Source organism: Callithrix jacchus, chromosome 5 (assembly GCF_049354715.1).
Source record: "Callithrix jacchus isolate 240 chromosome 5, calJac240_pri, whole genome shotgun sequence".
Lineage (NCBI taxonomy): Eukaryota > Metazoa > Chordata > Mammalia > Primates > Cebidae > Callithrix > Callithrix jacchus.
Window position 1 is genome coordinate 150,291,891 of NC_133506.1, and position 269,030 is coordinate 150,560,920.

The 269,030-nt window shown below is 42.4% G+C and overlaps 2 protein-coding genes and 1 long non-coding RNA gene across 9 annotated transcripts; 1 reads left to right on the top strand and 2 right to left on the bottom strand.

Annotated features, from left to right (window-relative positions):
* Positions 1-71,261: 71,261 nt before the first annotated feature.
* HSPH1 (heat shock protein family H (Hsp110) member 1) lies at positions 71,262-96,556 on the bottom strand. Of its 2 annotated transcripts, none has more exons than XM_078375247.1 (18): positions 96,508-96,556; positions 93,387-93,444; positions 90,639-90,779; positions 89,731-89,853; positions 87,933-88,032; positions 86,376-86,509; positions 85,718-85,962; positions 84,737-84,965; positions 83,182-83,288; positions 82,796-82,929; positions 80,472-80,680; positions 78,724-78,855; positions 76,087-76,224; positions 74,809-74,934; positions 73,625-73,732; positions 73,410-73,529; positions 73,046-73,207; positions 71,262-72,158 (listed from the first exon to the last, which is right to left on the bottom strand). In XM_078375247.1, the coding sequence occupies exons 4-18, from the start codon at positions 89,848-89,850 to the stop codon at positions 71,952-71,954; spliced, it is 2,271 nt and encodes a 756-aa protein (XP_078231373.1). In that variant the 5' UTR covers positions 89,851-89,853; positions 90,639-90,779; positions 93,387-93,444; positions 96,508-96,556; the 3' UTR covers positions 71,262-71,951. The 2 variants fall into 2 exon arrangements, with proteins under 2 accessions (XP_078231373.1, XP_002748998.1); XM_002748952.6 differs by lacking the exon at positions 96,508-96,556 and adding an exon at positions 96,004-96,430.
* A 25,954-nt stretch (positions 96,557-122,510) lies between these two features.
* Positions 122,511-128,138, bottom strand: LOC144582773 (uncharacterized). Its single transcript, XR_013536190.1, has 2 exons — positions 127,972-128,138; positions 122,511-127,360 (listed from the first exon to the last, which is right to left on the bottom strand). It is a non-coding gene; the product is annotated as an uncharacterized LOC144582773 (long non-coding RNA).
* Positions 128,139-129,091: 953 nt separating this feature from the next.
* B3GLCT (beta 3-glucosyltransferase) lies at positions 129,092-240,405 on the top strand. 6 transcript variants are annotated; one of them, XM_054256741.2, is made up of 16 exons: positions 129,092-129,270; positions 145,099-145,148; positions 152,593-152,632; positions 159,404-159,513; positions 176,948-177,024; positions 177,497-177,608; positions 183,855-183,991; positions 192,616-192,679; positions 198,006-198,125; positions 200,223-200,292; positions 206,687-206,800; positions 208,793-208,892; positions 227,147-227,266; positions 232,779-232,923; positions 233,892-233,987; positions 238,387-240,405. In XM_054256741.2, exons 1-16 carry the CDS (start codon positions 129,198-129,200, stop codon positions 238,552-238,554), a joined length of 1,596 nt encoding a protein of 531 aa, XP_054112716.1. In that variant the 5' UTR covers positions 129,092-129,197; the 3' UTR covers positions 238,555-240,405. The 6 variants fall into 6 exon arrangements, with proteins under 6 accessions (XP_054112716.1, XP_035158335.1, XP_078231375.1 ...); XM_035302444.3 differs by lacking the exon at positions 233,892-233,987; XM_078375249.1 differs by lacking the exon at positions 198,006-198,125.
* The last annotated feature ends 28,625 nt before the right edge of the window (positions 240,406-269,030 follow it).

Genomic DNA, 269,030 nt, shown 5'->3' on the forward strand with positions numbered 1-269,030 from the left:
GTGTGCTGGGGATCTGACTCGCCTTGAATCTCCTCTAGGTTTCCATGGTGATTACTTAAACTTTTCATCATCTTTCCTTTAGACCTTGGAGGAGAGCTGTGCTCTCTGGTTTCCATGACAACCATTTAACCATGTATCTCTGTCTGGCTCTGTTGGAAAAGAACTGCTAGAAATCATGCAAATGAACTAGCTGCTCTCTCCTTCCTTTAAGAAAATAAAAATAAAGTGACACACCTGCTTAGAAGTTTCAGATCTCTGCTCATAACAAGAAGGGTGATCGTGTCAAACTGCTGTTTGAGGAGGGTTTATTGCATTGCTTTGACACTTTAAGTACTCACCCGGAGTCTCAGGCTCACTCTGCTGTCTTAAGCAATTACGCTCACCACTTATTCTCCCTCCCCGCTGCCTGGCAAATGAAGAGCTGCAAGTTAAAGGCTGTTTGCCTTCCTACTACTGCTTGTTGAAGGAGGAAGGGAAGGACAGGCCCAAAGTAACTAGCCAGGCACCCTACCCAAGTTGTCATTCCCCACTGTGGAAAGATGCCACAGAGAGCATAGCTGTCACTTCCAGTCAGTGTCAATAGACTGGTCAGGGTGGTCCAAGACTCAGATTGCAGCCCCAAAGTATGTGGAAATCACAGACCGCAGTCATTAAGAGATGACTTCACATTCTCTATCAGAACTCAGGGAAGAAAGAGCAGCCCCTCTTGATGTCAGGGCTTTGGACCAGTCAGAGAGCTCAGGAGAAATGAAAAGATGAGATCACTTGCTTCAGTTTGGACATTTGTCCCCTCCAAATCTCATGTTGAAATTTGATCCCCGATGTTGAGGTAGGGCCCAATGGAAGAGGTTTGGGTCATGGAGGACGAGCCCTCATGAGTGGAGTGGTGCCATCCCCACAGTAAAGAGTTCTCACTCAGTTAGTTCCCGTGAGATGTGATTATTCAAAAGAGCCTGGCACTTCCTCCTCCTCTCTCTTGCCATGTGATCTCTGCACACACTGATTCCCCTTTGCCTTCTGCCAAAAGCGGAGGCTGCCTGAGGTCCTCACCAGGAGCAGATGCTGAAGTCATGCTTCACGTACAGCCTGCAGAACTGGAAGACAAATAAGCCTCTTTTCTTAATAAATTATACAAGCTCGTGTATTCCATTGTAGCAACACAAACAAAGATAGCGCCCTTCCCCATTCCTAGTCACACCCCTGAACTACACTATAGTGACATGCCCCTAAACCCCAAAATAATGACTTCCCGCTACTCCTGAAACATTAGCAGATCTGTGTTAGAGTTCCACCTGGCAAGGGTCTCTTGACAGAGCTGCGCCCACCCTTCCAGGTTAAACATACATTCACTCTGGTTGAACTTTTCTATTTATTTATTTAAAAAAATTATTTTATAGAGAGAGTCTTGCTCTGTTGCCCAGACTAGAGTACAGTGGCATGATCATAGCTCACTGCAGCCTCAAACTTCTGGGCTCAAGTGATCCTCCTGCCTCAGGCTTCCAAGTGGCTGGGACTGCAGGCATGCACCACCACACCCAGCTAATTTGTTTCATTTTTTGCAGAGACAAGGTCTTGCTATGTTGCCCAGGCTGGTTTTGAACTCCTGGGCTCAAGCGATCCTCCTGCCTTGGCCTCCCAAAGTGCTGGAGTATAGGTATGAGCCACCACACCTGCCTGAACTTTCCTAAACAGCAAATTCTTCTCCATGATTCCTGAAAAACAGTTGGACTTGTAACTTGGAGTAACAGGCACAACACTCGAAACTAATTATCCCTCAACTCATAGCTGAAGTCACACATGATGGAAGAGAGTTCTTCACTGGGGACACAGTGGGAAACTGAAGCCTGTTCTTCTGCCTTCCTCCTCCAAGGCACTTCCAGTCCCCTTGGACAAGGCTGAGGTCAGTGATCAGAGTAAGCCAGATGGTGTAGAGGGGAGACGGCCCTGGTGTGCGTACTGGCGATTTCCTTCCTGATCTTCTGGTGAGAATGATCTTTGAAACGTATAGGAGGACCTTTGATGGCAAAATTGCTGGTTGGTTGATGGAACTTGTGAGCCCCAGTTTAAAAGCCAGTCTGGATTTGAGGCTTGGTTGCACCATTTCTTGATGACAAGCATCTTAACCTCTGTAGGTTAAGTTTTCTTACCTGTAAGACAGAGATGAAGATGGTTAACTCACTGAGTGAGGCTCAAACAAGATTGTTTTTGGAGAGGCCTTGGCACTGGGTAGAAATTTAATAAAAGTTTTCTCCAAAAGCGATGACTTTCTTTATGTCACTTTTCTTTCCCAGGTGACTCTTCTTGTCTCTTATCACAGAAGGAGGGAAAACGTCTTGTTTTTCTTACCCACATCATGTTCATTCTTCAGACTATCTGTGATTTAACACCTGGGGGTGAAAGAAGAAAACAGTAGTCATCAGTGAACATGAACCTGAGACCTTTAAAAATCAGCAACCTGTTAGGAAATTGACTGATGATATTAAGAAACCATATTTTGTTTTTCTGTGAATATTTTCAGGGTGCACTATGGGAACAGCAAATGTCAAGCAAAAGACGAAAGAGATAAGGAATGTTAGAAAAGACTTTAAGACAAGAAAATGCCAAGTATTCCTTGGTTTGCCCCAAAGGCGAGCAGGATGTGATCAAAAAAGCCTTTGTATCTACAAAGGGGTCAAGGCATTTTTATTCTGCAAAGGAAAGGACTTGCTGCTGACAGGTGGACAGAACTGAATAATTAGAGTCTGGAAATCGTATCTGCCTGGGTGCTGTCTTTCTCCAACCAAGAGTGCCACTGATGTAGTAAGGTGAAAGAAACCTGGACTGGGGTGGCTAAATCCCCATTAGAATAACTTAAGAATTTACATCCAAAATTAATCCCCCTTATGCACAACCTGGGAAACTTCCTTTTGTGACCTTTAAAAATTCATTCTTTGGTGTTTATTACAATTTATTTAAAATGTAAATACTTTGCAAGGGAGACTGTGTGGAGCCATCATTCACCACAGCTGAGAATTATTAAAATCAGATTGCTAGTGGCTCAGGCCTGTAATCACAGAACTTTGGGAGGCCGAGGCAGGCAGATCACTTGAGGTCAGAGTTCAAGACCAGCCCGGTCAACATAGTAAAACCCCGTCTCTACTAAAAAATACGAAAATTAGCCAGGTGTGGTGGCATGCACCTGTAATCCCAGCTACTTAGGAGGCTGAGGCACAAGAATCGCTTGAATCTGGGAGATGGAGGTTGTAGTGAGCCAAGATCATGCCACTGCACTCCAGCCTGGGTGACAGAGTGAGACTCTGTCTCAAAAATAAAAAAATAAAACTAGAATCCAATCTGATTGCTGTTCCTACAATGAACCATGGTCAGTGGTACAGAGCACTTAGGGGTTTTGATGTGCAATCAGTGGACCTTTTTCAGTGTACCTCACACAGATGGCCCTAAGTATTCACTCAGTTCTCCACCGGGGTTGTTCAGCCCCAGGAGAGTGAATGACTCCACCATTCCTAAGTCATAACAGAATTGACTTAAAAGGGCAGGTGAAACTGACATCAGAAAATCGGTTGTTCTGGAAAACATGGAATTGGGGCAGCAGGGCGGTCAGTGTGATCAGTGAAGGTGAAGAACCAGCACACCCTGATGGGTAACATCATGCTCTTTACAAGCAGCCCCTGCCTTTCGTCCCGTGCCCCTCCTGAGCAGGTGCTCCAGAAACACTTTCTTGATAATAACCATTAACTACCATTTTACTGGATTCTAGGCAACAGTACATCTTCTCTAATCCCCCCGCTCTCCGTCAACCCCACTTCGAAAGGAAGAAACTGAAGCCCAGAGCAGCTAAGTAACTTCTTAGACGTAATGGCAGAATTAGGGTTTCAATGCAGGTTTGCCTTTTCTGCTGAGAAGTGTTGAAGATGGGAGGAGAGCGGGAAACGGGGAGCTGATCTCACCTGTGTTGATAGTGGGAACCAGGGACGAGGAGTCATGGAGGACCTGCCAGGGTTCCCAGCGGAGCCTCCCTCCCTGGCATCAGTGGGGGGTTCACAAGGGGACCCTGTGCTCAGCAGTGGCAGGAAGTACCGGGATGGTGCTGGGTTGCAGGTTAGCACAGGGGGTCTGACTGTCCTGCTGCCTTCCAACCTGATCAAATTCCACAGCCCCCATTTCCTCATCTGTAATGACGATAAGAGGACCCACCTTCCAAAGCAATAATAAAGTCTGAAAATGAGATAAACCACACAAAACACTCAGCACAATGTCGGATGCCTTATAAGAAAGAAGTTATTTTCTTCCCACTTCTATTAAGACTCCCATTTGTCTGGTAATTGAGAATAATTTGCTGACTTTCCAATGGCTTGGTTATTTTTTAAATAACCCCCAAAACCCTCTGCTCTCCCCTTTAACCTCAGCCCTGCTTATCTTTTCCCTACCTGTAACCCTCCCAGCCCTGAGACTGCAAGGGCACTAAAATTCCTCAGAGATGCTTCAAACAAACTTATTTTAAACAACCATTTCCCCCAGATTTTAATACTCCAGCCTGCATAAAGCAACTAACTGCCACGGAATCCATTCCAACCGCACCCTGGGCTCTTCCTCATGTATTCCTTTTATAGTGATTATTGTCAACAGTTGGAGAAACAAAGCCCAAGGCTTCATCTCACCCTGAGTTATGTTGCTATAGCTGGGTATTATTTGCCTCAGTCCTTGTATCACACAAGATATACTTGTGTAATTTCAGAGGGAGACGTAACCCTCCTCCAGGCTGAATAGAACTGCCAGATCCAGGCCAAGTTTAGTCTTGCATTTTTTATTTAGAAATAGCAGATAGAGCTGCCTTGCATTCATCTGTTCTTTTCCCATTCCGGAAAACCAACAGGTATGCTGAGAGACCGCACGACTCCAGTGATCCACAGCCACGTATCTGCTGAAGATAACAAAATATTTTCCATGTCCACCAATGACACAATTAAGGTCGTCCCTTTTCTGTATTTTGATGCATTCTCCAAGACAGGTTCAGATAGGGAAAGTCTCCTTTTCATATTGTCCTTTTCCCCTCATTGACGGTTTGAGGAACCTCTGCCTCAGTAGACTCTCAAATGGTATTTCCCTGTGTGAGGCTGCTTTGCAAAGGGAGGATGCGTAGGCAACTGAACTGAACTCAGTGAACTTTCCATACCAGGTGTTTTGTGTTGCGGTGAGTAGACCCTGCAGCATTTAGGGCCCTGTGTGCATACTGTTCAGGTAGTCCCTGTCCCAAATAGTCCCAATAGTGTGTGTTAGAAGAGGGAGGGGGGTTGCTGAGGATGGAATGGGATCTCAGGGAGGCAGTGGCCTTTACCACCATTGCTTGTCACCTTATTTTGCAATACACATAGGACAAGTGGGCCCTTTCTGAAATGTCACTTGTAAGACTTAGAATTTCTGAGGCTGCTAGAGGTAGTAATACTACCATCTTCATTTCACTTGCCTTTCCACCTCTCTTCATACCTAAGATCCTCTCCACCTCTAAAATTTGCTGACCCTGCGACTGTCATAGTGCACTACGTTTTATACAAAAAGAAGTCTCATTGATCTGCTTCATCCATCATTTTACATGATTTTCCAATGAAAATGACAAGTTTTCCTAACCTTTCCACCTTCTATTCTGGACTGGGGGAAGGAAGGGAGTTTGGAGCAAATCAAGGAATGTGGAACATAGGAAGCAGATCAATATCACCGCTTTGTACAGATGCAGAAGCCAGCTCACTGACCACTCACTTCAGAAATGATTCATAGATGTTATGGACTCAATTATATCTCCCCTCCGCAAAATCCATACGTTGAAATCCTAACCCCTAGCACTTAGAACGTGACCTTATTTGGAAATAAGGTCATTGCTGATATAATTAGTTAAACCAAGGTCATACTGTAGTAGAGTGGGCCCCTCATCCACTATGGCTGGTGTCCTTATAAGAAGAGGCAATTTGGACCTACACAGACTGAGGGGTGACTATGTGAAGACAGAGAGAAGACTGGCAAGACAAGAATGTTGCCCTCTGCAAGCCAAGCAGAAGGGCCTCAGAAGAAACCAACCCTGCTGACACCTTGATCTTGGACTTCCCACCTCCAGAACTGTGGAGAAAAATAAAAAAATAGAGTTCTGCTGTGTAAGCCACCCCATTGGTTATGGCAGCCTAGAAGACTAATGCAATAGATTTGCCTACTCTGTGATCACAAGGAGCAGGCCTAATTCATTCATTCACTCAACAAATGTACTGCCTGCCATGTGCCAAACATGTTCCAGGAATGAAAGATACAACACACACAAAAATAGTTAAAATATCCTGCTCTCATGGAGGTTACAATCTCATGGGGAGGAGGGATGGAGAAGGAATGGCAGAAAATAAGTGAAATAAAGAAATAGTGTGTTAGATGGTGACAGGTGCTATGTCAGTAAGGCAGGCAGTTGGGGAGAGAGAGAGCAAGGAAATGTGTTTCCTATTTCTAACAGGCTGGTCAGGAATGATGACCACACTGAGGTGACATATACAAAAAGGTCTGAAAGAAATGAAGGGGCAAGCCATGCACTTATCTGCGAAGAGTGTTGCGGGCACAGGGAACAGCAAGGGCAGAGGCCCTGAGGTGAGAGTCAAGAGGAGATGAGATCAAATGGAAGCATGATGGCGTGCGGGAGGTGTACTGCAGAGGGCCATACAGGCCTGGGTAAGGGCTTTGGTTTGTTGGTGTTTGGTTTTGTTTCTTGGAGGTGTGGGACAGAGGCGTGACATGATACGATTTTCGTTTTTACAGATTCTCATCCTGTTGTGTTGCTAATAGGTGGCCAGGGCTGAAACAACAGATTAGTCCAGAGGTTTTGAGGGAATGTGTTCTCTTTCCAGGTCCTCAAGCGTTCATAGTTTTAAGGTCAAGAACTTCCCAGCACCATGCGCCACTCCCATCTCTCTCTGTTTTAATTTTCGCACGCTCAGGAAAGGGTCAAAAGTCAATCACTCCAGCGGAAGTTCCAAGGAACTCTTTTCATTGGCCAGGGGACTTGGAGAAGGAGGGAATTCCTCCCAGGTTAAAAGTCCCTGTCTCCCTTATCCGGGTGGATTTCCCCTCTGGGGTCCCCTTCCACACACTCTTCATGGAAGTTTTCTCACTTCTTCTCCTTTTTTCTCTTTCTCTACCTAAATAAAGCACTTTTCTGCAACACTTTTTGGATCTGGTATTTACTTTACAATCACACCTGCTGTGGTCCCCTCTCTCATTCTTGAGAGAGTGGAAGACCAAGAACCGACAGCAGTCTCCCGGGGGAGCTGTGCCTCCCTGGCACCCCAAAAACCTGGTCACAGTTTCTGCAACAGCGTGAATGAAAGGTGATGCTGCCTTGCACAAGGTGACCTCAGGAGAGCTGGAGAGAAGTAGTTTGGTTCTGGATACCCAGATTAACAATCCCGTATTCACAAGAATTCTGTATTTCAAGGCCCCGACAATTGAATTGCTTTTAATAAGATTGAACCACATTCACTTGGCAATGAAACACAACCTGAAATGATTTGAGGCTAACAGTCTTTATCCCACTTGAAGTTAGTATTCGTAGGTTTTGCTACAGAAATATAAACGTGTCTGGTTATGTGGTGCTGCCACAAAGTCCACTGGGGACATTAATGTGCTATGTGACCTTTAAAAATTCAAAATTATTTGAATTTCCAAACATACCTATCCCAACGGGTTTCATAAAAGATATTGAAGGCAGGCAACTAAAAGCAGAGACAAGAAGATTTGGTGATACACTAGAGAAGTTTCTAAAAATAAGAACAAAAACACAAAAGCATGACACACTGAAACATACAGGATGCGTCGAAGGCAGTGCTTGGAGGCATAAACTCCTATAAACAAAAAAGATCTGAAGTCAGTAATCTCACTTTCCATAGTAAGACACAAAAAAGAGGAGCAAATGAAATCCAAAGCAAGCCAAAGAAGTAAGATTAGAGTGGAAATAAATGAAATAGAGAATAGAAAACCAATAGAGAGAATCAGCAGAACCAAGAATTTTTATTTTAAAAAAATCTCCCAAATTGACAAAACTTCACCTAGACTGACCAAAGGGAAAAAAGGAAAAAACTCAAATTACTAAAATCAAGAATGAAAGAGAAAAAATTACTACCAATCTCAAAGAAATTATGAGGAAATGCTACAAACAATTGTACCCCAGCAAATTAGATAACCTAGATGAAGTGTACACATTTCTAAAAACACGAACCATTTAAATTGGCTCAAGAAGGAAAAAGAAATCTTTCTTTTAAAGAAAAGCAAGTAAAGAGACTGAATTATTAGTTTAAAAAAATTTCAAAGAATAGTCTAGGCTTCTATGGCATCACCGGTGAATTCTATCAAACGCTTAAAGAAGTATTAACATCAATTCTTCACAAACTCTAAAAAGAAAAGAAGAAGAGGGAACACTTCCTAACTCATTCTACGAGCCCAGTATCCTGATGCCAAGCTCAAAGACATTACAAGAAAACTACAAACCAATGTCTCTTACAAGTATGGATCCAAAAGTTCTCAACAAAATACTAGCAAACTGAATCATATAAAAATTATGTCATATGACTGCATAGATTTTATTACACGAGTGCAAGCATGATTCAACGTATGGAAATCAATGTAATATACCATATTAACAGAATAAAAGACAATCGACTGTGTAATTATTTCAACAAGTGCAGAAAATGCATTTGACTAAATCCAACACCCTTTCATAATAAAGCTATTCAACAATCTAGGAATACAATACAGATATGACAACCCAATAAAAGATATCTACACAAAACTCACAGCTGACATGAAACTTACTGGTGAAAGTTTCTCCCCTCTAAGATCAGGAAACAGGAAGCAGGAAGCAGACATGGATACCTGCTCTTACCACTATTTCTTTAAATCCATTTAATTAATTAATAAGTTTATTTATTTATTTTGGCTACTGAGTTGTTTGAGTTCCTTGTATATTCTGGAAATTAATCCCTTGTAAGATGGGTAGTTTGCAAATATTTTCTCCCGTTCTACAGGTTGTCTCTTCACTCTGTTGATTGTTTCCTTTTTCGTACAGAAGCTTTTTAATTTGATAGAGTTTCATTTGCCTATTTTAGCTTTTGTTGCCCATGAAGAATACAAAGAACTCTTAATGCTCGGCAATAAAAATACAAATAGCCCAGTTTTAAAATGGACAAAGGATTTGAACAGATGTTTCTTCAAGATGGCCAGTAAGTACATGACACGATGCTCAGCATCATTAGCCACAGGGAAATAAAAAGCAAAACCACAATGAGATTCCCTTTTACACCCATTAGGATGGCTAAAATCGAAAGATAGGCAAATGTTGACAAGGATGTGGAGAAACTGGAACCCATCTACATTGCTGGTAGGAAACTAAAATGGTACAGTTTTCTACTTTGGAAAACATTTTGGCAGTTCTCAAATGTTAAACATTGAGTTGCCATAGATCCAGCAATTTCACTCCCAGAAATATACTCGAGAATTGAAACTGTATGTTCACACAGAAATTTGCATATAAATGCTCACGGCAGCATTATTTATAATAGCCAAACAGTAGAAACAACCCAGGTGTTCCTCAACTGGTGACTGGGTGAACCAAATGTGGTGTAAATTTAGAATGGAATGGTATTCAGCAACAAAAAGAAATAAAGTACTGACATGTTACAACACAGATTAACCTTGAAAACATTATGGTAAATGAAAGCCGGTCACAAAAGACTGCATATTACTTCATTCCATTTATATGCAATGTCCAGAATAGGCCAACCCATAGAGACAGAAGGAGTTATGAAGTTGCCAGGGCTGGGGTGAGGTCGGAGTAAGGAGTGGCTGCCATTGGTGTGGGATTTCTTTTTTTTTTTTTTTTTTTTTTGAGACGGAGTTTCGCTCTTGTTATCCAGGCTGGAGTGCAATGGCGTGGTCTTGGCTCACCGCAACCTCCGCCTCCTGGGTTCAGGCAATTCTCCTGCCTCAGCCTTCTGAGTAGCTGGAATTACAGGCACGCACCACCACGCCCAGCTAATTTTTGTATTTTTAGTAGAGACGGGGTTTCACCATGTTGACCAGGATGGTCTCGATCTCTTGACCTCGTGATCCACCCACCTCGGCCTCCCAAAGTGCTGGGATTACAGGCATGAGCCACCGCGCCCGGCCTGGTGTGGGATTTATTTTAGGAATAATGACAATGTGCTGAAAATTGTGGTGATGCCTGCACAATTCTGTGGATATACCGAAAGCCACTGAAAGCATTTTTAAGGGGGCAGGGCAAGAGGGGAGCCATAGATGACAGCAGGGTTTGGGGCATGAGCTAAAAGCTAAGATAAGCAATATGGTGAGTGAGAGGCACATAAGACCAGGAGCTCCACTGTGGATGTGTTGGATAGAATTGTCCTGAGTTTAGGGAGGTGCCAGTGCCAGAGATATGAATTTGGGAGTCATCAGCATTTAGATGGAATTTTAAGCCCTGGAATGGATGAGATCTCAAAGACAGTGAGAGTGAGCAAAGAAGAAAAAAAAGCTTTGGACACTGAGTCCTGGGGCCCTGGGATGTGCTGAGATTTCTCTGTGTGTGGGTTCAGTAGGGCTCCTGTATAGTGAGCTTAGAGTCCATCCCACAGTGATGAGAAGGACATAAAATTAAGTTGATGATACAGCAAGGATCCAAATTCAATCGAGTCTTCTGAGCAAACTTGATTAAAATGGTAAGATTTGTGAACTCGGGTTTTGATTTATTTTAAAGATAAAACTCATCCAAAAGCTTCATCCAAAGCCACAAAGTTGGAGACTTCATATTTTTAATGAGCTTTTCTTTTTTTCCCCCAAAACTTGCTGCCCTTAGATAATCATAATTCTGTATGTGGGAATATATCTTATACCCTATTTCTTTCCTAGTGCCACTCCATTTTCTCCCAATCTAAACTCATGATTACAAGATTAGCATCTTGCCTGTGATGATTCAGGCATATTGAATCACTTCCCAATGTGTATTTAAAATATATTGAAATCCTATCTTGGAAATATGGCCTGCACATTATTTCAGAATATATTATTCCTATCAAATAAAAACTAATCAACTAGAAGCCAAACAGCTAGATTTCTAGCATGCCTGATCCGAGTCTTCATTCCTGGAATTGATTTTTCAGCCCAAATGTTTTACTCCTGTAAATCACAGGGATACACAAAACATTTCAGAAGCCTGCGGTTTCTGGCATTCTCTGAAGGAGAGTAAAGTGACAGATTCAGATTCCCTTTTGCACTTGTTATTTTCCGTGAATTTAAAATTGCATATCACAAAGAGAGCTTTGTGTCCACCGGAATTAGGATGGAAAGAAAGTGATCTCTTGTAAGGAAGACAGGTATGGTGTGTTCGTTGGGGTAAGGCTTGCCACTGTAACAAATAAACCCCACATTTTCAATAGGTTAAAGCCAAAGTTTGTTTCTGTCTGCCGTGACTTCCAACACCAGTGCCCCTGGTGAGTGGGTGCTTCACTCCCACCCGAGGGCCAGCCACTCTCCAGCGGGTGCCTCCCCGGCCCTTGGTCCTCAGAGTCCTCTGAATCCACATGAAAGGGATGTGACAGTAAAGAGGGCACACCTGCTTCTTATGAATCCCAGCCAGAAATCACAGGCATCACTGCCTCTCACCCACAGCTGAGCTCCCGACCACTCTGGGTAAAAGGGAAAGTGGGTGATGCCTTGGTTTTGGCAGCACTTCTTAGCAAGAACTCTACCTGTAGACAGAGAAGCGTAGATTCTGGGAGGGGACAGAAAGCTTTGGAGACACACAATCTTGAGTTCCAACTGTGAAACTACCACGGGTAGATGACCTGAGTGGATTATTCAATCCTTCTGAACTGAGTTCCTTAATTCTTTTGATCATCCATTCACTCTCTTACTAAATGGGTGAAAGACTCACGTGTAGGGTAGGCGCTCGTGCAAGGTCATGTAGAAAGTGCTCACCAAGGAGAAGTTTTACCAGGTGACTCATCTGAGCCCAAGAGACAAAACTCTAACTCAGATAGTTAGAGCTAAAAAGGGAGGATTTGTTGGAGATTGAAACCAGATCATGGAACAGTTGGCCTCATGGGCAGCTGGGTTCAGAAATGGACTGTTGCTAGCATGCTCTCTGCCTGTTTCTCGTTTCTTCTTCTTGGTATACCTTGGCCTCCTCAGCTCCTGCTGCAGACAGCTTTTCTCCCCTCAAATGGTAGGGAACACAGATGCCCACGGCCCTGAACTCATCTTCCAATTTCAGTTTCACTACCAGCGCCAGCTGGAACGATCAGAGGGAAGGATACAGACTGACCAGGTTTGGGTCTCAAGACCACTCTCAGAAAGAAGGTGGGTGCTGGACTCACAACAGAAACCTCAGTGGTGCTTACTTTTTGATAGCTGTTTATATTTGCGAGATATAAAGCCAATTGGCTGAATCGGCTTCAATATGAAGAGTTTCTCCCCACCATTCCCTTCTTGCACTTTGGTGGGAGTCCCCGTATAACCTCCCTCCTGGCATCCCTCTTCTCAAGCTCCGGAATTAGCTCTGTGCTCCTTCCCTGGCAATAAAACCTTCCTTCTCTAAGCAGACTTATGTCATTAAGTGTGAAACAAATCAACAGGTAAATGAATTCCCACAAAGGTATTAGTGACTGTTAATAGCTATGTGCATTACCTTTCTATCCAGAAAAATGAGCATCTTCTAACAAACCAATCTTTTAGAAAGGAGAGAGGGTGCTCCTTGAAAAAGCAACCCAGAGGGCTACCTTTTCCATGGGATTATTGTACTGTGATCACTACAGCTGTCTCCATGGTGCCCTGCTGGGAAGTACAGCTCCCCTGTTTTATGCCATGACTTAAAAGCACAGATGAAAAAGGCAGGAGCTGTCAAAATGAGTTTGCTAACTGCTAGGAAGAACTACAGAAAAATAAACACGGAGTTTAAAAACCACAGATAAGAGTCTGGCTTAGGAGGCAAAGGCTTCACATCTCACAGTAGCTAATTTGCTTCTAGGAGACTCAGAAGAGGAACAGACTCTATTCATGCACATCCCACCCACTCTAATCCTTAGACTTCCCTGTGATGCTCTGGAGGGAGACTGGCCTGAGGTTGAGCCCTGGTTTGGCTCCTTCCTGGTTCTGTAAACTTGGTTATGTTATTTAACCCTGCTGGGACTCAAAGGATCATGCCTACCTCCCAAATTTTGTCTAAGAGAGTATTGGTGTGCTGGGTCTGCCATATCGAAGTGCCACAGAGCATGCACCTTTACAACAGAAATGTGTTGCCTCGCCGTTCTGGAGGCTGAGAGGCTGAAAGCAGGGTGTCGGCGCGGTTGGCGCCTTCTGCAGGCTGTGATGGAACATCAGTCCCATGCTCCTTGCCTCATATCCAGCGGCTTGGTGATGTGTGGCATTCCTGGGCTTGTGGAAGCAGCATTGCCAGGATCTCTCTCTTCATCTTCATGTGGCATTCTTCCTCTGTGTGTGTCTGCCTCTGAATGTCCCCATTTTATAAGGACACTAGTCATATGGAATTCAGGGCCCAACGTACTAATTAGTAGGACCTTCTCTTAATTGATTATATCTGCAACAACCCTATTTCCAAATAAGGCCATGTTCCAGGGGTCAGGGGTTATTCGACACATGAATCTGAGGAAAACACAATTTAACCCATAACAAAGAGTGAGCAAAACCATGTAGGTAAAGCCTTTAACACAACATCTGGGACATGTCATTTCACTAAACAACCACTGCCTTTGTGACAACCATCATCTTCCCAGATTCACGCTTGGCCTGACTGCTCCTCCCCCAGGGATGCCGTCCTCCCTTGTAGTCCTCACCAGGTCACAGCACATGAAGATACTACAAGAACTACGCCATGATTTACATACCAATCACAGGAAATGGCTGGCAATATCATTATCATTCATTTATGTTTTGTTTGTTTTCGAGACCAAGTCTCACTCCGCTGCCAAGGCAGTGATGTTGCTGTGCATGCGGCGATGCAATCTTGGCTCACTGGGGCCTCTACCTCCCAGATTCAAGCAGTTCTCCTCAGCCTTCTAAGTAGCTGGGATTATAGGCACCTGTCACCATGTTGGGCTAATTTTTGTATTTTTAGTAGAGACAGGGTTTTGCCATTTTGACCACGTTGGCCTTGAACTCCTGATCTCAGGTGATCCACCTGCCTCTACCTCCCAAAGCATTGGGATTACAGGCATGAGCCACCACACCCCGCCACTATTGTCATTTTAATCAGGTTATACTACTGGCGTGTTCTAGCTATTATTCTAAGCATTCTATTTTTTTAGTTTTTTAATTCCTTTAAACAACTCTACAAGATAGGTACTATTATTACTTTCTCATTTTATAGATGAAAAACCATGGAGAGAGAGTGTAGTCACTTGCCCATTATGAGATAGCACTGAGATTCCAGCCCAAGTAGGTGGCTCTGGACTTCATGTGCTCAGTCAGTATCCCCCTGAGTGTATTCCTTGTGTCCTCCAAGTATCTCCCGAGTGACTGGTTTTAAAAACCTGTTTTAAGAAAGGGGAACATATGTGAGGGCAGAGGCAGCTCTGCACTGCAAATCACGTGCATGGTGTCAGCTCTGCTATGAAGTCAGGTCTGTGGAAAGACTGTCACCGGTCTTCTCCTTGCAGGGGACAGTAAAGCACATCCCCCGAGTGGCCTGGCGGCAGGTGTCCTCTCTCCTCAAGCAGCTTCAGCATGGCAGAAGGGACCAGGACCACAGCCCTCACTGTCTGCTTCCTTTGCAAACAACTAAGCAGAAGGAACCCATGTCAATATATTCTTTTGGTGGGTGGGTTTGGGTCAGTGTTTACATTTCAGTCAAGCCAAGCCAGGCTCCGCCAGATAGCAGTGGCACAGCAGGCTGCTCTGCACTGCTCATTGCATTCCCCATCTCCTTCTCAGATCTGGGATCTGGAGGCCTACAGCTGCTTGTTTATAGCCTGGCCCAAAGCCCGTGGGTTAAAGGAAAGCTCACAGCCTGCCTCTAACTCCCTGGCCCCTGAGGCCTGTGTGTGGGTACTGACCCTGTTGCACTCCTGCTCCTGAGACAGAGGTATGACATTGTCCTCTTGGCTCCAAGCACTCAGTTCTCCAGAGGGTCCTGTGGAGCCCTGTGCAGCTGTTTTCAGTCTTCTGCTTAATGCCCTGCAGTGAAGATCTCTGTGCAGGCTCCCAAATGCAGGCCCTGTGTCCCTAGCTTACAAGATATTTTTTGGGAGCTCTCTTTGACATTTTCCATCAATTACTTCAACACCACCTTCCTATGTTATTGAAAAGCCTGGAATCTATCTCTTAGGCCTGTTCTACCCATTGGCCTTACTCCTACAGTAAACGCCGTAAAATTTACTATGTCAATACCTGACTGGCAAATGCCAAGCAGAGACAGCCCTGGATGGCCAGCCCGCCAGTCTCATTGCCTCAGTGGTGACCCATGTCTGAGACCCCTGTCCCTGAGGCAGGAGCGCCATGCAGGGATGGCACACTGGCGCCAGGTGTTGAGGCAGGCTGGATGGAGGGTCCCCCCAACCCCCATCTGGGGGCTGCCTCTGCCCAGGGCCTCAGTGTCCAGGAGCTCTAATGCCTCCAGACCCAAGCCTCCTTGATTCCTCCGCAAACGAGGTTTGGTTAGATTCCAAACAAACCAAGCTTGATTTCTTTGGCACACCTTTGCTGAGCCACGTTGCCATTGCCTCTGCAGTAAGGACCATGAGTGGCTGCCTGCCTTGCCTTTTCCCACAGAGTGAGGTCACTGAGGGCACTGACTGCCTGTCGGCTCCAGCTGCCTGTCTCTGTCCTGCCTATGCTGAGACTGTCTGATCTTCCTGAAAAGCTTTAAGTTCTGCCTCCCAGATACCCAGAAGTCATCTGGTCCAACTCTGAAGCTTTACAGAGAAGCAAACAGAGGCACAGAGAAGGGAAGGCATTGCCCCAGGGTACGTGAGGAGTCAGGAGCAGAACTGGGGTATGTTATCCTGTCTTGGGATGCCCAGTCCACAGCTTTCTATGCACTGGGCCACTTTCATTGGAAAGACTGAGCATTCCATGACTTCAAAGGGGAAGGGAAGCCCTGTTTTTTTTGTTTTTTTAAAATCAGACAATAGAAGGTGCATTGATTGGTCTTCTTTTTCCAGAGCCTGCAAAGAGGGCTTCTTTCAGATGGTCCTGAGAGGCCCAGTGGATGTGGGATCAGTCATGCCCCTTTCCCAGGCTCCACAGGGGAGGAACTCTACTCTGCCCACCCAGTGGGGCTGTCAGCAATCACCACCTGCACTTTGAAATCTGCCATCATAGCCCACTCATGGGTTGAGAATGACCCACTCTCACACCTCATTGCCCTCCCTGCTTTACCGACACAAGCACATTCCTCACTCCCCATCAGCAGCCTCCCCCTCGGTGTTCAGCAGTATCCCAAATCCAAACTCAGGAGTTGATGGGAGCTAAAAAAAGGATGCAGGAAAGGTTTAACTTTCAGCTGACTCTTACAGCTTATATATTTCAAATCCCATCTATATGGTAATGATGACTGGATTTCCTGAGCCAAAAATCATGACGTGTGGCCTTCCCAGTGTTTTTTCCTGATTCATGAACACAGGCATAAGAAGACTCTCAAATACAGTTATTGGACTCAGTGACTAAATCACATGTCAAGAGTTAACTTCATGGAAAAGTGGTCAAACCTCACAGCTCCAGAACCACATAGAGAAGTTTAGCATCTGTGCCCTCTGCCCATGCCTGTCCCCTCCCTTCCAATGTGCTCGCCGAGGCCGTGAAACAGGCTTCTTGCTCAGGACAGAGAGAGCCCGAGCAGAGCAGCTTGCCAAGTCATCATCACAGCCATGCTCAAGAGCGGGGCTCTTCACTCAAGATGGCAAAACAATCAGCTGAGAAACGGAAGCTTCCATCAATCAAGCTGCTGTTTGTTCTACATGAGAGCATTGTGTAGATCAAATAGCATGTTTGATTGATTTTTTTTGGAGCGAGATGACTGAAGTTCCACCTCATGGCAGACACAGCCTCAATCTCTAGTGCCAATGCTTAAGTGCCAGACAGTTCACCTCCCAACCCCCCAGCACCCCTACCCCGCACACCCCCGCTCTGTCACTCAGGAGCTGTGTGACCTGGATCCAGCCTCCCAGCCCTCATCTGTGAAGTGAGGAGCCTCAGCTCCTTCTGCCCAGTGATGCAAGGGGAAAGGAGGGAAGGAAATGGGGTTCTGGCCACACACCCCATGTTTTCTCCCTGGGCCTGGACTCCCCAGGGCCTTCCCTCCTCCTCTTACACCCAGTTTCCACCTTTGCTTCCTGAAGCCCAGAGACCCTTCAAGGAAACATTTCTTATGGCAAATCCTGTTCTTTCTCGAAGAGAATCTTCCCATACCATGAATTCTCTGGGCATCAGGACTGAGGCTTGGGATCTGTGGGAAGTTCACCTGTTCCCCCGTGGCCAAGCCTTGGGCTTAAGCAGTGGAGCAACGATAAAGAGGGAGAGGGTGGAGCAGTGGTCTCAGAACCAACATTCCTTTCTTAGGTGTCCACTGCCTGCCAACCTCCTCCTTTATATAAAAACATCATCCTTCTTGCTTACTCCTCACAAATTTCCATGAAAGATCCATTTTGCTGATAAGAAAATTAGTCTTTGGGGGTTGGGTTATTTAACCCCGGGGCGGGCTGGCTTGCTATGTGCTGACCTCCCAGAGGAGGCTCATAGAGCAAGGCCCCGCATGCTCAGGTATGATCTTCACACCTGGATGCCCACTGGAGTCACACAGCAAGGCCCCCCAGGATCTGGCCTGGCTTTCTCCCTGCTGTAAGCAAGAAGCACTGCCTTTCATGCATGAGGAATCAGAATGGGCTAACGCGATCATGTCTGGGGAAGATCTAAATGAATAGGGAAGAAGATGCATTCTGCAGTCCCACAAGCCTTGTGCCTGGAGAGGAGACGTGTGTTCTCAGTCCTAAGGTTTACCAGTGACTCTGGTTCATCGCATGCCAATTAGATACACGAAGTTCTGTGCTCATGCCATTGCATGTTTTCTCATTTAATCCTCCAAACAGTCCTTTAAAGTATATATCACAATCCTATCTTACAGATAAGAAAGTTAGGGTTTCGAGCAGTTGAGCATTCGCTCAACTGTGCCCAATGTCACAGAACCATCATTTGAACCAAAAGCCTCTCCTCATAATCATCCTTATACCGAGCAGTGGACGCCTCACCCTGGGTATCCACGTCATGCAGTTGGCTCAAGTGTTCTTCCTCTTTCTGTTTTTCATGAGAAAGAGCTGCCCTGGAGCCTCACCCAGCTCTTTCCCACCAAGAGCTCATGGTGTGCTACAGGTACAACCCTGCCTTCAGGCACGTGGTTAGCTTCTCCCAAGCGTCTGTAAGTATTGCATCCTGTTCTCTTCAGCAATGATGTATTTGAGAGGATGAGCCTGGCCTCTCTGTCCTCACCTTAGAACTGAACAGCATATTCTGGGAATGTTCTGTCCCCGGAAGTAAACAATGGGAAAGTCAATTCTACTCCACCAAGGATCAGGCACTGTTCAGTCTGCTATGATCATTGGATGAAGGTGTATACAGTTTCTCCGTGGTCCATAGTGTGAGCTATCTGGAAGGATAATCCTGGTAGCATTATTTCATTGCTTCCAGCCTCACCTGGAACTTTCCCGCCTCTTGCTCTTCTCTTCTGCATACCTCAGTGATCCTTCAAGGTCCACTCAAGTCCCAGCATCTCCGTGGAATTTCTCTTGTACGGTGTAAGATGCTGACTACCACCCTGACATGTTGTAACTCTAATTCAGATGAGAGCATTCTGCAGAGCATTCCATGTCCATTGCCCCTCACTCAAGGGCTTGTGAGGCCCATGCCATCTGCTCAAATGCAGCCTGTTATAAGTAAAATTTTGATGCCACAAAAAGAAATAGCACTTGAAGATAAATCCTCTCAGCAAGACAGTTTTACTTCTATAGAAGAGTGCAGCTCACAGATGGAGAAATGGTGGCCACATGCCTGGACAAGGAGGGGAAGGGGTGTTTATGCCTAACAGGGGTTGCCCCTACTGCTGTGTCATTCCCCTATTGGCTAGGGTTAGACTGCACAAGCTAGACTAATCCTGATTGGCTGTTTTAAAGAGAGTAGGGGTCCAAGCTGGAGTGGCAGGGTGGGTGGTTTGGTGGGAAGGACAGTTACGGGTGGGTCAGAGCAGGGAGCAAGGGATGACCTAGGTCAAAGAAGGTGACCAGAGCAGATGACTGAAGCAGGTGACTGGGATGAGTCAGGAAGGAGCCAGAGGCTGGAGGAACAGATGTGAACTATTGATTAGAACCTGGGGAGAAGGTTGTCTACTGGAACTACAAGGAAGTTAAACTTTCTAATAGAGAATTCAAGAGTAAGAGAGCTGAATGTACTGACATACTGATTCTTTGAAGAGAAACTTGGGGTTCATTATATCTAACAAGTCCACTGGCATGAGGCACAGTGTTTCACCAAAGGGAGTGGGGCATAATCAGTGTTCGCTGAATAGGAAAAACACATAGATCCCATGAGTCATGTTCTTCTGTCCTCAAGCTAATGGGAAGGCACACCCCAGCTACACTCATGGTGTTTTAATGCTCTGAAGTTTCATAATGTCCGTTCGGTCACTTTCTGAATCACTGGCCTGGGCTCTGGTGTTACATGCAAGCGGCCATGGGGTGTGTGGCCATGTCATCTCCCCTCCTTCCTTCCTGAGCCTTGAAGCATCCCCACACAGGCCCCACCATGTCCTCTTCATAGTCACACACATTCCAGCTTCACTCCCAGGGAGACTCAACTGTCTTTCCACATTCTTGCCAAGTTTCTGCTCCAGAAATCAATGATCACCAGCATGGTTTTATTAACTATTTTTAAAAATAGATTACAGTTGGCTCTCTATATCCATGAGTTCTGCCTCCATGGATTCAGTCAACCATGGACCAAAAATATTCCAAATAAATAAATAAACAGTAATATAACAATAAAAATGATACAAGTAAAGAACAATACAACATAACAACTATTTACACTATATTAGGTAATATTAGTAATATAGAAGCGATTTGAAATATACAGGAGATGTGCCAGGTTATAAGCAAATACTATGCCATTTTATATTAGAGACTTAAGCATCCTTGGATTTGGGTATCCGCAGGGGTCCTGGATCCCATTCTCTGCAGATACCAAGATCTCTTGTTCGAAATTATTTTATGATAACTCAGTCTCAATACGTGTTAAAGGTCAGCTCCTAAGTATTAGAGTTTATTCTCATAAGAAAGTATTTATCTTCTACTTATCAGACTCTCTTGTGACTCCAATGAAGCTGACCTTTTTACCTTCTCAGCATCCTACACATTCCTGCCTGGTGGCTCTGTCCAACCATTTCCCATCTGACCTGGAACTTTCCTGCCTCTTCCTCTTCTCTTCTGCATATCTCAGTGATCCTTCAAGGTCCAACTCAAGTCCCAGCATCTCCATGGAATTTCTCTTCTCTGCCCTGACTCATGCAGGCTTCTCCCTCACCCAGACCACCCCATCTTAGTCCCTCATATTGCAATCACCCAATAGATTCCCTTTGCTTGCTGTCTAAACAGAGCAGATTTATCAAGACAAGGGAATTGCAAAGGCGAAACAGTAATTCACACAAAGCCAGCTGTGTGGGAGACCAGAGTTTTATTATTACCCAAATCAGGAATCAAAGTTTTAAAAGCAGAGAGTGCTGATTGGTCTGGTTGAAGATGAAACCACAGGGGGTTGAAGTGAGTTCTCCTTGCTGACTTCTGTTTCTGGATGGGATCGCAGAACTGGTTGAGCCAGATTATGGGTCTGAGTGATGTTGTCTGCTACATCAGAGTGCAGGGACTGCAAAATATCTCAAGCACCGATCTTAGTTTTTGCAACGGTGATATTATTCCCTGGAGCAATTTGGGGAGACTTTTGCAGCCAGAAGCTGCATGGCCTCTAAATCATAATTTCTAATCTTGTAGCTAATTTGTTAGTCCTATAAGGCAGACTGGTCCCCAGGCAAGAAAGAGTTTTTAGGGGAAGGGGTGATTATCAATCTTGTTTCAGAGTTTAAACTACAAACCAAGTTCCTTCCTAAGGCTAGTTTGGCCTACATCCAGGAATGAACAAAGACAGAAGGAAGATGGGGTTGGTTAGGTCTCATCCCTTTCACTGTCATAATTTCCTCCTTTGTGATTTTTGCAAAGGTAGTTCCAACATCATGGTGTTAGTTTGTTTTCTGTGAGTGAGCGTCCTCTCTCCAACAAGTCAGTGGATGCCTGAGGCCAGGGATCTGAGCACCTATGCTTTGCCTTCTTTCTTTCTTGATCTGTCAAGACCCTTCTTCTTTTTCAAGGCACAACTTAGATATCAGCTCCTCTGAGAAACCATCCCAGACCCTCCCCCACCATCCCATATCTAGGCAGAATGAACGGCCGCATTAGCACGCGAGCTTCTAATTCTATGGTAACGCAGCCCACCTCTTCCATAACATGACTTTTGATAAGCACATTTCTCCCGGCAGTAGGTAGTAAGTTGATGTTGAATGGAGATATAAATACTCGTATAGCTATTAGTCTAGCAGGCAGGTGCCTGTAATAAACTCTCCAATAATGACTGAATGAAACTGCTAATTTGAGTATTTGCTCACCTTGCAGACATGGCACTGTATCAGATCTTTATAATATCATTATGCCCTCTGCCGCAACCCACAGGATCTAAACTGCATTATACTCTTGCCATTTGAAAAGGAGTGAAAAGTCTTTGTGAAGCCCAAATTTATAAATAACGTTATAAATGCTGTCCATTCGGTCCTATAGCACTAGGGACCAACTTTTAGTGCCTCTGAAAATGTCTGAAAACTGCACAATGAGAACTAATACAAGTTTAATTAAATGTTTACAACATATTACATACCACCTATCATTTTACTTACATATATAGTTATATAGAATATGGAAGTGTGTTTTGTAAGAATAACATAAATAATTTTTATTAACAGAGCTTGACACTATAAATGTTGTTTACATTATTATAACATTAAATAGAGAATTTTTTTAAAAATATGGATGTGGTTGCCTTTTAATATGTTTCGTTGAATGAAATCTCCAAAAGGAAGAACTTGAGGCTGTGAAGTTCTTAGATTAATCCTGCTATAATATAAAACTCCGCCTACAACGTGCAAGTAAGGTATACCTGAGAGAGCATAAATAGTACCATTAGACTTTTTTTTGATTCTCGAAATACAATTCTCAAGTTATTTTGAAAGACATTTTCATTGTTCAGTCTTTTCACTTCCATTACCAGTGGTAGTAGACTGCTTTCTTTGGGGATTTTTTTTTTAGAAACAAAGAAGTATCTTTTTAAACACTTAAAGGGAGACCTGAACCTGGAAAGGAAGGTGGAGAGCGAGGATGCCTCCCTCGGGCGTGGCTCCTGGCTAGTTGCCCAGCCCATGCCTGCTCTGGCTCCCTCTTCCATGCCAGTACCTCATCACCAGCCAATGCGTACTTAATTCAAATCTGGTCCTGTAAGGCCCCGAGGGGTTCCTCCTGCCCACCGTATCAGGAAAAACCACAGCATTGCAGGAGAGAAAGAGTTTAATAGACACAAGGCCGGCCACATGGGAGATGGAGTTCCTACTCAAATCATCTCATTCAAAGCTCATAGATTAGGAGTTTTTCAAAGGCAGTTTGGCAGAAGAGGTGAGAGGGGCCAGGTAACAGGTGCTTGCTGCTGATTGGCTGAGGCAGAGATGAACTCACTGGATGTTGAAGCTGTCCTCCTGTGGGAGGAATTGCTTCGGGGTGGGGCCACAAGAGTGAGGTTGTTGGTTCAGGTGGAGGCATCAGTGTCAGATATGAAAAAACCTGGAAATGGATCTCAAAAGGCCAACCTATAATAGTTGTGTTATTTTCAGGAGTAATTGGGGAAGTTGCCTGTCTTAAAACCCCTGGAATAATCTCTGCTTCTTAGCCGGACCCAGGATCCTGTCCTCCCTGCAGGTTGATGACCTCCTATTAGCTTTATAAAAGCAGTTGAGTTTTTGGCAAGGCCTATTATCATTTAAACTGTAGCCTAAATGTCTTCCAAAGTTAGCTTGGCCCAATAGCCCAGGAATAATGAAAGGAAAGGCAAGATGGGGTTTGGGTTAGCTTAGCTTACTGTTATAATTTTTTTACTCAGGGACTTAAAATCCACAACAGTGAGAGGACACCTTCTGGCTTTTGGTTTAGAGACCCAGAACGTTCATGTCAATGTAGCTGCCTCTTTTACAAAGTGGCATATCAGAAGAAACATTCAACAGTTTTTAGAAAAGATGCTGTCCCCCTGTGATTTCTCCTCCCACATTGTCACTTCACTGTCTTGTAGAGATTCCGTTATCAAAACACCAGGGGTTCAGTCTAGGTCCTGCTGCTCACCACACAGAAAGCCAATCACTGAGACGACGAGCATTGCCAGGGAAGGAAGCTTTAATCTGTGTCTACTCCCAAAGAGAAAGGGAGATAAAGTCTCATATCCATCTCCCCATCATGTCAGAGGTGTTTCAACCAGAGCAACTCCATCCTGATTAGGAGATGGGCAAAGTAAGGCTGAGACCTCCTGGGCTGAATTCCCACACAGTTAGGCCTTCTAAGTGATAAAGTGAGATAGGAGGTCAGCACAAGATGCAGGCCATAAAGATGTTGCCAATAAAACACATTGCAGTAAAGAAGCTAGCCAAAACCCACCAGAGCCAAGATGGTGATGAGAGTGACCTCTGGTCATCCTCACTGCTAAATTCCCACCAGAGCCATGACAGTTTACAAATGCCATGGCAACATCAGGAAGTTACCCTATGGAGTCTAAAATGGAGAGGCATAAATAATCCACACCTTGTTTAGCATATAATCAAGAAATAACAATAAAAGTGGATAACCAGCAGCCCTCAGGGTTGCTCTGCCTATGGAGTAGCCATGCTTTTATTCCTTTACTCTCCAAATAAACTTGCTCTCACTTTATGGATTTGCCTTGAATTCTTTCTTGTGTGAGATCCAAAAACCCTCCCTTGGGGTCTAGATCAGGATCTCTTTCCAGTAACATCTTTCTGGTGACCACAAAGGGATGATACTGAGAAGATTTCCCCCACCCAACCTAAAGGAAATAGACTGCAGCACCGTATGGCTGACTTTGGGTAAGTGGGGTGCATTTTCCCAGGTAAAGGGTAGGATTGGGTTAGAGGCCCAACTTAGGGGAGTTAGAATCTCTCTTAAGACAGAGGGGGTTAAAGGCCCCTCTTAATAAAAGGAAAGGATGCTTGATGCTTGAGGCCCAACCTAGGAAGGTTAGAGTCCTTCCTAAGATTTAGGAGGTTGGAGGCCCCTCTTGGTAAAGTCTCTCTCAGCTAAGAACGTAAGAATGGGTTTGGCACTACAGGATGTTAACCACTATTCTCTTTGGATTCATCTGTCTTGATCTCTTTGCTGATTGCTATAGGTGACAGGATTAGGCATGTACAGGACAATGGGAGATGGGAAGCCTTTTTCCCTCTAAAGGAAAGAAACTAGAGAGCTGATGGGATTGCTGTAAAAGATCCTTTCTTGACCAACAAGAAGCTGCCTGAACTTTTGATTCAGTGTCTGCCACAATGGGTGGGTCTTTCTCTGGCCTCCCTGAACTCTTCACCTTCCCCATCGTGCCATAGGTAATGCTTTTCTCCCTTTCTTACCTTTTCTATTACTCAAGGTGACCATCTTGACAACAAGCCACTTGTTGAAAAATGTCCTTGGGAGCTTGACCTTGTAACCATGTGGCGGTGTTTCCTCTTGGTCTCCATCATCCAGAGGACAGGAATTTTGGGGTTTCTGTCAGTTAGCCCTAAAAACTATCTTGAACAATTAAAAGACATTGCAAGCTCAAAACTGACTGCTCTAGGTTCCTTCCAGGGAAAGCAGTGGAAACTGCCCAGTGCTGTAGCTCAGCAGTTCAAGCCTTATTTTAACAACAGTGGCCCTGGTTCAGTCCTGGCTTAGGAACTGAATACTTTCTGGTTTGATATCTGCATGATCTTTACCATTTGTTAATTATCTACCCCTCCACAAGCTTGAATTTTCCTTTCTCTAAGTACCTAGAAGGTTACCTTTATTAAAGTTCAAAAGCCAGAAATATCAGCCATTTGGCCTGGCTAAAATCAGATAAAAAGAAATTAAAAAAAAAAAAAACTTTTAAAAGAGTGCTACAGTTAAAAGTCAGCTTTCTTAGAAGTGAATATTCAAGGTCTCACAGCCTGGGACTCCTTGGAAAAAAATAGGCAGTACCATAGACTCCATTTTGGGAAAAACCTCTGTTTTCCTCATAAAACCCCAGGAATTGAAAGTGAATAAATCCCTCTCAAAATCTAAGGCTATGTTCTGTTTTGCATCTTGTTATCTGATGTTTTAACTTTTGAAGGTATCAAAAATTGCTTTCAATTATGAGAAAGCTTTGGTGTGTAATAACGAGGTAGGAAATATACTTTTGTGGATGGCTAATGGCAGTTATGGGGCGGTACACAGCTCTTTGCATGTTTGAATCAGGGAAACATGCTCCTGGCTACCTAGAAGGCATGGAAATACCTTCTTACCTCCCACTGAGGGATAAGACTCCCATGGGAGTTGGGCCAATTCCCCTTTTTGAGGGGGTTCAGGATCTGGTATAAAATAGGACCCTTAATTTTGGGGGATCTGTTTTGCTTTCCAACTGTGCCTGGTTGTTAGGCCCTAGAAACCACATGCTTTCCTGACCCTGTTCCTCCAATGGCTCCACCCTGAAGCCAGTAATCCAATTTAAACAGTGGCAAATGAAAAAATCTTATAAGTAATCTTCCATCTGTCTATTTATATGTGTTAAATTTAACATAAAAAGCTTTAATTGGTTTAAAAATAATAAGTGCTTAAATCAAATATTTTGTAAGAAAAGTAAAAAGTGTAATGCCTTTTAGTTCATGTGACTTAAGTAATCTTTGGAAATAAAAACAGCTTTAAAGATTATTGGTAAAATATAAATATTTGGTCTAAATTAGGCAGGTGAGATATCAAGTTTACTAAATGATTTAAGGTCATAAACTGCTTCTTTGACTTTTGAAAATTATTCAATTTACCTTGAAGCCATTAGATTCTATGTAAGGCCTGGGGACATGTGGAGTTAACCACACCCCCCAGCTATGCTAGATAGAGTCAAACCTTATGTGCACTTCTGTCTGGACATAATTAAAATTCCTTACTTACCAGGTTTTTAACCATAAATAAAAGTTACTAAGAATTAACATTGTAACATGTAAAGGAGACTACTGAAAAAATAGTTCTACATGCAAGGTCTGTAAAGAAAGTAGAATATACTTTTGATGAAAGATAATAGGAAGTCATGGGGCTGTTTTGCAGGATCTGTTTTGCCTAGTTTAGGTTGTTTTAAGTTAGGATAAAGGTGAAGGTTTAAATAAATTGTTGATGGTTTGTGAAAAATTAATCTTGTAAAAAATTCTGTGTGTGAACACTGGCTAACGTGGTATTAGTCAGTTTTTCTGTAAATTAAACATTGGAACAAAGGCACTAACAGGTTTTTCATAGAGCATGAATCTGCTCTTTCACAAAAATTATAAAGGGTTATAAAAGGTTCATAAAAATGTTACATTAAAATTGGATAGACTGATCTAAGTTTTTTTAAGAATTGCATTTAACATTAATAGTACACTGATGTAAAGGTGAAATTTGGCTTATTTGGTACAAAAATCATTGTCAAATATGAGATGGGGTTTGGCTCTCTTTGGGCTGTGCTTGTATAAATATGCTATTGGCATTTCCCAAAATAATGGGAAACTCCTATAATTCTGATGACTTGGTGTATGTTATCAGTAACAATTGTTACATAAAAATCATTGTATCCCATAGAGGTAACCAAATTTCTTTGTCAATCATGTTTTTGATTGTGGCTACCCCAAGACATTTTGTCATTCACAGACAGTTGTCTTGTTTTGGTCCTCTTCAAATGGTTGTTTTAAAATCAGCTATAGGAATTTGACAGGTGCTCTTGAATGCAGGTTTCTAATAACTCTGGAGATGTGACATTAGAATAGAGGGAAAAAACTTTCAGGACTCCTATAGTGAGCTGAAATAGTTATAAATATCAAGGAGAATAGAAATTAACTGAATGGACTGAACTAATAGAAGACTGAAGTAATCTTTTCTTTTTGCTTAAATTGTCACTAATCTTTTGTTTTGTTTTTCGTAGTTAAAAAAATAAATTTTCTTTTAAGCTATTTAGAGATTTTAACAATTAAGTAAAGTATACTCCTGTGAACAAAATTTGGAGCATATTTGTTTCTCTCAGAATTTGGAAATTAGTTGTGTGTATTCTTAATTTTTGGCAATATAGTTATTTGCATATGTGCAATAATAATCTGTTTTCTTTTGTAACAGAAAACAGTTGGAGAAACTGGTTGTTTCACAAAGGCTTTGACTGGAATGGCATGCTTTCTTTTAAAGAATCAAACTTGTCTTACAGTGCCAATAAAAGCCCCTGGGAAAACTGGCCACATACCTTGTCTGCACAGCCACTGTGCATAGTTCCTGACCTGTGGTAAGTAAAGAATGTCACTTTCCGACAGGTCCAGGTGGCCCAGGTTATTTTGAGACCTCAAGAGGAGAGGAGTTTGCTCAATTCATAGGTATTTTGGGATACAAATCCATGGCTGGGCTCAGCTTTAAAAAAGTCTTATGTGAAATTCCTTTATGAAACAAAGTTCCATCAGAGCCAATTATAAAAGCCTATGTAAGAAAAATTATTCTTGCTGCACTTTATACAAATAACAGGCCAAGTATAAAACTAAGGCTTATTTTTACAAACAAATCAGTTCTATTATGATTTGACTTTAGTAAAAATGAGAGACTGGAAGGAGAAAAAATTATGTTTCAGGAAATACGGTACAGCTGTTATTAGATTCTAGTCTCACCAATTGTGTTTAAGTTTGTTTCTGAAACTTAGTCACTAATTCCTGTGTGCCAACCAGTGATCTCTGTCTGCAGCTCAGAATAAACAAGAGGGATGGGTAATGTAAAAATCTGGATCAATATTCTAATTCTGGATATATAATGGAATCAACTAACAACCCCATATCAGCTTGGTTCCACCAATTGCCCAGCACACGGAAACCCTTTTTATTTAGTTTACTTGGGATAATTTTATTTATTTTGCTTTACTCTTGTGGAATATATTGATGTACTTTTTGTGTAGGAATGCAGGATAATCCTACCAAATGTTTTCTTAAGTTAAACTCCTACTAATCTTTCAGATATCACCTTTGTCAGAACTTGAGTTATGAATGACCCTCACCATACTGACACTCTCTGAGTCCTCTCTCCCTCAAATACAAGAGACCCTAATAGTTAGACAGGAATATCTTTGCCCCTATTCAGCCTGAAGATGTTACAGAAGATGGATCTTTTTATCCCTCTGCAATCCTTAAGATTACGGGTTGTCTTAGAAAAGGGAAGAGAAAAATGTCAGAGGCATTTGAACCAGAGCAACTCCATCTTGAATAGGGGCTGGGCAAAATAAGGCTGAGACCTGCTGGGCTGCATTCCCAGACAGTTAGGCATTCTAAGTCACAGGATGAGATAAGAGGGTGGCACAAGACACAGGTCATAAAGACCTTGCTGATAAAACAGTTTGCAGTAAAGAAGTAGGCCCAAACCCACCAAAACCAAGATGGTGATGAGTGACCTCTGGTCATCCTCAATACTAAATTCCCACCAACACCATGACAGTTTACTAATGCCATGGCAAGGTCAGGCATTTTTAGACCTATATGGTCTAAAAAGGGGAGGCATGAGTAATCCACCTCTTGTTTTGCATAAAAATTAAAAAATAACCATAAACAATGGGAAACCAGCAGCCCTTGGGGCTGCTCTGCCTAAGGAGTGGCCATCTTTTTATTCCTTTACATTCTTAGTAAACTTGCTCTCACTTTATGGAGTAGTCTTGAATTTTTTCTTGCATGAGATCCAGGAACCCTCTCTCGGGGTCTGGATAGGGACCCTCTAGTAACAATCTGACTAACACTAGGGAATTTACATAGCAGGGAAGGTGGGAAAGCAGGGACTAGGGAGGGTAAGGAAGCCATCATGATGGAGGAGGGATCTGGTCCTTGCTGGAGGGTTGGTTTACTGAGGAAAGAACTCAGGTGAGAGACAAATGTAAGTTTCAAGTTTTAAGACAAAGGAGGGTTAATTTCTATGTTTATTTATTTTTAATGTAAATATCAATTCTATAGGACAATTGGGCAGGTTACAATTCTTGGTCAGAGAACTTTGGGTGCAGGCTCCTGGAAGCCTTCCCTAGAGTAAGCCCTTCCCAGAGTGGGCAGAGGCCTCAACCAGTCATGAAAGATGCCATTTAGCTCCCTCGAAGAGTCTTCACATTCGAAGATTCCTCAAGGGATGGGGCTACAAGAAAGTGACTGCAAGACTGAAACTGGTTAGACTGAGTGACATCTTTTTTTTTGAGACAAAGTCTTGCTCTGTCACCCAGGCTGGAGTGCAATAGTGTGATCTCTGCTCACCACAACCTCTACCTCCTGGGTTCAAGCTATTCTCTTGCCTCAGCCTCCAGAGTATCTGGGATTACAGATGTGCATGCCACCATGCCCGGCTAATTTTTGTATTTTTAGTCGAGATGGGGTTTTACTATGTTGGCCAGGCTGGTCTCAAACTCCTGACTTTGTGATCCACCTGCCTCAGCCTCCCAAAGTGCTGGGATTACAGGCATGAGCCACCATGCCCGGCTGACTGAGTGACATCTTAAGGCTGAGTGTTTAAGATATATCCCCCAAAACACATATCACTATTCTCATTCAGCATTGCCCTGTTAGTGAATGAATTAATAAATTTTGCTGCTCAAAATTCAATCCACACCTATTTCTCTAAACCTAAGTGGTCAGATTTTTACCTTGTGGTTTCTAAATCCTCCAGTTTTCTCCCTGAGTGTTATGGACTGAAGTGTGTACTTCCTAACTGATACGATGAAGTCCTAAACCGCACTACCTCAGAATGTGATTTTATTTGGAGACAGGACCTTTAAAAAGGTGATCATGTTAAAAAATGAGGCTTTTAGGGTACTGCTTGGTGTCCTTATGAGAAGAGTCTCCTCTTAGGACACAGGGAGAAACCAGATACCTGTGTGCACAGAGGAAAGACCACGTGAGGACACAGTGAGAGGACGTCCATCTGCAAGCCAAAGAGAACTTAGGATGACTGAAATGACCCCAAGCCCTTTCCCTCCGGCATTTTACTTTACCTAAGGACTCCGAACTTGTATATAGTAGGGGTGCACTCCTGACTTCATGTGCACCACCTAGTATCTTCCTGCTTTCTTAAAAGAGCTTAACTTTTCTACGCATCACGTAAGTCAAAAGCTAGATTAACAAACTCAAAACAAGTCTTTTTTGTTATCATGATATTTTTTCCCCCAAGGCTGTTCACTCCATTCATTTGCTGTGTCTGTTCTTGGTTAAAAACATCACCAATCCTAGCCTGTAAAACTCCTGCGGGGAAGATAACATGCAAACATTCTTCAGCTATCAGAAGGGAATAAATGAACTTGAGGTAAAAGAGACCACTGTCCAGAAGCCACGAAGCTAAAGTCATGAGTTTGTGATTCCTGGTTCTGTCTTTACCTGCATGCACTGATTTGTTCATTCAGCACTCAGTAAGTGATGCGTCAGGGTCATCTCCAGAGAAAGGGAACCACTTCTCATCGCTGAGCAAGGACAGAACCAGTATTTTAGGCCAACGAGGGTGGCAACAAATCAACAATGCTTTAATGACTTGAAAGACACCTAAGTGTGGTCTAAACACACAAAGTACATGCTGAAGGTTTCCCCAGTCATCAGTTAGATTAGGTTTGTAAGCGTATTCAAGAATTCATAAAGAAAAATGTTTAATATCAGATGATAATGTTGCTATCTTCCTAGATGAAAAACAAAGTGGAGTCTGTGATTGCACCTGCTTGGAGGTGAACCAAAATAAGTGAGTTAAATTCAGCTTGAACATCAGAGGGGTTGTGCTTAGGAGGGTATCTTTTTAATATTATTATTTTGAGACAGAGTCTTGCTCTGTCACCCTGAAGTGCATTGGTGTGATCTCAGCTCTCTGCAACCTTCGCCTCCTGGGTTCAAGCAATTATCCTGCCTCAGCCTCCTGAGTTACTGGGATTACAGGTGTGCGCCACTATACCCGACTGAGTTACAGGTGTGCGCCACTATGCCCGACTGAGTTACAGGTGTGCACCACTATGCCCGACTGAGTTACAGGTGTGCGCCACTATGCCGACTGAGTTACAGGTGTGCGCCACTATGCCCGACTGAGTTACAGGTGTGCGCCACTATGCCGACTGAGTTACAGGTGTGCGCCACTATGCCCGACTAATTTTGCATTTTTAGTACAGATGGGGTTTCAACATGTTGGCCAGACTGGTCTTGAACTCCTGACCCCAAGTGATCCACCTACCTTGGCCTCCCGAAAAGCTGGGATTACTGGCGTGAGCCACCATGCCCAGCCAATGTGAAGTTTCTCCTGGAGGAACACACCCAGACAGTGAAGGGAATTTTCCAGAAGAAAATGTATCCAGGCATTCCCGAGGACCCGGGTTGCTCCCTTGTGGTAATTTAGGCAACTAGTTTCTTACAGAACATTGGAAGCAATTCTCTGCACTTTTTGACAACTGTTTAGAAATAGAGAAAGATGTACTTAGTTATCCCCCACCAAATGCTTTGTTAAGGAAAAAAATCAGAGACTGGAGTAATTAAATTCAGCTGCCATAAATCAAAGAATAATAATCTTCCAAATTCCCTCCTGAACACTCAGAGGGTAAAAGCAATTCTTGGCCAAGCTCTGTTTGTAGTTCAGCCTTACCTCCACGGATCCATGCTCTTAGGACCAGGCAACCCTCAGGAAAGCAGCTGCTAATGGGGCAGCATCTGTCCACCCGGAAATTACATCCTATTCTTGTTTGCTGATCCCTTAAGCACCACTTTAATAACTTATTGTCACTCATCAAATCACATTTTACCTTGCTCTTCATGAACAGAAGAGATCGTGTTCTTGTTCTCTGTTTATCAGATGGCTATGGCAAAACTAAACCGCTTTAATAATTCCCCACAAACATCAAACAGGCACAAAAAGCTTAAATATCAAAATACAAAGTTCTGTTACTTTTCTATGTGTATCGTAGCTGTGGAATGAGACAGAAGAATGGTTGTGTATTTTGTAAATGAAACGTATAAAATGATGATATTTCAAAACCCTCTGTCAGATTGAGCTCTTTCTTTCTCACTCTCTATAAATTTTTTTTCTTCTAAACATAGATTTTGGAGAAATCCTTCGCACCTTTGCTTTCTGGTACAAGTCAGGTTGTGATACAGACGGAAGAGTTTCCTCGGCCGGACATGGTGGCTCACGCCTGTGATCCAAGCACTTTGGAGGCCAAGGCAGGCGGATCACCTGAGGTCGGGAGTTCAAGACCAGCCTGACGAACATGGTGAAACCCCGTCTTTCAAAAAAAAAAAAAAAAAAGAGTTTCCTCCCTGCCTGCCTGCCTTTCGTTAGTCCTCCCATCTTTTCTTCCTTATTTCCTTTAAAAACCTTTTTTCTTCATTTGTTGCAGTTTCTTTTCTCTAGTTCAATTCCATAGGAAGAAGTACTAGTTAGAACAGCTCTCAGAGCCAAAGAGGGCATCCCTGGGAACCAAAACCAAGACTGTGCCTTAAACATTGACAGTGCTTCACCTGGCCCCACACTCTTTGCTTTGTTTTCTTACCCTTTATAGAGGCTGGTCATGGCTCTGCCTCCCAGCCTGCAGGGTCTTCCAGCTGTGGTCACGTGCCCTCACTCCCAGCTGCCATTAACTGCTCTGTCAATTCTCCTGCCTTCAGTTTCTTCCTTATTCCTCGTCCTTACATCCTAGTTCGTCTCTAAATGGAAAGAGGAAAAGTGATTCTATCCACAGGTAGCTCTGCAGAAAGAACATTGTTTTTAATGACTTAGGTTGGGGAAGGGGATTAAGAGACAGGGACGTCAAAAGTACTGACTAAAACAAAGTTTTAAATCTCCTGGTGGCATTTTCTTTCTCTTGCTTGCTATGCTGGGTAGTCATGGATTTCCATGTCTTTAAACACTGTGAGTTGTTGATTCATTTGAAACTGTGCTGTATTTCACAGCCTAAGCCTTGCATCCGCAGACTATTCTGAGAGATGACTACCTGAGAAGTCTTGGTGTTGCATTTGTCCTTTGGAATTACAGGTTCCCGGGCTGACGGCTTTGGGTTTAGCACATGCAGCAGCTAAGGGTCTTATTATGAAGGCAAAGCTATGCAGACCGTCTAGGAGAGCTTGTCAGTTGACATATGATTTGCTGAAATGCAATCACCCAAACTTCAGGAGTGGATTGCTTTTTATTCCTACTGGCACTCGGGGAATTTGCTTTGACATTTCAAAAATCTACATCACTGGTGTGGGGTGAGGGGTAGGGTTATAAAATGTGCTGACACCTTCTCAATGAAGCAGCAAGTGTATGGCAGCTCCGTTTTTCACTTGTACAACATCTCCTCTTTGGCTTTGGATACAGGACATGCCACGTGACGTTCATCACTTCTGGAAGCCACAGCCACGCTGGCAGGATGACCTGGTGAGCCCTGGTCCCCTGTCTGTCTGGCATATGACAAGGGTCTTCTTCTCTCCAGGGATATCTCCTGAGTCTCCCGGGCCTGCCTCAGGGCTCACAGCCTCTCAGAAGCCTCTGCTATGGCAGGATCCAGGATGGAGGTCCGAGTTGAACCAAGATCACTGAGTACCAGGAAGCCACTTGCTTTTTCGGAATAGTGACAGCCCAATGTTCAGGTTGGGGCATGAGGCCAGAGGCACAGAGTCCATGAGCCTATCTGGGAGTCCTGGGGGTCACAAAAGGAGGCTTAGGGTGTGTTGGGTGTCATTTTCTTTAAGGAAGTAATCTACATTGTGTGTCTGCTTGGTAGGCCAAACCATATGCATTCACTGTGCCATTCTTTGGCAACCAGGGAGTCTAAGCAATGACATTCCTATTTCCTTGTGGCTTGTGAGGGGCCCATAGCCAGTGGACTGCTTGTGATCCTTATTAGGACTCAAAATGTCTCCAACTCTACACAGCCTCCCTGGACTGAATGACCTCCCTCAAAATTGTCTGGATGCCAAGTCAATAAGACACGTGTTAAGAAAGCAAGGTCAACTGGGTGTGGTGGCTCACATCTGTTAATCCCAGCAGTTTAGGCAGGCAGATCATCTGAGCCCAGGAGTTTGAGACCAGCCTGGGAAAAATGGCAAAACCCCATCTCTACAGAATAAAAATGTTTTAAATTAGCCTGGTGTGGTGGCACCCACCTATAGTCCCAGCTACACGGGAGGCTGAGGTGGAAGGATCACTTGGACCCAGAAGGTCAAGGCTGCAGTGAGCTGTGATCATGCCACTGCACTCCAGTATGGGAAACATAATGAGAACTTGTCTCAAAAAAATATAAAGGTCACTGTGCCCTACCATATGCCATTGCCTCACTTGCCTTAAGTCCCCTGTAAACATTCCAAAAGGTACAGGTCACTAGAATACAAACTCCATGAAGACACACCTAATGTGCCATTTCACTGCGGTATTTCTAGGACCTAGCCCAGTGCCTGGTTTACAGTAGTTGCCACATAAATATGTTTTCATTCAACCAGCATCTGTTAAATGCCTACTGTGGACCAAGTGTGTGTTTTCACTAAAGATTCAGTGAGGAGCAAAACCAGGCTCAGTCCCTCCCTTCATGGAGCTTGCAGTTTAGTGAATGTTGAGTGAAAGAACAAATTTGTGCAGAAAATGCCCCAGGAAATCATGGCCACAGCAAGGGCAGAAATCATGCATGAGTCAGTGAAGTCCATGTTCACTCAGTTTTCCATTCATTCAGTGCATATTTATCAAGCACTTGCATAGCTCAGTGGATAGGCACAGATGCTACAAACATGAATAAAACATGATTCCTAGCTTCAAGAATCTCGTGGAGTGGCAAAGAGATAAACCACTGAGGAAATAATAACCATACAATGTGACAGATGTTATAATAAGGTATAAAATGCTGGGGTAGCACAGAGATGGGAACTGCCAACTTTTCTAGAATATCATACAGGATATTCAAAGATTTCTAGAATTGAGGACAAGTTGAGAAAGGCAATCTAGACGCGGAGAAAGGGGAAAAGCAGCAGCAAAGTCTGGAAGCATGAGAAGGTTGTTTGGAAGGACTGTGGAATGTCTGGGGGGCGGCTAGAACATTGGGTACAGAAGGAAAATTAGGTTAGAAATTTTAAATTAGAGCTTGAAAGCAAAGCTAAGGTATTGTCTTAGCTTCTTATGCTGCCATAACAAAATACCATAGACTGGGGAGCTTAAATAACAGAAATTTATTTATCCCAGTTCTGGAGGCTGGCAGTTCAAGATCAGCTGCCAGCATATTTGGGTTCTGCTGAGGGCTCTCTTCCTGCCTTGCAGACAGCTACCTTCTTGCTGTGTCCTCACATGGCTCTCTGGTGAGCAAGCTCTCTGGTGTCTCTCCTTACAAGGGCACTAATCCCATCATGAGGGCCCCACCTTCATGACCTCACCTAACCCTAATCACCTCCCAAAGACCCCTATTGCCAAATACTATCATATTGGAGGTTAGAACTTCAACATGTGAACTTAAGGGGACAGAAGCATTCAATCCGTAACAGATGCGTAGACCTCATTCTGCAGGAGGGGAGGTTATCAAAGGACAAACCCAGACCTAAGTGATCACAATTGTGGAGGGGCAGGGTGTGCTTGGGGATGGGGGTACCTGGCAGCCCAGGCTTGAGGGGAGGACATGGCATTGACCTCTCTTTTCCAACAGTCTCACAGTGCAATTTCTCAGCTGCATTCAGGCAGAAGGTGCATCTTAGGTGATCGTGGATAAGTCCCCAAGGGGCATTCTATGGCAAGGGAGAAAGAACATGTTTACAGGCCCAAGAAAAGCCAGTTCTTTTCACATAGTAACCATCCTACAATGAGGATGGTGAAAACATAGGGAAATGGTGAAAAGACAGGGACTGTTTGAACTCTGTAGCACTTTGAAGACAAAACGTTCTTCATAATTCTATTTTGGTTTTGTATCTTTCCTCGGGGTACATATTCTTTTTTGAGATAGAGGTTTTTGCTTTTGTCACCCTGGCTGGAGTACAGTGGTGTGATCTTGGCTCACTGCAATCTCCGGCTCCCGGGTTCAAGCGATTCTTCTGCCTCCCGAGTAGCTGGGATTGCAGGCACCTGCCACCACGCCTGGCTAATTTTTGTATTTTTAGTAGAGATTGGGGTTTCTCCATGTTGGTCAGGCTGGTCTCAAACTCCCGACCTCAGGTAATCTGCCCACCCCAGCCTCCCAAAGTGCTGGGATTACAGGTGTGAGTCACTGCGCCTGGCCTCTTCAGGGTCCGTATCTAAAATTCCCAGCCAGTGCTTGGGTTTCCTTGTCCCATTTCCATCTGCATTTTAGCCGGGTGAGGGCACCTTGTCAATACTCTGCTGCCAGCACTGTGCTGAGGTGAGGAAACTGCTAGGGATAGCACTTCCCTGGGAGGGCGAGGACCTCAGAGGAAATAAAACTGACCCAAGGAGAGGGAGCTCCTCTCTGGCTGACCTGCAGGCGGACTCCAACAAAGAGGGGTGGGGATTCCAGGTGAGCCCTGAGACCCTCTGTATTCTCTGTCACAAGGATTAAAGAAATGAAAGTTAACTATGAGTGACTTGGGATTTAATTTCTTAACTCTGTCCCTCTTTTTTTTTTTTTTCCTCTCTCAGAACTGTAGGCACAAGGAGGACATCCTCTGTGTTCTCTCTGATTAATATTTGAAATGCCATCTCAGGTCACATCTCATGCAGGCCAAACACTCCCAGCCCCTCTGATGGCCCGGATGGTAGAGAGAGCAGGTGAAGGGGCAGGCTCCATGGCCAGTCTGCACAGGCTCTGCCGGCGGGAACCCCTGGCAAGTTCTCTGAAGGAGTCTCAGTTCTGGACTGCTTCTCAGTTAGAAGAGATTGGCCTGGTTTCAGGTTTGACTTGTCAGATAGAGATTCCCAAAGCTGGAAGGACACTTAAGAGTCCACACAGCAGCTGAGTGTGGTGGCTCACACCTGTAATCCCAGTACTTTGGGAAGTCAAGGCAGGTGGATCACGATGTCAGGAGTTCAAGACCAGCCTGACCAACATGGCGAAACTCTGTCTCTACTAAAAAAAAAAAAAATCCAGAATTTAGCTGGGCGTGGTGGTGCACACCTGTAAGTCCAGCTACTCAGGAAGCTGAGACAGGGGAACTGCTTGAACCCAGGAGGCAGAGGTTGCAGTGGGCCGAGATCATGCCACTGCACTCCAGCCTGGGCGACAGAGCAAGACTCTGTCTCAAAAAAAAAAAAAAAGTCAACCTAGCTTAGCCCACATCCCCAGGCCCCTGTCTATCAAAACCAGGCCAGCCCACCACCTCCAGGAGCCCTTTCTCATTCACTGCCAACTCAAAGGACTCCTTGCCCCTGCTAAGCCCCTCAGGCTTTGTTGGTTCCACTGTTACTTTTACTCCTCTGCTTTCTATGCCCATTCCCCATGCACTTCCTTCATCCAGCTAGCAAGCCTGCTCCCTGGCCCAGCACAGACGTTGTCTCTATGATGCCTCATCCAACTGGGTGTCCTCAGGCTTTTAGGCCATCCTCATCCTCAACCCCCTCTGGTGGCCCATGACCTCTGTACCCCCACCTGGGTCTGCCTGGGTCTGTCCTTAATGTCTGTATATTGTGTTATAAAAATCCCCCCCTCCCCAATTCCCCATAACTTTTTTCTGCCCTGGTTCCATTTCTTTCTGCCAGTGCAATCATAGGTTCATGCATTCATTTATTCATTCAAAAAACACTGACGAACACCTGCTATGTGCCGGGCATGGTGCTAGGTGTTGGGGCTTACAGCTAGCAATCATATTCCTCTCCCTCTGTGTCCTGAACCATTTGATAAATACATACGGGAAACAAACATAGGATCTAAATCTCTACCAGTTGTGGTGCTGGCTGTGCTGGATTGGAGAACTAGCTGGACCCCACTGCCAAGTGGGCTTCCTTCCTACCACTCTTCCCTCACCTCCAGAGTCTAGGCACCTTCCCAAGCAGCAGGCTGCAAATGCCCACCTGCCAACAGCCAAAGGCTCTACCACCCCACACCCATGGAGCCCCAATAGGGGAGACATAGGGAATAGGACATTTTTGCTTAAATTTAGGAAGTTCTTGCATATCCTGAAGCCCAAACAGCAAAGTCTTTTTTTTTTCCTTTTTTTTTTTTTTTTTTTTTTGAGACAGAGTCTCGCTCTGTCACCAGGCTGGAGTGCAGTGGCACGATCTTGGCTCACTGCAACCTCCACCTCCTGGGTTCAAATAATTCTCCTGCCTCAGCCTCCCGAGTAGCTGAGATAATGGGTGTGCGCCACCACGCCAAGCTAATTTTTGTATTTTTAGTAGAGACAGGGTTTCACCATGTTGGCCGGGATGGTCTCAATCTCTTGACCTCATGATCCACCCGCCTCGGGGTCCCAAAGTGCTGGGATTATAGGCGTGAGCACCAGGCTCTAACCAGCAAATTCTGAGAGCAGTAAGTCCCAGATTACAATCCCTTGCTTCGGGCATTTGATAACTCATTAGTCAAGGAAAGCTCTGATGACTCCTTCAATCAGAAAGTATCTTTGAGCAGCCTCCATGGGCATAACCCATGAGAGATGCAAAGAGGAAACAGAGAGATATGAGGCCTGGTGCTAATCCTCAAGAGGCTCATAGTCTAAATTCAGAGGCAAGATGTACATGCCCAACAGGGAAAATGAAGGTAGAGCCTTGCAGTTAGTCCTCACTCTGCTTGATTAAAAACTGAAGCTACTGGACAGCTGAGATTAAAAAGAAATTCTTAGCTCTAGATTTACGGAGTCTATTCCTATCCTCCCTCCCTAAACGTATTTTTTAATAGATTATTCTATGAAGCTCTTTCTGAGAGTGTTGAAGAGTTTTAAAAAGTCTCCAGTGGCTCAAGCCTGTAATCCCAGCACTTTGGGAGGCTGAGGCGGGTGGATCATGAGGTCAAGAGATCGAGACCATCCTGGTCAACATGGTGAAACCCCGTCTCTACTAAAAATACAAAAAATTAGCTGGGCCTGGTGGCACGTGCCTGTAATCCCAGCTACTCAGGAGGCTAAGGCAGGAGAATTGCCTGAACCCAGGAGGCGGAGGTTGTGGTGAGCCAAGATCGCGCCATTGCACTCCAGCCTGGGTAACAAGAGCAAAACTCTGTCTCAAAGAAAAAAAAAGTCTCTGGTTGGGGGCTGTGTGCGATGGCTCATGCCGGTAATCCCAGCACTTTGGGAGGCTGAAGCAGGTGGATCACCTGAGGTCAGGAGTTTGAGATCAGCCTGGCCAACATGGTGAAACTTCTATTCAACTGAAAACACAAAAATTGGCTGGGCGTGGTGGGGGGTGCCTATATTCCCAGCTACTCTGGAGGCTGAGGCAAGAGAATCACTTGAACCCAGGAGGCAGAGGTTGCAGTGAGGTGAGATTGCACCACTGCACTCCAGCCTGGGTGACAGAGCAAGATGTTGTCTCCCAAAAATATATAGACATATATATCTGGGGAGAAAAAGTGGCAGCATTTCCTTCTAAAGCTTATTTTCATTGCCATTAAAACGAAAACAAGATTGCTAGCCAAAAATACAATGTTGACCTTTCAGCTAGCAATTCTAATGTAAGACCCTATTCACAGAAGCATTTATTGATCAAAGTTATTTGACATTTTGGTGGTTTTCAGAAGGCTGTTTTCTCCAAAAATGCAAAGCCCACTATAGCCATCAATAACGCACGTTCGCATTGAAAAAAAATTGCAAAAATGAGATAGAAATATATGAAAGTTTCTCCACACTCAGAAAAGAGCAGTCCTGACTCTTCTTGAAGGTCAAAGCAAAACTCCATGATCTTTGCATATGAGATTGGTTAGGAGGTTGCCATCTTATCTGCAAAACGATCTGAGCAACTGTTCTGAAGTCCTCAGGGAAGAGGGAAGCTAAGAGAGAGGCAATTGCACAAGCAAAGCCAGATGACCAGAGAGCATATTCTTCCTGCTGACTTTCCAACCTTTTAACTTAACTCTTCCTTACGCTGGGGATGGTTACTTCTTCTCTCACCTCAAAGAGAAAGAATTGGAGAGGGAAAGAGAAAGATCATGAAATTTCAACCAGGCTAACATCCAGGAAATCCGTGTATTCACCGGGAGACTAAGGCATTCTATCTAGAAAAATAATGTAACAGTATTTGTTGGGTACCTCTTCTATATCTGTCCTTTTCCAGAGTGTGTTTTAATCTTTCATCTCATTTAGTGCTCATATGGAGTCTGAGAGATAGGTGCTATTACACTCGTTTTCATGAATGGGGAAACTGAGGCTGAGAATGAAATTGTTGTAACAGCTTCCATTCGTTGAGCATCGTTGTGCCCAACACTCTGCGTTCATGAAATCCGTTCAGCCTTCTCAGCAAGATCATGGAGAACTAGTCACATAGTGTCTTGTTTAATCCTTTTTAAAACCCTATAAAGTAGGAATTTTCCATATAACAGATGAAGAAAACTGAGGTTTAGGGAGATAAAATGCTCCCCAAGACTTCGCCCAGGAATGTGGTGAAGCCAGCTGCACGCCCGTATCTCAGTGCCTCTGCAGCCCCTCCCCTGGAACGAGTGTGGGCAAAGTGAAGGAAGCTTGTGTTTGCTGCGCCCTCCCCTTTTTCTCCTCTCCCACCTTGCCCCCTAAGTTCAATATTCCCATCAGCCTGGTAACCTGAGAGCAAGGTAATGCTTAGCTCAAATCTCAAGTGTTATTTTCTGGGAATGAGGGAGGATACAGGGCTGAAGAACAAGGCAGGAGCCACATCTCCATATAGGTGACCTCTGAGAGCACTTAGTCCGCTAAGGATAATCACAAAGGACAATGTCAAGGGCATGGGCTTGGGAGGCAAACAGCTGGGGTGGGATTCCAACCCCTCCATTGGTAGCTGTGTCTCACTGTGGGCACATTATGGTTCTTTCTAAACTGCAGTTTCCCCGCTGTAAAATCGGATAATGCCCACCTATACTGTGATACTGCAATATGGTGACGTTGAGAAGGTGCCCAGTTTAGCGCCCAGAACATACAAAGTGTTGATGATATGGACAGTTTGGCTGTGATCAGCATCCTCTTGAGGCCAAGGCCTGAGTTCCCTGCGCTGTGTTTATTGTGTCTCCCCAAGTGCACAGCCTAGTGCTAAGCTCATAGTCAGGTTGACATAAATATTGTTGAATTATTCACAACCTGAGTTATGATAGTGAGCCTTGGGGGCACAACTCCAGAACCAGCCCCATGATTTATATAATTTTTGTCTCAGTCTATTCAGGTTGTTATAATAAAATGCAATAAACAGATGGCTTACAAAAATTTCTTTCTTTTTTTTTTTTTTTTGAGACAGAGTCTCACCGGAGTGCAGTGGCACAATCTCAGCTCACTGCAACCTCTATCTCCCAGGTTCAAGAGATTCTCCCGCCTCAGCCTTCCAAGTAGCTGGGACTACAGGTGCATGCCACCACGCCCGGGTACTTTTCTGTATTTTTAGTAGAGACAGCGTTTCACCATGTTGGCCAGGATGATTTCGATCTCTTGACCTCGCAATCTGTCAGCCTTGGCCTCCCAAAGAGTTGGGATTACAGGCGTGAGCCACCGCGCGCGGCCCAAAAATGTATTTCTTAGTTCTGGACATTGGAAGTCTAAGATCAGGGTGCCAGCACATTTGGGTTCTGGTAAGGGCTCTTATCTGAGGTGCAAACGGCTGGAATTTCCTTGTGTCCTCACGTAGCAGAAAGACACCAACAGAACCCTCTTGGGCCCCTTTTCTAAGGTCACTAATGCCATGAATAAGGGGTCTACCCTCATGACCCAATCACCTCCCAACAGCCCCACCTCTTAATACTGTCATATTGGGGGTTAAGATTTCAACATATGAATCTGGGGGACATATTCATTCCCTAACAAACCCTTATTTACATAAGACATCCATTTCCCCTTCAGCCTGGACAACACCCCCGTGAACCCCTCAGGTTCAAGGAGGGTAAGATAAAGAGAGCTCTTTGCCCAGGCTCCTAGTATCCAAGTAGCAACATTCTTTGTAGCTCTTAGAGGTTTGACACTAAGGAGGTCTGTAGGATTTTCATGCGACAGGAAATATTTCAGTTCTATGTACTAAGCACTCTGAGAGGGTTAGGGGTAAGTGGTAAAAAGACAGATGTGGCCCCTGTGTTGATGTCACTGAAAGCTCCGCAGAGGAGTGGAAGACCAGACAGGGAGGAAGAGGTCTGGAAGCGATTCCTGGCTGAGTGTGTGGTGGCGGTCTGGTTTTGACATTTACCTGTCCCTGCGGCCCCCTTCTCAGCTTCAGCCCACATCTTTCCAGACTCTGGATCAAATGCTGCTTCCCCTGAGGCACCCTCTCTGCCCCTTTCCCATCCACACACAGCAAACTTCCCCACACATAGCCCATGGCATCTTGTTCATTCCTTTGGGGTGGTTCTCATGAGACTGGTTCTGATCTCTGCTTCTCCCTCTTCCCCTGCTCTCAGCACAAGGTGTAGTCCCTAGACATAGTTAACAGACTTCATTAAAAAATAAGTGAATGAAGGAAGGGGCATCTTTATGGCCTTGAGCAAATCTTTTAACTTGTGTACGTCTCCGTTTCCTCATCCAGCAACAGGAATAATAATTCATCACCATGTGGGCGAAAGTCCGAGGGACCTGGAAAAGGCGCCATAAAGGTGGAGCGGCACAACCCTAGTCCAGGGGCTCCTGGAAGGGTGTCCTCTCGGGAAGGGCCTGCAGACTCCCAGGCTCAGCCCTTGAAAGCCCACCTGCTAGACTCCTCACACACCTCAGCGTCTCCTCATACACCTCAGACAACACCAAGTTCCCATTCCCTGCCTCTCTCTAAAAGTCCTAAGGTCCTAGGGAAACATCCAACTCCCTAATAAACCACGGAGGGCTGTTAGCCTTCACCTCTGTCTACCCCAGAGACTAGACAGGCCAGGGCTGCTGCAGGCACCTACCTGAGAGAGAGCAGTGAGTGTGTGTGTGAGTGAGACCTATGAGTATGTGAGAGCTGTGAGTGTGAGTGAGAGCGGTGAATGTGAGCAGCATGGGGTCCCACCGAACCCCTCTCCATCCCCCTACCCTGAGTGACACGAGTCCTGCTTGGCCTCCTGAACCCCTGGGCAGCAGACGCTGGCATCAGCTCCTGCTCCCCAGTGGCCAGTGGGCTGTGCTCTTTGCTAACACACAGCAGCCCCTCAGCCTCCACCCCCGCCGGGGGCTCCCCTGCTGTTTCCGTGGCGTAGTCCCTCTGTGGAGCCCAGGCTGACTGGCACCCCCAGCCTGCTCCGCCCCCACCTTTGTCCAGGGAAGCCATCCCTCGGGGAGCGAGTACCATGTCCTCCCTGCACACTCCATGGGCTGATGGCGCCCCAGGCCATCTGAGGTCAAATGGGCCAAGGGCACCGTTTATTCAGGGTCCCCAAACACCACGCACAGCCTTTAAGGGGAAGTGGTCCCCGCAGCCCCAGGAAACCCGACAGAGGTGCCAAGAGAGTCGGGGAAAACATCCCACAGGACAGAGCTGGCGGGCCTGGGAGATCAGCTTCCCCGCCGGCTCATCTTATAGAGCTGGAAAGTGGCCCCAGGAGCGAGGGGCTTCTGATCCAGATCCGCCTGTACCGGGCTGGCTGGCGCTGAGCAAGCCACGTGAGCCAGGCTGCAGTCAAATGCCACAAGTGGGCCAAGGCCCGCTCCAAAGCTCTAGGATTTTAAGTAAAGCCGCCGGTGATCTGGTTGCCGGAGGCTCAGAGCTGGGTGTTCTCGGTTGCTTGTGCTCTCCTTGCCGGTGAGGGAAGCCACCTCTGCTGCCCTGGTTCACCGCCCAGCTGCAAAGCTTCTGGCCTGGGGGCACCAGGTGCCCTCAGACGCCTCTCCCTCCACTCTCCTCTCTGAGGCATCCATTGCTTCCGTTTTGCCCTGGTGGGAGCACAGAGCACCACCCCCCTCCCCTGGGGGAAGACGAGGCGGCTTCTAGGATTTTTTAGGGAGCTTCCAAAAGGAAGTGCTTTGCACAGGCCCCCCACCCCCCGACACACACACACACGCAAAGGCTCGCTATGTCAACACCCACATATAAACCACAGGTGAGCATTGTGACTGATAGGCCAAATGGAATCCCCAGCAAATTCCATTATTAGGCAAGTCCCACAGTGTGTTTAAAATAAATGCATGCGTGCACACACACACACACACACACACACACAAAGTGAAAGACATTCATTGCCACCAGAGCCCAAATCTTCTGTACTTTCCTCTGCAGCGAAAGCTGGCCTGAGCAGAGGCTACACAAGTCATTTAAATAAAAACCCAAAAAGGAAGAGCCCCCTTCCCGGATACACACTGATAACTCTAGCTGATAAAAACATATATAAATGAAGAGGAAGAAGTGTTTGCCCCAGGAGTCATGAGGCTGCAGTGGCATCTCCACACAGGCCAGAGACCAGTCCCTGGTGGGCCGAGGAAACCTAGCAAAGGGCACAAGCCACGGTCTTCTTCCTACCGTTTCCCTCCCGTGCAGGCTCTGTTGCCTTCTGGAGGCTGTTCTACGGACCCGGCCTCATTGCAAGCTGCGTTCCTGTAAGCTGGGAAGTCCTAACACAGCACCTCTGCTAGGTGCCAAGCCCTGGGCTTCATGTATCTTTACAGTGTTTCTAACTCACCGGAGGGTTGACAGAGGCACAGTGACTAGTTCTTACCATTGACTGAATAGAGCATTTCACTAGCCATTGTCCAGTAGGAAAGCTTTACCTGTACACACACAGGATTGAGACACCTGTGTGTACCTCAGTCCAGAGGGAAAGCCCAGCCAGGTTAGCACATCTCAGTGACACCAGGAGATGCCCCTTCCTACCTGGCTGACCAGCAAGGCTTTGTGTACAGCTATGATACGCAGAATGTGCTCTGCAGGGAGGGGAGCTCCAGCCTCCCAAGAGGAGGCAATGAACTTCATGTTAAACTCTATTGATGAGCATAGCTTCAATTTTAGTGTAATATTCTGGTTGGTCAAATTAAATTGTACCAGCAAGGAGGGATTCTTTTAAAACCTTTAACAGCAGATTTAGAGAAAAATATTTTAATGAAAATATTCAATGTTGGCAAGGATGCTGGAAAAAAGGCACTCAAACACTCTTGAGTAGAGGATGAATTGCTGTGCGTTATCTAAAGGGCAAGTCGACCATATGTATCTAAAGCTTTGAATGGCAATTCTACTTCTAGGGATTTGGATGTAAGAAGTAATAAGAAATGTGCCAAGAGATTTAGTTATGTGGTCGTACACCGGCACATAATTTATATGAGAGAGAAAAATGGACAATACAGCTGTCCAACATAAGGGAAATGGATTACATACAAGATGGTATAATACATTGGAGTAGAATGTAGTCATTAAATAATTATCCATGTATGGAAATGCATTTGCAGGGAAAATGTTTATGATGAATTGTTAAATGAAAAAAAATTAAGTCACAAAACAGTATCACAATATGATTCTATTTTTGTTAAAACAGAAGTATACACAAGATCAAAAGTCTAAAAAAAAATATGACCAAGTTTTAGATAATGTTATGTCTTTATAGATGAGGTTATGGGGATTTTTTAATTTTCTTTTTGGAAATATGTCTTTTCTAATTTTTCTGTGTACATACTGCTTTGGTAGTAATAAAACACATTTAAAAAATTAAAAACTCTTTTATACAATTATAAAAGTTTTCATGTTTAGAAAAATGAAAAAAAGTAGTTTTCTGACTTCCCCTACAATCTTAACCTCCTCTATCTGTTTCCTGGTAAGACGCTTAAAGAATTTAAATTTCTTTCCAGAACGTTTGCAGGCATGTGTGTCTACATACATGTGTATACAGGGACGCATACACACATACACAACAATAACTAATTTTCAGAACTTGGCTTTTTCTTTGTATCTCTTGCACTACTTTGCAAATAATCATATTTAGCTCTGTCTCATTGTTAAAGAGCTATGTAATATTCCATTAAATACATTTCTTGAAAGCCAGTTTAGAGGTAAATATTCACACTTCTCTTTACCTGTTCCTATTCCACCACAGGAGAATTAGAAAAGCTACAGTGACAGAAATCAGAATCTGGAAGAAAGTATGGTGTAGCTTGTGTTTGTTTTTATTCCAAGAACTGGAGAGTAGCTTTCACTTGGCTTTTTTTTTTTTTTTTTTTTTTTTTTTTTGAGAAGGAGTCTCTCTCTGTCACCAGACTGGAGTGAAGTGGCATGATCTCAGTCCACTGCAACCTCCGTCTCCCAGGTTCAAGCAATTCTCAGCCTCCTGAGTACCTGGGACTACAGGTGCGCATCACTATGCTCAGCTAATCTTTGTATTTTTAGTAGAGACAGGGTTTCACCATGTTGGCCAGGATGGTCTCAATCTCTTGACCTCGTGATCCACCCACCTCAGCCTCTCAAAGTGCTGGGATTACAGGTGTGAGCCACTGTGCCTGCCCCACTTGGCTATTTTTAAAATATTTTTGGCCGGGTGCGGTGGCTCACGCCTGTAATCCCAGCACTTTGGGAGGCCGAGGCGGGTGGATCACGAGGTCATGAGATCGAGACTATCCTGGTCAAAATGGTGAAACCCCGTCTCTACTAAAGATAGAAAAAAAATAGCTGGGCACGGTGGAGCGTGCCTGTAATCCCAGCTACTTGGGAGGCTGAGGCAGGAGAATTGCCTGAACCCAGGAGGCGAAGGTTGCAGTGAGCTGAGATCGCACCATTGCACTCCAGCCTGGGCAACAAGAGAGAATATATATATATATATTTTTTTTTTTTGATTGCTTGCAAACTTCTGCATGCTTACCAACCTATAACCACTGAAAAAATAATATGTTCACCTTGCACAGGTCCCCCTTCATAGGTCTTTGGACCTAACATAAGGTCTTAACACATGTCAGGTGCTCAATGAACACTTACCAAATTAACAAGCAATAATTTGCCACACCAGCACCTCTCTCCTTGCTGGATGCACATCTCGATCTGACCCAGTCCTGCAGGAACAGTTATACAGCAGCTCCCATCATGGTGCATTAACTATCCCATCATATTTAGACATGTTCTTTGTTTTAATTTAGATGTGATGTTCTGAAGGGCACATGTCAGCATGGCAATATCATGAGTACCATTCTTTTCAAATTCAAGAATTTGTAAAAGAGCTAAAATCATTTTCCCTATTCTGATCAAATCAATCAATCATGTCAGAAGCCCTTTGAATTAGTCAAAAGAGGAAAGCAACACTTTAATTCCGCTGTTGATGAAAACAAGACACATATTGCATGCATAGAGTAAAGGAAGAGATTGGAAGCCTGCGTTTTTCTTGTCATGAATGCCTGCTTTCCTTGAATCGACCTGGTGTTCTAGTGTAAGTTTATAAGCTTAGTAAGTTTAAGATGTTTCTTCACTGGGTTGAAAGGAGCCAGGGTGAGATCCGAACTCTTGCTGATGGTTCTTTTCAACCTTTCTGCCAGATCCATCATCCACAAGGTGGTTTCTAAAAGATCTCATTTGATGTCTGGGGCTGGAGTTAAGGAATTTGCGGAGAGCATGGTGCGGTAGGAAGTGGGGAAGGAAAGGTACCAAGAAGCATTCAGAAGAATAACCTGGCATCTGTATCCCAACGTTAGTTAAAAGAGAACTGACATATTGATCCAATGTCCCTTTAATGAGGTAGCAGCCTTGGAAAATTTATCCTCCCCTTTTATCTCATTAGTTTGGAGCTGATGGAAAAGCATCTGCTGTCATCCTCTCTTGACTGCACTGTGCGCCTGTGGAGGAGAGACAGGGCACACATAGGTAGGAAACATCCACCTGACCTCCTCTCAGCCTCAGTCCCAGGCCAAAGATGTAGCCTCCATTGATTTATGAATTCTCTGAGGTAAAATGAATTAGTCTGCTCAGGCTGCCATAACAGAATACCACAAACTGAGTGGCTTGACAGACAGACATTTATTTTCTGTTAGCTCTGGAGGCTGGAAGTTTGAGATGAGGGTTCAGCATGGTTAGGCCCTGGTGAGGGCTCTCTTCCTGGTTTGCAGATGGCTGCCTTCAGGCTGTGCCCTCCCAGATGGACAGCCAGTGAGCCCTCCCAAGTCTCTTCTTATATGGACACTAATCCTATAGGATCGGGGCCCCACCCTCATGATCTCATCTAACCATAATTTCCTCCCTCATGTCCCTATCTCCAAATACTGTCACAGTGGGGACTAGGGCTTCAACATATGAATTGGGGGCAGGGGAATGGGAAATACAATTCAGTGTATTGCATAAAGTTACCTTACTCTCATGAAATTTAGTAACATCAAAGACATTTGTACTTACAGAAATCAGCTTAACTGACGAAGGCAGTAACTTTGGTAAGAAGCTGTGTTATCATGGGAGTCATGTCTTGGTAGAACAGTTCAGGACTAGGGGGTCGGAGGGAAGAGGCCTGGTGTGTGTGGGATGTAGAGACCAGCTTAGCCTGACTTGCTGCTCAGAGGGACTCTGTCCTCGTTCCAGTAGGGTTGTCTTATCTCCTAGCTTATATTCCTTAAAGCAGGTGTTAGGACGATTTTGAATTTATCCTGCAAGTTCTTAGTCTATTTCTGAGTAGGCTATGCACTCCTGTGATGTGTTTGGTGGGAGACGTTTGAGGCCTCAGTGTCCAAGGCCAATTGCCCTGGAATTGTTTCTTATGGAAACACAGAGGCAGCACTTACTTTGATTAAGATGAACTAGCAAGGACTAAGGAGACCTAGGAATCTTAGCAATAAGGGTTGCCTGATCGTATGTATAGGATTTACTCACTTATCTCTATCCTTCCTGGGACCTTTGGGCAGAGTAGCCCCTGCGGTATTTTCACTCCTGCCTCCTGGAGCTATCCAAGAGTCCCCTGTGGAGTTTTGGCAGATCTCCAGAGCATGCCTGCTCATCCTGGAAGAGAGAGGTGTTTCTGCTGGGCACGGGGGAAAGGAGGAGCAGGAGGATGTGATGGAGGAAAAGGCTCGTGCTGAGGTTGGTGCTGGCACATTCGTCTCACCTGTGTTTACTTCGTAGCTCACAGGCAGATCAGCACAGAATACAAAGCGCAGCTTGAAAGAGTCAAGGCGTGATCTGGAGAAACAAGCAAATACAGGAACAAAAGTCCGTTCCTTCCATCCCAGGATTCATGCTGCTGACTGGGACCAGGAGGGCTTGTTGGCCCACCTGTGGGAGGGTTGGAGTTGACCTTCCAGCTTTGTCCTCCTTTTGACCAACCAAAAGGCTGTTGCCCCTGACCTCGGAACACAAGGAGACACAGCGCCGTACGCAACCCACAGTCACGTCTGAGAAAGCCAGGCCGGGAACATTCAATTGCCGTACACACCTCACTGTTACAAGATGCATTTAAAAGCAGGGCTTCCTAACCAGGGAAAGGCAGAAACAATCGGTTTAATGGAAGTCAAAGTCGAAGCAAGAGATTTTGAGAGGGCCCTGGTCAATGCAGTCTTGATTTAGAACTCCGTGAAATATATGGATTTCCAAGAAATGCCTGCCCTTTAATAAATTGAAAAGAAGGTCATTTCATGAGCTACTGCTCACCACCTAGATCACAACTCAAGGCAGAACACCTGCTCTGCCAGCAAAATCATGCGTCGTAGGTTTTTTCCTTGGGAGCCTCCTGGAATACTGATCACACAGTATAACCTAGTCACTGACTCCTGCTTAGAGCTGCAGACATGTTCACAATAAGAAACAAAGAAGCAGGGCAAGCATAGACCAGGAAAAGCTCCTGTCTTGTCAAAACCTGCATCTCCATGATCTTGTTCCCACACACGTTCCCAAGGTTTTCAAGGGGTGCTCTGTTTGCTCCCAGAAGACTCAGAATGTGTCGGCATGGCACAGTGGGTGATTTAGAAATACAGTAATTTTAGCGTGCATTTGATATGGAGAAAACAATTTTGATAGACCTACAACTTAGAAAACAAAAGTACAGGAAGAGGAGAGGTGGGAAGAGGGGGAAGAAAAGAATAAAAGGGCGTAGTGGAGGTGCTGATGTGGACAAAAACCCTGTTAGGATGGCGGTGAGCTACACCAGATCTAGGGAGAAACCTGCCCACAAGTTCAAATTTCAGGATTAGGGAGGAAAGGGGGTAAACTGGGAGGCAGAGGGGGGAAAGAAGTGGGGAAGGGCAGAGGGAGAAGGAGGAGGGATGGAGGAGGTATCAGGGGAAAAGGATACCCAGTTCAAAAAACTCAGAATAGTTATATGATGCTTGCTCCCCAGGCATGCAAGAGGGTGAGCAAAGCCTTCGCACGTGACCTTGATCTTGTATAAGAAAACCATAGGGTATTTTTGTTTATGAGTCTGTCCAATTGGACTATGGATGCCTGAGGAACTGTCTTTAAATCATTTCCAGGAATATACACAGGAAAAAAAGAACCTGAACCCTTCTATAGTGTATCTGGGCCGGTCAATGGGAAATTGTAAACTTACAGAATAAAATGTTTGTAGCACTCTTTGTGAGCTAGGGTTACCTGAGTTCCACTCTCCAGTTCACCCTTATTAGCTTGTGCCCTCCTCCAGCAGTCATGTCCACTGAGTTAGCCGTCAAATGAAGAGTGGGATCTGATGATCTCTAAGTCTCTTTCCAGCTCTAAAAGTTGTCAGCTTTCTCTGAATGTCTATTTTGAGAAAGCAGTATGTTGATTGAATTCTGGAGGCCAGTAGCGATTCTTCTGGGATGCCAGAGATCAAACACAACCACAACAAAAATCGGTTGACTGGACACAGAAAATCACTCACCTGGAAAATATCACATATGTGTTGGTGGTTTGAAAATCAAGTCGAAGCTCAGGGGAAAGGCTTTCATTATCTAATGGATGCAGTCAGCCCGAATCTTGTTCCAACACAGAAAATCTATGCAACTGACAGGTGGCCCTTGTTCCCCATTACCAATGTGATCATGGGTTTCTGTTGCCATATCTGTTCCTTCTTCCAGCCTGAAGAAACTGCTAATCTTCTCTCTCCAGCAGATTCTGTCCTTGAAGCTGAGATGAAAGAAGGCACACACAAACAGAATGCATTTTGCAATAGCATGTCAGTCTGAAAGAATCACCCAGTTCAAAGCGCGGATCCTACTGAAATTATGCAGCCTCTCTTGGCAGAGGCATCCCAGGCCACCCTGTCATCTGCAAGGGTCACTGTCCCTTAGCCAACCCCACCACCCCATCCTGTTAGTATAACTGAGATCACAACTCAAAACCCACACATTGAATGTCCTTCTGCAGGATTCGGGCTACTCTCAGGCTCCTCCAGTTTCACTTGGTCATCACATACGACCAAGGCCCCCTCAGTTCTTCTCCCCAAGCTCCGTGGCTGATGTTCCTTTCCCCAGTGCCACTTCAGGCAGGACTGCCTTGCTGTTCCTCCTCAGGAGCTCTGTGCAGGCACTCTGGCCTCCTGAGAGCATGGGGTGGAGGGCAGGCCCCGAGGCTCCCAAAGCTGTGGAAACCTGGTGTACCATAGAGACCCCGTGTGCCTGCCTGGTCTGCAGATGCTGTGATGTGGCAGGTTCTACAGAGAAGCAGGGCAAATTAGTGCTTCTCTCTAGCTCTGTGGGTTATTTTCTTCCCTGGGTCCCACACTGGCCTTCTTGGGTCACAATCCCTATGATGTTTGAATAATGACAAAACCCCCTAACAATGCATTTCTCAGAATGGAGACCCATGACCGTATATATTTTAAGTCAAGAAACCATTAAAAATGATGCATACATCCTGTAAACATTTTATTTCAATTTGCAACATTAAGATGTATGTTCATTCGCCAATCTTTTGATATAGGGCCAAGGCTGTTTCTTCAACTGAGAGATGAGTTCAACATGGTCTTCCATAATGCATTATATATGGTTTTCAATTTCCACTTCTTAAAAGTAGAGTAAGAATTTAGTGATATTTGCAAAGCAATACGAGTGCAGTGTCCTTGCAGATTTTATAATCTCTCCCACACTTTAACAGTGGTTTCACAGTGATATCCTCAATTCAGTATCGCCCTTCAGCTCGTCTTCTCAAAGTCTTCATCTTAGCTTTCACAAAGTTTTCATTCATTGTATTTCACAGGAATTTCATGTATTTTCATTTTGTTTAAATAAATGTATCAGCACAATGAAGTGCACAACAGGCACAAACAGGGTTGAGCACACAGGTGCTAGGCACACAGCTCAATCCCTCACCTGCTGGAGCAGAAGTGCACCGGCCACTTTCGCCACCTTCCAGACACGAGCATTCAGAGGGCTGTGGGCATTTGACATGGTGTTAATAGAGAGCCAGCTAATCCATCAACTCACCTAAGAGAGTGTCTACTGCAGTGATCAATTGAGCAATGGATTCCCTAGAAATAAAATCAACACTGTCCCTGAGCAGCTTGGCTGCAGGACCAAGGACAGGGAGAGAGAGCTTGGGAGGGAAGAAGGTGCGGGCACTGTGGTCAGCCCACTCATGTCAGTTCTACAAGATGTGATATGTGTGATAACTCACACAATTAGACAGCAAATCACTAAATTCCATTGGTAGTTCTCACGGCATCTCTGGAGATGTCTATATGTTATTTCCACTTTACAGATGAAAAAACTGAGGGTTGGGGAGGACATGTAATTCGCCCAAACTTAAATCACTAGTATGTGACAAGGCAGGAATGGGGTCCCACTTCTCTTTCTGCCACCCCACAATGATAAGGCCTTGGAGAAGGGCTTTTACGTGAGCATACAAAGGAAGGGGTATTGCTTGCAAATGCTCTGAACACTTTGAAGCTATGGACAACCAGTAGATGTTTTTTTGTTTTGTTTTGTTTTTTTGAGAAGGAGTTTCGATCTTGTTGCTCAGACTGGAGTGCAATGGTGCAATCTTGGCTCCCCACAACCTCCGACTCCCGGGTTTAAGCAATTCTCCTACCTCAGCCTCCCGAGTAGCTGGGATTACAGGCATGTGCCACCACGCCTTGCTAATTTTATATTTTTAGTAGAGACAGGTTGTCTCCCTGTATGTTAGGCTGGTCTTGAACTGCTGACCTCAGGTGATCCACCGGCCTCAGCCTCCCAAAGTGCTGGGATTTCAGGCATAGTGAGCCCCCAACAATCGGTAGTTTGCTGTGGAATCAAGCATGTCTTCACAAAACGCAAGCCAAGTGATGGTGCTGGTGTTAACTAGCAGAGACTCACAGAGGCTGGGTCAGCTTAAACAGAAAGGGGGAGAGAGGGGGCCAGGATGAGGCACTTCCCAGGCTGTGCAGAATGAAGTGAGGCATGGAGAGGCAGACTGGAAATATCTCCAAAGAAATGGTGCCAGGGTGACCCAAGGGGATGTGTGTGGAGCAAATGGGGGTAGACACCTCTGAGTACTCAAAGAGAAGGAGGCACTGATTGAACAGAGATTGTAGGTCAGGCAAGAGGAACCAGAGAACAGGCAGACAACGTGCCACCAAGACCAACTATGCTCCAGGAAAGGGTGATTGATACCTGGTACCCCCGGTAAATCAAGAGCATTCAGATTTGGTCTCGAGGATTTTGTTGAAAATTATTTGTGAATATATCCAAGGAAAGGTTGTTCAACATTTCCCTCTACAATATTTGGTGGCCAGCTCTCAGTGCCAGGTGCTGTGCTGTGATACAGCCACAGATAGAAAGGAGTCTGTGTCCTGAAGGAGCTGGCACATCCCTGGCCGTCCTCTGCCAGGAGGAGTGCAAAGTGTGGTGGAGGCGCTCACTTGGGAGGTCAGCAGGATGCCTTCCCAGAGGGAGAGAACTTATACTGAGACCTCAGGTGAGTAGGATGTGGCCATATGAAGGAAGCCTTAAGAGAAGGCTGGGTGCGGTGGCTCATGCCTGTAATCCCAGCACTTTGGGAAGCCAGGGCGGGTGGATCACCTGAGGTCAGGAGTTCCAGACCAGCCTGGTTAACACGGTGAAACCCTGTTTCTACTAAAAATACAAAAAAAATTATCTGGGCATGGTGGTACGCGCCTGTAATCCCAGCTACTTGGGAGGCTTAGGCAGGAGGTGGAGGTTGCAGTGAGCTGAGATCGCGCCATTGCACTCCAGCTTGGGCAAAAAAGAGGGAACTCCATCTCAAAAAAAAAAGAGAGAGAGAGAGAGAGAAGAAAAAGCTGCTACCATGTGGATGAAACTTGAGGGCCTTATGGTACGAAGACTGACTCCACTCACAGGAGGCACCTAGCGTATTCCAGTTCATAGAGACAGAAAATAGGATGGTGGGTGCCAGGGGCTGGGGAGAGGGAAATGGCGCATTATTGTTTCATGGGTGTAGAGTTTTAGTTTTGCAGGATGAAAAGCACTCTGGAGATGGATGGTGGTGTGCTTGCATGCCAATGTAAATGCACTTCCTGCTATGCAAGTGTGCACTTTAAAATGGTTAAGATGGTAAATTCATGTTATGTGTGTTTGACTATGATTTTTCTTTTTTAGACAGAGCCTCACACTGTTGCCAGGCTGGAGTGCAGTGGCACAATCTCAGCTCACTGCAACCTCCGCCTCCTGGGTTCAAGCAATTCTCCTGCCTCCACCTCCTGAGAAGCTGGGATTACAGGCACCTACCACCATGCCCAGCTAATTTTTTGTATTTTTAGTAGAGACAGGATTTCACCATGTTGGCCAGGCTGGTCTGGAACGCCTGACCTCATGATTTGCTCTCCTCACCTCCCAAAGTGCTGGGATTACAGGCATGAGCCACTGTACGTGGCCATTTTACCACAATTAAAGAGAGAGACAGGAGAGCCTGAGGCAAGGCCACTAGGCAAGAGAGAGGGGACATTCTGGAAATTTCTAGTAGTTCAATGTGGTTGGCACAGAGTTGGGGGTGGCAGAGGCAAGAACAAGATGATGAAGGGAAAGGGTTTGAGGAGTGGGAACAGATGCCTTTCTGAGGGGTTTAGACACACCCAGGAGAGAGGAAGGAGTGGATGACACAGGACCAAGTACAAGGGACTGACAAAAATATGTTTTTGCTGAGGGAAAATGTGCAGTGACCATGCTCCGCCTCAGGTCTTTGCTTTAAGCAGAGGAAGCAGGGGACCCACAGGTGCCCAAGGAACCTGCACCCTGTTCTGACCTAGTTCTTTCCCACCAGGCTGCTGTGGGGCAGAGCGAGCCCTCCCAGAGAGCACCTGTGTCAGGGTGACCCAGCGTTTAGCAGACCTTCAGTACCACGAGGTTGTCTGCCTGTCAGCTCTCAGGGAGAAGCTGGATTTGTCTATTACTGGCTCAGACTTGTTTAATTTAAATGTTCTTGGGAAGAAGAAAGTGAAGCTGCCCAGAAGGAGTCCTGATCATAAAGCAATTTCCTTGTCTGAGTTCTAAAGAGACCCAGCTGCTATTTTCTTTTCTTGGCAAATTTTTCCCTGTGCAATCAAAAGGTCTGACTGAGATTAAGCTTTGGCAGACAGGAGCAAAGAAGAACAAAACAAGGAATGATTTCAGCCACCGAGGGCTTCTTCCCAAAACAATTAGAGCTTGAATTTAAGAGAACAAATCGGATTTGAGGTTTTTCCTCCTTGGAGGCCACAGTTTCATTGGGCAAAGAGCACAGGGCTGATGAGTCGATGGCTCCCGGAGCAGCTCTGCCACAGCTCCAAAATGCCACCTGCAGTCTCTGCCTATAGATGGGCAGAGGATAGTGGAGGAGAACTGCAAGCTGTTGGTAAAAAACATTGGCAGATTTGAACATTTACTTTGTGCCAGGCAGGCCTTGCTTAAGAGCTGAGACGTATTTGCATTTATCCCAATAACATCCCTGGGACTAGATACTGTTGTCATCTCATTTTACCAACCAGGAAACTGACGCTCCCAGAAGTTAAGTGACTCGCCAATGGTTAACGGTAAAATGACCCAGGAGAATTCAGAGCCCGCGCGCTTAGCTACCAACAACGCTGACTCCAGAGTGGAGGGAAATCGGCTCTGGGAATAAAATTAGGAAGCCAGTTGCCCTCTTCTTTCCAAGGATGGTCCCAGAGCCGCCACTTTAAAGCCGTAAGTGAGCAACCTCAGAGATCACAACAGCGAAAGAAAAGGAATCATAGCGTGGCTGCCGTTCCCAAGCACTTACTGCGCTGATCTCTTCACCAACACCATGGAATCCTCACAGCAGGCTTGAAAGGGGACATCCCATTTCACAGATGGGAACACCGGTCCCCAGAGAGATGAAGGTTTTGCCCAAAGTCACACAAACAAAATAATGCAAACTTTTGTTTGTTCCCAAACACTGAGCTGTCAACCTTCACCTATAATTCAAAGCCATCGCTCTGCAAATGGAGATCACAAGGGCAGAGAGCCCGTAACTGCAAAGCCAGGCAGTCTCTTGGCCCCTCCTGCAGTCAGCACTTTCCAGTACCTGCTTCCCGCTCTCTGGTCTGCCCATGACCAGTACCCCTCCTGAAGCAGGGCAAGAGGACCCTGCCCTGGCCTTGCCCCTACCTAACCACACCTGCTTCTCCAGGTCATGGAACCGGGAAATCCCATGCCCAGATGGCCCAGAGTCCGAGTTCAGAGCCTGCACCTCCTCCTCCCACATCCATCCATCTGAAGAAGGGCCACACAGCCCTGGGGCCCAGAGAAGCAATTAAGGGACAGTGTTTGTTGAGGTGCAGACCTGTTTTGGGGTGGGGGTGTTCATGCATAGGCACATTAAAGCCCCCACGGTGCAGAAAGAAGCTGGGGTGGAGTGAGAAGGAGGAAAGTGAGAGGCTGAGAGCTAGAAGCTGGCTCTCCCCGCATTGCTACAATGGAACTATGAGGACTCAGAATCCAACATCCACACTAGCCATCTGGGGTTGTAGGGAGTTGATGGGGTAGGAGGACAGAACATTCAGCATCTGCTAAAGGTTGACTGCAGAGTTTGTCAACTTTCTAATGCATGTTTAAACACTGTGCCTCTATTTGGCTGGGCATGGTGGCTTACACCTATAATCCCAGCACTTTGGGAAGCCGAGGAGGGTGGATCACCTGAGGTTGGGAGTTCGAGACTAGCCTGGCCAACATGGAGAAACCCCATCTCTACTAAAAAAACAAAAATAGACAGGGTGGTGGTGCACACCTGTAGTCCCAGCTACTCAGGAGGCTGAAGCAGGAGAATCGCTCGAACCAGGGAGATGGAGGTTGTGGTGAGTTGAGATCGCACCACTGCACTCCAGCCTTGGCAACAGGAGTGAAACTGGGTCTAAAAAAAAAAAAAACCAAAACACTGTACCTCTGTTTGTGCTAGGCCTTGCTGTAGGCCTCAAACATCAGAAGGGTGAGCTTGTCTCTGCCTTTTCTTTCATGGCTCAGCTTCCCCTAATCCCACATTTCGAGGCCCCTGTGACTCACTCCCTGTTGACAGACCACCCCTTGCAAAAGAATGCTGCATTCTCATTCTCACTGGGCATTTTAACAGGTGTCTGTGTTTCCAGCAGTCAGCAGGGAGATGTTGCCCCTTCCTGGGAAGGTTGCTCCATGGAGCCACAGAGGTGAGGCAGCCCAGCCATTACTGGGAGAGGAGGAGGATGCCGGGACACAGACAATATGTGTGTGACTCGTACGTCTCCTGAGGCGAGATTGCTTGTTTCCATTGCCACAAGGCTATCAGATTACCTATCTGCTTTCCCGCCTGACTTCTTTTTTCTCTCTCTTTTCCTTTCCCTACCTTTCTTCTTTCCTTCCCTCCTTCTCTCCCTCCCTTCCTTACTTCCCCCCCTCCTTCCCTTCCTTCCTTCTTTTTTTTTTCTGATACAGTGTCTTGCTCTGTCTCCCAGGCTGGAGTGCAGTGGCGTGATCTTGACTCACTGCAACCTCCACCTCCTGGGTTCAAGGGATTCTCCTGCCTCAGCCTCCTGAGTAGCTGGGACTACAGGCGCCCACCACCATGCCTGGCTAATTTGTTGTGGTTTTAGTAGATACAAGGTTTTACCATGTTACCAGGGTGGTCTCGATCTCCTGACCTCGTGATCGCCAGTCTCAGCCTCCCAAAATGCTGAAATTACAGGTGTGAACCACCACGCTGGGCCCCTTCCTTCCTTCTTTCCCTCCTCTCTTCCTTTCTCCTTCCTGACCTGGATTTGAATTCTGAGTTTTCTCTTTCCCAAGCTCCAGAGGCATAGAGGAGACCGGGCCCCAGCTCTGCCATGCTTGCTGATGGTTCTGACATCTTTCTTTCGCCCCTAAGCTTTTATTTCCTCAGCTGTTGGTGTGGGGTATTTTCCCCCTCACAGTTTTTCCCCCTCTGCTGCTGAGTCTTTGAGCCTCCTAAACAATCTGCCTCACTAGTCCAGACCCTTTTTCCACCCTGCTATTTATAAACCTTTCAGCGGCGGATTTCTCTCTCTACTTAATGAAGTGTTCCTTTTTCATCCTTGCTTTTGGACTGCAGCAGTTCAGTCTTGGGGTCATGGCCTGTCTACTCGGTACTATTTTAAGTGGAGAGATCTGTGTTAATGCTGTTTCTCTGACAGCAGTGTTCCCTCCATTAACTAATCCCTCGAGGACATAATGCCATCCTATGAAACCTGCAGCATTCAAAACCAAACCCACCTCTATGAATCGCGCCAGGCAGGGTTCCAGATACCTCCAGATACAGCTTCCAATTGGTCCAGCCTGGATGGAAGAAAATGGAGCCAAGTGTGACATGTCTGACTTTTCTGACCCAGCTCCTCTTCCTGCCCCCTTCCCACTCCCTCCTGCTCCGTAGCCAGCATCCTGCTTTCCCATCTCCGTCGCGTCCATCACAGCAGGGGAAGGGACAAATGTGACCATTACCCTCAGTTCCCTGCGTTACAGTGGGGGCATGTCAGATAGGGGAGAGGTTCCCTGCAGAAATGAGTTTGAGAAATGCTGGATTCAAGACAGTTCAATGGGTCTGTTTACCTCAGTTCTCTTCTGAGCTCTTAATGCTGTCAAGCACCTCGTAAACCCCCAGGAAAGGAACAGTTTCCCAAACTTACTTGACCAAGGAGCCCCTTATTGAAGGTACATCTTGTGGGGTGAGTGTTCCAAGCAATATCCTTTGAGAAATGCTGCCCGAACTGCAGCTCATCTGCATCAGGTACTCCTTCGTTCAGCCTCGTGTGCATTGTCTCCTATCTAATTGACAACTTCTTTTGCTTTAAGTTGCTGAGAGCTTCCACCCCGCATCTTTCAATTCTCCCTCCTAACACTCCTGTGAGACAAATGCTATTCCTCAGAACTTACAGATGAAGAACCTGAGCTCAAAAGAGTCTCTTTGTCCCAGGTCTTACCTCTGAGAAGCCCAGAACCTGGCTGGGCAAATGTGATGCCTCCTGGTGAACATAAAGGAAACTGAGGCACAGAGGTAACCTGTTCCAGGTTGCAAGTAAGCCAGATGTTTCTGGCTCCCTGGATCTGTCGTCTCTCACTCTCTATAAAGGAAAGCACAAGGCTTGTTGGCCAGCCGGCAGGGAGGATGGGACTGGGATGTCGTCGGAAGAGAGGACCTGAGGGATTCAGCATGCTGATGCCTGGCATTGGAGCAGGGGTCCCAGGAGAGTCTGAATCTACCCTGCCATTAACCGCTTCTCCTGGTGAGATCCCAGAGGAAGACATGCAATGAGGAACAATGGAAAATGGAACCAAAGCACCATTTTATTGAGAGCTGCGACACCTAGTAACCCCCCAAAGCTGGAGGTTATCTTAGGCTCAGAGCCTGAGCAGGGTCTTTCCCTCCTCCTTACCCAAATCTACAAGAGGCTGAAGACCCTGGGTATGAACGACCCAACCCACTGGTAAATGATGTCTAGTCAGGATCCTGGTCTCTAATCAGCGGTACTTGAGGAATGGAGCTGCCTTCTCTCGTCCTATTTAGGACAACTCAAAGCAGCACTGCTTGGCCAACTCTCAGGCAAAAGTTTGTTCGCTTTTCTAGGATGCTTTGGTAGAAGGTAGGGGCCCATCAAGGAGGGACCATGCTTCTCTGCTCCAGTGCTCAGAAGAGGCTGGTTACAACTTCTAGAAGCTTGGTCCGGTCCCTCTGCTGTCAGTACGGGGGATAGGATCATTCTTCTCGACCCTGGAGGCCACTCTTTCTCATCATAACCATGACTACTTTCCCTCCCTGAGGCCCTCCTCCATCTCCTGTTCCTCATCCCACCCCCTCCCTTTAGGAGCTCAGGTTAAGCCTGGGCCTGCCTTCCCCTTGCCATCAGTCCCAAGATCCCAAAGAGTCTATTTTGTGGCTTAGATGCTAGTCTAATTTGTCCGGTTTGACACATTGCACCTTCCCCTGCTTCTCATCCTGAAGCACACCCTCCTGCCTCCCTTTTCACCTCTGCCCTTGGTGGAGAGTCTCATGAAAAGATGTCATTTGTGTGCACCTTTAACATCAGCAGAGGTGTGACTGAAGGCTTCCAGATTTAATCACTGGTTGGATTTTCCTGGACGATGACAAAGCGGGCACATCTTGTCCAGGAGATTCCTCTCCGGTGAAACATGGAAAAACTTTGCAAGAAAGATTTAGGCAATGCTTTTTTTCTCATCCACTTGGGAGCTCCGTGTTGTGCTGAGTAACAGCCACCCAAAGAGCCAAGCTCCGATCCCTGGAACCCATGAACGTGACCTCATTCGGAAAGGGGTTTTTGCAGATGTGATTAGGTTTATGATCTCGAGATGGGGAGATTACCGTGGCTTTCCTGGGTGGGCCCTAAATGTTGTAAGTGTCCTTACAAGAGAGAGGCAAAAAGAGATAACAGAAACACATGTGGAAAAGTAATGGAAAGAAGAAACAAAGAGATGTGGCCACAAGCCAAACAATGCAGGGCAGCACCAGAAGCTGGAAAAGGCAAGGACAGATTCCCCTCTAGAGCCCTGCTGGCACCTTGGCTTCAGACTTCTGGCCTCCAGAACTGAGAGAGAATAAATGTGGGTTGTTTCAAGCCACTCAGTCTGTGGTCATTAGTTATGGCAGTTCTAGAAAGCTGATACAGATGCTAAGGCTTCTGGAATAGGGCACAGTTTTCTCAGGCATGTGGAATCTGGCCAGTGCTTATCCATCGATTGTTTTATTTGTTCATTTAGTTCACATTTCACTTGTGTGTCAGGTTCTGTGCTAAGCTCTGGGGACACAAATGGGACTAAAAGCCTATTCCTCTCCTCAAAGAGCACACAATCTAGCAGCAGATAGAGTTACGAACAGATTATAAAGTAATGCTTTAAATACAGTAGGAGAGACACAAAGAGATCTGCATGGAAGGGGTGGGGCCGACTGGAACGTTTTCAGGAAGGCTGGCCGGGAATTCCTGGAGAGGGGGAGGCCTGAGCAGAGGGAAGATGGACAGGTGAAGGCTGGCAGGGGATGGGGTTGGGTGGTATGTGCGGTACAGTGTGCTGTGTGTATGTGCATGCATATGCATGGGGTATGTGTGGTGCAGTGTGTGTTAGTGTATGCACGGGTATGTACACCTGTGGGTAGGAGGTTGGGTGGGATTGAGCAGGGCTGCCATGGCCAGGGATATAGGATTGGGGTGTATGGTGTCCCTTGGGGGTAACTCCTTCCTTATTGAAGCCATGGTCCTGCTCCAACATCTCCGTCACCTCTGAGGAAGGGCTAATCACCATTTTTAGGGACACTTTTCAACAAGTGCAGGACCTCCCCAGCAACCACAGAAGATGGTTTCAGACTGCGGTCTGCTCTTCCTTGGTTGCCGCACTAGCTGTGATGCCCCCACCTCTTCTCCTAAAAGCTAGAGATTTATGAGCTTATAAAGGAAAAGTGCACTATGTTAGAAATCTGAGCTCTGTGTGGGTCACAATGACCTTAGAGCCCCTGGCCTGCAGACCTGTTCCCACAGGCCAGGAGCAGCCCCTAGACCAGCGTGTCCCCTCCAGTTCCCACCGCCATGAAACAAACAGTCTGCCGTGGACGGCAGTCTACATTGGGCCAATGTTGACTCCCATTTCCAAGTCTATTATCTCAAAAAATCTTTGTGTCAGGCAATTTTTTAGCTTCTGCGAGGAATGGGTTTATAGTTCATTACTAGCTAAAACTCTGAGGAGCATGGGAAGCGGGAGAGAGTGAATGAGGGGCTACAGTTGAGATCTTCAAGAGGTTCCTGATATGGTTCGTCTGTGTCCCCACCCAAATCTCATTTTGAATTGTAGCTCCCATAATTTCCAAATGTCATGGGTGGGGGGACCTGGTGGGAGGTAATTGAATCATGAGGACAGGTCTTTCCCTTACTGTTCTTATGATACTGAATGTCTCATGAGATCTATGTTTTCATAAATTGGAGTTCCCCTGCACAAGCTCTCTCTTGCCTTCCACCATGTAAGACATGCCTTTGTTCCTCCTTTGCCTTCCGCCATGACTGTGAGGGCTCCCCATCCATGTGGAACTGTAAGTCCATTATATCTCTTTTTCTTTTTCTTAGTTTCTTTTTTTTGAGACAGAGTCTTGCTCTGTCATCCAGGCTAGAGTGCAGTGGCACATTCTTGGCTCACTGCAACCTCCAACTCCCTAGTTCGAGTGATTCTCCTGCCTCAGCTCCTGAGTAGCTGGGATTACAGGCACGCGCCATGCCCAGCTAATTTTTTTGTATTTTTAGTAGAGACAGGGTTTCACCATGTTGTCCGGGATGGTCTCCATCTCCTGACCTCGTGATCTGCCTGCCTTGGCCTCCCAAAGTGCTGGGATTACAGGCATGAGCCACTGCGCCTGGCCATACCTCTTTTTCTTTATAAATTACCCAGTCTCGGGTATGTCTTTATTGGCAGCATAAGAACAGACTAATGCAGGTTCCAAGTAGGAAACAGGTGGGGGGAAATGGGCTAGCACCAGATGAGGCCAGATGGACAAAGGTGAGGATCCAGGGCACCTGTGGTTTCTTTCCATTTCGATGGTGGCTGAAACAGGTGCCTCTGACTTCCAGAGCCTGTCGATTCAGTGAGACCAAAGGCAAGCATATGAAGACTATGGTAAGTTGAATAGGAGACAACCATCTTCCTCTGACCACAGAGCATTCACCACCCAGTCTACCCCAGACTCTTGTGGAATGCATTTATTGCTCCAATTTACCACTCAATTTTCTAATTTTTCACATGGGAGAGCATTCTCCAAATGCAACATCCTTTGCTTCCTCACACTCATTCATCTGCAACTGCCTTCAGAAATAACCAGTGAACTCTGCTTGAGTCTGGTGCACACTTTGGTCTTCATCTCCTTCGGCCACTTCGTAGCACTCCTCCCCCTTTATCCCTTGCTCCTTTTTCTCCCTTGGCTTCTGTGATGCCTCCCACCTGTTTCCTTCCCGCTCTCCCACCGTTTCCTCTGATGCCCTTCTTCTGCCCTGATTCTTAACATGGGCCTCCTGAGGGTTTCTGTTTTGAACCTCAGTTCTTTGACAAATCCTGACTGAGCATCTACTAAATGCAAGCCCTGTGCTAGGCAGATGGGCTATTAAAAAAGTAAGTAGAACTGAGCCTTTCCCCCCTCACATGAGTAGAGGAGGCTGCAAGCTCAGTAGAGGAGGGTGCGTGTGACTCAGGGTGACTCAGTAGAGGAGGGTGCCTAGAGGGCACACACAGGACAAACAGTCCTCCACTCGGGCACCTGGCTTGTGTGTCTGCCCCCAGAGCCCAACTGTTCACTCCAGCTGCAGTCTGTGTTTCAGCTCTGCTCTCTCCCGAATTCCACACCCGGGAGCCTCTGCTCACTGGCTAACTGTTGGCTCTGCAGACACCTCATATTCAACATATGTCGAGGTAAACCTAGCTCTCCCTCACCTTCTTCTCTGGGCCTCTGTCTGCAGGTTCTCCTTCAAGGAAGAGCACCACTTTTCACCTTGAAAAGCGAGAGACCAAAGTCAGAGAGACCTAGGAGTCAGCCTGGACTCCCCACTCCCCTCCCTGTATTCAGAGCCACACAATAGCAGGGCAGCGGGAGCCATGCACAACCCGGATGAGGACATCAGGGCCTGGAGGTTGGAGGATGAGCTTTCTGGGCAAACTGTGAGGGGCAAAGAGCCCTGCTCAGAGCAATGACTTGGTGAACTGCTTAGGCTATGAGGCATGATTCCCAGTGACAGGAAAGGAGTCACAAGTCCACGCTTCCCTCCTTGGGAGCTGGGAGTTCTCAGCACCTTGGGCCACCCTTGCTTTGTGCAACCTCGGGTCTGCCAGTGACACATGTGGTCCTAACACCTATGAACTCAGCACTAAAGAACCACTTCCTGGCTAGTCTCCTCTGTGCCAAGTTATGAGAATTAATGTGCCCTGGGATGCAGGGGAGAAGGAGGAAAACTAGGTTACGTGCCGGGCAGATACCCAGCTGCGTCCGCCCAGCATCCTCCATTCTCCTGGAAGCAGCATCCCACTTGTTTGGATAAATGTTCCTCCCTCTACCCACTCATGGTTAGAATGCGGCAGTCGTGTTCTTGCAGAGCTCACTTGGCACAGTTTTGCCCTCAGGAGGGACAGAAGTTTTCCCCTGGGACTTCTTGTCTCTGGAAGGTGTGTTAGTGGTGTCTTCTGGGGACTGCTGTTGCGGCTGTGCTTCCCAACCTGCTCTAGAAGCAAGTTTTCAACAAGGATAGTGGAAGGGAGTCTCTGTGTTCCAGAAGCCTGGCTGCCCTGAGTTCTGCACAGACTGGTTAGTCAGTGCTTTCTTTCATTACCTGCCATCCTTCTGCTTATAAATACCCTTTGAACCGAAGTGCTTTTAGGTGGGTTTCTGACATTTGACAACTGAATGGCCTGACTGGTGGTACAGTGAAGGCAATGCCCCTTCTCAGAGGACCAGGGCTAACACCTGTAGGGAGGGATTCCAGATGGGTAGGCACTCATGGGGAATGCGAGCAGAACACACCAGCTGTATGTAGAAAATACATCATCCGTCCTGTGTGCAAGATACACAATATATGTGCCATAAACACATGAAAGCCATAGCAACTGTAGAGTCAATATCTGTGCTAGATTTTATTTCTGTGGCTGTGGGGCAGTGGGAACTGTTTATTCCTGGACTTGTATTACCCAGTCACAGAGGAACAGTTTTGACTGATCACTAAACCACTCCAGTAGTTTTTATTAAGGTTAAGTCAACAAATACATTCAAGATAATTTATGGCAACCTTTTGGCTGATGGGTCACATAATGCTTTTTGATATAAGTGGATACAAGTAACACCTAACAAGAATTGACTACCAAAGAGGCATTGTAGACATATTAATGTCTAATAAAGTGATCCTTTGGGCAAGATGCTTATGTATAGTAGCTATACAATCTCCAAGATTCTCAAACAAAATTTACATCATTTAAAAAGGGTTGGGCTGATCATGGCTACCAAATGAAGTATATAATCTTTGTATCCTGGATCCAAAAATACAGTTGTAAAGGACATTTTTGATGGAAAATTGGACCTGGTAATACTACTGTGTCAATGAGATTTCTTGGGTGTGATAATGGCCGGAGGTTCAGGAGAAGGTCCCTGTCCCAAGAAGAAACATGGTGAGATGTGTCACAGTAACTGGTCACATGTTCACTGAGCTATTCTTTCAACTTTTCTAAATCAAAAGGTGGGAGCATTTTTTTTTTTTTTTTAATGCTAGCCTGGTTTTAGAAGGGAAAGGGGTATTATTAAAAGATTTGCGAGATCTTATTAGGAAAGCAACGTCTATATCCTGACAACAGTTTACATCTCTGGGACTGGGAAAATAATGTCCTCTGCTTATGGACTGTAAAGTCACAATTCTCCAGAGACACTGTTGGCACCCTCTGGCTTTTGAACGTCCCCAAATGCTCAGACATGGACAGTCAAGAGGAGCCATGGGCACCTAAGTAATGACAAATGGACTTTTGAGTTTCTGCTAAACCCACAGCAGCTGCTTGGTTCACCAAGCAGGAAGAAAGCCATGCTCTGACTGCCTGACAATGTCTAATTAAAAAGCCACATTTTCCCAGAAAACCTGAAGGGGGGAAACAAAAAGTCAGTGTGTTTGTGTGTGTGCAGCGGTGGCAATGAGAAGTAAAAAGTGAACGCTGATACCGGAGGAGAAAGCTAACACTGAAGAGGTGGACGAGGGAGCACCTCCTCAGCCAACATACTTGTAGAATTTCCTGGGTGCCCACCCTGTGCCAAGATCACTCAACACATCATGTGCACAAATTCCTTTCGTCTTCCACAACCACCTTGTGGAGGCAGAAACTGAGTTTACAGAAGAAACCAGCTTGGGGGTTAATGCCAAGACCATGTGGATTGTGAAAAGTGCAACCAGAATGTCGACCCAAGTATGTTTGACTTAAAAGCCAAACAAGCATTTAACGTACTTTCCAGTGCTCCTTCCCTGCTTAGCTGGGCCAGGACTGAGTGCAAGGAGTTGTTTCCAATTCTCCATGCTTTTCTGTATTTTATCAATAATGAAAGCTAGAAGCAACTAAAAGGAACACATTGATAGGAACCCCCTGGAATAGTGTATGTGTCTGTGCAGATGTTGATGGGGGTGAGTGGTGGTGGCAATGCAGGGAAGAAGCCCCTGAAAGCACCCGCCCAACAGTGAACCACAGTGAGAAACTCAACTGCCTTCATTCAATCGGCTGCAGAGGGGCTCGTTCTCAGTAGGACTCAAGGCTTCAGTGATTAATGCAGAAGTTAAACCTGTACAAAAACCTACAGAAAGGTGCAGAAGCCATTTTGCATCAATCCCAAAATTCCTCCAGTGAGAAGCAGGAGAGGTATAAGGAAGTTGGGTATATGTAAGCAATACTTGAATATCTATAGCCAATGTGAAAAGGCTAAGTACAGAAAAAATGTAAATGGATGAGCCTATCATCTGTTTATCTACAGAATAGATCATCAGGGCTTAGAAAAAGAAACCTTCAAATTCTTAGCACTGAAACATCAGTTACCAAACAGGACACCCCACATACAGTCAACAGCCCTGTGGTTCTTGAGCTTATACATTGGACTCACTTGGGAAGCTTTTAAAATCCTGATGCCCAGGTCTCATCCCAGACCAATTAAATCAATCTCTGAAGGTGTGTGCCATTATTTGTATAATTAGCTCCCAAGAAATTCTAATACACAACCAGAGTTAAGGGTCAATTTCTAGTCCAATGCTCAATGAAAAGGTAAGCCTTGGGTTCTGGTTTTGTTTTTAATGAACAATTGCAATTGTCTAAGCCAGTATCTCTCAAACATTTTGGGACACAATCTTCAGTAAGCATGGACCTAATTTATGCCTAACAAATATGAGCATCAAGAAACAATCCTCGGCCAGTTGCACTGGCTCATGTCTATAATCTCAGCACTTTAGGAAGCCAAAGCAGATGGATCTTTTGAGGTCAGGAGTTTGAGACCAGCCTGGCCAGCATGGTGAAACCCTATCTCTACTAAAAATACAAAAATGAGCTGGGCACAGTGGCAGGTGCCTGTGATCCCAGCTACTTAGGAGGCTTAGGCAGGAAAATCACTTCAACCTGGGAGGCAGAGGTTAGAATGAGCTGAGATAGTGCTATTGCACTCCAGCCTGGGTGACAAGAGTGAGACTCCATCTAAAAAAAAAAAAAAATCCTTACCTAATTCTTGTGATGCACTATTTTGTTTAATTCTGTTTTCTTTTCTTATTTTTAAATACTGGTCTTGATCAGGTTTATAAACACTGGACTAAGAATCTGCATTTCATAAAGAAAAGCTTCATTGTTTCATATAAACGTGCTTAGAAAGCTGGATACAGCCTAGTGAAGAAACAGCAAATCTTAACATGGTTGAATTTTATGGCTAATTTTAGAGAACGGATTTTGAGTCCTCCCATGGAATTTTCAATGATGATACAAGTGCATTTTCACAGTGCTGGTCACCTTCCATCCCTGGCTATGTGTATGCCAACTTTGATCACCAGAGAGAACATGGGCCCTGGAGTTAGATAGATCTAAGTTCTAATTAACATATATTTTAGCTTGGTCAGAGTGTCACCCCATTTTCCCACCTGTAAAATGGGGGGAACAATGCCTTTCTGAGATCATTGTGAAGCCTGAGTAAAGCCACCTGGCACAGTGCCGGATCGCTGAAAGATACTCAGAAAGGGCCAGTTTACTTCCTACTCTTTTGAGTCTTATTTTCAAGTTCAAAGTCATTTTCCCTACAACTCATGGACAAGGGACATTGTTGGTTGTCACAAATGGGGTAGAAAGGTGCTAGTGGCACCTGATGGACAGAGACGAGGGATACTGTTACATATTCTACAAGGCACAGGACAGCCCCTACAATGCATTAGCCAGCCCCAAATGTTAATGTGCTGAAGTTGAGAAACCCAGTGCTAGAGGAAGCCACCATGGCAGAGACTGGTCCAGTCAAGGTTACATAGGTTTGGATGAGGAAATGAAGATTCACAGAAATTGGGTTAGTTGCCTAAAAACCATAGCACTTCAGGGGCCAGTATGGTTTGAACTCTTGTACATGACACCAAATATTTTCCTATCCCAAAAAGTATTATTTTCACTACACCATACTGCCTGCCATCTGCCCTGAAGCAGTTTAAGAATTGTTAAGAGGCCCATGCTATGCAATTCTAAGAAAATGAAACCTCAAGTGACTGAAAAGCTGGTTATCCCAGAACTTTCAAGTATGCCTTGTGTTCTTATGTTATTTCCAAATCACATGCTAATACAGATTCAAAGATCACTAGTTTTGACTGGTTGTCTTTTAGGAAGCCTCCAAGGCTAAGAAACTAGACCACTACAAGAAAACCACAGCACACGTGTCAGAGCAAACAGAGGAACATTTCTCATCATTCTGCCCTGTTAGAGCTTAACTATACCAAAATTACTCAGTACGTGGAGAAAGGCAACCTCTCTCCAAGTATCTGTAAAGACTCAATCCCCAGAAGAGCTGTGTCATTGTTTTGTGCTATGAAAACATGATAGATAGCAAGAGATATTACTTCACAGCAATCAAACACTACAGGCAAAACAGAAGTCTGGATATAAATTGACAAGCGATAATGATGTAGAAAAAAGTATCTTGAATGCTTCTTACAAAAGCAAGTCATTAATGACACAGTAGCTGAAGTTTTTGGCCCTTCAGAAAATAACTTCCGATAGACTATTCTGTAGAGGCAGGTTACACTAGTCACATTAGTTGCACCATTCTTTTTGATGAATAATCAAAGATAATAACAACCAAGCAAAAGTTGGGGATTTTACTCAAGAAAAGTAAGTTAATACTCAGACATAACCAACATTCACGACAAAGGAGACTCAAAATTCAGCTCGTATTAGTCAAAATGGACATTATTTAGGAATATTGTCACAAAATGACAATTTAAAATGAAATTTATTCAAACTGATGCATACCATTGAGATCCTAGATGATTACTAGGTATGTATCACACGGTGAGAGCCAATGATACTAAGTAATCAACAAGACTTTTTCTTGCATCCAAAAATGCAGTCCACTGAGGCTAGACTGACTGATGCTCCCTCCCATTATCAGGTTCTATTTTAGGACAGGAGGAAAAATGTATTTTCCCATTCAGTTTTTAAAAACATTTTAATGGACTTCCTAACTGTACACAGAACACAAACCTACCTTCACCTCTCAATGTGTAAATGTGTATCTACTGAGTATACATTGGTGTGCATTAAAGTCATTCAGAAAACACAAAAACCAGATTCACTGCATAAAAAAGTTGCTCAATGGTAAAGCAGTTAGAAATTATGAAGTAGGGAAATGCTGAATAGCTGACATGGTTAAGATCTTTAGTAAGAACTTTTTTTTTTTTTAAAGATGGGGTTTCACCATGTTTGTCAGGCTGGTCTTGAACTCCCAACCTCAGATGATCCGCCTGCCTTGGCCTGCAAAGTGCTTGGCTTACAGGCATGAGCCACCATGCCCAGCCAGGACATTTTACATTCCAGTATTAGAAATGAGTACTATATGCAATTCATGAAAAATAGCCAGATTCTAAAATGTCAAAGCACTTACCAGACATACAAATGACGAGCTACCTGGTCGAGATGGACTGAAGTGTTGACTTTGAGTTAATTTAATAACTTACATCACCACCCAGGAAACATCAGAGCTGAGGAAATAAACCTCAGCAGTCAAGTGTTATTAAACCTCATGGTTTGAAGATACTACTCTATGTGAAGTGTGCAGCACAGAGTAGCTAAATAGTAGTTATAATAAATTGGCTATAGTTTTAAGATTAATCCCTTGGAGGAGGGAAAGTTGGCCCTCAAGACCATAAATGGCTGAGAATGGTAGCTCATGCATGTAATCCCAGCACTTTGGTAAGCTAAGCCATACAGATCGCTTGAGCCCAGGAGTTCAAGAACAGCTTGGGCAACATAGCGAAACCCCATCTCTACCACAAAAATAGTAACAAAAACTTGTGGCACCCTAGTGAGCCGCAGGTTCCTTGTCATCTAAGTGAATGTGTCCTCTCTACTGCCCCAAACACGACTTCAATTCTGTGCTTACAAAATAACCAGATAAAATTCTAGTTATTTTGAACAGCAAAAATGAGAAACACCTAAATCCACCAATAGCGAGATTGGCACTTTTAAGTATGTCTTTATAATGAACTCACTACATTTATGCAGCTACAACACCTGACTGTATTTACTGATTGCCCTGGTATAGTTTTTTAAAAACAGCCCACAGCAGTGTAACATAGACACCCACACAGATGTAACTCCATCATTAGGGGAAAAGGCTCCAAGGATATATAACAAAGTGTTAACAATGTTTTTTTCTGGGTGGAGGCATTTTAAGTTATATTCACTTTACAGTATTTTCTAAATGTGTTAATGTGATAAATATGCTACTTTTCTGTCAGGAGAAAACCATTTTCACCTAGAAAAGAGATGAGCAGCAAAAAAACTGGATCTTGACACTAACTTCATTTCTGCTAGAATAATTGTCTCCCCATCCCATGTTTAAAATTAGTGACAAAATCAACAGTTTAGAAATGACACAAGATGAACTTTATTTTAAAGCTCATAAAAGTCTTCACAATCAGTTACAACAGGATCAACATTTCTTCCATTCCACTTTCACATGACAATATACTGTATAGTGAGAGATAAATTTTAAACGTTTTGTTCTGCATGCTTCTAACACATCTGACTAGCTTTTGTTTTACTCACTGAATTAATATCAAAGCAAAAAGTCATTTTCTATTGGACAGAAATGATTTTAGAAAGCCCTTATGAAGTCAGACTTAGCCTTGTTTAGAAACATCCACACCCACACACATGCTGAATGGAGAGCAAAATGCAAGAAAACTACCTTGGCAGGAACAAATGCTTAAAAGATTTTAATCACAGCCCTCTTGAACAAGCAGTACGGTTTGTTTTTTTCTCCAAAAGACGAAAGTCAGTTTTATCCTCAGTGATGCAAATGGTTAAGACTGCACAGAAAGCTTAGTATGAATTCACAATTCCACAGGAATCTGAAAGTTACCAAGGCAATTTTCCCTTTTAGGATCATAAAGACTACAGACTTAAGCTTTTTTCCTTTTTCCATATAATACACAAAATTTCTAAACATCCTTAAAAAAGAAAATATAAATAGTTTCAGTATGTTATGTAGAGTCACATACTACGGCAAAAATATTTTATTAATGGAAGGAATAAGCCAATTTAATGTTATCTAGTCCAAGTCCATATTAACAGAATTTTTCTCATTAGGGTAACATTCACCATTCTGATGTGGAGGTTCAGCACCAAAGTTATTTTTGTCTTCTAAATCTTCTTCCTTTTTATCAATATTTGGGCCATTTGGAGTTCTTTCCAGTTTGGGTGATTCAATTTTTGGTTTGGGTTGTGTTACAACAGGTTCACACGTGTTGTTCAATTCCTAAAGAAAACAAAACTAGTTATCAGATTAACTCACATCCATCCAGTTCATTTTCAACTGCTTCTCCACATGTCCGAACCACTATTTTTCTACCAACTCCAATTATACATCAAAAAATTACGTTTTCTCATTACATTTGCCAAAAACCATAGCTTACAGTCTGACCAAAAGAGAGTATTAATATTCTTCCATGGAAGGACTCCCCATGTACTTACACATGTTACTTCCCTTAATCCTCATAGCAGTATTTAAGGAAAGGAATTCTAATCCCCATTTCATGGAAGAAAATGGTTCAGAGAGGTTAAGTACCTTCCAGTCAGGAAACTAGTGAGGACAGAGCTAGAATTCAAGTTTATAGCTTGAAACTGATAGTGCTTAAAAGGGTCACTTTTCCTTGACCTTCACTGTGTTCGAATATTATTCCAGAAAAGCACTTTTCCCAGTTTCCTTCCAGCCTCACACACAAGACCTAGAATGTCCTAATCCCTTTTGCCCTACTGTTTCCTGACAGCCCTGAACACTTTCTGATAGATGACACAGGCATGTTTATTGTTGGTCTCTCTCCCATTACAAGGTGAGTTCCATAAGGGCAGAGACTACACTTTGCACGCTTAATTGTTTAACCCTGAGAACAAGGACTGGCACATGACAGGAGCTCAACAAATATATTTGTTGATAGAAATGAATAAATGGAGAAGTGGACACGTAACAAACTTACGAGGTCTTCTATATTTTGTGATAAAATAATAGACTAAGAAAAGCTGGTCTCAGTCAGGATGAGGTCAAAGATTTATAGGAAAAATGGCTACGTTAAAGGTCTAAGTGATTGCAACTTGAGTCTGTAAGAGAACCCAGCAGTAAACAAACATGAGACAGTTAACACTCACCTTAATTTTTGTTTTAATTTCCTGAGCACGTACAACTGGATCCTGATCGAGACTCTTTTTAGCCTGAGCGTTCATGACATTATTCATCCATTCCATCACTTCGTTAACAGACTTCTCAACTTTCTTCATTTCAGACTCATCAATATGGTTATACTTCTCATCCTGAACAGAAAAAACAGTCATTCTATGGAATTTACTGAATAACATCTCATTTGACCCAACTTTCCAGAAGGCTCCAATGTATCTCTAACCTCAAATAACAAAATTTCAAACTTTAAGATTATTCATAATGATTCCCAGCTTAAATGTTAGCTTATTAAAATCTAGGTTAACTTCTTCCCTATGTACAAAAAGACTGACTCACCTTATTTCTGAAGTCAGCTGCTATCTTGGCATAGTGCTGCAGCCTCTGTCCTAGTTCTTCAAACATTTTTGGCCGTTCTTCAGCTTCCTGAAACCGAACTTTAACTGGAGTGCCAATTTTCTAAAATAAAATGTAATAAATTAATAGTTGTAATTTTATTTTAAAGTCTATAGTTTAAAACACAAACCACCTTTCAGGGGGAGAAAAGGGCCTACCATTAATTCTTCCAACTTGTCAACATATGCTTGTTTAGCTTGGTCCTCTCCTTCTTCATACAGCCAGTCTTCAGTTTCTGTGAGGAGTCTCAAAAAATTCTGATGATCCTTAACATAAAATATGACAATATCAGTGGCACTCATACTTCAGAATTTTTCAAAACAAAACAAAGAGGCATTCTCAGAGGCGTTCGCACACTAGGTAGCTAATCTTATCCAGGAAGGCACTCTGATCTGGCTTCTCTGCCTTGTTATACAGACACTGAAAATGGCTCTCATTGACTTACAGTACTGTATCTTAGAAGCCCAATCTGTAGAATGAAATGTGGCTTATAGAGGAGCAATTATCTTCCTACTCTCCAAAACAACCGGGTCTTATTAGGTTTTTGTTCACTTATGCAACTATCAAATACTGAGGGGAAGCTATACAAGTTGACAATCACTGAACACATAAAAAAGTCATTCCGAACCAGTTCATGTAAGAACTTCTACTCCAGCCCTGGGAGGTCCTGCCTGGTTCGGTCATCTCCACTTTTGAGTCCCCACCATAAGAAACTTAGAGAATATCAGGGCAGAGCTAAGAACTAAAGTACATTACAACGTAGCCCAGAGTCCTCAGAACTACGAATAAAATAGACTTGAAATTTCACTTTAAATGACCCTCAACTAAACTGGCTAGATTTATACCTAGCCAGTTTCTTTTTTCCCAGTCCTATCTTTCACAGTTGTGCATCTGGGATTTACTCAGAGCCATACTAAGTGGGAGTCAAGAAAAGGGATAAGGGAAATAACGGGGCTCAGTAAGCTCTGGAATGACTGAACACATCTTATGAGATGAAACAATGACAGAAAAGCTACCAAGGCAGTGGCATCACTGCATTTGAGGTCTTTAAAATCAAAGATTTTTCTCTTATTTATCCGAGACCCTATGACAGTAATGACATAGACTCTACATCAATATTCGATAGGTTCTCTCTTCTTGATGGTAAAAAGTGTTTTGGGGGTAGGCTAGTGCAAAATAAAACTGCTCATCACTAACAAGCCCTTTCTCTATGACTTTGTCTTCTGTTTCCAAAAAGTTCAAATTATGTAACTGAGTAAAAGGCTTAAGCCTCAACTGTCAATTTATATATTAAACACTTTATATGAGACTACTGAAACAAAAATAGAGCTTTAAGACATACCTGCTCACATATAAATTTTTCATATGGTCCACACAGCTTGTCTCTGAATTCATACACATATTCCTCAACTGCATTTTTAGCATCATTCCTTTCTTTTTCCAATTTATCTTGCATTATCATCTTACCCTGTCAGGAAACAGGAAAGGTTAATTCTGGTCTTCTGGTTAACTCAAACTAAATTTTAAATATGTAGACCCTGGGATTTAAAAAAAAAAAAATCATACAAAACAAATTTTAGTGTTAACACAGCTCCAATTGCTATCTCATCAAACTCTTCCTACAAACCCAACAGACATTTCCATTTCTAAATACACAGGCTGATGTCTGATTTTTTTTAACATTGTAACTGATTACACAGATTTCATATTTAATGCTAAGTTAAAAAAAAAACCTATTGCTTAAATGTAATTTTGTCTACTTGTATATAAATGGTTATCTTATAATCAGATTAATACTGGCCAATGCGTAACAGTCACACCAGTTTTTAAAATTAAAGATGTAAATAAATGGACTATAGTTTGTTGTTAAATAAACTCCTAAATACTATAGTTTGTTGTTAAATAAACTCCTAAATACAATGTTCCCACCTCAGTGTGGAAAAATCAAGTTATCAATTATTTCACATGATTCTAGAATTTCAGACTACTAAAAAGCCACAATGTATTTTAATAGAAATATTTAGTGTGGCCTGAAATTCCAACTGTACTGTGCTGTGTTACCATATACCACCATCCATTTGTTTCACAAGAACTCATTTTGTATCAAACAGAATCATTTATCACATAGATCTAATATGAATAAAAAATGCAACAGAACTTGTTAAAAAAAATTAAACTGCAAAATTCGTTAGTTTTGGCTTCATTCTATCCCTAAAACTACATAAAACTTGGGATGAGAAAGAATTGTGACCATTTATCTACTAGAAATATGGGTAACACAACCAAGCAACTAAGCACATTTAAAAAAAAATTTTTTTAAGAGTCTCACTCTGTTGCCAGGCTGGAGTGCAGTGGCGAGATCTCAGCTCACTGCAACCTCTGCTTCCTGGGTTCAAGTGATTCTCCTGGCTCAGCCTCCTGAGTAGCTAAGACTACAGGGACACACCATCACACCCAGCAAATTTTTGTATTTTTAGTAAAGACAGGGTTTCACCATGTTGGCCAGGATGGTCTACATCTCCTGACCTCATGATCCACCCACGTTGGCTCCCAAAGTGCTGGGATTACAGGTGTGAGCCACTGCACCCAGCCTCAAACTAAAAATATTTAAAGTACTTACCTCTGTCTCAATATACATGTTAAGAAGGTCTTTCCCTAACTGCCAGACCAAGTTGGCTTCAATAGGCAGCTCAACATTCACCACCTTTATTTTGGGCTTTTTAGCTTCTGGAGGCTGGTCAACTTTTTTTTCATTTGCCTTGGGAAGGGGAATAAAAAAAAGGAAAAATTTTTAAACAACCCTTGGGGGAAAGAAAAACTCCTCATACTTACTGATGACTTGGGCAAAAATAAAATCTCTAAAAATCATAAAGTTGGAAGGGTCTATAGGATCACCTAATTTCACTACTTTAAATCAGGGCTGCTATTAAACTTAAATTTGCCATACCGTCCCCTTCAGGAATTTATCAGGATATTTTTCTCTTCTTATATTGAACAATCTCTCCTGCTAAAGCTTTTCTTCACAAGTCTTTACTTTCTAACCCCTTTAAACATTCTTGTAAATCCCACGAGCCAAAAAATGCAAATTATTGAATTATTCTGATCTTTATAGACTCTAGAACCTGCCACCTAAAGATAAACTTTGAGCAATGCAAAACAGGTTAGGATCAAGTCAATTCCTGTATTATTACAGGCTCTATATGCCAGTATGCCTGCTTTAATTACAACTGGCACTGCGCTGATTAGTGCCTTTTAAAATCTCCTTATTGAACCTGGAGTTTTCATATATATAGATATACATACATACATAAAAACATACATACACATATGAACACACACATTATTACTATCCACCTTTGAATTGTATAAGCAACACTGCAAGGTAAAAAGAGGTAAGAGTCTTACAGTACCAGAGGGACAGATGTGATACATGCTGAGCATTTATGTAGGTTTTTCTAAAATATGTAAATACAGGGCTAAAGAAGTATCTCCTGTGGCCTTTAATTTTCCATACTTTGCTATGCATTTCCATTTCTGCAGGTTTCTACTAATACAAATGACAAAGAACACAACTGAGCAGACTCAGTTGTATGACAGATCAGATGACAACCACAGTGTCTAACATGTATCCTGATGGATAGGATGGTAAGATGGGAAGAGACTAGCCCATGAAGTGCAATAATCATGGCTTTTAGGAGTTACAAAGGATGTAAACATCTTAGGCACTTTATCAAAGAAACTGGGTCTAGAAAGTTCAATGACTTGCCTAAAATAAAAGAGATGGAACTAGATCCCATGCTTCAGACTGATCTCAGTTTTCCTTAGAAATCACCTATAAGCTGTATCACTATGGATGAACTAGGCAGTCAGCCTGCAGTCCTCCCCATGTCGTTTTCTTTCTAGTGCACACAACCCTTCAATACAGTTTGCAGGCTCTGAGGGCATGAGCCACAGGAAAGAAAAATAAATCCATTGAAATATACACCTAAGATGACACTGAAGTGCAACAGATATTGGGAAACAAATGGATAACAGCACATGTATGGAAGTTAAATCAAGACAAGACAGCCTGACAGTACCCAATTAAACCAACTATTGACAAAACCAGCATCACAAAATGACATGTCAACATGGAATGGATGAGGAACCCTCTCCAAAGGGGTGGTAACAATGCTCCAAATGGCTTGAGACTAGTGGTCCTACCTACCACTCAGGAGCATGAGATCCTACCCAATGTCATGTTCTAGACAGGTACTGAGACTATCAGCAAGGGCAGTTAATAGTCACCCCAAGTCAAGGGGTTGCTGCTGAAACTAAGCCTCGATTTTTCCAAATAATCACCATCATCCTACAACATTAACAGCAGAAAACAGAAAGCAGCTTCCAGAAATCAGAGTCAGGTCCTATAGCTCACACTGGGAGCCCCCGAGGATCAATGAGGAGACAGGAAAATTAAAAACTGGTAAGTTTTACATAGTGTAAAAACCTATTCTGACCCCAATGAAAGATTCTATAATTTGCCTGAGGGTAAAAAAACTCTACCCTCTGAATGTAAGAGAAACCAAACAACCAAGAGAAGGCTAATTATTTATATGCAACTGGTACAGAAAATAAAGTTCTACAAAACATACAGTGATACACAGTTAACAACATTAATTTTTCAGTATCCATCTGACCACAAATCTTAAAGGTTTGGTAACAAGCTGTCATTTTTCAAGGGACACAATATCACTATTTAAGTTAGCTTCCAATACCTCCTGTAGAAGCAGTATAAAAGAATAATTACCTTGAAATGTAATCTGGTTATTACCAGACCACCACAATTAATTTACTTAAATTTGACTGATGACTTGAGAAACACGTTTACTAGACTCCTATATAGCCCATGTATTTATCATCTGATTAGCTCAAGTAAAAACTAATCATGTAGCCCTGGGAAATATCAATTTCTGCCTTTGGTATGAGAAGATACCTTTGCTCACTGAAAGAAAACAAACAGTATACATTAGCCTCGTGTTACTTCAGGTGGCAGTTCATCAAGAGAAGCTTTTAGGTTTAAATCAGGACATTCAATTCCCTTAACTGTGCTTGAATACCTCTGATTTTAGTTGAAAAATACACAGAAAATCAACAGAAAAAAAATCCTACACAGTATGAAATCACTTGGTGCTTGCTCTTGAAACTGCAATTTAATGATATCATTAATGATTACATGTTGCAACATTGTCTAATGGAATGAACTAGAAGAGTCACTCACTTTGTCAGCATCTGGGATTTTGTTTTCTTCTGAGGTAAGTTCAGGTGAAGGGGGAGACTGTGAGGTTTGCTGAGCATCAGTTTGTACCTGGGGCTGTGTTCCAGCTTCACTGTTGTCTTGCTGGACATTTTTCTGAAATGAAAGCCCAGGCACAAAGGATGTAGAAAGCAGGTGTACTTGTATAAATTTTTAAAGTTATAGGGCACCAAAGACAGTACACTCAATTTCTGAAATCTTAACAGGTGGGGAGTAAAGGTACTGGATAAAAACAAAATGAACACAAAGTACTTGAAAACTTCTGTAGAAATTCTAAACCTGTAAAAAATTCTTTGATGACAGCAGTTAATATCATTAAATAACACAAGTAAAAGCATTTAACTGACATGATGACAATCAAGAACTCTCCCTTAAGAAGCTCATCTAAGCTTGTACAGATATTCACTCTCTAAGGCACTGGAAATGGTTTACTGCAGGCTCCTTCCTAGAAACAAGCCTCTAAAACCTATTTTACAAGCAGCCATCATGGATCTCAACAAATCTCCATTTCAATTTACTGAACAGTTACATAAAATGGCCAATTATCAGTTATTCAGGGATTCATCACCTCAGCTTATAGATACCCAAGACTCACTCTGTCCCCACGATAGTCTGTGATCCAGCTATTTATACCTTAAAAGATCTCAGGATAAAGAATAAATGCTACATATTAACAATCCTAATTAAAAATGTGGTAAAGAAAAAGAAGAAAAATGAACCCTGAGAGTTTCCTAATTTTCTTCTTTAGCAGCCCTCAATCCCTAACAAATTAGTGCTTGCTTATCTCTCCGATCTTTGGGAGAAGCCCGAAATATTCTCCGTTAACTACTTTCCGCCCACACCCAACTCTCTCATATTTTTCTTTCAAGTCTTCAAGATTCTAAGATAGACACTGAAGTGTTCAGAAGCAAGGCATTCCTGATATCCAAAAGGCACTAAGTTTGAGAAAGTATATGGCACTCATCAATTAACACATTACTTTAGAGTTTTTCTAGATGAGAGAACAAACTAAGGTTCAAACTGTTTATGTTCCTTAAATGTTCTAGAAAGGTAACAGTGATAACTAGATACACACTTCTTCACATCTTAGCTGCAACACCACAATGCCCGCCTCTTAAGCTATGTCTATACCCCAGAAATAAACTAATTATCGTAGTACTTGAGCTTCCTAAAATTCTTCTGTTGACCACACACGACTAGCACTCATGCTAATGATGAACAACTCTTACTATACTCTACACAGAACTTCTCTTCCTTCCTCCCCCAATACAGAAAACCATGTAAAAATAAAAACAAGTTCTGAAATACCAAAGCCAATTTTGCCATACAATTTAAAAAACTTTAATATTTGGTAGCTATTTCAAACAGTTTTTTAGCAGTCTATTTTTTAAGTTTCTTAAACGTCAGTCAACATTTGACTTCTCAAATGTGGTCTATGTCTTCAAAACACCAAAAACAATCCCAACTCAATGAAACATCAACTACTCTGGCATATACAAGTTACTTCAAATTCAGTTACACAGAATTTAATCACAATTCACCAAATTTCAAGCTGTATATTACAATTAACTGGCAAGTGCTATTACCTAAAATTCTGATCAAAATTATTTATGAAGAAAAACATTCATTTTAACCCTTCCCTACCTAGCGTCTCCTATAGCTTAGAACTAAGTCAACTCTATTCAAACACAAAGATTTATCCACAAACTTACATCAGTATCTGGATTTTCTGGCGGTCTCTGATTCATACAGTCCATGTCAGCTTCTGCAGAAGACATTTCATTTTCCTCAGTTGGGACTTTCTCTACCATAGATGCCGTAGAGACGGTGAAAATGCCATGGGTGTTGACTCTCACTTTGACTTTTACTCTAGATTTTTCCCCATCCTTCTGTGCAGCAACATTCTGAACTACAAACCGACCTAGAACAACCAAAACCACACAATTTTAGAATTAAGTCTAAATCTCTGTAGAGGCCAGGCAGGGTGGTTCATGCCTCTAATCCCAGCACTCTGGGAGGAAGTGGTGGATCACTTGAGCCCAAGAGTTTGAGACCAGCCTGGGCAAGATAATGAGACCCTGTCTCTACAAAAAAAAAGTCGAATGCAGTGGCACTCACCTGTAGTCCTAGCTACTCAGGAGGCTGAGGCGGGAGGACACTTTGAGCCCAAGAGTTCAAGGGGAACTGAGCTATAATCACTGTACTTAAGCCTCATAACAAAGTGAGACCCCTTCTCTTAATAAATCAGTAAAAATCTATCAGTGTAAAGGAGACAGATAAGGAAAATAAAAAGGCTAAAAAAAAAAAAAAAACTTGAGAACTACTGCTGTTGTAAAATCTTCTACCCAATCTTTACCAAATTAAAGTCCTCTAAAATATAACTATAATCTCTTAAAATATATATACTTGAGATTAACCTTAGTATGCCGTAAAAACTTCCAAAGGTAAGGGCACTCTCAGCACTGTCTTATTTAACACTAGGCAAACGCTGCATGTAAGATACTGATAATAAGCAGTCCTTGCCTCCTCCTACCCTACTAGTTACTCCAGATGGGTGAGCACAAACTAGACATGAAAAACTGTTTGCAAGCATAAGGCAGATGATAGCAAGCACATGCTGAATTTTCATCCTATCATCTTTTAAAGAATACCATTCTCTTGGTTAAATAATCAAAACATTTAGCTGTTTTAAATAAGGGAGGTGAGCCAAAATCTGTACGAAAGCCTGAAATTATAATGTGCAATACAGTGGGGTTCTAGAACATTACTAATGGTTCAAAGTGCAGACTTTAATCCAGACTGTCTGGGCTTGAATCCTGGCTGTGTGAGCTATTATAAAAGTTACCTAAACTTTGTATACTTCTGAGAATTAAATACTACAGAACCAAGTGCTAGGTGTTAAGCTTATAGCCACCAGTAAGTACTGCTATTCCAGAGATCACTAAGCCAAAAATGAGTATTTTGAACGTGTTATGTGCAAAGCTCCAAATGGGATTTAACTGCCTTTTATTTAACGTGCTGTCTACATGAACACACGCAGCTACAGATTTAATTACAATGTCACAAAGATCAGAGAATACACCGTGATTAACTGTCAAATCAGTAGTTCAGGAAATAATTGCCAAAAGATCCATCCATCTAAAGAAACAGCATTTACTCTGGAAAGTGGCATGTAAAATGGCTCAAGTATGTGCAACGTTTTCAGTTTCAGCCAAACATGAAAAATTAGATGCCATGCTAAAGAGCTGGGATTTTATCTTCCAAAAAATAAGGAATTAATGCACAGATTCCAATTTAGCAAAATCTTACCAAGTCTACTCAAATTGTTTTCCTGACAATAAATTCATGAAAACTGTTTTAGAAACAATACACCACAAGTCCAGGTCAGAACATTTTAGCCTTTAAAGTAGTAAGAAAGAAAACACAACTTATCAGGTTGGACTCCTTCAAACAATTTCTTTATGAATAGGTGTGAGGCAAGGGTGAGTCCCGAAAAGACCTAGCAATATTAGCAAATTCCACCTGTGGTCTGGGAAAGAGTTACTTTGGGTAAAAGTAAATGGACAGTGCCAAATGTCCCCCCACAATATGTACCAAAAAAGACCTATCTTTACAACAGGTAACACAAAGGTACATTTGAGAAATAGTTTCACAATGGTCGCTGGCTCAGGTTTTAAATCAGAAGTAACAGACTGCAAATAACACTTAACCTAGAGGAAAAGTGAATATTAAAAGCAGGGGTCATCCTTTACATACAGACTGTATCAGAACAGGGAAAATACTAAAGTGTTCCTAAATATATGTCAATATACACTTGCAAGTAACAGCAGAACTACTAAATTGTTCTGTCTCTAGGCCAGTTGACTCCTCAATAAAATTAAGATATTGCTCCATCACCATTATTCTAAATCGAAAATGTCTCCACACAGAATTATGTTCCCCTCAACACTGTTAAGAAAACTTTTAATGTGCGTATGATGAATGAGAAGCTAAGTCTTTAACTAAAAGAGTAAAATACACAAAATGAATTGCTTACCTATTTTTGCTTCTGGATATGGAACTCCTTGGGGATCAGAATAGAAAGCTTCTAGCTCAAAAGGCCCCCTTCTCAGGAAGGTGAGAACTTTGGAGAAAGGAGCAGCGTGGTTTCGACTAAACACTTCATGAACACTAGAGAGAAAAGAGAAAGGCATTCAGCAGATGAAGTACTTAAATATGCTTACTGCCTACACAAACAGAAAAGAGACCTTCTAAAACCTTGATCAATTCTATCTCATCATGTACAATATGAAAATGAGATAAATATTTTGGTAGATTTGGTTGTTGAAAGCTTCCAGGTAATTAATGACTCTACTATAGAAGTCATTTGTTAATTTTTCTTCTTTAGAGTAGAGTATCGGAATGTTATTTTCTGCTACATACCCTTCAGTATCCTCTGAGTCGTGGTTCCAGACCAGAGATATTGGAAAAGGAACTGCATCTGTGACGGAAAATTCTCTAACTTTAAATGCCGGGGAAAGAATTGCACACTTAAAAAAAAAAAAAAATCATGAGCACATGAACATTTCCCAGTCATCTTTTAATATAAGACTCAATTCTAATGGACGGTGAGGGTTTAAAACACTCAAATTCAAAAATAAGTTTACAGTATATTTCATCTAACCAAATAATTTATTTTTACCATCTAAATACTATGCCAATTACTAGGTACAGAGACAAATAATGTTTCTTAGGATAACGACAATTAATCAGTAACCGGCTTCATAAGCACTTAGGAAGAGCCTGGTCTTTCTAGAAATTTGTTTTAGAAACTGCCTTGCTAATAGCAATTTCAAGCTGTATCATTTTTTAATATGTACACATACATCCATGAACAGTTCTGTCTACACTGCTTTCCAAATCTCTTAAGAAACCCCCAAAAGGGCAAAACTCATGTTCATATTTTCAAGTAATTTTGTAAATGAAGAAAGCAATAATAAATTCCAATTTGGGAAAGGCAGCACCCAACAGATAGGTGTACAATTGTCTATTTAGATAGGACAAATAAAAATAACTAAATAGAGGATTAAGCTGAATAGACCAAAAAAGTCAGTTCATCATTTACTATAGGATCCTTCAAAATTAGCTGTACTTCCAAAGAACCTACAAACTTTCATCATTTGAAGGAATCAGAGTCAATTAAGGAGGCATATTCCATTATGAAGAAAAAAGCAAAAACAAAAACCCCATAGAAAAGGATGCATAATACAATGGATTATCATTAATAACTAGTTATCTACATATTTTTTCTTTTTTAAGTATTAAAAAGGCAGTCTAAATACCTTTGTTTACAGAATCCTGTTTTATATTTTAAAAACTGCTAACTAGATCACTTAAAACTTAAATGTTAACTTGGAAATTCAGTTAAAACTATTTAGATTTTTCTTACCATAATATCCTAAATATAAACTAATATTTTCTTTTTTACCAATTAACTTGCAGATTTGGTGTTTTTCGCCAAACTAACTTCACGCTTTTGGGCTGCCTTTTTATTTGATAAGCAGATTAAAAATCAATTTGGGGATAAGAGAGGGTTATCTATTTTATAAAACCATTTGTTCATATTCTCAACACTCTGCAAACTTGCCCAAATCAATTCCTTATTAGGTTACCATTCTAATCCTGTGTGCTTCGTAAGTAACTACTGCCACCACCACGTAGCTAATTAGTGTTTCAGCCATGTCTTCTGTGATATTCTCTGAATCATGCCTGTTTTTTGATTCCCAGCTTGAGAAACACCAGCTCAGTAGTTCTTTAATTAAAATTTACTGCATCTTTTGGATTTGAGTAGCCTGATCTCCCTACAGCCTTACGGGTTTGTTTCAAAGGTCCTTCAGCTATCTAGACACAGGTCTCTGTTTATTATCCCACCATGATGACATACAATGGAAACTGTTTAAGGGCTGTACACCAAGTGAAAGCAGAGTTGAGAAAGTACCTGTAATGCACACCCTCTGGCTACTGCTTCATCTGCATTGAGTGTTGTACTAATATCTTTCCCAAAGAATTTGGCAATTCTTTCTTTCACAGCTGGAATTCGTGTAGCGCCTCCAACAATCTCAACTGCACTCACATCTTCTACTTTAAGATGAGTTTGTTCCATCAATGAATAAAGGGGCACTTCTATCTTTTGAAGAAGTTCAGCACAGAGTTCTTCAAATTGTGACCTTAAGCAAATAAAAACTTGTTAGAAAAGTTAAGACCAATATCCTGTCCTACTTTTGACAACCCAGTGAACTTCATCATTTTCCCTCAGACACCCTGGATCCCACATGGGCCAAGTTCAGATGTATTGTAGTTTATAACTCCTTTGTTTTTGATAAATATACAAAACAGCTGCAGAAAGAAGATGAGGAAGACAACCAGGTCTACTGGTATTACTCAAATAAATCATTTTATATCTTTATGATTGCCATTTTACCTTTTAAAAATTTGTCCCCCAGAGAAGGGTCTTGCTCTCTGAGTGCAGTGGTACAATCATAGCTCACTGGAGCCCCAAACTCCTGTACTGAAGGGATCTTCCCGCCTCAGCCTCCTGAGAAGTTGGGACGCACCACCATGCCCAGCCCTTCTAAATGTTTTGATCTGATTCTCATTACTTCCAGTGGGTATTTCCAGTCCCTGCACGGTATCTTTGTGAAAGTAGTATTGAATTACTAGCCCAGAAATACTAAAAAGTGAAAATACCAAGAAGACTTGAGGGTACTTAGACCCATGAGAGTACTTAAGTACTTAGCAAAGGTATTTTTAAAAGCCCTCTTCACACAAGTGCCCCTAGAGTTAATGGTGATAAACAACAGTATCTGCAGCCACAGGCATTTAACACACAATTCTGAAATGTAGGCCAAGACTTACAACACCCACTAGAACTGACACCTGGGGCTACAGCTTCAAAACAAGTTCCATCTTCAAGACGCACCTGTTCATTTTTCCAGAAACATCTTTGTCATTCATAAAGCATTCGATATTCAGTGGCAGGTCTGTGCTGTTAGAGCTCATTAGCTTTTTCAGTTTTTCACACTCCTGATACAGACGAAGGAGTGCTCGTATTTTGGATTTTGCATCCAGCTTGTACTTAGTTTTAAATTCTGCACAAAAATGTTCCACTAACTTTTCATCAAAGTTTTTTCCTCCTAAGAAAGGATCAAAAGCTGTTCCCAGTACCTAAATTGGTTGAAACAACAAATAGTCTGGTTATTTTCAATCATATTTATAACTAAAATCTTAAGTATTACTACTCAAACAATTAAAGACTAAGAGACTCAAGACTGTATTTAAATTATATGTGAAATCCAAATCAGTTAGGAATAAATCTCTAAGATATTTTTGACTTTTAAATGACTATATAGAAGATAAGTGTAAAAAGCCTTTTCTTTCCTAAACAAGAACACTTAAGAGTATGCTAAGACAATTACATCATCTTTATGGAGAGCAACCTTAGCAACCAGTTCTTGTTAACATCTTTAGCTAAAATAAAACTCTTCATCACCAAGAAAAAGCATAGTAAAGAGGCTCAGCAGGTTCAAGTCACAATACTTAATGTGTTTTGAACACTGACTTCCAATGTATCACTTTACCTTTAATTTTCCCTTATTAAAAGCACAGGCAGATACTTGCAAAGCTGAATGTCCCATATCAACAAAAACCACTATCCGAGGTTTCTCTTCCAGGCTTGGGAGATCCTGCTTATAAATTCCGTAATTCAAAGCAACTACAAAAAATAACAATGTTTCAAATGTTTCAATTCTTCGGTTCACATTTTCTCAGGAATTTCACTGTTACATAAAATTACACATGGAGGAAGCTTGACTATTAACTTGAAACAATTAAAGGTGAACACATTACATTCCTTTTATACCTGACTTCATACTAATTTTCTTGGAACTATTACTCTTTCTGATTTCAGAAAAATGCTCTATCGTTTTTTTTAACACATGGAGATTTGCTAGACAAAATATATATGGAGTGAATACAATGAAACATAACCATGTATCACAAACAGTATCAGACTCATTATTCAATATATACATTTTAACCACAACCCACTAGTACACTGCTTATCCAAAACAATTAAGAATTTCATATACAACTACAGCAACTGCAGTTCCTACCAAGCTTTTTTAGATCCAAGGTAAATAACTGATCTACCTTAAAGAGTTTGTGTTAATTTTTTTCTGAACTTTAAACAACGATATTTCAAAACACGTATACCTAAGAATGCATTTCTACCAATATTTAAGTTTTCCAAAAACCTAATAGAAATATGTGAGGAAAACTTTTCAGCATAAAAACTCACTTTTTTCCTTAACTTTTTGTTCATCTGTAATCATAATAAACTAATAAAAGCTCATGGAGGAGATGCTGTACTCACCACTGTATAACCATAATACCTAGCACATAATATATTCAAATAGTACAGGCTTAAATAGCATTTGATAAATGATCAACTATCTACAGTTCAGTAAATAGATTTAAATTTTTCTTTTGTTTTTTTTTGAGGTAAGTTTCACTGTTGTTACCCAGACTGGAGTGCAATAGCACGATCTTGGCTCACCGCAACCTCTGCTTTCTGGGTTCAAGCAATTCTCCTACCTCAGCCTCCCGAGTAGTTGGGACTACAGGCGCACACCACCATGCCCAACTAATTTTTGTATTTTTAGTAGAGACAGGGTTTCACCTTGTTGACCAGGATGGTCTCCATCTCTCGACCTCGTGATCCACCCGCCTCGGCCTCACAAAGTGCTGGGATTACAGGCTTGAGCCACCAGATTTAAAAATTTTTTAACTAAACCAATTACTTGTAAACCAAGGTGGTTTTGAAGCCCAGAATTTTAAGATTTTGGAAAAATTTGTTTTCTAACCATAAATGCAACGTAAGGAAACAAAGTAAATTCAACCAACATATCCAAAGGATTAAAAAACATGAAAGAATTCTCTAACGAAAGCAGATTCCTAAGTTTGATAAAGTACCAATTTCTCACTAAACATAAGCATTTTAAGGGTAGATTTTTGTTTTCAAATCTGACCTGACTTTTTAATAGGCTGTGTTTCTGTATCTATATGAAAGCAACAGCACTGAGAGTAACTTTAGTTTTGATAGTCTATTCACTTCTACACAAATGCTTTTTCCTTACCAGCTGTCATGTCATTCATAAGTCTTAAACAGTTTAGGCCAACAATCTGTGCGGCATCCAATACAGATCGCCTCTCAGCATCTGTAAAGAAGGAGGGGACCTACAAACAACAACACCAAAATCTGAATTATACTTAGAAATATACTAAGCATATTTCTAAAATATACTTAGAAATTCCTCACAAACCACTTACAAATTCACAATAGTCCAGCTAAGTAGTTGCCTCGCCAAGTCACAAAACACAAATAGGGCTTTAGTTTCCTGCAAGCTCCTTAACTTTCAAAAATAGTAACTACTTTTGAAAATATTGTCCCAAAATTACAGGATCAAAAGCTTAATTATAACCAAGTTTAAGCTGAAATAAAAATTAAAAAGGAGTTTCATAAGACATATTGAAAGTTATCTAAATCTAACAGAAAACTTGAAATTAAAGCAGACGAAATCTGCTTCCAAACTAGTCGTAAGCTTCTACTGGCATTAGGAAATTATAATGCTAAGTCAACATTTAATGTTTAATATAATTAAACTGTAGGTAAGAACTATAGGAACTTAAAGAGCTATTCTAATGTATGCTACCACCTTTCAGTTCTGCTATTCACCGAGGTACTCTTTAATTCAGTCAACCTGTTAAGATTACAAAATCACTTTCCGGAAAAGCCTTTGATTTTCCTAAGAGTAAAGACAGCTCAAGGGCTGAAGTTTCTTACAGCATTGACTTGTGCTATTCTAGTTGTAATTCTTCTTGACTGCCTTCTAGTGCAGCATTTCAGGATACTATTCAGGAAAAAAAGTATCTAACAACACATTCATAGAATCATTTTAAATGCAAATACCTAAAAGTTTAGTACAGTGATTTTTCAAATTTGTCCAAAATATTTGTAGATGCTTCAGACAGAGACATAGGCAAGAGCAAAGGTGGATCTCTGCTCACCTTTCAAATCAGAATACCCCTTCCATCAGTTTCTCAGCTCATCAAGGGGAAAAAATTGTGGCCCAAAAAAAACAGAAAAAGGAAGGGAGAGAGAGGGGAGGGAGAAACCACTGACCTATAATTCTTCAATTTTCCCAGAGATTAAAACCATTCCCATTTTGCAAGGGCAACAGGAAAAATGTTAGCCCTTCTGCCTCATTCATTCATATACTTATTCATTCATAAAGGCTTCTTTCTGACTGGTCTTGGCTGGCCGCATTGCTCATACTATAGAGCAAAGACCATGCTATATATTTAAGTCCAAAAGCATACCCCACAGTATATCAAGAAGTGACCCAAGACATCTGGGCAAGCAGTTTACCTTTTTGGTGTCCAAATAAAAGATTACTTTTGTCCATTTCTAGTATCCCCTGACAGTCTAACTAGTAATTGTCCAATGAAGGTAACAGTCTTGCTACTGCTCAAAATTTAGGTTTCATCACTACCGGTAGGCTACGTTTTAAAATTCCTAGTGCACTGGTTCTCAGCTGAGAGTAGAATTCTTTAACCTGTGAAAAGCTCCTGTGTTAAATATACAAGCCTGATAGTGCAGCAACTAAATGCATTAGAATACTTACAAACACAACCAGTCAAACTGTGTTTTCAAAAAGACTCACAATAGATTTTGATTTCTAGTCAAGAACCTTTCCAGCTTCTGGCTAAAAATATCATTCAAATCTACTCTGAAATGCTCTGGAACACACATTAATACAGTCCAGTAGAATATGATCTCTAGCAAAAGAACAGCTTTCCCACACTTGATACTTAAAAGTAATACAAAGAGTGCAAAATGAAATAAAACACACTGCCTTGCTGAACTATACTTACTGAAATAACACAATCTGTTACTGGTTTCTTGAGGTTGTTTTCAGCAGTTTCTTTCAGCTTAGTCAATAACATGGCTGTGATCTGCTCCACACTAAATAGATGTTCTTCATCCATGTACATTACCTGTATTGAAGGAAAAAATGTTTTAAATGTTGTAGTACTTCAAGCTACATGCCAATATTTAATTTCCAAATATTAGCACACATTTTCTTCCACAAAATCTTTATTGTTATAGTCATTTTGTGAAGAGGAAGAAAAGAAGAAAAAAGGGAAGGGGAAAGAGCGAAGGGGAAGAGAAAGGAAAAGAGAAAAAAAGAAAAAGGAAGAAAGAATTTCTACCTAAAGGTGAGGGGAGGGGAAGAAAGCTAGGGCAGATATGCCCCACCCAAAGTCTTAGTCAAAACATTACAGAAGGTAGTAAATTTCCACTCTAATTGAAGAGATGAATCACTGGGATAAATATTATTGTGTGTTGATCACAAGACAGGAATACCTCTGCAAGTTTAAAAAAAGATTCCTGGTTTTATTACACTACTGCTCTCCAATCAACTGCAACTGGGCTACCTCAGAACACACTTTTGTTTGACACATGAACACAATGTCGGTTTTTTTCAACATCAAATAAACCTCAATTTTACAACTGCCAAAAAGTCAGAACACACACAAATTAAGCTATAGTATATACACTACCATTTGAATAATTTTCAAAGACAATTTAGCATGTATCTACTATACTTTAAAAGGAGCTGAATGAGAAAAGGACAAAAAGACCCCCTTATGTAATTAAGAAATTTGAGTAAAAACTCAAGTAAGTTAGTGTTTTTAAGTAATAAGTTGATATTTTTCTCTATAGATGGATGAAGGGGTCATCTCCTATGAAGGAATCTAAGGTTGCTCAATTATATTACCTTTATTCCAACTCCACCATTTTTCAATTGAACCAAATCGTAACTTAAGTTTTCCTTCTCCTTTTGAATGAAGGGGTCATTGAATGCTCGGCCATGAAATCTTTTGAAGTTAGACACCGTATTGTTTGCATGAGTGATTTGCTGCAAAAGAAGTTTGAGATTTTAAATTTTTTCTCTCAGTACTTTTAGTAATTTTATTTAGTCACTTTACAACTCAAACCAACCCTATGAGTGCACATAACTTTCCCTGAGGCCCATCGATTTCACTAAATTTCCTATCTACGAACAGATTTTACTTACACTTCCTTCTTCTCCTATAGAAAATGCCAGAAGGTAAGCAGCAAGAGGGAACAAGAGGCAACAGTGTGACTACAGACCTTAAAGCAGATTTCAAAATCTGCAAGATAAACTCAAAGACAGTAAAACTATCGCTAAAGCTCTAAACAAACTCGAGTTTTATCACTTTGTTTGACTCTTTTTTTCCCTGCTAAACTTGTGAAGTTTTATACCCAATGAATGAATAGATCTACAAGCACTATAATCAAATTATAATTTTTTTAAAAAGTTAATTTTTATAGTCTAATAAATAGCTAAGTGGCCAGGAGAAACATTCTGTGCCAGAAAATACATGGATCAGCACTGTTCCTAGCAATAGCAGGAAATGCTAGTTATCCACACCACAAGGTAGAAGACAGAAGAGTAATTCAAGAAGTTTCTACATGACCTAATGTTTTCACCTGCATGTGCGTATTTTGATGACTTGAGAGCCACAAATTTTAAAAACAAGGCACTGAACTGCTATCTTACACAACTGGTTCAGATGCTTGTTAAACTGTTTTAAGAAATGGTGTTTTTATAATCCATCATTTTGGTCAAATATTTTAAGCAAACTCTAGATTGAAAAGTCCCACTTCAGCGTACATTTCACTCAAAGGTACCTCATTTGAAACAAGAAATAATGATAAGTATGAAAACTAAGACTTCTGAAATTGTTACTTAAAAACACCCAAACAGTTTACTATTTACTTCTTCTCTGATCTAGTTCTTTGAATAAAGGGAAGAATACAGTTAGCTTCTCAGTACTAGTTTTCAAACAATATGGAATTCAAGCAAGTTTAGGTCTTAAAATTCCTAATGTTTCTAAAACTGAAAGAAGTATGTCTAGCTGTCTACAGGGCAAATGTGAGTCTCAACAGCTTCTCCTCACATAACCACAAAGATGCAAGAGAATTTTAGGTCTAGGTTATCAATATCCTCACTGGTCACATTTAGAGGATTGTTCCAACTAAAGGCCCACTCCCCTTTTGAACATATCATTTTGAGTGTGCCTATTTCTCCTTCTTTCATCTTTCACCCTTTCTTGTTATCTCTGTCTTCCAAGGAAATAAAGTTAAATCCAAGCTACATATTCAAAGTATTAGAAAACATACAAGAATTTTCTAATGAAAGCAGATCCATACGTTTGATAAAGTAACAATTTTTTATTAAACATAAGCATTTTAAGAGATAGATTTTTGTTTTCAAATCTGAACAGACTTTTAAATAGGTCAGTACTAAATACATTCCATAATATATAATACAGTATTAAAATATATTCCAAAATTTTCTTTCTTAGCAATACTATTTTCTGTATTTAGAAAAATGTTTTCTACTTCAAAGAGCCTCTCAAAGAGCATTTCATTTTTTTTTTTTTACTGTTTTTCTCCCCACCTCCAAGGGGTTTGTCTAGATCAGTGCTGTTCAATAGAATTATATGTAAGCCATAAATGGGAGCTGCCTCCATAAAATTTTCTAGCAGCCACATTAAAAACTAGTGAAATAAAATTAATTTCAATTAACTTAGGACAATATATTTTTAAAAACTATCACTTCAATAAGTAGTCAATACAAAAAAAATTGATGAGATACCATACTTTTCAATTTGATTTTAAAAAGTAAAAAAACTCACGTGTATTTTATACTTCACATTTTGGTTCAGGTGAGCACCTTTCAAATGCTCAATACATTACATGTTTACCATATTTTTTAAACAGCACAGTTCTGGACAAAAATTTCAGTAACCTGAAAACGCTTTTAAACACATAACTTCTTAGAAGTTCCTTCTATAAAAGGAATCTTTAACTCTTAAACGAGTATCATGAGAAATTTCACAAGAACTTATGTCTTGTTTATAATTTCTAAAAATTAGATAAATGAAGAACAGGAAAAAGTTACTAAAAGTTAAGGTTGGCAGGCCAGGCGTGGTGGCTCACACCTGTAATCCTAGCACTTTGGGAGGCCAAGGCGGGTGGATCACTTGAGGTCAGGAGTTTGAGACCAGCCTGATCAACGTGGTGAAACTCCATCTCTACTAAAAATACAAAAATTAGCCAGGCATAGTAGCATGCGCCTGTAATTCCAGCTACTGGGGAGGCTGAGGCAGGAGAATCCCTTGAACCCAGGAGGCAGGGGTTGCAGTGAGCTGAGATGACACCCCTGTACTCCAGGCCTGGGCAACGGAGAGACTCTGTCTCCCAAAAAAAATTAAGGCTGACAGATTAGAAAGTCAAAGTCAATGTTAATAAAACAAAAGAAAGGGAAGAGAAAGGAAAGAATATCATCTGAAGGTTCATAAAGAATACTTGAATTATATTTTTAAAACTCAAAAATACATAAGCTTAGGCACACTTCACACTCTTGTATGCCTTGAGATTTTCCTTTTAAGATGTGCCCCTTAAAAAGTGATCAGAATTCTTTTAAAGAACATACCTGATTTTTGGCTGCAACTCCAATTGTTCTATTTTTTGATCCAAATGATATGACTGACCTAGAAAAAAAATGTATTTCAAAAATGTTAAAAAGCATAAATGCCGACATCTTAAACTGATGAGAGAGAAATTCTAATATAAATGTCCTACCCATGCGGGGCGAGGTACGGAACAAGCATAGCACAATTTTAATGTCTATAGCTTTCATCAGATACTCAAAAGTGGGCTTCCACTTAACTGCTGCTCTGATAATCCAACCTAGGTGGCACTTCTACCACCCTAAAAAGGTCTGTTCATGGCTCAGGAATCCATCAGGTCCCCAGTTATTACAAACCGAACATTAACTTTGAAAATGTTTTAAATACTTAAAGGGGATTATTAACTTGACCCTACACTCATGACTAACAAAAAATAGGATGTGACTCTACCTTTCAGTCACCAACTCTGAACAAATCTTAATGTCATTGTCATAGCGACTTTTGCTCTGATACACGACCTGCTTCTTTAGGAATCAAAAGTTTTTATGCAAATCCAAGCAAGTAAATCCAAGTTAAACCTCTGAAGTTTAAAGAGCACAAAGAGGTTCCCACCTGGGAGATTCTGCAAGAAAAAAATGATGCAGAACAAGTACCACAGCGGAACAGAATATAAACGTTAAGGGAAAGGAGTGACTAATCAATTACACCAAATCTGCTTTGAAGAGATGGAAAGTGACTTGTAACTGTGAGACAACCTTCTCAGCCACCATGGAAACGGAACCGCACAGTAACAGCAGAGACAAGCTCAAGTCATGTGAGGAGAAGGTAAGTGAATTAGGTTTTGGATTTGAGGAGTTACCTAATTCTAGATTACTAATCCAAATCTAATTTAATTTTGGGTGAGTTACTCCTACCTGCTTAGGTAGAAGTAATGGTAAATGAGATGAGCAAAACGGGAAAATACTGAGGGCATTAAGTAGTAAAGTTTAAATTTTCCGTAATAGAAACATCCTTGAACTACATTAACTGAGCAAATGTTAAATAAAATAGCATCCTAAAGCCAGAGAAGTGTCCAAGCAGAAGGTAGACAAGAAACCGTCCAAAATCAGAGCACCATTCAAAGCTCAGAATATCTATACACCTGTAGAATGATCTACTCATTTTCCTAGGGAGAATCAAATTAATTGCACTGAAGAGCAATCAGTAGCTGAGGCAACAGTCGACCACATAGTGAAACAAACATATTAAGGGGAACTCCAATACTGCCCTCAGTTCACATTTTTCAGGGCCATACCTGTTGTCTAGTTTCACACAGTACTCACTGTATCTACATAACACAATTTTTTTCCCTACTCTCCTCTGAAGAGTTATTTCATTGGATCAACCAGAAAAAAAGTGTAAATTGCACCTAGGCATGAAAGACTGAAATACTATTTTCTTTCTAAACTTCAATTACAAAACCCTTAACCAAAAAACAGATCTGCAGAGGCAGACGCACAGGTTGCTCAGAACTGTCTTCCTAACGTTATTAACACTGCCAAGTATTTGCCTCAGATTTTCCACTCAATTTTCATAAACGTTCATCAGCACCCAAACAATTGTATTGCCCCAGTCATTCTGCCTTTGGGTTCCATGTTTTCATTTTACACTTTTCATCCTGGGCTTGGGACATTTGGAAAAAATTAATAGGCACAGCAATTTCCTTGAGATGGAAGCATGTTTTCATCAATGCACGTGCAGATATGTTTGTATATATCCTTCTCTGAAAATATCACCTAACAAAAGTTGCTTTTTAAAACGTTCCCCTTCGCCCAACCCATGCTGCTATAGAATATTTAGTTCAGTGACGACATCCATTCTCTTAGAGCGTTCTAGCACAAAAGTATGCAATTTTTATCCTCTTTTACGTAAACTGTTCAAAATTAATTGTAAAAATACGCTTTACAATTCCTCATGAATGGCAAAGAGCAAAAGAAGGACGTTTACATCTTTCGACAATGATCCTGGGCACTAAGGACAACGATGTTGGCAACCAAAAGACTGGGTAAAAAGAGGTGGGCTAATCTTTCCGTGGTTGCTAACAACAGTCGGCCTGCTCAGTGGACAAGCAGCGACACAAGCTCTGGAAGCTTCCAGTTCATTTCGAGATTCACAATGCGGAAGAAAAAGCCCGGCAGCCCGGCTCTTCCGTGTGCAAAGATATGCGCGGAGGGAGGAGGACAGGCTGGGGGCGGCTGAGCCAGCTCAAAGAGGCCGGGTAGGGATACGGGGGCGGCCGCGGAAGGCGCAGGCTGCAGCCTGCCAAGAAAAGGGAGCCAAGTCGCGGGCTTTGGCGCAGCCCGACCCCCAGTAGGAAGTCCGCACAAAGTGACGACCCTAGAGTCTCGACTCTGGGACTCCTCTCGCCCCCGTGATTCCCTGACACAATCCCTTCTCCAATTCGTGGCGGCAAGCCCCCATCCCTCCTCTTGGGCAAGGTCCTGCCTCGGCGGGTCGCTGGTCCCTAGTTCCACGGAAGGGTGCGCCGCTGCCAAACGCCTTCGTTTACCGCGGTGCTCCGTAGCCAGTCTGAGAGCTTGGGGTCCCCACGCTAAGGGCCCAGAACCGCCCCCCAACCACCCTCGCAGACTTCCCACTTACGGGGTACACCGGTCGCTGAACTCGTTGGCGATGGTCTCGATGCCCCCCGCCCGGGCCACCGCGATGTAGCAGCTCTGAGAGCCCACGTCCAATCCCACCACCGACATGGCCGGCTCGCAGTTCGCCTCCGCTTCGGGTCCGGGTCTGCGTTCTCCTGCTTCCTGCCTGGTTCGCCTGCTGCTGTTTCCTGCCCTGGCAGCGTTAGGCTCCGGCCCGCGGGGTCTGGCCGCTCCTCTGACACTGGGAAGGGCACACGGACAGCCGGCCTGTCAGGCGCCTCCGACTCCCCAGGGAACAGCGGCGGATGGCTGACGAGAAACCCCGGGACAAAGCGTCGCTCAGCTTCCGCGGGTCGCTCTGCACCTTGGGCTGCCTGCCTCACTTGGCCGCGATTCGCACACCAGCGCCGGCGCTGAACTACCGACCCAAAAGGGGAGGTCCCAGTTCCTCAGCCTTATGTATCGCACTGATCAGAACTTTCCAGAATCTGCGGCATTTACTCACCGGCGCCTCCACCGGCCCCTCCACGTGCCACTTCCGCTTCCTTCTTCTCGAGCCTTCTCGAAAGATTCTACCCAATGGGCCGCCGGTCCCCCGAGAATGGCCACCGTTGCTATGGCAGCGACAGGGCCGCTCCCATGCTATTGGCTCAAGCCTGTCTCCGCCCACACCCGCCCTAGCCGAAGGCTTTTTGCGGCCCTAATAAAACAAGCAACGAAGAATGCCTCAAAAACTTGGAAAAGTCACAATTTGCTATCAGGAGGTGGTATCCGACCCTTAACTCTAAAGGGAAGCTGAGCGCGCGGAGAGGGACCCCATTTCTGCAAAGACCTCAGACCCCAGGATGGTGGGGAGGCCAGCCAGCTGTCCGGAGAGCATGTTGGGAATCGTAGTCCAGCCGGGAGAAGTGTGCGCCTTGCATACTGGGATGTGTAGTTCTAGCCGCAGTGGTTGCCGGGACCCAGCTTTGTCTTCTGGGACTCGCGGGAGAGGCTGGGCTGGGTTCTGTCTGGCGCTCTTTTGCGGGTTCCCAGGCAATAAGCATCATTTTGTTCCTTTGTTTTTGTATTCACTTCTATTATTGTCTGGATTACCCCGACAACTGGTGCGTTACGACTTAGGAGAAGGAACATAAGCTTAAACCGCTTATAATAAAAGCATAGGGGTTAAGTGTTGTTATATTCATCAGCCAGCAGGATGATCTTTTGTGGAGTAAAATGTCAGGGTTTTTGTTTTTTAAGAAAGCGATTTTTAGTTGTGACGTCATTTGGCAGGCTGTCCACGGTATCACTTTCTGCTTAATCTTAATACGTCTGATTTAAGCCGACGCTGTTCTACCCTGCCACTCCCAGCCATAAATTGGTACTGTGTGTAAGTTTTGCCACTTATTTTATCTGAAGCAGCATTTGTTTCTTTCCCTTAAAAGCGATGTCCCGGTTAACTTTTGTTCAGTAAAAAGAGTAAGAAAAGGTGGGAACTGTGCTGCTGATATTATCAGGCCTTTTATACCCTTTTTTGTCTTTTTAAGTTTGATTGCTGATCTCTGAGTTTACCTTATGTCAGGCTCGTGGAAGTATAAGCAGAGTTCAAATATGTTATTGGATTCGCGTGTAATTGAATAAAGAGTTGTAATATAAAGTTAGAAAAATCTAGCTCATAAAGAGTATGAGAATTCCTCCTTGTCCGTCAAGACAAGCAGACTAAGTCAGAGGCAACGCCAAAAGCCCAGGTTTATGTTACATGTAAGTTGTGCTTTTTTTCCTGCCACTTAAGTGGTTTACTTAACATGCTTCAGTTAACTCACCTTTAAAATGGTAGTGATAATAGTTATCAGAGGGTTGCTGTGTTCTTAAATTTGGACATATAGTTAGCTGTAACTCTAAGTTAGTTTACTTGTGGATCCCCAAAACTCGGTTTCTGTCCCCACCGCCACCCCTGCCCACCAACTTTTTCTTACATACCAAAATCTTATAACAAAATCCGTGGAGAGGCCAGGAGCGGTGGCTCACGCCTGTAATGTCAGTGCTGTGGGAGGCCAAGGTGGGCAGGTCACCTGAGGTAGGGAGTTGGAGATCAGCCTGACCAACGTGGAGAAACCCCCATTTCTAGTAAAAACCACAAAATTAGCTGGGCGTGGTAGCGGATGCCTGTAATCCCAGCTACTCAGGAGGCTGAGACAGGAGAATTGCTTGAACCCAGGAGGCGGAGGCTGTGGTGAGCCAAGATCACACCGGTGCACTCCAGCCTGGGCAACAAGAGCGAAACTCCATCTCAAATTTAAAAAATGCATAGAGGCATAGCAATTTTGAACAGAAAGAACCTTTGAGGTTATTTGGTCTGCGTCCCACGTTTTAACTGCTGTACGAAGATGAGAAATGAACAGTCTTTGGAGCCAGACAGATTTGGGTCAGGTTCAAATCCTTAGCACTCTACTAAGATGTTTTATGTAAAGTACAGCTTGTAAAGGCACCAGGCCTCCTGGAGTCCGACTTCACGGGCTTGAATCCTAGCTATTCTTATTTGTGAGCTGTGTGACCTTATGATAATTTCTAAACCTTCCTGCATTCCACTGCATCGTATTTATGTAATGATGGAAACTGTATATAAAGCACTAAACATATATCATTAGTATGTAATATTACCTATGTACTGTCTGTTATCTTTGTCAAATTCCTCTGTGCCCTCTGTTTCCTCAACTGTACAATGGAAGTAATACCTATTTCTGCTAGGATTTTGGAAAGATTAGATATAAATAAAACATATGATATGGTGGTAAGTATCTAATAAATTGTAGTAATAGAAGTAATATCATTCAGGCCCGGTGTGGTGGCTCACGCCTGTAATCCCAGCACTTTGGGAGGCCGAGGCTGGCGGATCACAAGGTGAGGAGTTCAAGATCAGACTGGCCAACATGGTGAAACCCCATCTCTACTAAAAAAAATACAAAAATTAGCTGGCTGTGGTGGCTCATGCCTGTAATCCCAGCTACTTGGGAGGCTGAGGTAGGAGAATTGCTTGAACCGGGACCCAGGAGGTGGAGGTTGCAGTGAGCCAAGATGGCACCACTGCACTCCAGCCTGGGCTACACAGAGTGAGACTCCATCTCAAAAAAAAAAAAAAAAACTAATACCATTCAGTGAAAGTCAGTACAAACTTTAATCTCACTGTTGTGGATGCTGAGTTGCATGGTCGTGTTGTAGCCCCGTTTTATTTAATCAATTCACCTTAATTAGCACAACAGATAACTGATAAGAGGTTGTAAAAACTATCATGTTGATTATCTAATTGAAATTCTTAGCAGGGCTAGGCTTGGTGGTTTACATCTGTAATCCCAGCACTTCGGGAGGTTGAGGCAGGAGGATCCCTTGAGCCCAGAAGTTTGAGGCTGCAGTGATCTATGATCACTCCACTGCAGCCTGAGCAGCAGAACAAAAGCCTATCTCCAAAAATAAAAAAATAATCATTCTTAGCTGGGTGCGGTGGCTCATGCCTCTAGTCCCAGCTACTTGGGAGGCTGAGGCATGTGGGTTGCTTCAGCCCAGGAGTTCAAGTCCTGCCTAGGCAATACAGCAAGAACCTATCTATTTAAAAAATTCATGTTTATCATTTTATTATATTACTTTATATATTTTACTTATTACATTTTTGTTACACACAATTTATCCCACCATTTCTGCTGAAATGTCAGAAATTTTTAAATGAGACTTGGACCAAATAAAGACAATCCCTACAAATCCTTGTTATGTAATTATGAATCCAATTACTAGGTTTCAATTCCATATTCATTTTAGAGAATAACAAGGTCCTAAAAATTGGAGGCAAAACCAGACTGCTTCCAAAGAACAGTAAAACAAAAATGCCATTCAAAGAGATAATATGCAGTAGATATAAAAGACTTTGCCAGGCTTCCTTGAAAGGTGGAAGAGATGGGCAAAGGAATGGATGTGCAGATAACATACGTGAAAGTGTATATGACCTTGAATATCTGGTATCAATCATTATGGCGGCCTGCTCTAACCACCATCACGCCAGGGGCTGGAGGATTACAGAAGCAATATAAAACTTGTTCGAAATCAAGATTTGTTTTTTCTTCTCTACAATGCTGGTGCATCATGAATACTCAATTATCTGAAATCTTGTTTGTTTGAACCTTTTTCAGTATTTGCTTACCAAAAGATTTTTGTTTTCTTCTTATACATTAACCTGAAAATTTATCCTTTATTTTATTTATTTATTTATTTATTTAAGACGGAGTTTCGCTCTTGTTACCCAGGCTGGAGTGCAATGGCGCGATCTCGGCTCACCGCAACCTCCGCCTCCTGGATTCAGGCAATTCTCCTGCCTCAGCCTCCTGAGTAGCTGGGACTACAGGCGTGCACCACCATGCCCCGCTAATTTTTTGTATTTTTAGTAGAGACGGGGTTTCACCATGTTGACCAGGATGGTCTTGATCTCTTGACCTCGTGATCCACCCGCCTCGGCCTCCCAAAGTGCTGGGATTACAGGCTTGAGCCACTGCGCCCGGCCAACAATTTATCCTTTAAGCATTAATTGGTTCTGCTAAAACCTATTTTGTCCTTAAATTATATTAGAATGATATCTAAAAATAGGAATGCATGGGGAAATCGTGCAGGGAGCAGAGACTTATAAAAAGGTACACCTAGAAGTGAGGTAAACTATGTTTTGTCTGCTAGGAGCCAGAATATGGAAAATATATGTAAAATGTTGTTTCTTTTAATCTAAAAAGGATCATCATATGTTGTAATAAATGTGGCAGACAAAAACTCAATGTGTAGGAAAATGTTCATATCTGCCCCTGTAAACTCACTGTGAGCCACTTTCCCACTGGAACATGGTGCTCAGGCACGCTGGGCTGCAACCCCACATCGAGGCATTCCTTTATTCCCCTGCCTGGAAAATTCTTCCTCGGGCTCTTGGCTAGGCCAGTTCCTCATCCTTCAAGGCTCAGTTCAGATCTTCACCACCTGTAGAGAAGATTTCTGAATGCCCACCCAGTAAGCACATTATCCTTCCCCAAAATACACCCAATTTTTGTTCAGTTATTAAGGAGAAGTTGGTGCCAGCCCAAGTGCTAAGGGTGGACACTGTTTGGCTTAGGCCAATCTTTACATCCTTGGCCACAGCCATTGGTTCAGGGATGGGCATGTGACCTGGGCAGCCCAATCAGGGTACTCTCAGGACTATGGTTTAGAATGCGTGGCTGTGAGGGTATTTCTCTGCCCCTTTCCGCCACCCCTTTCCTTCCACTCTCTCCATCTTCTTCTTCCTCCAGGCACTGCTGTGAGAGGTGATGAGGCCCAGAACCATTACAACAACCCTACTAGCATTCTGAAAAGGAAATGACACATGGAGGTAGATAGAACTTAAAAAATTAAGTTGGAGCCTAGGGCTGAAGTCATTCTTGAGATCCATCCTACTTCTGGATTTAAGTTATGCTAGCCATACATTTCCTCACCACTTACGCCAGCTTGAATTGGGGTTTCTGTTACATGCTACCCAAAGCAAGTAACCTTCTCAGAAAGGTCTTCCATGACCTTATTACCTAAAGCCCCTCCTGGTTCACTATTGTTATCCACTGATTTCCTTCACAACATGTACCACACCCTTATACTACAACATATAGCTGCTGATCTTGGGGTGTGTGTGTGGACTTCCCTTCTTTGAATTTTCTGACTCAGAGGGCAATGACTGTTTTTCTTCTTTATAGTGCATTATAGATGCTCGATCAATATTTGTTGAATGGCTGAATGAAAAAAACAAACTTATAGGGAAAGATTTTCCCTAATGCAGAGTTTCTCAGGCTTGGCACTGTTGACATTTGGGGCTGGAAAGTCATCGTGTGGGCCATCCTGCACCTTGAATATTTAACTGCATTCCTGGCCACAACGCACTAGGTGCCAGCAGCAGTGTCCTGCTCTTCCTTCCACCCCCCATCTCACCCCTGACCCAATTGCAACAACTGAAAATGTCTCCAGACATTGCCGAATGTCCCCAGTGGACAAAATTATACCAAGGTTGAGAGCAGTAAGTTTGATTTAAGCCTAATACAAAAAGGGCAGAGTCTCAGAATGTGTTTGAAAGAAAATAGAGCACTGTTTGATTTCGAAACCACAGAGGCTAAGAGATGGGAGAATGGTAACCCAGGTCTGAATGAGTCAGACAACTCCAGCCCGTATTAGATTCCATAAAAGAAGAGGGACACATCTCTCATTTGGCTATAAGTTATGCATGCTGTTGTACAAATGTACACTGCCTATTCCAGAAAGATAATCTTGAATTGTGGTTGAAAGTATTTTTGTGATTATCAATTATTTCCTTCAGAAAGGTACATATATAAGTACACATAATTCACTGTTTTCCTTTGACTTGGCTTCTTTTTTTTCTCCCAAAGACGGAGTCTTACTCTGTCACAGGCTGGAGTGCAGTAGCACAATCTTGGCTCACAGCAACCCCGCCTCCCGAGTTCAAGCAATTCTCCTGCCTCAGCCTCCTGAGTAGCTGGGATTATAGGTGTGAGCCACTGTCTCCAGCCACCTTGGCTTATTATGAAATAATAATTAGAACACCTACATAGTGAATGAAAATTATTCTTACTTACATTCATGGTTACCTTAGCCATTCTATTGTAGTAGAAAAGAGAAAGCAAATTAATATTTGGATAACCAGGATCGTTGTTGCCCTACATAATATTCTGATTTTCCACCCTGAAAACTAAATTTATACACCAGAAATAGATTCCTCTTTTCTTCTTTCCTTTGTTTCTTCAGGCATATGTGAAAAGAAGGAAAGGAAGGAAGAGTTAATATGCTGTTTCTTTTCTATTCCAAATTATGATGAGGTCAATTCGAAGTCCTTGTATGTACAGATGAGTCATTTCAGTACACGCTCTTTGGGTTTGCTGTGTTGAAAAATCACACCTTCATTTTCGTGGGAAAATAACTACAAGTTGTTGGTATATTTTTCTGTGGGTCAGAGAGATTCTTAAACCGGGATGTGTCTAAACTCTTGAGACATTTTATTACAGATGCCCTCACTGGGTAGCTCGTTAAGCTCTTGGAACCAACGGTGCATTCAGTTCCCCTAAACTAATTAATAATCCACTAGGGAGGGTGGGAATGGTAGAATAAAAAACATTTTTGGTGTCTGTTTCTATTGAACAAGTCAGACTCTTCTTACCTCATTTATCCCAAGTGAAATGAAATTCCTCCTTACAGACACTTGGGAAGAGCTGACGATCTGATTGCAGTTACAGCTTGGCAAGGATGTATCTAACCACAAAGGGGACTTGTCCAGCGGTGGACGACTAGAATAATGTGGAAACGAGAGACATAAAGCCACACAAATTAAAGTTGCTGTATTTAATTCTGTGACATCAGTGGGGAAACAGCAAAAAGGGAATTTCTTGCCTATTCTGAACAATGAGGCCCTCAAATTATTCTACATGCCTTTCAGCTGCTTTCCACACCAGCAAACATGAGGTTAAAATATAGAGAGGAAGGAGGCACTGGAGAAGGTATTTATAACTGAGACTTCCTAAAATAGATCCAGTTACTCTTAGAAAGCTAATATTGCTGACCAATAACACTCAGACCAGCTTTTTAATTCCGAAATGTAAGTTACAATTCTGTTTTCCCCAAGAAAGTGTGTAATGTGTTACTTTCATTAAAGAAGCACACTCTCCGGGCCAGTCGTGGTGGCTCACACCTATAATTCCAGCACTTTGGGAGGCCGAGGCAGGTGGATCACGAGGTCAAGAGATCGAGACCATCCTGGTCAACAAGGTGAAACCCCGTTTCTACTAAAAATACAAAAATTAGCTGGGCATGGTGGTGTGCACCTATAGTCCCAGCTACTCGGCAGGCTGAGGCAGGAGAATTGCTTGAACCCAGGAGGCGGAGGTTGCGGTGAGCTGTTACTCCAGCCTGGGTAACAACAGCGAAACTCTATCTCAAAAAAAAAAAGAAGCACTCTCCATAAATATATTAGTCCACCTTATCTCCTGCTTACAAAGGCTCTCTTAGTCTTTCACCATTTAACAACTCTTCTTCTATTTTGACAATAAAAATTTTTTCCCCTCTCTCTCTGAAAAGAGGAAACAGGGTCAGCCCAAGCCAGGAGAGTGTCTTGAGTTCCTTGTCGCTGCCATGTCTCCAGCCTCTGTCTCTCCCAGGCCAGGCAGATACCCCACTGGCTGCTGCCTCCCAACTCCCAAAGCTCCTTTCGCCTGGGTTCTGCTGGGCCATCCATGCTTACGCATCTCTCCGTGCCCAGTGCCCTGCATCGAGCCAGGTGTGTAGGTGGCCCTCACGCTGTTTGCTGCTGTTAAATGCCAGTGCCCCACCCCACCCCACCCAAACCTCCTTTTGTGGTTCCTCCTACTGCCAGCGCTGCCACCTTATCAAACAAGTGCTCCCAATCATTCCCAGACATATGAAAAAACCAAGTCACATAGATTTAAGTGTCCACTCCCAAAATGGGGATATTTTTATTAAGTAAGTTCCAGCTAAATAACTTCCCTAGTTGGTTGTATTAAAGGCTGCAGAGGAAGATATCCAAGGGGCGTGTGGCTCTGTAGGACTCTCCCTTATATTATTACCGTGGTCACACTGGGTGCATAAGAATCTCTGTGGTTCCCTTCCAACAGCTCCCCACTGCCCCCCACCCACCCCTCCTCGCCATGCCCTGTTCCTCTTGGGAAGAAAGGGGAGTACTGCTCCACTGTCTGCTCAGCTGTCTCTGATTTCTATCTGAGTTATTCAAACTTTAGGGCTTGTTTACTGATTCCTCCAGGGGCTGTGAGCTCCCGAAGACCGCTCTTTTTCTTTTCATTTATAGACCTCTGTTGAATGAACCAAAAATTTCTCCTTTCCTTTTCCTTTTTTTTTTGAGGCGGAGTTTCGCTCTTGTTACCCAGGCTGGAGTGCAATGGCGTGATCTCGGCTCACCGCAACCTCCACCTCCTGGGTTCAAGCAATTCTCCTGCCTCAGCCTCCTGAGTAGCTGGGATTACAGGCATGCGCCACCATGCCCAGCTAAGTTTTTGTATTTTTAGTAGAGATGGGGTTTCACCATGTTGACCAGGATGTTCTCGATCTCTTGACCTCGTGATCCACCCACCTCAGCCTCCCAAAGTGCTGGGATTACAGGCTTGCGCCACCGCGCCCGGCCTCCTTTTCCTTTGTTTCTTCCTGCCTTCCTCCCTTTCTCTCTTCATCATTTATTAATTATTCACTGTTGGTTGTGTCTCCTAAATGCCCCAGAATGCAAATCCCTGACCTGCCTCTGCCAAGGTTCTTAACCCATACATGCATGTTCTCTTCCGATCTGATTTCTTTTTGGCCTGCCATGGCTAAGAGGCCTAACCAGCAACAGGGAGCCAGGCCTTCTTACATCATCAGCTGCAAGCAAGTGAAAAGAAGTGTCCTTCCCAGTCCACTGGAACAAACAACAAAACATTCTTCCTTTCCCCCACCTGGGTCCTGCACTGGCCTTTCTGGGCTTTCCAACTTGGGGGACAACTCTTAGGAGGAGGAAATCCACTCTAGACTATTGCCTTTGGTGGCAGAGATTAATAAAAAAGGTTTTTCTTCTCCTCTTGTGTAATGGGAGCTAGACCCTTACTACTGTGGCCTATAGCATGTCCTTGAGGATCACATTTATCTTTGAACAGACTCAGAACTCTTCCCTGGGGGGAAAGTACCCTGTGTCTGTTGTTGTGGGTAAGGAGATGTGAGGGTGCTTGGCAGGGATGGCGAGTGGGCACTATAACTTTAGGAACCCTGGGCTGTTACCGAACCAAAAATTTGGGTCTGGAGGCAGGGAACCTAAGTCCGATTTATGCTGACTTCCTAGAACTAAATCAAAAGGAAAACCCCAACTTTCCACACCTATGTAACCAAAGGCCTGGAGACTATCACTTTGTAAGCGCCCCCTCCTTTCCCTGCATGGCAGATGGAAACATGAAAGTATCTCTGACTGATTGGTTGCTTTCCACAACCAATCAGATGTTTGCGTAGGAGTGGACGGTTGTAACTGCATCAGCCTCTGATTGGGGACCACGATTTTATTTGCATGGGGTGTACACCAAGTGGTCAATGGGAAACCTCTCGAGGATATTTAAGCCCCAGAAAATTCTGGAACTGGGGTCTTGAGACCTGGTGCTCAGGCCCACTCCCACCTGTGGAGTGTACTTCTATTTTCAATAGATCTCTGCTTTTGTTGCTTCGTTCTTTCCTTGCTTTGTTTGTGCGTTTTGTCCAATGCTTTGTTCAAGATGCCAAGAACCTGAACACCCTCCACCGGTAACAAAAGGAGGAATCCCAGGACCTTATTGGCTTTTTTCAATAGCAGTGGTTCTCCATGATATTAATTAGGATAAAATAAAACCAATATGGCCAAACCTTTATGCTTTTCAATGACATTATAGATTACATAATGAAAATACCTATTAGCCTTCGACTTGAAATTTTTTATTCTAGCAAGTCACCTTCACACTTTCCTCACACGGAGTGGTCTGGATGAACTGCTACAATGTGGCAGCCCTTTGCTTTGTGCTGCCAATACCATGACGAGCAGCCCACGTTCCTGCCTTCAGGAAACTGAAAGGGAACCAAGTCTCAGAACTGTAGCAAGGATAAGGGCCTGGCCAGTTGTGCTGTGCATTTGTTGTTATAGTAACAGTCATAAGACAGTGCTCTAGACTTTGTGTCTGGAGTCAGGCAGAGCTAGGTGTAAGTCCTGGCATCTGCAACCTCTCTTGGGCAAACCGCCTAACTCCTCTGAAATCTTACCAGTAAGATATGGATAAGAAATTCTACCTCAACCGGTGTGGTGACTCACACCTGTAATCCTAGCACTTGGGAGCCAAGAGGGGTGGATCACCTGAGATCAGGAGTTCGAGACCATCCTAGCCAATGTGGTGAAACCCCATCTCTACTAAAAACACAAAAATTAGGCCAGGCCTGGTGGCTCATGCCTGTAATCCCAGCACTTTGGGAGGCTGAGGCAGGAGGATCACCTGAGGGCAGGAGTTCGAGACCAGCCTGACCAACATGGAGAAAATACAAAATTAGCTGAGGATGGTGGCGCATGCCTCTAATCCTAGCCACTCAGGAGGCTGAGGCAAGAGAATCACTTGAATCCAGGAGGCAGAGGTTGCAGTGAGCCAAGATTGGGCTATTGCACTCCAGCCTGGGCAACAAGAGCAAAACTTCATCTCAAACAACAACAGCAACAACAACAAAAATTAAACAGGCGTGGTGGCAGGCACCTGTAATCCCAGCTACTGGAGAGGCTGAGGCAGGAGAATCACTTGAACTTGGGAGGTGGAGGTTGCAGTGAGCCAAGATCACACCACTGCACTCCAGCCTGGGCAACAAGAGTAAGATGGAGTTTCCATCTCAAAAAAAAAAGAAAGAAAGAAAAAGAAATCCCTCTACTTCATCGTGGTATTGTGGGGACAAATTAATAAAATAATACCACCTAAGTCAGATGTCCACCATAAAAAGGGCACAGAATAGATGAGAGCAATGGTTGTTATTGCTTTGATTACTAATGCTTGATTACCTAAGACACTTCCAAGTCACTCCATTCCCTTTGTAACCCTCTCCCAGGATTATGAGGAAGAACAACAAAACTGTTTTCTTAGTCTCATCTTTCATATTGTGCTGTTCACATTGCATGACTGCTTACATAATAGGTAGTCCACAAATTTCAAAAAAACTACATGTATCTGTGTGAATGTGAATATCTTTGGAGATGATTCTAAATCAGAGAATCAGATTTTAGAGGGGAGGTCAAAACACCTCCATTCCACTGTGAAAAATTTATGAGAATATTCCAAATACCACAGATTTAAAATCTATCACTGTCCTGGAAAGGTTAACTTTCTTTTCCTTACCTTTATTTTTATGACATTGTTCTTTTGGCTCTGTCTCCAGTATTATTTTATAACACATCATATTTCTGCTCAGTGAATTGCTATAGTGATGTTGGTCCATGTTCTAAAGGGATATTATAGTATTGTGCACTAAATGGACTAGTCCACGCACCTTTGCTCAGCATTGGAAATTTCCCAAGTCTATTCATTCATCCATTCATGCAACAAATATTTGTAGAATTCCTCCCATGAAAAGCCATCATGTGAAAGTGTTACAGTTGATTCAAGGGCCACTGTTTGCCTGCCTGCTGGGGCAAGAGACCTGCAGATGTATCATGCAGGAGATGACAAGGAGCTGTAGGGGAAGCCAAGGGCTTAAGGGCCAGAGAGGGCTGTGTTCAAATCTCACCTCTCTCACTTTAACTGTGTGACTCTGGGGAAAAGCTTAAGCTCTCTGAGCTTCATCATTTTCATATTCAAAACATTGATGTGCCATTATTCATTCAACAACCATGTCAACTTTGTGCTACGTACATCTTCCAGCCATTCATTTATGTGCTCTTGTTAAATTCTCACCACAGTTCTCTAAGGCATCTAGACAGTAGTTCCTCAACAGATGCTTCCTTTTATTGACCCCGTACTTCAAATGAACATATTAATTCAACAAACTTTGAGTGCCTGCTATGGGCCATACCCTGAGCCAGGAGACACATGGCTTTAAGAAAGAAAGAGTTTAAAACTGTGCCTCAAGCTTCTCAGTCTGGTTGAGGACATACCTATAAACATGATTAGCTAATGGAATCGTCGTAATGACAGCTCTGTGCCCAGAAAATTGTTGGACACAGTCCATGTAGCTCACCTGGGCCAAGGGTGTGGGAAAGAGAAATAAGGTGGGTGACACTGGAGCTGAAGTGAGTAGGATGGAGGAGGAGGACCCCGTTTCTCTGCCAAGTATGTAAATGAGGAGGAAACAAACACCACCTGTGCAGAGCAGGTTAGAAATTCTGATGGGTCAAATTAAAGAAAGAACAATGATGAAAAAGGTGAGCCCAGCTCAGAGAGGCACATACTAAAGATGTGTTTCCAGATTGTCTCTGAGTACTAAAAGATGGTTAAGTGTTCCAAGGACCTTTCTACAGTACCAACAGGTCCCCAGGAATTTAATCATGACAAAATAAAAACAATATGGCCACACCTTCATGTTCTTAAATATGTTCTTACAAATTACATAATGAAAACGCCTATTGACTTGTAATTTTTTCCTAACTAGTCACTTCTTCCTCAGACAGAATAATCTGGATGAGCCTAATTCCTCTGTCTAGGACTTTTAAAAGCATGTTGGCATTTAGGCTGGTTCCTCTAGCTGGTTGGCGCAACCTTCTAATAATACTGAGATGGTGCTTTGTGTCCCTGACTGCTCCTGGAAGAAAGTGACCCACTGTCCCCAACTTGGGCCACTCACTGTACCACTGACTCAAACCCAATGGACACCCCAAGCAGGACCAGGGATGAGATTTGATCGACTGCAGACCCAGAACCACCACAGCTAGAAAAGCAGAATAACCATGAAAAAGAAATTTCTGCCACAACATTTGTAGGCTAAGATTACACCCAAGTACGTTTCACACTACAGAAGACAAAGCATAAATAAATTGTAGAAAGGAGCATGCTAATGCAGAGACTAGGACTCCTAGAAATGTGAATTTATTCTCTTTGCCACCCAGGGGAGCCAGAGACTCATGAAAATCTTATACAAGCTGTCAAACTTACGAGCCAGGGCAGGGAAAGACAGTATATTAGTTTGGACTTTTGCAGTTGCAGGCAACACAAAAATCAACCAACTCAGAAAACAAAACAAAAATGGGAATTTGCTGATCCACATAATTTGGAATTTTGGGGGGCATCTGGTTTGGGCTCAGCCATATCCAGGAGCTTAAGTGACATCCTCAGGACTTGCTCTGTCTCTCTCTGCCCATCTCTCAGCGAACCTCTGCTTTGTGTTGCTTCCCTTCTTAGCTGGGCCTTCCTCATGCAGGGGCAAAGGCAGACCTTGCAGCCCCAGGGTAACATAATTCTTACTGTAAGAAAATCAGGAAGAGGCCAGGCATGGTGGCTCACACCTGTAATCCAGCACTTTGGGAGGCCAAGGTGGGCACATCACCTGATGTCAGGAGTTCAAGACCAGCCTGGCCAACATGGTGAAACCCCATCTCTACTAAAAACACAAAAATTAGCTGGGCATGGTGGTGCATGCCTGTAGTCCCAGCTACTAGGGAGGCTGATGCAGGAGAATCACTTGAACCCAGGAGGCACAGGTTGCAGTGAGCCGAGATCGCACCACTGCCCTCCAGCCTGGGCAACACAGGGAGATTCCATCTCAAAAACAGAAAAAGAAAAAGGAAAAAAAAAAAGAATGGAAGAAAAGAGCCAGTGAGTGGGACCTGGTACCTCTGGCAGAAGTCACCGTGCAGAGTTACCTGCCCAACCTGGTGGTGAGGATGATGGAGACGCAAACCACCAGGTCCCAGCAATACTGCAGAATGGGCAGGGATGGTGCCTCACAGACATGCCACACAGGCAAAAATAAATAAATAAATAAAGCCATGACAGCTGAGGGGAGAAGGGGTTTTCATTTACTGAGCACCTCGGCACAGTGCTGGGCATCATGCACGTCTTATGTCATCTCCCAAGGTTCTTCTTAGATCAGTACCTTCTATCATCATTCCCATCCTGCAAATGAAAGTAAGACTCAGTTGGATTAAATAACTTCTCTAGGGATAACCAGTAAATGGTAGAGCCAGGTATTAATGACCAAAGCCCTGCTTGATCAAATGGGAAGGAAAACTGAAGGGGAAGGGGCATTGGCCTCAGCAGACTGGGAGGCCAGAGGTGGTGCGTGGGGACGCAAGCAATGTGAAAAAACAGAACAAAGTGCTTTAAATTATTTCCTCCCTTTCTTCAGCAGAGCCTAAGCCACAAAGTCTCTGACAAGTAAGCCCCGGAGAATAGGGCACAATTTTTGTTCTATTAGAAGCACAAGTTAGTGTCTGGTGCTGGGCAATTTGTGGGTACAGGTCAAGGTGAGGCTTCAGGATTCTAGGTGGGACAGTCCTCATGTCTGATCTCATACAAGCAAATCACTAACCTGCCTCTGGGAAAGGGGCCTTGGAGGGGTCTGAAAGCTGCCTTAGGTGGTAAGTCCTGCCCTAAGAGGCTCTGGCACCCTCTGGGGCCTTCACCCTTCAGTTGCTCAATCTCCCTGGTAATTGAGACCAAGCTGCTAAATACTGCCAGAGGGCTGTGCTGAGACCAGCAGAGGGTGAGCATCCCACAGAGATGAATCTGGAGGCCAGTTGGGGGCAGAGAAGGTGACTGGCTGGGCGAAATGAGGATTAACTGCATTTAGAGTGTGTTTGACTATCAACTGTGAACTAGAGGTCTCTGGAAAGGGTTTGTAATAAGAAAAGTTGGCATTTCATTTCTCCTTGAATTGAGGACAGTGTTCAGGAGTACACTGGGCAGTGGAAAATGAGATAATACCCAGAGCCGGTGTGACCTGGAGGCAGATGAAAGCTGAACCCAGAGGAACCCAGGCCTCACTCTTGGAGATGTAATCCGTCTGTGAGTTGACTCTGGTTACTCTAGGAGCATGGCTCAAGCCCAGCAGTAATTGGTTTTATGCTATTTGCATTTCTAAGCTTTCCTTTTCTTTTACCTAAGACTTTTTAAAGACTGTATTTTGTTTTAGTTGTGCTGCAAAGAGAAAAGTGGGGGCAGGTTTTTTGTGAGCCGTGTTGGGGTTGATGGTATTTGGAAGGTGCCACACGCCTCCAGGTCCTGTCCTGCCACAGCTATCTCCTCAAGTTTCTACAGAAAACAAGGTTAGGCAAAGGAACTCTACTTCTGGGAGGTTTTTGCCTCGAACTCCAATGTAGAAAAATCTGGTGTGGTGGCGGGGGGCTAGCAGCAGACCGGAGGGGCCTCCTGGGCTTCTCCCGCTGGATCCACACATGTACCACACTCTGGTATTCATTTCTTCAACAAGCATTCGCTGAGTGTCTGCTAAGTGCCAGGCGCTGTTCTAAGCACTGAGTGTTTTGCAGTAAATAGCAGACAAAACCTCTGCCTTTATGAAGCTTACTGATTGATAAGAGTTTGGAGATGTGTCCCCTCCAAATCTCATGTTGAGATTTGATCCCAGTGTTGGAGGTGGGGCCTGGAGGGAGGTGACTGGGTCATGGGGTGGCCCTTCGTGAAGGGCTTGCTGCCATCTCAGAGGTAATGATGAGGTCTCCAAGAGAGTTGATTGTTAAATAAAGAATGTGGTAGCCCTCCCCTCTCTTGCTTCTTTCCTCTCTACAAATGATGCTGACTCCCCTTCCCCTTCTGCCATGGCTGGAAGCCTCCTGAGGCCCTTATCAGGGACAGATGCTAGCACCATGCTTCTTGTACAGCCTTCAGGTCCGTAAGCCAAATAAACCTCTTTTCTTTATAAATTACCCAGCCTCAGGTATTCCTCTGTAACAACACAAATTGACTAAGACACTAATGTTCTTAGAGGGGAATGGACAACAAAACAAACCAAAACATAAAAACAGCTTGTGGTAAGCACCATGAAGAACTAAAGCAGAGTAAGGCGGCAGGTGGTCCAGGGAATAATAGTGTGTGTGCGTGTGTGTGTGCACTTCTCATTTAAAGGAGGTGGTAACCAATGAGCAGAAGCCTGGAAAGAGTGAGGGAGTAATGTGCAGATCACCTAAGGAAAGGTTTCCCTTCTAAGCAGAAGGGAAACACATGCAGAAGCCCTGGGTAGAGGCCTGGTTGGCATGTTCTTGGAGTAGCAAGGAGGCCTGTGTGCCCTAAATGGAGAGGCAAAGGCAAGTGTGATAAAAGAGGGGGTCAGAGAGGGTAAGTGAGGTCATCTAAGACCATTTAAGGCCTTGTAAGACACAGTAAGGTCTTTTTTTTTTTTGGAGATAGAGTCTCACTCTGTTGCCAGGCTGGAGTGCAGTGGCGCGATCTCGACTCACTGCAACCTCTGCCTTCCGGGTTCAAGTGATTCTCCTGCCTCAGCCTTTTTGTATTTTTACTAGAGATGGCATTTCACCATGTTGGCCAGGATGGTCTCAAACTGCTGACCTCATGGTTTGCCTACCTCTCAGCCTCCCAAAGTGCTGGGATTACAGGTATGGGCCACCACACCTGGCCCAAGACACAGTAAGATCTTTTATTTGCCTCTGAGCAAAATGCAAAGCCATTGGAAAGTTTTCAGCAGAGGAACAATGTGATATTCGTGATTCTCCAAGGCTCACTCTGGACTGCATGAAGTCTAGAGCAGTGCTGCCCAACAGAAATATAACGTAAGCCACAAGTGCAAGTCGTATGTGTCATTTTAATAGTTCCTAGTAGCCACATGAAGAAGTAAAAAGAAATGAATGAAAATAATTGTTATACATTTGACTTAACATAATACATCTAAATTAACAGTTTATGTAATCAATATAAATTAATATAATTTTTATGTATTATATATGTATTATAATATATTAAAATATAATAATATATTATAATAATATAAAATTATTATTGAGATTATATATTTTTTTTAGATGGAGTATTGCTCTGTCATCCAGGCTACAGTGCAGTGCAACAATCTCAGCTCAATGCTACCTCTGCCTCCTGGGTTCAAGCAATTCCCCTGTCTCACTCTCTTGAGTAATTGGGACTACACATGCCCACCACCATGCCCTGCTAAATTTTGTATTTTTAGTAGAGATGGGTTTTCATCATGATGCCCAGGCTGGTCTCGAATTCCTGACCTCAGGTGATCCACCTACCTCAGCCTCCCAAAGTGCTGGGATTACAGGCGTGAGTTACCACGCCCAACCTATATATTTTTTTAATATACAAAATCTTTGGAATCTGGTGTGCATGCTACTTTTACAGCACATCTCAATTCAGAATCATCACATTTCAAGTGTTTAAATCCCCAACTTGGCTGCTTACCATATGGTACTATAGTACAGCTTCACACTATAGGGGGCTGGGTGGACATGGGGTCCTCAGGAAAGGTGCTCTTCAATGGTCTGGATGACAGATAATGGTGAGGCTAAAGGCAAAAGCACTCCAAGGGTGAGCAATGCATTAAAAAATAGCTTCTCCTAAGGCCTAGGATACAACTTGCTGACTCTCGACCCTGCTCCCTGCAGGAAGATAGAAGAACCCTATTGGGAACAGCTCTGGTCATACCTATGACAGCCACACTGGAATAAAAGAATCTGAGAGACCTCGGAGGGCTTAGAGCTGCCATTCATCCTCATCACGCTCCACCGCTCTGGAGGCTCCACCCCCTATACCCCATTATCATGTTGACCTTGACCTTTCTTAGCAGCACTCTTCCATATGGTGTCCTTTGGGGAGAGGGGAGGGGAGGAAGCCCTATTTTTCCTTGGAGTCCACAATTTCCTCATATCTGTTCTTGGCTTTGTAAAACAACTAAATTTGAGATGTCAACAACTAAATCTGCTACATGAGAATGCCTTACATAACGAACTGCAACCTAGTTTAGTACTTAATCTAACTGAAAGCCTAATTTAAGAGTATACTCTTGTAAAGAATCGCTGAGGCTCAGCAAGTCACAGCAGCTGAACTTCAGCCAATCGCAGGTGGCAAACGGACTCAAATAAGGTGAAAGGCCAGCTGTAGCCAATTAACAGCCTCTCCGCCTCTGTCCTAAATGCTGCCCGCCCACGTTGCAGGCCAGCATTCTTAGAACCTGTCTGGCTCTGAAGGCTATCCGATTGGAGAATTGTTCTTTGCTAAAGGAAATTTAGTTAAATTTAACTTGTCTAAGGTTTTTCCTACTCGTTTCTTTTTTTTTTTTTTTTTTTTTTTTTTTTTTTGAGATGGAGTTTCGCTCTTGTTACCCAGCCAGGTTTCTCCTATTAACAGCTTGTTAACCTCAGTGCATTGGATGATCAAGCAGAGTCCCACCAACTTTCTGTTGCTCTCCAGAGGAAAGGTTAGAGAATTCCGGGTGCCCATTCTAGGGCCACATTATAATTTTCATGAACCCTTTCCTCCATTGAAAAAAAAAATACATATAAGTATGTTTACTATTGGGTTGGTAAATAGATATCTATACCAATATATTTAAAAATTTTCGGCTGGGCGCAGTGGTTCACGCCTGTAATCCCAGCACTTTGGGAGGCTAAGGTGGGTGGATCACCTGAGGTCAGGAATTCAAGACCAGTCTGGCCAACATGATGAAACCCTGCCTCTGCTAAAAATACAAAAGGCCAGGCAGCAGAGGTTGTAGTGAGCCAAGATCAGGCCATTGTACTCCAGCCTGGGTGACAGAGTGACACTCTATCTCAAAAAAAATTTTTTTTCTTCAATATGAGTTGTTTTTATTTTACCTTTTTTTTTTTTTGGAGACAAAGTTTCACTCGTCCACGCTGGAGTGCACCGGTGCGATGTTGGCTCACAGCAATCTCTGCTTCCTGGATTCAAGTGATTCTCCTGCCTCAGCCTCCCAAGCAGCTGGTATTACAGGTATGTGCCACCACACCTGGCTAATTTTGTATTTTTAGTAGAGACGGGGTTTCTCCGTGTTGTTCAGGCTGCTCTCGAACTTTCAATCTCAGGTGATCCACCCACCTCGGCCTCCCAAAGTGCTGGGATTACAGATGTGGGCCACCGCACCTGGCCTTTCTTCTGATTTTAAAAGAACATATTGTCAGGAGTCCCTAAAAGTATTACGAACCCTAGACACTGTGCCTGCCATGCCTGCTAGAGAAGTCAGCCCTGCCCCTTCACAGAATTGCCCTCCCCATCCTTTCTGTGCTGCTTCCACCCTCCCAAATCAGTAAGGTGGGCATTTGAGCCCCTTGAGGGCTTTATAAATGTCTCTTAGATGTGGCTCCAGAGGCCTCTAAGGTGGATCAAAACAAGGCATTCATTGTCATACTCGGGGTCCCACTCCGAAATAGGCTGAGAGGTCATCAATAAACCATTTCGATGCCCGACTAAGTTTTCCTGGCAGGTTTATACAGACAGCATTGATATGAACCCAGCCCAAGTAATAAAATGCTGGTATATAAAATAACTCAAACTTTGTGTCACATACATTTTAACTTTATGGACTCCTATTTTTTCTCACAGAAAAATTAAAGTGGAAGAGACATACAAATGATGCATTTTTCCATTTTCCTCTATTCTAGGCAGTCTGGCCAGAGAGTCTCAGGTGCCTGGTAGTCTAGATTCTTGATTCAGTGGCTCAGCATGAATCAAGAATATCTGCCACTTCAATTGATGTAACTCCTTCAAGCCCAGGCACGGTGGCTCATGCCCATAATCCCAGCAGTTTGGGAGGCCGAGGCTGGTGGATCATTTGAACTCAGGAGTTCCAGACCAGCCAGGGCAATATGGCAAAACCCCCAGTCTCTACCAAAAAAAAAAAAAAAAACAAAAGTTAGCCAGGCATGGTGGCACACGCCTGTAGTCCTAGTCATTTTGTGGTGGGGAGGCGGGGGTGAGGAGGGAGGTTTGCTTGAGGCTGGGGAGTTTAGGCTGCAGTAAGCTGAGATTACACCACTGCACTCCAGCCTGGGTGACAGAGCCAGATCCTGTCTCAAAACGTATCCATATATACCTCCTTCCATTCACTTATACTTTTGTTCTCTTTCCAGGCACATGGTGGGGGAGCACTTCCCCTTTAAATTTGCGCATGGCTATGTAATGTCCTGTGGTCAACAGAATGTGACTAGCAACGTCCTCTGTTACCTCTTGGTGAAAGTCTTTAAGACAGTGTGCAATTTATTATGTTCTCTTTACCTGCCTTGGGTCAACCATGTTGCAGATGGTGAAGGCTGTGTCTCTGAGAAGCTAAGGTCCTGACTGCCTGAGATGAATGTGTCCTGTGAGCAAAAAATAAGCCTCTTTTTCAAAGATTTACTTGACAAGGAAGCATAACCTAGCCCAAAACACTTCCATAGTTGAATTTCTTCATTTCCAGGTCTCTTTTGTGTCTCGCTTTCTGAAGTTCTTGGAGTCAACACAAAAGATAAGAATGCAACAGCTGTTTATTCATGTACAGTGCTGTGCTTGTGGTGACCTTTTCTATGAAAGGGTGTAACACCCTCTTGCTTCTGAATTCACATGTAGTCATGCAACTTACTTTGGCCAATGAAATGAGAGCAAAAATGATGTGTGATTGGCTGTGTTTTCCCCCTCCCCATAGCAACTTTTAAAGTCTCAGGAAGAGGCTGTTCCATCATTCTGGGTCCTAGAGTCAAGGTGACATGAGAAGAACTGCACCTGGCCCTTGATGGTGATGTAGGGTAAGAGAGAAACACATTCTTATTATATAAGCCTCTGGAAGTATGGGGGTCATTTGTCACAACAACCTGATAATATAACACAACCTCAAAGCCACAAAATTTAGGAAACCCAAGTAAATCAGAACTGAATACCCTGTGATGAACATTCTCACAGAACGGGGGCCTGCTGGCCTGATTGGTTAGGTTTAAGACCTTTCTGGGCCTGTGCTCCGCTACTTGTCCTAAAGATCAGGACTAGCAGGTGACATGTCAGGTTTGACTTCCGGCCTCCACAGAGCCTTGCTCCGAGGCACTGCATCATTCCTGTGTATCGACTGCCTGGTAGGTGGACTCGCGATGTGTTCAGACACAGCCGTGCAAGATTTGGAAGGGAAGGAATAAAGAGCAAGAGACTTCACTCAAGCCTCCTGCCCTCCACCATATTTATTCAGCTTAACTATTCATCTGGCAATGGGGCCTTTCTAGTTATTGATCAAGCAGTATTTGGCTACTGTTCCTTGGCTGTGTGACTTTTAGGAATAAATCCCCAGAGGGAAGGTTGAATGAGTCATCTGATTGCCCCAAACCCCAGTGCAAACCTGGACTCCTTTAACTATACACAGTCTACAGCCAATGTCCTTAGCCATCGGTTTCCCAAACAAAAGCGGCATTCCAAACAGATAGCGTGGACATTCACCCGTATTATTGTTACCAAGTAGCCCTTAGCAGAAATTTAATGCTGCCCTAAGGGAGAAGCAAACAGGGAACAAAATAAAGAGTAAGTGCTCGGTTAAGACCCTTTAGAGACCTATTTGAAATTACTCTTTCTTTTTTTTAAGTTTAAAAAAAGAGGCTATGTTTTGGGGATTAATTGAGGGATCCTGAGAAATGAAGTCACAGAACACAGCAGAGTCAAGACACAGCCACCCAGCCGCCTCTCCATCACGCAGTCACGTGGTGAGCAAGTGAATATGGCTGTCCCATTTGGACTCATACACCTAATTATCAGCACATTAATACATCGTTGCCTAAGTAGCTCTGTGATCAGCAATACAACTTAAACAACCGAGCAGAAAGTTGTGGAGGACCACAATATAACAGTATTTTTAAACGACGGTATTTTCTACAAGTACTTCACAGTCAGATAATTCTCATGAGAAAAAGCGCTGAGCCTTGAATGCCCAGACTGAATAAAATTTTCAGAAATAGGAATTGTAACTGTTTAAAGTATATTCCTATTGGTTTTTTTTTTCTCTCTCTCTCTCTTTCTGTCTCTCTCTCTCTCTCTCTCTCTCTCTCTCTCTGATTCAAGGCCTGCATGAATAACTGGGTTTTTGGCTTGTTTGGGGAAAGACTTTCACATTTGCAAATTAATGACCAAGTCCTCTCTGAGATGGTAATATGCAGACACTTCATTTAATAAACAAACCCATGTCTGGATTTTTAAAATAGCCCTAGACTACGGATTGGACTGTCATTCATTTGTGCTCTAAGGCATCAATCCATGACTGACTAAAGGGGAAACCTAACTGAGCACACATGTCGGGACTGTTTAAATGAAGGGAAAAAACTGACTTGACTTTTAAACTGCAGTTATTCAGATGAGCCAGTCAAAATACCAACTTCGGCAATCTGTCATTACTAAGAAAATGACAGGAACTCAAAACTATTTATTTTAAAAAACGATTTCTAAGGGCCGGGCAAGGTGGCTCACGTCTCTCATCCTAGCACTTTGGGAAGCCAAGGCGGGTGGATCACTTGAGGTCAGGAGTTTAAAACCATCCTGGCCAACATGGTGAAACCCCAGTTTTATTAAAAATATAAAATTTAGCCGGGCGTGGTGGTGCATATCTGTAATCCCAGCTACTCGGGAGGCTGAGGCTGGAGAATCACTTGAACCCGGGAGGCAGAGGTTAGTGAGCTGAGATTGCGCCTTCGCACTCCAGCCTGGGCAACAGAGTGAGACTCCATCTCAAACAAACAAACAAACAAACAAAAATCCCCAAAAACCACAACCTATTTTGAATGTTATATAAGTTAATTCGGCAGGTATTTCAGCACTATAAGTACCTGACCTTCTTTGTGTCAGGCACTGTGCAGATGCAATGACAACTGGACAGGGTATCACAACAGAATTGTCATAGAATGTGATTGATACCATGAATGTGATAGAAATATGGACGAAGTGTGTGCACCCTGGATTGGGGTTGGCAGTGGAGACAAGACAATCTATTGAGATATGGGAAGATAAGAGAGATGGGAAGAAAAAATATAAAAACATGCCTTAATGCTTTTTATCTCATCATTTAATTTGTTCTATCTTTGTGTGTGTTAGATATACATGATCGGTACTATGTGTGGTAGTGACACATGTACAATTCATAACTAGATACAGGCAGATATGCTACAGATATGGTGCACAGCCACCTGTGCAGGGAACTCTGATAAAAGTGAACGGAAACAGGGACACTCTCATTTGATCTGAGGTGCAGAGGACTCAGGATGATTTTCCTGAATAAGCAGTATTCCACCTGACTCTTACAGGAAGCCCTGTGATTTCTTCAGGCAAAATAATTGTCAGGGGGTGGGCATACTAGTTAGAAGGAAAACACTGCAGCCGGGCATGGTGACTCACGCCTGTAACCCCAGTGTGCTGGGAGGCAGTATCTTCTCTTCTATTGCCACTGCCCTGCTTTAGTTTCTCCCTGCTGTCAGTTGGTGTCCCAAGGTCCTTCAGTGAATTGTGGCAGCTTCCCTGAGCACACATATCACATGCATCTCAAAATCTGGGGTTCCCTGCTTTCTTCTCTTTTACCTCGTGTCTCTCCTAAAGCAGGTGTCGATGTACACAGCAGGGAAACGGAAACGGCTTGCCTACTCTGGAGAGCCAAAGAACATGACAATTTAATTTAAGCAAGATAATTTCAACATCCGTTTGACTTCATGCTAGTAAAAGGCTATTTCTGAAAATTATATCTTCATTTGTGTGAGATGATTATGCCACAGCTATTTTATTGTTATTGTGGTTGGGAACTCATGAAGAAAATACATTTTTTAGGGAAAAAAGACATAAAGCATGTTTTGGTTATAGCTTCTTCAATTAAAATAAATGATGTATGTATCTCTATGCCTACCATTCCGCTTGTAGATGAATAGAAGTCTTCAGGGCCCTGTGGGCTCCTTTCCAGTGGATCTGGTTAGCTGCATTCCTCTCTTCCTTGCTGGGACTTGGGCACTTTCCAAGGCCAGTGCCCCACTGCTGAGCTTGCTACTGGCCTCTCCAGATAGCTTTCCTGCCTTCTCACCCCACCTTTGTGTGCCAGCAATACTGATCCTGACATGATGAACTGTGGCCACAATGGTCTACCTGCTGCCCTGTCCTGACATGACGAACTGTGGTCACACTGGTCTACCTGCTGCCCTGTCCTGACGTGACGAACGGTGGCCACACTGGTCTACCTGCTGCCCTGTCCTGACGTGACGAACGGTGGCCACACTGGTCTACCTGCTGCCCTGTCCTGACGTGACGAACGGTGGCCACACTGGTCTAACTGCTGTCCTGCAAATATCACTTGCTTCACTGACTTGATGCCTTCTTCATTTTCCCCCTTTTCTATTTCTACTAGTTTGGAGTCTTCCCTCATTTCATGACCTCTATCAAATCCCACCTTCTCCCTGAAACCATCCTCAGTCATCCCCACCAGAGTCTTCCTTCACCAAGCACACTCTGAACTCTTCAGTTCATCTGGACCTTTCCTGTAACTGCCTTGTTCAGTAATTATTTGTGTGGTCACTTGGTAAGTGGTAAAGAGCTGTACAGAAGGAAGATGACATTATTTGTGGTTTTATCTTTTCAGAGATGTTGTGAGTGCCTGAAGGGCAGAAGCTGGATTCGCAGCCTTGTTCCATTCCCTAGCATCTAGCACAGCACCTTTTCAAGCAGAAGATGAGGTGTTTTCGTTAGGAAGTCTAGAGCAAGGGCAGGATTTTGGCAGTGCAGTGCCACCAAAACATGAGAATAGGGTCTGGAGGCAGGGAACCTAAGGCCGATTCATGCTGACTTCCTAGAACTAAATCAAAAGGAAAACCCCCACTTTCCACACCTAAGTAATAAAAGGACCCGAGGCTACTCCTTTTGCAAACCTCCACTCCCTTTTCTGTGTGGCAGATGGAAAATTGAAAGTATCAATGATTGGTTGCTTTCCACAACCAATCAGAGTTTCCATAAGAGTGTAACTTTGTAACTTCACTTCAGCCCCTGATTAGTTGCTTTCCTCAACCAATCAGACTGACTGCCAGTTAAGTCTTCATTTGCATGGAAGTGTAACTTTGTACCTTCACTTTAGCCTCCAATTGGTTGCTTTCCACAACCAATCAGACATTTGCATACAGTAGAACTTTTGTAATTTCACTTAACCCTATGATTGCCAACCACTACTTCATTTGCATGGGGTGTACACTAAGTGGTCATTGGGAATCTTTAGAGGGTATCTAAACCCCAGAAAATTCTGGAACCAGGCTCTTGAGCCCCTATGCCCAGGCCACTCCCACTCTGTGGAGTGTACTTTCCTTTTCAATAAATCTCTGCTTTTGTTGCATCATTCTTTCCTTGCTTTGTGCGTTTTGCCCAATTCTTTGTCAAAACATCAAGAACCTGGACACCTTCAACCAGTAACCACCACCAATACAAAGCTCTCCTCAATTCTGGGACCTTCTCCCCCTTCAATAAAACATGAGCAGAAACAACCTGTGACACTTTCACTGGGAGCACTGGATTGCTGGTGCTTGGCTCTCCAGCACACCCCTCCCTGGGAAGGATTGTAGAGGACTTGAGTTGAGATATGGCCAGCCTAGAGCTCTAACAATGGGGAACAGCTAGGCTGGAGGGTTGCCCACACTGCAGCAGGCTTGGCATGACTTGGCATGACTAAGAAAGCCCTTGTTAAGTTAAAGCCACTGAAAATGTTGATTGTTCATTACCATGGCATAACCTTGCCCATCTGATACTTATTATTTTAAATTTCTAATGATTGAGGGTAAAAGGTGACTTTGAGCCCGAGTTGGCTTCTTGGAAATCTGGCACCTCAAATACAGGAGACCTAAAACTGAACAGGGAGTGACCAAGTGCAGTGGGTAAGAGAAAGGGTTTTGGAGTCAGGTTGATCAGGATTTTAGTAATGGCTTCCATGATATACAAATTATGTGTCCTAAGCTAGCAGTTTTCAAACTTTGTGGTGTCAGAACCCCTCTACATTCTGAAAAATCACTGAGGACTCCAAAGAGCATTCGTTAATGTGGGTTATATTTGTGAATATTTACTGTATTACAATTAAAACAAATTTAAACATATGCATTAATTCATTTTAAATGAACAATAAGCCTATCACATCTTAGTTAATGTTATGTTTTTATGAAAAATATATTTCCCAAACAAAAAAATTCATGCGAAGAGTATCATCGTTTTACATTTTTGCAGATCCCCGTCATGTCTGGCTTAACAGAAGACAGGTAGATTCTCTTGTTTCTTCATTTTATTTATTTTGGATAAAGTAAAGGAAGAAAATGCAGCCTCACACAGATATGGAGTCGAAAAAGAGTCATTTGGAAAATACTGTTTCATCAAAGTATGCAGATCTTCCAAGGGTTGAGACATTTTGTTACACAATATTTTTAAATCACATCTCTGAACACCACCATTGATCTCATTAAAAAGTCTTTGAGGATGGGGAAGCTGTTAAACTCCTGGCAGCATATGCAAGTTTTCCAAAATCCTAATTTCACCTGGAAGGTTGATTAGTATTACTGTAAACAAATCATATCAGTTGTTTTCCTTAAAGTGACAGGCTCCTTTTATTTTTAAGAAAATGCCGAGCCTCTAAACCTGAATAACCTCAATAGGTTTATCCATTTTTTAATCAATTAAACATGGCGTTACATGAAAAATGCAGCTAGTTCAGCTTGTAACTCAAGCAATCTCACAGGCACTTTTTCTTCAGACATCATGCTTTAATATTAGACGTGCTTTTATGCTTACCCCTCAACTTATTACACAAAATGTTACAAAGATGTGTACTCAAGGGTATAATTTAATAAACTCAGTAATTTTTACTGCTTCATCAAGGAGTTCGTAAGTGAACTTGGCTTACTTTGTTTCTTCTTCCCACTGCAAGCCCAGTCTGCTGCCCTACCGTATGGCAGTAGGCAGCACTTTGATCCATGATTGCTTTTGCACCATTGGTGGAAATGCACACGCAGTAAAGGCAAGTAATGTGTCAGTACTGCTGTAAAAGTACTTTCGACCTTGCAAACCTGGACACCCTGAGTGTCACGGATGCCTAAGAGAATCTCTCCTTAGGCAACCTAGTTAACCACCCTAAAGTAAGAATGACTGTCATAAAGCTGTTTGGAAAATTAAATATTATTCAACCTGAAATAAAGTATGTATAGCACTTAGTATAGTGCATGGGATAGAACAAGCGTTTCAGTAAATGTTAGCTATTACTATGCATCTATTCATATTGTGAGGTCATTGCTTTTGCTTACACGAATGATAATCTTTCCTTTTTCTCCACAAACTCACTCCTCTGGCAGATCTCAGTTTTAGTTAATTGTCTCATGTGTCTCCTCTGTGGCCTCTTTGCCCCAGCCAGCATCGACTCACTTGCAAGTACAATTGATCTGACTTCTGTTGTGCCCTCACAGCAATCCCTTCCCTTCTATTCCTGTTGCTACTACCTCTGTTAAATAACAGGGTTTCCATTAAAGGCACTTCTGGCTGTTGGTGCTTGACTTGCCTGAGACTCAGTTTACTAATCTTGTAAGGTGGGAATAACAGTCCTGTCATAGGTTTTTCTTTTTTTGGTGTGGGGTTAACTGAAACAGTATATTTGAAAGTAACTGGCACAGTGCCTAGCTACTGCATGTGTTCAGTACATGTTAGTTTTCATTCCTTTCTCCTTTACTGTAATTTTTTTCAGCCAGTTGTTTTTCTTTCCTTCCCCTCTCCAATCCATCCACAACATTACCATTGAATTAAACTTCTCACAGCACCAATCGGTCATTAAATCAGTGCCAACTCACAGGAACAGAATGTTCATCATGTGAACTCATCACAATTGAAATACTCATTATTTTTCTGATGTGGTTGCAGAGTTAGGACACCAGGTAGGCCTTACGAGCTAAGCCTTGTAGTGGAGGTTTTGGTCATCACCTGCTGAAACACCCTTCCATCTCTCCACTGCTCATTGCCCCACTCAAGGGAAGGCCATTCTCCTAGCATGGTGCCCGAACCCCTGCTCTGTGTGGCCCTAACCAGCCTCCCCACCGTGTTACTTCTGCTGGCCAAACTGAAGGGCTCCTCAGTCTCTGAACTCTTGGTCTTCCATGGCATTTCTTGGCTGTCCCCTCTGCTAGAAATGCCTTATCCCCTTCTCTCTTGGCAACGGTGCCGTCTTGGTGAGGTCCCATGCAGCCCCGCTGATGAATGTGCTTTCCTTCTCCCTGCTATCACTCATATGCTTCTTTGGGGATTTCCACGTTCTGGGTGGGTTTATGGCTATTTTTGTATGTCTCGGCCCTCCGAACTAGACTGTGATCTCCCCCAGGAAAATGCATTATCTCCAACCTTAGCATGCCGTTACTCCATGATACATTTGTCACAAATACACACAACTTTTGTTGAGCTTATTAAGCAGGATCCTACATCTGAAAGCAGTTGTTGTAAAATGAACAACTACTTATTAGCAACAGCACCAAAAACACCAACACATTTTGTGTAGGCTGCTGAACAGTCATGCCCCACGCCTTCTGTTCTTAGTAAAAGTCAAACGCAGACACTTCCTGTCATGCCTGCTATGAGTGATTCCTAATCTTTACTGAGAACAGGAGGATACGTGATTCTAGAATGGAGAGCAAAACAGCCAAGTAGATAATCTATTTCTGATTACAAGTTTCTAGGATAGCTCATTCTTGTAGACAGTCTTTATATTACTCTGTGTCTTCAGAAAAGAACAGAAAATCAAATGTCAATGGCTTCAGATTTCTGGGCTTTCCTTGAGGGTTTGCTGAGATGGTAACCTGTTGTATTTCCTGGATTGTGGTTCAGGATTGTTAGGCTGTGATAATCCCTTATGTGAAGCCTCTTTGAATAAAAATTTTGGCTGAAAGTTGGGTTTGACAGAAAGTTGGCCTATAATTTTTTTTTTCTGGACAGAGTCTTACTCTGTTGCTTTGTGATCTCAACATGCTGAAACCTCTACTTCCCCAGTTCGAGCGATTCTCCTGCCTCAACCTCCTGATTAGCTGGGATTACAAGTGTGCGCCACCATGCCTGGCTAATTTTTAGTTTTAGTGGAGATGGACTTTCACCAGGCTGGTCTCAAACTCTTGACCTCAAGTGATCCACCCGCCTCGGCCTCCCAAAGTGTTGGGATTACAGGCACGAGCCATTGCACCCAGCCTTGCCTATCATTTTTGAATAGCTTTGGAAGCAATGTGAGACAAGCTCCTCAAGGGCATTAAAGAAACCTCTGTACGTCATCAAAGTATTTTTCTTGAGCGCCTGCAGTAGGCTGTGGCCCCGTGTCCTCTCCGAGTGATGCAAGTTTTGCTCCCTCTCTTCTCTTCCTGTCTCGCTTTTCTCCACAGAGAATACAGATTGTCTTCCTTCCCAAAAGACTAAAGCATAAGTTGCAAGTGATGAGTCATTCTCCTGTAACCCCAGTGTCCACTGACTGTCGGGTGTGGGGATGGTTAGCAGATGGTTAGAGTACTGTAGCATAGGTCTGATACTATAATGACCTTAAGTCCTGGAGACCCCGCTTTAGACATTCTATTTCACTGTTAGACCTTAAGACCTAATTTTAGGTTTGGAAAATAATCCTCAAGACCACTTATAATTCATAAAGCTGCCGTTTTATGCAGAAGAAGAACGGTCCTCCTGAAATGTGTCAACTGCTAATCCACTTTAGGCCTGACACTGAGTGAGAGGGCCCAGAGAGTGGGAAGAGTTGGAATATGCCCTCTGGGTTTTGCTAGTACAGAAGCAGGGTGTCCAGGAGGCCCCTTCCAAGTCACAGGAGAGAGGGAGCAGAGTGAGCTGGTGTTCCACCTTGTCACCCCTCCCCCAACCTGCTACACTGCTGTTGATTTGCTCATTCTTGCTGTGCCTGGGCCTGGGGTGCCTGTCCTCCTTTCTTAGCTCTGGGACCTGCTATTTCTCCTTTAAGATCCCGCGCAACAGCAGCTTTTCTTACGGATTCCAAAGGCGCTGAGAGATTTTGTTTTTCCCTGTGTGTTCCAAAGTGTTCTCATCTAGGCATGACATAGCATTTATCACAAAGTAGCAAAGTTAGTTATGAACCTTTTTGTCTCTCTAACTCGACTGTGAATTCTTGGGCCCAGGGCCATGTTTTATGCTCTTTAATATCTACCCCAGAGCCTAGCAAAGGGCATATCAGTTAGAAGTACTCCCCATCATTTGAATGAATGAATGGGGTTCAGCCTTTTGGGCCTCAAGTATAGTTGTAAGATCAGAAACCATCTGTCTAGAACTTGTTCGTTAGATTATTTTGGCTCTCAATGGTTTTCGTATGTCTTTATGTTCTCCTTTAGTATTTAGAAAATTCTCTTTAAAATTACCTGTTTTAACCAGGTTGCAGCAGCGCCTTCCCCAATAAAAGATTGCTCCTTGCTTCTTCCCCTGCCCCCAACAAGTTCCAGAGGCCAGCATGGAGGTGACGGCTGGGATTATGTTGAGTGAATCCCAAGAACATGGCCTGCTTGTTTTCATATCATAATCTTAGAGTTTTGGGATTTTTTTTTTCTACTTAGAATTGTTCCTTTACAGTTGATGTTATAGGCAAGCAGTGCCTATCACGTATCTGTCAGTATCCTCACGAGTATATTGCTCTAGGAAACTCTCTCAACGAGTGATCGGGAGAGAGAACTCCAAGCAAGTCCATCTATCATATGACTCGAGTAAATGAAAGGCAATTCTTTGTAAAATGTGAGTTATGGAGCTTTGTAATGTGCCATTTATCTATGTCTACTGTGGAAAGGAAGGACACCAGGGCAAGTTTATTACCTAAACATTGAGTGTTCTCCGTTGTCTTCAGGGCTTAATTTTCCACACCTTGTTCTGAAACATATGAATTATAAGTTCCAGAGTGAATTTCCATGAAAACATTGATTAAGCACCAAGAGTTGCTTACCTACACGGAGTAGGTATTTGTCCTTGCTGATTACCCTTCTGTGTCTAATTAAATACAGTTCGGTTAAAAGTTTACTTCCCCACATATGCAAGGAATATCTTCTTGGAAGAAAGCGAAACAGCTCTGGAAACTGGAAATAATCTAGAACTCTCAACGAGGCAGGTAAGCTTTAGAATTTCCCAAGGATTAGAGCAATGAATTCAGTCAACCGTAGATTTCAAAAGCTGTACTAAGAAATGAAATGGAAGGATCCCTACATTTCTTTTTCCTCCTATCAAAATAATATTGACACAGAACCACAAACCTTGGTCGAATGGAACAAAATGGAACTATTTGCATTCATGCTAAATGGATAACACATGAAATACTTAGTTCCAGGTTTTAAGAAGTCAATATAAACCACACAGAGAAAACCCATTGTCTCCAGGCGTCCTTTACAAAACAATAGCAGCAGGTATTGCACACACAGACAATACTGTCCTAACGCATTAGAGCCTAAGTCGCCTGAAGACATTCAAGTTAAGAGGGCTCAACCTACCAATGTTTATTCAGCACCTGCTTCTCTGGTCTCCACTACATCCTACTTGTATTCCCAGGGCCTGGTCCTCCTTAAATGCTTAGCAAGCAGGTGAATGTTGTATGTCCACGTGGTAGATACTGGCATTCCCAGGGTGCTCAGCACAGTTGCAGTCACATAGTAGGTATCTGAACAAAACATGAAGGAAAACATGGATACTGTCTTCAAGAGGTCACGGGCTAAACTAGGGCCGGGACGAGCTCTTGGTACTGCGCACTTCCTTGGAAACAGGAGTGATGCAAAGCTTGAGGCAGGCATGAGGGAGTTCAGAACCATTGAGGGGAGCCTCTATTTCTTCCTTGTAATTGCTTTCCGCTTCAGTGCACCACCCAACAGGGCCAGTCCCCTATCAGGGCCACCACTCTGCCGGGCTGGGGAGGGAGGCCCTTGGCAGTCCTGCGGGAACAGGAGGCACTCCCACATCGCTCCACTTCTCTGTATTCCAGTTTAATTAATTTATATTTTTGAATAAAACTACACCCACTCTCTTCCATTATGGTGAACACTTAAAATTACATTTATAGAAAATTACATTTACGCAAATTTGTTTAAAAGCCAAATCCCAGACCTAGGCTATTGGCCAAATTCCACTGAAAGGGGATATTAAGTAAATTAGTCAAGCTGATTAAAAACACCTTCATCAAAGTAGAACATTGGTGCCAACAATATTGAGTTGAACTACTGATTAAAAACATTTTTTTCCACAGCAGATACTACATTAGCAGAGAGAAAAAGTGATTACTCTCGCCTCCACTTTACAGGTGGAGATGGGGGTGACGCGGTAAGATGGGAGGGCATGAAGGGAGGGGACCGGGCCTAGGTCAGGAGGGACGCAGAGGAGGAAGGGACAGGAGGGGTGGAGGCTGGTGGCCCGAGGGGGGCAGAGGTCAGAGCCTCGAAGGAGGGCGCTGTGGGGGCGGAGCCGCGGCTGCCTCTACTGCAGCCCCGACGGGCCGGACACCAGCCGCAGCCGCGAGCCGGTCGGACGATGGAAGCGCGCACCGGGACGCTCCCGCTCCCGGCCGCCAGAGGGCGCGGCCGGCGATGGCGCGGCGGAGCCCGAGGAGGGAGGAGGGGAGCCAGCCGAGAAGGGTCAGCCGCGGCGGCGGGGCGGCGGCGGCAGCGGCGCAGCTCCGCTTGTCTCCCGTCCCCGCGCCCAGGTAGGGAGCGCAGCCTCCGCCGCCGGGATGCGGCCGCCCGCCTGTCGCGGTTGCTGCCTCGCGCCGCCGGCGCTGCTCGCGCTCCTCACCGGCTTCCTGGGTAAGTAGCGGGCGGCCAGGCGCGCACGGGGGAAGCGAGGGGGTCGCGGCACAGTCGCCGGTGTCCTGGTCGGCGCGGGAAGGGAGGCGCCGGGCGGCCCAGCCCTGCCCCGCCGGCGCCCGTGTCCCGCCGTCCGGTCCCCGCCACGCCGGCAGCAGCGCCCTCTCGCGGCGCTCTGGTGGGACCCAGCCCCAGGACCAGTGGCGCGCCCGCCCGCCCTGCCCCTTTCGGTCCCGGGTGCCTGCCGCCGCCCCGGCACCAGACTCGCGTCTCCCCGCCTCCTCCGCCCGGAGCCGGCGGGCGGCGGAGCTGCAGGGCGCCGAGGGCGCGGCTGCCGCCCCCACAGGAAACGCGCAGGAACTGTGCCACTGAAGAAACTTTGAAAGAGCGCGAGCGGCGGCGGCGGTCCCGCCCCCCTGCCTTCCGCCCGCGCTCCGCTGTTCTGCGCGCCCCGCGCCGGGCGGGAGGCTGGACGGGAGCAGGCGAGGCGACCCCCGAGGCCCCGCGGCTCCTGCTGGACCCCAGGGGCGAGGACGGTGGTCTCGGTGCCCGCGCGCCCATCCGCGGGGCCTTCAGGACGTGCCCTGGCCCCTGAGGATAAGCGGCCAGCTCCGCGGCAGCTCTTCCGGGATTCCGACCCGGAGGAGGACAGAGGCGCCCGCTGGGCCTCCGCGGGAGCGGGCGCGGCGTGGGGGACGCCGTGGGGAGACTTGCTCCAGTCTCGGGTCTCCGCTGGGGACATCAGGGGACAGGTCTGGGAGCAATGCTTGCCTAGTCTCCTGCTGCTGTAATGCCCGTTCTTTTTAATCTCCATTCTCCTCGCAAGGGCATTTCCCCCCTTTATCGTAAAACGATGTAATAAAGTTTTTTTTTTTTTATTTTTTAAAGCAGTCTTGTAATTGAGTTTCGTGATGAGATTTGTTCAAGTTTGAAAGCTTGAGCGAAAAATTATTTTCTTTACAGACTGTTAGAGAGTTGTCGTCTAACCCAGACTTGCTGGCATTTCCAGCCTGTGAAAAGGTAGTAATTTCAGATTTTTTAAGAAATGGCAGAATGGTGCCGTTTAGGAAAAGACGTAGCGTTATTGCGCACTGCTCTTGTTAGCCCACGAGAACCTAGACAGCCCGTTTTTATTTGGATTTCAGCTCTCCGTGTAAGGATTAATTGCTCCTTTTGTGTGCTTCTGGCATTTCTATAGGCTCTCAGTAAGTGTGGGAAAAGAGCGAGATTAGTTGGTAATTAATTGTTTACTTGCATGATTAATTAGGTAGCAGTGTAATTAAAAATATTAGGGCACCTTGGGCAGAGAAGGCTGTAGTTGGTCTTGGGGAGCAACCGAATTTGGCTGGAATCGACTTAAGTGGAAGAAAGGCATTGCTGGGTGGCAGCCCTAGGAGAAAGGAGGTTGGAGGTTTGCATCAGTTGGCTTGTCGCCTGGATGTTTTGCAGCTAACCAAATGGGTGGGTGGTAGTTGAAATTGGCATTCTATTTATAGCACCGCAGTTTATAATGCTGTACTGGGGGTATAATATTTGTATATAATATATACAACATATGGGCTGAAATGCACATTTGTATTGCTGCGTCTATTTTTTTACTGCCCTTAGGGGAATATTTGCACTGTCCAAATTTGATAATACACTGAAGGACATTCAGAATGCACTAAAATGTCAACACATTTTTGGAGATGTCTATTAGCCTTGTGAAGTTGTCAGATAAGCACAATAAATAAGACACAAAATGCATTAAAAGGTCCCTGTGAGACATTTGGGCTTTGTGAACTGGTTTTCATGGGTTGGCACAGTCAGGAGGCTGTATTCTTCGAAGTCTGAAGTGAATCATGAATACCTTTTATGGAGCTCTGCTTCGATTTAGGGGAAGGACACCGACAAGTATAAAGATGTCCCCACTCACGGTGTTCTTGGCATCTTGCTAAAACAGAGAATTTGACAGGTATTTGAGGCATGGGAACAATCCTGATAGTTTACAGATACCTTAAATATTCCCATATAAGATTAGCCTGACTATATAGTTTAGTTTCCCCACAAACTAGAGCATATTTGTTTATGTTTTTAGAGAAAAGCCAATGTAGAAAATATCTTTTAAACCCACAGGCATACACAGACAGAATTCATTGCAACTTTGGTTCTAAAGTCTGGCACCAGTTTCAGAATGAGAAGATTTATTCTAGCCTCCAGGTTACCATTCGTTAGTCATGTGGCTTTTAGTGGCTTTGAGCTTCAGTTTTCTTATATGAATGGGAAGCATGGTCTAGATAGAATGCTAGCACTTTGCCACCTCTTACAGTTTTAACATACTGATCCCATGGTAGCAGAGACTACCAGCCGCCTGCACACTAACCCTTTGGCCCTTGTTTTCCTAAAAAATCTAATATAATACGGGTCAAGGGGAAGGGTGGAGGAATGATGGTGGGGTGGTGGCAGCAGCAATATAAAACATTTCTCAGTGGCCTTTGCATATAGGGGCAGCTAGTGCTCTACAGAGATATCTTTAGAGACTGTTGGGTGGGGTTCCTGGTAAAGCTCATTCATGGTGGCTGACTCAGCTGGATCCAGGCCATTTTGCTGTTTCATCCTCCTTCCCATGGCCTGTTAAGTGGATCTGGTGGATGGAGCCATGGTGGCTGTCTTGTGACCATGAGCTGACCTTGAAGATGGAAGCCCGTAGTAAGGGTGGTAGAGGAAAAAGAAGCCTGGATGCCAGATGGATATGAAGCACTATGCCAGCTCTACATCACCTGTCTGCAGACTTGTATTGCATGAGATTATATGCATCCAAACCTAATCCTATTGCTAAACCTAATCCTAATTGATAGAAGCTTATTCAAACCAATGATATTGATAAAATAATAGGTATTAGCTTTTATTTTTCACATCTCTGTCTCTTCTCAGCGTGAGCCAACGTTGTATTTCTTAGCACCTGCCAAAATTGGGGATGGTTTTTCATTCTGAGCCAGGTCTTGCTCAGATTCCTTTCATTGCAATGAGTCGGAAATTTTAGGACACCAAAAGTCGGACCTAATTCCTGGTTGTTTTGTGGTTTTTGTTTCTTAAAACCCTCTCTTTATTTCTTAAGCAGTTTGCAAATATCACTGGCACAGATTTTAATCTTCTGGATGGATTCTTTGTCATCCAGGTAGTCCATAACCCCCAAACTGGCATGGCCCCCCTAGTCATGGACTTGACCCAGGGGAGTTTGCCAACAGTTAAGTTAGTGGGAGGGAGGGAGAGCATCTGTTTCAAATAGCAATATGAATTGGAAGGATCTGTTCTGACCCCTTTGGTAACTTCCTGGGGGACAAACATTGTGGGCTCGGTATTTGAGCACTTTCTCATAATTGGCTCTTTTGGAGCCAGTTTTTTTTTTTTTTTTTTTTTTTTGCATTTTACTAGACACATTATGAAGCAAGCAGGCCAAACGTGTTTAGGCACAAAGGTACTACTTACAGAAAAGTTGCAAATGTTCTATGTTTCTTCCTCTTGTGGCACTGTGCGTGATCCATCTTTGATTTTGCACATATTACTTCTTAAGAACACTATGTGGGAGTCCCCATGGGTTAATCCCATCATTCCCATGATAAAGGAAAAGTTGTGAGTTTCAAGGGTTCATCAGACCTGTTGAAGAAGTTCTTCCTTATAACCGTGATCTCAAAGTTCTAGTCACTAAGCAATCCTCAAAGAAACCTGATTTAGTGTAGGCGTTGATTTGAACTACTAGAAGCATGTCAATTTAAAAATAGTATTAAAAGGGGCCGGGTGCGGTGGCTCAGGCCTGTAATCCCAGCACTTTGGGAGGCTGAGGCCGGTGGATCACGAGGTCAAGAGATCAAGACCATCCTGGTCAACATGGTGAAACCCCGTCTCTAGTAAAAAAAAATACAAAAAATTAGCTGGGCATGGTGGCGCGTGCCTGTAATCCCAGCTACTCAGGAGGCTGAGGCAGGAGAATTGCCTGAACCCAGGAGGCGGAGGTTGTGGTGAGCCGAGATCGCGCCATTGCACTCCTGCCTGGGTAACAAGAGCGAAACTCCATCTCAAAAAAAAAAAAAAAATAGTATTAAAAGGAAAAACTGCCCAAAGCCTCTCACTTATTCAGAGTAATGAGGGTACTTACCATGTGTCAGGCATCGGGATGTTGCAGGAACAAGACAGATCTAGTCTGCCTCTACCCTTGGGGAGCTTGCAGTCTGAAAGGCAGTAACGACTATGGAACAAGTTGTCCCCGTGCTAAATGCTGTGAAGAAATGTTCAGGATGCTGTGAGAGCGTGTTGCAGGAAAGTAGATGGCTTTTGCTTAGACTGAGGAAGTGGATCTCAACAGGGAGCCATCTTGCACCCCAGGGAACATTTGCTGCTGCTTGGATACTTAGGGGCTGGTTTCGCAGAGGGTGCTGCTGACATCTAGAGTCAGGGATGCCACTGAACATCCTTCAAAGGCACAGGACAGTTCCACCCCACCATTGAACAATTAATTATCGGATCCAAAATGCTGATAGTGCCAAGGTTGAGAAACTGTGGGGCAAGGGGCAAGGAAGGCTTCCTAGAGGATGTGATGTTAGAACTCAGACCTGAAGGGGAAGCAGAAATCAGGTAAGTTGGGGTCAGAGCTTGGTGGTGAAGGAGCCAAGTGGAGAAAAGAGGACTGAGGACTGAAGGGCTGGCAGGATCAGTAGGGGCCAGGTTGGGCAGGGCCTTGCAGATTGGGGACAGATTTTGGGGTCATCCTTAGAGCAGAGGGAAGTGTTTGAAGGGCTATAATGGGCAGTACGTGATGTGACTGCCGTTTCCTGAAGCACACTCTGGCTGTCCAGTGGAGCAGGAATTGGAGGGGCCATCGTGGACATGGGGAACTGTGAGGAGGCTGCTGGAGACAGGTCAGTGAGAGGTGATTAAGAGTCTCTCAGGCTCTGGGACTGATTGGGTTCAGCGTGCTGAGAGAAAGGTGGGGGCAAGGATGGGTCATCTATTTCTGTCACCTCCACTATGAGTAGTAGTGCTGTTTACTAACTTGGGCACTGAAGGAGGAGGACCAGGTTTTAGAAAATGCTTTTATGTGGTTCAGTGTACATAACATACAATTGATTAAGTGTAATGAATTTCGAGTGTAAAGTTCTATGGCATTAAGTACCTACACAATTTTTCAAAATGTATTTTGACTTTTAGGGGGAGGCAAGGCTGATAAGTTCAGTTTTGGACAAGTTGCATTTCAGATGCATGTAGGATGGCCAGCTACCATGTTCGGTGAACAGTTAGATATTTGGGTCTGTAGAAGACAGATATAGTTGGGAGGTATTTTGTCATATTAGGTGGCAATTTGAGTAGGTTTTTTTTTTTTTTTTAAAGAGTTGGGGGTCTGGTTGGGCACAGTGGCTCACACCTGTAACCCCAGTAATTTGGGAGGCCGAGGCAGGCAGATCATTTGAGGTCAGAAGTTCAAGACCAGCCTGGCCAACATGGTGAAACCTCATCTCTACTAAAAGTACAAAAAAATTAGCTGGCCGTGATGGCATGTGTTTGTAGTCCCAGCTATTCAGGAGGCTGAGGCAGGAGAATCGTTTGAACCCAGGAGGCTGAGGTTACAGTGAGTGAAGATTGCACCACTGCACTCCAGCCTGGGTGACACTCTGTCTAAAAGAAAAAAAAAAGTTGTCAGGTCTGGCTATGTTGCCCAGGCTGGACTTGAAGTCCTGGCCTCAAGTGATCTGTCTATCTCATCTTCCCAAGCAGCTGGGATTACAGGCATGTTCCACTGCACTTGGTTGTTTTTTTTTTTTTTTTAAGAAAGAGAGGCTTGATTGACAGAATAAATACATTTAAGCATTTGCGCACACTCTCTTTCTCTTTATAGAGTATATAAATGCTTAAATGTATTTATTCTGTCAATCAAGGCTCTCTTCCTTAAAGCAAAACAAAAAAACAGCCAAGTACAGTGGAACACACACACACACACACATATATATATATATATAGGGAGAGAGAGAGAATATATATATATATATATGTAGAGAGAGAGAGAGAGAGAGAGAATATATATATATATATGTAGAGAGAGAGAGAGAGAGAGAGAATATATATATAGTGTAGTAGAAGTTGGGAGATTATATACATATGTATATATGTGTATGTATATGTACATATATGTGTATACATGCATATGTATGTGTATATGTATACACATGTATGTGTAGTTATGCATACATACATATATGTATATGCATGTATACACATAGGTGTATGTATATATGATATATATAATACATATATATGATATATATACATATATTACATATTAATATATACATATATATAATCTCCCAACTTCTGTATGTGTGTATATATGTGTATGTGTACACACACACACACACACACACACACCCCGAAGATTTAGTAGAAGTTGGAGAAGAAAGCAGTCTTTATCTACCTGTCTGCATGTTGTAAAGCTGCGGGTTTAGACAAAACAAAAACAGTATAAGTATCATCAAACAAGAGTTGAACGTAAGTATAGCAGTGCCATTTTTTTCTAGGGATATATCTTATTTTCACTCCTGAAAGAATATTTTATGTAACCAAAAAGATGGTATATTTTAGTTTACATCATTGCTTCCCGTAAGAAACTCAAGTCTCTTGACACATCACAATGAATTTATCTTCTCCCGATCCTTGAGTGGGGATATGGAGGAGCTTGTTTTTCGCTCATGAGCTGAATGAAGTAAAGGAAATTAAATGGCCACAGCCTGTTGTGAAAATAGCCCCGTTCAGTTCCCTTGAGTTGCTGTCTAGTTACTTATCCCAGTCTGTGTCAGACTTTAGCACACATGAGAATCATCTGAGTGTCTTAAGCCCTTGTTTGTTAAAATGCAGATTGCTGGAGATTCCTCCAGATTTTCTGATTCAGAAGATCTGAAATGAGACCTCTAGGTATGTTGTCTGTGCAGCCAGGTGTGAGAACCCTTCCTGGGCCACCATACGTCTGGGTATAAACTGGGACTCTTATTGAGTGATATCTGTGAACATCTGTGGAATATAAAAATGATCGATGGCTGTTTTGCCTTTAAAACAATGTAAGAAGTTGTTCTGGAGAGAGCAAAGTGTGGCATTGAGGCCTACCACTCAGGCAGGTCTTTTGTGTACTTGGGAAAGGAACTGCAAACACCAGAACTAAAACTAAGAGGCCTGTCTCAGGAGCCAGCTTCATTTGGCAAAATTTTAAATGCTGCTGGAGAGACCATAGTCCACGGAGCATGAGTATCAGAAGTTAGAGCAATGGGTTGTTAAAGCAAAGATTTCTGGGCAATATACAAGTAAGTTTCTAAAGGCTTAAGAGTGTCTCAGATTGTGTGTGCCATGAATTGAGCGGTACTGACAGGGGAACTTAATCTGTTTATCTGCCTATGCACCCACCCATCTGCATGCTAAGTGAGTATTTTTAAAAATCTACTTGTAATTAATAAGATGCCCAAAAGTTAATCATAAATTGTTTTGTTTTGTTTGTTTTTTTGAGATGGAGTCTCGTTCTGTTGCCAGGCTGGAGTGCTGTGGCATGATCTCGGCTCACTGCAACCTCCGATTCCCTGGTTTAAGTGATTTTCTTCCCTCAGCCTCACAAGTAGCTGGGATTACAGGCATGTACCACTATGCCTAGCTAATTTTGCATTTTTAGTAGAGATGGGGTTTCACCATGTTGGCCAGGATGGCCTTGATCTCCTGCTTTTGTGATCCACCCACCTCTGCCTCCCAAAGTGCTGGGAATATAGGCGTGAGCCACTGTACCCAGCCATACATTGTATTTTTATAAGTCAAGCCTGACACTTAACTGTTCAATAGTACACTTGTAATTTAAAGGAATTGTGTAAAGTGCTAATTTTTTTTTTAGTTTGAGTATTTTCTGTGTTCTTCTTCAGTGTGTTCTGTAGTAGGCTGTATGACCAGGGATTTTTCTGACCCTTCCTAAAACTTAGGATATGGAACATGCTAGTGAGGGTGGGGTTTTAAATTTCACCCCCAAAACTGTTTTGAGATGGAATTTTCTGGTTTGGATATCCTGAGTTATTGTTTTTAAACAAGATGCAAAACAAAGAAGGAAATTATCTTTTCCGTCCTAAATATATATATACTTATTTCCTCGTTTCTTTCTCTTGTTTTGTTTTTTAGTTTTTTTTTTTTTTCCTTCCCCCTCATTTACTGTCCTTCCTGTAAATATATTTACCCTCTGGCCCATGAGTATTTTGGTCTTGTCAAACTTTGTTGTGAAGTGAAGCGAAGCCAATATTCCAGTATTTCCCATGACTTCTGTGATACAACAGGAGGAGTTTCAGATGGAGCCAGATCGGATCTCAGTTGGTAGTGAGCTCAAAGGAGGAATGTGCTGTCTGTGCGCTCGCTGCTGCCTCACTGTGGTGGGAGGCTTGGCCTCCTTCCTCACTACTTCTCTCGACTGGGTGAATTGTCCTGCCTTTTTCCCCAGCACGGCAGATCTCTTTTCCTAAGAGTTTATTGTTTGGCTCTTGAGCAAAAGGCTTAATGATAGCTTTTACTATAGGCCAGGTACTCTTTTGAATGTGAACATACATGAACTCAGTTCTTGTTGCATTTCTTCCCTCTACGGGGAGGGAAACAGAGGCTCAGAGAGGTTGCTTAATTCCTAAGTGGCAGAGCCCGGATTTGAACCTGGAAGTTTGAGTGTAGGCTCTGTGCTTTGACCTTGTGCTGTAGGATTTCTCATAGGCAGGGCCTGGCCCCGGTCTTATCTACTGCCACATCTTTCTGTTGTACCATGCAGGTTTAAGGAGAGAGTTCCTTGAAAGGATTCCTTAAGCAACTGCCTTCTCTTCTGTTTCCTCTCCCCATCTGGCCATTCCTTTGGTCTCTTTGCAGTTCCGTCCTCAAATGTTGGGGTTCCCCTGTGCTGTCCTTGGCCTCACATGCCTTGGCTTCCTTTCCCGTATGCTGTGGGGACTGCAGTGCTACAGCTGCTATCATACACACAGCTCTGTGCTGGGCTCACACCTGCACCAGGCTGCCCTGTGTATCTGCACTCGTGTATCATCAGGATGCTGGGGACCAAGTTGCCTTGCGTCATACATGCTACCCTCCTTTATACTCAGAAGCCCCAGGCCTTGTGTCAGAGCCTGCAGCTTCTGCTTCTTTAGTGACTCCACCCCTCCCCTGCTCACTGCCACCTTAATTTAGGCCCTTAGTGCTCCTTGCTTGACTCCAGTGGCCTTCCCACTGGCATGTTTGTGTCCTTTCTTATCCTCCCACAGCCATTCCACACACTGCCTCTAGAAAGCTGTCTTGGGCACACATCTCAACACAGCATTCCCTCCTTAAAACCTCAGACAGCTGTTCCTGGCTCAGGAAAAGCCTGACTCCCCAGTACCGCCCCCTCTCATGATATGGCCCTTAGCACCTTCAGCCTCATTTCTTTTTTTTTTTTGAGACGGAGTTTCACTCTTGTTACCCAGGCTGGAGTGCAATGGCGCGATCTTGGCTCACCGCAACCTCCGCTTCCTGGGTTCAAGCAATTCTGCTGCCTTAGCCTCCCGAGTAGCTGGTACTATAGGTGCATGCCACCATGCCCAGCTAATTTTTGTATTTTTAGTAGAGACGGGGTTTCACCTTGTTGACCAGGATGGTCTCGATCTCTTGACCTTGTGATCCACCCACCTCGACCTCCCAAAGTGCTGGCATTATAGGTGTGAGCCACTGCGCCTGGCCCTTCAGCCTCATTTCTAGACCCAGCCATCCTCCCCACAGGGTTCTCTGCCCGGGTCACCCCTGCCTTACAGGGACCCTACCCAGCTAGGTCACCCCCTCCTTACAGGGGTCCCTGCCCAGTCAGGTCACTCCCTCCCCTCCAGGGACCCTGCCTTGGTCACTCCCTCTTTTGAGGTACTTCTACCACCATAAGTCTTGGCCCTGCCATTGGCTTGCCTTGTGTAAAACCTGAGAGGGAGAGAATAACACCTGACTCCCCTTAAAAAAAGTGTGGAGTGACACGGCCTTCCATCCCATGGTTGGAGGTGGTGTTCCATTGTAGATGGAGCTGCTACCCAGCTTGTCTGCTACTGTGGGAACATGGGACAGTGGATGTCCCAGTAGGATGGGGAAAGGCAGACTGTACCTCTGTCGCTGGGCTACAGCAGTGTTTGTTTCTGTCCCTCTCTGTCATGGATTATCTTAAAAGTGGGTACTTGGAAACAAATAAACTGGCCATGAGCCATGCATTCTGGAGCTTAAGGCCCCCTGGAGGACCTGGAATTAATCCTGGAAAGCTCCATGGAGAGGCAGCTGCTGGAGGCTGGAGCCGGCTGGGTGACATGCTTTGTAAGTAGGTCACAGGAAAGAAAGTGAAGCCCCTAAGGCTTCCTCCCACAGTGTGTTAGAAAAGAAGCGGCAGCCTGCATAGCCTGGAAGGAGCGCCCGAGCCATGTGTGCTTCCAAGACGGCTCTCTGTGAGCTTTGGCCTGGGTGGCAAAGCCACAGGTACCGGGTTTTATGTCTTCCCTCGTGGCTTTTGTGCAGAGCAGGCAGCCACTTCGACACTGCCCAGACTGTCAGTCATTATCATCGTGGTTACCAGCATGGCCACAGCTGCTGGCTGAGCTTTTTTGTATATTTTGAGCTGATGCCAGAGGGTTTGGGCATTATCTCGTTGGTTCCTGACGGTGCCCTCTGAGGGGAAGTTATTTGGCAGCTTTGTAGTTTTCTTGTTTTTAGTATTTCATTTGGTTTCTATGATAGACGTTCTTGGGAAAGTTTGGGAAAACAAATTAAGAGAATTGGATTAGGAGGTAGAAGGCACAATCATCTTTCCTGCATGGAATGGGGTCCCTTGCGCTCTCTCAGGAACAAGGAAAGATAGTTGATTAGTGCTGCTTAAATGCGTTGCAATTAATTACTCGCCAGTTTTCTTGCACTCTGGGGCTTATGCTGGCCTATAAATCTTAGTCCCAGGCTAGTTGTAAAATCTTGATTTATCTCTCCATCTAGGTATGCTAACACATTTGTTGCCATGAATTATTTAAAGTTATCATGAAAAAGGTCCGATTTCTATTGCCTGCCCTGATTTACACTTTAAATATAGTTCCCTGTTGCAATTTACCAGAATTCATGTTGAAAATAGAAAAGGGGAAATTACTTTTAAACAGCATTTGGCATATATAAAAGCATGATTTACCTTGGAATATTTCTCCAATTGCACATTAAAGCACTAAGGCCAAATTTTCAACAGTATTTTCCCTACTGAATCTGGAAATTAATATGAAAACAAGCAGCAAACATTGAGCCCCAGGTAGCCACTCCTGTGTACCCCTTTGGTTGGGGGCAGGATGGAGAGATCTTTCCTTCACTCCTCCTTTTCTTTGCCCACCCAGACTTGACTTGCAGAGTGCACTCTTGTTAGCATTGTTGAAGGTGACAGGCAATTTCTTGCCTCCCTTGCTAATTTTTCTCACTTTGCTCATCTCTTTACACCATTTCTCTTTCACTTCCATGAAACCAGGATTTTTATTGGTAAGAACTCTATAAATGGTTAGGTACTTTAAGATTGGATTTGTTAGTGGTATAGCATATTCTGTGCCTTCACAATACATTTGATTTCTTTTTTATTTTTATTTGTTTGTTTTTTTAACAGGCTGGAATGCAGTGGCATGATCATAGCTTACTGCTGCCTTGAACTTTTGGATATAAGGAATCCTCCCACTTCAGTCTCCCAATTGGCTGGGACTACAGGCGCGTACTAGGGAGCCTGGTTAAGTTTCAATCTTTTTCTTTTTTTCTTTTTTTTGTTTTTGGAGAGATGGGGTCCCACCGTCTTGTCCAGGATGGTCTTGTACTTTTGACCTCAAGTGATCCTCCTGCTTCAGCCTCCCAAAGTGCTGGAATTACAGGCATGTGCCACCACACCTGGCCACATTTGGTTCCTTGATGATTTCTTTTGATTTATTTAGATTATAGAAATGTAAAGATAAAACCAATTGGTGGTTGGGCGTGGTGGTTCACACCTGTAATCCCAGCACTCTGGGAAGATGAGGCTGGCAACTCACCTGAGGTCAGGAGTTTGAGACCAGCCTGGCCAGTATGGCAAAACTTCGTCTCTACTAAAAATACAAAAATTAGCTGGGCATGGTGGCACGTACCTGTAATCCCAGCTACTTGGTAGGCTAAGGTAGGAGAATAGCTTGAATCTGGGAGGTAGAGGTTGCAGTGAGCCGAGATAGTGCCACTGCACTCCAGGCTGGGCAACAGAATGAGACCTGTCTCAAAAAAAAAAAAAAAAAAAGCTGGCGTTTTTTTTCTAAGGATTATTTTGCTTTATGATTTGCTCCTACAACTGAAAGTAACTCTGATGCATTTCTTATGTCATTGCTTTAAATATTATAATTTGTGTCTATCATGGGAAAAAGGAATTTTAAATCTCACAGCAGAGTGATGAGAAATGACAGGCTTTTTTTGGTTTCAGTTTTTTTTTTAAAGGGATATTTTAACTCTAGGTCTATATTTTTGGACGGAACTAGAATCTAGTTTAACTTAGCTCAGTTAAGCTTTGTCTGGCTAAAGGGATGGTGTGTTGATTATGACAAGTAGAATTTGTGGAATTCATTTGATTTATTGGCAGTATCCTCTCTCTGTGTAATTCCTACTTTAAGCAGTTACATCGTCAAATAATATTAAATGCTTACTTACAAAAGATGGTACGTTAGTAATTTTCAGAACCAGTACCAAATAGATACTTTCACTATATTCTACATTCTAAGGGTTAGGGGCTTTTGTATTCACTGGACTTTGTTGTCATATAGCTGGCTGGCGTTGCACAAAAGTGAGGTAAAAACAAACATTGTTATTAGATGATGCTACTGGACTATTACATTTAAAAAGTTATTTTAATTGATACAAGAGGAAATTCTAACCCCAGAGATATTTGACTGTCCTTGTTTGGAATTAGGAATTGATTGGGGAGGGGGAGATGGATTTTTTTCTTTTTTTTGAGACAGGGTCTCACTTTCATCCAGGCTGGAGTGTGGTGGTGTGATCATAGCTCACTGCAGTTTTGGACTCCTGGGCTCAAAACATCTTCACACCTTGTCTTTGAGTAGCTGGGATGATAGGCATGCTGTAGCATGCCTGGCTAATTTTTTTTTTTTTTTTTTTTTTTTTTTTAAGATGCAGTCTTGCTCTGTTGCCCAGGCTGGAGTGCAGTGACATGATCTTGGCTCACTGCAACCTCCACTGCTGGGTGCAAGTGATTCTCCTGCCTCAGCCTCCTGAGTAACTGGGACTATAGGCATCTACCACCATGCCTGGCTAATTGTTGTATTTTTAGTAGAGACAGGGTTTCACTATGTTGGCCAGCCTGGTCTTGAACTCCTGACCTTGTGATCTGTCCGCCTCGGCCTCCCAAAGTGATGGGATTACAGGCATGAGCCACCGTGCCCGGCTACATGCCTGGCTAATATTTTTATTTTTTGTAGAGACAGGGTCTCCCTATGTTGTCCTCCTGCCATGGCCTCTCAGAGTTCTGGGATTACACAGATGTGACCCACCACGCTCAGCGGGGAGATGGATTTTTGAACCAAAGTCATGAATTAGTTTCAACAGTTTTTATATCTTGCAAGTTCTCAGAATATTCTATTTTCTGGAATTCTGTGGTGCTAAGATGTGTTAACATGTTGCAACCTCCTGTATGATACTCCTTAAGTTCTCTTTTTGATTTATTCTTCAGGGTTTTCAATGTGCATATTAGCTTAGAGTTAAATAAAACAAAACCAAAAAATTAAGTACCCAGAAGCAGAATTTAAATAGCTTTTGGAGTTAAATCTCTCCTTTCTTCTTAGAACTTGAATGAATGATTTGGGCTTTGTTTTTCTTGTGTATTTGTGTGTGAGTAGAATAACTCCCTTATTCTACTGGGTTGGCGCTGCCTCCTATAGGGAGCAGGGAGCCTTTATCTGATGTGACCCTAGGGTCCCCCACAGTGAGGACTTTCACTCGTTGATTTACTCAGTAAATATTTATTGAGTTTCTTCTTTGTGTTAGCTGTGCTTTTGGTGTGGAGGCAAACAGTAGATAAGACTGTATTCCTGGCTGAGTGTGGTTGCTCACGCCTGTAATCCCAGCACTGTGAGGTGGACGGATCGCTTGAGCCCAGGAATTTGAGGCCAGCCAGAGTAACATGGTGAAACCTTGTCTACACACACACACGCACACACACATGCACACGCACACGCACGCGCGCACACGCACACACACACACAAATTAGCTGGGCATGGTGGTGCACATCTGTAGTCCTAGCTACTCAGGAGGCTGAGGTGGGAGGATCATTTGAGCCCAGGAGATGATTGCATTGAGGTGAGATGGCGCCATTGCAGTCTAGCCTGGGCAACAGAGTGAGATACTATCTAAAAAAAAAAAAAACAAAACAACCCCGACTCCCCAAACCGGTATAACTGTATTCCTGCCCTCGTGTAGCTTACAGTCAACTGATATGTAAGAAAAGTAATAAATATATATGTCAGTCGATGATAAGTGCTCTGGAGAAGAGTAAAGCAGAGTGAAGTGGATAAGGAGGGTGTGGAATTGGGGATTTATTATTTTATGTGAGGTGGTCTCAGGGAGACCTTTATAATGTCTACTGTTAGCTAAATTCTTCACATAGAGGTTCATATGGCTTACATTTCAGTTTCACCCTGCCTTTCGAAATGCCATTCTGGAAATGGAAATGATGAAACCATGTATGTTAGTCATTTGCTTCTTAGTGTGAAGATGTTTTGGATTCTTTCTTTTAAGCAAATGTTAACGGAGAATTTGAGGCAATGGATGTCGGGGGGTGGGGATGGGGAGGGATTAAGGGGTCCAAATGGGTAAAATCTTCTCCTGCTTCTGAGTAGAGTCTCCTCTGCCACACATGGAGCCCCTCTGCTGACACTCCTTATACTACATAATTGTTCCATGGTGTCACCTCTCCCACCCTTTTAGTACATCACTGCCCTATGGCATTGCCTTTTGGAGAAAGCGAACTCTGCAATGCTTTCCTCTTAGCTGCTCAGGAGAAATGCACTGTAAAATGAAGGTACTATTTTTTGTTCTGTTAAGCTTCCTGTTTGACTTGTCATTTTGCCTTCTATTTTCAGAGTGTTACTGTCATGTTGTTATTATTTTTAATGCAGAGCCCAAATGTGGCTCTAGGGATATCTTTGTCTATCATGGCTCTGACTCAAAACATTTATTCACTCAAAATGGAGAATGACTTTCATTCCCCTCACTCTCCCGGCCCCATTGCCTTAGTAGGGTTCTGTGCTAGCTGGTAGCGGTATCTGTATCACACTTCTAACCTTGCAGCCCTTAGGAAAACACTTGCTCCAAATTTAGCTATGCTGCCTGCCAGGCTCTGGCAGTGATTTTGAGGGTGAGAATTTGTACTTCTTCCTCCTGGATTCTCAGGAATTCCCTTTTGCTTAAGAAGGTACCAGACTTAAGGTTTTTAAGGTTTCTAAGAACAAGTATTTCACACACATCTATTTTATAGCTTATGTCTATAGACACAAACGGCGTACGCAGATTTTAATTCGTCTGATGTACTATTTCTTTTGCTTGGTAGCCTAAGTGTGTTGGCTTCGTGTCGATGAATAATTTTAGGTCTGAGATGAAGAAAGCCAGTAATACTAGTTTGCAGCAATGCAGCTGCTTAAAAATGAGCAAAATATGTCTTGTTAAGGTATCTTTTTTTTATTATAAGCAAAACTGTTGGATGTGAGAATGAACCTGAATTGCTAATTCTAATGTAAAAATGTTTCTTTTTTTTCCAGCTTTCGGTTTGGCTTCTGAAGATACAAAGAAAGAGGTCAGGCAGTCTCAGGTACTAATCCCAGTGATCAAATCTTTTCCTCCCCCTCAAAGATTCTTTTATATTTTCCTCAGTGGGAACTGCAATCATTTCATTCTTCAATTGTTATCATTTTTATCATTATATGAAGTAATATAATGTTGGTCAACACAGATTTTGAATCCCTAACACAACCTATGGATAGACTTGCTTTTTAAAAATCCTTTAACAGTTAAGTCTGACCCACTTGGTTTTAAAGTTATTTTGAGAAAAAAGATGTTTTGACATATAATTGGACGTTTTTGTAGTCTTGCTGGGATACCATAGTTACTGCCAGTCTTACCATATATCTTTTTTTTCTTTTCACATGGAGTTTCACTCTGTCACCCAGGCTGGAGTGCAGTGGCACGATTTTGGATCACTGCAACCTCCGCTTCCTAGGTTCAAGTGATTCTCTTGCCTCAGCCTCCCAACTAGCTGGTAATACAGGCGTGTGCCACCAAGCCTTGCTAATTTTTGCATTATTAATAGAGATGGGGTTTCATCATGTTGCCCAGGCCAGTCTTGTACTCCTGACCTCGAGTGATCCCTCCGCCTCGGCCTCCCAAAGTGCTGGGGTTACAGGCATGAGGCACCATGCCCAGCCCAGTTTTACCAAATATCTTAACGTTGGGTTTAATTTTTCCAGTCTGTGAAAGGATTTTACTGTATCACAGGTGTTACAGAAATCTGATTAGTCTCACCATGAAGGTGACAATATGTGAGAGGGCATGCTGGGGGCTGGGAAGGAGACCCCAAAGGTGACTGTGCTGCCAGGCGATCAGTAACAGAAACCCAGGCCTGGGAACTCTCAGAGAGTGGACAGTACTTATCTGAATCTCAGAGCTGCTGCTTCTTAATCATTGGTTGCAGTCAGGGAAGTGCTCTAAATGGTTCCTAGTTGGGCTTTGTACTAGATCAGTTTAGCATGTAAAAAAGACAAACAATAGTTTAAAATATCAGTTGTTTTTATCATATTCGTTAAAGCTCAGTTGATTCTCTTTTTTACCCCACAAATGGTGTAAGAGCATTTAATAGAATCCTTCTTTTATCAACAGAATATTATCTGTTTTAACTGTATTATGAGATTCTTACACAGGGCAAATGATAATACTAATTTCTTATGATTTTAAGACCTTTTTGATTAATAAAGCATTTCACATATTTCATTTCATTTAATCTTCTCAATGATCCTGTTATTTGCTAAAGCAGTTATTCTCATTTACAACAGAGAAAATTTAACCTCAGAGAAGTTATGTGATTGATTTTTTTTTTTCTTTTCAACTTGTATTTTAGTTCAAGGGGTACATGTGCAGGTTTGTTACATGGGTAAATTGCATGTCACAGGGGTTTGATGGAGAGATTATTTTGTCACTCAGGTAAGAAGCATAGGTGGTTTTTTGATTCTAACTCTCCTCCCACCCCCTACTCTCAAATAGACCTCAGTGTCTGTTGTTCCCTTATTTGTGTCTATGTGTACACTATGTTTAGCTCCTATTTGTAAGTGAGAATTTCTGGTTTTTTATTTTCTGCTTCTGCATTAATTGAGTTAGGATAATGGCCTCCAGCTCTATCTGTGTTACTGCAAAAGCCATGTGCTCATTCTTTTTTATGGCTGTGTAGTATTCCATGGTGTATATATACTACATTTTCTTTATACAGTCCACTGCTGATGGACACCCAGGTTGATTGCGTGTCTTTGCTATTGTGTATAGTGCTGTGATGAACATATGTGCATGTGTCTTTATGGCAGAACAATTTGCATTCCTTTGGGCATCAACCCAGTAATGAAATTGCTGAGTTGAATGGTAGTTCTATTTCAAGTTCTTTGAAAAATCTCTTTCCACAGTGGCTGAACTAATTTACATTTCCACCAGCAGTGTGTGTTATCTTTTTTCTGCAACCTTGCCAGTATCTGTTATTTTTTGATTTTTTAGTATTAATAGCCATTCTGACTAGTGTGAGATGGTATTTCATTGTGCTTTTGATTTACGTTTCCCTAATGATTAGTGATGTTGAACGTTTTTTCATATGCTTGTTGGCATCATGTATGTCTTCTTTTGAGAAGTGTCTGTTCATGTCCTTTGCCCATTTTTAAATGGTTTTTGTTTTGTTTTGTTTTTTCACTTGTTGATTAGCTTACATTCCTTACAGATTCTGGATGTAGGCCTTTGTCAGATAAATAGTTTGCAAATACTTTCTCCCATTCTGTAGGTTGTCTGTTTACTCTGTTGATAATCCATTTTGCTGTGGAGAAGCTCTTTCATTTAATTAGGCCCCACTGGTCAAATTTTGTTTTGTTTCAATTGCTTTTGGAATCTTCCTCATGAAGTCTTTGCACAGGCTGATGTCCAGAATGATATTTCTTATGTTTTCTTGTAGGTTTTTTTTTATAGTTTTAGGTTTTACATTTAAGTCTTTAATTCATCTTGAGTTGAACTTTGTGTGTGGTATAAGGAAGGGGACCGGTGTCAATCTTCTGTATATGGCTAGCCAGTTATCCCAGTGCCATTTCTTGAATAGTGAGTCTTTTCCCCACTTCTTGTTTCTGTTGAAGATCAGATGCTTGTTAGGTGTGTGGCTTTATTTCTGGGTTCTCTAGCCTGTTCCATTGCTCTGTGTGTCTGTTTCTGTAGCAGTCCCATGCTGTTTGGTTACTGTAGTTGAAGTGTAGTTTGAAGTCAGGTAATATGCCTCCAGCTTTGTTTTTTTGGCTTAGGATTGCTTTGGCTACTTGGGCTCTTTTTGGTTCCAAATGAATTGTAGAATTTTTTTTTTCTAATTCTGTGAAAAATGTCGTTGGTAGTTTGATAGGAAATAGCATTGAATCTGTAAATTGCTTTGGGCAATATGGCATTTGAACAATATTCATTCTTCCTATCCGTGAACAAGGAATGTTTTTTTCATTTGTTTTGTTGTCTCTGATTTTTTTCAGCAGTGCTTTGTAATTCTCGTAGAGATCTTTTACTTCCCTGGTTAGCTGCATTCCTAGGTGTTTTATTCTTTTTGTGGCTTTTTTTTTTTCTTTGAGATGGAGTCTTAACGCTGTTACTGAGGCTAGCGTGCAGTGGCATGATCTCAGCTCATTATAACCTTCGCCTCCTCAGTTCAAGCAATTCTCCTGCCTCAGCCTCCCGAATAGCTGGGATTACAGGCACCTGCCACCATGTCCGGCTAATTTTTGTATTTTTAGTAGAAACAGGATTTCACTATGTTGCCCAGGCTGGTCTTGAACTGCTGACCTCAAGTGATTCACCCGCCTTGGCCAACCAAAGTGATGGAATTACAGGCGTGAGCCACTGCACCTGGCCTTTTTGTGGCTATTGTGAATGGGATTGCTTTCTTGGTTTGCTGTCAGTGTGGATGTTATTTGTGTATAGAAGTGCTACTGATTTTTGTACTTTGATTTTGTATCCTGAAACTTTGCTGAAGTTTATTAGATCTTTTCTAGGTATAGTCAAAGTATCTCTCTTCCTGTTTGGATGTCTTATTTCTTTATCTTGTCTGATTGCCCTGGCTAGACTTCCAGTACCACGTTGAATAGGAGTGGTGAGAGTGGGCATCCTTGTCTTGTTCCGGTTCTCAAAGGGAAAGCTTCCACTTTTGCCCATTGTGTATAATGTTGGCTGTGAGTTTGTCATAGACGGCTTTTATTATTTTGAGGTATGTACCTTTGATGCCTAATTTGTTGAGAGTTTTTAACATGAAATGATGCTGAATTTTATTGAAAGCTTTTTTTTTTCATCTATTCACATGATCATGTGGTTTTTAAAAAAGCCCTGGACCAGATAGATTCATAGCCAAATTCTACCAGATGTGTAAAGAGCCGGTTCCAATTCTACTGAAACTCTTCCCAAAAATTGGGGAAGAGGGATTGCTCCCTAACTCATTCTGTAAGGCCAGTATTATTCTGATACCAAAACCTGGCAGAGACACAAGAAAAAAAGAAAACATCAGGCCAATATCCCTGGTGAACATAGATGCAAAATTCTTCAACAAAAATTCTAGCAAACCAAATTCAGCAGCTCCTGAAAAAGCTAATCCACCATAGTTAAGTAGGCTTTATTCTTAGGAGGCAAGGTTGGTTCAACATACACAAATCAATACATGTGACTCATGACCTAATACATGATTATTAAAAGGTAAAGTTAGAATCAACATTTTCTGAATCCTTGAATTTTTCTCACTTCACTGTTTTATATCACACAGCCCTGTGCATTATGATGTGTGTGTTTGGCAGTAATGAGGATCGTTTTTGACAAACTGCAAGTGCTGCCTAGTCCTGCGGCGGCTTGTGACTTTGAGCCCTAAATGACAGGCATAAGGTTTACGCTGGACATGAGAAGCAAAGTGCTGAAGTTCATCTCTTCCCCACCACTGGCCAGCTGTGGGACCTAGTTAACCTCGCTGGGCTCAGCCTCCTCCTCTGTAAGATGGGGTCGTAGGACCAACTTCACAGGGCTGTTTTGAAGGTTAAGCCTGCATGTTTATAGCGTAGAACAGTGCCAGGTCCTGTTTAAACGTTTACTTGACAAGACCACAACAAATGTAGTAAACAGCCTTTCAGGAGGTTTCATAACCCATCTTTTCTACCTGAACAAATCAAAGTAAAGTGGGGCTGCTTTTGTCAGTTAAATTTCTTTTATGGAGGTAGTTGACTTCATATGAAGTAGTTGTGATAATGATGGTAAAAAGGGTAGGTACCAATAATTATTGAGCATTTGCTTTGCGGAGACCTCGTGCTCAGCATTTTACTATCTTGTTCAGTCTACAGCACAATCCTGTGAATGCGTCTTGTCAGTATTATTCCTATTCCGGTTGAAACTGGCCTGAGGGAGAAGGTGGTGCGGGCAGAATTAGAGCCCAGGGCCAACTTACAACTGAGTGTAATCCTGAACACATCTGATCATGTTATTCAGAATCTATGGGGTAGTGGTAGGTAGTTGTGACTGGGTGGAAGATTCCATTTTACTTCTCTTCCCTTTGAAAGATTTCATATCAAATTCTTTGGAGGATGTCACATCTTTTAATGAAGGACTTATAAACTAAGCATTACATGTATGGATTGCAAATGTTCAAATCTACTGTGACTTAAAAAATAAAACCTGTGTCAAAGGGTGAGTTTAATATGGCTTTTCCCGGCTAGCGTAGGAGCTGTCTGTTGGGTGGAGATTAATAGCAGATCTCTTTTGTATCTGAATAGCAATTCAGTTGACTTATAAAACCTTGACAGTGAGCACATTTTGATTGATATTGATAGCGTAAGAAACATGTGGCAGCAGAAGTAATAAAACAAACCATGTGTTTCCTTCATCCTAGGAAGAGCTAAGTCTTTTCACGAGGGAAGCTGGAGACAGAATTTTAATTGTTCTGTTAATTCGTTCATTTAGTCTAATTTTCTTTCTCACAGGGGAAATTAGTCAAGACCATTTTGGTTCCATCTCAATTCACCTAATTCAACTGTTTCTTGCATATTTTATTTTTACAGTTTACAAATTGAACCCCTTGAAATGGCTAATCATTTCCCAGGTATTGTGTCAGTCCACAGAGCTGCTGTGCTTAATAGCAAATAGAAGGATATATAATTTTCGTTGCTTTTCTTTGATTTCACAAAGATAGCTATCTGATAGAAAGTCCAGTTGGTTTTGAAGCTTAATTTTCTCAGTCTAGAACCATAGCATTCTGGATATTTTTCATCTTTTAACTTGTTGATAAAGGTGACTTTTGCTTTACATATTATTTTTTTGCTTACTCTCAAAATCTGTTTACGTCTAATGAAGTGTATTTTCTAAAGCATGCCTCCCGAGGGAGGCTGAGCAGGCATTATCATGGCGGTGTGAGGAAGAGCATTGGGACTGAGTTAGGAGACCTGGGTTGTAATTCTGGTTCTGTGGCCACGATGACTTGTTGAACCTTGGGAAAATGTCTTTTCTGAGCCTCTGTTGTCGTATTTGCAAAAGGGGAGTGTTGGGTTGAATCATCTCCAATGCTGTTTTTAGATCTAACAATTCTATTTTTCCAGGAGCCTCAGCTGGCAGCCAAAGCCGTGGCATCCAGAAGGCAGCTTGGCCTGGGGTAGGCGGTAGGTTGCCAATGGAGCCAAATGGCTCCTCTGGAGCTGAGGCTGGCCTCTTCCCTGAGGGCAGGTTGTCTTCCTGGTCAAGAATGGCACTTCGAGTAAGTCTGCACATGCTGACTTACGGTGGTGACCTGGCTTTGGTTTAGTGCATTCAGAAAATGGTTGAGCTTTCCAGTCTTTTTTAGTAATTTATTCTAGATCTACGTGTTGTATTGGGATTAAGTTAGGTGTCACTTGATCCATCCTGAGAGCTAACAAATCAGCATATAACTCTAGGTTCTTCTCTACTTAGTGGCATTTCTAGTCTTGAGACAAGGATAAGTTCAGAATATTGCCACTAAAGGTAGTCGCTCCCCTGTGTTTAGCTCTCTCCTCCCCGAGTGCTATCATGGTCCCTTTGGTATTCTTAGAGGATGCATCTCTGTGGATACGTCTCTTGGTTTTTAAGCTGCTCCCAATTTTGTTGGTAAGGGCTCATGACCACATTTCTTGTTGCAGTCTGTGAAGAAAATTGAAGGATATTTCCCACCATTCAATTGTCATAATTATAGCATATGGCTGTTGAAAGCAGAAAAGGGCAATTAGGGAGAAAATGCCTTCTTAATCTGCAGAGAAGACAATGAAAATGGAAGATTTAGCTGCTGATGCTTTGCACTTTGCTAGAGAAATCTTTTGAGAGCTCCTCTCTTGATTTACAGAGTCAAGGTCAGGTATTTCTGTGGCCACATCCAGATTTCTGTGTGTGGAACTCTCCAGCTCTAAGGCGCCCCTTCTGTGCTCCTGAATTCTAGTGACCACTGTAGGCTGGCCTCCGAGGCCCTGTGCAAACCCCTAAGGCTACTTCTCAAGTAGGAGAGAACATTGTGGTAACATTCTTGATGACAGTATGTCTGCACCCAAAAGATTGATAAAGTGCAGTAATTAGCAGAACTCATCTTTATGAGGAACATCCTGTCAGAATCGAGGAAATCCTCTGATATGTCCATAATGCTTTATAGTTTACAGTGCTTTAAAAATGTAAAAATGCTTTAAACCCTGCTGAGAATATCGTGAGCCAGTTAAGCGTTCACTGCATCTTACACAGTAGGAAAGAGCTTCAGCTCAATCAATTGACTTGCCCAAGATCGTATGAGGAGGGCACAGCCCCACCTAAAAGGTCTGTCATGACACAAGTACGTCGTTGCTCTGTGGTCCCTTAGGTTTTGGTCTCATTTCTTTATGGAAGCGTCTCCAACCTCCCATTTTCAAATCTTCCTCTGGTGTGCTGATACATACCATGCACCATGCTTGTTTATTCAGTGTATTCCTGGTTTTGTTATGTACTGAGATTCATCTTTTTCTCTTTCATTTAAAATACAGGATTTGGAGAAAAGTGGTATATCAAGGAAAAATGACATAGGTAAGTAATGATTTTTTTTTAACCTAAGAGTGTGTACTCAGGTGAATTTTGTATGAATTGTATTTCGTATGAATTGTATTTCTGTCAAGTGATTTTTTAAAATTTTATTTATGGGGTAAATATTGTTGTCCAAATATGCTCTCCTGAAGATGTGGGGTGAACACTTCTCAGACGGGCATGTTGGCATGTGGTGGATTTATGTTTACTCGGTGAGATACGTTGGATTTAATTCCCTCTGGCATCATTCATTAAGCTTTGGATAAGATAAAACACCATGCCTGGTGGGCTGTCTGGGGGAATGTAGACAGGAAGGAGACATGGTCCCTGTTATTAAGGACCCACACTGTGTGGGAGAAAAGGACAAGCTGTGACCTTTGTGCATGCCGTCTGGGAGCAGGCTCCCACTACTGACCTTCAGATACCTCCATGCCTTTTAAAGTCAGCTCGCCAATCACATCTGCCAAACTTATTCCAAGCATCCTGGCCTGGAAGCTGTTATGCCTTCCTCTAACCCCCATATAACGTAAGCATCTTTAGGAATGTGACTATCAGTTAGAGTTTTTTAAAAAAAAATTTCATGGGAAGCACATGCCCAGTGTGTAAGGCATGTCCTCTGTGGGGAGGGGTGAGTCTGTCCCTGAAGGGTGTGAACTTTGTCAATGTCTTTCCTCCCACGGTAGGAGGAATGACCCAAGTCTGGAACACAATCAGCCAGGACCTGGACACCAGAAGCAGTGGGACCTCCACAGGAGGTGTGTGGTGTCAGGGGGTATGTGGTCCATTGGAAGAGTCTCCTTACAGACACGGGTGGTTGGCTCACCTCTGGTTTCATGATGGATAAGCCTGGGTTCCAGGAAACAGGAAGGGAACGATATACTCTTCTTGCTTCCTCTCTTTTGTTTTCCATGGATACCCGGAAGGCAAGCTCTAGATAAGAGGGAAAAGGTCCTTCTAGACCTTCCCTTCCTGGGCCTGGGTTCTGAGGGGTGCAGAAGTAAGGAGAGCCTCCACCTTTGCCCTGGGGGAAAGGGGGAGCATGACCTGTCTTCGGGAGCCACATCTAGGGCCCACAGGGGAGTTTGTTGAGGTCTGCGGGGTCTGAGAGCAACTGTATTTAAGGAACCATGTGTTGCTTTTTCTTCTCTATGTTACAACACCCTGTATGGTTTTGCTACACCTTTCCTAAAATGTGGAGATGTTTTCTCTGCTACCAACTCTGGTGGCTGTGAGCATTTATTTGTGGTTTATGGGAACAGATGAGTCTCTGGTTTTAAATGAATTAATGATGCAAGTCTGGAACATGGGCTTGAAACTACGAAGTGGAAGTTACCTTGGACAAGTAAATTTATATTCTTGCACTTGCACATGGCAGGTCGAGTGATACCTAACTTGGCATCAGTTCATCTGGAAAAGACCCAGGGGGCTTCTTTGTCACGGTCCTTGTGTGAGGCCACAGGACCAGGAGGCTACTAGAGTTGCCTGGGCAGTCGCAGCAACAAGGGTAGAGCGAGGCACCAAGAGCATGGCTCACAGTCAGAGCTGGGAAATAGCCTCCACACGCAGGCTGCTCTTTCCCCTTCAGCTTGCTGCCTAATTGATAGATCCACTAGTGTATGATTATTCTCACCAAGTAAACATAATTGGAGTGGTGCTTTGTGCATGTGTGTGCATGTGTGTATGTGTGCACGCATGTGTACATCTTTATCCCTCAGCTTTAAATCATAAGGTGGCTTGTTATTCACCTTTTATCAGAAGAAAACCGTATTGGTTTCTCATCAGAAAAACGCAAGCATGATGAGACCCATTTTTCTAGGTAATTTCTGACCAGGAAGATGAGCACTTAGTTCAGTGCTTAGCCAATGGTAGGTACTGAGCAACTGAAGACCAAATACAGAGCATTTGGTTTCTTCTGCTTTCAAAGAATGATTGCTCATCAGCGTCTGTTTTCTAACTATCTTTTGGTCCTGCCGCCATTCCTGAGCGCTCTCTGCAACTCACCATTGGCTTTGACATTGCATTGGCCCTTTAGGTATCCTTGACTAATTTCTTTATCTTCCCCTTCTAGCCTGTCACTCTGATTATTACCGTCAAGCACTTAGTGTGCAGCCCATTTATTGCCCATTCCTGGTGGAGAAACAATGACGATCCATCTTGAGTTGTGACAGTGTTTGCTGAAGGCAAATTGCAGTGAGTTTAAAGAAGTGCAACCAAAATGATAAGGAAATCATGGAGGAATTGTCTTATTTAGCTCTGTCGACTGGGCAGCAGGAGCTTAAGAGTCAGGGGGTTGGATGGCATACACAGAGAAGACAGCTAGCGAGATAAGCTCTGGATCTGGACTCAGCAAGAATGTGATTCAGTGAAGGGATGGCTTAGGCTGTATGTCAGAACAGCAAGAATTTAAACACATAAGCTGTTTGCGGCACTGAATTGTACTACTTATACTAACCTGGTTCTTTTCTGGGATGGGTTGGGGCTGACTAGCATGTCAGTGGTCTTCCGGCATTATCATGATCAGGGTTACAGGAGCTCCCTTCCCCTTTAGCCTTGTCCTCGATAATCCCTCCCCATGCATCCTGTTCCTCGGCCATACCTAACCATTAATGTTTTCTGGGCCCTAAATTTGATTTTCTGTCCCAAATCTTCACTGCCCCTTCTGTGGGGAGGGTCTTCCCACCCTCTTTTTCCTCCATCTTTAGGACAGTGTACACCTTCCCTCCTTTGGGAAGGCCCCACTGCCTGGGACCCCACTTGGCTCCTGAGGCCCTTCCCCCATTTGAAAGTGATTAATCTAGAGCCTAAGCTTCTCAGCGTGGTATATAAATTCCTCATGATTTTTGACTTGACGAATCTGCTTCCCTTTCTAACTTTATCACCGACTGTACCCCGCCTTGCTTCTTCTCTCAGAAATGCCTGACAAACATGGTCATTCACTCAGGGATGCTGTGGAGATACTGCAGGCTGTGGGTTCTGTGGTAACCCCACTGATCTGCTACCCTCTCTGCGTGTGTCTGCTGCTTTTTAGAGGAAACTCAGGAAATACCTCCCCTGGGAAGCCCTCCTTGCACTTGGCCCCCAATTGTCTGGAATAGAGTAAATAAGCCTCAGAGAATAATTTTTGTGAATTTAATAAAGAAGATGCACTTTCCCAGTGTCCCAGAAATTTCAGTCTTATTAATCATCCTAGAGAAACTCATGAATTTCTGTTCCCTGTGCTTAGTTAGCTCTGGCTTTCCACTTACTGCTTTGTGTTATAATGGCCTGTCTCTGAACGAGGCTCAGACACTCCAGTGCTGTGACTGGGCTCACTCATCCTTGTATCACAGAGCCCTACACTTAGTAGGTACTCAGAAGATGTTTGCTGAATGAATGAATGAAGCATGCATGATTGAAGTATAGGAAAAAGGGAGGGGCCAGTATGATTGCTTAGTAGCTATGTTAAAGAGCACAGATACAACTCACAGGACATGACCTAGGTATATATGGGAAGAATTTGCTTTTTTTTTGTTTGTTTGAGATGGAGTTTCCCTCTTGTTGCCTAGGCTGGAGTGCAACAGCTCACTGCAACCTCTGGCTCCCAGCTTCAAGCAATTCTCCTGCCTCAGCCTCCTGAGTAGCTGGAATTACAGGCATGCACCACCATGCCTGGCTAATTTTGTATATTTAGTAGAGAAGGGATTTCTCCATGTTGGTCAGGCTGGTCTTGAACTCCTGACCTCAGGTGATCCACCTGCCTTGGCCTCCCAAAGTGCTGGGATAATAGGCGTGAGCCACCGCACCTGGCCCTGCTTTTTAATCTTGCAAATCCTCTTCCCTGCATGGAAGTGCCGTTGTCTTTGTGAGAAGACGGTGGGAGCTTTGCTGATGTGGTAGAAGTGGCAGGAGTTGGTTACTGTGATGACTGGTGAATGCAGGATTAAGTTTTTTTTTTTTTTTAGATGGAGTCTTGTTATGTTGCTCAGGCTGACCTCAAATTCCTGGGCCCAAGCAATCCTCCTGCTTCAGCTTCCCAACTAGCTGAGACTTCAGGTGCATGCCACCTAGGATTAACCCAGCTAGGATTAACCTTTTGATAGAGAAATCTGCTATCAAAATATAATGCCCAGCTAGGATTAACCTTTTGATAGAGAAATCTGCTCTTTAAAAAATTTATTATGAGGTAATTTGAACATATAAAAAGTTATAAAGAGAATAATATAGTGAACATTCATGTATTATATGTTCATTAGATTTAGAAATAAAACATCACCTAGATTAAGAAATTAAGCACCATTAACCCAGCTGAAACTTTTTAACCATTATCCTGATTTGGTATTTAACATTCTAATGTAATCTTTTATACCTTCACATGCTACGTGTGTATATGTATGATATATATACATTTTAATATATTTATGTTTATATTGTTGCAAAATATTGATATATAACGTTATTCTTTTGCAACTTGCTTTTTTCAGCATTATAGCTATATGGTAGACCATATAGTTTTATCTACCATATAGATTTATCTATATTTATCTACCATATAGATTTGTCTACCATATCCATCTGGATTGATACATGTAGTACTGGTTAATTTGTATTGCTATATAGTATTCCAGTTAATATATCTTGTTAGTGGATATTTTCGTTGCTTCCAATTTGTTTCTTTTACACAGTGCCACTGTGAATACTTTTGTTTTATATCCTTGTGCACTCATCTGAGTTTCTCAAGGATGATTAATAAGAGTGGAATTTCTGGGTCATTGGGCATGTGTATCTTCTTGCTTATTAAATTTTACAAAAATTATACTCTGAGGCTTATTTACTCCATTCTTAAAAAAAAGTCTTTATGACTCCTCTTTATATGTGTCATTTATATTGCTTCAAATGTAGTAGATCCAAGATAACAATTCGGTTGAAACTGAAGAGACCCATTTAAGTCTAATCTATGAGTCCAACATATAAAGCTGAGAAGCTGGTTTAAAACAGAGACAGGTATATGGAATGTTCCTATTTATATAAACTCCTAAATAAAAGAAATTAGGTCAGATAAAGTAGGTTGTTCTGCACTTCCTTTTACACATTTTATTGATTTTTAACCAAAGAGCATTTTAGATTATTTTTAGACTCTAGATGGCTCACTGTGGAGCTATCTGTTGTGTGAATATTTGAGCAAGTGAATAAGTTAATGGAGTTATAGAATAGAACATAAGAACAATCAAATATAATGGCATACAATTAAAATTAAATTAGGGTCTCTGAGCTGAGGTGTTAAAGAGAAAGATTCATGGTCGGGAAAGGTCCCCACATGGCTTTGCTGACAATCTGGCTGAAGGCTACCATTTATGCGGCACCTCCCTTCTGCCAACATCCCTGTCTGGTGGCAGAATGCTGACAAAAATCACTGTTTTATCGATTTCTTTGTTACAGGCTCAGAACCTGGGGAGGCCTAACATGTTTCTCTGGGCTGCAGCCCTGCCACCTCCATTGGCAAGCCCTCCATGGTCTTTGTGGGCAGGACATACTTGAGTTTTCTCCCTGCTCGCCGTTGTAAAAAGCTGGCTGCCTTCAGGTGCATCTCTAGCAGGCTGGTGAATACTGCCAGCGTGGGGTGTTGTGGATAGATGGGCTTTATCTAGCACTTTGCACTAAAGCCCTGTTGCTGAGGAATTGTGGCTGGTTTCCTGGAGATAACACCTAATCCTGGCTAGGTGCCTTATGACGTAGGGTAGGGATTATTGAGTCATTTATTCACAAACCCTGTGAACTCATGAGAGATGTGTAGTTTACTGTTGAGTTTCACCTGAAAGGGCCACTCAGAACATTCTTGAAGTAGTGTAGTGGTGAGCTAGGACTACAGAACAAAGTACCACAAAATATGGCTTACTTAGTACAAGCAACAGAAATGTTTTGTCTCACAGTTCTGGAGGCTCGAAGTCTGAGATCAAGGTGTGGGCAGAGTTGGTTCCTTCTGAGAGCTGGGAAGGGAAGGATCTGTTCCAGGCCTCTCTCTTTGGCTTGTAGATGGCCATCTTCTCTACATGTCTCTTCATGTCATCTTCCTTCTATGTGTGTTGGTTATGCATCCAGATTTCCCCCTTTTTAGGGATACTGGTTATGTTGGATTGAGGTTCACCCTGATGACCTCCCTTTAACTTGATTACCTCTGTAAAGACCCAATTCTTTTTTTTTTTTTTTTTTGAGACGGAGTTTCGCTCCTGCCACCCAGGCTGGAGTGCAGTGGCGTGATCTCGGCTCACCGCAACCTCTGCCTCCTGGGTTCAGGCAATTCTCCTGCCTCAGCCTCCTAAGACCCAATTCTAAATGAAGTCACATTCTGAAGTGTTAGGAGGTAGGACTTACAAAATACGAATTTTGGAGGACATGATTCAACTCATAACAGGTAGTAGCACAGTGTAGGATTATGTGGGAATTGTTAAAAAGCTATTTGTAATCATTAGATTTTCAGCTACTGGGAAGATTATCGTTCTAGATGTTTTCGCACATTTACAGTCATTCTTTCTGACAGACACAGGAGCACATTCACAGTTTGGGGCCATAGACTGGGTCTGGTACAGTCAGCTTATTTACTTGCTAACTTCTACCAAGGAAGTTTTGGAAACAGTTTAAAAAGAGAGAAAATTTTGTCTCTAGAAGACATATGAATTGATTTTTTTTCCCTTTAAGAGTTTATTGCCTGAAGGCTTGCCTTGTAGCTATTTTTTTCACTTGTTTCAAGTTTTAATTGTATCAAAAGAAATACCTGAAAACTGTTTCTTTTTGTTCTAGACTTAAAAGAAATTGTATTTGTCATCCAGAGTCAAAGTAATTCTTTTCATGCAAAGAGAGCAGAGCAATTAAAAAAAAGCATCTTGCAGCAGGCTGCAGATCTTACACAGGTGCGTAGTGATGGCTTGGTGGTGGGCGGGGGGCGGGGGCGGTGTTCTGCTAGTTATGTATTTCTTGATTACCTTTATGTTTTCCAAAACACTGGATCTGTAGAGAATCAGTTTTTATTTAGATGAGTATACCTCTTCTGACTCATTTTGCTTATTTAATGTTGAGTATTTGTTGTTGAAAATGTTTTGGTCAGCTGGGCTCAGTGGTTCATGCCCGTAATCCCAAAACTGTGGGAGGCTGAGGTGGGTGGATCAGTTGAGGTCAGGCATTCAAGACCAGCCTGGCCAACATGGCAAAACCCCATCTTTACTAAAAATACAAAAATTAGTGGGGTATGGAGTTGCATGCCTGTAATCCCAGCTACTCAGGAGACTGAGGCAGGAGAATTGCTTGAACCCGGGAGGCAGAGGTTGCAGTGAGCTGAGATCACACCACTGCACTCCAGCGTGGCTGGCAGAGAGGGACTCTGTCTAAAAAAAAAAAAAAAGAAAAAGAAAATGTTTTGGTTAATTTCTAATGCACAAAGTATCATATTCTAAATTTGTGTTTGTGTATGTATATATATATATATACACACATGCATATATATATAAATTTGAGAGCTGTATAATTGTGTGGGGCAACTGTGGATTTGTCACGACGTATGATAAAAGGAAGTAGAAGAAATAACTTTAAAGGCAAGGCTTAAAATAGAGATAATTAATGTTCAAAATTTTGGTAACAAGTTCAAGGCAATTTTCATGTTGGAATAACATTTTCATTAATCTTAGTGCAGTGCTTCCTCTATGAGTCTCTTAATCTACTTTTTAATTGGATGTCATTAATTTAACTTTTGATTTGATTTATAATGTAATATTCCAGAAGGATTATGTAGAGAAAAATCTATGTATGCAGGTACATTTTAATAACATTTAAAATAGGCATGAACAGAATCTGAAGCTGCCCTGAATAATGCTGTAGGTTTGGGGTGAGGGAGGATCTACCTCGTGCTGCCATATAGGTGGTGGAAACCACCTTTAGCTAGGTCAGTCCATCAAGACCTCTGGACCACGTTGTGATGGCCTTCAAGACCAAAGTGCTTGCCTGTAGGTAAGTGCCATCCCCTTGTTCCCCCAGGAAAGAACTCTTTGACAAGAGACATATGTGCATGACAGATGCCTGCTTTCTTTCTCTTCATGTATACTGGAAAATAAAGGGTCAGAAATGTCAGTGGAAACATAAACAGCTTTTATAGTATTCAAGGCAAGGAACTGCTTGGAATAAGGTTTATTGTGTTTAGTCTTTAAATGCTTTATATATAAACTGTATCAAACTGGCCTGCGTCCCTGCAAGGCCAGGTTCTCTGGGTTGCTGTACTTGAACCATCATACTTTCTCAAGGGAGAGGAAAGAAATACATGCTATAGATAGACTGGTTTTCAGTAGTCAGAGATAGAAGCAGCTTGATACGTTACCAATCATTCTTTTTTCTGGAAACCTAACTTTTGGAGGTTTTCTTCCACTAACCCTTCCTGGATTTTATTAGAGAGGCAGACATTGCAGGACCTTGACTGGCTTCCTCCATCTGCTCTGCTGGAGGTGATAGTGGGGTGGCCAAGTGCAGGCTGTTGCAGGGAGGAGGAGGAGCCAGGAGCCCAGATAATCCTTCTCTCAGGTGGGTCTAGGGAAGCTCTAACTGAATTTTGCTTAGTCAGACCTTGGCAATTACCGCAAATTATGTGATCAGTGATGACCTCAGAAGCACAGTTAGGCATCCTTTACTCACGTGAATTATCAGCACACTTTTCCTTATGTCACCTGCATGTGTCCCTGTTCCCAGCAGTACCTTTCATCTTGCAGAGACAGGTTTGTGTTTTTTAGACTATGTATCTTCCCCATTTAATCCATACCAATAGTCCTTGCCATTGATATGGATAGCGACACCCCTTGCCAGAATATGCCCCTATACTTCCTCTACTGTTCATCTATCTTATTTTTGGCCAATTTTATTTCTGTGCAAATGGATATTCATTGCTGGCTCTCTACCTGCCTTTCCCCTTTCCTTCTTCTAGGAAGAGTAGTTTTCAGAGCACCTTCGAGCAGGGCAAGGTTCCTGGGACTTGGTTTACAGTGGGGATAAGGCATGTGGATACATTTTGGTGGGAAGCAATAGAATCATAAAGTATTCCTTCTTCTTTCTCTCAGGAAAAAATGAGAGTTGAGAGGGTGCTGCTGGGGGCTGGGTATGCCTGCTTTTTTGAGAGTCCCTGAGGCTTTGCAAAGGATAGAGCCCAGGTGCAAGAGCACTGGACGCTTAAAACTGACTCTAGGCTCTGGGAGGATGGTTAGAGGTTCCCGTGTAAGCTGAACTTGGCAGTGGTATTTAGGAATGAAGAATGTGTGTTGTAGCTTCTCTTTGGTGTTTGTCAGGGTTGAGGCACAGTGGTAGGCAGCTGAGCAGGTGTGGATCTAGCAGAGCAGAAGGAACCCCCATTGCTTGTTCCCTTGTGCCAGGGCAGTTGCACCAGAGCTTATTAACTGAAGTTCCTGTCTCTGGATCCCAGCTTCATCATCTGCCGCTCACCCCCTTGTCCTCTATTTGCCGGTAATTTCAAACTTTTTATGGTTCTAGGATCACTTGGCATATTAGTCCATCCTTGCATTGCTATAAAGAAACACCTGGGACTGGGTCATTTATAAAGAAAAGAGGTTTAATTGGATCATGGTTTCATAGGCTGTACAGGAAGCATGGCAGCTTCTGGGGAGGCCTCAGAAAACTTTCAATCATGGCAGAAGTTGAACGGGAAGCAGGCACATCTCATGTGGCCAGACCAGGAGGGAGAGAGAAAGCGAGGAGGTGCTAAACAATTTAAAGCAACCACATCTCTCAGTAACTCACTTTCCTCACAGCAACACCAAGGGAGATGATGTTAAACTACAAGAAACTGGCCCCATGATCCGGTCACCTCCCACCAGGCCCACTTCCAACGTTGGGGATTACAGTTCCACCTGAGATTTGGGTGGGGACACAGATTCAGACCATATCCCATGCTCAGTCCCTGTGGCTTTGCGTATTACAGATCCTGTCTTCTTGTCAAGCTCGTGTAGTCCCCATAAAGGTTTTCTGTGCACCATCTTGACCCACAGTGCTAAGCTACTTCCTTTTTGGTACCACTTTTGTATCTTGTACAAACTTCTGTTATATACTTTTCATTGTGTATTGCTTACCTGTCTCTTTTACAAATTTTGACAGCAGAGAATAGACTGTGTCTTATGAGTTTTTAATTCTTCAAAACCAAGCACTGAATCCTTGAAAATCATGATGTTTTCTTTCCCAGAGTTACTTCTTCTCTGTTGTAATAGAAGTTTCCTTGTATTTCTCTTACATACAGTATGGCCCTTTGGCTGTACGTATGCATGCGTACACACACACACTGTATTAAATCACAAGTTCTTTGAAGGCAGACACTTTTTTTGGTCCTTCCATAGCACCTTGAACATAGTACATATTTAGCATATGGCAATTGAATTGACTCTAAAAATTTGTCAAATGAAAATGAAAATTTAAGTAAGTTATGTATTTTATTCCTGTTAACTCTTAAATGGATAATGGCCAACCTCCCTCCCTCTTAAAAATAAAATCGCTATTTACTTTTCTTAGTGAAGTCACAGGGTTTAGGAAGAAGAGTTGAAAAAAAATTAGGTATGAGCTGGTGCTAGAACAATATGATCTCATGATTAATTAAATCTTTTGGGGATAGTATGAAAAAGAACCAGAAGATTCACTTGACTGCTTTAACACAACATAATAGTGACTTAAAGAAGATGGAAATCTTTCAGTATTGAAACAAAAATTTAAAAAAAAAAAGAAGATGGAAGATGTACCTCTCTCCACCCAACAGTGTAGTCAGTGGGGGCCTGGGGAGGCGGCTCTGCTCTGGGTTCCTCTGTCCTTTGACTTAGATGAAGTGTCTTGTCCTGCCTGGTTGAAGCTGACCTACATTCTGCATTCCAGCATGTGGAGGCCAAGCTGCTTCCTTTTAAGGATCTTGTACCTTGAAGTTGTATATGTTGTGTCCCTTTATGTACCTGTGTCTAGGACATATCATGTGGGTACACCTGGGCTGGGAAGGGTGATGCCTGGTGGGGTGGCCCTGGGTTCAGCCAGAACTCAAGGGGTTCTGATCTTAGAAGGGAGAGGGGAGCGTGGATACTGGGGACAAATACGATGTCTCTGCCAAAGTCAGGATTTTCTCTATCAAGGACTCACCCAGTCTGCACAGTTTATCTATGAACCTCTCGTTCATTCTTTTGATATTTGAAGACATACTGTGGGCAAAGAACTGGGGATGCAAAGATCAACAAGATATAGTCTTTGTACTTGAAGAATGCACAGTCCCAGAGATGAGAAAAGTCATCAGCAGGCAGTTTTCAAGCAAGGTGGAAGAGCAGTGATAGAAGGGTATACGTGGCCCCTACCAGGTGATGTGGCGTGATGGGGTGCATGGGAGCTGAAGAGGGGATGTGTTGTTCAAGGAGGGATTTCTGAAAGAGCTGAGCTTGGAACTGAGCCTACCTGTTAGGCACTAGCTAGGTTGAGGCTGAGGTGGGACGGGGAGGGCTTCTTGGGTAAGGAGGATAGCAGATAAGGTGGTCAGGTGAGAAGTGGAGCACAGGTGTGTGGGCATTGATGCTGTCCTGGGCCAGTGGATGGTGAGTGTGGCAGTGTGGGCCACAGGCCTGGGAAGTCAGGAGGGAACATGGTCATGCAGAATTATATGTCCTCTGGGGAGCCGGGCCTTTCCAAGGGCTCTCCTGTCAGTCTGAGGTATATCTTTTTGGTATACGAGGCATTTAGCATCTCTTGCCTCTGGTAATACCTGAAGCAGTGACCACAGTCACTATTATAATTTAAAGTTCCTCTTGGTTGAGGATTACTACCAGGGTGTGCTGTTAGGGAGTAGACCTGGTAGAGTTTGTGTTTTAAAACCATCCCAGCCGGACACAGTGGCTTCTGCCTGTAATCTCAGCACTTTGGGAGGCCGAGGCAGGTGGATCACCTGAGGTCAGGAGTTCGAGATCAGCCTAATCAAAATGATGAAACCCTGTCTCTCCTAAAAATACAAAAAAATTACCCAGGCGTGGTGGTGGGTGCCTATAATCCCAGCTACTTGGGAGGCTGAGGCAGGAGAATCCCTGGAACAAGGGAGGCGGAAGTCAGAGTGAGCTGAGGTTGTGCCATTGCACTTCAGCCTCGGCAACAAAAGTGAAACTCAGTCTCAAAAAAAAAACAAAAAAACAAAACCATCCCCTGGTGGCCATAGGGAGAATGGCCAGGACGGGGCAAGGAACCTCATTCTAAAGCTGTGGGACTAGTTTCGGGCCTTGCTGCTCAGGGTGCGGGGGGCCTCTCTCCTCTCGGGGGGAGGGTCACAGACTACTGCATGCCCTCCACCACAGCAGTTTGAGAAAGCCCTGGGCTGGGGACAGGGCCATGGATCTGGCCAGGGGTGGTGTAGCGGGGCTGCAGGGCCAGAATGGTGGGAGGTGGACCCAGGCTGGAGAGAGTGGCAGGGATGCTCCCAGCTGGGACTCCGATGAGGTGGGGCTGCTGAGTGAGGCTGAGGACAGGTTCTCAGTTTTAAAGGGTGACAGTGATTTTGGGTGTCACATTCGAAGTGAGGGTGTGAGCAGCCGGAGGCTGGATATTTGTTTTGTGCTCAGGAGAAAGATTTGGCCAGAAGATGGTGGATTTGAGAGTAAGCAACGTACATAGGTAGTGGCTGGAAGCTTGAAGGTGCTGCTTCCAGGGGGAGCCATGGGCCCTGGGGGAAGACCAGTGTCTAGGGGCTGGGCAGAGTCAGAGCAGACTGAAGGGCAGTATGAAGGGATATGGAGAGGAGGGGTGATGTGGGATGCTGGAGACCTGAGGACCTGCCTGTCAAATCGCCATCAGTAATTCGACGTTTCCTGGAGGAGCCTCAGCGGGTCTCCGACTGCCTGACTGATCGTGATCGCGGCCTGCGCCCTGGCCTCGGAGTGCGGCCCACTCAGCATGCTTTGTTGTTGCTGAAACCACCACTGTTGTTATTTGTTTTTAACTGTGATTAAAAAAACACATAAAATTTACATTTTAAGTGTACAACTCAGCAGTATTAAGTGGAATCATGTTGTGAAACAGATCTCCAGAACTTTTTCATCTTGTCAAACTAAAATCTGTACCCATCGAACAGCTCCCCATTTCTCTCTTCCCCAGCCCCTGGCTACCACCATTCTGCTTTCTGTTTTATGAATAGGGTATTTGTCCCTTTGTGACTGGCTTATGTCACTTACTAATGCCTTCAGGGTTTCTGACAGACTGCGTTGATGCAGGTAACCTCCGTCCACTGTGATGGACATCATCTGTAGACCCCCGTTTCCTGGGATGCTCATTTGGCAATTCAGTATGCACCCCCAAGGTGTCCTTCAGTGTATCTGTTTACACTGTATCAGTATACACTTTTTACAGTGTATCAGTATAGACTTTGTCCTTCAGTGTATCTGTTCTGTCTTCAGACTCTAGAGGGAGGTGGGACCTGTTCCCTACTCTTTGCATCCTCCATAGCACCTAGTGGATTGCCAAACACACACAGCATTAGAAACTGTATTGCCGTTGATTCGTTTTCCTTAGCTTTTGAAGCTTAGGAATAGCTCCGTTTCTTTCAAGTATTTGACTCTTTTAGTACTTTCTTCTATTTATCTATTTAACTTTATTACGCTTATACTTAATTTAATTGTCCTTTATTTGCAATTTGCAGTTTAGGCAACCTGTTGAGTAGGGGACTTAGATTGCCACTAGGTGGCAATATTGGTTTTGCATTTAAAGGCAAATAATTAACCAATATTGTTAAGCAATGCACCCCCTCACCCCCAGCATTTAATTTCTGCGATAGTAAGTAGAGTCTAGACCGAAGCAATAAGGAAGCTTCCCTTTAATTATAAGATAGTCTCTTATTGTTGTTGTGAAAGTCTTTCCTTGGATGGAAGCCAGCTAAGAGCACTGAAGTAGTTAATGACAAAACTTTAATTTGCTCACAAGATCCAGAGTGAGCTGTTATGGCTTAGGTAATTTCATTTTTTGGATTAACAAGTCTTTTGGAAGTTGAACTATCCAGAAAGATTTTAGGATTTACGATTATACTTGATTCTGGATCGTGTTTTCTTTTACAGAGGTTTTTTTTTTTTTTTTTTTTTTCCATGCCACGTGTATGATTAAGAGTTGACTTTATTCCATGAATAGCACTTTAGAGATCCATGAATGGGGCCAGGTGTGGTGGTACTTGCCTGAACCTTGGGAGGCCTAGGCTGGCAGATCACCTGAGGTAAGGAGTTTGAGACCAGCCTGGCCAACATGGCAAAACTCTGTCTATACAAAAATACAAAACTTAGCTGGGTGTGGGCAAGCTCCTCTAATCCCAGCCACTTGGGATGCAGAGTCAGGAGAATCACTTGGACCTGGGAGGCAGAGGAGGTTGTAGTGACCACTGCACTCCAGCCTGGGCCACAGAGCAAGACTCCATCTCAAAAAAAAAAAAAAAAAAAAAAAAAAAAAATCCAGGAATGGCTGACAGCTAACATAGGGTCTGTAGACAATACTTGGGGTGTAGTAATGAGATAACTTAACCTGTAACTACATGAGAATAGAGAAATAAGATCAACTTCTGAGAATTAAATGCTGAAATTCACAAAGCATAGGGAGGCAAAGTCACTGGAAAGAGGCAGGAGGGCTCTTCAGTTAAAACTTAACTGGAGTCTATTTGTTTTTTGTTTTTTTTTGAGATGGAGTTTTTCGCTCTTGTTGCCGAGGCTGGAGTGCAATGGTGCAATCTCAGCTCACTGCAACCTCCACCTTCTGGGTTCAAGCAGTTCTCCTGCCTCAGCTTCCCGGATAGCTGGGATTACAGGCACCTGCTACCATGTCCCGCTGATTTTTTATTTTATTTTATTTTTAGTAGAGATGGAGTTTCACCATGTTGGCCAGACTGGTCTCAAACTCCTGACCGAGGTGATCCACCCACCTTGTCCTCCCAAAGTGCCGGGATTACAGGTGTGAGCCACCTCGCCCAGCCTACTGGAGGCTGTTTTAGGAAAGGGACATGATCTTCAGAAAGAACTGATGGCTCCCTCAGCTATGAGACCTGAGAAAGGGAAAAGCTAAGAGGCAGATGTCAGGGCATCCCAGTGCTGTGGTGGGAGCAGGCTGACTCTCAAAAGGGTGTCTCAGCAGCTTGGCGTGGCATCCATGCCTCTAAGGGACAGGATGTCTGGGACCCCAACTATGAAGGGTGCAGGTTACAATTTTAATTTCTTCATTGATTTGCCTACTGTGAACATTCATAAAAGTTGCTTGGTGAGGGAGAAGTCAGCAGTAAGTTTTATCATTTGAATATTTATCTGATAGCTCAAAATATATCTTCCTCCCACAATACCAGATGTCTAGAACTGCTGTTTAGTCATTACTCTGTCAGGTTGCACTTGACTGCAAAGTCTGCCAAAAAATTAAGGTGCAAAAATTTAGTGATTTCTGTGATTAGGCACCTGCCTCCAGCCATTCTCTTTGCTGCCTGTTTTGCCCCAAGGTGCTAAAATGCAGCCTTATTAAAAACACAAACATTTTTCATCATTAGAGTGTGAATATAAAAACAAGAAAGAACCTAAACTAAGTTTTTATCTGATATTTAATACTGTATCTTGAGTCGTTATAGAAGAGGTAAGCAGTTTCCCTTGTTTTCTAGAATAAAGGTCATTGTAAGTGGTCATTTCCGTCTCCAGTTTTGAAGCTTATCATGTAGTTATAATGGCTCTGAAGTTTATAATTATATGTTCTTTCCAATCTCTAACTCGGCTGACTTTATCAGGTTCTAGTCTATGTACAGAGTACCATTCTAGGTTGCTCAGGCACAAAGGATTAGAAAGTAATGTATTCTTGTTCTTATAAGGTAGATGGTAACTATTTCATAATATAAATGAGTATATCAGAAAGCAGAAATTACAAGTACCGAATCGGTGTTTTAAAGGAGTTACTCAATAGGCCGGGAACATCTGTAGTCCTCCCTATTCAGGAGGCTAAGGCGGGAGGATTGTTTGAACCTAAGAGTTTAAGACCACCTTGGGCAACATAGCAATACCCCATCTCAAAAGAAAAAAATGTCTACTCAACAAATATTAATTGGGCATCTATGGTTATATTAGAGACTTTTGAATGTAAAAAGACACACGGGGGCCTTGAGAATGACGATACATGTTTGAAGCTGTGTAGTAATATGTAAAGAGTATGAGCTGACACTGTGCTAATTGTACCTGCTGAGCCTGAATGAGGGAAGACTTCTGTGAAATCAGGTAGGAAAGACAGGGAAAATTAGGTGGAGGACATGTTTAGAACATAGTTCTGGAAGATAAAGACATGAATTGCCAGGAAGGTCTACTTTTGGGATGTCAGGTAAGAACTGGAATTTGTAAGGGAACAGTTTGTGGGATGAGTAGAATGTGTGTCGGGAGTAGAATGTGATCTTTTTAGATTGCAGGGAATGGAAAGGAGGGTTGGTGAGAGTGGGGATGGGGCTGATGACTGTGGCTTCCTAAATGCAGACCTGCACCTAGAAGAATACAGAGTTTGAAGAAGAGCTATTTTTTCCCCTGGGTTTTTTTTTCCCAGTGTCCCGGATGGAAGGGTAATGTGAAGTGATGAAGACTGACTCTTTAAAGGGGTATGCAAATAAAAAGCAAAGTGGGGATGAGGTAAGCAGAAACCCACAAGGAGAGTTAGGGTGATGATCTAATAAATCAGCTGCTTGAGTTTATTTTGTTCAGATGCCTTTTATGTGCACAGCATCTGTGTCAACTATGGGTTGACTTCTGTTTTTTTAACTTAAAATTCCTTCTTGGGTGGATATTTGTGTAAACATTCTTATATTAAATATATTGGGCTGGGCGCGGTGGCTCACGCCTGTAATACCAGCACTTTGGGAGGCCGAGGCGGGTGGATCACGAGGTCAAGAGATCGAGACCATCCTGGTCAACATAGTGAAACCCCATCTCTACTAAAAATACAAAAAATTAGTTGGGCATGGTGGCATGTGCCTGTAATCCCAGCTACTCGGGAGGCTGAGGCAGGAGAATTGCCTGAGCCCAGAAGGTGGAGATTGCGGTGAGCCGAGATCGCGCCATTGAACTCCAGCCTGGGTAACAAGAGTGAAACTCCATCTCAAAAAAAAAAAAAATTTTGTTCATTACATGAAACAGGAGACCAAACAGCTTAGCCTCTAGAGGTGATACTATTAAGTATCTTGAATTTATGCTGTGATAGAAAAGCTGTCACTGAGAGTCTTTTTGTTTTTTTCCTTCTAGAACCTGGGATCTAGCCACCAAGGGGATCCGATGCAGAGATAATCTTTCCTATAGGTTCAAAAGCATAGTAACACCTGTATAACACCATTATTGTTCTCCAAAGGAACTTTACATAAGATTATGTTAGAAGCAGTGAAGGAGAGAAGTTAAAGCATAATTGCATTGCTTTTAGTAGGTTCTAGTAAAGCAAGGATCCAAGAACCACTTGAAGACACTGAAGTAGGAACTTTAACCTCACCACAAAGCCAGGGTCATGCTTGGCCAGGGAATCACTTTGGATGGGGACCAGGGAAGTAAGCCACTGTAGAAGGAATATTTGGGGAGAGGGGTAGGTTTCTTATTAGGGGCAGAGGTTGGGAGGTCAGAGGTTGGGTTACATTTTCATCATTAGACCAAATGGAACTAACTTAGCTGCTTAGAGACCTCTATACTCTCTTCACCCTGAACTATATAGCTTTTGAAGAGAACAGACACTTGTAATTTTGTAGCCTTTTTTGGTGAAACGATAAACCTTTTATTTGAAACCTGGCATAATCTCAACCTTACAAATTATTTTTTTTTCTGCTGTTTGCAGAAAGTTTTGGAAATCATTATTTTCTTGAGAAAAGTTAGGCCCTTGGCCCATTAGTTAAAAAAAACAAAACAAAACCTGATTTTCATTTGTTAAGCCAGGAGAGCTAGCAGAGCCTTTCATAGATTATTGTAAAGAAGCATGAGAAAGATGGCTTGGCATTTTCTAATTTTAGAATTTTTTTTATTGACAGGGAGATTGTGTGAATTACTTCACTTAAAGGTTAACTTTGAGAGTCATGAGTGTGATTTATTGCCTCAGCTTTTTGGTGCTGTGTATCATTAAACTTTTGAGGTGAAAGTAGTTGGATGCTTAATGGCTTACTAAAAGTTAATTTTATTTTTAGAAATTGATAGGCATTAATTTTATTTTTATATATTAAATTGGAGACTTTATTACATTGCGGTTGGATGCAAATTTATCAATCCATTCATTGATTGAATACTTTGGGTAAGGGCCTGGGCAGGATGCCCCAGGAGAAAACGGAATTATTTTTATATACACATTTTTTCACTGAAATAACACTGTCCTTTTTCACACATACAACTAGCATCCTTAGAAACATCTTTTATACATGTGTCTTTATATAGAACTTCATGCATCACAGGAAATAGAACACTGAGACCCAAGGCCAAGTTGCTCAACAGTAATGAAATCTTCACACTATTTAGAAGGCTGTGTCATGACCATTTGTCTCTCTTTGGCTGCCCAGCATTTGAACCCCTTTGCTTCCTGGAGAAGTCTACACCCTGTGTCTCGGGGGAGCTGGGGCTTGTCCCATTAAGGGAGGCAGAGGCCAGGTGCTCAGGATTCCCGAGCTTAGGGGAGAGAGGGTCTCCCTTCCAGCATGGCATGTTGGATGAGTGTGGAGCTGGGGACCTCAAGAAGCAGTTAGCTTTAGGGCTCCCTCCCCTGGGGTGGCATTAGTGTCTAGTGGTGACAGTGGAGGCCAAAGCCAGCACATGCAAGTGTGCAGAGGAGGTGGGAGCCCCATGAGCATGGTGCCAGTGGTGTGTGATACCCAGCAGGGATGGCCTCTCTAGGGTGTAAGTCACTGTAGACTGTGCCATGCCCAGTGCCCATTGCTGGAAATGGTGCCTGCTCTCCAGGAGGCTTATTCTAGAGTGGGGAGCTGATCATTCCACTGGTTGAATTACTGTATGATTCAGCACAAACCTGACCCTCTGAGAACATAGGCAAGGAAAGCTGTGACCCTACATGGAAATGCAAGTAAAGGCTTTGTTATGGCGTTTGAACTAAGCCTTGAAGAAATGTAGTAAGAGTTTGGTAGACTCCTGTCTTGGGCAGCTTGAGGACTATCACTGAGGGAGGCAGTACATCGTGGGTGTCACTGGATATTAGGGAATGGATGAAGAAAAGAGGATGAGCTACTCTCAGCTAAGATGATGAGTTCATTTTTTGGAAAGGTAGAGTTTGAGGGATTAGTGAGACATCTAGTTTATAGGCCCAGGGTTTGGAGTAGAGAGAGTTGGAAACTATAGTAGTTACTGTAGCTTTTATCAAGTGGTCATAGTGATACACTATGCTGCCGCAGTTTTGAAGCATCAGCTCATTTAACTCTATGAATTAGTTGCTGTTGTTTTTTTTTTTTGCAGAGAGGAAACTGAGGCTTAGAGAGATTAAACAAATAGTGGAGCCAGTCCTGTACCTCAGTTCTGAGGGGCTCCAAAGCCTATTCTCTCTGCCTTGCTGCCTCCTGACATACAGGTGGGGCCATGATCTCTTGTGTAGCAGACCAGTGTTGGTTGGTAAACAGTGTCCTGTTCAGTCTATCCCTTTACGTGGCTCTGTCCTTATGGCCTCTATCCCTGACATTATATTATAGATTTATTTGCTTATTGCCTGTCTCCCTAATGAGAACATAAGATCTAAGAGGGTAGGGACTCTGTTTGTCTTATCACAGCTTCTTTATTGTGTTCCTAGAACAGTACCTGGTACATAGTAGTTGCTCAAAAAAATATTGCAAAATTGATGATAATGTTAATAGTTGTCACATGCTTACCACATGCCAAATGCCTGGCATGTGTTAACTCAATTCCTACCCATTTCTGTTGTCATCTCACATGAGAGAACAAGGTGACAGAGCCACAACTTGGATAAGAAACTTACTCAAGTTGCATGGCTCAGAAGAAATAGAGCCAGGATTCAGAGGCAAGTACTTTGGCTCCAAAACTCAGGTCCTTAAATACTGAGCTTTACAGCCTTTTGGGAGTGAACGAATTATTAGTTAAAAGAGATTTATATGAGCTATAAAATGGACTTAGTAATGCATTTCAAAGTAAATCGTTCATAAAAATAAAAATTTCTAAATAATTAGGTAATATTTTTTTCTTATTAGGAAAGGACATTTAATGATTAAGACAGGTATCTAGAGAAATCTTCTCTTTTTTTGTAATATAGCCTCAGATTCCTGGAAGGTGTGTTATTATAACGTCACATATAATCTGCTGGGGGCCATAAATGAATACAGGATTTCTAAAGGCTAATAAATCTGTCTGATATATGTTGCAAATAGCACATTACACATCTCTATTATCCTCATAAGACCTACCTACCTCTTACAGAAGAAATTGTAACAATAAACAGATGTTAATTTTCACCGTAATTTATTTGTTGTTCTAAAAGCTCAGTTCAGTGCCTCAGAATGATATAGTAGTTGGAATTTAGACATATACAGCTGAAATGGAAACAGTCTTAAAGGTTCAGTTTCTTTAGAACCTTTGCCTAATACGGAACCAGTGTGCTGGCTCTTACTTTCTAATTTAGCATGTGGTCTGAATAATGAGACTGAATGAGACCATAAACTCATGTGCTTCTAGTTTTAGAAGTTAGGGACAAATGACAAATACTGGCAAATAGTCTGTTGACAAGGGAAAGACCAGCAGCATGTAGTTTATAATTGTTGAATTATTTCCACTCAGGTAGAAAAATTAAAATGGTTCAAAACCAAATCTGCTGAACAATTAAGGTTATTTATGATATTTTAAATATCTATTTTAATCCACATTCAAAGGTTAGCTTTTTCATTCATACTATTAATATTTCTATATCTAAATTTTTAATGATTTCCCCTCCATATTAAGAATAATGGCCCTTCTCCATTCTCAAAATATTGTGAGAATACTCAGCTGTGATATTGGAATCAAACCCCTTTCCCAAATGAGGATGATGAATATGTATAAGAACCAACTAATGAATTAGAATGTTGGTTTTAAATTTGTTTGCTCTCAATAATTATTAACTGCTTTAAATATGAATTCGTGCCTTGATAACAAATATGTTAGGAAGTACCAACTGAAAGTTCAGTAGGCTTTCTGTCTTCAAAGTGATTGTGATACCAGTGGACGCCGATAAAGGCAGACTTTGATTCGAAGAGATGACTAGAATTGACATAAAAGTTTAAATTACTGCAATCAACCTTTTTATCTTCTTGCCCTTTTCTGTCATTTATCCATATTTAATCATTTGTATTTTTAGCTCCTTTATGCATGCCCCTGATGCGGCATTATCTCATTATCAAGAGAATTTTGAACTACCTTTTAGGTTTGAAATAGTAGCATGATTAGGCATCATTTAGATTGACGACAGTTGTTGCATGCATGAATGCCTTTACTATATCTTTATTCCAGACAGCTCTTGGTAATATTGATATATTTTCTTATTTTCCCCTTGAATTTTAATTTGAAAACGATTTTTTAGTTATTCATCCAGTTACTTATTTAAAAACTTGCTTTGAGTCTGGGCATGGTGTAATCCATAATTACAGGCTCATACCTGCAATCCCAGTACTTTGGGAGCTGAGGTGGGTGGATCACCTGAGGTCAAGAGTTTGAGATCAGCCTGGCCAACATGGTGAAACCCCATCTGTCCTAATAATACAAAAATTAGCCAGGTGTGGTGGTGCATGCTTGTAATCCCAGCTACTCAGAAAGCTGAGGCAGAAGAATCGTTTGAACCCAGGAGGTGGAGGTTGCAGCGAGTTGAGATCACGCCATTGCACTCCAGCCTGGGTGACAAGAGCAAAACTCCATCTCCAAAAATAAAAATAAAAACTTCCTTTGAATCTAAAGTGGTAGCATTTACTGACACTACCTTTAAGGAGGTCTAAATCTTGTGATCGATGGGACATAATTTATTATAATCCTAAGTGGTAGGAACTGAGATGAGATCATTTGATAAAAAATTTTATTGCAACCTTTTGGATAATTACCTTTAAGGTGCTACTATATCTAAGTGTATTATTATGTCTGTTTGGGTCTCTGTGTGCATTTGCGTATATATATGTGTGTGTATGTAGGTATGTGTGTATGTATATGAGAAGAATAAAAGCTCTTGGGCATTTTTGGGGATTGGTAGATTAAAATTTATTTATAATTAAGATGACCTTGGCTTACTCAAGAGTTAATCAAGAGCAGGTCTCTGAGTGCCCAGGTAGCACCTCCTTTGCGTTTTTGAGTACTTGCCTTTGGAGAGTGTTATTAACAAGGCATGCTAGCTTTTGAAATGTCATTATTTGGAGATATAGAGGGACAGAAAATTTGTCTGATCTTGTGTTCACAAACTGAAGCAAATATGAAGTCTAGTATATGATTTAGAAAGCAAATGTAATGGAGCTATGAATGACTTTATTTCAGTCTAGGATGTGATTTCTTGTTTGTACTACCTACACCTTTGCCTGCCACATTTTTATTGTTGTGGCAGTTATTCATAAGCTTGTCTTCTAATCTCTGCCAGGAAAGTGCCCTTGTAGTCTTTCTGCTGAGGTTACTGTTTAGGCATCAAAGGAAACCTTTTCTCAGTTAATAGCTGTTGATATTACTTTATATATATATCCTATAATTAAGAAGTATAATACTTATTTGGAAGTAAATTTTTGAGGTGCATTCATTTTCCTTCAATTTTTAAAAAACATAGCTATGTTTTATTTACACTGAAGGATTTTTAAAGCATATATCTCATTATTCTATCATCTTGACACCAATATTTTCACTTTCTGGTTCCTCTAGTCTATTCATCTAGGATTTTGTTTTATTCTTGGAATCATGTCTGTTTTTTTCTATTAAACATAAAGACATTTCCATTGTTATAAAGCTTTCATCATAATTTTAATTGATGCGTAATAACTCATTACTGCTTTCTTTTATGTAAAACTTTTGAAAGTATTTTTTATATTTCTTTTCTTGTCTAGCTCACATTTGCATTTACCCATAATTCTAAAGTTTTATGCAAATAGTAACGTTATTAGTTTCTTTACACATGATTTTTTGCTCTTATGTAATCCTTCATGTATATATATTTGCTGGAATTTTAAAAAGACAACGAAAATTACTGCATAATTCAGAAGCAATGGTAGGAAGGCCCTGAATTATTTATATTACGTAACTGCTAATTCAGTCTAAGGTTTACTCTTTCTTTCTAACATATCACATTGTTTGTCTGATTTAACCTTTGATTACTGTTTTCACATTTTATATTTGTACATCGAAGTTGAATACTATATAAAATAAATGAGGTTTACTTGAAACTTTATTCCAAAGATTTATATTAAAGCCTGTTGTGTTCTTCATGATAAATATCTATGAATTTTAAGACTGCTGTGGAACCCACATCAGTCCAGTAATATTTCACATATTCAGGCACTTATTCTTAAATTCTTTTGTCTGTAATGGCTACTAGGAATATAGTTTTATAGCTAGTATAAAACACAGGATATAATAAAGTTTGTTGGGGGAGGAGGTTTAAGCATATCAGATATGAAATTTTTGACTTTTGGCTTTTGTAACAACTTGAAATATAGCAAAGTGTTTTGTTTCAAAGCTAACACTCGTAGCCTTAAAAATCTCTCTTTATATATGTGTATATAATTTATATAAGCACTGTTGTGCCTTATTTCTGAGTTTTAGTGCCTCCTATGCTTATAAATTTATCAATTCCATTATTATGCTATTCTATTATTGCCTCAGTAATTTAAGGATTATATTTCTAGACCAAAACTTTTTGTTATCAGAGTGTTTCAATGTGTTTAGAGAACTTTAAAAAGTAATTTTTACACATGAGGTAGATCAGATATTGTATCCTCTAGTTTAGCCAAAAGGTTTTCCTTTGAACATGTTCCATATGTTGTATATAAAATAAAAAACTGCTTCTGTGCCTCTGAGTTATCCCTCACTACTTCCCCCAGGCTCTTCCCTTCAAGTCACCTTCACAGATTTCAGGTTGGCTCTGAGTCAGGGAAGACCCTCCTTGTAGGTCTTGAGCCGTATTTGAGTGCGTGGGTGGTGCTTGTTGCATGGATTAAGCCAAAATACTTCATTTCCAGTAGCTCCTGGAGAAAATGAGGAAAAAGAAGTGGTGTGAAGAGTACTGTGTCAGGGCTCTAGAAATAGCTGCATTTTAAGCCAAACCTTTTCTTCTCTTTTTAAACTTTTTTTGGAGTGAACAATTCATATTTGTCTTCTTTGATCATTGTCTTTTCAGGAGCTCCCCAGTGTCGTCCTCCTCCATCAGCTAGCTAAACAAGAAGGTGCATGGACCATACTTCCATTATTACCGCAGTACGTTTAACTCACAATGTGTGAATGACTGACATTCCAACCTAAACACTTTTATGCCCCTAGTCCTTTTATTAAGAGAGTGTGGTTTTCCTCAGTCAGTAAGTGAAGTAAATTTGAGTTTTACTTTTTATGATTACTACCTAATCAAATTTATTGATGATTGGTTCTTAATCATGAATAGCTTTTGTTTTTATATATGCTTTTTCTTAAAAGATAAAATGCTTCAAGCTGATATTTGAAAGTTATTTATCCCCGAACTAATGTTGTTATGGAGAGAATTAACTTTAAGAACTCTGGCTGTTTTGTAAACCATTAGCATCTGGCTTTTCTATAAGGTGAAGAAAAATATAGAGGAAAGAAACTACATATGCCATTCTGTGTACCCTGCATTCATTTCCTACTAATCAGTTTTAAACCTTATTATTAACTCATTTTACAGAAGTGATTACTGAAACTTGTTTCTTTTTGTCAGCTTTTCGGTAACATATAGCAGAAATTCATCATGGATTTTCTTCTGTGAAGAAGAGACAAGAATACAGGTTCCAAAACTCTTGGAAACTCTCAGAAGATATGACTCCTCTAAGGTGAATATAACTTCAATAGCAGTTCTTATTTTTGGGGACAGTGTTTCAAAGGAGATTTAATTTTGATTAAGAGGTTTTTGAATCTAATAAAAAAACACTGAGTTTAAAATGAAAAAGAATGAAACATTGTTGAATGTCTGGAAGATATGTTAAATAATTCTCTTTGAGGTTTGTAGCTTATAGAGGGACATAGCTTATAATGAGCCATTTTAAATGAAAAAAATGTTAATATATGTGTTGGCAATTTCAGAGTTGAAAACTATAACTTGAAGTTCAGAAACCGCTTAACGTAGCAATAAACTTAAGTTGGCTATTTCTCCTTATCAGACAGACAGTGACCATATATTATTTTAGATAGAAAAATTATTTTGAGTGCCAACCGTATACTGAGCACTGTGGATGGCAGAGGCTAGAACAAAACAGATGACAATTCTGACCATGTGGGTGGCACAAAATAGCAAGGAGAACAGACCCTTAGAGAAGCAGTTATGGTTAGAAGCAAAACATCTCTAATAACGACGATGAGGGTGCTGTTAGAGACATGTAACAGGGGCATTGAATCTAACCTAGGAGGGTTAGGACAGGAAGTGACATTTAATCTGAGTTCTGTAGGATGAGTAGGAGTTAGCAAGAGAGAAAGAGAGTCTGCAAGCAGAAGGAACACTATTTGAGAAAGAATGAGGGTGAGAAGGGATGAATCTTAAACCAGAGGAACTCAGTGAAGTCCACTACTGCTTTTACATTTTCAAATCTTTTTTGCGCAGATTAGCAACTGGATCTTGTTTGCCTTGAAATCCCTAGCTCTGAGCGAGTGTTTAACACTTAGTAGGTGTTCAGTGAATATTTGTCAATGACTTTATACCCCTGTAATAATCAGTTTTGCTGCTGGGCTATGTTCGAAGGCTAGTTAGGTTTAGAGAGCTGCCTCGGAAATGTGTCAAGAGTAAATGGAGCTCATTCAGTTCTCCTTCAGAAGCCCAGGTTACAACCTGATCACTTTCTGGAATTCTTTAAACTTGAGATAAGCAGAGTTGGACCCTTTCTGGTCCCAGTGGAAACCTGTCCCACTCACCTTCAGATGCTCACTCCTGAGATGTATCAGATGTAATGAGCTCATGGGGAAGCTTCTGGGTGCTGCTTGGTTTGTTGATGTAGATGTCAACCACTGGGCAACAGTGATCATTAGATTAATTTCTCCAAACACTGAAAAGTCTGTTACTATGATAGAAACCACTGCTTTTGATGATCTTTAAATACTGGAAAGATTCATTTTGATTTTTCTTCATGCTTTTTATTTCTGGGAAGCTTTAGATATAATTGGATGAGAAGGTCATTGGGTTAAAAAAATAATTCTTTCAAAGAAAAGAATTATGAACCTGTCTCATCCAGTCTTTTCAGATGATACTAACCAGCATCTGTATACTTTTTGCCATGTTTTATGTAAACCATTTGTCAGGCTTTTATGTTTCCTTTTGGCTTGAGAAAAACTCCCAAATCTTTCTTAGGTTGTAGGAGTTTTAACCTCCTCCTAGTGTTCATTTCACCTGGAGATTATTTTTCCATTATCCATAGCTCTAATTCTGTACAGGAGATGGTGACTCACTTTGCTTTTTAATGAAAATTGGGATGACATATTTAAAAGTTCAAAGCAAGTTCATGAAAAGCAAGTACAGAACAGAGGCAAAAGGAGATGTTTTCTCCCTCTTTTCTGAACTCTGTCATATGAAAAAAATATATAGGATGCTTTATTTCTTTTGAAACTAGCAGTAAGAAATGATAAAGATTATATAATGTTGGAGTTACCTGAAACCACTGTGATTTTTTTCCTCCCCTCCATTTGAAACTTAGGACAAAAGTATAAAGCAAACCTGACTTTGATATTTACACAGATAAGCTTTGTGCACATTAAAATAATTATGTAATGTGTTAGGGTAAAAGGCATTTTGTTTGATTCTGATTTTTTTCCTTCATCTTTCAGTCATTCTTACTAATACAAAGGTATACTGTCATAAAATATTTTAAATGTAAAACTTTAACTTGTATCAAAGTAATCTTTGTTAAATTACCTTCCTCAGTGATTTATATACATTTTTATGTTGTTTGAAGTCTTTGCTTTGTAACCACAGTATGCTTTTAATATATGTGTATTTGATGAAGTGTGTTGACTTTAAATTTATTTTATTTTTTGAGACAGAGTCTCGCTCTGTCACCCAGGCTGGAGTGCAGTGGTGCAGTCTCGGCTCACTGCAACCTCTGCCTCCCGGGTTCAAGTGATTCTCATGCCTCAGCCTCCCGAGTAGCTGGGATTACAGTCATACACCACCACACCTGACTAATTTTTGTATTTTTAGTAGATATGGGGTTTTGTCATGTTGGCCAGTCTGGTTCTGAACTCCTGGCCTCAAGTGATCCACCTGCCTTGGCTTCCCAAAGTGCTGGGATTGATTACAGATAGGAGCCACCACACCTGGCCAAAATATATTTTTAATAGAGGTAAAAGACAGGTGCTTGTAAAAAGTAATTCTAAGATACTAGTGGAACACTGAGTTATTCTTTTAAGATTCTTTTTGATTATAATTGTCCTTTTAATGAAATCATTAAGAAAGTAATTAAGAAAAATTAGGGGAGTGGCTCTTTCCATAGATTCTATAATAATTTTTAAAAGTAGTTTATAATGCACACAAAAATATTGAAAAACAGTCATACACTCTGCAGCTGAACACTGCAATTGGGAGATAAAACATAATATGTTCTGCATAAAACTATTTGGAACCAGAGGTTTTAATAGGGAAAGGTTTTAATAGTTAAAGAGTCTTAAGAAAGTTTCCGAAATGTACTGAATGTTTATTTTCTTTATACAAGCTATATTGGTGTGGTATGTAAAATACGGTGATTTACATATGGGTTAAGGTTTAGTTGCTTGATAAACCACTTGATAAAGAGTTGATTATTGATTTTTAAAAAAGGGTTGAATTTTTATCTCAGGCTGAGGTCATTTGTCTTAGCCGTTACAGGGTTTACTCTTACCCAGTAATGACTTCATATATCAACAGGCATAGTATCAAGAAGAAAGTCATATGGATCTGTGAATCTAAATACATAGTTGTTTTTTTTTTGAGACAGTTTCACTCTTGTTACCCAGGCTGGAGTGCAATGGTGTGATCTTGGCTCATCGCAACCTCCGTCTCCTGGGTTCAGGCAGTTCTCCTGCCTCAGCCTCCCGAGTAGCTGGGATTACAGGCGTGAGCCACCACACCCGGCCTAAATATATAGTTTTAACGTTAGATTTAAAAATTAATAGCTGTCACATATGTTCAGTTATGACCCTTGCTGAATTGAGGAAAACTAGAACTCCGGGAGATATTTGCAATACAAGCAGAATAAGGCTCTTAAGAAATACCTGAGAGTGCTCATGTGTGGTATCTTCTTGATTTTATATTCTGATAAACAATAGAGAGGAAGGTGGTCTTGGTTGGATTAGAGAGAAAATATGTAAAACTTTTAGAACTTAGCGTACTTGATTCAAATTGTATGCTCTAGTTTCTTCAGTAGAGGAGAGCTGCTTTTTAAATCTCTCATGGACTTGCTATATTCATTTGGCAAGAAGTTATTGAGCTACATGTTAGGTGTATTGGAGATATAGCAGTGAACAAAATAGACAACATCCCTGCCTTTAAGGAGGTGATGTTCTTGTTTCAGGGGAAAAAAGCAATAAAGAAAAATGCAAATAAATATGTAATGTATCAGATGGTAACAAGTGCCATGGAGAAGAATAAAGCAGAATAAGGGAGTAAGGGATGTACTGGGAATGGGCTCGCCTGTCTGTAATAGGGTATTCAAGGAATACCTCACTATCAGGTCACATTTGAACAGAGCAGAGGAACTGAGGGAGTCAGCCATGTACTCTCTACTCTTATGTCAAGCTGCCTACTTCATACCTTTGCTTATCTAACAGGAACCTAAAACTCGAAATGTTCAAAACTGAACTCTCAATGCCTTTGTAAACCTCTTCCATCTTCAGTCTTCCTCACCCAGAAATGGCATTACTGTCTATCCAGTTGCTCATATTAAAAACCTAAGACTTGAGATTGGTTCATTTTTTTCTTCAGCATTACCATTATGTGACTATGAGTGATTTTCTTTGTATTTGTCCTCACTGGAGTTTACAGAGCTTCTTGAGTCTAGAACTTGATGACTTTTGTTAGTTTTGGAAAATTCTAAGCCTATATTCTTCAAATATTGCTTCAGTTCCATTCTGTCTGTCCTTGATTTCCAGTGTTGTACATTTCATCCCTTTTCCTGTGTCTCATATTGCCATAAGCTCTTTTCTCTATTGTCCTCCCTTTTTTTTTCTTGTAACAGTCTGGATATTTTTTACCCACTTGCTTTCCAGACTTAAATCTGGAAAGATTTAACTTCCCAGTTAAATCTTCTCTGCTATTGTGCTTAATATCCTTTTGAATTACTAACTTTAGTTCTTGCATTATTAAGTTTTAGATTTTTCATTTGGCTCTTGTTTATAAATTCTAGTTCTTTGGTGCAATTTAAAAGAAAAATTTTTATGCTTAAAAAACATGTTAACCATAGCTACTTAAAAGTCTTATTTGATAACTGCAAAATCTGTCTCATCTGTGCGTCTCTTTCTGTTTTTCACTTTTCTTGTTTCTGATTTGATCTTGTTTCTTTCTCTGCCTGGCATTTTTGACTAAATCTCAAATGTTTAAGGCTATAGATGATAGGACTTCCTACATATGGAAGGATTTAATCTTCTGGGTTGTAGACCTTGTTTGGGTAGGTCTGTTTGTAGACTGCTCTTACTCCAGAGCCCTTTTGTCCTGGCAGAGTCTGAACTCCAACCTTAGTTTCCCAGCACTACAGTATTGCTGAAGGCTTTGATCAGCTTTTTAGCGTCTCCACTGCTGCTTTCTGCTTGGTTCTTATTTTCTCCTTCGGTTTTTGTGCAGCTTAGGTCATTGAGGGAAATGTGCATGCAGCATCTTAGGACCCCCTTACATCTCTTCTCTTTCAATGTCTCCAGCTCCAGCTTCTGTCTCTTTGGTCTGGTGAGGTTGCAAAAGCTTCCAGCTGCTGCTTTTGGCTATGTGCTATTTGTAGCTCTAGGAATCAACAAATTCCTTGAGGAAAAGAGGAGGCCAATATGGGGCTTCCATGGATGGGCTTTCTAATTCTGGGATCTTAGCCCTTTATGTTCTGTCTGCCTTTGTTTTTTTCTGATGGCTTCAATCATTTGCTTTATGTCATTTCTCCAGCTTTTATGCTTGTTCTCAACAGGAGAGTAGATGTGATCCAGATTATGCTATTGTGGTCAGAAGTGGAAGTCTTTCATTACACTTAGAATAAAGTCTGTGCTCCTTTCCTCTGGCACATAAAACTCACCCTGGTTGCCTGTCTCTTTTGTACCTCATTCCCACACCCAGTAGCTCCAGCCACACTGGATTTCTTTTTTCATTGACTATATCAAACTTTTTCCCAACTTAGGGACTTTGCATTAAGTCCTTTGATGGCTCTTCCTCAGATTTTTGCATGGAGCTGGCTCTTTGATATTATTTCATCTCAGTTCGCTACTGAGGATGAACAAAATATTAGTCATCATTATATGACTAACAGATTTTCGCATGGAGCCAGCTCCTTGATATTTTCTTCTCAGTTTGCTACATCATAAGAGATTTCCCTGTCTTTTCAGCGCAGCTCCTAGCCACCCAGATTTATTTTCATCATAGCACATTTCAATTACTATCTCAAGTTATTTTATTTACTTGCTTAATTTCCATTTCTCCACTATAGGGTAAGCTGTGTTCCTGCCTGGTGTGTGGTATATTCTCAATAAAAATCCTTTGAACAAATAAATAAATAAACAAATAATCACTGATTCTGAAAGGAATTTTTCCAATTACTGTTTGAAAACCTCAGTAAGGTATAAGCGTATACTATTTTCTTTGCCCTAATAGCCTTTTTATGTGGAATATTCTGTGAAATACCACTTTTACACATTTATGGTGTAAAGATGATGATTAGATCTTGAACTACGTTTTATATACAGAGCTTTGTTATGTTATCATACTAGTGTTAATTATGTTTTTGTTCATATTCTTTAGAGTGACTTAATCTGTGCTAATAACTCTTTATTACCCAAAATATTTAATTATTTAAAACTAACAGTACAACTTTGTACTGGACTTACATGAAATGATTGTTTTTAAGGTGACTTGTATCTTTATTTAACAGGAATGGTTTTTAGGAAAGGCATTACATGATGAAGAATCTACGATAATTCACCATTACGCCTTTTCCGAGAATCCTACAGTTTTTAAGTATCCAGACTTCGCTGCAGGCTGGGCCTTAAGTATTCCACTTGTAAACAAGTAAGAATTGATTGGACTTTTTTGTGGGGGGTGGGAGGGATGTGCATTCAACTTTAATTTCATTAGGTACTGTAACTGATGGATCTCAGGATCTCAAATGAGTTTTTCAGCCAGAGGCAGTGTGTGGTAAGACCTGGAAAAGGAGCCAGATGCCTGAGGGTTTCTGCTTCAGCGCTGTCATTTACTAGACCCTTCAGATAAATCATTCAGCCTCTCTGTACTTCTTACTCATCCACAAAATAATAAGTTGTGAGACTACGGGAGAACACAGAAGAAGCTGTGAGAAGCGTGCACGTGGAAGCGTCATTACTATTGTTAAGGGATCTACTTAGCTATAGATGTAACTTTGATCACCACCAAGAAAATGAATCAGTATCATGCTGGGGTTGAGAGCTGATGACTCATCATGTGCATGGCTATGCATACTTAAACACGGCCCAGGCCGGAGGGACAGCTAGTGGAGGGTGCTATAGGTATACCTAGGTATTTGTGTGTATAATCACAATGGTGCCCTGTTAGATGTGGAAAGTGAAGACAGTTAAATTGTAATTCAGGAGATATGCTTGTTGACAGGCCCTTTAGATTAATTATATGTTTTTGTTCTCTAGGGAATGGAAAGCTGATAAAGCACTTGTGGCTTTTATATCTTCAGAGATGAAAGACTTTTTATCATTAAGTGTCCTGTTTCTAGGATTTGGGGTCTTTTAAATCTTTTTAGCCCATTGTAGATATACAGGATAGTACATACCTTGTCATTCATGGCTGCCCAAAACTTCTTGACCATTCCTTTCACATTTGAAAGTTCTCTGTAGTGTGACACCCTCCTTTCCAGTGTAGAATCCAAACAACAAGAAAACCCCCTGTGTTTCCTAGCCTTCCTTACTAGGAAGGAGGCAGCCGTATGTTATAGGTTCCATCAGGTAAATGTGTTATGTTTGTGTTTATATTTTTGGGAACTGAATTGTGTGGGGAAGGAGACAGAGCATGGGGGGGGAACATTTGAATTGAGATTCGTGGCAGAGTGAGAGCCATTTGAGGGATGGCAGAGTCTGAAGCTCCCAAGCTGCTTGTTTCTGTGGTACAAATCAGGGGGTTCTTGGAATCTCACCTTACAGTCTGTTTACTCAGACTTTCCAGTAATTCCATGAGCCATCTGTATGCTTTAATAAATGTACGTTATGCTTTAGCCAGAGTGGATTATTTTTGTTTCCGGTTAAGATCCTTGACTTACGCTCTCAGTCCTGGGACTGCCAGGCAACGATGCCCTTCTCCAGGCCCCTAGCAAGCAGGCCTAAGAGCATCTGCACAGTTTTCCTCCCTTTGTTCTTAGAAGGGTCAAGGAGGAAGGGGAGTGAAGACCAGAAGAAGTGGTTGTTGCTTCTCACCCTCTACGGGTCTGCCTGGTTCTGTGCTCTGCAGGGAAGAGGGGAATATGTTCTGCCCTTCAGCAGCCTTGGGTCATATTTCTTCTCAAATTAAATACACTTTGGTTTGCTACAGCTTGAGGACCAGGAGCTCCCGGGAAACTCTTTTCCCACAGTGTCCAGCAGCCTTATGTTGGGGCCTGTTCAGCTACCTTTGTTGAGTCTGGACTCTTAATGAATAGAAGCTGTGACCTGAACTTAGTAGGATGAGCCACTGTCCCTTCTCCCTTCTTCATGTATTCTTCTCATCCTCCACCACAGGAGGCTTCCTCTAGCCTTACTTGTTCTGTCTTCAGTTGGTTTTACAGTATGGAAAGATTTGGTGTGACTTCTTTGTGGGAGAAGTCCCAACCCCTGCATGAGCCTGTTTCTCTCCCATTTCCCATATGCTATGGAAGTCCCTTGAGAGAGGAACAAACACAGCTACAGCCTTCTCTGGAAAGTGCTGTGAGTGCAGCAGGTGTTTCTTCCTCCGGGACTAAAGAGGAAACCGGTGGACCCAGGAACAGCTGTGTGGCAAGCAGGGGGCGTAATCCTTTCCCTGAAGCCAGGTTAGCTCTTTTCTTCTTCACTGCCTTCTGATCCAGGAGGCCTCTCATCTTGAAGGCAAATCCTATAGTCTAGAGTTTTACCTTCCTTCTTCCCATCACAATTTCCTATCTTCCTCTAGCAAGACTTTCTTGGAGACCTCTTGATGCTGAATTCAATTAAGTTTTTGTTGAATTAGGTGTTAGAAGTAACTATTCTTGCTTCCTTTAACTGTCTTAACCAGGTGCAGATGGATGGAAGTGATCCTGTTTGAATACATTTTTGACTTCTGGCATCCCTGTGTAGGGCAGTTCAGCTCAACACTTATTGGCTGACATGCTGGCATTAAGTATAACCTGTTTGAGGAAACCTCTGCCCTCTGCTTCACTGCTCATAAGTGTAGCAGCACCCAGAGCACTGGCAGGTTCTGTTGGCTCTGGCTAGTGCTCACCTCATTACTATCCCATGCTCACCACGTGACTAGCTTCTGGGGATTTGTGAACCAGGGTTGCGGATTGCACACTAGCCAAGATGTTAGCCTTGTTAAGGGGCAAATTTATGTTACGGATTATCTGGCATTTTGCAAGGTAGTCCCACAGGAGACCACACGCAGGTCCATGAACCCCTTCCCTGTTGTGTTTGTGAGATCATTGAACACATCTGTTGACAAGGCAAGGCAGCCAGTGCAGCTTCCATAGGGACCTCATAGCTCTCTTTCTAGTCAAGTTTAACAGTATTTAGGGGAGAGAACTGAGGGCCTCATCACTGCAGCAGGGTGTGTCGGTATCTTAGTCTCTTTGGGCTGCTACAAGAAAATGCCATAAACCAGGGAGCTTATAAACGACAACAGTTTATTTCTCACAGTTCTGGAGGCTGAAGTCCAAGATCAAGGCACTGGCGGATTCAGTGACTCATGAGGGCTGGTTCCTTTCCTTCTTGTTGTGGCCCCTCATGGGGCTGAAGGGGTGAGGGGCCTTTTTTATAATGGTGCAGTCCCATTCATGAGAGTCCCCTCCCTATGGCTTCATCACCTGCCAAAGGCCCAGCCTCCTGATAACGTCACCTTGAGGGGTAGGACTTCAGCCTATGACTTTGAGAGGGAACACAAACATTCAGACCATAGCAATGGGGAACTACCACTAAGGGAATTAAGGCCAAGAGGTTAATCTTTTTCACAGAGCTCAGGAAATTCCTAGCACTTCTCCTGTGACTCCAATGAGAGAGTAGTGAGGCACCAGATAGCCTTCTGCCTGGTGTGTCATCTGCTCATGACAACGCTCAACAGTGACCAACGAACTGTAGAATAATTCATTAATATCCAGCAAAAACAAAGCAAAATAAATATGCAAACTCTACCATAGTGCCATATTTAAAATTCTAGATTATCTTAGATCATATTTCCTTTCCTTCTGATGCCAACAAGTAATCAAGCAAATAAAATGATATAACTCATCTGGCATAGCTGCTATCTTGTGATCAAGATATATTTTTAAATGGCTTTCTAGTGGGGATTCTTATTATTCTTCAAGAAATTGGTATTATACTTAGGACTAAAGGAAGGATAAAGTATCCATTAGCCCCAGCAACTGCAACACTGATTCTTCCTAGCTGTTTTTTTTTTTTTTTTCCAATTCAAAGCGAACATGCTGACTGTTTCTTCCTGTTATTAGCAGCTACTTCATTTAGCATGCTTTTGGATGCAAGTAATAGGAAGCAACTCAAACTGGATTAAGGAAATACTATTGCTACAGTTGGGGTGAGGTCTATGGTTGGCTGAACCAGCAGTTTATCAGTATCATTGAGGACCTATACTCTCTCTGTCCCTCTAGCCTAGAGTACACAGAATCCATTTATCCTAAATCTGGTTCCTCTGGTGGTTTCAAGACAATTAGGGCTACATATTTCCTATTTATACCCAATAGTAAATAGCCTGTTCCCGACCATTAATGGTCAGTCCTCATCCTCAGTCTGGTTGGGCTAACTGCACGTGTGTTCTAATCCCCAGATTATTAACAGTTGCCAGGAATTTCATTGATTATTAGAATTAATTCCTCCCTTGTTAACTTTGAATCAAAGAATAGATTGCCTAATTCATTCAGGGAGCTCACTGCGTGCTCATTTTGGCATGGTACAGTGGGCAGTGCTGGCAAGACAGAGAAGAAAGTGTAGCACAGAGAGAGCTGTGTACACACCAAATTTTAACGCATGTGATAAAGCTGATAAGTCTGTACTTTGTACTGTGGTGGTCAAGGAAGTTTTCATTTACTCTGGTGAGCAAGCCTGGAAAAGTTTTACGGAGAAGTTACCCATGACTTTGGTGTTTACAAGTTTGCTCAGTAAACGTTGGGTTCAGGCACTCTAGGCAGATGTCCGGAGGGAGAGAACAATGAAGGAGGCATGTGCTCCGGGTATAGCAAGTGGGTGCTGTGAAGCTGGAGATGGTCAGGGGAATGGTATGGCCCTCAAGACTGGCTCAGGAGTTTCGGGCTTTATTCTATCTGGGAAAGGAGCCACTGAAAAAATTTTAAACAAGACAGTGACTTGAAATAAAACTGTGATTCTTCCCCCAAACCACATACTTTTTCCCCATAAAATCCAGCAAGATTCATTAAAGTAAGAAACAAAGAGTAACCTAGACACAGCCAAAGCAAGGCACGGACTCTCTGAGATCCAAGATCTGTCGCCTGGGCTGTGGCCTCAACTCCACTAAAACATGTTCTGATCCAGCAATCTCTACAACTTCATTCCAACCCTGAGGAGTGGAAGTGGAGGCTTCGTCAATTTATTTGTTCAAGTTTATTCTACTAAGTGATACAAGTGGAACTGCCAACCAGGCCTCTTGCATCAAACAGCCTTGTTGTGAGTGCAAAGTTCTTGAAGGAAATTAAAAGTGCTACTCCAGTGAACACAGGAAGGATAAGGAAGTAGAACAGCTTTCCTGCTGATACGAAGAAAGGTCTGGATGGAAGATCAAAACATTTACAACATTCCCTTAAATCAAAGCCTAGGCCAGTACAAGGACCTAAGTCTCTTCACTTCTACAAATGATGAGGTGAGGAGGCTGCAGAAGAAAAGTTTGAAGTTAGCAGAGGTTGGCTTGTGAGGATGAAGGAAGGAAGCCAACCCTATAACAAGTGTGAGGTGAAGCAACAAGTGCTGTTATAGAAGCTATAGCAAGTTATCCAGAAGATCTAGCTAAGATCATTGATGAAGGTGGCTACATTAAACAACAGATCTTCAATGTGGATGAACAGCATTATGTTGGATGAAGTTGCCATCTAAGACTTCCATAGCTACAGAGGAGGAGTCAATACCTAGCTTCAGAACTCAAAGAACAGGCTGACTCTCTTGTTACAAGGTAATGTAGCTGCTGACATTAAGATGAAGCCAAAGCTCATTTACTGTTTTGAAAATCCTAGGGCCCTTAAGAATTACAATTAATATACTCAAGTGAAGGGAAGAGTTACACATCCCTCACATTAAGTCAAAAGCTTGAAATAATAAGGAGGGCACGACGAACATCAAGACAGGCTGAAAGCTAGACTTCTTGTACCAAATAGTCCAGTTCCATAAATGGAACAAAAAAGCATGGATGACAATACATCTGTTTATAGCAGGGGTTACTGAATATTTTGAGGCCACTCTTGAGACCTACTGCTCAGAATAACAGATTCTTTTCAAGATATTACTGTTGATTCACAACATAAGTTGTCACTGAAGAGCTCTAATGGAATGTACAAGGAGATACGTTTTCATGCCTGTGAGCACAATACTCATTCTGCAGCCCAATATATCAAGGAGGAATTTCAACTTTCAAATTTTATTTAAGAACATTTTGTAAGGCTATTCCTTCTATAGATAGATAGTGATTTCTCTGATGGTTCTGGGCAATGTAAACTGAAAATTTCCTGGAAATAATTTACCATTCTATCTGCCATTAAGTACATTTGTGATTCATGGGAAAGATCAAATTATCAACATTAACAGGAGTTTGGAACACATTGATTCTGATCTCATGGATGACTTTGAGGGGTTGAAGACTTCAGTGGAGGAAGAAACTACAAAAATGGTGGAATAGCAAGAGAACTAGAAGTGGAGCATGGAGCATGAAGCTGTGAGTGAATTGCTGCAGTCTCATGATAAAACTTGAATACATGAGGAGTTGCTTCTTAGAGACAAGCAAAGAAAGTGGTTTGTCAGGATGGAATGTACTCATGGTGAAGATGATGTGAATACTGGAAATGACAACAAAAGATTTAGAATAGTATATAAATAGTTAAGAGAAAAGCAGCAAGGTTGCAGAGGAATGACTTTAATTTTGAAAGAAGTTCTACTGTGGGTAAACTATGAAACAACATTTCATGCTGCAGAGAAGCCTTGAAAAAGAGTCATGTGAAGTGGCAAACTTCATCATCTTCTTTTAAGAAATTGCTACAGCCACCTCACCCTTCAGAAACCACTACCGTGATTGGTCAGCAGCCATCAACATCAAGACAACATGCTCCACCTCTACCAGCAGAACAAAATCAGAGGCTCAGAGGATGTTATCACTGCTTTAATCACAAATGGAAAGTCACCATTTTTGAATTGTAACTTACCTGCAATGGACTGAAATGGGTCCATCTTGGCCAAACTGCTCTTTTGTTTTATGGACTTGGCCGATGAAGTCAATAAAGCCTTCTCCGGACTTTGGCACTCCTTGCTCTGGCCAGTCAGTGAACTGGAACTGCCTTACTGTTCGGGACTGGCCGTCCTTTGGAAGGAAAGCCATATACCCGGCCACAAATGAAGATGCCAGGAGGATTTAGCAAGCGCACAGACCACAGGAGCAATCAATCATCATTTTGTTTCCCCAAAAAATAAAAGGGCAGAAAATGTTACTTAGGAATATGTTTAACTAGAAACTTAATTTAACTAGAAACTTAATTATGTTTGTGTCTTATCTGTCATGAACACCGTCCACACTCACATACCTTTAAATCACAAATTTGCTTTCACAGCAACCAGTTAAAAACCTGGTTCTCCATTAGTAAATAGCCACATAGTACCCCTATTAGCAAATGCTTCTGAGACCCAAAGTTTGGGTTTGTAACCATTGATCATGTTTGCATTTCTTCCAAATAGAATATATATATATATATATATATATATACACACACACAAACACAGACACTCCATTTCAGAAATTTCATAATCACTTTGTAATATTTAAAGGAGCACCCAGGCATGTCTTCCAGACTAGAGCTTTTGCAGCTGTCATAATAACCTCACATCTGCTGTGCTTGCATATTTCTAACATTGTCAAATGACAAATAGTGACATTCAAAGGATCTGACACAAACCCAGTAGTTGCTGTTAACCTAGGTGCCCCCCATGTCTCAGAGGAATACAATTTCTAGTCATGGCAGGGGACATAGCATGAATCATGTGACTGTGCTGTTACGTGGGAAGTAAAGTATCCCTCAAGAAGACCAAGGACTATATTAGCAAACAAATGCCCTTTTCTGAAAAAGAACTCTCCTTGGCTGACCACAAGAGTGGCAGTCTGTGAGGGGCTGAAACATAGATAAACCAAAAGGCAGAAATAAAAACAAAGCCAGATGTAAGAGGAGTCTTTCTTTCATAGAGTGATTAGATAAAACTACTCTGACTCATGAAGTTTACATGGGTTGAAAAGAAGCCACTAAGGCATTTCTTCTGGAATTTTAAGGTGTTTCTAGACACACAAGAAAAGCAGAAGGGAGCCTCTATTTACAGAAACAGGAATAATACATTTGCCTAGCATCCTTCTCTTCTGATCATCAGCAGAGACAAATAATCCAAGCCTAGAGGGACTGATCTCATTTGAAGAGGTCCTACTCCCAAATGCTCTCTTCTGATTAAAGAAGCTTCAACCTGTTCCTCCTTTGTTTTTGTTAACTAACACATCTTTCCCCGTCATTCACTCATTGAGAAAAGAGAGGGTCTCAACATGAGATGGAAAAAAAAAAAAAAAAAAAAAAGGTAAGAAACAAAAAGTGGCCATGTCTGTTTCTCAAGCACAATTTATTTTTCCCTTTCTTTTTCTTTCTCTGTCATTATTTAGTGTAAAGATTATCAGGAGTCGGCCGGGTGTGGTAGCTCGCACCTGTACTTTGGCACTTTGGGAGGCCAAGGTGGGTGGATCACCTGAGGTCAGGAGTTCGAGATCAGCCTGACCAACGTGGAAAAACCCCGTCTCTACTAAAAATACAAAATTAGCTGGGCATGGTGGCACATGCCTGTAATCCCAGGTGCTCGGGAGGCTGAAGCAGGAGAATCACTTGAACCCGGGGGATGGAGGTTATGGTGAGCCTAGATCGTGCCACTGTAGTCCAGCCTGGGCAACAAGAGCGAAACTCCGTCTCAAAAAGAAAAGATTATCAGGAGTGAAAAAAGCTCATGACTTTTTTCCCCAAGGCATTGTATTGTATTTTACATTATTTGGCAGATGTTGGAATAATGAATGCTACTTATTGGTCAACAAACCATTACGTTTTTATAGTCCTTTCCCTCAAGGAAATTAAAATATTATTTTTATCTTTAAGTCTATATGTGTATCTGTTTTCAAACCCTTTAGAAGATCTCAAGAATGTTTTAGTCTTGTTTGACATTTCTTTCGGTTAAAAAAATCAAATTGTCTCTATTTTCTAGGCTTACCAAGAGACTAAAGAGTGAATCCCTGAAATCCGACTTTACAATAGATTTGAAACATGAGGTATGTCATGTTTTGTTTGATTAAAAGTCCTAGTAATCAAGATTTCATGTCCTTTGATATAAAAGGTGTTTCGCATTTTCTAACCGTGCATTTTCCCCACCCACATCCATCTTCTCCCCATAGAGATAATTTCACAGCACTCCAATGAATTAGGTCCTATCATTTTAAGTTCATTTCAGTTATGTAGGTGAAGACAGAACAGTGAAAAAGGTTGCATCTTGCGATTCATGATTCTTTGTTTTTAAGCTAGATGGATGGGTCCAGAAGTAGATTTCTAAAAACATGCAAAATGTCATTAAAAGTACCTCCTACTTGGTGCTTTGGTTGTACATATGCCACTATAGATTAAATGATCATGTCCCCCCAACCCTAATTCATACCTTGAAACCTGAGCCCCAGTGAAATGCTCTTTGGAAGTAGACCTGTGGGAGATTGTAAGGGTATTAGAGTGGAGCCCTCATGAATGGAATTAACACTCTTACAAAAGAGGTCCCAGGGAGTTTCCTTGCCCTTTGTACCATGTGAGGACACGGCTAGAAGTGCCATCCATGAACCAGGAAGCAGACCCTCACCATTGAATCTGCTAGTCCCTTGATCTTAGACTTCCCAGCCCACAGAACTGTGAGAAATAAATTTGTTGTTTAAACTCCAGTCAGTCTATGGCATTTTATTGTAGCAGCCTGAACAGACTAAGACATATGCCTTTGTTGTGTGTCTGTGGTTGGCCCTTTGGAGCAGAATTGAGCCAATTGGTCCCAAGCAGGCAGCCTAGAGCCCTAACACTCCTGGTTTCTTCACGTTTAGTGGACATCTGTAACCAGTTATCCTGGAGGCAGGTGGCAGGTGTCCCATCATTAATCATTCTCAAATCATCATTAAGAAGGCCCTTTCTGAATTTCATTTGTGGGCATGCCTGACTGTGTAAAACAGCCTTGCCTCTCATTCTCTGCAGGAACCTGTATGTTGGGACATGAAGGTAAATCTTGGCATGTAATTCAGTCCAGCAGTGCTAATGGCCTTCCAGGGACAAGAAGGCACACACAAGACTTTCTAACTTCTCAGGTGTCTTTAAATGATAATACAGAATATTTGAGTATAAATAAACATAATTATTCTCTTCTACAAAGATGAAAAAAATGATTCGTTGAAAAACAAGTTCTGCCTAGATAGGTTTAAAGAAAAGTCAGCTCTAGTATAGATACTTAGGTTTGGAAATCTACTAAACGTTGAATATATACGAAATAATATTTCTAACATATATGAAGGGTATAAAGATTAATGAACAGAATACTTAAGTAGCTTGCCTGGTTTAAGAAGGAGACCACTACCAGTTACCTTGAGGCTACCTATGTGCTTCTCCAGGAGAGGCCTCCTTCCATCTCCCCAAACGAAACTCTCTTGAATTCTCTCCCTCTTCCTTTTCTTCATATTTTATTATGTATGAATGTGTTTCTGAATAACATGTAATTTTGCATCCTTTTGGGCTTCATATAAACAAAATTGTATACAAATGATGCAGGATGTTTTTGCTCTTTAGTTCAGGTAATCTGGAATCTTGTCTTATGACCAGGAAGAATTAGGCACACAGACTGAAGGATGCGGAGGGTGGAATTTGTTTAATTTAGTGAAAGGAAAGCTCTCAGCAAAGTGGGGGGGGGGGTCCTGCCAGCAGGTTTCCATCTCATAAAATGAGTACTGGGGGCCCCACACATGAGTTTAAGAGGCCACTCTCCTCCCCTCCGTAAGGTGCAAATTCCTGATGGCTCCACCCCATTACCCCAGTGCGTTTGGGCCTCCAGTCTGCTGTGGGCATGCCCAGGCAAGCCTCCTGTGGAGGTACTCTTATCCACACAAAACATTTGGTGTAAATACACACTTGTGGGGCAGATCAGAAAGTCTCTGGGGGTCTTTCCCTATTTTCCTAGGCATTTGGCTCTCTCCTACCTCTGTCACAAATACTGTTCTAATTTGAGACTCATCCATGTTGATGCATGCAGCTCTAATCAACTTATTTTTACTTTCTATAGTAGTCTCCCATATGACCATAATTATTATTTATGTCTTGTTAATGGGCTTCTGGGTGGCTACTGGTTGTTTGCTATTACAGCCATTGCTTCTGTGAATAATTTTGATGTGTTATGATGATCATCTTCAAGAGTTGGTCCAAGGCAGAGGCTTTTAAACTTTTTTTTTTTTTACTATGACCCACTTAAAAAAAACAAGTTTTCATCGTGATCCAGTATATTTGTGTGTGTGGTTGTGTTTTTGTCACTGATTTCTAACAGTATTATTGTAGTCTATACAATAGTCATTTGAAACACTTCTTGGCTCACTTTATGGCCTAGCTCACGTTCAGTTTTCATATCTGTTAGATTGAAGAAGGTATTAATGATGCTTTTTAGATATCTTATTTTCTTCCTTACTGCATTGCTTCAATCCTTCATTCTACATTTGTTTTGTCTGCTTATCATCTACTAAGGGGGGAATATAGAAATCTTCCATAATAATGCTGGAGTTCTTTTATGGAACTGCCAACTCTTGCTTTTTATACTCTAAGGCTATGTTAATTAGGTGCATAGGAACTTAGAATTGTTGCATCCTCTTAGTGAATTTGTCTCTCTTTAGTAATACTCCTTGTCTTAATGTTTATTTTGTTCATATGAATATTTCTATGTAAGCATTTTTTGGTTGCTTGCCTCATAATCATTTTTTGTCTCTTTCTTTCAACCCTTTTGTGTCCTTATCTTTTTTAGATGTGTCTCTTTTAAAGAGAACATGCCTTCCCCAACCCCTCCATTTTGAAAATCTTTATCCTTAAACCTGAGAGCAAATGTACCTTTGTGTTGGTTGTAGTTACTGATATATTTTATTTCTGTCACTTTATTTTGTACCCCTCTCCTTATTTTCTATTTTTCTTTTTTAAAGTTCCTTGTCTTCTTCTTTATTTACTTATTTATTAGTCCATGTTTTTCTTTTTCTGCTATTTTGGAAGTTGTCTGTCTGTACTTTACTGATTATTTTAAATATGTTTACATGCATTCTTAACCTATCAATGGTTTATTAATAGCCAGAAAATGTGAGGTCCTTAGGATGATGTAATTCTGATTATTCCACTCCCAACTTACATGCAATCTTTCAATATTTTTATCCCTTTTTCTTTTTGCCCTGGAAACTTGGATATCATTACTTGATGCAGTTCACATTTGTATTAACTCATCATACATTTGCCATTGTTTATGCTCATCGTTCCATCTTGCTTCTTACGCCTTCAATTGAACCATGTTATTCTTCCTGAAGTGTATCCTTTAGAATTTCTTTTAGTGAGGTGGTAAATTCTCTCAATATTTTTTCTTTAACAATATTTATTTCAACCCTTTTTTTTTTTTTTTTTTGAGACAGAGTCTCGCTCTGTCACCAGGCGCCAGGCTGGAGTGCAATGGCGCGATCTCGGCTCACTGCAATCTCCGCTTCCTGGGTTCAGGCAATTCTCCTGCCTCAGCCTCCTGAGTAGCTGGGATTACAGGCACGTGCCACCATGCCCAGCTAATTTTTTGTATTTTTAGTAGAGACGGGGTTTTACCATGTTGGCCAGAATGGTCTCAATCTCTTGACCTCCTGATCTCCTGATCTGCCCGCAGCCTCCCAAAGTGCTGGGATTACAGGACAACCTAGTTTTTGAAGCATACTTACATCATGTAGACGATTCTAGGTTGCTAGTCATTTTCTGTCATCACAATGGTATGCTTTCACTCTATTGTGGCTTCTGTTATTAAGCCGAGAAATCAGTCCTTGGTCTAATGTGGTGCCTTTGTAGATAATTTGTCGTTTTTCTGGCTCCTTTTAAGCCTCTTTGTCTTTGGCGTTCTGCAGTTTCACTATGATATGTCTGGATATAGACTCTTTTTTTCTAATCCTGTTTAGGGTTTATTGGGCCTTTCTCTCGTTGGCTTATTAAGCAATTTTTGGAGAATTTCAGCCATTGTTTTCTCAACTATTTTCTCATCTCTATTCTCTCTTTTACCTTCTCCCAGAACTTTAGATGGATGCTAGAGGAATGAACATTTTTTCATTTCTTCATTTTTTCATCTCTCTTTCTTGCTATGCTACCTTATAAATAACTTTGGGGGCATCATTCTTTAGTTTCTTAATTTTTTATTCATCACTGTCTAATATGCTATTAATCCTGTTAAATTTTCACTTTATTTTTTATTTCTAGAAGTTTTATTATTTTTCAAATGTGCTTGTTTTGTGTAACCTTTTTAAAAGATTTTTTCTCAAGTTTTAAAATTTTTCTTTTCTTTATAAAAATATGTTAAGCCTAGTAATTTTATAATTGGTTTGATAATTCTGGTATCTGAAGTCTTTTGAGTCTGGTTAAATTATGTCAGCTGGCTCTTGTTCATTATCTTACTTCTTTTTTGCGAGTGATTTCTTTTTCTCTGAGCATTTGTTCTGTGAGCATCCTTGTTTGTTTGGAAGAATCCTCTGAGGCTTATATTAAGGTTGTGGTTCCTTAGTAAGGATTTACATTAGTTTCTGCCTATTGCTAGTGGGTTATACTGACTTGGGATAATTTATCAGTTTGAGGTGTTTTGGGACCTCATAGGTGGCACAAATTAGGGAGGCCTCACTTTTGGTTGCAAAATCTAAGAGGAGATTTAGAGATTATTCTTTTCCATCTGTTTAGACCCAGGGTCCAAAGCTTTATGTAGAGGTTTGCTGTTAGCCACACCGCACCTTGGGTGGGTCATAGACTTCAGTCTCTTCACTCCTATCAGAAACTCAGCCTTGCCAGAGGTCAGCTAATACCTACTAGGGAAAACTATGCTTGGTGCTTCTTTCCCCCCAGGATCTCACATTCCCATTTTTGTTCTCACAGGTTCCACACTTTTGTGCCAACTTAGCAATACATTTAAATATTTAAGGGCATTTTATTTTACCCAATGTTTTCGGAGTTCTAAGCAAGTTTGGGATATGTAATTGCCATACTGTAGGAAACTGGAGACATAATAATATTATCTTAAATATTTCTCTGTGATGATGTTGTAGAATGTGTTCTTCCCTAAAACCGCTTATTTGGGAATTTTTTAGAGGTCAGAATATTGATTCATAGTTAATTTCTTATTGTTAGTAATAGATTAGATTTATTCATATGGAATTGCTGTTTTTTAAGTTTAAAAAGTCCTGTTGAATATTGACAAATTGATATGGTTCAACCTACTCTCTATGGAAGGTGTGTTCTGCTTTCCCTTGAGATATATTGTCCCTTCTTATACTTGTATTGACTGAGTTCTTTCATCACTGCCTGTCTCCTGTCTTGTGGCAGATTGCCCTCTATATCTGGGACAAAGGCGGAGGACCTCCCCTGACCCCAGTGCCCGAGTTTTGTACCAATGGTGTGGACTCCTACTGTGCTACCACATTCCATTCTTTTCTACCACTTTGTGTAAGTAACAGAAGAAAAACTTTGCATATCCAAGGAAGAATTTAGATGCTGTGCGTAATGTCATCCTAACACTTTAAAATAAATTTTAGATTCAGGGCATACATGTGCAAGTTTGTTATAAGGGCATACATCACGCAAGTTTGTATATTGCGTGATGCTAAGGTTTGGGCTTCTATTGATTCTGTCACCCAAATAGTGAACATGGTACCCAACAGGAAGTTTTTCCAAACCTTGCTTTTCTTCCTTCTTCCCCTTTTTTAGAGTCCCCGGTATCTGTTGTTCCTATTTTTATGTTTGTGCATACCCAGTATTTAGCTCCCACTTAAGTGAGAACATACAGTATTTGGTTTTGTGTTTCTGCATTAATTCACGTAGGATAATGGCCCCCAGCTGCATCCATGTTTCTGCAAAGTACATGCTTTCATTCTTTTTTATGGCTGCATAGTATTCCTTGGTATATCTGTACCACGTTTTCTTTATTCAATCCACCATTAATGGGCACCTAGGCTGATTCCATGTTTTTGCTATTGTGAATAGTGCTGCACTAGCACGTTACATACTGAAAAGAAAATCAACATTTTCCCTGTGTCAGGTAAGAACTATTTACCTTGTCTCTAGTAATAACAGTCCTACAAGGTAAGTACTATTGTAACTCCATCTTACCAATGAGGAGCGAGAGGCACAGAGAAGCCAAGTGCTTGCTTATGGCTACACAGCTAGTAGGGAGGTAAGCGAGGGTTCTGATGGGCTCTGCTTTACTCCAGAGCCTTTGTGAGGGACTGCCCACCATAGTACTTTAGGGCTAGCGTGCCCAGAGTCATTTTTTTTGTTGATGATATAGGATGCATTGATTGGAATTTCTATTCCATTTCCCAGAAATGCAATTTCCAGTGCTTTCTGTGACACCCAAACCTTCTCCACAAGCCCAGACCCTTTACTCTCTCAGGATGGGGCTCTGCCAGCCACTGACACTTTCAGAATGAACCCACTTGTTTTGGCAGACCCAAGGTCCAGCCCTAGTGTAAGCCTGGAGACCCTGACACTCAGTAGGTGTTAACAGCTTTTCTCATAAGGGAAAATAGGTTCACCAACCTCAAATGGTGTCATTATTCTCAAGTCCGTCACGCAGAAGTCTGTGTGCCATTTTAACACACACACACAGACACACACACACACACACACACACAAAACACAGTGCAGCATTGGGAGAGAATCTGTAATGTGTTTGCAGTTCCAGAGTGGGAGACCAGTCTTTCTAGGCAGAATGCTTGCTTGCTCTTTCAGTGCTCTCCTAGTGCTTTAAGTGACATGACAAAGCTGTAGTTAAATGTCACTATACATCAGCCCCAAATGATGTGGGAGTCATGATTGAAATATGATTGCAGGCCTAAGACAGGCAATAAAGGGGTCATAAAGGGATTGGCTGTACCTTGTGGACAAATCCCTCTTTGTGCCCCCTTTCATCTGTGTGATCAGCCTGGGCTCCAGGACTACCCCCACCTCACCTCCACCAGGTGTTTGAAGGAATCCTACCTTTGGCAGAGGAGCAAACATCCTTAGCCTAGTGCTTGGGTAGCCAGTAAAGAGGCCATAAAAATCTTTTCAACATTAAAGTCAGGCCAGACCCAGAAAAGGGCAACATCTGTTATATTACACTAAAATATCCCTCTATTTCTTTCTTTTTGTCAAAATCTCCACCATCTAGAGAAAGGAAAGGAGAGGTAACTAACATTTATTGGTCACTGACTATGTTCTTAATAAATTATAGTAATAATGGCAGCCTTGCGGTGGTTATTATTTCCTTTTTCTAAACAAGCAGACTGAAATTCTGAGAGCTTAAGAAACTTGTTGAGGGGATGCACATTCTCTGCATGGCGGAGCGGGCAGGTCCAGGGCTGGCGGACAGAAAGGCCATGTTGTCAGCTGACCTGTGGTTCCATTTCTCCCCTAAAACTTTATCCGGGAAATATGTTTGATATCCTTGACATTGGTTAATTTGAACTCTAGAGCATGTGAGATCTAACGTGGGTGTGAAGTTAAGATAACGCTGACTCATATATGCATATATTTTTTCTTTTTTCTTTTTTTTTTTTTTAGGGAAAGCCAGTGAAGAAGAAGGATATTTTTGTTGCAGTAAAAACATGCAAGAAATTTCATGGTGACAGAAGTACGTTTTGGGTTATTCATTTTATTGAATGTTTAAAATTCAAACTACCTTTTTAAAAATGTACAAATGAATTTTTGAGTATAAATTCAGAATAGGGATAATGACAATTAGGATGTTGAAGTGAACGCAGTTATTAATCGCTATTCCTCATTGCACCATTTCAGTCACCAAGATCAATTAGGGAGGAAAATTTTGCATTGAAACATGAGTCGTCATAGCCAATACTGTTTATAGCAGTAGTTTAAATTGGAAATGGAAAAGCTCAGTGTGGCAGTTTTGGAGATTGTATGAAAAATGATCTGTTTTGTCAAACAACGTATTAGGTCCATGTACAGTCTCTAAACTGGATGAAGAATGTCAGAGGGGATATCAAGGTAACAGCGTGCCAACAAAGAATACTCTCTTGAAGACTTTTTCTTCTTTTCCAATTTATTTCAAATGCATACCTTGGAACTTAATAAAGAGATGTATTTCCTCATGAGTAGATAATATTGGAGAAGAAGAAAAAGCTGCTGTACAGTGAATCTCTTAAGGAAATCCTGGCATGGAGATTAATGTTGTTTTTATTCAGGTTTTTGATGTCATTACAGAATTCTGCTAAGTTGTGGTGATAATGTGGGGAAAAAAAGCCCATCCTAAATATAAATAGACATAATTTCTCTCTTTTTGCACCTTATTTCAAGCAACACTTTTCTGAAGTTGAAAATTAGGCTGTCTTTTGCATATTCTAATTTTAGTGTAGATTTTAATTTTTTTCCCTTGAAAAGACTGTCAATTTCACCAAGGATGTGATATTTATGTAGGAGAGATTTCTAAACCAACTGTCATTTTCATGGGATTGGAACTACTGGGAAAGTTTATTTATATATTTTATGGGATAATACAATACATACAAATTATGTTTTAAAGGAGAAGATGTTTTCCAAATAAAATAATATTATAGTTTGGGATTAAAGTATTGTCTAAGACATTAACATCAATTAAAATCCAGCTATAATCAATTATATCATAAAATTACATTAACTATAAACCTTCACATTTGCCTAAAATAGCCACATTAAATTCCACATCCTATTAAATCAGCCTAAATGAATATGTATATTTGTTATACAAGGAGTCTTAGGCTGCTATGAAGAATTAGCATAGCATTTAAAATTTTTATTTATTATAAATTTAACTTTAATATCTTTTAACTTTTTTCATAATGTGAAAGGGTTTGGTGGGATGATTTTGACAAATACTTTCTTTAAAAAGGTATTGGAGAAATGAACTATACTGCTTTTTGTTTTATGTCTTTTGCAGCAAGCAGGAACTGTTCGAGTTGATTTAATTGTTCTTGAAGCTATGCTTGGAGTAGTGATTGTTTTCACAATATTAATGTTAAGAATGGTGTTGATGGTATTTTTTCTTTGAAACACATTTTTCAAGTCACAGTGAATCACTAAAATTAGGGATACTCCCTATTGTATTTTTTATATTCTACAGAAATGAAAAGAAAATTGGTTAATTTTGATTTAGTAATTTTGAGTAATCTAGTTTACTGCTTTCTTATTTTGCGTAAGTTTGAGATAATCTTCAAAAGCCTTTAAAAATTACAAAATCTTAAAAGTCCATTAGGAGCATTAGAAACAAACCTCCCAAAGCCAGATGCATTGATTTACTGCTGTTAATTTGAATGTGGGATTATTAAAGTATGAGGCCTAAAATGTATCATGAAGTTTTCATATTTGGGTTTCTGTGGTAAGCCATTTTTCAACTTGGATATGTTTGTTTGAAAAGATAGTCTAAGGCAACAGGATTTCAGTGACTTTGAAGTCCATTTTGCATGATGGAGGTGTAACCTGCCAGGCCATTGGGCTCTGCCCCTTGTTTTAGAAGCCTAGTCCAGCCACCACTTGGCCTAAAGAGTTATCTGGTTCTATCAGTTACAAGGACAACACCACACTGCTTCTGACTGCTCATCTTTTATACATTTTCTGGTGTGTTTTTCACATATGTTCTGTCATCTAATTTCATGTTGACACTTCCTTGTGATATGATAATTATTGTTATTCACTTGTAGAAAAAGCTGAGTGTGGAATGATACACAACTGGCCCAGTTTCTGCTATCCTGTTGAGTAGCAGAGCCAACGACTTGGGTTTTCTGGCTCCTAAATCCCATGTTTTTTCTACCACAGCACAGCTATACTGTAATCTTCTTGTATATATTACAAACTCAGTGCTTGATGAATAGTCTTTGATATTCATGTTGATGTCCTGCTATGCTCAAGGTCAGTTTTGACTTGGCCAGAAGCTGTGAAATTAGGCTTTCCATTTTTAGTAGCAATGGGAATGGCAAGGAATTGAAACCCACCAGGATCTAAAATACAAGTCGAGCTGAGAATGTAGACTGCCACTCCTGTCTAAGCATATCACTACTACAGTCAAGCAAATACATTGTCTGGGGTGTTTTTGTTTTTTCCATATTTTCCTTTCTCTGTGCACTCTGTGGTAGAAATACTTTAGTAACAAAGGCCAAATGATGAAGGAAAAAAATCTAGATAAGAAACTGTATTTATCTTTGCCAAGTCGAGAGTGGGCTGTACGGTTAATTGTGGGCACAGTGTTCTCTGGCACTGAGTGGCGATGACCCCCACTCCTGTTTCATTATAGTGTTGATCACCTCCTGGGATGAGGAGGAGAGACGAACATGTTCTGTTCAAGGCCCTAGTCACAGAAAGGGAACATATAGGTTGCATTTATTTTTTATGCTCTCATGGAAGAATTGATAATAAAACCAAATTTCAAAATGAAAAAACAAATTTAAATATTGTACTTTGTTTGCTTGATGACACATTTATGTAATTGCTTTTGTCTGGATTCTCATTTAAGTGAAATACAGCATTCTTAGAACACAATAAGCAAAAACATATTCTGTCTCTTGATTCAAGGAAGTAATGCATGTTGACATCATTGAAACAGCAACAACACTCTCTGAGAGGCAAGCATTTAGTAGGGTTTTAAAGAAACTTGAGAACTGTTAGATAAGGTGATGAATTGAGCATAGCATGTAAAATTATATTAAAGCAAGGAAAAGATCTCTGGTGTTTTAATATTCAGCTTGATTGCTTACTCTTGGGTTCTGTGTTTCCCACTGTGTGACGTGAGCTGTCAGAAAACCTTAAGTTTTCTTTGCCTCATTCTGCCATGCAGTTTGTGTGCACGCTTCATGTACCTTGTGGCAGCTGCTGGTTTTGTTCATCAAATGGTGGGTTGTGGGATGCTCTCCTGCAGTTTCCCTCTAATTAAAGAGGTTAAATTTGTGTTTCCTCAGCCTTTAGTTCCTTTTCACAGTTTCCTAAGCTCTTAAAAATTAGCACCATATTCCTCGTAGATTTAAAAAAAAAAAAAAAAACCTGTTTGCTGTCTTTGCTGCTGTGATCTTGTCTAGAGGCAAATCTGAACAAACTGATTGAGGGGGTGTTTGGTGGCTGATATTCTCTGACTAAAGAGGTTTACCTGTACTGTGGTGCAATCTGCTTACTTAAAAGGTGAGGCTTGAATTAAAACATAGCCAGATAGAAGGCCAGTCTCTAATTAAATGAGTGATTATCAGATCAATGACTGAAGAGAGGAGAGGAGTCAGGTGTTGGCTTTCCCAGGCTGTTGAATAGCTGTTGTTCCAGATTGCCCCAAAATGTTGTGTTAGCTCATGCAGGAGGGATGCTTTTCAGTCTTGGGTACATATCAATCTTTAAAATGTTGAATTAGGACACACTTATGTGTGTCTCCCTAACCTGCTCCTGAGGAGAGAAATGCAAACAGGGTCTTATTTTCTTGCTATTCACTTGCATGCTGAGACAAAAGAGCCATCTGCAAACAATATAGTGGATTCCTTAAAAATTATTCACGTTTGATGGTGTGGTAGTTTAAATAAAATGTTCAAGCATCAAATTCCTTTTCGTTTATAATCTGAGACACTTTTCCAAGTCACTTCCCTGGGGGTAAAAATGCATGTTTTCTCCTCATAGTGAGACACATCTTCTGCTTAGAGTCTAAAAAGCTCTACGGAAGATTTATGCCATCTGTGCAGCTGGCATTTTTATAGTAAAATTTTTACTTTGCTCCAAATTTAAGTTATCTTGTGACGAACTTTCTTGAAAGAGGCATTCACTATTATGTGATAGGAATTATGCTTCTCTATTGAAAAGGAGATAATGTATCAGGTAACTTCTTGAGGTATTTTCTCAAAGTTTAACATCTTTAGGAATACAGTGCCTCAATACAATATAAAATATTTTGTCAATAATAGAATTAATTCATTTTATAATTTAAATGATGCTAATGAGTAAACCAATACTTTAAAAGTTTAACTAATTTAGACTCAACCCTGGTTGAAAATAAAGCCTTAAGCTGTTATTATAGAAGACTTTAAATCCTTTACAGCTAAAAGATGACAGAATCATGGGGGTTATATTGACAAGGAGAGAGATGTACAAACTGTTGAGTGCTTTAGGTATTATAGAATCATAATATCTTAGTATATTTAAGTAGTTGGCTTATTTTAAAATGATCAATCAAAGGCTGAATTGCCTTTATGAATAAAACTTTCCTTTAACTAGTTTCCACAAATAATCCTAGGCCTTTTATTGAAATGCCTACAAAATTCAGTCCTCATTCAACTATTCATTGAGTACCTACTATGACCTAGACACTATGTCAGGTGTTGGGAAAGAAGTTATACACACAATAATTCTTTGGTGTGATTCCTGTTTTACCTGTTTCAAAGTAAAAGAGAAAGCAAAAGTGCTAACTCTCCCTTGAATTTGATTTTAATTTTATTTAAATCAGTTAATTGAGAAGAAACACCTGTGTCATTTAATAAATCTATTAGAGCAAAGAGGACTGAAGGCCTAAAGGCTGAGGAAATCTGAAAGCAGAATTTGCACAGCCTGCAGGACCCTCGCTGGGGACTGAGGAAAGTTCTTGACCTTTCCTCACAGCTTCTTCCACCATTATGCATTGGAGGATATTTTACCCAACAGTGTGAATTTTTAGTGGCTGCAAGCTGCAGGGAGCCCTTTGTGGGGTAAGTTCTCTTGCTTATTATGTGCAAAGCAAACTGTCGCAGCAGTGCCAGGGTTAACATTTTTGTTGTGCTGAAATTGGGAAGTAAAACAGAGTGAAATTTTTTTAAATCTTTTTTCTTTTTCTTGTCCCCTGCCCATAGCCCTATATGTTTAATCTTTGATCATTTTCACATGTAGAAACCTTTAGAACTGTCTACTTTTCTATGGCTGCAGAAAAATTATATTTTAATATATAAAAACAATATTTAACTGGCAATTTGGTAATAATTTTAGCAGGTGTGCAGAACTCAGCTTTTTTTTCCTTGAAGCCAATGAATGAGAGATTATAAAATGGTGCACTTTTGAATTTTCTACATAAGGGCTGTCTGCGCTGGACTTAGAATTTGCTTACTTACTAAACACTTAAATTTTACATTGGAATGTCAGTTTTTGCATATATTTTGATTTCAGTTGGGAATAGGGGAAAGATACATGATCTGATAAAGTTTCTCAAAAGTGAAGATTTGGTTCATCAGAGTTTTGATTCTTAACAGGATATAAATTTAAAATTTTTTTCCATTGAAAAAACAAGAAACCACTTTTTAAAATTCAGAAATGCATATTCTTCTATGTTTCTTCATAGAAGAAAATAATTACTTGATCAGATGAATTAATATCAAGTAGTGGTAAGTCTGTATGTCAGGCATGCAGACAGAGCTGTCTTTGAGCATCCAAACCGAAAATACAGAAAACCAGGGTAGCTTTCTGTTGTATTTATTGTGTTAAAGCAATGTAGCTGCTAATGATAGAGTTTTCAAGGCTGCAGTACTTGTGAATCTTATTTCTTCCACATTTTTCAGAAGTACGTCATAATATCAGTTATTATATGCAGTAATTCTCATTTGGCAAGGTCGTGTCCTTTGTAGGGTTGGGTAGTTCTGTTAGAATCTTTGGGTGGGAAGGTGTATGGTTTGCAAAGGTCTTTCCATGCTCCATGGTAAGAGGGATGGATTTTCTCTTACCGTGTTCCCTGGTAAGAGAAAAATTAGTTAACATTAATGTAAACACAATAGCATAATCAAACCAGAAAATTTATCATTGTAATGAAGTAAGTGTGTTCATCACAGGAATGAGAAATGCTGTACTCTAGAGAAACCTGCTTCAAAAACAGGGTTTTAGTCATTAACGTTGGCATTTCTAAGGGTTGGAAGCAAGCAACTCTCGGAACACCTGAAGAACGACAAGTAATGTTTCTCTTCCCTTGTAGGTGATTATACTGCTGTTTTGAGTTTTCAAGCTTCCCTATATAACTGTGCCAGTGATTGTCACCTCTGTAATTTTTTCAGTACCTATTGTTAAACAGACTTGGGAGAGCCAGGCCAGTCTTATTGAATACTACAGTGACTATACTGAAACTTCCATTCCTACTGTGGATTTGGGAATTCCTAACACAGATAGAGGTGAGTCCATAATTCCTACTACTCTCCTTATTAAACATCCTCATTCTGTAAATGTAGTAAATTAGGTTAGGATAAAAGTGAAATATTTTATAAATGCTGTAATTTTTGCCTCATGTTAGTTTTTTTCCTTCTTTCCTCACAGATATAGATTGGTTCTTTGAAACTAAGGGCTTTCTAGTCCAAAGTGTTGCAAGTTTTTAGTAGGTTATATCCTATAATTGAGCACGCGATGGTTACAATAGAGTTTAACAATAGATTTTTCATACCTTCATAATTCTTTGTGGCCATAATGGGGTGTTTAAAGTTAATTTATCATATTTCTACACAAAGCTTCTATCCTTGTCAGTCTTATAGTCTAGTTCACATGTTATAGTACCTGTGAGTACCACCTAACCACATTCTACACCAGTTATATGTAGAATAAACTCTATTCTATATGTTAAGATTTTAATTAGTAAATTGTTGGAAATAAACCTGCTTTTCTCTTCAAATTGCAGGCTTTCTAATTAAAAATACTTTTTAGGACTTATAGAGTGGAATGGTAGACACTGGAGACTCAAAACGGTGGGAGAGCAGAAGAGGATGAGGGATGAGAAATTACCCACTGGGTACGATAGATACTCTTCGAGTGATGGCTTCACCAAAAGCCCAGACTTCACCACTGTGCAATATATCCATGTTACAAAACTGCACTTATACCCCTTAAATCTATAAAAATTTAAAAAAATTATTTCCAAAAAATGGAAGTATAAATTTGGCCACCTCATCTTCAGATATTTATTCATCTAAAGTTTTATTCAATATTCTTGCAACCCTTTTTTCTTGAGTTTTTTTGTTCCCTATGTCCTTTTACGAGTAAAATAGGAGGAGTAAACTGATTTTCTTGTTCTATACAGTAATGTCTTGATTATTTTATGTTAGTGTCATCCATAATTCCTTCATTAATATAGTACAATGCAGAATCAGATCTATGCCATTTCTGTAGTTACCAGTTCTTCCTACAAGGTTAAGTGTGTTACTGAGTCTGTCTATTGCTGTTTGATTTGGAAAAACTGTTTTAGATTGGGTTTAGTAATCATGTATTTACTTATGCATTCCTTATTTGATTTCTTCATTTCTAGTCTGACCATATTATTGTTTATATTTATATTTATTCTAAAAGGAATTTGAGATGGCTTTCAAACATACATATTATAATGGTTAAAAATGAGTAAAGAGATCAAGAGTAAAGAAAAAAAGGTCAAATTGAGTGGTTTAAAGTCATTAATATAAGTTAATATTAGTTTATTCTCCACTGTGTCACCAAATACTTGATTAAAATGAGGGGCATATTCCTGTTTATCAGTTTGACTACTCTTCCCGAGTATTTTATTTTGGTCCTAGCAAAATTTTGGTCCTTTAAAGCAATGTAATTTATCTGTTGGTGTCTGAAGGACTGTTACTCTGTCTTACTCAACACTATCATTAGTGCATATCTTAGTACCTGCCACAGTAACTGGCACGTTAGAGACTTAGTGGTAGTAAATATTTACAAAATAAATAAATGAACCCCGCATAAGCTTCCACCTTTGCACTGTGGCTTCCCTGTGGCAGTGTTGCTTGGGCTTCTAACAGCTCCTTCAGAATAAGCGTATCTAAGAAAAGATGGCGGGCATCTATCATTGCTGTGAGTCTTAAAACTTTCTTACTTGGACTGAAGATACTAATTCCATCTCTGTCTCAAATTATCTGTGTGTGTAATTCCACCAGTCTCTCTAGGTCTCCATTTTCTCACATGTGAAATGAACGGCTTAGATTTGATTATCTCTAAAGTTCATACTGATTCAATGTGTCTATGAAAATTAGAGAAGGCTATTTTTAAAAATTTTGAACTTCTAAGGTGCATGTTGACATGTAACCTCTTACAACACTTGAAAACTAAAAAGAAATTAATGAATTCTATATATTTTGTAGAAAATAATACATTGTAAGTTTTCTTCTTGACTTTTCTAGGTCATTGTGGAAAGACATTTGCCATTTTGGAAAGATTTCTGAATCGTAGCCAGGACAAAACAGCATGGTTAGTCATTGTGGATGATGACACGTTGATAAGGTAAGGAGTCATTCTCATCTTAAATGGCTTTAAATTCTATGTATATTCATACTCAAAAACTACATGAGTACCTTTTCTGGCCAAGATGAAGTAACAGGGATGGGGTTTACTCCTTTAGCTGAACCAACCCTCTCCAAAAACAAAATATAAAAAACAAAGGTACTTATGACACTGAATATTAGGTGCAAAGGAAAATGATCCAAAAGAAACATGAAGAAAATGAGGTGAGTTCTATGACTGCCACCACTGACCACCTTAAGAGAGTTCAAAGTACTGCATAGGGAGGGAGCACCAGATGGAACCTGACAGACTCTTTTGATTGAAAAGATGGAGCTTGGAGTCTCAGGAGACCAAGGCTGTTAGAGTTTGCATGCAGGACAGAGTACCAGAGAGCAGAGAGCTGTACAGGAAGGGAACCCTGGAGATATGTGGAGAGTCCCCTTAAGTATTCAGTAGAATATTGATCAGTGCATATGTGTGAGGAAACTACTCATTGCTAGGGAAAGACCCAGCCAGACTAGAGGGAATGGTGCCTGACACTCACATAGGCCTGGGTATAGTACCCATTCCCACTAACCAGGCTGGAAAACCCCTTATTCACAAGGTATTGTCTTGCCTCAACAGCAGGGATAGTTAATAGTTAACCATAGACTAAGCACTTCTCTAGTCCTCCCTAACATATCTGAAAAGCCGGATGCAAGAAAGTGAAACTGGTTCCAAGTAATAACCTATGTCTGAGAACAAAACTCAAGAAGACTGAAGAAATACAAAAATAACCAGCGTCTGATAAAGTAAAATTCATAATGTCTACCATCCAATCAAAAGTTGCCAGGCATATAAAGCAGCAGGAAAATAAGGAAGTGAATAAAATTAGCTTATTGAAATGGTATCAGAATGTATACAAGTTTAGAATTAGAAGTTAACAAACTGTTACTATTAAATAGTTATTTTACCTCTGTTCCATATGTTCAAAAAAGAGACATGAAATAGTTTTAGTCTTAAGTAAGTTGAAATCATACCTCTAGAGATGAAAACTGCGTTTTCTGAGGTAAAAAATACCCACTGGATGGGTTTAATAGTAAATTAGACATTTCAGAAGAAAGTACCAGTGAACTTGAAGACATTGCAGTAATAACTATCCAAAGTGAAACACAAAGATAAAAAATAATTTTAGAAAATTAAGAGCATTACTGAGCTGTGAGACAATTTCAATTGGCCTTGAATATATGCAGTTGAAATCTCCAAAGAGAAGGGGCCCATAAATACTTAAATATTTTTCAAATTTAATGAAAACTGTAAACCCACAGATCTAAGAGTCTTAATAAACCCCAGGCACACCATGAGCACAAAAGCAGAGAACAGCTGCCTCCAGGAATGCCATAATGGACACTTAGGACAGTACCCACCTGCCCTGCTCTGGGCAGCTGTGGAACTGAGGACTAGCATACTCAACCCATTGCAGCTACCAGCAACACCAACATGGACCTCTTGGGTCTCGGTGTGTTGCTCCACCACCACTACTGCCATCACTCACATCAAGAGGGCTGAGAACTTTTCCACATACCTAGACCACTGCTCTCATTACTAGCTTCTAAGCAATTCACCTGGAGTCCCAAGAATCAGCCTTTCTGGATCCTCTAACACTGCAGCCAGCATAAGCTGCTCTACGGCCTAAAAACAGGCATATTCACCCTGCTGCTGTCACCTCTGGGGCGCAAAGACTGACTCAGTTGGCATCCAAATCCCCAGCCTAACTTCACAGCTTCAGCTAATCCCCATACCCTAAGCCACTGAGGAAATTACACATACCACTGACCTTGTGTACTGCTGAAAAAGTCACTTGAAGACCACACTACAACAGCACCAAAAATCAAAGCCAAGGTGTCTTACTTAACCAACAATGTGCATTTATCTTCATGAAAAATATTCTCTCCTACAAAAGAAATTCTTAAAAATTGGAACAAGCAATACAAGATATGCAATGGAATGAAACAGGAAACATGAAAAAACAAGAAAATATGATACCACCAAAGGACTACAGCAATTTTCTAGGAACAGATCCCAATCAGAAAGAATTACTTGAAATAACGGATAAAAAATGCAAAATATTGATTTTAAAGAACCTCAGTGAAGTACAAGAGAAACCTGAAAACCAATACAAATAAGAAAATCAATTCAAGATATGAATGAGAAATTTACCAGGGAGATTGATATCTTTAAAAATTCAAACAAATTCTGGAACTGAAAATTCACTGAAGGAAATACAAAATGCATTTGAAAGCTTCAATAATAGACTAGATCAAGCAGAAGGAGGAATTTCAAAACTTGAAGACAGGCCTTTGAAATAATCCAGTCAGATAAAAGTAAGGAAAAAAAGAATGAAAACAGCCCTCAAGATGTCTTGGACTGTACAAAATGATCAAACTTATGAATTACCAGTATTTTTGAGGAGGAAAAGAGATCAAAAAGTTTAGAAATCCTACTGAAGGAAATAAGTGATGAAAACAACCCAAATCTAGCAAAAGAGTTAGATATTTAAATGCAGGAGATTTGGTGATCTTCATGTAAATACACTGCAAAAAGGACTTTACATGGCATATAATATTCAGAATGTTTAAATTCAAGTGAAAGAAAGAATTTTTAAAATTAGCAAGAGCACAAAGAAACCTTATAGGCCAAAAAGTGTGAGATGGCATTTTGGCCATTGTACTAAAAAGAAAACAAAAAGAACAACTCTGAGCCAAGAATTTTATATCCTGCCAGAATAAGCCTTACAGATAAAGGAGAAATAGTCTTTCTCAGACAAGGAAATTTTGAGGGAATTTGTCACCACTAGACTGGCCCTACAGACAGTTCTCAGAGGGCTCTTAAACATGGAAACAAAAGGTTGATACTCACTGTCACCCAAACACATGAAAATATAAAACTCACAGGTCTTATAAAACAAAAAGCATGGAATCAAATGGAAATGTGACTAAATTTCATAACATAAAGACAGAGAAAAAGAATGAATTTATTCTAGAAGACAACGGTACAACAGGAACAAAGCCTCACATATCAAAATTAACCTTAAATATAACTGGATTAAATGCTTCACCTGAAAGATACAGATTGCCGGAATGGATTTTTGTTTGTTTTATCTGGCATTTTCCAATAACTTTGGTCATATTTTTTTGTATTACTATTATACTTTAAGTTCTGGGATACACGTGCAGAACATGCAGGTTTGTTACATAGGTACACACATGCCATGGTGGTTTACTGAGCCGATCAACCTGTCATCTACATTAGGTATTCCTTCTAATGCTATCTCTCTGCTAGCTCCCCACCCCCTGACAGGCCCCAGTGTGTGATGTTCCCCTCCCTGAGTCCATGTGTTCTCATTCTTCAACTCCCACTTATGAGTGAAAAATGGGATGTTTGGTTTTCTGTTCCTGTGTTAGTTTGCTAAGAATGATGGTTTCCAGCTTCAGTCCCTGCAAAGGACATGAACTCATCCTTTTTTATTGCTGCATAGTATTCCATGGTGTATATGTGCCACATTTCCTTTATCCAGTCTATCATTGATGGGCATTTGGGTTGGTTCCAAGTCTTTGCTATTGTGAATCAACTTCAGACTGCTGTGCTGGCAGAGAGAATTTCCAGCCAGTGGATCTTAGCTTGCTGGGCTTTTTAGGGGTAGGATCCACTGAGCTAGACCTCTTGGCTCCCTGGCTTTAGTCCCCTTTCCAGGGGAGTGAATGGTTCTGTCTTGCTGGCTTTCCAGGCACCACTGGGGTATGTTAAAAAAAAAAAAAAAAAAAAAAAAAAACTCCTACAGTAAGCTTGGTGTCTGCCCAAACGGCCACCTAGTTTTGTGCTTTACACCCAGGGCTCTGGTGATGTAGGCACCCAAGGGAATCTCATGGTCTGTGGACTGTGAAGACTGTAGGAAAAGCGTAGTGTCTGAGCCGGAATGTACCATCCCTCAAGGCACAGTCCTTCATGGCTTCCCTTGGTTAGGGGAGAGAGTTCACTAAACCCTTGTGCTTCTCAGGTGAGGCAATACCCCACTGTGCTTAGGCTCACCCTCCATGGGGTGCACCCATGGTCTAACCAGTCTCAGTGAGATGAGCCAAGTACCTCAGTTGGAAGTGCAGAAATCACCCACCTTCTACATTGATCTCACTGGAAGTTGCAGACTGGAGCTGTTTCTATTCAGCCATGTTGCCAGCCACCTCCTGTTTTGTTTCGTTTTGATAATTATTTCTCATAGTTTGGAGGCTGGAAGCCTGAGATCAGGGTACCAGCATGGTTGGGTTCTGCTGAGGGCTCTCTTCTGGGTTGTAGACTGCTGACTTCTCATATCCTCAAATGGTGGAAAGAGAGCAAGCTAGTACTGTGGCCTCTTCTTAGAAGGGCACAAATCTCATTTTTGAGGTCTCCACCCTTGTGATCTGATCGCCCCCTCAAAGGTCCCACCTCTGAATACCTTCATATTAAGGATTAGATTTCAACATATGATAAATTTTAGGGGAATACAAACTCATTCCACAATTGCTACTAGTCTCCTCTAAGTATAGATTATCAAATACTAAGAAAAGGAAAGATCTATTTTTCAATAGAATTGATGGAAAAACACTCTAAAATTATCTGATGGTTTTTTAATCACCATCTGATTCATCCACAATATGTTTCTTTTTCTTTCTTTATTTTTTTTCTTATTGTGGTAAAATACACACAGCATAAAATTTACCCTCATAACCATTTTTAAGTGCACAGTTTAGTAGTACCAAATACATTCGTAATGTTGTCTAGCCGTCTCCATAACTCTTTTCATTTTGTAAAACTGAAACTCTATATCCATTAAACAATAACTGTATACCCTCCCCCATTTCCTGGCAACCATCATTCTGTTTTCTGCCTATATGATTTTGACTACCCTAAGTACCTCATATAAATGGAATCGTACAGTACTTGTGTTTTTTGTGTGTGTGTGACTTGCTTATCTCACTTAGCATAATGTCCTCAAAATTCATCCATGTTGTAGCATATTGCAGAATTTCCTTCCTATTTAAGGCTGAACAACATTCCATGGATACAATATGGATAGACCATATTTTGCTTGTGCAGTCATCTGTTGATGGACACTCCATCAGCATAGAGTTGTGGGTATGTACCCAGAAATTGAATGACTAGGTCATACGGTAATTCTGTTTGTAACTTTTTGAGGAACCATCACACTGTTTTTGCATAGAGATTGTTCCATTTTACCTTCCTACCATAAATTAACAAGGTTTCCAGTTTTTCCACATCCTTGTTAACCCTGTTATTTTCTGGGTTTTCTGTTTTTTGGTTTTTTTTTGATAGTCGCCATTCTACTAGGTGTGAGCTTTGATTTGCATTTCCCTTATTAGTTGGTTAGGATAAAACTGTTTTTCCCCTCTGCTCTCACACTGCAATAATCATCAACACAGAAGGCAACTTCTGTGACCAAAAGTATGGAGCAGGGCGATTCCTCGTCCCACCAAGCAGTCACTTCTGCAGTGGACACCAAATGGGTGTCCTCTAATTCAATTCTAACACTGTCTACCTGGATATAGTGCCAGTTCCCACAGGTTGAGGGCCCAGTCCCCAAGACTGCCCTAATACCCCATACCCCAGACACCTGTCATAAGTCCAGGCCTCCAGAACTTCTGACTGATGAGCTTCAAGTTGGGGTTCTTACAACCCACTCTGTGGGTCATTTAATTTGCTAGAAGAGCTCACAGAACTCGGGGAAATGCTGTCTCACATTTACCAGCTTATTATAAAGAATATTACAGAGACATAGATGAAGAGACATGTAGGGTAAGGTATGAGAGAAGAAGAGGTGCAGAGCTTCCATGCCCTCCAGGAACCTCCAGGAACAATTGGCCATGCAAATCCATACAGTATCTTCTGTTTAGTTGTTTTTTAAATGGTACTCAGAGTCTTTGCATGTTCCATTGGGTAAGGAAAACCCATGCCAGAGTCAGTGTCTACTTCTGTCGGGACCCAATTGTAGCCCCCTAGGGCTACTCGCATCAGTCGCTGTATTGCCAGCTTTGTTTAGGGCCTTGGCAACAGAGAATCTGCCCCATAGCCATCATCAGTCTTTATCTTTTTTGCTGGTGTACAGAACAGTTCTTATTGGTATTTTGTGCCCGAGAGGATGCAAAAGAAGCATGTCTAGATTCAGTCCATCTCTGCCTGCTGTCATACCCCTATATCCACTAATTTCATGGATCCAGGTGACCACCTCCAGGAAGTACACAGGGATATCTGCTTGTTAATTCCAGGCACCTTCCAAACCTGGAAAGGGGCTCTTCTGATTGACATTTGACTTGTTCTACTTAAATGCACTCCTCTAATTTCCATGGGGTCATGCTTCATATGGGCATCCTTTTAGTAGGCCAAGTATCCATTGCCCTCTTGCCTGACTGTATGGGCAAGTGATTGGTCCCTGCCTATGAGTTAGTAAAATCCCAAACACAGGTGTTTATGCCACTGTTCAATTCTTCCATTACTGTTATGAAAATGCATGCAATACAGCCCACCGAGATGATTCGTTTTTACCTCCTTTGGTCAAAGTAGCAGACTTCCAAACAGGATGATATTCATTTACCCTGGAATTGCCATTCTCAAACCAAGTAGCTCTTGGTTGGTCAGTCAAGAGCTGCTTACAGGGTACTGTAGAATCCAGTGGCTCCTCACATAGTTCCAGAGTCAGTTTTAGGGGAAAAGAGGCCCTCTGTTTGGGAGGATCTCCTCCTCGCATTCCCCAGGTAGCATGATCCCATATAAATAATTTCCGTTTTATTATGGAACTCTTTTGGGCATTGCCTTCCTTACTGGAGTGTTTCTCTGACATCATCTAAAAGAGCATGGGCATTTTGTGTAAATGTAATTGCCTGATGGGTTCTCTGCCTGCTGCACAGATAAAACCATTTCACTGAGACTGTAATATTGCAGTAAAGAAAGAGTTTAATTAATGCAAGACTGGCCAAGTGGAGGGACTGGAGTTATTACTTAAAGTAGTCTCACTGAGAACTTGGAGACTAGGGTTTTTATGGATAATTGGGTGGGCAGGGAGCTAGGGATGGTTACTGCTGATTGGTTGGGGATAAAGTCATAAAGATGTGGAAAAACGGGCCTTGTACACTCAATCTGCCTCTGGTTGGGGACCACGGGGCTGATTGAGTAATGAGTCATGGGTCTGAGTGGGGTCAGTTGGCTGCCAGAATGCAAAAATCTGAAAAACATCTCAAAAGACTGATCTGAGATTCTCTAATAGTAATGTTATCTATAGGAGCAATTTGGGAAGTGTCAAATCTTGTGACCTCTAGCCACATGACTCCTGAGCAGTAAGGGGTGATAAAAAATACACTTTAGCACAGTTCAGGCCCCTCCCATGATCCTAATCTTATGGTCTTTCATTAGTTTTTGGTCCCTGAGCAAGGAGGAGATTAGTTTTTGGGAGAGAACATTAACATACTTGCTTCCAAGTTAAACTATAAACTAAATTCCTGCTGTGATTAACTTGAGCTATGCCAAGGAATGAATGAAGACAGCCAGCCTGTGAGACTAGAAGCAAGATGGAGTCAGCCATGCTAGATTTCTCTCATTGTCATAATCTTTGCAAAGGTGGTTTCATCAAGATCACTTTATGTCCTTCAGTCATAGGGGTAGCCTCAGTTAATGTCCTGTGGCAAGGAAGTAAATGCCCTTCAAGTGGAAATTCTCTAGTTCAGGGTACCAGTAGTCATTGCTGGGAGGCACTCAGAAACCTTTGCTATAAACCTCAGGAGGTACTCCACAGAGGGCTATCAAATGGAGAATTTGTCCCCACCTGCTCTTCAGCTTCTATTCTGCACTATGTGGGCCTGGGCAGTCTTAACTGGTTCCAGTTTTAGCATGTTCCATTAATACTGCTCGAAGGATTTACATACTTTGTTTTATAGTACTGGGTAGGGGGAATATTTCCCAGTGAGATACAGTGTCTCTTCCCGTAATACAATCAGGTAAAAGAAATAAAAGCACTTCATATGAAGTGTGTTCAAAGATGCCAGCTTTCATAATTCTAACCACCCTTACACTTTTCTGTTCTAGTCGCAGAACTTCTCTTCTTCATCCCCAGACCATTTTACCCGTTCTTTTGCAGAAGGCTTGGGTCTCCAGCCTGGAGTCCTGCCAGGAGACCCTGGCCTCTCTGTCAGTTGTTACCTTGATTAACCAGTCTAACAGGTAATTCTAGGTGGGGTTTCTCATTTTAATCTTTCTCTTCTTGTCTTTAAAAGTTTTCCATACTAGGGGAAATATAGCAAACTGGTTTGGGTCCTTAAATGTTGGGAGATCAGCCAGTGGTCCCTTTGGTCCACTTAGTCTTCAACAGAGTTGTATTAAGACCTTTGTTTTAACCCCATCAATTTCTATTTTATTCATTCCATTTTTTAATAACTACCTAAATATTTCCATGCTGCTGGGATGAGTCCCATGGCTCTCCCCCTTCTTTTTCCTCTAACTTTCACTCCTATCAATGTTTTCTTTACAAACCATTAAAAATTTCTGCCTTCCCAAGATGAGTCCTTTGACTCTCCCCTCTACCCTTCATCATTTTGTTAATTAACCTAATGGTTTTATTAGCATCTGTAAGACGTTGAGGTAAAGCTTAGACAGGAAATTTGGCTAGGCTTTGGAACTGTCTTTTGGTTTGCATATGCAGTGCCCAGCAAAACGGGCCCCTTTGACAACAGCACGTACCATGGCCTGGTTAATGGGCACATTCAGTGGGTGAATATCCCAGTTATGATAAAGCCAATCCCACATGGCTTACACATGAAATATATCAGCTGCATAATTTGGGGTGTTCCACTTGGCATTTACATGCAGAGTCTGACAGTTTCCCTTCTCAGGTTAAACAGGTTTTACAGTGGCTTTTATTCAGTCCACCAAGCTTGCTGTTCCCTTGCGAATAACCTCCTGTGTCTGGATTATATAAACTCGTGTGCAGTTGTTCAGCAGGGAGCTGTGGGTCCTGCGTCAACCCAGACATGCTCTTCCATTCTGCAGCATTCGAAACCAAAGATACTGCCCCTAAATTAGTTATTCTCATAATCCATTTTTATAAAGGTTGCTCAGGAAGCTGATTATACAGATCTACAAAATGGAGCAATTCCTTTACACTGTACCCTCTAGTTTCAATAATTATTTGGTTTTTCCCTTCTCCCACATTGACTACCCTCTTGGCCACCACAGGTCTCAGAGGTACTTTCTATTGTCCCTTTTTCCCTTATGTGGTGGCTCTGAAGCTAGTGACTGATGCTCAGAGTCACTGAAGTCCAAGCTTGGTATAGCATCCAAGTCTAACCCAGCACTCTCTTTTAATTTAATTTTAGTTAGTATAGATAACAATAATCAAAGGATTGAATACTTTTTTTCTTATTAGTTTGGATTTTCTTGTTCATCCAGTGAATCAATTCTCCATCTCTAAATTCCCCTGGTAACTTTTACCTTTAGTAACTGAGCAGAGCACTGTGGTTCTGTATCATGGGTGATCGTTTGCCCACCTAGGAATCAAGGGTTTCTCATCCCCTAGTCTTTTATCCTTTTCTCTTCTCAAACCACATTTCTCTGAACCTGAGCCATTCTAGCTAATCCCACTTCACTAACATTAATTGTTCCTGAAAAACACTCAGAACATTTTTTTTGTGTGTGCTTATACCATAACAATCAATGAGGAACACTTCTGTGACTCCAAAATATGTGGAAATTTCTTCCCCTTAGCAGACAAGCAGTCCTCTACCAGCTGGGTGTCCTCTAATTCAATTCAGCTCTGACACCATTTGCCTGGCAATAGCCTTAGATCCCACAGGTTGAGGGCTCAGTCCCCAAGACTGCTTCCCCATATACCAGTCACAAGCCCAGACCTCCAGGTCTTCTGACTGACTGAATTTAGGTTGGGATTCCCACAGCCCCTTCTTTGGGTTCCTTTAATTTGCTGGAACAGCTCACAGAACTCAGGGAAATGCTTAAACATTTACTGGTTTATTATGAAGGCTATTACCAAGGATGCAGATGAAGAGATGTGTAGGGCAGGGTATGGAGGGAGGAGTGTGGAGCTTTCATGTCCTCCTGGGGTGCACCACCCTCAGGAACCTGCACATGTTTAGCTATCCAGGAACTGTTCAAACCCTGTCCTTTTGGAGTTTTATGGAGGCTTCATTATATAGACAAAATAGACAACCATGTAAAAATGTGATTAACAAAAAGCACATGTTCTAAACCCAGAAAGGCCTGCTTATCCAGACTTTTCTTAGCCTCTCTGTATAGTCTTTCCTCCTCTAGATTATGAGGCAGGACATTCTCTGGAATTAGAGTCTTTTGACCCACAGTCAGATTAAATTTCTACCTTGGACAGGTAGAAGGACATTGATAGTGGCAGGAGGCACACAGATTCCTAGGCAGAAAGGGACAGATCTCCAGTGAAACCTGACCTTCAAGCTAAAGACAGCCCGAATGAAGCGTAGACTCCACAACTAGGAGTGAGAACTTCCTTGATGCCTTTTAGCCAATGAGATGGTGCTTTTCCCAGCCCCACCCATGGACCAATCAGCACATACTTCCCCATCCTGAGCCCATAAAAACTCCAGACTCAGCCACACATTGAGACTACCTGCCTTAAGGCGTCCTGTCACACGGAGGACTATCCATCTTGGGTCCCCTCTCGTGTTGAAAGCTGTTCTCTCATTCAGTAAAACCCTACTCCACCTTGCTCACTCTTCGGTGTCTGCATAACCTCATTCTTCTTGGACGTGGGACAAGAACCTGGGACACGCAGAACAGTGGGAGTGAAAAGGGTTGTAACACTTTCCTGGCTGGCTTACTGAGCTGAGGGTGGTGACACACTCCTGCTCACCAGAGCGACAACCCTTCTGGGAGCCTAGACCTCAGGATTCCCTGAGCTGGAGCTGTAACACCATAATCCTTCCACTCTTTCCTGGTGTCAGGTGGCTGCCCCATGTAATGGGAACTGGCAGCAGTGGGGCTGGGCCAGCCCAGGAGCCACAGGCTGGAGTGAGGTGGCAGTACCAAATAAGTTGGGACATGTCACTGTTCACCGAAGCATGCAGGTGGTAGGAATGAATGAGCTATAACACAAACAAGCTATGACACTTCCTGGGGGCTCAGAGCTTAGGACTCCCTGAGCAATAGGGTATAATACTCCTTGGGGCTCCACAGTTGCAGTCATCTTCAAGTTTTCAGGTGCTGCTGTGTCCACCACCCCTTGTCCAGATGCTAGCACCCAAGGCAGAAGCCAGTCACAGCATGCCCAGCCCAGCCATGGGCTGAACACAGAGCCACAGCAGATGTGGAACCTTGGAGAGTAACATCAGCTAAGCGCAGCCTGCCAGGCTGAGTGGGCAGAGCAAGTCTAGTGGGTGAGCCCAGAGCCAAGTGAAGCCCTGGCCAGATGTACTGCCAGTCAGCCATGGATATTTATAGCTGGTGAAGCAGCACTGAAAGAATCTTGTGTCAACAAGAGAAGGTCAGAGAGAGATTGTTTCCTGAGGTCTGCTCCTGAGGCCTAATATAACAACCCAGCATTATAACAAAAGACTAACGAGGGCTGTGGGAGTTATGAGCCAGAAACTCTGGATGAGAACCAATATATATGTATTAGTCCATTTTTACATAGCCCAACCATATCAATATATAATCCTAATATCACATCAGGATAGTGGGCAGCTCAGGGTTCTGACAGCAAGAATATAATGCTCAATTCTAAACTAGAGAAAGGAAACAAAACAAGGAAATACTGGATACAGGGTTGAATTCTACCATGCTAGACTGGTTGCTGCTCTCCACAATTGTGATCTGTCACACATCAAAAAGAGACCTAGAACTCGCTTTCCTGAGAGCAAGAGATGAGTAGTTTTGTTTGTAGAACACAATGAATTTGGATGCAACTAACCTAAAAGATAACCATATTCTTTCTCAACCACTTTGTAAAGCCGAAAGTAAATTCAGTAGTCTAGAAATTGTTCTCCATCATATAAGAGAGGCTGTCAGAGAAAAGATCATGGCTTTAGAATCTGTACAAAGAAACCTAAGTGCTCGTTCATGGCACCAGGTTGGGATAACCAGGTCCACGTGTCTTTGTGTCATTCTAGAATGTCAGACTTTTACTGATGCTATTTCAGTCACAAAAGCCATGAGCTACATGGAGTTCCAAAGGAGGCAGTCCTCAGTACTTCCTATTCAGTTGGTAGAGCCACAAGCACACAGGTTCAAGCAACTCCACAAGTCAGTCAATATTGCAAACCATAATAATATACTTAATCAGTATATAATTTTATAGATTAAGCGTCCCATAACAAAGTAACATTTAACATCAAGAGAAAGGGTATAGGAAAAAAGTTTAATGAACCACTCCAGGGAGAGAGACATAGACAAAAAGAATATCCTGGTCTGGGCCAGATGGTCTTTCAGTCTTGCAAGGAAGAAACTTTGATGTGGGCAGAGCCTTTAGTGGTAGATGCCAGGTGCTTATCACAGTGACAGCCAGACTGTCAGTTAAGATGGCCATTTGAATTGCTGGAGTCTTGCTCTTTCTATGGCCACAAAGTCCTCTGGTGAGGACTGAAAATGGAGGAGTATGCCTTGTTATATAGAGTCTTTATTGATTAAGCAGAACATCTGGTCCCTGTTGGCAAAGTTCCTAATGAAATGTAAGATGGAGTCTTTTTCTAAGATGAAGTTAACTTACATCAGGGGTGCTCTATGTGTAAGCAAAACACAGTGTTAAATGAAGTAAATAGAACAAATGTATTAAAGTGACTAAGATAAAGTGAGCAAACACATTGGAAAGCAGAAGTCTGTAGAGGAGGGATTATCTTGACTACAGAGTAAAAATAGAAAGCCCCCAAACTTATATGGAAACAAATTCTGTAGAACGTGTTCAAGTAAAACAAGGAGACCAAAGAAAGGGTAAGCAAGATATAGTAGAAAAGTTAAAAGAAAATCGGTCTTTGCAGACATAAGCAGCATCTTAAGAGAACTTATTTAAGAGAGAATAAAGTTGCTTCAATAAGAAGTCGGAGGGAGCTGAGAAAGATCTGAAATCTGAACTCTTGAAAATGAAAACTTTCCACAAGACTAATCAAACTGACTTGGAAAGATATAAGCAGCTCTATCTACAAGAATTTAAAGTCAGAAAATCATTGGCAACTATACTAAACAAAACCAATGATAAAACAGCAGAGGTTAAGAGCAAACTTTTTGTAGAGAACAGCAGATCAGATCTTTACACCACTGTTACTACGAGGCAGTCCTAGCGTCAGCTTGTGTGACAGGGATACTGTCTCTAGTCCTGACTCTAGGACTGCCTCGTAATAACAGATATCCTGAAAACAGGATAGTGTTCTAATAACATTTTTCTAGTCACTCAGAAACCATCAGTGTTATCAGAGGCCTTCACCTTCAGACAGATATAAATCTGATTGGGAGCCTGGTGGATTCTTTGAGCACCAACACTTGTCACTGGTCAGAGTTTCTTTTTATATATTAAATTTGTTTTCTTCTATTTCAGCTTTAGCTATAATAGCTAGGGTATTTTTGTAAGACTCATGAGTGTGGATGGGAAAGGTGATCTTTTCTCATACTTTGTTTTCTTCTTACCCATCCCTCCCACCAAAAAATGAGACTCCAGAACTGTTAATGTTACTATTGCTCTGTGAGAATAGATTTCTTGGTAAATACTTAGATAAATTTGGAGGGCTCAGAAGAAGACAGGAAAATGTGGGAAAGTTTGGAACTTCCTAGATACTTCAATGGCTTTTTCCAAAATGATGATACTGATATGGATAATAAACTACAGATTGAGGTGATGTCAGATGGAAATGAGGAACTTGTTGGGAACTGGAGTAAAGGTGATTCTTGGATGTTTCAGCAAAGAGATTTGTGGCATTTTGCCCCTGCCCTAGAGATTTTCGAAACTTTGAACATGAGAGACATGATTTAGGCTATCTGGTGAAAGAAATGTCTAAGTAGAAAAGCATCCAATAGCAGACTTGGATGCTGTTAAAGGCATTCAGTTTTATAAGGGAAACAGAGCATAAAGTTTTGAAAATGTGCACCCTAACCATGCAGTAGAAAAGAAAAACTCATTTTCTGGAGAGAAATTCAAGCCAGCTGTAGAAATTTGCATAAGTAGCAAGAAGTCTAATGTTAATCTCCAAGACCGTGGGGAAAATGTCTCCAGGCTATGTCAGAGACCTTCATGGCAGCCCCTCCCTTCCCCTGCATCACAGGCCCAGAGGCTCAGGAGGATAAACTGGTTTTGTGGGCTAGACTTAAGAGTTCCCATGCTGTGTGCAGTCTAGGGACTTGTTGTCCTGCATCACAGCCGCTTTAGCCATGACTGAAACTGGCCAAGGTACAGCTCAAGCTGTTGCTGCAGAGGTTGGAAGCCCCAAGCCTTGGCAACTTACATGTGGTGTTTAGCCTGCGGGTACACAGAAGTTAAGAATTGAGGTTTGAGAATCTCTTCCTAGATTCTAGAAGATATATGGAAATGCCTGGATACCCAGGCAAAAGTTTGCTGCAGGAGCCAGCCCTCATGGAGAACCTCTGCTAGGGCAGTGTGGAAGGGAAAAGTGGGGTCAGAGCCCCTACAGAGTCCCTACTGGGGTACCACCTAGTGGAGCTGTGAGAAGAGGGCCACTGTCCTCTAGACCCCAGAGTGATAGATCCACTGACAGCTTGCACCATGCTCCTGGAAAAGCTGCAGACACTCAATGTCAGCCCCTGAAACCAGCCAGGAGGGAGGCTGTACTCTGCAAAGCCACAGGGTTAGAGCTGCCAAAGACCATGGGAACCCACCTCTTGTATCAGTGCCACCTGAATGTGAGACATAGAGTCAAAGGAGATCCTTTTGGAGCTTTAAAGTTTGACTGCCCTGTTAAATTTTGGACTGATATGGGGCCTGTGGCCCCTTCATTTTGGCCAATTCCTCTGATTTGGAACTGCTGTATTTACCCAATGCCTATACCTTCATTGTATCTAGGAAGAACTAACTTGCTTTTGATTTTAAAGGCTCATAGGCAGAAAGGGATTTGTGTTACCTCCGATGAGACTCTTGACTATGGAATTTTGAGTTAATGCTGAAATGAGTTAAGACTTTGGGGACTGTTGGGTAAGCATGTTTGGTTTTGAAATGTGAGGACATGAAATTTGAGAGGGGCCGGGGTGGAATGATGTGGTTTGGCTGTGTTCCCACCCAAATCTCAACTTGCATTGCATCTGTCAGAATTCCCACATGTTGTGTGAGGGACGCAGTGGGAGGTAATTGAATCATGAGGGCCTGTCTTTCCCATGCTATTCTCATGATAGTGAATAAGTCTCATGAGATCTGATGGGTTTATCAGGGGTATCCACTTTTGCTTCTTTCTCATTGTCTTTTGCTGCCACCATGTAAGAAGTGCCTTTCATCTTCTGCCGTAATTGTAAGACCTCCCAGCCACATGGAACTATAAGTCAAATTAAACCTCCTTTTCTTTCCAGTCTTGAGTATGTCTTTATCTGCAGTGTGAAAACAGACTAATGCATTAAATTGGTACCAGGAGTGGGGTTTTGCTGAAAAGATACTAAAAAATGTGGAAGTGACGTTGGAGCTGGGTAACAGGAAGAGGTTGGAACATATTGGAGCACTCAGAAGAAGACAGAGAGAGGAATGAAAGTTTGGAAAGAGACTTGTTGAATAGTTTTGACCAATGAAGTCCAGGCTGAAGTGGTTTCAGATGGAGATAAGGAACTTATTGGGAACTGGTCAAACATCACTCTTGCTTTAGCAAAGAGACTGGTGGAATTCTGCTCCTACCCTAGAGATCTGTGGTGCTTTGAACTTGAGAGAGGTGATTTAGGGTATCTGACAGAAGAAATTTCTAAGCAGCAAAGCACTCATTAGATGACTTGGCTTATTCTGAAAGCATTCAGTCATATTCATTCACACAGAGATGGTTTGAAATTCGAACTTACGTTTAAAAGGGAAGCAAGGTTTGGAAAATTTGCCGCCTGACCATGAGGTAGAAAAGAAAAACCCATCTTCTGGGGAGAAATTCAAGCCAACTGCAGAAATTTGCATAAATAATAAGGAGCTGAATGTTAATAACCAAGACAATAGGGAAAATGTCTCCAGGACATATCAGAGATCTTCACAGCTACCCCTTTTATAACAGGCCTAGAGGCCTAGGAGGGAAAAATGGTTTCATGGGACTGGCCCAGGTTTCCACTGCTCTGTGCAGCCTTGGGACTTGGTGCCTTGTGTCCCAGATGCTCCAGCTCCAGCTGCAGCTCCAGCCATGGCTAAAAGGAGCCACAGGTGCAGCTTGGGCTTTTGATTCAGAGAGTGCAAGCCTCATGCTTTGGCAGCTTCCACACAGTGTTGGGCCTGCAGGTACTCAGCACATAAGAGTTGAGGTTTGGAAACCTCTGCCTGGATTTCAGGTAATGTATGGAAATACCTGGATGTCCAGGCAGAAGTCTGCTGTAGGGGTGGGGCCCTCATGAAGAACTTCTGTCATGGCACTGCAGAAGGGAAATGTGGGGTTGGAGCCCCCACACAGAGTCCTCATTGGGACACTGCCTAGTCACTGTCTAGTGGAGCTATGAGAAGAGAGCCACCATCCTCCAGACCCCAGAATGGCAGAACCAGTGACAGCTTGCTCTGTGCACTTGGAAAAGCCGCAAGCACTTAATGCCAGCCTGTGAAAGCAGCCATGGAGGCTGTCCCCTGCAGAGCCACAGGGGTGGGGCTGCCTAAAGCATTGGTAGCCCACCTCTTGCATCAGCGTGTCCTGGATGTGAGACATGGAATCAAAGGAGATTTTGGAGATTTAAGATTTAATGATTGACTGGGCAGGTTTTGGACTCACATGGGGCCTGTGGCCCCTTTCTTTTGGCCATTTTCTCCCATTTGGAACAGGAATATTTGCCTCCTATATCCCCTGTATCTCCATTGTATCTTAGAAGTAACTAACTTGCTTTTGATATTACAGGCTTATTGGCAGAAGGGACATTTCTAAGTGGTGTAAATTCTTTCTTTCTTTTTTTTTTTTTTTTTTTTTTGAGACGGAGTTTCGCTCTTGTTACTCAGGCTGGAGTGCAATGGCGCGATCTCAGCTCACTGCAACCTCCGCCTCCTGGGTTCAGGCAATGCTCCTGCCTTAGCCTCCTGAGTAGCTGGGATTACATGCACGTGCCCAGCCCACCTAATTTTTTGTATTTTTTTCTTTTTTAGTAGAGGCAGGGTTTCACCATGTTGACCAGGATGGTCTCGATCTCTTGACCTCGTGATCCACCCGCCTCAGCCTTCCAAAGTGCTGGGATTACAGGCTTGAGCCACCGTGCCCAGCCTGTAAATTCTTAAAATATAGAAAAAAATAGCCTTTTTTAGCACTACCCTTCATGTCTACTCAAAAAAGTTATTTTTTTATTTTGTTTTCCTATAAAATCTTTTTTTCATCCAAACAGCAGCTGTAGTTGCAGGCATTTTTCTGGCCAAGTCACAGATAGTCTCACTTTAGAGAACCCTGACTAATACACTGCCATTTGTAAGCTATTGTTGCTGACATGTGATAAAGGCAGATAGGGGACAAAAGGTATTCAAAAGTATAAGCAAACTGACACAAGATGTTCTCAGACTCAGGTGGCCTTACTCAGGGAAACATAAGCATGGTCTTGCCTCATTATCTGAGGATTTCCAGGAAAGCCTCACTGCCCAAATTCTCTTCCCCACCTGCCAGCCAGGGGTCTAACATGCATTTGTACCTCCATAGCTCCTTTTTAGGCCATCAGGAATTTTTTTAAAATACCAAGTTTATCTGAATAGATGTGAGGATTAGTTTACACTCACTTGGGAACAGGATTGGTAGAAATGAGATGTAGAGCACACTGGCCACCTTCACTTCAGTAACCTGCTGCCCTCACCACACAAATCAGGCAGCCATGTTGTGTCAGAGACTTGTAAAAACTGAGGAACAAGCCCCTCATGTCTCAGTTTCTCTTTTGTTTCCAGTAATGTATAGTGTTCATGGATTCTTTTTTGTTTAAAAAAATTAATTTATTCTGTAAGTCATTCAAATTTCTTCTCTTAAACGTTTCAGTTTAGTATAACACAATATACATAGTGGGATGTAAGAACCATAAACTATTCCTGAATCAAGTAATTGTGACTTGTGTTCCCTTTGGCATCTCAGTATCTCCAGGCTCCAGCACTTGCTTAGCTGTTATGACTCCAGCGAGCCTGTGTTTCTGGGAGAGCGCTACGGCTATGGCCTGGGCACTGGCGGCTACAGCTACGTCACGGGAGGAGGAGGGTAACTATGATCACAGCTTTCTTCAGCTACTTTGAACATAAACTTTCCTTGCCACACGAGAGGTGGGTCTCTGGCACTGGGATCTATACTGATATGTGAGTACCCTATGAATGGTGGTTGTTACTATAATAGGAAAGCGAACATTATATTTGCTTATTTTGAAAACATTATATTTGCTAAATAGGAAAACTTTACACATAGTAAAGAATATTTTAGTCCTTGAAGAAATTATTATAAAAAAGTATGTCATACTTGCTAGAATGTCCCTAACAATGGTTGCTTCTAGGCAGCCAACTAGTTCTGATTGTCCGTTTAAATGGAAAAAAAAAAAGCTGTTTATCGATTTTAATCTCAGAGAATAAGCCATTAGACTATTAAATTATGCAATGCTTAATAAATCACTTTTGGGGAAAGTATAGTATAGAAGCTTACTTAGGCAAGTAAGTGATATTTGTGTAGGATATATAGGTTTTAAGTAACAGTTAAAAATCAATGTTTAAATGAAGCATCTGCCTAATATCTTATGAAGAAAGGTTTTAACTTGGTAGATATGGGTAAATCAGTTAAGCAGTTAGTCTTCCCTATCACTTCTATAGCCTTACTATTGGTGCGTGTAGGCAAAATCCTAACTTACCAACTATAGTCATTTAAATTCATTCAATAGATATCTGTTGCTTGTTTGCTGTATGCCAGGCAGCATTCTAGTTTATAATCTAATGGAGTATGCACTTCTGGAGGCCAAGGACCTTATATTCCTACTTTGCAATTCCCTAGATTGGAGCAGTTTCTACAGGAACCTGCAGGATCTCAACAGTCATACTACACACATCCTGATTTGGTCTAGCCGATCCAGTCGTGAACATAACATGGTTATGGAGGTGGCTGTTTTGTAGTAATAACCAAACCTGAGCACGAGAAGTGCACAGATGAAAGCTGCACAGCCCCTTCCCCACAGATTTGCAGATACATTGCGTAGTTGTCACTGCACCCCTTCCCTTGTCTGTGGCAGGCCCTGCTAGCCCACCAAGGTGACACCTTTAACTTCTGTGTTCAGCCTCTACCTTGCTCCTGGGTACTTCCCAACACCTCTAGTTTTTCCATCTTAAAACTTCTCAGCACCATCACACCATCTCCTTCCTCCCCTGTGGAACATCTTGAGTTCACTGCTCTTTCCTCAGCTCCACGCTCAGCCTTCTATGAAGCATAAATTCCCAGCCTCCTAAACTACCTCACCAAGCTCTCCAGCAACCTTGCTATAGCTAAATCAAATTAATCATTTCCAGTTTTTATCCTGTTTCACCTCTTAGCAGCCTTTAACACAGCTGACCTGAAACACTCCGTTCTCTTGCTTTCCGGAGCACCATCCTATCTTTGTTCATCCTTTTCTTTCTGGTCATTCCTTCTCTGTTTCAATGTCTGTTTCTCAGGCATCTTTTCTAGTCTCTTCTCACCCTGTGTTGTCCCTGGGTGATCTTACCCACCCCCATGGCTTGATGCTGAATGCACCCAGATCTTGATCTGCAGCCTAGAACTCTCTGCTGGCCTCCAGATTCACAGATTCACCTACCAAAGGGCATCTCTGCTTAGCTGATTAACAGACACATCGTACTCAGCACCTTGTCATTTCTGACTGTAACCCCTGATTTGTTCTTCCAGTGTCCCTCTCTCAGGGTAGACATTGGTATATGTGAGTTCTTATCCCAGGAGTCTGTGAGTCAGCTCTCACCCTTTGTCTTCTTCTTTCCCCACTCCCTCCTCACCGAGTCCTATCCATTTTATTTCCTAAATCTCTCTTCCCTCGATACTTCTCTCCACCTCCAGTAATCTCAACTAGGTCATTGTCATCTCCTGTATGAGTTCCTGCCACAGCCCTCTGTTCTCCCTACATTTTGTCTTGAACATGCTGTTGTCCATACTATAGTCAGAGGGACTTTTCTAAAAGCAAATCTAGTCCTCTCTCCCCATTGCTTAGAATGCCTCAGTGGCTTCTCATTGTCTTTATTTTTCCCCAAGAATGTGAATACTTTTCTGCTTTTGACATCAAAGACAAAGAGATGATCATTCAGATTTTAATAAGAGTCAAGTTTATCTGGGATGAGTCATCAGTTTTAATCATCTCTAGTTCATCTCATTGACAGCCTTCCCTGGTGTTGCTGAGGCTACTGCCTTAGGGCTAAAGACCCAAGAAGACTTTTCTACCAACTTAACAGGCCCAGGTTGCTGCTGAAAGCTGCCATGGCTGGCTTGCCACTCCTCTAGCAAGGATTTTTCTCTCTAGAAATTCATTCATTTAGGCTTTGTGGCATTTACCTCTCTTCAATTTCATAATTGCCTATGATTTTCCTGTTATTTGAATATTTTTTAGTGTTGTCATGGCAGGAACGTCTTTTGCATGCTCTGATATCCTAACTGGCAGTAGAACTTCTCCCATTGCCTTTAGGATCAAGTCCACACTCCTCAAGGCTTATAAGACCTCTCATGATCTTGGCAGATGCTGTTTCACCTTTCTAGCCTCATCTGTCTATACCCTCATCTTTAAAGAACTCTTGCTGAACTTGTTTCAGATTCTCTTAAGCACTGTTTTTTTTCCTCTCCTCCCAAGATATGACATTTGCTGGTCTCTGCATAGCATTGTTTCCCCAGCTTCCTGCCTGTCTAGTTCCTCCTTGTTCTTTTGGATTCACCATAGCTATCACTTATTTCCTCTTGAATGCCTTTAGCCCAGTCTAGCCTCTCAAATCTGGGTTTAATGCATTTCTAATGTACCTTCATAGCATATTACAGAAACCATTATCATTTAATTGCCTATTTACTTTTCTATTTTCCACTTAAATTATGCATTATTTGAAGGCAGCACCTGTGTGTTTCATTTCTCATTATTTCCTCACTTCTTAGCTTAGGGACTCATATTTTCCAAGGCACAGTGAATAAATGAATAAACAAATCCATAAACAGAGGCACTGATCTTTATATAACTAACATTGACTAATGTGATGTTCTGTTTTTAATAGCACCTCTACAAAGATGCAGGAACATTCTTCATGAGATTGTCTCCTACATCAACCTTTGATAAAAGCTGCAACACATGTTATTCGTTTCTCTAGTATTACAGTAGAATGTTCTGATGCTATAGCTTGAGAACCAATATGCTTTTTAACAGCAAGTCGGAATCAGTGGCTTGTAAAACCAATTCATGGACCTTAACCAGCATTTTAAAATAATGAACTGTTGAGTGGAATAGAATAAAATGGAAAGTACCAGAGTGCATTCCATGTTGTAAGGGTAAGAATTGTTTGTGAATTTTTTGTTTCAGCTTCATACATACCCATACACACTCACACACAAAACATATAAATGGTTGCAGTGTGAAATTAATTTCTTGTTTTCTGATTGTGGGTCACAGTCAAGTAAGTTTTTGAAAACCACTGTCTTGAACCATCCTTCTTAGGTAAGGATGTTTTGAGAGAGCCAAGTTGGGGGTGTAGGTTCCTGTGGTTTCTGTGTAGGTATTTTGCTTTGTTTGGATGGAGCATGAGACCTTTACACTATTTGAATCCAGATGTCTGTTTTTCACTTTGTTGCTTTCTCCATGAAAGTTTTGGTACTTGGAGAAAATCAGTTGACTTTTTTTTTTTTTTAGTTTTAGTAGGTTTTTGAGGAGCAGGTGGTGTTTGGTGACATGAAGAAGTTCATTAGTGGTGATTTCTGAGATTTTGGTGCACCCGTTACCCAAGTAGTATATACTGTACCCAATGTGTAGTCTTTTATCCCTCATCCCCTGCCCCACCCTTCTTCCAAGTTCCCAGAGTTCCTTGTATCATTCTGATGCCTTTGAGTCCTCATAAAGCTTAGCTCCTACTTACAAATGAGAACGTGTGATGTTTTGACCATTTTTGAAGATACTTATTTACATATGTGCATTTAGGGAGGAAGCTGTGTGTAGCGTATCATCAGCCTTTTTGGCTGCCTTGGGAGCAAAAGCCTGCATCAGAATAAGATGTCGGACAGTGTCCTCGGAAGAGGGTGCAGGCAGCATTACCAAAGAGACAGCCATGACCTATTTACTGACTGAAGGCCAGGAGGGGCAGGCATGTTTGTCATGTGTGTTCCCTTTCTACATGTTCTTGATCTGCAGTATGTTCCTGGGCAAGTCCCAGACTCCCATTTCAGCTTTTCTTATTTTAAACATTTGCATATTAAAGAAAATAAAATGATCCTGTAGCCTTTCAACGTCTTTTTTATATTTAATGGTTTGTAGGTAGAGCAGACAAGTATTCTTTCTCCACCATGATATGACTGGTCATTTTTGATTTGGGGGAGCAACTTTATTTGGAAAGAACTCATCCGCATGCTAATAAACAAGCATTATTAACGACTCATATCCACTTAGTTTATGCAAATAATTAATGTAAGACTGTGTGAGTAGGAAAGAGTATAAAATAATTACAAATTACAGTTTCATGCTTGTATTTCATCTTCCTATATTTTTTCAGAGAGTGGATTCAAAAAATAAAAGTCTTTCTCATTTTCTCATTCTACTAGATGCTGAAAAAAGAAAAAAAGCATTTTTACTCTATTTGCAACACATCTTCTCACGTAGGCTCTTTTCCCTGAGTTAGTAGCTTGAGCCCAGTGTGGCCGATTGGGTCTAGGAGTTTGACTAAGCCACAAAAAGTGTGTGGCCAGGGAGGCTTTACTGGGGGACAGCAGGCTTTCTAAGAGAAAGGCAATTTATGGTGGGTTTTCAGACTTGTAGTTTTCCTTTCTCTGTGGTTCATAGGAACTATGTTTCTTTTTGTGCCTTCCTATTTTGTTACCACATCTTAAGAAATTCTCTTGTCTAGTCAAGGGCAGGGAGGGAGTCCTACACTGTTGCAGTCTGGGGTTGGCCACTAGCATTAGGAAAAGTGTGCTGAGCTGAGCCCAGCTTCACATGGAATCAGTGGTTTTGGCTCAGGGGTTCAAGCACTGTGTCCTTTTTCCCTTTCTCCTAGATAGACTCATAGAATGCTTCCTCCCCCAGGAAGAGAGTCTTTGCAAAGATGGCTTTGTTCTCACTTGTTTGATGCATCAAACTTTGAGTGCTGTGGGCAAGGCCCTATATGTGGCAATGGGACTATATGGATGAATTTTAAATAGTTTTGCCTTAAAGTATGTCTTAGATGATTGAGACTGAACTTGTGAACCATATTAGTTCCTTCAGCCCTCTCGGTGTTTGAGCTTTTTTATGATATGAAAAGATTCATTTCTACCTTAGGACCAGAATGGAAACAAGAAACCAATCTGTATTTTAAAACGAAGAGAAATTTTTGTGGGAACTTGGTACCAAAGTGTTGGAAAGGGCCAGAAGACTAAAAGAGAACAGGTAGGGTTTTACCTAGAGCTCAGTAACTATAGAAAGCTACTATTGCCTCTCAGTCTGGAGTAGAGTCCTGTTTCCTGGGGCCCATTTGTGCAGCAGTGCTCTCTGTGGAGCTGCTCTAACATCTTTCTCTGCTCTGGCTCCCACTAGAATGGTTTTCAGCAGAGAAGCCATCAGGAGACTTCTTGCCAGTAAATGTCGGTGCTACAGCAACGATGCTCCCGACGATATGGTCCTGGGAATGTGCTTTAGTGGCCTGGGAATCCCTGTGACTCACAGCCCTCTCTTCCATCAGGTGAGGAAATGGTTTTATTCTTCCCTCACAGCAGGTGGGTACATGTTCTACTTAAGGATTTGACTTCTCTTCACATGTTCTGGAAACAATCTTAAGAACTGTGTTGACAGGCTCCAGGGGGACGTCCTTTGCAGGACTGTTACCCTGTTTGATGAACATACTGCAGCATGTACGCCATGAAGATGGGAGGCAAAAACATCTCGAAAACCAAGTGGCATTTGACCAGTATCCTCGCATGTAGGACCAGGGAAAACCTGGGTTTTTTTTTTCTTTATAGTTAAAACAATTGATGGCATTTAAAAATTATTGGATGCTGTCTAGAAATATGTAGGACTGACCTAATATTGTCTTACCGGCCACTGAGTCTATGTAATTCTACACCATCCTCAGTTTTTACACTGTCTATTTACTGAGCTTTTTCTCCTTCACTTGCCATTAGACTGAATGGCTAAAATATATTAAATTGCAGTTGGATATCTCAATAAGCATATATTCTGGGTGTTATGGAAAAGAAGAGATGAGATTATATTTACCAGGGATGGATATCGCTTATAGCCTCACCAGATTGCAGTTTGGGGATTGGAGAAGGAAATCCTTCTGCATTATTTTTAGTGTCTCTTAAGAACCAAGTCAGTGAATTTTCTTCTAAGAATAATAGCAGATGTTTAGAAACTAAAAATAACTATAGATCCACACCCATCTAATATCCTTCTTCAAGAAATTTAAAGTTTTTGAGACTTGAAGCGTGTATGCATATGTATTTTAGGTGCCTTTTCTTATATTATGCTTTATTGACTTATTATTTACTGAGTTTGAGACAGGGTCTTGCTGTGTTGCCCAGGCTGGAGTGTAGTGGCACAAACACGGCTCACTGAAGCCTTGGTTTCCTGGGCTCAAGTGATCCTCTTGCCTTAGTCTCCTAAGTACAGGGACTACAGGCACACTAATTTTTAATTTTTTTTTTATAGAGATGTGGGTCTTACTCTGTTGCCCAAGCTGGTCTCGAACTCCTGGACTCAAGCGATCCTCCCACCTCGACTTCCCAAAGTGCTAGGATTACAGATGTGAGCCACTGCACCTGGCCCATGCTTCATTTATTTAGTAATCAGTAGCAAACACTATCATAGCAATATAGAAAATTTAGCATGACAGAAACAGTACTATAGAAAACAACGCAAATAAGACTAAGAAAGTGTTTGCATCATCAGGAAAGGCAGAATCCATTTCTGTATCCTTGAGACAATAACAGAGGATACAAATATAAGGAAATGTATGAGAAACTTCCTTCCTGGTGTCAGTTAGAAGATACTTATTGGTGCTTTAGGACTTTGAGAGGTCTTACCCACTTAAAGCCTGGGTGTTGCATTAGGCTGACTTAGGAAAGAAAGTGTTATTCTCTGCGGCTCCCTCTTTTGCTCTGTCTCATGGTGTTTCAGTCACGTGCAAAAAAAAAAAAAAAAGAAATAATTAAAACTGTTGAGGTATAAGGGAAATAACTTATCAAGGGTAGTGTGACAGGTCTTAGATTTTTACAGCAGCCCTTTTCATTTAGAGAAGAACACATTATCTAATAAAATGATCAGGAGAAAAGAATGAAGGAAAATCATCTATAGGCGAAAGTCTTTTGAAGATAATTTTTTTAAAAAACGTTGTTTCCCATACTTTAGAACCCTTGATTTCTCTAATTCACATACATTTTAAACTTTTCCAAAATCATAAAATATGTTTAAAACTATCCTCCCCAACAGATAGTGGTGTGTCTTCTAATTCTTAAACCTCTTTTGGAGAGTTTAATAATGATTTGGATAGTGCTTTCCATTTTTAGTGTATAAACACTGATCCAAACTGCATTTGATCATCTTCACAAAGAAATATGAGGCAAAGAGATAAAATGTAAGAATCCTGATGAGCTAGAGATAGAGTGGGCATTTGGAAGCAGTCTCAAATGCAGAATTGCCTGGGCTGTCACATTTCTTCTGTTTTTAGAGAAAGTTATTGTGAATTCATAGATTTAGAAGGGGACTCCAGGGAATATCTAGTATTTCCCTTTGTTGAAAGCATAGCATCTAGAGCATATGGTTTTCTGTTCTTCCACTAATGGACATGGCAGTGTGCAATGGTTGGTGGTTGCCCAACTCTGGAAATTTCCTAAAAAGTTTTAGACCATCATTATGGTGGATGAACCGTATGGTATGGAAATCATTTCTCAAGACAGTTATAACAACACATTTGTCTAAGGAGATGCAATTTTAGTCTCCATTTCTTGCCCTGTTTAGTGTGCTCCAATATTTACAGATGAAAGGTTCTAATTTTATCCATTGTAGGTCTGGTCTGGTCTTTCTTTTTAGACAAAGTCTCACTCTGTCACCCAGGCTGGAGTGCAGTGGCACGATCTCAGCTCACTGTAACCTCCACCTCCCAGGTTCAAGCGATTCTCCTGCCTCAGCCTCCCAAGTAGCTGGGACTACAGGTGCGTGCCACCACGCCTGGCTAATTTTTTGTATTTTTAGTAGAGACAGGGTTTCACTGTGTTAGCCAGGATGGGCTCGACTTCCTGACCTCATGATCCACCCGCCTCAGCCTCCCAAAGTGCTGGGATTACAGGCATGCACCACCGTGCCCGGCTGTAGGTCTTTCTTATGTGGTTTCAGCCCCCTCTCTTCCTGCATGCAGGTGCCCACCACACTCTGCGTCTGTTCCTCAAGTCCTTCCACCCCTCGCCCTGCCTGTTTGGGATTTCCTCTCGGCATTTTGGGCATAAAGATATGATTACTGGTGACTGTGTAGACTTCCTGGTATTAAAGATACATTTTGGATGTATTTCACTTTTCTAGTTTTGTCGAATGCTTTTCCATGACCTCATGTGTCCAAAATGACCTACACGTTGTAATGTTTACTAATCCACCTCTTTTCATGCATGCATGGGCTCCCTGAGATGCAGTGAATCACTTCTAGAATCTGCATTAATAGAGGGGAAAATGTTAAGGTTTTTCTTTTTCTGTTAGATGCATTTCTATCTTCAGCAGTTCATTTTTTAAGGTGAAAAACAAGCAAGGATTTGTTTCCATTGCTTTTACAGTAGTCCTTCCTTATCCACAGGGGATACATTCCAAGCCCCCCAGTGGATGTCTGAAACCTTGGATATACTGAACCCTATGTATACTCTGCTTTTCTTATACTTTGCCTACCTAAGATCAGGTTTACTTTGAAAGTAGGCAGAGTAAGAGATTAACAACAATAATAATAAAACAGAGCAATTATAACCATATGCCAGCATCACTACTCTTGCTTTAGGCTATTCTTAAGTTTCTTGAACACAAGCACTGTGTTACCACGGCAGTTGACTAGATAATGAGGCGGCTTCTAGCGACTCAGGGGCGGGGAGTGTAGACAGCATGGAGATGCTGGACAAAGGGATGATTCATGTCCAGTGCAGGATGGAGTGGGACAGCTCCAGATTCCATCCCAATACTCAGAAGGGCCCGCAACTTAAAATTTACGAATTGTGTATTTCTGGAATTTTCCATTTGATATTTTCAGACTAAAATTGACTGTGTGATACTGACACTTCAGGAGGTGAAACCATGGATGAGGGGGAACTACTGTATTTCCTTCTTCTGGGATCGTTGTGGAATTATCTTCTAATGGAATTGCAAGGATGTTTCTCCTTGGTTTTCTTCCTTGCCAGTAAACTCTCAGAAGGCCTTGCAAAGAAGCATTATATAATACATGAATTTCTCAATTAATATTCAAAACTTTCCCAACTCAGACTGTATTCCAGTGTCTATTTTTTTAATCTGTTCCACTGTTTTTTCCTTTTAAAATTCCTTTTAGATTTTTAACTCCATGAGTAGTTACAATTTCTTAAAAATAGCAATTGTGAAAGTTCTCCCCCTACATTATTTTGAACTTTTCTCCACAGATATTATTGTAGGAACACTCATCTGAGCAGTATATTTGTACCAGGAAAGCTAGGTTAGGCCAGGTGCTGCTGAGTATGCCCAGCTGGTGGTGAGACGGCTCGAGCACAGGCAGCAGGTGCCCTGGGCTGAGCACCTCTCTCTGGTCGCTATTCCAGTATTTGCTAGTCATGTTACTTCTGGGAGCTCTGGTTTCCTCAGCAGTAAATTGGAAGTGCATCATAATATTCTGTCCATTTTACAAGGTTGTTTCTAGGGTTATAGAAGATAAAATTTAACAAAGGGATTCTGTAAACCATTTAGGGCAGTTTAAGTATTCAGATCAAAGATTTAGGCAGACTGTAATAAAATAGTAACCTACAAAAGACTTGTTTTTAAAATGTATCACATCTAGTTTTAATAGTCAAGACAATTTTAGTATTGAATAAAACAGATGGCCCGTACAAATTAATAAATTTAAGATGATTACTGGCTGGGTGAGGTGGCTCACGCCTGGACTCCCAGCACTTTGGGAGGCCAAGGCGGGTGGATCACCTGACCTCAGGAGTTCGAGACCAGCCTGACCAACATGGTAAAACCCCATCTCTACTAAATAACAAAACATTAGCCAGGCATGATGGCACATGCCTGTAATCCCAGCCACTTGGGAGGCTGAGGCAGGAGAATTGCTTGAACCTGGGAGGCAGAGGTTGTAGTAAGCCAAGATTTTGCCACTGTACTCCAGCCTGGGGGCAGAGTGAAACCCTGTCTCAAAAAAAAAAAAAAAAAAAAAGATGATTACTGGGAGGAACTGGATGCTTAGCTTAGAGCAAACAAAATAGTATCTGATTTCAGTTTCCTTTTAACCCTATAGGTTACTTCTTCAGTCTTAGCACTCTAACCTGTATCTAATGCTGCTTAAGTTTTATTTTCTAACTTCTAGAGAATGTTGCAATGTAGATAATACAAAAACATTTTAGGTCATTTTGCAAACTGTTTTGAGTTACTTGCTAATCGTTTAAACCTCTTGAACTAGACTAGATATTTCAACAGGAAGAGAGTGTGAGTTACCTTAGCCTTCCCCCCAGTGAGCTCCTTGTTTTCTTTCTTCGAAAGACATTACCTTATTACACATTAGAGCAGTAGACAGGCCAAGTGGAGTTTGAGAACTCCTTGCCCCAGGCCCCCACAATCCAAATATGGCCAGAGTTTCCTTGGAAGTACCTGGAACATAACAGTTTTTCTGCCTTTGTGCAGAAGTGATAAAAGTAGCTTTAAAAGCTTTTTATATTTAGTATTGTGGTTCAGGAATCTCCCAGAGGCAAGACTATAGAACACAGAAGAAAAAAGCAGTACATTTGGGATATTTAGGTAATTGGAGACACAAAAGCAAAGAACCTGGAGTTACAGGAAAGATAGAAAATAGTTTCCTTTTTGCTTTTAGATTCCCATAGTCAATATTAAATAGTGGAGCAAAGCAGTCCATTGTATAAATTCATATGCTGTTCTGCAGCAAAATTACGTTCAATCAACAAGGAAGCCTAACTGTCTGTTTTTCCTGTAGGCTCGGCCGGTGGATTACCCTAAGGACTACCTTTCTCATCAGGTTCCCATATCGTTCCACAAACACTGGAACATCGATCCAGTGAAGGTGTATTTCACATGGTTGGCACCCAGTGAGGAAGACAAAGCCAGGCAGGAGACACAGAAAGGTTTTAGAGAGGAGTTATAAAGCAGGGTGGCCTATGGGCATAGCCTGCGCAGGGAATGGAGTAGAGACTGGCCTCGTCCTGCTGTGCTGTGCTCACAACACTTCTGTCTGCCACATGGCATTGGATGCTTCCTGACTTTAGGGTGATATTTTGTGTATGGTATTTTTTGACAGAGGAAGAGAAGGGGTCATAGGAGAAACATTGTTTCTGGGAAATAATCACTTGCTTTTGACTTACACAGTTGTTGTAACATGCAGTGATGACTGTGTGTTCTCCAGGCTGTGATACAGCAGTTTTATTATTGTCACAGGAAAATAATGGTACCAGAAGTCCCTTTCCTGTGCTCTCTCTTCATTATAATGGAAATTTCAGTTGGGCATGAGCCTGGAGAGATGTGACTGTCTGCAGTTCTATTTGTATATATAAAAAGAGGAGTGAAAGTCTTTTGACATGGATATTACAATGGTATGAACTTTTAAATCATATTATTGATGATGAAAATTATTTCCTGGGAACTCAGTAGGAATAATGCTGCATTAAAGAATAATACTGTACATAAAACATCCTGAAAGTCTAGCTTTGAAATCCCCTGAAGTCTGTAATCATGGTGGTTATGCTTTATCTATTCTTTTGCTGTTTGTGCCTCATAAAAAGAGAATGAGGTCTTCTGCTAGAGCTTCCTATTGCTTTAGAAGTTCATCCGTGTTCTATGTCCCCCTGAAGCCCTGTCTTTATGGCCTACTTGTAACATGAAAGTGTAGTGGATGCTGCCAGGAAATAGTGTCCTCAACAATGGTGACATGTTTTGTTCAAGTCAGCCAGCTCTATGTGAGTCTCAGGAAGTGAATTAAATTTGGACCTTATGTTTTACTCTTTTTTTTTTTGAATGTTACTTAATGACTCTCCTGACTCAGAAGAGAAACCCCTTATGGAAGGACAACATGGTGTCTGGCAATTTCTCTGGGTTTCCAAAAAATGACATTTGAACACAGTATTTTGAAACAGCTCTAGTTTTCAAATTATATCTTTAATATATAGTAATTTAACATATTCAGTATTAATGTATAAAAAGCACTCTGTTTAATTATCCAATTCCGTTTTTGTAAAGGTATTTGCATAAAATTTGATTTAATATGTCTTAAACTAATTTTGGTACAGTAAAGTACTTCTTTTTTTTTCTTTTTAATAAAAACTGTTATTTGTTAACTTTGCTTATAATGCTTTTTATAGCCAAGCACAAAGTTTAAAGCCATACCACCCAAAGTACCTGTGTGTTAATATGTTTTTCTTATAGCGTAGATTTGACTCATTTCTAAAAGGATGTAATAGTACTTACCATTTTTCCAAATTAGCAACTACCAGATCTAGTGTGTTGCAGTGATAACACAATGCACTGGATTCAGTTTTGTGAAAATGGATTATGTGGCCCGTCCAAGGGATCTATCAGGGTTGACCAGCTGATGAGAGGCTCCACCAGGATTTCTAGATCGCATCAAGCTTCTACTGATGGCCTCAAGCTTTGTCATTGTAACCGAGATTGTTGTCATTGCTACCATGGTAGTCACCTTCATGTCATCTATAATAATACTTCAAGAGAGCCTGGCTGCCTACACCAGTGGATAAGAGTCTCCAGTTCTTCTGCTCTGGCCTACTGACTGTTACCACTGAGAGAACAGCATGTTCATTTGACAGGATTGAAGCTGGCATTCACATATGAAGATCCGTGTCAAGCTTTCTTCTGTGGTCTGATCAGTGCCTTCTACTGATACCGGGGCACCTCCTCTGGTACGTTTAAGTGTTTTGTTAATTATGTTTACTTGTTGGAACTGTGTAAGTCTAACCACAAATAAAAGATCTTTGTGTACAAAGTTTCTGATTTGTCAAATATTGTGTTCATTAATCTAGACTGGGAATGGGGAGGCGAATGGGGGAAAGGAATGAATGAAATCAGAGAAAAAAGCAGTTTGGTAAATACAGTTTCAAGAGAGAATAATTACTTCAGAGCTACCCTTTTAAGAGGAAACTATCAGAAGTTGACCGTATGTTTATATAAAGTTTATGAAGCCATTATGTTTTGTTATATAACAAATCAGAGATGTTATTTTACAGTCGATTCCCATCGGAAGAACTCAATTTTGAGTCTGACATTTCCAGGAGCAGTTATTGTCTTATTTACATTCCCTTTGCTTTGAAGTAGGGCTTTCCTTCCAAATGGCTATTTTTAGGCTAAGGATGTTAACATCAGGGATTTGTGTGTGGAATAACTGGAATGTCATTTTTGCTTTTAAGTCATTCCTGATGATATAGCCAAAGCAGGTTGTCTATGTAGAATTTTTACATCTTTCAGCTAAATCAGAAATACAGACATGAAAATAACCTTTATAGAGTGCTTGAGAGCAGAAAACGCTAATAGCATGCTAAGTTACAAATGATGCTATGTATGGGTTTGTAAATATCAGTGCTTTCTGTATTTCTGGGTTTACTGAAAACCTCTCATGCTTCCACATCTCTGTGTATTATAGTTATGTATATTTTCTCAAAAATTAATATAGTTGACATCTTTAGAATGTTTCTGTTGTCTTCCATTCATAATCAGAAATGTTTTTTCTGTGGTATAAAGACTTTATAATGTAATTAAAAGTTGAACACTTTCTTACAAAGAAAACTCTAGGCCCAGATGGTTTCATCAGTGATTTTCTCCAGTCATCTAAAGATGAAATACTGTGTTTATGTCACATAAACTCCCAGAGCATAATGAAAAAGAAAACATTTACCAACTGAATTTATGAGACCCAGATTTCTCTGACACCAAAACCTCACAAAAGAAAATCACAGACCAGCACCTTTCGTAAAAGACAGTGATCTAAACAAAATGATCAGCCGTATGTAAAAAGAGGATACATAAAAAGGATAGAAACTTATGGCCAATTGGGTTTATCTCAGGGTTGCAAGACTGCTATAACATTCAAAAATCAAGTCATTCACCACATTAATAGAATAAAGGAGAAAAATTATATGACCATTATGGTAGCTGCACAAAAAAGGAAAAACAAAGCATTTGACAGAATTCAGCCAACCATGTACTTCTCAGAAACTAGGTAAATTCCTCAATACAGTAAAGAGTATCTACAAAAAACCTATCATAATAGTACTTTCATGTTGAATTATTTCTCTCCCTAAATTTGGAGGAAAGACTAGGATGTCCAGCATTACTACTTCTATTCACCGTTGTTTAGCATATCCCAGTCAGGGCAAAGAAAACGATAATAAAGAGTAAAGACAAGTAAAAAGTTATTTACAGATGACTTGATAGCATACAAACAGATCCAAAGTATCTTATCATGAATTTAGTAAGATCACTAGATACAGACTGATACAAAAAATTATTTCTACATACTAACAACCAACAATTAGAAAATAAAATTAGGAAAACGGTGTTATTTGCAATGGTTTAAAAAATACGAAATACTAAGGAAGTAGATCTTAAAAGTTACCACCACCACCAAAGGGAAAAAAAATGTGAGGGAATGGACGGATATGTTAATTGGCTTGATTGTGGCAATTATTCCACAATGTATACATATATACAGTCATGTTGTACATTGAGTATATACACTTTTATATGTCAAGTATACCTCAGTAAAGCTGGGAAACATTAGCAAATATCTAGAAATAGTTGCAAGACCTCAACACTGAAAACCAGAAAATACTGAGAGAGATTAAAAGGAACTAAGTAAGATTTATCATGTTATGTACTGAAATATTCAATATTGTTATGACTACAATTACCTCAAATTGATCTATAGTTTTAGTTTCAGTAAAAATCTCAGGCTTTTTTGTGTGTAAAAATTCACAAGTTGGTTGTAAATATAGAAGGAAATGCAAAGGACCTAAAATAGGCCAATTGTGATGACCAAAATTCAAAGATTTACATTAACGGATTTCAAGACCTACCAAAAAACTACTGGCGTGTTTTACTGGCATGAGGACTGAAGGTAGATAAATTGAACAGAATCCATACATATGTGATTACTTGATGTAAGACAACAGCAATACATGCAATTCATGAGGGAAATGTAGAGAAATAAGAGAAATTGTAAATGAATGTAGAGAAATTAATCCACATGGAAGAATGTGAAGCAATACTAACTCAGATTACAGCCATTAGATTCAAAGATTAAGCTATGAAGCATCTAGAACAGTACTTTTCAACTGGGGCCTTTTAGCCCTGGGAGACATTTGGCAAGGTTTTTGATTGCCACAACTGGAAAGAGCTGCTACTGGCATCTGGTAGGTGGGCCAGAGATGCCATTAAACACCCTGCAATGCACAGGAGAAGAATTAACACAACCAGAATTACCTAGCCCCAAATGTCAGTACTGCCAGTGTTGAGAAACACTAGTCCAGAGGAGAACTAGAATATCTTCATTATCTTAGGTAAGCAATGAAGTATTAAACAGGTAATCAAAAGGCACTGTCTAGGGCCAGTGTGGTATCTCACGCCTGCAATCTCAACATTTTGAAAGGCTGAGGCAGGAGGATTGCTTGAGATGAGGAATTCAAGACCAGCTCAGGCAATGTAATGAGACCCTGACTCTACAAAACAGTAACAACAAAACACTATCTACAAAATTAAGAAGTGGATACATTTGATTTTATTTTAAACAAAACTTTTTTTCTATCAAAGGAAAGGAAAAGGCAAGTTACAGACTGGAGAAGATATGTATGACATATCTAATGAGGACTCTGTAGAAGACATCTCTAGAATAGTCCCCATGATCCCTGACCCCTGGTATTCACACCCTGTGTAATCCTCTCCCCTTGAATTTTCATGGGACCTGTGTGACTTGATTCTAACCAATAGGATATGGCAGCGGTGGTGGGAGGTATGTGATTATGTATGTGATGCTGTTTCAGAAGCCTGTAGTATTCATCTCATGAGGAGATACTCTTCCTTGTTGGCTTTGATGAAAAAAGCAGTCATGTTGGGAAAGCCCACGTGGCAAGAAACTAAGGGTAACCTCTAGGCAACAGGCAGCAAGCAGCAGACTGGAAAGCGGATATACCACAAGGGACTGAACGCTGCCACCACGTGAGTTTGGAAGAAGATCCTTCCCATTTGAGCAAAAGATGAGACCCCAGCCCTGGCCAACATATCTATTGCAGCTTTGTGAGAGATCCTAAAGCAGAGGACCCAGCTAAGCCATGCTGAGACTCTTGACCCACAGAAACTGTCAGATAATAAATGTATGTTTGTTTGTACCCCTAAGTTTGTGATAATATTGCTAAGCAGTAGTAGATAAATACAGGTTAATAGCCAAAACACCAGCTACAAATGAAAGAACACAAACCAGTCAAAAATGTCTGTGGAAGCATGGATCATGGAGACTTGAACAAGCACCTCACAAGACAGGAAATACAAATGGCCAATACATGTATTTTGAGTGTTCAGCATCGTTACTGAGATCACACGTAAACCTACCATGAGACATGCTACACAGTTACAACAATGGAAAAACTAAAGACTTAATACTTTTGAGTGTCGACAAAAATGTGAAGCATCTATCGAATTCTTACAAAGTATTGCTTAAGAGTACTAAATGAACAGCCACACTGCAAAACCATTCAGCATTTTCTACTAAAGCAAACCAATCCTCTATGCCAGGATTCAGCCAACTGCAGCCCATACTAAACTCAAGATGGAGTAAAGACTTTAATGTAAAACCCAAAACTATAAAAACCCTAGGAGAAAATCTAGGCAGTACCATTCAGAACACAGGCATGGACAAAGATTTCATGATGAAAAAGTGAAAAGCAATTGCAACAAAAACAAAAATTGACAATTGAATGTAGTCAAAGGGCTTCTGAACAGCGAAAGTAACTATCATCACAGTGAACAGACAACTTACAAAATGGGAGAACATTTTTGCAATCTATCCATCTGACAGCGGTCTCATATCCAGAGCCTACAAGGAACTTAAACATATTAACAAGAAAAAAAAAGTCCCATTAAAAAGTGGGCAAAGGATGAACAGATACTTGTTAAAAGAAGCCATACATGCGGCCAACAAACAGGAAAGGGAACAACACACACTGGGGTCTGTTAGAGGTGGGTGGTTATGGGAGGGAGAGCATTGGAAAACACAGCTAATGCATGCTGGGCTTAAAACGTAGTTGATTTGATAGCTGTGGCAAACCACCATGGCACATGTTTACCTATGTAACAAACCTGCATCTCCTGCACATGTCTGTTGGAACTTAAAAATGTTTGGCAAAACTTAACAATGTGTACTGGGGGGGAAAGAAGTTGAAGCTGACAGAAATGTTCACACTCCCAGTCTTGTCCTAAAAAAGATTTGAAGAGGGAATTCCTGAAGTCTTCGCAAAGGAAATGATTTGAGTCTCGTGATCCATGCTTCCACAGAGTTTGTGTTCTGGAAACCTTTCTCTGACCTTCTTTTTGAGAAGCCAAAGCCACCACCCAATGGAGAGAGCCAAGTGAACCTGCTGTTGCTGCAACCTCAGCGAAGAGGGTTGCCTTCACAACGGTTTGCAGAGAATTGTCTGCACAGAAGAGCTGGAACTCAAGAAACTGGTTTCCGAACTAAAAGCATCAGATTTTAGAAGGCCATGAGCTTCTAAGCATGAAATAGGGGCTGGAAAGTTTTATAAAATGGGTATGGTAGTAGCTCTGCCTGTGATTTAGGCTGGGAATTTTTATTCTGGCTAGTCCATTATTTTTTGTATTATACTTCTTGCCAAGTCTGCTTGTCTCGAAAAGGAGTTTTTTAGGAAGCTTATTAAACAAGATTATAATCTTCACTTTGGCAAGTAAGGAAGCTATAAGTAAGGATGACTTAAACCACTTGCTACACTGTCTAAACCATGGACACTTGTGAAGAATGTTTTCTTTAAGGTGAAAGAGCAGCTCTGGGAAAGGGAGTTTCTCCTGCTCTAATGGTACGCTCTGTTTCCAGTGGAGACCATTAATGTGATTGAGCTTCATGCTACTATTAAGAAATATGATAGAGGCCCTGGAGCTTGCATATTAGTGGTCAAATTAAATATAGGTTTGTTGATTAAATACCCAGGAGAATCATGGCTTTACCTCTTTCCTCTGAAAATGCAGTGAAAATACAAAGAAAGGGTTTTTTTTTTACCTCCAGTGGTATAAAGGTCTATTTATTTTATGCAAGTATTGCTTCTTGGCTTCCCTTGAATAGTTGACAAGCCTGGCTATTCAGGATGTTCTCAAATTAATGTTGAGTGACAGATACAAAGATTGGGAGGTGGCTCAGGTGTAGGTTGACTATGAGAGAGCAGCCTAGTTAATCCTGAGGACGTGCTGCATCAGCAAAAGGCAACATTAAAACTACCGTCGTTAAAAAATGACACCTCTTAGCAACTTGAGTTTTTTTAGGATTAATTCCAAAAACCGATGAACAAATTCATAATTGAGAAGGTCTTGACAAGTAACATTGGGATTTATAGAAATTGTCAAGTTGCCTGAAGCTTAAATTACCGTGCAGTTGTTTAATATCAGTGGAGACTAGTTTCCTGGCAGCAGAGAATCATCGTGGGTACCTAAATCAGATGTTCCAGACACACATGAGGGGTAGCTGTGTTCTTGGTCCAAGTTTAAGTCAAGATCAGAGTATTCTGGATTCAAGATACAGAATCCCACATCAGATTGAGATGCTATTGAGAGCAAACAGCCTCAACAGTACCTGGGGCCTTCCTACTTCTTAGAGTAACAGAGGATTTATGTTTTTTTACTATTGATTGATTATTGAGTATTATAGATTTTTATGTATTGTGTTTTGATCATTTCCAGTCATTCATTTTGATGCTCAGTGTGTTCCAGATTTGACCAGTGGTTGCCCTTAAGCTGGCTCTTGGGTTCTTTTGACATGACCTGTTAGTACATGGATAGTTCTGTGCTTTCTAGAACAAGGACCACCTACTTTATTCCCTGTCCCCAACCGGAAATCAGTCAGGTTTCATTTGGTAGCATAATAGCAGGATGGTATTTTGAAACCAAAACCTTGGTGTTGGATGCTGTATGAATGCCATGGTGTCACCAATGACACATGCTCATCAAAATGTCTGACTTGAATCCTGTCAAGCCTTTAGAACTTCCACTTTACTGGAAATGTGAGAAAGAGAGGAACAAGTTAGAAGTGACATGGGATGAAACAATCAGTGACATGGGATGAAACAATCAACAAACCCAGGCTGTGAGATATTATACTTGGCTTGGGATAGAAAGGAAAGAAACCAACCTGACTTGGTTTCTTTAATGAGTCAATATCAAAACACCCAGGAGAATCATGTGGCAAGGGCGGTTGGAGATTTAGAGAGACTAAAGAGATGTAACAAAAGCAATATGGGGTCATTAATGGAATCCTGTTTTGGAAAAAATGTACTATAAAATAATTCTTGGGACTGTTAGGGAACTTTTAATATGGCCTTAGATATTAGTTATTAATTGTCTTAAAGTGTGACAATGGTATTCTGATTGCTTAGCTGTATATTTTTTGGCGATATGCACTAAAGTTTTTAAGGGTAAATGTAATGATGTCTGTAGCTTGTTTAAAATGATTTGACAACAGTAAAAACTAAAATGAAATGTTGCATAACAATAAAAATATAATCTATATTATGTGTATGTGAAGCCGATGTGGGAAACACTGTGGAAGAGCCGTTGAATCCAGGTGATGGGTATTTATTGTACTATTCCTCCTACTTTCCTATATGTTTAAAGTTTCTCATTCTAAAAGAAATATTTTCAAAGGAAGGTGGAGAACTCCCCGACTTTGGGATGCAGGCAGCTGCTTGTTTCTGAGAGCTTTCTACCAGTGTTTCTTCCTGCATTTCCATAGTCCAGGAGATGCTACCACCATCCTCCCAGCTTCCAAGGGGATGGGAGATGTCCTCATCCTCTCTTTCTCATTCAGCCTTCTAATTCGATGAGAAGTGCTCTCTTCTAACTGTATCTTCCAAATATGTTGTGAACCGGTCCATCCCTTTGGCCACAATCCCAGAGGCACCCTGGCAGCAACCCTCCAACTGGCTCTCCGTAGTCCATGACCCTCCATTTTCCATGTCCAGTCAGCCCCCAGAGTAATCTTTCTAAAGTGCAATTCTGATCATGCTGCTTCCTGTGACTCCCATTGCTTAGAGGATAAAGTCCAAGCCCCTCTCATGGTATATGTGGCTGCACGACCAGCGTGACCTTCATCACCCATCCCTGCTTCAACATGGGTCTGCTCCTCTGTGCCCTCCAGTTCTTGGCTCCTCTTGTCTTGTCTCTGCTTCTCTTTGCCTCCTCTTCCTCTGACTCCCTCCTCATGGGCATCCTGAAATTCCCAAATGCAGAAATCCCCCTACCCCAGGAGAATTCCTCGGCCGCATCACTTCCTTAGTGCTGCAAGTCCCCCATGATAGCATGTGCCCATGGCATATTCACAGTTGCTCGTACTTGCGGGAGACGGGGGTGCAGTGATTAGAGCCAAAGTGTCTGGGCTTGAGTCCCAGCTCTGCTGCCCACTCACTCCTATGTGACCTTGGGCAAGTTACTTAACCCTTCTATACCTGCAGTTCTCATCTATGGAGTCAGGAGAATAGTAAGAGACCCAAACTCACCAAGTGCTGAGGATGAAGTGAGTCTAAATGTGTAAAGTTTAGAACAGTAACTGGCACATTATACGCACTCAATGAATGTTAGCCATTATCTGAACTGTGTGCCTAGCTCCTCACTCGATGGTGAGCTCTTTGAAGTGAGGGGCAGTAATTTTAGATATTACCATGCACCAGGTGCTGCGTGAGGTGTTTCTATTTCAGCCAGTCCTCACGAATGAGGTAAGTGCCAATCCTTCCTTCCTCTGCCCCTTTTCCCCTCCCAGCTCCTTCCCTCTTCCCATCTTCCCTCTGTCCATACATATTTTAGTGTCAAGTCTGTGCCATCATCCCTATTTGACAGATGAGGAAACGGCCGCATGCAGAGAAATTAAGGCATTTGTCCACATGCACATAGCCAGCTGAGCGGCAGCTCTGGATTGGAATTCCTACCACCTAATTTCTGAAGTTGCTGCAGGCAACACTGCACTTTATTCTTCTTTTTTTGTATCCCTAGCATTTAGCACCCTAACTGCCATTTAGGGTTCACTAAGTATTTGTGAAATGAATGAATGAGTGAATGTGAGTACATTAAATGTAAATCAAGGGCAGATGAGTCAGGGACGTGATGAACTCAGGTTTGGACAAAGGCGGTCTATGCTCTGAACACTCACAGCTCAGGGTCAGGTGGACAGTCTGCTGAGCAGACAAGGAAATCCTTGAGGACATGTGAACGAGCTTTTTGAAAGTCAGTCTTGCATTTTGCTGAGAATTCACATTAAACTCAGCAAGCCGGACCCAAATCTTAATTTTCTTCCCTTGTGGTGAATAATTGTGTTTAGCTCCCCTTTTGTCCTCCATAATTAAAGATTACTCAATTTCTGGGATTATATCTGTAAATTCCCTCATGCTTTTAGCTATTCTGAGCAGAATTTAAAATCATTAGCTGCTAGACTCCTATTGCTTCTACAGTTGAATGTCCTCTTTACTACCTCTGCTGGGATTTTCCAGTCTGAAATTCATTCTCCTTGATGATGCCATCTGCGGAAAGGCCCGTTTCCATTTGAGTAGCCAGCAGATGGCCGATATCCCTCCATCAGCGAAGCCGTGAGTGTCTTATTTGAAGTTGTCCCCCAGTCTCCATCACTGTCACATCATCCTTTGCTATGGCCTTAATAACATTCATTTAAAATTATCTGCAGCCATAAAACCTGTGTTTTCAGCCCCTCCCTTTCAGAATATAAGCTGTTCACTGCTGGTGTGTGTACTGGCACTGCCCAGTGAGTACTTGTTGAATGAGTGAAGTGATTGTGTAAGAGGCATGGAGAAAAGACGATGCAGAAAAAGGATTAAAAGCAGTGCAGAGTCCCCATGGGACAGTATACTATTGCTTTGTAGTCTATTGTGTCTCTACTAGCAGCCTGCAGGCTCTGAGAGCTTGTGCTGCTTATTTTTTCATTTGTTTCATTCGTTCCTTTAATTCGCTCATAAAAGACTTACTGAGTGTGACTGTTGGCAAAGCCATGTGCGATGTTCTGGGAGCTGGGTATCCCCATCAGGTTGACAAAAGAAGAGAGACCCAGAGATTGCAAGACCCTCTGCTGACCATAATTTTGCTTGTGGCTAAGCCTGCAGCATCGGAGACACAGTTTCTTTTCCTTTGGACCCAGAAAGTCTATATTTATAAACTGTCAGCTGCAGGAGAGCAAGCTGCTCCTATTACCCAACCTCAATTCCTGGAATCCTTAATCAGTGCATGCTCAGTAGGCCCCGACAGGAAGAATGGCTGCTTTGCACTGGGAAGGGAGTCTGTGGTGAGAGATGACCCTGTCTCCATCTTTGGGGGTGGGTGGTGCCCCGAAACTTTCAGCGGTTAGCCTCGAGTCCACGTTTCCTTTGTCCCAGTGGGGGCTTTGCTGGGCTGCGCTGCCCCTTTCCTGAGGGGTGATCTGCCCCGAAGTTAAATACCCAGGGAACCCACAACTCCCCGGGGACTGCTGACGGGGTCCTGTGCTGGCCAAAGTCAGACCAGGTTGCAGGGCATGTCTGTGGGGGTGGTCTGGGGTGCTGTGGCCCCAGGGCAAAGGGATTCCAGGCAGGGAAGCAGCCAAGATACACAGCCCCCACTGCCTCAGCCGCGAGCTGGCCACCCTGTTCCCCAGGTCTGTCTCTTTGCCACTGATAGCGTTGCCCTGGGTCGCAGGGGCAGAGTGGCTTCCCACAGCTTAGCAGCCAGCAGACCAGGAGAGGCACGAGGGGAGAGGAGAAGTGCCTCCATCGACCCTTTCACTGAGCTGCTGGGATGAAGAGGGGGTCGATCATAGCCAGACTCTCGCTGCTTTTTATGTGTGCCCCAGCTTCTTCGCGTGGGCCCTTCTGAGGAGTGTGTGATTAATGCATTTGGATTCCATTTGTGATTGAAGCACAAAATGCTCGCCTCTACTCTGAATGACCCATGCGGTGGAAGCAAAAGGGGCCAGAAGTTTATGCAGGTCCAAAAACCAAAATGAGGTTAGCACTGAGCGCTGTCCAGCTCCTAAGGAGACAAATGGCCATAGAAAACGTTTCACAACAGTTGAAAGCATGGATCTGTCCTGTCTGGGGGCCACTGTAAGAGCGCTCCATACAGCCCCGGCATCATTCTCCAAAGTATTTTGGGGACTCTTAGCAGCTCCAGCACCTGGAGTTCAGGGGACGTGCAGATTGGATGCAAGTGTCACAGGGACAGTGGGGCTGGGATCCACGCAGAAGGTCAGATTTGCCCCCACATGGTACATAGTCCTTGCCATTCTACTGTCACTTTGAAGCTAACTTACTTGTTCTAAGATAAATCAGGGGAGCAATGGGAGAAAAACAAAAACTAAGTCCCATGTGGGTTGGTGGCTCAGTTAGGCAGCGTACAGCAGCCCGGAGCTCATCTAGCACCATGTAGCCATAGAGAAAGAAGAAATGCAGTGATGCTGTAACTCAGAGCTTCTGATCCACAGGCGCCAGCTTACCCGGCTCCTCCAGGACTCTGATGCAGCTTCCACTCCCTCTGCAAACCCTCCATTCATTCATCTGGACAGCGTCTCTCCTGGCTCCCTCCCCAACCCCATCTGCTCATCACCAGAGCTCATTACAGGCTCTCCCTGCTCTGCCCAACATCCGTCCTCCTGACATCTCTGCCTGTGGGCCCTTTTTCTCTTTTCACTCTATGTCTGGCTACCAGGTAACTTCATGCATTGCAATGCTTTAGCTACCATATGTATGTTCATGACTCCCAAGAATTTGTTCCTTTCCAGATCTCGGCTCTGAATTTCAGGCTAGCACAACTGTCCAACTGAATGTTGGAAGGTGCCTCATCGTCAGCACGTCCGTTTTATTTCCTATCACCATCTAACCTGCCACCCCCTCAGCCTGCCTTTCCTGGTAAATCTAGTGAATGACACTCACATGCACTCAGTAGTCCAAACGAGCTGGCAGCCGATTACCTGCAATATCTCACCCTTGACAAGTTACCCGAAACCCCTCACCGTCTTTTTAGTCAGGTATCAAGCAGCAAGTTCTCTTTATTATTTCACTTTCTAAATTTCTCTGAAATCCATCCCTTCTTCTGACCTTGCTACTCCTATCTCCTGGACTGGTAAGTTAACTTCCTTTCTGGTTTCTCTGCTTCCAACACCATCCTCTTTCATCTCTCTTTATTGCTACCTTTGTGAATTTCCTAATGTGAAGCTTAATGTGACTTTCTAGCCTAAATGCAATGTTTCCCCCCATAAAAGCCCCTTTTTAGGATTACATCTCTTTGTAATTTGGACCCCCCTGCTCACAGTAGCCTGCTGCTCTCTGCTCTTGTCCCCTGAACACTCCCACGATACTACTCTTCTTCTATTTCTCTCGCCCAGTATTACAGGTCTATATCAGACCATCATGAACAGCAGCTTAAGCAAATGTGACATTATTTTCAAATACTGAACTCAACGTAGCTCTTGAGAAGAAAGATAATTCAATCTTTCTGATTCTGGTATTTCCAATCTAATCTAGGGATTTTTTTTCAGCCACACCCAAATGTTATTTTCTCAATCACTGTCAAGTTCAAAGCTTATTATTGTCAGATAAATGCTGTTTTTCACAGCTTCTTTCCTCTTTATATTTTCACCTGCCTTTCTTCCTGAGGTGACATGAGTGCAGTGGGGTGGGGAGGATATATTTTCCAACATTGGAAAAGGGGTGGCTGCTTTCCAGTGGGCACTTTTTGCGGGGCTTCATCCTGCTCAGTCTATGGGTGTCACTTTCTGTCCCTGTAGTATTTACTGCAGTGCAGCTGGAGGCCTGAGCATCAGGTGTCTAATGGTACTCCCCTCCCCTGCTGATGAAAGTCCCTGCCATTCATTGTCCTCTGTAACTTTCTCTTCCAAGTCTGAGATCACTTCTGGATCACCCTTCCTCTCAGAATTCTAAAATCTCCTTGGGAATCTGGGAACATTAGTCAACTGTCTCTATACCCCATGGGAACAGCGTGGGATTTGTGGGTTGTAAGGTTCCTCTTTAGCCTACCTTCACCTATGGCGACTGTCCTGTTCTGTTGCAATGTGGGCAGTGTCCTGCCAAACATGGAATAAACCCCCCGAATAATCAACCCACAACAAATTTTACTTATTTTTCCTAAGTTTACTAATCTGCCATTTGGAGAGAAGTCTTCAGTAGTGATAACCCAGGCTGAATGGTTTATGCAATATTATGCACACTTGTAGGATGCATGTGTATTTCAGGCCACAGATTGCAAAAATAACTCTTTCAAATGTGAAGCTCAATTTGTTTTTTAAACTGTCAGCCTGATAGGGTGATGGGAAATGAATCTCAGACAAATTAGGGATTCTCATTCTTTTTTTTTTTTTTTGACACCGAATTTCGCTCTTGTTACTCAGGCTGGAGTGCAATGGCGTGATCTTGGCTCACCGCAACCTCCGCCTCCTGGGTTCAGGCAATTCTCCTGCCTTAGCCTCCTGAGTAGCTGGGATTACAGGCATGCGCCACCATGCCCAGCTAATTTTTTTGTATTTTTTTTAGTTGAGACGGGGTTTCACCATGTTGACCAGGATGGTCTCGATCTGTTGACCTTGTGATCCACCTGCCTCAGCCTCTCAAAGTGCTGGAATTACAGGCTTGAGCCACCGCGCCCAGCCTCAGACAAATTAGGGATTCTCATTCTTTTAGCCCAGGCTTGGCTAGGGTCTAGGAGTGATTTGGTTTTAGTGATTTGGTCTGTGTCCCCACACAAATCTCACCTTGAATTGTAATAATCCCCATGTGTCATGAAAGAGACCTGGTAGGAGGTGACTGACTCATGGGGGTGGGTTTTTCCCATGCTGTTCTGGTGATAGTGAATAAGTCTCATGAGGTCTGATGGTTTCATAAACGGGAGTTCCCCTGCAGATGCTCTCACTTGCCTGCCACCATGGAAGACAAGCCTCTCACCTTCTCCCATGATTGTGAGGCCTCCGCAGCCACATGAAACTGTGAGCCCATTAAGCCTCTTTTTCTTTATAAATTACCCAGCCTCACGTATGTCTTTATTAGCAGCATGAAAATGGACTAAGACAGTAAATAGGTACCAGGAGAGTGGAGCACTGCTGTAAAGATACCCAAAAATGTGGAAGTGACTTTGAAACTGGGTAACAGGCAGAGGTTGGAACAGTTTGGAGGGCTCAGAAGAAGACAGAAAAGTGTGGAAAAGTCTGGAACTTTAGGCTAGAGACTTGTTGAATGGCTTTGATGAAAATGCTGATGGTGATATGGACAATGAAATCCAGGCTGAGGTGATCCCAGATGGAGATGAGGAACTTGTTGGGAACTGGAGTAAAGTCACTGTTGCTATGCAAAGAGAATGGTGGCATTTTCCCTCTGCCCTGAGATTTGTGGAACTTTGAACTTGAGAGAGATGATTTAGGGTATCAGCATTCAAGAGAAAGCAAAGCGTAAAATTTTGAAAGATTGGCAGGCTGACAATGCAAAAGAAAAGAAAAACACTTTCTGGAGGAAATTCATTCCAGATGCAGAAATTTGCATATGTAATGGGAGCCAAATGCTAATCACCAAAACAATGAGAAAAATGTCTTCAGGGCATGTCAGAAACCTTCACAGCAGCCCCTCCCATCACAGGCCCGGAGGCCTAGGAGGCAAAAGTGGTTTCCTGGGCCAAGGCCAGGACCCCCTGCTGGGTGCACCCTAGAGACTTGGTGCCCTGTGTCCCAGCCACTCCAGCCATGGCTAAAAGGGGCCAACATACAGCTCAGGCTGTTTCTTCAGAGGGTGCAAACTCCAAGCCTTGGTGGATTACACATGGTACTGGGCCTATGGGTGCACAGAAGTCAAGAATAGAGGTTTGGACACCTCTTCCTAGATTTCAGAGGATGTATGGAAATGCCTGGATGTCCAAGCAGAAGTCTGCTGCAGGGGCAGGGCCCTCATGCAGAACTTCTGCTAGGGCAGGGTGGAAGGGAAATGTGGGGTGGGAACCTCCCCACAGAGACCCCACTAAGGCACTACCTAGTGGAACTTTGAGAAAAGAGCCACCGTTCTCCAGATCCCAGAATGGTAGATCCACTGACAGCTTGCACCACCCACCTAGAAAAGCCACAGATATTCAATGCCAGCCCATGAAAGCAGCCAGCAAGGGGGCTGCACCCTGCAAAACCACAGGGGTGGAGCTGCCCAAGGCCATGGGAGCCTATCTCTTGTATTAGCATGACCTGGATGTGAGATACAGAGTCAAAGGAGATTACTTTGGAGCTTTGATTGCCCTGCTGGATTTTGGACTTGCATGGGTCCTGTAGCCCCCTTTTATTTTGCCCAGTTTCTTTCATTTGGAACAGGTGTATCTACACAATACCTGTACCCTCATTGTATCTAGGAAGCAACTACCTTGCATTTGATTTTATAGGCTCATAGATAGAGGGACTTTGTCCCAGATGAGACTTTGGACTGTGGACTTTTGAGTTAATACTAAAATGAGTTAAGACTTTAGGGGACTGTTGGAAGGCATGATTGGGTTTGAAATGTGAGGACATGAGATTTGGGAGGGGCTGGGGGCAAAATGATATCGTTTGGTTCTGTTTCCTCACCCAAATCTCATCTTGAATTGTAATAATCCCCATGTGCTGTGGAAGAGACCTGTTTTGAGAGGTACTTAAATCATGGTGGGGGTGTTTCCCACGCTGTTCTCGTGACAGCAAATAAGTCTTAGGAGATGTGATGCTTTTATAAAGGGGAGTTACCCTGCACATGCTCTCTCTTGCCTACTGCAATGTAAGATGTGCCTTTCACCTTCCACCATAATAGTGAGGTCTCCCCAGACCTTTGAGTCTGTTAAACATTTTTTTCTTTATAAATTACCCAATCTCGAGTATGCCTTTATCAGCAGTGTGAAAACAGACTAATACAAAGTTTTACAAAAGGTTCAGGAGGAAAATGGAAAATGAGATCAAGTGGCATCCAGAGGCCAGGTTTTCCTCTTCTGACCTGATGTTCATTATGTTCACCTAGGGAAGGCAAATAGGGAACTCAAGTGCTTCTGTGAGAAAGAGAGAAGGGGTTATAATATCCTGCGGCCTCAGGGAGCCCACTGATTCTCTGCATCACTTGTCTGTACAGTGTCCACTGTGATGTCCATTGTTGCATTGGGCCCACAGTTGTTGAACTCTATAGGTGCTGCAGGGATGCCCCTGGGTCCCACCCTCTTGCCCCCTCCCTTTCAGTTCCATTGATATACCATGTCTCAGGCACATAGGGATCAACTTCTGATTTTCAAGCTAGTCTGAGCTGTATGGAAGTTTCTGGCAGCCATCTAAGACCCCATCTTTTTAGTTACCACCTTTAACCATCTAATTTTTTTGAGTCTAGCTGCTTCTCTAGGTGTTTCCCTGGGAAACAAAGCACAGGTCCAGGTCTCCTCTTCTTGAGGTCTACACAGATTTTGCAGGGCATGACATGGAGAGTGGGGTTGAGACCCACGAACCCTAGCCCTCATATCTCTTCCTCTTTTTTCAGTTCCCCCAAGAAGGATCTTCTGTTATCTCTGGGGCCAGCTGGGGGAGTAGGGTGTTGGGCTCCCATCTACCAGGTTTTCCCTCAAACATTTTGAGCCAGAGGCTTTTGTTTCCATAAAGTACTAGGGTTTTGAAACTCAAAAGGCAGGAAGATACTCTTTTCCCTCTGATCTCTGTTATCATCATCTCTGTTTGCCAAGTGCTTTGAGTCTTACTGAGTTTCACTGCTGAGGCCCCAGCCTGACGGCCTGAGAGGAAGGAAGGTTTATAACTGTCTAGAAGCCAGAGCAGGCCAGCATTGTCCAGCACACTGTCCTCTGCTGCTTCCAGATGTCTATCTACATCAACATGTTAAATGAGGAGGCTGTGCTTTGAGTTCCTCGGCTTTACTTGAAGAACTTGTATATTGATATGTCAGGAACGATGTCTTTTCCACTCTTGACCTCCAGTGGTTAGTAACACCACTGAACTAGAATGGTGTAGCCTGCCTTGCCTCTGAGGAAAACATTTCAGGATCCAGTGAAAAAGCTGTTTGTTTTTCTCTCTTTTTCTATTTAGTACTGAAAAACCTCTGGCATGGATCTGGGTGGAAGGGAAGATAATGGAAATGAAATCAGGTGGAATCCAGAGGCCAGGTTTTCCTCTTCCAGACTGATGTTTGCTCTCTTCACCTGGAAAAGGCAAATAGGGAACTCAAAAGCTTCTGTGAGAAGGAGATAAGGGGTTGTATTATGCCATGACCCCAGAGAGCTCATAACTATTTCTCTCAAGAAGTCCCTGCAGTTGCTTATGGATTTAAAAACATGATAACACTGAAAGCAAATAGAGCACAGATCAGAGAGGAGAACTTCAGCCCAGAGCATAGCTGGCTTTCCCAGAGCACCAGGCTGGGATATCTAAAGAGGATGGCTACCCTTCCTCGTCCTTCTGCTCTTAGGCTTCCCACCACTGCTGCTAGCTAACATTCGCTGAGTGTATGTGCTACGCCAGACCCCTTTTAAAGGTCCTACACTAATTAACCCACTTGATCCTCACAAGAACTCTATGAGGTAGGTACTGTTATCACCATCCTCATTTTTTCAGATGAGGAAAGTAAGGTGCCAAGATGTGATTTGCCCAAGGTGGGGCAGCAGGTGGTGGAGCCGGTACATAGAGGTTGGTAGGCAGAAGGTTGCTTTTGGTCTCTTTGGCCCTGTCTGTGCTGGCCCCAACTGCATTCCTGATTGCCTAGGAAGAACAGCCTTTGACAATTGACATCTGTGTCTGGATGGTGAGTGTCCTTTGTGGGCACCAGACAGTGGGAGCTTCTCAATTTGGGGAATTCTGAAAGAATTTCCACTTGTTGTAGTTAAATAAGTCCACCCAACTGAGAATGGAAAGCACTCCATAAGCAACTGCAGGGACTTCCTGGGAGAAACAGTTGTGAGCTCTCTGGGGTCACAGGATAATATAACCCCTTATCTCTTTCAGTTTTGAACGTCATGGAGCTTGTTAGTCACTACTGCAATCACACTGTATTTTGATGTTTGTTTGTCTATGTGTCTATACAGTCATGGGAAATCAGAATTTGATCCCAGAGGCAGCTCACTTGGGTGCATTCTTTAAAATTAGTCTGAATACAGTCATGAGCCCATGGAATGAAAGAAAATCACAATATTCTATAATACTGTTTGGCCTCAGTATTCTTTGGAATCTGGAGAAGTCTGGCCTCTCCGTAGGTCTTTACAATATAATACTATCTCAGAAGTAGGTTCATTTTGCTGTTGAATAGGCAAGTGGGATAAAATTCCTTATGCCCAGGCTTTTATGCTCCTTTATTAGAATGAACTTATGAACTTAAACATAAGGTTTTGATGCAATAGACAGAGGCTTTTAAGAAGGATGGTTAAAAGCCTGTGCTTTCCTCTAAGGTTTCCAATATTACCAACAGAGGAGAATTCTCCCTTAAATGAAGAACCCTTTGCAACCACAGCCTTGCTATCTCAGGATTCCCTGCCTGATTCCCTGGGATCAGCTTCAGCTTCTCCAGTGGCTCTAACTCCTGAGACTCCCAAACCTTTGAGAAACCCTTTCCTGACTCCTGCCAGTCCTCCTCGTTCTGGACCTGGAACCCCTACCTTAGTTGCACTGGGTCCTTCTCTCCTTTTTCCTTCACTCTCTCCTCTCACCAAGGAGATGTCTGGGAACTCTGGAGAAACGGTCTCACCCTTCTGTACCCACCAAGAGACACAGTTTGGCCAGGGTCTGCGACTCCTCCCTGTAGGGCAGTTTCCTCTGAGACAGGTCCCTGCTTGGGCGTCTGGCTGAAGGAGGACAGCTTATTGGAATGATGTGTGTGTGCAGCCCATTCACCACGTCTGGTTTGTATTACTGGGAGCGAAACAATGCTGCTGATACAGTTTGGATCTGTGTTCCCACCCAAATCTCATGTCAAATGGTGATTTCCAGTATTGGGTGGTGGGGCCTGGTGGGAGGTGACTGGATCATGGAGTGGATTTCTCATGAATGGTTTAGCACCATCTCCTTGATGCTATTCTCATGATAGTGACTTTTGTGAGACCTGGTTGTTGACAAATGTGTAGCGCCTCCCCCACCACTTGCTCCTGTCTTCACCATGTAATTTGCCTGCTCCCACTTTGCCTTTCTCCATGACTGTAAGTTTCCTGAGGCATCGCTAGGAGCAGATGGCGCCATGCTTCCTATACAGCCTACAGAGCTGTGAGCTAATGAAACCTCTCTTTAAATAAATTGCCCAGTGTCAGGTATTTCTTTATAGTAATAGAAAAACGGACTAATACACCTGCTTATAGGGATGACCCAAAATATATAACTGAACTTTTTGAGTCTATCATCATCTCACCTGGGCCGATGTTCAGGGCCTCCTTAGCATTTTGTTGACATTTAAAAAGCATTGTCTAGTGCTAGAAAAGGCTCCGGAGAAGGTAGACCAGTCACACACAGAAGATTCTAATAACCAGGTGAGGGCCAGCACCAATCTGGCAATGCCCGTTTATAACCCCAAGTGGAATCTGAAGGACAGGGAGGAAGATAAAAATCCAGCATTTTTGGGATTGTATATTGTTGAGGCTCAGGAAGGGTGTCCAAAGGCATCAACAAGATTCAAAAAATTAGACAAGAAGTGGAGAAGAGCTCGTTAGCATTTTGGGAAAAAGGATTTTGGAGGCTTATTGGAAATATACAGAGATAGCTGCAGACAGTCTTGAGAATTCCAGGTTAATTAATATGACTTTTATAGGGCAGAGTATAATTCAACAGAAATTGCAAAAATCAGAGGGCATCCTACCATTGCCAGTATCTCACTTGGTTGACGTGGCATATCAGGTCTTTCTGAGTCTAGAGCAGACTAGGAACAAAAGGAGAAATGAAAATTGCAGGAGATGCAACGGCAGGCTAAGTTCTCAGCAGCAGACTTAGCTAAGGGTCTGGAATGGCCTCCTCCAAAAGGGCAAAAGCCACAAAGGAAGAAAAGACTCAGAAAGACCCCTCCTTCCCCCACACACACCTTAGGAAAAAAACCAATGTGCTGATTGCAGAAAAGAGAGACGCTAGAACAAAGATTGTCCCAAGTTGAATAGATCAGGGTCCAAGACGCAGTCTTGCAAATGGCTGGTTTCAACAGAGATGACCTGAAATGATGGGACTCTAAGGCTTTTTCCCTTTCTTAATGTTACCTGCCAGGGGCTTAGGGCAGCCGTTATAGTGAGTGATAAATTGGTCAATTTTCTGATTGATGCTGGAACAAGCTACTATAACTCAAATGTAACTCTTTTTTTGTTTTTATTTTTTTATTTCAACAGCTTTAGGAGTACAGGTGGTTTTCGGCTACATGGATGAATTATATAGCAGTCAAGTCAGGGCTTTTAGTGTTCCTGCCACCTGAATAGTGTACACTGTACCCAAAAGGCGATTTTTCATCCCTCACTTCCTTTCTTACCATCCCCCATTCTGAGTCTCCACTGTCTGTTACAGCACTCTGCCTTTGTGTACCCATAGCTTACCTCCCACTTTAAGTGAGAACATGTGGTTTTTGACTTTCCATTGCTGAGCTATTTCACTTAGGATAATGGAGTCTGGTTCTGTCCAAGTTGCTGCAAAAGACATGACTTCATTCTTTCTTTTGGTTCAGTAGCATTCTGTTGTGTGTATATGCTACATTTTCTTTATCCACTCATTGGTTAATGGACACGTAGGTTGATTCCATATCTTTGCAATTGTGAATTGTGCTACAATAAACATATATGTGCCTTTTTGATATGACTCATTTTCCTTTGGGTAGATACCCATAAGTGGGATTTGCTGAATCGACTGGTAATTGCACTTTATAGGTCTGAGTAATCTCCATAATGTTTTCCATACAGATTGTACTACTTTACATTCCCACCAGCAGTGTGTAAGCATTCCCCTTCATTACATCCACAGCAATATCTATTGTTTTTTTGACTTTTTAGTAATGGCCATTCTGCCTGGGGTAAGGTGATATCTCATCGTGGGGAAATTTGCATTTCCCTGATGAGTAATGATGTTGAGCATTTTCCTTTTTTTTTTTTTTTCCTACCAAATGTAACTCTTAAGGCTGTTTCTACTCTGAATCCTGCCTACCCTGCTACCAGGGAAACTCCAGTTCCTGTTCATAACTGCATTCAAATAATTGATCGGGTTTACTCTAGCAGACTGAACCTCACAGACTTGCCATTGACAGACCCCGACAAAGAGTTCTTCACTGACCAAAGTTTCATGGAGCAAGGATTCAGAGGGGCCAGGGATGCTGCAGTTACTGCTCAGCAGGTAGTCTAGGTGCAAGCCCTTCCCCCGGGAACATGCACCCAAAGGGCTGAGCTTTAGCCAGAACTCTATATCCAGTAAGGGAAAGCAATTCAATGTTGACACCCAAATATGCTTTTCTAATGGCCCATTTTCAAGGGCTAATTTGGAAGGAAAAGGGCCACCTCACTTTCAATAACAAAACATGGTCCTCAAATGTTTGAATGATTAGAAACAGAAAAACGCCCAAAGAAATAAAATTGTTCACTGTCAAGGACACCAGAAGGCAGGCACTCATGCTGCACAGGGAAATGTGAAGGCTAGGCTAGCCAGGTGAACAAGGCGGCCAGGGAACCCCCTACCCAGACGCCTGTTGTTCCCACTCTGTTTGGAGTCCCATCACCCAAGATATTTGGAGGCTGATCTTAAAAGAGCTGAGGACTGGGGCTTTTCTAAACATGCCAATCATCAATGGCTTAATGAAATAAAAATTCTCTTTCCAAAAACTTTGATTAGACTGATTCTTGAGAAAATCCATCAAAACACCCATTATGGGTGGGGGGGCTGGTCTACACTGGATACAGTCTTATCTTGCTGGGCCTGACTTGCAATGAACAATACAAACCATAGGCCAAAATTGTCCTATCTGCCGGAAAAATAACCCAAAGCTCCTGGAAGGCACAAAAACTCCTTTTAAACAAGGAACTCAATGGAGAAGTACTAATCCTAGAGAAGTCTGATAACAGATTTTGCCATAATGCCCCCAGCCCTGAATATTTTTTGGTTTTGGTTGATACCTTTACACAGGCTGGGCTGAGGCTTACCCCACAAGCTTCAGAAAGCTACTGAAGTTGTAAAAGCTCTAATGGACAAAATAATTCCTTGATATGGACTCCCAGGAACTCTAATGAATTGAACATTAAAGAAGTCTCTAAATTTTGCTGAGAGACAATGCTTACCTGGGAAAAGATTTCTCCCCTTGCTCTGCTGAGGGTATGGGAACCCTCCTCGCCCCTGAGAAGTGGGTTGGCTCTTAGCTTGTTTGAAATATTATATGGGAGACCATTTCCCTGACTCCCAGACTCCCTGTCACTTGAAGATTTTTCCTCCCCTGGAACAGAAACTAGGTCACATATAAAACAGTTAGGAAATATACGAAGTATATTGACTAGTCTCTCTGTTTCCAACAAACTCCACTTCCCTGCAAACATGCCTGTCCACTCTTTGAAACCAGGAACCAAGGCTGAAGACCTGGAAATCCCACCAGCTGCAACCACAATGGGTAGGCCCTTTTGAGGTGCTGCTGACCACTCAACTCGTCTGTCAGGTTAGCCAGTGTTAAACCATGGATTCACCAATCCATTCTATGGAATCCCTCCAGGGAAACAGTCAGGGTCTAGTGAACACTCCCATGGCCTTAAGTTAATATTCAAAGCTCAGCCAAAGAACCCTACATAAGAAATCATAAAGAAAATCTGTGCTTTTCAGGTTGCTATTGTTCTCCAGATCCTTCCTGCTCCCAGATGGATGACTCATTAATTTGTATTTCACAGTGAAGTTCTTGCTTCATTGGCCAGTTTATGTCACTGTTATATATGTCACCCAAAACTCCAATCTGGCCAGGTGCAGTAGCTTACACCTGTAATCCCAGCACTTTGGGAGGCCAAGGTGGGTGGATCACTTAAGGTCAGGAGTACGAGATCAGGCTGGCCAACATGGCAAAATCCCATCTCTACTAAAAATACAAAAATTAGCTGGGCATGGTGCCACATGCCTGTAATCCCAGCTACCTGGGAGGTTGAGGCAGAAGAATTGCTTGAACCAAGGAGGCAGAGGTTACAGTGAGCTGAGAATTACCACTGTACTCCAGCCTGGGCAACAGAGTGAGACTCTGTCTCAAAAACAAACCCAATCTGCTCTAGACCATAGCAACCCCTTAATCCAACCAGTTCATAGCTATTTGTTATGTCCCTACCTGCACATTTGAACTTCTGCAAACCCCAAAAAAACAGTGTTCTGAGCATGCCTTATATGAAACATCTTTTAGGGACTACAAAGTCCCCCTGTTTCCTAGAAGAAGGTAAGTGCCTCTTTTCCCTTGATGGTGACCCAAACAGCACTCCATTTGGCTGGGATGTGATGAATCAGGAAGACTTGTGGGTAGGCCCAAGATTGTTCTCTTTGATTCCCCCTGTGGATCCACTCCATACTCTGTATTATCTTAAAATTGGGTTACCTATATTATTGATCATCCTAGTTCATTGTGGCTTAAGATGTTGTTCTAAAACCAGTAATAAAAGTACCCAGATTATGGTATTCCAATAAGCTAGATGCCAACCAGGTACTCGTGGTACTTCTGATTACACATGCAACATTTTCATTCCTCCTCATTATCCCAGTGTGCCTCTCTCGTCAGCGTCAAGCAGACAGAAAGATCGATGACCAGATTCCTTGTGATTAAGGAATTGATTAAATAGAAAGGGGGGACTGAGACCAGCCCAGTTTTCCTTTGGAACTGAAGCTTGAGAAACTTAGATTTATTTCTCTTATCTAAGTTCCTGTCTCAGGAATCTGATCATCAGGACTCCCGGACCAAATTAGGGAACTGAGGCTCTCTAAGTCACTGCATCTGAACAATAGATGCACCTGCTGTCTGTTTGCCAACTCCTCTTCCTTACCCCTCCCTCATTCCTGCTTTGCTGCACACATGTGGTTACAAAGAGCTAGATCTCTCATCTGACCCCCTGCTGCCTGTTGACCAACTCCTCTTCCTTGTCTCCCTGTTTTCCTTCTCCACTATACGAACCCCTAACTTTAGTTGAACTGAGAGATGAATTTGAGACTTGCCTCCTGTCTCTCTGGCTGACATCCCCTGCAATAAAGCTTTCCTTTCCTGGCAATACTCATTGTCTCAGTGATTGGCATTCTGTGTGACAAGCCACTGGACCTAGGCCAAACCCCTGGTGTTCAGCAACACAGTCTTAATATTTAATTGAATACATTAAGAAAATGTACATGTTAATGGCTTGCATGCCCCCTTGAACTTCCCTCTGCCACTTATATTCAGGCCTAAGCACCCCTCTTTTGGGGGAAATATGAGGATGCCATTATAGTACTGGGGTTATGAGCATAGGAGCTTTCAGGGACCAGATAGGTCACAGTGGAATAAATTTCCACATAATCTGTGGTCTTGGCTCAGGTACATAGAGCCATTTACAATCACTCAAGATCCCCACATCCTGAACCTCAATCCATGCATGGTTTTATAACCCTTGCTTGTGCAGCAGAAGACAGCAACTGGATAATGCTTCAGATGATCTTCAGTCTCCAGGTGCTGAGTCATTTTTCAAGACTGGAAGAAGCTGAGTTCCATCAGCCAGAGCTCTCCAGGGTCATCAGGACCCAAGGACTGTCCATGTTGCTGTTGCTTAGGGGCAGAGGGACTATTGTACACAGACTTCAGGGTATTGGCTGATGTATCTCAGAGCCAGAGGCCACACCAGGAACCACAGAGGGAGTCAATTATGTTTCCATTATTTTGATACATCCCTTAACAAAAATAAAAACCACTTGAAGCACTTTAAACTCTTCCCGCTATAATGTATTTCAAGCAGCAAACCTCTCAGGCATTCTCTTTGATACAACCCAGCAGAAACATTGCATCAACCTAAAGTATACTTTCAGAAGCAGTTAAAACCATCACATTTAATTAAGCATGTCTTGCCAGTGCAGACTTTCAATCATGCTGTCAAGACCAAATCTCCTAATTCCAATCTCATGAAGGGGCCTTTTTCTGGACTCATCTCCAGGGATAGCCTGACAGTGTGGTTTTATTTGTGAGTATCGCTGCCAGGCACAAACAGGCCTTGCAGGGCATGTTCTATGTCGCTGCAGGAGGGCAGGTTCTGGGTAGACCTAATAGGACATGATGCCCAAACCTGGCTCTGCATCTTACGGGCTGAGTGATACAGGGCAGACCTCTTTACCTTGCTAACAGCCGTGTCTTCTTCTGTACAAAGGGCACTATATCTCTAACTCACAGAACGCTGTGAGTTAGTGCACGTTTAGTACAGGGACACTGGCAGCATTAGACAGCTTTTACTCTTATTTTTACTGCCCAAAGTTCTACAGTTACTAAGATGCAAGGAAGGGGCTTGCTTAATTCAGGTTCTCATGCTCTCTTTGTTTTCATCTGAACATTTTTTAATGTTACAAAACAAAACAATATACAGAAAAATGCATAAGTCCAAGCAGTTTAACAAATACTTGTAAACCCAACACTTGTGTGACTTTTCAAGGAAATGACAACATTAGTGACATCCAAGAAGTCTCTTGTAGGTCTCATCCTTCTCTTTACTTCCCTCTCTGCCCCTCCCCTGCCTGCCCTTTCCCCTTCTCTCACAGAGCTTCCAAACAGACTTGAGCCGGCTTGGCTTTTGGAAAAAACCTTCTGTGGCAATGAGCAGCAATCCCTGAATGTAGCACAGGCTGCTGAGCACTGAAGGATGGCAGAGGTACCAACAGACGAGCCTGCCCACCCTCCCATCCCCACGTCCCACACACAAGTGTGTGAGTCAGTGCCCCACAGGCCACAGCCTCCCTCCAGGGCTAAGGGACAGCTGTGTGCGTGAGAGGACCGGGCACCCGGGGGAGTCAGAATCCAACTACGTTTTATTTCTATGTCTCTCAACTATCTGTCTTTCCTAATCCATTCAGAGACCAAATTCCATTGCTTCTTTTTCTCCTGATGCCTCTGATGGCAGTGACTGCTGCCATCATTCCAGCTGCAGCAGGGGGCGAGCTGGGGCTGCATACTTCATAGACCCAGTGGGGGACCTGCATGTTCTGAGTTGGTGTGGGGCATTCTCCCTGCCACTGCAGCCACCCAAACCACAGCTGCAGACCCAGGCCTCCTGCTCTGCAGAGTAGGCTACAGCCGCCCAAACTTGCAACTGTGGTTTGGCGCCTCCCTGTGCTCTTGGGGAAGCTGGGAACAGGCAGGATCTGCCCTCCTGCCTCGGCTGCAGACCTGGACCTCCCGCTCCATGAAGCAGGCAGGAGACATGAGCCCTGCCTCTTCCAAGTTGGCAGGGTGGAAGCTCCCGGGTGGGGTGCATCTGTGGCTGCCTTCCCAGGCACAGGACCCAGGTATCTCTGCAACCTGCACCCTTGGGAGCCCCAGGAAGGAGCCCCCCTCAACCCCGCTGTCCCTGCAGGCTCAGAGGCATCTGTTCCCACAGCCTGGCCTCTTTGTTCCAGGCACTCCTGTTCAGGTCTCTGAGCTGGCGACTAAGGCAGAGCCCTGGGGCCATGAATGACACCAGGAGGCAGATTGATTCCTAACCAGAAGGGGTCAAGTCCCCCCAGTAAGGCTCCACCTTCAGGCCAGGGGAGAGCCTAAGGCGTAGGCCCTGGCTGCCAGTCCAGCCAACTGGAGTGGGGACTCATGGTGCCTCTTCCAGGTCCACCCATGGACCAACAGGCATGCACTTCCTCCCCTCTGAGGTTTGTAAAATCCGTGGGCTCAGCCAGAGTGGGGCAGATGACCAGAGGCAGAAGAGGACAGAGAGACAGGACAACCAGCTGCAGAGACAAGCTGCCAGCAGAGAGGAGATACTTTCTTGTCTGCCAAGAGAAGCAATTCTCTGCAGGGCCTCCTCTCCGATGAGAGCTGAGCACTGGACATCTGCTACCCGCTCCTCTGAGCTGTTCTAACACTAAGTAAAAGTTTTCTTCTTGCATAAGAGTGCGTAAGACATGCACTCTTATCAGTACCACATCACACCTACTCACAGGTTTAAATGAAATATTGCTTGGCCATTATTAAGCACAATTGATGGTTTAAGGGAGGTTTTCAATACCCATTTTTAGACTGCATTCTAGCCTGGGCAATTAAGCAACACTCCCATTCTCTCTCCCTCCTCTTCTTCCTCTTTTTTCCTCTTCTTCATTCCTTTTTCTTTCTTTCTTTCTCTCTTAAAATAAAAAAAAAAACTGAGTAATTCACCCAAAGGAATTTTACCTATAATAGAAAAAAAAAAAAAAACTTTTCTTCTTCACCCTTCACTTATCTGTGTTCCTGGACACAGGAGAAGAACTCTGTCAAAGACTCCACGACCACGGAGGGATTTCCGGCCAGAAAAATCAACCAACCAGAGATCCCGTAACGTTTTGGGGGCTTGTTCAGCATCTACGGAAAGGTGAGTAAAAATGATTTTGTCCTGTTTTTGAGAGTCTTTAAACTCCGCAATAGTCAAAATGGAGGAAAACTACTGAGTCTCTGTCAGCCAGTTAAAAGTGACTAGCACAGCTGTAGGACTCAAGACACAGAGGACAGGCTTGCTGGGGAGGACACTGTCAACTCCCCATCACCCTCAGGTGTTGGGAATGTTAGCTTTCTTTCAACTCAGTTTCCCCTCACGGAGCTCTAGCCATTGTGTGGGGCTGGAAGGAGGTCCTGGGGCAACTGAGGGTATCTGGCCGAGAGCACACCTCAGTCTCTATCCAAAGGCCTCTGTACTAACCTCAGTCCCTGACTGCCCATTGGCACCAGGACCTCCAGTCTTTCCTATTGTTTATTTCTTGCTTTCTTTGGCGGCTGTCATGGTTCCTATCTCTTTTCTATACAGTGTTGAATGTTAAGGATGTTTGTTGCAAACCAGGGATGTTACTGCCTAGAATGAGCATTTAGCTTAGTCATTGAAAGTATAAAACAGAAGGTTGAGTAGCACAGCCAAAGCAAGTGTGCCTTGGTATCTGTAAGTAAATTCGTGGTGAAAATGACCTTGTAATTTACTTGGTTGCAACTTAGTGCCAGGCACCTTGAGGCACAGAAAAGCAGCCCTGCTTCAGGAAGGAAGCTTTTCTGTGAACACGAGGGCAAGTGGTCCAAGGTCCCTTATGTGCAGGCCTTCTTTGCCTTGCAGGATAACCCTAACACAGACCTTTGCCAACATTGTAGGATTGATTCAACCCTCCTAGTGGCCATTTCAGGGGAGGTTACAAGGGCAATCCCAGGGAAGCAGGGAAGCAAACCCCAGAGGTACTTCCAGCAGGGGAATCCACCTCTGTTCCTCCCTCCCTATCCAGGTTCTCTCTCAAGTTTACCCCAGCCTAGGAATCCTAATTTTAGGCAGGTCCCAGTCTCAGCTGCCCCTACAACAGATGTCTGGTGAACATGGCCCCATTAAGGTCCTGGTCCCCTTTTCTCTTCAGGACTTAAAGTAAATTAAGGGGGATCTTGGCAGGTTTTCAGACAGCCCTGATTATATATATATATATATATATGAGAGAGAGAGAGAGAGAGAGAGAGGCTCTCCACAGCTTAACCCAAGTATTTAAACTCTTCTGGAAGGACGGCCATGTTCCTTTTTGAATCAAACCCTGAAAAGTAGGCCATTCTTGGCAAGCGACAAAGAATGTTGGGGATGAACTTTATTTACATCTTGTATAGGAACAGGGAAGGAGAGGAACCTTATCCAGTTGGAAGAATAGCAGTACCATTGGAGTACCCTAGTGGGATCCCAGTGATGAAACGGGACAATGGAAGGAAAAACTTTCAGGTGTGTATACTGGAGGGCTTGTGAGGAGCTGGGCCTGGGCCTCTCAGTTGAACTGGGCTATCCATGGTAGATCAGGGATTGGATGGGAGTCCTAGTGCCTTCCTGGAAAGGCTAAGAGGGGTCTTGGTAAAACACACCCCTCTATCTCCTGATTCAGTAGAGGGACAGCTGGTCCTAGGAGATCAGGCAGCTGCTGCTATTAGGAAGAAGCTGTAGAAATAGGCCATAGAACCAGGTAGTACCTCCTGCAAGTGGCCGCCTTGGTCTTTTGCAACAGTAATCAGAAGGCCCAAGAGAGGAAAAGGAGGCTCAAGAAAAAGGCAGAGGCTGTAACAGCCACCTTGCAGGCTCATAAACCCCAGAATTCCTAAGATGCACCTGTTGGCCACTACAAATGTAAGCCATTCCCAAAACATGGGTCACCAGGTCCAGGGTTGATCTCGCAAATGGCGCAGCAGGGCTGATGGGTCCCAGGTTCCTTTTCCTGGTTTTGGTGATTCAGAT

Excerpts from the sequence above, each read along its gene's own strand:
- HSPH1 (XM_002748952.6), bottom strand. The coding sequence starts at position 96,110 with ATGTCGGTGGTGGGATTGGACGTGGGCTCTCAGAGCTGCTACATCGCG. Across the intron at positions 80,681-82,795 it reads ATATCCAGAAGCAAAAATAG|GTCGGTTTGTAGTTCAGAAT; the intron begins GTAAGCAATTCA and ends TGGTTGTTCTAG. Across the intron at positions 78,856-80,471 it reads CAGAAAATCCAGATACTGAT|AAAAATGTCCAGCAAGACAA; the intron begins GTAAGTTTGTGG and ends CTTTCATTTCAG.
- B3GLCT (XM_054256741.2), top strand. The coding sequence starts at position 129,198 with ATGCGGCCGCCCGCCTGTCGCGGTTGCTGCCTCGCGCCGCCGGCGCTG. Across the intron at positions 129,271-145,098 it reads GCTCCTCACCGGCTTCCTGG|CTTTCGGTTTGGCTTCTGAA; the intron begins GTAAGTAGCGGG and ends TTTTTTTTCCAG. Across the intron at positions 192,680-198,005 it reads CAATAGATTTGAAACATGAG|ATTGCCCTCTATATCTGGGA; the intron begins GTATGTCATGTT and ends GTCTTGTGGCAG.